This window comes from Armigeres subalbatus, chromosome 3 (assembly GCF_024139115.2).
Source record: "Armigeres subalbatus isolate Guangzhou_Male chromosome 3, GZ_Asu_2, whole genome shotgun sequence".
NCBI classification, from domain to species: Eukaryota; Metazoa; Arthropoda; class Insecta; order Diptera; family Culicidae; genus Armigeres; species Armigeres subalbatus.
Window position 1 is genome coordinate 135326538 of NC_085141.1, and position 217233 is coordinate 135543770.

The 217233-nt window shown below is 40.3% G+C and overlaps 1 protein-coding gene across 7 annotated transcripts; it reads left to right on the top strand.

The window, feature by feature from the left end:
• Window positions 1-6606: 6606 nt before the first annotated feature.
• LOC134220303 (protein crumbs) lies at window positions 6607-216105 on the top strand. Of its 7 annotated transcripts, none has more exons than XR_009981853.1 (12): window positions 6607-7319; window positions 127263-127394; window positions 165662-166870; window positions 167095-167283; window positions 167385-168073; window positions 181643-183756; window positions 198680-199833; window positions 199895-200022; window positions 200227-200471; window positions 200534-200705; window positions 200823-200974; window positions 214588-214725. XR_009981853.1 is itself a non-coding variant. In XM_062699314.1 (12 exons), exons 1-12 carry the CDS (start codon window positions 7268-7270, stop codon window positions 214816-214818), a joined length of 6387 nt encoding a protein of 2128 aa, XP_062555298.1. In that variant the 5' UTR covers window positions 6607-7267; the 3' UTR covers window positions 214819-216105. The 7 variants fall into 7 exon arrangements, 6 of the variants coding, with proteins under 6 accessions (XP_062555298.1, XP_062555301.1, XP_062555302.1 ...); XM_062699314.1 differs by having other exon boundaries at window positions 200823-200893; window positions 214587-216105; XM_062699317.1 differs by lacking the exon at window positions 167095-167283 and having other exon boundaries at window positions 200823-200893; window positions 214587-216105.
• The last annotated feature ends 1128 nt before the right edge of the window (window positions 216106-217233 follow it).

Here is a 217233-nt window from a genome sequence, read left to right on the forward strand (position 1 = left end):
GAGCTGTGTGCACGCGGTGTCCCACCACGGACTATGTGGTTTCCTGCGAACCGAAGCTCCTGGCACCGGCCGGCGTTGTGCATGGAGAGCGCTGTCAATAACCAACTGAGATAGAAACTGGTACTCATCCCGCGGTAGAAGTGTTTCTATCGACTGTATGCCATCAATGATGGCCTCCCCATATTTCCCCCAATCGATGTGCTTTGTGAGGTCATATGAGAGGGCCATGCTGAGGGTGGCTGGGTTCGATTCCCGGTGCCGGTCTAGGCAATTTTCGGATTGGAAATTGTCTCGACTTCCCTGGGCATAAAAGTATCATCGTGCTAGCCTCATGATCAGGCTTGTAAAATGTCATCTGCATGTCATTTGACTAATTTGTTCATAACTTTCTTTAGAAGCAAAATTTCTTCCATAATTTTGAATGTACTCATAACGCTTGAGTAGGGTTATATTTTTGTCCAAGGGTACATTGCTCTAAGTATAACATCAAAGGCTGGAGAGTGAAAACTCTCCAAAATGTCACGTGTCATTTGACATAATGTCATTTGAATGACATTTTGCCTCCCACGCCCCAGATTACAAATTTACAGCAAAGTCTCGTTAGACAAAGTTGTAGGCCCATTTAACCGCTATAAGTTCGTCATACAACATGAATTGATAGCTACCTTCTGAAAAAAGTTCTGGGAAAATTATACAAACGAATGCAAATGACATTTTACAACACTGCTCATGATATACGAATGCAAAAATGGTAACCTGGCAGCTAATTACTGTGGAAGTGCTTAATGAACACTAAGCTTCGAGGCGGCTCTGTCCCAGTGTGGGGATGTAATGCAAATAAGAAGAAGAAGAAGATGAGAGGTCGATAGAATCGGATTGAATCTGTCCATTGGCAATTAAAACCTCGATCTGCAAATGATCACTACCATGAGGATCTTGGACCACCTTCCTGTAAAATATAGGCGAGTTAAGGTTAAGTTGTGGTTTTTCGTGACACTCCTTAGGTAAAGAAACACTTCTGTCTCAGTTCGATATCAAACACTTTCTAACTTGTTTTATTACTCCTGTTTTTCATTACACTTCTAATTTCCCTTTTCCTTAATCTATCTCTTTTCCGTGCAACTATCTCTTTCTATAAAACCTTTGCTTTACCTCTTATATTCGAAAAGGGTATTCTTCTGTTTTACCGAAGTATAGTTCGAACTTGCATACAACAACTCCTTATCCCTTTAAGCAACTTCTAGAATAGCTTCGCACAAAATCAAAAATCACTTATTTACAATCAATTCAAATTATTCTAAATCTGAATGTTTTCTAATAATAAACAAAATCTTTCTTTCTCTTCTTTTTCGATCTTCTTTCGCTTCTTCTGGTAAGATTCTCTTGAATCTCTGAATTAGCATCTTCAAAATTTAATCTATCAGAGGCTTACAATGATATGGAATGTTCTTTTCATATCAGTTTAGTCGAACAGATTTTATTGCACAGTTCTGTTTTCTCATTGCGTCCGTCTCATCGCAACCAACTTGGCTGCCTCGGAGAGAACAAAGAACTGTGCAATAAAAATCCTATTCGACTAAGTGCTGATGTCATATTAGAAATTTGGAGACAGTACTCGTCGATAGCAAATCCTTCCGCACGCGATGGCATATGAGCAAGTCAAACCACCTTCCTTTTGCCAGTGGAGATATATCAGCTTCCACACTGATATTCTTTCCTCCCCCTTCATACGGGAGCTTGGCAGAAGGAAGGTCGTGTGATATGTGCCATCACAAATATTGCCCTCCGCTCGCTTTCAAATCGACTTCTATAAAAACATTCTTCATGCCTGCCGTATCCTAACGGAACTATCAATTCTATACTTTCGCCTCTAATGCTATCATGAACATGTACGTCCAAGTTTGGAAGATGATTTTAGCATTTCCATATCATTGTAAATCGTTTAACTTCACGTAGAAGTAACACACACGAAATCATTAATTTAGTATCAGAGGTTTGTTCTTGAAAAATAAACGAATCGGCAGGAAAACCATAAAACGACGAATGCGAATCAGATAGTTCTTCTTCTCTTCTTCTTTTTCCATTATTGCCTGCATCTCTATCTTGTTGCACTTCATCGTTTTCTTCATGCGATAAACAATCTGCTTGCTGCGCTGCATCAACCACACTTTCTCCTCGAAAAACTACCATGCGCTCCATTTTCTGGTATGGTTCAGGCTTTGGTTTCAGCTGACGTCTGTGCGCCCACACAATTCTGCCACCAAGGGAAATTTTTAACATTCTCAATAGTATCCTCTTCCGTCAAAGCATTTATGCTCCCCGCTATTGTCGTAGGTTTAGCGCAATTGTTCCTCCATCCTTGATAAAAAAAAAACGTCTAGCCATATACGGCCCATTAATGGCACAAATTGTCACACTGTAGCACTACCAAAGATAGTTCCTGGGGTTTGATGTCGTCTATTTGTACAGGAACAAAAACATTTCCAAGATTAGCCAAACGTTTTCCATCTATAACAACTAACTTTTTGTTGCAAGGTTTCAACGAACGGGTACTAAAATTTCTGGGAAACAAAATTTCTGAAATAACGCTTTCTGCTGAACCACAACCTATTTCCATCGACAGCCTCTTCCTGTCTGCTAGCACTTCTACATAACATGGCTCATTGATCTTGTTAACCGCTGAAATCATCATGCAGAGGGATTCATCTTCTGACTCTGTATATTGTTTATCAGTTTTTAACCTCTTAAACAGCACAAAAATGATGGTTTACTACTATTATCGTGTTTGAAATCAAATCTACGATTTCTTCGACCTCCTCTGGAAAACGATATGTCTCTGCTATAACTCCTGCTCCTGCTTCTACGGTCAAATCTCACGCGAGAGCGATCTACCCTAGCGCCTAATCTCGCAATAACACTGCCTCGGGCATTAGCTCTCTTATCATCATTTTCTTTCAAATACCGAATCCTATCGCTGGAAATTCCCTGATTTACAATGATCCTCTCAGCTTTAGCAGCAGCTAAAATGAATAACGTCTGACAAACTGGCTGGCTACAGGCTGGCTGCTTCGTCGATCAAAATCCACAGTTGACTCACTGTCAGCTTTCCTTTGTCGCAGTGTGTGGTAAAATGTTGAGGTAAAATGGTTAGAATAGTTGAAGAAAACAAAGGGATTAACAGCGCTATTGTCGTCCTTTTCTTCAAAAAACTACACTGAGAAAAACGATGCCAAGCGAATGAACTACGAGTTGTATCAGCTGCTGGGAGAACCATCCATCGTTCACACCGCGAAAATCGGACGACTGCAGTGGGCCGGGCACGTAGCCAGAATCTCGGACAGTAACCCGGTGAAAATGGTTCTCGACAACAATCCGACGGGCACAAGAAGGCGAGGTGCGCAGCGGGCAAGGTGGATCGATCAGGTGGAAGATGACTTGCGGACCCTCCGTAGACTGCGTGGTTGGCGACGTGTGGCCATGGACCGACCCGAATGGAGAAGACTCTTATATACCGCACAGGCCACTTCGGCCTTAGTCTGAACTGAATAAATAATAATAATAAGAATATGGCCATTCGCAGCACCTACTTCCAACACAGCCTCCCGTACCGGTACACCTGCAGATCGCCACTACAGATAGAATCACAAATCGACCACGTCCTGATTGATGGACGACACTTCTCCGGCCCTATCGACGTCAGGACATATCGTGGCGCTAACATCGACTCTGACCACTATCTGGTGATGGTTAAACTGCACCCAAAACTATCCATCATCAACAATGTTCGGTACCGACGACCGCCGCGGTACGACCCAGAGCGACTGAAGCAACCTGATGTCGCCACTGCATACGCCCATCATCTCGAGGCAGCGTTGCCGGAAGAGGTTGAGGATGGTACTGCGAGCCGAAATATGCAGAGATAAGGATAGGAGCATCTTGACGGTGGTGATCGAAAGGTGGAAGCACCACTACGATTAACATTTGAATGGCGCTGAGAGTACAGGCAGTGAAAGTCAAGGCAGATGAGGAAAAAACTACGTCAGTTAAGACCAATAAAGCAGCTGGTAAGGATGGTATCGGAGCTGAGCCCATCAAGATGGGCCCGGAAAAGCTGGTCACTTGCTTGCACAAACTGATAGTCAGAATCTGGGAAACGGAACAGCTACCGAAGGAGTGGAAGGAAGGGGTTATATGCCCCATCTACAAGAAAGGCGACAAGCTGGAGTGTGAGAACTTTCGAGCGATCACCATCCTTAATGCCGCCTATAAAGTGATTTCCCAAATCATCTTCGACTGTTACCATTAGTGAATGAGTCCGTGGGAAGTTATCAAGCCGGCTTCGTTGGCGACAACGGACCAGATATTTACTGTACGGCAAATCCTTCAAAAATGCCGTGAATACCAGGTCCCAAAGCACCATCCGTTCATTGATTTCAAGGCGGCATGCGACAATATAGACCGCGTAGAGCTATGGAAAATTATGGACTAGAACAGCTTCCCTGGGAAGCTTACCAGACTGACAAAAGCAACGGTGGATGGTGTGCAAAACTATGTGAGGATTTAACAAAGACAAAAGGATAAGACAAAATACATGCTTGTGGGCGGAACCGAGCGCGACAGGGCCCGCCTGGGAAGCAGTGTTACGATAGACGGGGATACCTTCGAGGTGGTCGAGGAATTCGTCTATCTCGGATCCTTGCTAACAGCGGATAACAATGTTAGTCGTGAAATACGAATCATCTGTGGAAGTCGGGCCTACTACGAGCTCCAGAAGAAACTGCGGTCAAAAAAGATTCGCCCCGCACCAACTGTGTTATGTACAAGACGCAAATAAGATCGGTAGTCCTTTATGGACACGAAACATGGACAATGCTCGAGGAGGACTTACAAGCACTCGGAGAATTCTAGATTCAGGTGCTTAGGACCATCTTTGGCGGCGTGCCCAGCTCTATGGCAAACCCAGCATGCAGAAGGTATCTAAAGCCGGAAGGGTACGATGGGCAGGGCATGTTGCAAGAATGCCGGACAGCAACCCTGCAAAGATGGGGTTCGCTTCCGATCCGGCAGGTACGAAACGGCGTGGAGCACAGCGAGCAAGGTGGGCAGACCAGGTGCAAAACGACTTGGCGAGCGTGGGGCGCATTCGAGGATAGAGAGATGCGGCCTCTAACCGTGTATTGTGGCATCAAATTGCTGATTTAGTGTTATCTGCTTAGATGTAAACTGAATAAATGAAAAATGAATGTTACGATGGGCATAGCATATTGCAAGAATGCCAGATATCAATCCTGCAAAAATGGTGTTGGCTTCCGACCAGGTAAGTTCAAACAGGCGTGAAGCGCAGTGAGCTAGGTGGGCCGGCCTGGTTCAAATCGATTTGGCGAGCGTGTGGCGCAACCGCAGAATAAATAGATTTCTCTGACTTTCTTAAGAATTTAAAGTTTATTTGAATAATGGCCATGAGGTAAAACGCACTAGAGGTGGTGCAAAATGGCACACTTGCATGAGCAATGAAAGGTGAACGCATGGTTGTTTGTAAACATGATTTGATTGAACGAAAATCTTGTGTTGAGTTGATAGAACCACATACTTTGCGCATGCTTTGATCGCTTAGCGTTAGTTCAAATAATGCGCCCAAAAAGGGGCGGTAAATAAATACAAACTTAACTTGGTAAGCCTATGGAAAATCTCTTACTTATTTTACACGTTTGATTTGCAAGTGTTTTTTTTTTCTACTGTTTCTGATACTCAGCTGGCCTCTGCATATGAAATTTTTCACAAACTAGGATCGCCTCTTCTTAGGTTGTCCAGAAATCTTCTTTTCACCAGCTATAATTTCGACAAGAAGACTCATATGAAGTAGCATGGTGACGAACTAAACCGAAGGTTAAATGGTCATCAAATTAAGGTAAAAAAAACTAAGCCCATTTTTCCTGATCGTCTGGTACTCAATTTTTAATGTTCGTAATATTGTTCAAACTGAATAAACGTACAACTGATCGGCTGAAACAAAATGTGTAATTGCTGTTTCTAATTTCAATGGAAACAAAAATTCCACCCATTTTTACAAGTTCGAATTAGAGTTGGAACGTTAGAGGTTTAGCCGAAAATACGGGTGCTGGCTAAATTAATTTTTGTAGTGCTTATTTAATTAGATATGACAAGCACATTGTGAATTCACCTTTCTCTCTAGATAAGCAGGGGTGTTTTTCGTGACAGTCGAAGCTAAATAAGTAAGCCATAGATAAATGAAAAAATCGGAATACATTATTTTCGGAGCATGTTTTCAACTTGTTATCTGTTTTCATGTAAACACATGAGTATCATATCGTTAATTACACTCCTGATTTGTGTAATTTTCATTCAAAAAATGAAAATCACTTACTTGAATTGACTTCAATCCCCGGAGCCTCTACTGTAGCAACCACCTGTAACCAACACAGCAACGGACCTTTCGCCAACCTGCTGGGAGTGTGGGTGCAAACAAACCTCAGGTACCATGCCACAACTGCGGTGCAGCCAGGTCTCTCACACTGGCTGGGCACCTCCGTACACCAAACATTCGATATAGTATACAGCTACGTACGGTACCTCCATCGGTTGACCACCACAGACAGTCAGTTGAGTTTGAACTTTCGGTGCGTACGGACGGGATTCCGTTTGCGAGCGAGGTCGATGCGTTGCGCGCCGTTCACTGTTAGAATTGTTACATTATTCAGTGTTATGTCTTGTTAGTTGTCCGTCCGCAGTGCTTTCGGGGCTTCAGGTCGCCATTCTCTGTTTCGCTGTTTCGTGCGTGGGATAAGACGACGGCAGCAGCGACTTCAACCGCCCGAAGACGGAGGAAAGGTGTTCTGTCTTGACCATTATTATTATTCTTTCTCCGCTTCGCAAGTTCGCCGAGGTGGGCTGTGTGTATCGAGTGGTTGTGTAGATGTGGCCGACGGAGTTCTGGTGAATTGGCAGCAGAAGCAGTTCTCGGGGTTGTGTGTTTTCGACACAAGGAAAGAGGAGTGCAGAAAAAGCAGCAATAGTTTTTCACTGATTTTCGGCCGAGGCCCGAAAAACAGTTGCCTGCAGGGGGAAAACGGCAATCTAATTAGGTTTGGTTCTGTGCAACGTGTACCCAACAGTAGTGGTGTTCAGTGTTTTTTTTGTGTGGGGTGATCTTTGCGATCTTCGTGTATGACCTGTGCGACGTGATTGACGGAGTATCTCAATGAGGATCTTATAGCAGAGCAGCAGTTGAAAGAAGCAAAACGCAAACATGGGGATCAATTTGCTACTGGGTCCAACGATTGGAGTATTTCTACTACTAGGTAAGTGGTGGCTCGTGGTGACTGTTGTTTGCTACAGTGACGTTCAACTCGAAGCAGCGCATACCTGCCTGGATATTTGAATGCGAAGTGTACACACAAAGTGAGTCATACCTTGTTGGGTTGGAATTTCACCACGGAGACGACGGCGACGACGACGACTACGGTCAAAGTCGGTGATGGTTGTTGATGACTGGCGAGTGGCGATGACTGTGAATGGATTTATTTAGCAGCGTGGCGCGAAGGTGATGAAGAGGGAACTACGGTAACTTTGCAGAAACATTACTTCGCTTCGCTCGTAGTGGATTGTTATTCGTAGGTTGAATAATATGAAATGAGGAAATCTTCTCTAGAAAACCTGAGCGTCCATCGGGATCTCAAGAACAACAAGTATACCGAGAATCATTACAAACTCCCAGTAAATCAAGATCATTCTGGAGTTTCTGAAATGTTCACAAAATCTCAATGTCTATTTAAAAATCATTATCAGATGAGAATTTTACTCCAAATAAATACCTACGTTCAGTTCACAAAATGATGCATATTCATAATCTCGTTTAAAATGTCGCAAATTTTCAGCCCATTGGAAGTTCTAAACATATGTTTCTTCTGTAATGTTTAAATTCACTCGGATCGTATCCCTTCTCGCTGCAATGGAAAACAAATCACAGAAATTAGAGAAAAAACTCGTCTAATTAAGACGACGGAAATACTTGAGTTGTTCAAAATTACAAAAAATCTTCAAAATTTAGATCGTTGTAAAATCAGGAGTAACTATTCCAAAACTTCAAGTAATAAAATCACACTCTTCTAATTGTTTAACCTGGATCTATTTTTTAATTTCCCAACCTGAATCGTGGTACATATTTAGATTTCTAGTAACACGTGCAGCTATGGATAAGAACCGGTTTTAATTAATGCAAAAATATGTATTAATAATAAATTACATATATGAATCGATCCAACTCGGTTGTTATTTTTACATCTCAGTTGCTTCGCTTGATAATACTAGAGAACATTCCAACAAACATTTTAAGCTGATAGAGTGCTTATTCAACCAAAAAAATCTTCTTCAGTTCAAAAAAAACTAGCTTATCCAGTTTAAGTTTAATTGTTCCGTCCAAGGAATGTGAACAAACTGATAGATTCGGATTTAATATTTTCATACAGGATTTGATATTTTCATGAAAATTTAGTTTTTCTATTTGAAAATTGTTCCTGGATTGCAAAGAAAGAGCTCTATAATTCAATACATGGTTGACGGTCTCCAGTTAGCCTTGCGAGCAAAGGCATAGGATTGCTAAACCACAATGCATTTTTTTCCTTCAATTTTCATTCTCAATTGTCTGGTACAATATTTCTTCCGCTGGCTTTAAGTTGAAACTGTCCAGAATCCAAATAAATTATAACTCGAGTTTTCAGAGCCACCAATCTTGATAAAGAAGCAACGAATAATTGTCATCTTTTTATTTTGGCTTTGCAGCGAATATTTACTATTTCGACACGGTTGTTTCATAAGGGCCAATGTCGCAAACGTAAACAATGCCTTTTCCTGCAAATTCCTCAACAACTAGGACCGCTCCCAGCTAACAACCACTTGGAAGTGGTGGCGCTCCGCGCCTTCTTGCGAGCGGAAGTGGAAAATACCGCCAGAAGTCTCTAATCTTCCTGAAATCAGCAGAAGAAGTCAATGTTTACGTTTGCGACTTTCGCCCTTTTGAAACAACAATGTCGATTTCGTCGAAAGCCATTTGGTCGAATGGCATTTAGTCGAATGACGATTGGTCGAGAAAACATTACGTCAAATGGACTATTAGTCGAAAATGATTTATTAGTCCACTAGAGACGTAGATCGAAAGGACATTACGTCGAATGGACATTTGGTCAAATGGAAAATTATTCGAGGGCAGATCTTCGAATGAATAATCTTGGCACATTTCATCGAATGAATATTTGAAAAAAAAAAATAGATCATTAGTAATTTAAAACTAATTCAAGCATAATTTTTCATAACGACGTATGTAACAAAAGTAAACAAAACGAGGTTTTTAATACAACGTGACAATCACACGCGGCTTTATATAATACGCATCGATTTTATTGATTTCAAATCTTAAAATTCTTTAATTAAATCTTTTTACGAATCGACGTATGTAAAAAAATCTATTTTTGAAGTCTCACTGTTACATACGTCGCTTTAACATATGGGAACTAAGAGCGACCTATATAACAAAAAAAGCAAAACAAAACAAAACTGCAGTTGCGTCAATCGTGCACTATGGAAAACCGACCAATGTACACCGACGTGCGTGCAGCATACCGGTGTATGTATAATTTTATCGTTTTTCACAGTGAATTTGAATGAACTGAGATTTGATGTGAAGCACGCTCATTACGTGTCATGTAATGACGCATGCCATCGGAAAAAAGTATTGAAAAAAGATTTAGTTTTAAAACAGTTTTAGAAAAAGTTTTGCCAACTTTCTGCAAAGGATTTCTCGAATCCTCATAATTGTTATATACGTCGTTATGAAAAATTATGCTTGAATTGATTTATTGTATCAAAACAAAAACTTCACCAGTATTTTGGGTTGTATACTATTTCGCCGAAAACCATTTCGCGGAAATTTTATTCGCGGAATGCATCAACTCTCCGAAACACATTTTGCGGAATGCACCTTTTTTCCGAAAGACATTACGCGGAATGTACCTTTTCACCGAAAGTCATTCCGCGGAATGCCATTTGGCGGAATTCAGTTAGAATAATCATCATTGAAATATTTACAGGTTTCTGCTTAATTACATGCAATCCGGGCTAATTTTTTTTGTATCTTTATTAGGGAGGCTTTCAGCCCTTGGCTGGCTCACCTCCGGAAGGCTGAATTGTGATTTAAATAATGAAAGATGATAATTATTTCTTTGAATGACCGCATCCGGTCGATATAACACAAAGTGAGAAAACAATGCCTTCTTGAAATGGACACGTTTGCTCAGTATAAAGAAACGAAAGAAGGTAGTCCCTTAGGGATTAACGCATCTGTCCAGTATAAAGCAAAGGGAAAGGTTATGCCTACTTTGAATAGATGCGTCTGCCCTAGAGATAGTCGGGTTTCCCGACCCGAACCCGGAATAGTTTTCACTCGAGTACCCGAGAATTTTTGTATTCGTAAACTTGTACATAACCCAAACCCGACATAATTAAATTATTTAAGCCCGCACTAAAGTTTTACCCGGAAAATTTAAACTATATATTTACTGGTTCTTTTTAAATCGAAAAAGAATGTAAGCCCAAACAACGAACAAGCTCAACAATTAACAAAACTGAATAAAATAAAATTCAGTATTTTATTTCTTAAACCCGTACCCGACCCGAACCCGATATTGTACTAATTTTCAAACTCAAATCCGACTTAAACTCGTCGGGTACGGGTTCGATTCGAGTTTCGGGTATCAAAACCCGAAACCCGACCATCTCTAGTCTGCCCCGTATTAGGCGAAATGAGTTGATAATGTCTTCTTTAAAAGAACGCGTCTGCCCGGTATGAGGCGAAGGGAAGAGTAACGGCTTCTTTAAATGAATGCATCTGCTTGGTATAAGGCGAAAGGAGTTGATAATGCCTTCTTAAAAAGAACGCATCTGTCCAGAGTCAGGCGACGGGAAGAGCAACGTCTACTTTAAATGAACGCATCTGCTTGGTATAAGGCGCAGGAAGGGGTAATGCTTTCTTCAAGTGGATGCATCTGCCCGGTATAAGCCGAAAGAAGTTGATAATGCATTCTTTGAATAGATGCGTCTGCCCGGTATAAGGCGAAAGGATGGGTAATGCTTTCTTCAAGTGGATGCATCTGCCCGGTATAAGGCGAAAGGAGGGGTAACGCCTTCTTTAAATGGATGCATCTGCCCGGTATAAGGGGAGAGGAGTTGATAATGCTTTCTTCAAAAGAACGCGTCTGCCCGGTATAAGGCGAAGGGTGGAGTAACGCCTTCTTTAAATAGGTGTATCTGCTCAGTATAAGGCGAAAGGAGTAAATAATGTCCCGATAATGTTCTTTAAAAGAACGCGTCTGCCCGGTATAAGGCGATGGGAAGAGTAACGTCTACTTCAAATGAATGCATCTGCTTGGTATAAAGCGAAGGGAGGGGTAATGCCTTGTTTAAGTGGATGCATCTGCCCGGTATAAGGCGAACGGAGTTTATAATGCTTTTTTTCAAAATAATGCGTCTGCGGGTATAATGCAAAAAGAGGGGTAACGCCTTCTTTAAATGGGTGAATCTGCTCAGTATAAGGCGAAAGGAGTTGATAATACCTTCTTCGAATGGATGCGTCTGCCCGGTATAAGGCGAAAGGAGTTAAAAAAACCTTTTTTTTTTAGAACAAATGTACCCGGTAAAAGGGGAACGAATAAGTAATGCCTTCTTTAAATGGTAGCGTCTGCCCGGCTCAAAGTTGGCAGACGCTACCATTTTTTGGTATTAGGTGAAAGGAAAAAATAAATGAATATTCATAAAAACGTCTATCCGTAACAAAGTAAAGAGAGGAGATAATCCCTTCATTATATCTGGCCCTTCTTCCAGATATAATTAAGGATTTGTAAGAGGCAATTGAAATTTTGAAAACTACTTCTACATATTCTGGGAGGACTTATGCATGTAACTTGGCTTAGCAGGTAAGCAGGTGATAATTGCGTACGTACTGAATGAACACTGAGCTATTATCATCAGGGATTGAACTTATCATTTCATTATCATTTAGTATTCACCCAATAACTCATTCCAGAAGCGGAATTCTGAAAAGTGTTGTATGGTGGACTTCTAGCGCTATTTCCCCTCTACAACTTTGTCTAAGGGTACATTGCTCTATGTCTGATATTTACAGCGTGAAACGCTAAAATCATTTAATATACTAAATGATAATAACACTTATTATCATTTAGTATATTAAGTGATACTAGCGTTTCACGCTGTAAATATTGGACATAGAGCAATGTACCCTTAGACAAAGTTGTAGAGGGGAAATAGCGCTAGAAGTCCACCATACAACACTTTTCAGAATTCCGCTTCTGGAATGAGTTATTGGGTGAATACTAAATGATAATGAAATGATAAGTTCAATCCCTGATTATCATCAATATTCCGCGAAATGGTATATTCCGCGAAATGGTACATTCCGCCAAAAGTCATTCGACGAAAAGGTACAAACCGCCAAATGTCGTACCGGGAAAAGTTACAAACCGCCAAATGTTATTCCGCGAAATGCTCAACCGCGAAAATGAATTCCGCATTTCGGTGAAATGTTTTACAATCGTATTTTGCGCTCGGCCTGAGTTCCCTTTATTTTTACATTCTAGAGGTAGAAAATGGGAAAGGGTCGTTTGACCGATACCCATTCGACCGAATGCCATTTGGCCGAATGCCACTAGCCCGAACCATTGTGCCAAAAACCATCTGGCCGAACGGGTCATTTGGCCGAAAAGGTCAATCGGCCGAAAGGGTCATTTGTCCGGAAGGGTCATTTGGCCGAAAGGATCTTTTGGCCGAAAGGTTCATTTGGCCGAAAGGGGCATTTGGCCGAAAGGGTCATTTGGCCGAACGGGTAATTTGGCCGAATAGGACAATTGGTAGAATACGACATTTGGTTGAATTGGTCATTTGCCCGAATAGGACATTTGGCCGAATAGAACAATTGGCCGAATAAGTCATTTGGCCGAATATGACATTTACCGGAATAGGACATTTGGCCGAATATGACATTCTCACTACTCACTTCACGCTTCTCACTTTTTACAGTAAGAAATGAGAAATGAGGAGTGAGAAGTGAGACTTCTCACTTTTCACTCCTCATTTCTTATTTCCTCCTGTAAAAAGTGAGAAGCACAAAGTGAGTAGTGAGACGACATCGCGCTTCTAACTTTTCACAGCACTGTGAAAAATGAGTAGATCGACACGTTAATTCTCATTATTTAAAGTGAGCAGTGAGAAATGAGTAGTGAGATGTCTTCTTTCTCACTCCACATTTCTCACTTTTCAAATGACATGGTCGGTCAAATGTCTTATTCGGCCAAATGTCCTATTCGGTCTAATGCATTCTTCCGCCAAATAACCCTTTCGGCCAAATGATCCTTTCGACCTAATGGTCTGTCCGGCCAAATGCTATATTCGGCCAAACAACTTTCGGCCAAACGGCCCTTTCTAGTAGAGAACATTGGAACTCATCAAGTTAGCCTTGATCCTATTGTTTTCTGAGTGAACAAACATAATATTTTTAATCAAATAATTTTCGGTACCTTAAGCAGTAATTGATCCTGGAGAAAATATAACTTTGACGTAGTAGCAACCATTGATATGTACAGTCAGTCTAATCTAAGCTAAGCTTGAGAAAATGTGATTTGGATGCCTATAAATTGATCATTCTATGTTTAATTAGTATTCATATTTTTAGATCCCCTATAATGTAGCCAAAAACAATTTCGAAATATATTAAAATTTTGTTTTGTTTATCTCACCATATGGCCCAGAGGATATTTGTTTCACAAAAATTCAAAGTTTACTATGAAATAGAAGCAGTACTGGAATTTCTCATCTTCAATGAGAGATGTCACGCGATGTTTACATAGCTGCCCCTTTTAATGTAGAAACTCGAAGGATGAATAGGCATCAAAATCCAATTTTCAAGGAACGATTACCCCCTGTGATGCAGAAGATAGTTGACGTTTGTTGATTTATTCAAACCCAAACCCTGGCAAACTTGATCATGTTTTCTACCTATTGAATGTCAAAATAAAAGAAACTCACGCCGCCATTACCTAGTGTAAAATTGTACTAGATTGCTCTAATAGTGACCAAAGAAAGATGGGTTCACAAAAAGAATAAATAAGTTAAGTGAAAGAAAGAGTATCCATGAAAAGAATAAGAAAACCTATTCGATGAAATGTCAATTCAACCAAATGTCCCCTCGACGAAACGCCCCTTCGACCAAACCTACCTAATATACCTAATAATTTGCTATTTCTTTAGGTTTTCAATGTTCTTATAGTCCACCAGGGTCTCCTGAAGTTTCCGTCAGCTCTAACTTAAAATCCTCACCTCACCAGAATTTTCTCACGTTCAGTGAGTTCCTCCAATCGATTCATCCACACCAGACCAGTGGATGGCAGATTTTAATACAGTTTTGCATAAGAACCTTACAGAAACTGTATAATAATTGGGCATATACAATTTATGGAAGATTTTGATACAATTGTTGTATTGAAATTATACAGATTTGTATTATTTTAATACAATTTCTGTATAAAAACCATTGGCGTAAATAAGGGGCTTAGCCCTCCCTAGAAAAAAAATTGCCCCCCTAGGATTTGATAAGTTAGTTAGCAGTGATATCAGTTTTCAACATATAGCATAATGAATTACCGAAAAAGTTTGAAGACTAAAGAGTTATCTCTCATAATCACTCTATCATATTTAATGAAATGAGTGGATGAAAAATTAGCTTGTTTCTGAATTCAGAGAAAGATTCCCATCAGCATCCGAGAAGGATTCTCATCAGAATCCGAGAAGAATTCTCACTTCAATCTCCAAGGAATTATTTTCGGATTCATCGAAGTATTCTAATCGTAATCCAGAAGAATTCCTACTGGATTCTTTCCAGTATTGTTAAGCAATGCACTTGGGAATCTGTGAAAAATACCCTTTAAAATCCATGGAGGATTTGCTTTAGAATCTCCGTTGATTTGCTCCGGAATATCTCCAGATTCGTTTTAAGATTGGTTTAGGAATTTCTTGACAAATCAGAATCCTTCGGCGATTTGCTTCGTAATCCTTTGAAGATTTAATTCGGAGTCTCTCGACGTTTTGCAAATGATCTGCGTTGAGATCTCTAGACGATAAGGAATCCGGCTGAAGATTAGCTTCGGAATCCCGCGAAGAATTGCTTCAGAACCATTCGACGTTTTGTTTCGGAATGCATCGACGGTTTGCTTCAGAATTTCTCATAGATTTTGTTCAGAGTCCCTTAACGATTTTTTTTAACCATTCGACGATTGGCTTCGAAATGCTTTGATGATTTGCATCGGAATCCCTCAACGATTTTGGAGGATTCCCTTCGGGATCACTGGTGGATTCTTTTCGAAATAACTGAAGGATTAATTCGGAGTCGCTCGACGATTTGCTTCCAAGTCCTTCGACGGATTGCTTTGGAATCCTTCGACGATATGCGTCTTCATCCCTGGAACATTGCTCATGAAATACCTGGAACTATCATATTGGAATTCCTGGAGGGTTTTCGACGAAATCCCTGGAATATTCCCCTTCAAATTCCTGAAATATTCCCGTCGAAATTCCTGGAGGGTGAAGGATCCCTGGTACATTCTCGTCGGAATCCTTGATTTTTTTCCGTTGGAATTCCTGTAACATTCCCTCCTAAATCTCTGGTAGATTCCTTTCATGATCCCTGGAGGCTCCCATCGGTATTCTTGAAGGATTTTTGTCGAAATATCTAGAGATTCCCGTCGGAGTCCCTGGAACATTCCAATCAGAATCACTAAAGGATTCTCATCAGAATTCTTGGAAGATTCTCGGCGGAATCCATGGAAAGTTGCACTATTTTTTTCATTTGAGATAGATAGAATATTTATGAAGTATGCAAATATATCCACTGCCTGACGCTAGTCGAGCGCAATTAAACATAGACATGCATTTGTCACATTACCGCTGATAACTTGATGAGATGTTAAAATGTTCGAGAATTTTCAAAAGGGGGTCAATTTCGAGAAAAAATATAAAGGGGCTATAGCACCCCCTAGGCATCGGAGGTAGTTACGCCAATGATAAAAACCTTACAGATTTGTATATGCCACGTTTTTATACAATCATTGTATGTTTTTTGGGTGCATATATCGTGTGGATTTAATCAAACCTAATCAAAATTCCATTGTATGTCTTTTACTAAATTTAAAAAAAATGGGTTGCTGCGGTGATAGACCAATTTCGCTGCAATTCACTTTCAACATTCGACTAAATGTCCTTTTGACTAAAAGTATTTTCGACTGAATGTCCATTTGACCAAGTGTCTTTTCGACCAGATATCCTCTCGACCAAATGTCATTCGACTAAACGTCATTCAACGAACTGTCACAAAACCCTTTGCTGCGTCGCAGCAAGCATGGAATAAAAAGATAACAGTTGCTCGTTGTTTCAATATTGAGAGGGGAGCCCTTTAGGACGCGAGGTGAAACAAAATTGGATTCCAAAAAGTTCGTCCTTAATTTCACTTTTATTTTGAGGTTAAAAGGCAAGTTACTGGAAAACGGGGAGGGTATAGGGAGCAGTTTAAGGACTATTCATTAAAGTACGTGGACACCTTTTTATGAATGGTTTAAGATTAAAACTAAACCAAAAAATTGGTAATTTTCACTCTGTGTGTAAAGACATTGTTTACTTTTGCAGCACACCTGGAAAATTTGGAAAAACCTTAAAAATTCCGAACGATAGGTTGGATCAGTTTATCAACTCGCAGATCAATTCTGCACAAATGGTACAGTGCATTTTAATGGACGACGAGATATACGTCAAATTGGACAAAAGTACACTTCCAGGGCCACATTTTTCAACGCTGAACAGAGGACAGATGTTCCTGATGACGTGAGGTTTATCTGAACCGAAAAAAATGGGGAAAAGGTTTTGGTATGGCAAGCAATTTGCTGCTGAGACTTAAAAAGTTCTCCGAATTTCACAAACAATGGTGAAAATTAAATAAAATAATGTATCAAAAAACGACTTCTAACCATCTACCGAAAGCATACGGATCCTCTATTGTTTTCGCCGGATCTGACATCGGCTCACTACACTTCTGCTACGTTGGAGATGCTGATGAAGGAAAAAGTCGATTTTGTCGAAAAATACCAAAATCCATAAAACTGTCCTGAACTGCGTCCTATCGAAAAATACTGGGCAATAATTACGCGGCATCTTAAGGTAGATGGAAGAGAAGGAAGCTCTGTTAACTGCTTCAAGGAAATTTGGTCTGCGGCACAATGAAAAGTTACGGAAGAAGTTGTGCAGAATCTAATGGGAGGTAACAAGAGAAAAGTCTGAGCATTCTTCAGAAATGAAAAGTAAATATTCGAAATCACGTTAAATCGTTCATATGTATGTTGATTGTCATTTATATAAAGTATCCTTATGAATTTGTTCAAAAATAAACATGCTCCTTTGAAAACCAGGTGTCTACTTTCTTTAATGAACAGTCCTTATTGTTTGAAAAGTGAACAAATTGCGTCAATTCTGAACCCCCGGACCGGTTTCAACCATATTTGGTACACAATTTCTCTATCCCAAGAAGAAAATCATAGACGGGATTGGATGGTCATTGGGAAAAGGGGAAGGGTACTAATTTGAAATCGAGCAATTCAGTGTATCTTTCATCTCCCAGGAACGATTTCAATAAAATTTGGAATACAAATTCTCTACACTGAGGAGTCTATTGCATTGGAGGTGGGAGGGTCACTGGGAACACGGGAAGGGCTATTCTACCGTAATCAAGCTCTTTAACAGAAAAATAGAAAACCTGTATGTTGTTATTTGACGCATACGTCACTTTTTTAATTATGGCAGTATTGTTCAGTAAATGAATAATTTTGCGTAAATTCTAAGCTTCTGGGCAGAGAGATGTTTATATGGAAGGTGGAACGATCGTTGAGGAATTCAGGAGGTCGTAAAGGGATGAGTATTGCTTAGAAAACGAACAGTTCAATGTAACTTCTAAGCCCTTTGACCGATTTCAACCAAATTTGGAACACATATTATCCAACCATGGAGATGATTATAAGAAGTGGGAGTTTCACTGGGAAAAGGGAAGAGGTGTTTTTATCCGCATAATGAATAGTTTAATTAAGTGAACACATGAAGCAAGAAGAAAAGTGTAGGAAGAAGGCCACAGACATAAGATAGATGGAAGAAAAAATAAATGAAAGAAGAAGATTATTGAAGGAAAAAAGAACAAGGAAGAGAGATGAAAATAAATCTAGACCAACATTTGAAAAGGGCGTAACAGCCAAAATTTATTCCTTCTAATTCCTCGTGTACATATATAGCTAAATATGTAGACGAAGAATCAGAAGGAATATTTTTTGGCTGTTACGCCCTTTTCAAATGTTGGTCTAGAAATATGATTTTTTTGAGAGATTGAAAAGCCGGTAATATAATACAGTGTTGACCCGATTTTGTCACTCCCTGATTTTGTCTACCCCCGATTTTGTCTACCCCCGATTTTATCACGTTTTCGACCCGATTTTATCACGTCCCGATTTTGTCACGTTTTCGACCCGATTTTGTCACCCCAAAAATTTTTGTCATTCTTTTTATTTTCGAAAATAATACCAAAAACAGCATTGATTTTCATGAAATAACTTTCACCGCCTGTAGTTTATTACGAAAAACTTCTGAGTACCTCGGAAATATTCTGTAAGCAATTTCAACAAGAAATAACGGGTACCGTTCACGCATTTGGCCTTTCCAAGGCATAAAATGATTCATATTTGTGGAATGAATTAAAAAAAAATGAAAATAATCACCCCAGAATTCACTACGGGGGGGAGGTGATAAAATCGGGATATTACTGTATATGATTAGTAAAGCGCTTGCTGCCGTTTTATCATCTCTCTCTCTTGTACGCGCACAGAATGAATAGGATTTGTTTTCATCGGGAAACGCTTTGGAAGCGTTTCCCAATGAAAACAAATCCTATCCCCTTCGTACGCGTGCAAGAGAAAGATGATTAACGTCAGCTAGCTCTATGAGAATGGATACCTTACCTTTGTATCTATTGTCATTGGATTACTACTAAATGAAACAGCTGTCTATTTGCATTGCAGATCTTGTGTGTAGTTTTTTCATCTATACATTTATTTACAAGAAACCATAGTTTTCCTCATCATCGCAGCTGTTAACTTGAAGAATACTTAGAGATTCCGCAGTGCACACAATGGCTAATATTCTAGCAGTTGTTCAGCACCAGAGAGCATCCAGAAACACTGTGTATTATGTGTTATATGGATATTACTTCCTCGGGTTGAGTAGAGCCAAGCTTGCTGTTTTGTATAAGAAACATAAATCTACTATTTCCAACTGGATCAAACGATACGAGGAGGATGGATTTTTCTCAAGAAGTAAATATGAGCGGGATTGTACAAAATTCACTTCCGAAAAGAGACAATGGTTGGTAGATATGTATTTGAGAAATCGAACAACATATCTCCATGAAGCGAAAAATTATTTTCAACAGGAGTTCCATGTAAGGATTTCGGTTCCATCTATTTGGCGCATTCTAAGCCAAGCTGGACTAACTTTAAATAATCTCGAAAGGAGAGCTATTCAGATTAAGGAGTGGGACATAATCAGATTTTTTAACGAAGTTTCAAGCATTCGTTGGGACTATTCCAATCCAACTTAATGTTCTTGGACGAAGTTAGTTTCGACAACCGCTCAATGTTGCGATCTAAAGGATACGGGGTCCGCGGTAAACGATTAGTTTTTTGATGTGAGTTTGTGAGGAAACCACGCCTTTCCCTATTATGCTTCATTGGTCAGCATGGTATGATAGATTGTTACTCGACTAGTGGAACATTTACTCGTTATATATTCTTTGAGTGTTGTAAACGCTTGGCTTTAGAAACGAATCAGATAAATCGATTTGGATCATGGACGGGACCAAAATACACTGCTGTGAGAACATAATTAACTACCTCAGATCTCTCGGAGTATATCCTTTGTTTTGCCGGTATATTGTCCATTTTTTAATCCTATAGAAATAGTTTTTGGATTATGCAAACGTCGAACGCAAGCAGTTTATATTGAAGGTGGAAAACAAGACATTAAACTAGTCATTGCTGAAGTCATGAGTAGTTTCAAGGACTACAATATGTCTAATCTCTTCAGGAAATGTGGTTATCTGAGGAGTGGAAAGTTTGACCCTTCGGCTGCCGAAAGTGTTGAAAAGTTCGACACTACAGATTTCGAATTTAATGACGAGAAAGGTCGAATGTATGTGTAATGTAAGTTGAATATTAAAAAACATCCGTTTTGAAAGAAATATACTACGAAAAACGTTTAAACCAATGTTTTATTGATTTTCAGACAAAGAAAAAGTACATAATTATGTATTAAAAAATCATAAGACGAATTACAGTTCCATCTTTTACATTAAGTTACTCATGATCTACATCTGGCATATCGGTTACTTTAGCGGCAATACCTTCGCTAAATTCACAATTTAATACAGCCACTGAAGCCTCCATTGCATCGAGAAATAATTCCCTTAATCGCTCTCGCGGTTCCAGTGAATCGATGCGCATCTTGAGATGTGCCATTTTAAGGCATAGTTTCTTTTGAACTGTTTCTACAGCCAAGAACGCCTCCTTAGCAGCTGCTCCCCAAATGTTGCATTGACATTATGAGCGATGACCAATCCACGTTTGATATGCTGGATTCTTGCGCCGTCTTTTGCTTTGAAGAGGTGTTGCAGATGTTCTGGTGGGGCAGAGCTTTTCATGGACCCTTGTGAATGAGCAGGTGACGATAATATTGCTGATGCCCACATCGTCCAAACGATTTCATGCGCATCCCATCGATCCCCATGCTCCCTGCGTAGATCGCGAGATAACTCAACCACAATCTGAGTTGATGCTGCACCAGATTTGTCACGATTTGAGGGATCAATCAAATGTTGTTTAACAGTGGTAAAGATTTTTCTCGAGCTTACTGATAGCGAATACACATGAAGTAAAACATGGATTTCCTTGTCCCTCCAGCTGTGTAGCAAATTGGTTGTTATCTTGTCGAGCATAGTGTACTTCCTGTTTTGATTCTCATAAAAAATTGCAAATTTGCTGAAATCGCTTTCCTCCGATTCCTCCTTATCTGACCACTTCGGAACAGTACTTCCATCTTCTTGCTGGTGAAACACAACTTCGCGAAGCAAATGAGATTTGGCCAAAATCCAAACTTTGCGCAGGAAGTCGTTTACGGACTTTGCTTGTACGTCCCAGTGGGCAATGTGAGCTCCGGATGATTGCCCCTTAAACTCTCGAACGAATGCCAACAAGCGACATCTGTATAGGCACGATGTTCATTCCTGAATCTGCTGCTCTTCCAAGCCATTATTATCCTAAATAAAACTGAGATCAGCGTCTTCATCCAACATTTCGATGTTTTCGAAATGGAATTCTTCATTGAAATCGTCATCTGTGAAGCTGTCCATTTCTTCCGTGGGCTATTTCAATGCGAGCTCCCTGAGAAAACATATGAAATCATTTAACTATCTAGTGCCTAGTTTTAGTAAATAAATTATTCTTACGTGTATGCGGAGTCTCGTTTCGACCGTCTTCCAGTGCGGTTGGTTTTTGCGCTCTACTTTTGTGCGGTGATTCGCCTAAAAGTAGAACAATAGAACCAGTGCAGTGACCGCGGTCGAAACAAATGTGTAGTGTATAAAAAAGTACTGCAGATCCTGAAGACGTGCGCATGTTCGTGCTTGCAAGGGCTGATCGATTGTTATCAAGGGCAATTCCCTTGCTAATATTGCGATCAAGGCTGTGTAAATGCTCAAACATGTTCAGCGTCAGATAAGGTTTTGATAATCCGTAAATTTAACACGCACGCACTCACACAAACGCACACACACACATTCACATTATACACACATAAATATACACAAATACATACATATACTGATGGACATGAGTGTTCGTCATTGTTTCATAATAGAACATGACGAATACTTTTGTCTATCAGTGTAGACATATAAGCACACACACACACATTTACACACATACAGATATACACATACACGCTCATATACATCATACAAAAAACACGTACACGATTTTTATCATATATTAGGTATCTATATTATTGGAAGCGTTTGGCACTGGAGGTCCACGCTTTCTTCCTTTCCCCTCGATTCCAAGCTATTGAGTGACTTTCGGTATTCCTGAAGTCGCTCAATATCTAGGAGTCATCTCTGCGGTACATACTAACTACGAAAAATGACGGAATTCAGAAACCGTCATTTTCCAGGATGCTTTCAAGTATTGGCTACGCATATGTATGAGATTAGATTAGATTAGATAAATTATTCTTGTATGCTTTATTTCTGACGGGGAATCAGAATCAAATCGAAGAAAGCGGAATAAACCAACGAAAACCTTTTAATCTTCTGCTCAAAATTGCACTTTCAAGCAGAAAACAATAATAAACATTGAAGTTTCAGCTTCGCAAGAGTCTGTCAAAAAAGTTCAAGATATATATATATATATATGAAAGGTGAAGGGTCTGCAAAATGACACGGTGGCGAAATCGTTATTGAAATCTGAGGACAGCGAAATTAATATCAGTGAAGTCTAAAGAAAAAATCGCAATACTGTGAATAAAATTGTGCTTGTTAAATTTGTTTCGTTCATCATTAAAACTATTTTAAACTGTCTTAGGTCTCGGAATCACTTTCAGTTTCACTAATGAACTACTGGCAAACTGCACAGTTTTTCTTTTTACAACCACCTCATCGAAAACCCCATTTTTGTTGGTAATCAAAGTTGCTCTATCAGAATAATTTATCTCTCGTTTGAGTTCTTGCTTTATCGCGTTGATTTATCAGTTTTGGTGCTATTCTGTATGTAATGTAGCACATTTGTGTAAGTAGCATTGAATCCATTAATGTCTGTTGTTTAATTTACGCTATGGGGTGTGTTAGTAATATGGCACATCTCTAATTTTGAACAATTTGAAAATAAGTATTTTTTGAACTTTCATACGATTTTTATGGAACGGAAACATATTGAAAAACTTCACACCCATTTTCTCAAAACTGAGTTTTTATCACTTACACCCCTTTGTGTTTGACCACCTCAATTTTAAGCATATTTAAAGTATTAAGCAAAGCGGCATTCAGGTCAAATCGCCTAACACTAAGAATGGCACAAACCAAAACCGGCACAACTACAAACTAGCTCAAATCCTATTCATGGTTTCGTATGAGAAGCTAGTGGTAGATAGAAGTGGGTTACGCTGGAAAGTAACAGGGTGACTTGATACTTTGAAATGATCTGATCAAAGCAAAACTCATCATCTCTTAACTCACAAACTAATTTGTTTCTGGAAAATCGCCTAAGAATTAGACCTACAAAGGGTTTTAAAAATCCACCAGCTAGCTAGCGATACTTGGATTTTTTTTATTTTACAGTAACTGGCTGTTGGAATAATATTTCAAGGCCTGAAATATGTTCGGGAATTAGAATTGAAAGAGTTATGAATAATGTTAATCGAAAAATTTGAGATAAATAAACGCAATTGAAAAACATTCACTCCTATGAATATTGAAGTTGCTCCTTAGTGGAATGTTTATGTGCCAAACACTCAGCGAACTGGACTAGCGAAATTCATAACTGACGCCTTATGAAACTTCGACTGAATATTCCACCAACAGTGCTTTTTATACGCAGTTACCTTCACAAGTCTTCAAGCGTCGATGGGCGTGTGGTCTACATACCGGCCTCCCGATCCCGACGTCCGTGGTTCGAACCCAGTCTGCCGAACTTTGCTTTTTTTTTAATGTAAATCATCATTCATAAGGTAACATATTGAAATTCATACCGATTCCTTGTGGCAAATTTTCATAAGGCGTTTGATTGGAAATCATACGTCCAGTTTCCTCAGTGAAGGAGTGTGACTTAAGAAAATCTTCAATCTGTATTTGCCTATGCCATCTGGTAATCTATTGAGTCTTCACTAGTTACAAATTCACATTTTTCTTATATTCTTGGAAAAATACGTGACACTACGCTGCTTTGCCTATTCAGATATCTATTTGATCGTATTCATAAAATAACTTAGTTTTGAATAGGGGGAAAGACGGCTTTGGCCGGTTTTGTTCTATTATTGGCAGGGGGTTTTTGTCGACCAAATTTTATGAAATTTGGCCAAAATGTTCTTTGATATGCAAAGAATGTTTAGGCCAAATTGTAGCATAGTCAGACATAAAAAACCCCTGCCAATAATAGAACAAAACCTGCCAAAGCCGTCATTCCCCCTACCTAATATTCTAGCTTTAACTTTTATAGTCATTTTCAATACAAAACAATTGGACAGCATCGTCAAATGCAACTTGATTCAATAAATTGGTTAAGGATAAATGCCTTTAAAATGAGTGAAGTTAAAAAAAACATTTTGTATTTAAAATAATGTACTTCTGCCATAACCAGGCTTGTAAAATGTCATCTGCATGTCATTTGACTAATTTGTTAATAACTTTCTTCAGAAGTTAAATTCACATCATGATTTTAGATGTACTCATAAAGCTTGAGTAGGGCTATATTTTTGTTCAAGGGTACATTGCTCTAAATATAACATCTAAGGGTGGAGAGTGAAAACACTCCAAAATGTCACGTGTCATTTGACATAATGTCATTTGAATGACATTTTGCCTCCCACGCCCCAGATTACACATTTACAGCAATGTATTGTTAGACAAAGTTGTAGGCACATTTAACCGATTCAATCCGGATGGGTCATATATGACCCAAGACGAAAATCAGTTGTCGAAAATCAGTTTTAAGAGATAGAGCCTTGCTTTCTTCAGCAAAAATGTTCAAAATTAACTGTTCCATCCAGGAAAAATATTGCCCAGGTCAGGTTATGGTCACTAGGATGATCTAGAGCATCCAAACTATCCTTGAGTTCTAATTGTGATGTTCTAAGGAATCAACACCATTTTTTACCACATTCTGATTAAATAATTGAAATTGAAATACTTTATGATAATATCCCGCACCTGTCATGCAGTATAACAGATCTTTTTCAATACCTAAGATACTCTAAACAGTTCTTTAACTCAGATCTTAATATTCAAATCGGTCAACAAAAAGATCTACGATGTCCCCACTATTTTTATGAGTTGGGACAGCTCCACGGTTCTTCATTACACCATTACAGACACACCACAGAATTCGTTCGGCATCTACAGCACTCCAAACTATCCTTGAGTACAGATCCTACTATTCAAATCGATCAACATGCAGATCTTAGATGTCCCCACTAGTTTTATGAGCTGGAATAGTTCCAGGATACCTCGTAATATAATTACAGACACACCACATAATTTGTTCGACATCTACGACACTCCAAACTTTCCTTGAGTATAGATCCTAATGTTCAAATCGATCAACATGCTGATCTTCGATGTCCCCACTAGTTTTATAAGTTAGAATAGCTCCAGGATGCCTCGTAACACCACAGACACTCCACAGAATTTGTTCGATATCTACGACACTCCAAACTCTCCTTGAGTACAGATCCTAATATTAAGATCGATCGATAAGAAGATCTTCGATGTCCCACTATTTTTATGAGTTGGAATAGCTCCAGGATACCTCGTCACATCATTACAGACACACCACAGAATTCGTTCGACATCTACGACACTCCAAACTATCCTTGAGTACAGATCCTAATATTCAAGTCGATCAACATGCAGATTTTCGATGTCCCCACTATTTTTATGAGTTGGAATAGCTCCAGGATACCTTGTAACATCATTACAGACACACCACAGAATTCGTTCGACATCTACGACACTCCAAACTCTCCTTGAGTACAGATCCTAATGTTCAAATCGATCAACATGCAGCTCTTCGATGTCCCCACTAGTTTTATGAGTTGGAATAGCTCCAGGATAACTCGTAACACCATAACAGACACTTCACAGAATTCGTTCGACACCTACGACACTCCAAACTATCCTTGAGTATAGATCCTAATATTCAAATCGATCATCATGCAGATCTTCGATGTCCCCACTATTTTTATGAGTTGGAATAGCTCCAGGATACCTCGTAACATCATTACAGACACACCACAGAATTCGTTCGACATCTACGACACTCCAAACTCTCCTTGAGTACAGATCCTAATGTTCAAATCGATCAACATGCAGCTCTTCGATGTCCCCACTAGTTTTATGAGTTGGAATAGCTCCAGGATACCTCGTAACATCATTACAGACACATCACAGAATTCTTTCGATATCTACGACACTCCAAACTCTCCTTGAGATCAGATCCTAATATTCAAATCGATCAACATAGAGATCCTCGATGTCCCCACTAGTTTTATGAGGTGGAATAGCTCCGCGATACCTCGTAACACCATTACAGGCACACCAGAGTTCGTTCGACATCTATGGCACTCCAAACTATCCTTGAGTACAGGTCTTAATATTCAAATCGATCAACATGAAGATCTTCGATGTCCCCACTAGTTTTATGAGTTGGAATAGCTCCACGGGATTTCGTGACACCATTATAGACACATCACAGAATTCGTTTGACATCTACGACACTCAAAACTGTCTTTGAGCGCAGATCCTAATATTCAAAACGATCAACATGAAGATCTCCGATGTCTTAACTATTTTTACGAGATGGAATAGCTCCACGGAACTTCGGTACACAGTAAGATATACACCACAGAATTCGTTGAACATGTACGACACTCCAAACTCCAAACAAGCTCAGATCCCTATTTACAAATCGATCAACTAGAAGATCTTTGATGTCCCCACTATTTTTATGAGTTGGAATAGCTCCATGAGACTTCATTAAACCATTATAAATACATAACAGAATTTGTTGAACATCTATTATACTCCAAACTATCCATGAGTACAGATCAGAATATTCAAAACGATCCACATAGAGATCTTCGATGTCTCAACTATTTTTATGAGTTGTAATAGCTCCACGGGATTTGGTTACACTATTAGAGACACGCCACAGAATTCGCTCGACATCTACGACACTCCAAACTGTCTTTGAGCTCAGATCCCAATATTCAAATCGATCAACACGAAGATCTTTGAGGTCTCCACTATTTCTATGAGTGGAAATAGCTCCACGGGACTTCGATACACTATTATAGATACATTACAGAACTCGTTGAACATCGACGACACTCCAAACTGTCCATGAGTACAGATCTCGATACTCAAATCGATCAACATGAAGATCTACGTCATCCCATCTATTTTTATGAGTTGGAATAGCTCTACTGGACTTCGTTACACCATTATAGACACATTGTAGAATTCGTTGAACATGTACGACAATACAAATTGTCCATGAGTTCAATTCTTTATATTCAAATCGATCAACAAGAAGATGTACGATGGTCTAGCATGAATTTACCGCCAAAAAATTGTATGGTGAAGGACATCTAGGGAAGATCGATATAGTACGTACAATTACTATTTTCAACACCCCTCTCCCCTTCGCCACTTCTTGTAATGAAACTCTAGTTTTTTTATTATTCGTCACGCAATTTGTGAATAAGCACCTTACACAAATTTTATCAATAATGAGAGCATTTCTCGAAAAAAAAATAAATGACCTGTTACCTGTTAGTCTACTAAATATTTTTTCGATGAAGTAGATTATTATTGAGAAACTTTACTATTGATTCCTTTTCGTACACTGCTTTCAAAAAGTTTACTCCTAGTGTGCTGCATGTTTGCAGCAGTGCACCAGAGCTGAACATGTCGATTCAAAAGTTTTACTGAAACGCCGTCTGTTGACGATCTCGCAGAATAACATCAAATGGTTGCAGAGGAACTGAGAGAGAGATTTTTTTTAGCAACATGATTTAGCTATTACATTTAATTCATTTTGGGATGGAGAAAAGCATTTGAAAAGAAATTTTGTGATATTATTCATACGTAAATAACTTTACTCATACATACAAATGTAACATCCATTTCCGTGCAATACTGAAACCAATTATATTGTCGATTGGATGTATTGCGAGCTTTATTAAGTTCTTGGTACGCAATCCTCATTTATTGGTTAGACTGTCATCTCATGATACCCCTTGGTGGTTTTAATACGTATAGAAATGGTAAACACTTGGGTAAACATATCGTATAAAATATGTAATATGTATAATAAGTATGAAACAAGTAAGTATAAGAGTACCAACGCCTTCAGGGTGCAACTTACTCTAATTCTGATCGATTATGGAGTAGCAATAATTCACATGTATAGCCCAGGATGCGATGTTTGTGATCACAATAACACGTTTTTTTTTCGTACTTACGTATTGTGTACGTAATGATGTCCATTTGAGCAATTCCAACTAACAAGATTTTTATATAATAGTGTAATGATGTTCCATGATGGTTCTCTAACTAACAAACAAGCTTCAGAATTCATGAATCACTATGTTGGTCTTTTAGACCTCCAATATCTGAACTCATGTATGGCGCCGTAAATATTCCGGAAATGTTATGATTTGTATATACTGGTATATTGATGTCCCATGGGGTTTCTACAACTGACACACACGCTCAGAATCCTATGATTCACTCTGTTGGCCTCGTAGACCTCCAATATCTGAACTCAAAAATCGTTTGGAGTACCGTAGAGATTCTTGGAATGTTTCAATTTTCATATACTGGTGTAATGATGTCTCATGGGGTATTTACAACTAACACATAAGCTGAGTTGCCTTTGAATCACTCTGTTGGTCTTGTAGACCCCCAAGATCTGAATTCAAGAATGATTTGGAGTACCGTAGATACTCTGGGAATGTTGTATTTTGTATATACTGGTGTAATGATGTTCCATGAGGCTTCTCAAGCTAACACACAAGCTCGGAAATCAATGAATCACTCTGTTGGTCTTGAAGACCTCCAGTATCTGAACTCAAGAATGACTTGGATTACCCCAGGAATTCTGGGAATGCTGTGATTTGCATATTCTGGTGTAATGATGTCCCAAGGGGTTGCTCCAACTAACGTACAAGCTCAGGACCCTATGAATCACTCTGTTGGTGTTGTAGAACTTCAAGATCTGAACTCAAGAAAGGTTTGGAGTACCGTAGATATTCTGGGAATGTGGATGTTATTATATATTGACAAAATCACGTTCCATGAGGTTTTTACAACTAACACACAAGGTCAGGAACCTATCAATCACTCTGTTGGTCTTGTAGGCCTCCAAGATCTGAACTCAGGAATTGTTTGGAGTACCGCACCGAGTCTTGTATTTTGTATATACTACTGTAATAATGTTCCATGGGGCTCCTCCAACTATTACACAAGCTCGGGAACCTATGAACTGCTCTATTGATCTTGTAGACCTCCAAGATCCGAACTCAAGAATAGTTCGGAGTATCGTTTATGTTTTGGTAACACTGCGATTTGATAAAAAATAGTTTAATTATGTCTCAAGTAGTAATGCCAATTTCAAATAAGGATTGAGGCCCCGTAAAACGCTTTGTTGTTTATGTAGATCATCAAGATCTGAACTCAAGGAAGGTTTGAAAGCCCTAGAAGATCTCAAAAAAAATATTTTACACCATATTTCTACTTTTTCATGGTTTGCATACGTTTTTGAAGCATACATCGAGAATCAATAGCTAACTTCTGAAAAAAGTTCTGGGAAAATTATACAAACGAATGCAAATGACATTTTACAACACTGGCCATAACTTCTGAGCCCATAGTCCGATATTGCCCATTTCTAATAGGAAACAATGATATATTGACAATAACTTCCAAGCCCATAGTGCGATCTGCCCAGTTTTCAATAGGAAACAATCGGACATGATTCTCCGTCGAATCCAACTTGTTGCGAGTAAATCGATTGAGGATACCAAAAAATGTGATAGACTTTTTGAACTTTTGGTGCGCGCACTCACACACATTTTGAAGCGATACATAGCTTTTACTCGCACTTGGAGTACGAGAAAGGCAAAAAGAATCAATTTCCTCAAAAACCAAATTCGTAATGTTATTTTTAAATCGTTCTAACACTTACTGGGATACCCTTTACTAGTTGAATTAGATTTATTTAAAGATATTGCGTCAAAATGGATTGACCATAACTTCGGAACGGTTTACTATAAAATATGTTCATTATCTTCTTAATCTCTCAACCACTGACTGATTTTTCAATAGAGGGCCGATACAACAAAATGTGATGCCCATAGTGGCGATTTACCATAATCATCGCCATCGACTGCCGCAAAAGACTCACATGGCAAAAATCCAACAATCTACCAGCAGCGTTGGCCGTCCGTGGCCAGTTGTTTAGTAAAACATTCAAACAACAAACCGAAAGTAATCATGGCGAGTTGTGGTCACCAACTGGGTTTTTATTTCACTAATATCGCTAATAACAGTGTTGGTGCAGTTGGCTGGAAGCCCGACATGTTCTCATTCACTCTCAACTCAACTCAATAGCTGATGCCAGCAATAAACGAGAACGGCGGGAGGCGCGTCGGCGGACGCATTACTCGATTCATCTGCGCGTGTGACACCTGACTGAGCCTGAGAAATGTGCGTCCATCACCGGGAAATGGGTATGGGCGAAAAATCGAAACTGATCGAGCAATACCTACACATATCGCGTTTAAAAAGAGCTGCAAAAAATAATAAACTCGATTGAGTTACGGTTTAGCGAGCACTTTTGCGGTGGGTGTGCAATGCACGGTGTTTGTTTTGAATTAGTGTTAGTACGCGAATTAGGGGAGAACGGCAGCGATCACTAAGCACCATATTTTTATGATGCTTGTTTGCTCTAATCATGCATTTACTCATAAATTCTAACACTTAAAGAATATCAAAGCATATTAATTAAAACGAGCTCATTAAGCCGCCCTAAGTGTTCAACGACCTCAACAGAGAAGTTTTCGCTGCGGGTCACCACTTGACCGTCACTGTTTGCCGCTGCATGGAGGAAGCGCACCAAGGAGGCACGACGTTCACGAAAACGGCGAAGGAGAAGAAAGGAATAAAAATGCTAATGTACGATTGTACGACGACGGCCAAAACCGGGCAAGAAAGTGGGAAAGGTGTACCACCAAGCAAGCAAATGAACAGCGACCAGAATAAGTGCTATGATGGTGGAAGACCATCCAGCGCCAAGCCAATAAGAAGAACGATAACCGACCGGACCGGGCTCGTCATCGCGTATACAGGTTCGAAAGACCGGGACCCGTTGTTCGGCAGCCAACCCGTCGGTATTTTGTACGGAAATATGCGTAGCGTGCGAAGTAAGAAGACGCCACAATACAAACAACATCGGAGAAAGAAGTGGCGGATCGACCCGCTGGCTGTAAGCTGCCTTCGGGTTGAGTGTGCTGCTGGACTGGACCGCCACATGACAGTGAAAAGCGGGCGAGGCTGGGGCGAGATGAAAAAAAGGTCATCCATTTCAATCAATAAAAAGCGAACTGGATGTCCGCTAGCTTTGGTCTAGATCTAGAAAGCGAGGGAACTCGAGTGACTTCGAATCGATCGACGAGATGGCGGGTCGGCAATACTGTTAGAGGGAAATCAAAAGATTTCAATGAGATTTTGGCAGTCTTTCGTTTCAGCACCTGAGACATGGTAAACGAAGATGGTTGATATCGGTGGAATGGGATCAGTGGAATGCTAATGCTAATACACCCAGTTCTTTTTTTACACGGGTGGGTTTTAGCTGATTACGACCTTCAGCGTTGATGAAACTATGAGTTAACCCCACGAAAAAATTCACAAAAAATCAAAGAAAATTCAGGTGGTATTTCAAAAGCTGTAAAAAATCAGGTTAACCGGGAAATTAAAGAATACCAACCGTGTAAAAAAAATATTGGGTGTACACACTATAAAAAACCGGTCTACACTGAAATAGTTTATTCACGATTTCACATTGGTACCCCAGCCACAATCAACGAACTATGTTGTGATTCTTGAAAAGATAACTCAAGTGATTAAAAGCGAGGAGTGCAATTCTGCTGATCATAATGCAAATGCAAAAAAAAACAAAAAAGAGACTAGCAACAATGTGCTTGTATACATATCTACAGAGGACAAAATCAATATTGCGTCTAAATTAATCTGAATTTTTACACATATTGATATTCCCAAAACATTCCATTGACACTCCAGAGAACTTTGAAAATTCCAAACAATTTCCCAAAAGATTTCCATAGAAGAAGAGTTCTAGGGAGTTAGCAGTGGAGTGTTAGTCAAAGTTGAGTGGTCAGAGTTGGTCAAATTTGAGTTGACTACAGTGAAAATTGCTTTGATTTTAGAGCTTTGCGGCAATATGTTGATATAGTTTGTACGTTGTTTATAATAAATGTGAAAATTCACAGAAAATTTGTATTTTTTTGCAATTCCATACAGTTTGTATAGAACAAAAAAGTATCGAAAAAGTGTACACTCACTTTTCTCAAAACTTAGTTTTTGTCACACCCCTTTGCGTTTGGGGTTGAGCAGGCCTTGAACAGACAAGATGTGTTTTTTTTTTCAATGCCTGGGTGATTTTCATAATAAACACCAATGGAAAACGCCAAATTTTGGCGGAGTGACAGAGCTTCTATTTTAGAATTCTGTAATAAACCGAGACTAATGCGTGATGGTTTCTCGAGCGGCCCTTGTGTTACAACAAACCCGTCGATACTACGTCTGACGGCCGATGTGTCCTATGCCAACCAATCGTTACACGACAAACAAATGCAGAATTTCGACAACTGCTTTGTAAATAAAATCATCAGCCCAATAAGTTCCAGGCTAAAGCTTTGAAATCAACTCAAACATAAAATTTGATGGGAGTATGTAGAGGAATCAATTCTTGAGGATCGCCATGCAAGTAATAGTATTGTTTCCAATATTTTCGGTTTTTTTCAGTCTAGAATATTCGGGCTTGAGTTTGCGTTTTCCGACGTTTCGGCCCGTCCCAATAAACGGCGTAGGGCAGTGCAGGTATAGACCTGTTTGAATGTCTTGGACTGGATGATAATTTCTTAATATTGTGACCGATAGGAATTTTTAGAGCACTTGATACTGCCCTTCAGAGTTTGTACAATCTTTTTAGGTTTTCAACCCTGGGCTGATTCCCCTCAGATTGTTTATTCTTACTATTTATCCACTTGCAAGTTATTGGACAGTAGGCTGCAGCCTGCGAAAAATTGGTAATTACCTCCACTGCTGTCAAAAAATTACAAACCATGGATGCCAATCTCAACGTCGTCGGTGATGCATCGTCCAGCGACAGAACGAGTTTTTTTTTTCAATTAGAGGGAGAAACCCATTCGCTTTTAAGGCAAACGTGTAGCCACTAAGTTACGGGATACCGTATACAAATGAATTAGTTTGATAATTTAAATCCGTTGATTCCATATTACAGAAATCTTTTATAATTGAGACAAATTATTTAAGCTCTTTTAGTGGAATATCTTTAACTGTCTAAGATGCGTTTAGTACTTTCCATTAAGGACATAGTTGGAAGAGTACCACGATGGCAGTCAATATGGCATCGGACCATCCACGGGTCAATACCACACCTCCCGCACTCCGCTCCCACCAACATTCGAATGCATCGAACAGCACCGAACAAAAGTTTGATATTCAAATTACTAACCTGCTCACAGCATATTTATTTACTTCCCGTGATAATGCACATGTTTTTTCAAAGAGTCCTAGGTATGCATTTCGGCATGAATTTAGCATAAATCAGCAGTTTCGTGCCAATTTAATAGCCGTTCGCGATTTGGTGGGCTTATCACTGCATTTCACTTCTTCTCAAAGGGCATTGAAAAAATCAAGTTTTCACACACTTCTCCGCACATGAGCAGCCCGAAATGTTGATAGAATGCCAATTAAACATAACTTTTTGAAATCAGTCACTTGTTTGAAGCGAAAACTTAATAACAACTGCTATTTTTGACCGAAAAAATCCACTAAAAACGGATCGCGGAGCGAATGTAAACACCGGGACCGGCAGCAGCAAACTAATATTTAGGGTGGCTCAAAAATTATTTTGCTCCGCCACGCTCAGTCGAATGGGTGTCTTTCGATGGTTTGGGCTGGTTTGAATAGGGGCTTACCGTACACAGGTCGTTTCAGGTTTGTATGAGAGATGATATGGCGAGGTTGAATTTTACATTATTCTGATTGTGGCGCATCGTCATTGGGCCCTGGCGAGGGGGAAGACCATATGACTGGATGAAATATTCAAGAGCTTTGACTCCATGGACAAAGGATGTATATTGAATTGTTGTTGCGATAGTTGGGAGTAGATTCTAATCAAGGTTGCGAATCCTTAGCATGATAATTAGGCTTCTAAGAAAGCAGCAGTGAAGCGTGTAATTCAACAAAATAGCCATAATTTGTCTGTGATATCTATCGCACCAGGAGCACATACTTCATACAAAAACTGTGACATGGATGTGAGTGGGGTATAAAATGATATTTTTGCGTTACGTAATCAATGGATCTTTCCCAAGGTGCGGTTTTCATTCAGCTATGTGGGTTCTCTTTTCGCCAGCGTTTGGAGGAGAGGCACTGTACCCAGTGTAATGAAAGGAAAACTTTAACCGGCTTGTGCTCAATCAGTTTTTGTTCAAATCGGCTTTTGGAGGACACTCGGAGCATGGGACGGAATATATTGAGCGTGGTGGAGCTGGGTCGTTTTTTGAACCACCCTACTAATATTCTTTGTTTTTTATTAATACGAAACCAATAGAGTAGAGTGGGGCAAGAGTACGCACTTAGTTTTCAATCGATCATGTGGCCCTTATGAAGCAAGCACCGGCATATCAAATCAGTGTCGATGATTCATATACTCTTCCTTTATGTTACCCAGTGGAAAAAATATTGAAATTATTGGGATTCGTTTTAGTAGGAACCTTATTACAAGACAAGTGAAAAACGCACTCTTACCCCACCGGTGGGGTAAAAGTGCGCATCGGGTGGGGTAAGAGTACGCATTTATCCAGTCATGTGCTTTAAGTATATATTAACATAAATAAGAGTTAATAACATTTAATTGATGTTTAATGAGCATATATTAGGGAATGTTTAAAGATTACGTAACTCTTAAAGGGGGAGGGGGTCCTAAAAATGTGCACTTTCATACGAAAAACCATTGTTTTTTATATACAAAAAACTACAGAGGTAAAAATATATATCAGGTTTCGCGTGGCGTATACAAAGGCATTTTCCTTAAAGAAAGTCCACCAATCACGTAACGTAAAATTTGGCTATTTCATCACCCCTCCACCCCTATCTTACAATATTTGTATGAATCCTCCAAAAATTATATGGATCGTCACACATCTATTTACGTTGCGTAATTTATGAACGTTTCTTTTGATTAAATGAAATTATCATTTAGATAAAATTGTGTTTTCGTACTATGTTTAGGTGTACAACAAGTCCTAATACACTTTCATTATTTCGCTCCAGTGCTTTGTTCGCTAAGTCCTTTCTAACACCAAATTAATTCAACTTATCCTAAAAACTTGTGATAATTTCAAATTCTGCCCCTTTTTTCTTAGTTGTGGATCTTTACGCTTTGGAAGAAGTCTTATTTCGGCCGGAAATACGGGTTTGACATCATAACTTGAAGATTCATATGCGTACTCTTGCCCCACCGGTTCCTGCGTACTTTTACCCCACAGTCCCAAAAAATATTCAAGTAATGGTTTTGACTTCTTGGAAAACCAACCGGATTGGTGTTCTGTACCATAAAGTACTCTATACAATAGGTTATCGAAATGGTATAATGTTCACCTGATTGAACGTATATATGGTAATGAAATACTAGTTGCGGAAATCCAATTATTTTTATCAAAATGACCAAAAAGTTATCTAACTCCATATCTCCCTTGTTGTTTATTCAAATCGTTTACAATTACACATGATAATAGATCGCCAGAATACCAGTCAAACTGATGCAGTGCTGCTAGTTTATCTTTTTATATTACTTCAAAAAATCGAGAACGTACTCTTACCCCACGCGCACTCTTGCCGCACTCTACTCTACTACTACAGTATATGACAGTTTTTATTGTACCAACACTTTCAAAGCTTTGTTTTGGTACTCAACCCACCTTCACCTCAATTTCCACTACGTTTTGTTATCTTTACTGATACGTATTACGACCTCAACTGTGAGGCCGTCTTCAATGTCTCGTACTTGACGGCTTCACAATTGAGGTTGAAATACGTATCTGTAAAGACAACAAAACGTAGTGGAATTAAATGGAAAGTACTAAACTCGTCTTCATAGTTTTTATATCGTGTATTAAGGTGATTATACAATCAAGCCATGTGGTGAATTTCAAATTCACCACACGGTTTTCTAGTCCTATTATCAAAAGTTCAAATCTTGCGTAATAATTTTTGTACAATGCTGAAATTGAAGTCGATTGTTCAGCACAAGTAAGCAAACGATCTACGGATGTTTCATCCCCATAGGTATTGTGGTTTTCTCAATTCGTGTTCTTGAAAAATCACAAGAAAAGGCACGTGGTTTCCAAGATGGCGGATTTGTGGCTTTGTTCTATAACCACCTTAAACATGCTTCGTATACTCCTTATACTATCAAAATAACATTATAAGTAATACGTTTTATTATTTATTTACTTCCTGTTTTTCAGGAATTAGGCCAAGCTCCAAAATTCACATAGAAAAGCATAAAACATATTATAGATTATTCTGATGCCAGGTAAAAAATTTACTTACATGTTAAAAAAAAATTTGTCGTTTATCGGAAATTTAATGAAACAATATCTCTTGTCTGGGTGTTTTATTTGAAAGACTGGCACACCCGACGAACTTCGTCTCGCCAGGTCTCGCCTTAAACCACCGTATAAACATATCTTGTCTTCAAAAACCTCCACATGCCAAATTTGGCTCTATTTGTTTGGAAGCCTCCCATTCTAGACAAGGTAGGATCTTGAACCATCATAAGATTTTTTAATTCCTTATTGAAGAGGCTTGCGCCCTAGGCTGGCTCACCTCTGGATCATCATGAACACCTTCCCCGATCCCAAAAACTCCTGCATACAAATTTTCACGCCGATCCACAGTAGCTAAAATCGTGTTTTTAGCGCGTTTATTTATTAGTACCTTTATTATGTGATTTAGCGTAATGGCTTCTTCGAAACATTTTATCAGTAAGTCGACGCGCTGCTTGGGAGGCATTCAACCTTATGATCAATCCCCCTAAAAGTGAAATGAAAAAAATATTTTTTCTAATTTACTACATGGAAGGTATATGTCTTCGCAAGAGTTGTAGCAAAAGTTCTCCTGAAAAACTTTATCGAAGACACCAAGTTCGTAATTTCATTACTTTTGGAGATTCAGTGCATTTTATGCCAACAAGTTTTGAACATGTTCGATGAATGATTATACAATTACATGGAGACGCATGGTGCATTGGTTCATCAACTCCTTGTGGGAATTGATTTCTACCTTGCAAAGTAGGAAATGTTTTTTCCTTTTCTTTTTCCTCCATTCCTTACATTCGCTTACAACTCTACAATTAGAGTATTAATTTAAAGTTCATTACTTGTACTTTGTTATGCGTATGAGATTGACTGCCACAATTTTAATGAAGAATCAAACCTTATATGATGTGAAGTGGAAAAAATAAATTTTTCATCTCACTTTTAGGCGGATTGATCAGTAAGCTGAATACCTCCAAAAAAGCACATTAACTTACTGATTGAATGTCTCGAAGACACCATTACGCTAAATAGCATAATAATTAAACGCGCTCAAAACACGATTTTAGCCACTGGGCGATCGCTCGAATAGTTTCCGAGTCTATAAGAGTCGATAAGACAGAAATTCATTTTTATGTATATAGATTGGACATGATATATAGAAGATATGTTTTAAATTGAATTTATTGTTCTCTAAATTTTGAAAATAATAATCTTTTGCTTATTTCCTTATGGAATACGTGAAAAATAATTTAGTAAAATACCACATATAACATATAGGGGAACCGTTTTCAATCTCACTGAACGTATATTCATCTCATCGCAAAACAGAGAAATATATCACCAATCTTGTCGCTTCTTTTTGTTAACATGCGTGCTCACTGCTGCAAAAATAACAAAAATAAATAACAAATCATTGCTTTGTTTTTGATGGGATGGAAATGGGAGCTATGAGATGAAATGCCGAACCGTTCTCCTATATCAAACATATTCGATATATATATATTTTTTATATCTGAATATATACGATAATCAAAATCATACGGTGATGATAATCAAAATCAGAGATGTACTACACAGTTGGAAAAAATCTGCTCTATTATTTTACACATTTTTTAACAATCAAATAAAATTCCTTCAGGGAGTGCAACTAATAGATGGATATTAGAGTTTTCGAAATGTCACTTCAATTTGACAAAATGTTGCACGCCAAACACATGCCGGAGCGCGCACAGAAAATACACCGGCGCGTATCACACGCCGGTGCATTTGCTGTGCGCTCACTTGCGTCGCTCCGGTGTGTATTATTTTGACAGATCAAAGTGACATTTAGAAAACTCAAATATCCGTTTATCAGTTGCACTTACTGAATGAAATTTATTTGATTGTTAAAAATTGTGGAAAATAAAAAAGCAGATTTTTCGCCAACTGTGTAGGGCATCTCTGATCAAAATCATACGAAAAATGAACCACTCGGAGCACTAGCCTAGGAATTTGATTATTTGGAGGAAATAGTTTTTGAATAAGTCCGAATAAGGATGTGATCTGAGCAGGTTTTGCAGAAATCGCTCTCAATAGATAACGAACAACGATAAAAAAGGGGCAACAACTGTTCCGAATCATAACAAGCCATGATAACCAATTTATCAAACTTGTATACAAGTGCTAAAAAACAGAATCGGATAGGCAGCCCCCACAGAAAAATAATGATTCTCGCTTTGTTTTCGCTCCTGTCGTGTTGGTTACTGCACAGCTGTGTAGAACAAGTTGAAATGCATCATCAGAGCTCCCCGTCTATCCGTCTATTAGTTGCTCCCCGCATTGTGAGCTTTCTAAAAGAAATTTATCATGGGGTATAACATCCCGAATCAGTTCTCTGTCATGACAGCTTGCGAAAAAAGTTTCTTACGGTACGCTACATATCGTATATGTATACAGAGATGATAAGTGAGAAACTTGCTCTTTCTCTTTAGCATTCAATCCCTGCATCTGAGTGAATGCTACTGTATTATTGTCAGAGTTCTTAAATCAATCACACATGTAGTTCACCAGGACGATTCCTACAATAAACCTGCCCCCATTCACACTCTCAATAACTACTCGTGAGAGTGCAGAAGAATCCTCGGCTCTCATCCAACGAGTTTCATGTCATCAAATTCCTTCCCAATACCCAATTGACCCGCACTCGACAGGCGCCGGCATTGCCTTGCATATAATAGCAGCAGCATATAATACTAGTAAATCATACTCATGTTCATGCTCTTACACCCCTTTGGATTTGACCTCTACAATTTTGAGTGAAAATTCCGCTGTTGAAATCCAAAAAATCGCCACTTCGCTTGATGAATTTTCCGTCCAAATTCAGAAGCATTTAAGTGCATATTCCGGACAATTTTCCATGGAAATACAAAAGAATTTCCCATGAAAAATTAAAAAATATATATATATATATGTATATATTATTCTTGTTGAAATTCAAAATTTTTAACTGGGGAGCCATTTGGTCAAAAGTTTGTGTTTTGCGAATTTATCATTTGATCGAACAAACCATGAGGCCGAAAGTTATTTGGCCGAAATGTTGTTCGGGCGAATAGGTAATTCGTCCAAAGAGGTCGTTTGGCAAGAAAAGCCATTTGGGCGAAACGGGACCTCCTTAGCCTTGCGGTAAGATGCGCAGCTACAAAGCAAGACCATGCTGAGGGTGGCTGGGTTCGATTCCCAGTGCCGGTCTAGACAATTTTCGGATTGGAAATTGTTTCGACTTCCCTGTGCATAAAAGTATCATCGTGTTAGCCTTATGATATACGAATGCAGAAATGGTAACTTGGCTTAGAAACCTCGCAGTTAATAACTGTGGAAGTGCTTAATGAACAATAAGCTGCGAAACGGAAATGTCCCAGTGGGGGATGTAATGCCAATGAAGGGCATATGGTTTAGTTTCGAGAGTGTCGTTTGGCCGAATAGGTCATTTAGGTCAAAATGTTGTTTAGCAGAAAGAGCATTTAGTCCATCCTGCCAAACAGAATTTTCGGTCAACTGACATAATCGGTCGTATGTACAATTCGTCCAAATTGCCGAATATCCCTTCCATCCTATTGTAATCGCTAGGAAGGGCAGCACGTGGACGGCCAGGACATAGACCTCGGCAAGCTTGGCTAGGCAATGGCCTGCCGTGTGCGGCTGGGTGATTCGAAGACCTTTTTTTAGGTCTAGCTCGGCCTGGAGAACCTCTTTGGTCTCAAGGCTGGTGTTTACTAGGCAAACCAGACGGATAGGTGGGGGTTTATGAAAAATACTACTGGATTACACTTTTTACGGTATATTGCCCTATTCTGTAGAAATCTGTGTAGGTGTATGTTATGTGTGTTTTAATTAATCTACCTGGCCGGCTGGTAACTGCTGCAACTATGACGCGACTAAGTCGCATTCGAGGTCAGCGAAGACGACGATGGTTGGAGCTTCGATTGGCTTGATACCAGCGAACGATAGTACGGCCACCCGAGCGGCATAACTCACACTGATTTTGTTACAGCAACTCAAATGAGATCAAATTTAGTTGCATATACGTTACTGAAATTTCTCTACAACGTGTGTGCTCCTTGGGCATCTTGATAAAGTAGGAGGTTAGCTTGAACTCACTATGACGGTATAGCGACCTTCTGGTCGGCAAGAATGGTTTGGCCACGGAGGAATCGGTATGCTGGACCTTGGAACGCTTTGAGGTTGACGTTGGTCAACTTTAGTCGGTCACCTGTAGGTAGGACACCTATGTGCCTGGCGCGTTCTGATGAGGACTCTTGTAGAAGACTGCACGGGTCCTAATCACATAAAAGAGCTTTTTTCTTTAAACCGATCAAGATTCCGGTTGCACTTTGCACCAACTCAATATCGAGTCACATATACCTGATTCACGATTAAGTCTCTAACGGAATTTTTCAAATACTTTTTGATTAGCTAACGTCTGGTATGGCTGAAGCTCTGATGGAAAGTAGGCCGATTTCTCTTCTTCGCACTACCTTGTCCCGCTTGTCCCACACTCATCGATTCGTCTCATTAACACCGACTCTCTTCCGCTTTCTCTTATAGCAATCATCTGAACAACTGTTCTACCATTCTATTCGCAGTTTTCTTGTAGTAGGGTTAAGGCAGGCATTTTCGTCTTTTCGTTATATTCTCGAAAACCAATAAAAGAGACACTTTTTTGACAAACTCATCCGTATCAAATTGTAAGCTCAGGAGACACGTTCTGCTATAGTGGAGTTCTAGCAAATGGACGTTGCTTTCGATGGTTTTAGCCCCTATGACGATGGACGGACACGGCAGGTATCCCTATACTGTGATAGTGTTATGATTTTAACCTAGGGGTATAATGTTCTGGCATTTAAATTATTCAAACGTTAAAATTGATTATATCTATACATAACAACCACAAAAAAACATTTTTAGGTAGAATAAACAAATTATATTATTCTTATTGTTACAAACGGTAATACTATGTCGCTTTCGGTTTCGCTTTCTCGACTATATTGTTTTGTCCGAACGTTCAATACGCCCAAGTGGAATTCGTACCAAATTGCTTCTTGCCGAAACACTTTCTGCCGAGCACTTTTTAATAAAGGAGCTTATATTTTTTCCCAATTACTCGTGGAAATTCCAAAGAATTTCCCAGAAAAGTTAGAAATTTCCCGAGTTAATTCTTAAGAATATTCTGGTCATAGACGCCTCAGAAGCATATGTCTGCTCTGCAGTGACTTGCGCGAAGTTAACCAACAGTCGGTGGGCTGTACGATTACCACGTGGAAGTTTCACCACAATCACCTGCTGGATCCATAGTGGTAAGTCGCACGTTTTCTTTACGGTTCTACAGTATGGATTGAATGTGAGCTTTCGATTTAAAGTGACACCCAGAATCCTTTGGCGGTTGGTTCTCGATGCGCATTGATTGAGGCCACAGTAAAAAGTCTGCAGCTTGGTCGCACGTCACTGATATAAAGAAATCCATGCTCTTCGCCCACTTGTCCACAGCTTTGACAGTGGCCTTCAGTCTTCGCTACCGCCGAACCTTGAACCACGAGAAGGATGGCGTCTGCGTATAGATTGCTACTCCGGAGGACAACACAACGAGAATCAGCGTCACAGACAAAACGGAACACTGAAGGAGAGCACTGAGAGTTGTCCTGCAGATAGTCTCGAGACATGGATATTAGGCCAGATGTCATCCATTTTCACGAATAGTGGAAGACGTTGCAGCAGATGGTAGTACTCGATTCAATCTATGAAAATTAGATAGAAGTCAACGATCTTTCACAGTATAATTTCGCCAGTTCTTCTACTGCTTCTTCGAGATCGTCCATAAATCTGTTCGCTCGGATTACCGGTTGCTTCTGCGGGATAACACTCAGAGTATTCACCAATGTATTAATGTTGTGTTGCTGCTCCTTCACCTTACTGACCTTTCGTGCCGCATCTCGTGCTTCATGGAATTTGGCCAACGCCTCGGGTTAGTCCGCATCACATTTCTGCAGAAATTGGATTGATCGAATGCATTCTCGCCGCTATCAAATGGCTTCTTCTGCTTCGGGGTGCCACCATATTTCCGTTTTCGGCTCATTTGCTGCTGCTTCTATCTTATCTGTAAAGCTGTTAGCGTTTCTCTCGGCACCCGGCCGGATGGTTTTAGTCAAAAGCCGCTCGTGAAATGATCAATCAGCATGTATGTAGAACCAATTCTGCTATATCGTCCGTTGATTCGTTCACCCGGCGATGGACATTTCGGGATACGTCGCTGTTATGTGGTTCGCCAAGTAAACATGCGAACCAGACCCTTTGAAGATATTCTGAATAATTGTACTTCGAAAATCAAAATAATTCCTTGTGAAAATTTTTATGCTTCCTGTTGAAATTTTAAAAAATTCCTTGCAATATTCCAAGAAATACTTTTGCAATATCCTGAATGTTTCCCGATAGAAATTTCATAGAAATTCTTGATTCTCGTTGGATATTGTGACAATTTTCCATGGAAATTCCAATAAGCACCCTTTGAAATCCCGAAAAATTTGCAGTGGGTGTTTGAGCTGTCAGATGGTACCCTTTAGAGACTCGAAAAGGTATGAAAACCATTAGATAGACCCTCCTTGTACTTATGAAGATTCTACGTAACCATTCCATTAAGGTAAGTGCCTTGGAAGTCTACACGGGAAACACCGGCAGTGTCAAATTATCATAAGAAATGGCAAAAGAGGCAGTGGGAAGAGTTCATCGATTCAGTTAATCCCTCATAAACAGCCTCAGAACTGTTGGGAGTGTAATTACACTCAGTGGGAAGAGAAGGTCCTCCCCTATCCACCTCACCCGATGTTGCGGGGAAGAGACGTTTGGCCGAAACCCATTCGGTCGAAAGCCATTTGGCCGAATGCCACTAGGCCGAATGTTTTTGGCCGAATATACCATTTGGCCGAAAGGGTCAATAGGTCGAAAGGGACATTTGGCCGAAAGGGTCATTAGGCCGAAAGGATCGTTTGGCCGAATAAGACATTTGGCCGAATAAGAAATTTGGCCAAATAGGTCATTTGAAGAGAGACGTTTCTATTCTCATTCCTCATTTCTCATTTCTCACTGTAAAAAATGAGGAGCGCGAAGTGAGTAGTGAGACATCACTTTGCGCTTCTCACTTTTCACAGCGAGAAGTGATAAATGAGGAGTGAGAAATGAGACGTCTCACTTCTCACTCTTTATTCTTCTCTTCTCACTTTTGACAGCGAGAAGTGAGAAATGGGGAGTGAGAAGTGAGACGTCTCCGAAGTAATCGAAAGAGCCAGTTGATAATGGCGTGTTGCTTGGAGAGATATAGAAGATTATAACAACATGCGTACCGCCCTGGTTAAGACCAGCACAAATTTAGTCAGCTCAGGAAACGTGCTTTTGACAAGGATAAATAAACATTCAGGTGAGGTAAACAACAGTTGATGGAATGGGGCTTCTCTGGAAATATCGACGCATTCGTCCGTAACATTCTTTCTCATCTCCAAATTGGCTATCCTGCGTCCACGACCCACCTAAAAAAAACTGGAGTTCCACAAGGTTCTGTTCTGGCGATGACCCTATTTTTAATCTCCATGAACGGGCTCTTTCACGTTATCTATAAACAAAATATTTTTGTTTACGCGGACGACATGGCTTTCCCCGGATTTCAATCAGAACCTGCATATAATCTCTGAGCATTTCCCATTAACGGCCAAGGCCGTCTGCACTGAATTTTCCAACTCGCCACCGTGTGCTGGCTTTATGCCGAAAAGCCGTCATATATGCTTTTGACATATCCGTCGATTACAGGATTCTTCCCCTTCTTCTCCTTCTCTTCTGAAGAGGATTGGATTCTGCGCAGTCTCCTCGCCTCCAGTGAATCGTGTTCACAGGCACGGAGCGAGATGCTGGCACTCCTCCTCTGCTAACGTACATCGCCACATTACGCAGCGTTCTCAAAGAGGGAACAATACCGAGGTCTTACGTAGGTCGGTTGCGGAATTGCTGAACACCGTTTTCGCCAAATTTGAGCATCGATACACTGAAGGGTACTGCCCTACGAATTGATCACCCCAAACACACCAGGATCAAAAATATCCTTGCAAACACGCTCTCTACCAGGATCCCGGAGCATTGCGGCATTCCGGGAAATACGCCCCCCTGATCTGTTGTCTTAAATAGAATATAAAGGGCCGGCTTGCACAAACTCCGTACCCCCAGTCGATATTAAAATTAGATCAAAAAGACCTTTTAATTAAATTGAGGGCCTTTTGGGTGTCTCTTCTCTCTCATACCTACTGGCAAACAGTTCTCATCACTTTTTTAATATTGTTCAAAGAAAGTTTTCATATTTTCATATTTTATTGAGAAAATGTTTTGTACCATGTATTCCAATTAATTCCCCTACAAGTCGAGTCAAGTACGAAACACTGAAGATGGAATAATACTAAACTCGTCTTATGACAGGTGATATTTTATTGATTTTTCTGTGGTAAGTTTTTGATTTTTCATAGAAAAAAAAATATTTATTTTGAGAAAAATGTGTAATAGTTTATTATACTGATTTATTAATGTTAATTTGTGTTTTTCAATGGAAATACTATGAAAAAGTAGAAACACGTAGAAACATTGGATCCGCTCAGTTTATTTTGAACTACTGACCAACCCCTTGATTCCACAATTGATCAATCGCTTCCATGTAATTCCCCAATTTTCGGTTACATCAACTGAAACAATTGGGCAAGGCGAGATCGTTGAACCGTGAAGCAGACTGCATCATGAGTTCGGTAAGCGCTATGATGGAGAAGAAGAATTCAACCCCGGAATCGGGGCTGTGGTTGCGGAAAAGCTGACTGATCTCATCAAATTGCGCGGATCATCTTTCTCTCTAGCACCGACTATAATAATAAAAAGTTCCAATAAAATCAAAAACCTATCGTTGTGGTATCGTGTGAATGGTCTTTCAAGCATCCCACTACAAAAGGGAAAGGTTTCTACTCTATAATCGAATCATAGACTCTTTCATTCATTTCATCCGGCGAAAAACACACGCGAAAAGCTGTTGTTGTATTGTTACATAAAAAGTTTTGTTCAGACGCACGAAATTAGCCCCCTGCCGGCTTGCGATTTTCCACTCCGGCGGAACGATCTCCACGGCGCTGCCCTTGTTGCACATGTAGAGAGGAACGAATGGTCTAAAACAGCAACGGTGGGACAAGCTGACCATGCACATAAAAGTATGCTTGAAAGCGTTTACAGAAACAGCATTGATCGATTCGAACATTCAATCGCTTTAGGAAACATTCAGAGAGCATGTTAGACCACCTTCCCAAACCAATCGGAACAAAAGAATTGAGTCTCACGATTTTCATCTTCCATGTTGTTGGTGGGATCATATTTCTGGGAGTTTCGTTCACAATTCAGCGAAAACAATCGATGTTTTCCCATGCCGAACCGCACCATCCAGCGCCCCAGATGGTGCTGATGATGGTGGTGGTGGTGGTGGTGTTAAGTCAGCAAATTTCTCCACTATTGAAACGTTACAAAGCATCGTAAAGTGCGGTCAAGAGCTGACAAAGTTTCCACACGGCGAGACGTCTATCGTTGGTGGATAATAGAAGACTTGAATCGTTCAGTCGATTGAATTGTTTTTCGGTATAAGAAGATCTTTTGGTGTTCGGTGGTTGGGAAATGGGCGATTAGCGAACGGTCAAGTATTGTTCCAAGGTAAAGTGGTGATTTACCTTATAAACAACTTGTGCACATCGTATGAAAGATTTTGATTTAAGAGTCTGATGAATGTGGCGAAATTTGCATACCGAATCGTTTATTGTTTGACTTTGTTTGCAATAAGAGTAGTGCATTTGGTACTGAAAGCCATTTTCCCACAATAGATGCTTTTATCGCAGTTTATTCGAAAAAGGAAAAGTGCAAACATCTAACAGCTATGCACGAATCAATCAAGGAAATGGAAAAGTAAAGTTCATAGGGAGAATGTGATGAGATATGGAAATGTAGAAAGCTGTTAGGATCTTATTTTATTTATATCAGCACATCACGTGATTTCAGTGATGTCGCGTAACTTCGCAGATTGGCATTTAACCCTAGCAGAAATTTATTCAAAATGAGATTAACAGAACTATCTAGCGCAAACAAAATTAAATTCTAAGAAGGTGTCGGGTTATTATCCGAAGAAAATTCCGAATGTGAATTCAATACACTCTAACTTCCATCTATACAGTGACTGAGTAAAATTGCATGGCCCTCTCTTTTTGTCACACGGAAACTTTACACAATTTCCATCAAAAGCTAGTAATTTTGAATAGTCCTACTTTTTGCTGAGGGCAATACAATTTTACTCAGTCACTGAATAAATAAAAACTAGCGTGTAAGTGTGCAGAGGACAGTCAAGTAAGAATTATTCGAATAGGATGATGGTATCAGAATGAAATTCGAATGTTAGTTCAAAAAGATTTCGAACGTGATTCTGAAAGTGGACAACATGTAAAACTTGAGATGCGAAGCTTTATGCTAAAATGGTGCTCTTACAATGATAAAATCTTGACATATACAATTCTGAAAGGTTTCAATAGGTACAGATACTGTTATTAAATAGTACAATATTGTAGGATTTCAATACAATGGTTGTATTAAAACCTTCCGAAATTGTATATTCCAAAATTTGATATAGTTTCTGTAATGCTTTTATGTGAAACTGCAAAAAAATCTGCCCTCTGCTGGTTGGGAGTACCGTTGAAAGTCGTACGTGTTTAGCTCTTGCAAATTATTTGATTTCTATTGAATCTCGTTGAAATATATTTGATAAAGTACATGCTATTGGTTATGCCCGTTAAGAAAAACCAAAATCTCTAACTTTGTGTACAAATATTAGTTTTAGTTTTAGTCGTCTTTTCGTATCAATTATTTATATGAAGCGTGGGCTGCAAAATGGTGGGTTGACATCAAGGAAGGAGCGCCCAACAGAGCTCTGATCCCCACAAGTCCCTATCTCACGCTTCCACGGGTCGTCCGATGACAAAAGACCGCCAGCTAAGAGTTGTGTACTTAGCTGGTAGTGCAGCCTGGGCACTGTTGTCCTTCTGACATCAGCTAGAGTGAGAAGGTACGCCTCGAGCGTCTGTTCACCAGGAGGTGCGGCTCAAACAGCGTCTGCCTGGTACCCAGCGGCTGATTAACGAAATGCTGTATCGCGTCAGCTATACCTAAGGTGGCAGCCCCATCATCGCGATGTAGGTAACGCGACCCCGGTAAGGTAGCTTACTGAAGCCTCTCAAATACCACGAAAAATGAAGATAGAAGAAAAAGAGAACGTTATTTTTGGCAACCGACCCGGCAACGGAATAAGGACTATGATTGGAAACTCGGTACCTGGAATGTCAGGACCCTAAATGAACCTGGACGAGTGAGCCTTCTGGCTCGTGAATTGTAGAAGGTTGGAGTGAACGTGGCTGCTATTCAAAAAGTCCGATGGCCTAGATCCGAAGAACGTGAATTCCGAGCCGTGGACCCCACGACCAAAACTGCATTCAAGTATAACATCTATCACAGCGGCGGTGAAAAAGCAGAGCATGGAGTTGGTTTCGTAGTGATGGGCAAGCAGATGAAGCGAGTGATGCGGTGGAAACCCATTAGCGAACGAATCTGTGTGTTGAGGATACGGGGCATATTCTTCAATTACAGCCTAATCAACGTTCACGCACCGACGAACGATAAATCCGACGACGTGAAGGACACGTTTTATGAATGTCTTGATAAAGCCTATGGAGAGTGCCCAAAGCATGACGTGAAAATTGTTATCGGAGACGCTAACGCCCAGATCGGTAGAGAGGACTTTTTCCGTCCCATAATCGGTAGGGAGAGCCTTCACTCCGCTACCAATGACAACGGCCTACGGCTAGTAAATTTTGCTGCTGCCAGAGGGATGGCCATCAGTAGCACCTACTTTGCACGAAAGAACATCCGAAAGCACACCTGGAGACACCCAAATGGTGAAACTTGCAACCAGATAGACCATGTTCTGGTGGATGGGCGCCATTTCTCGGATGTTATCGATGTGCGGACATTCAGAGGTCCGAACATTGACTCTGATCACTACCGTTGTCAGTAAAATTCGATCACGGTTGTCAACTGTATCGAACGAAAGATCACAGCGAACGATGCGTTACAATATCCAGCGATTGTCGGCGGAAGGAGTATCGGCTGAGTACCGCCAGAAGCTCGACGAACGGATAAGTGCAATCAACGTTAGCGACAACATCAACGATCTATGGGAGTCGATCCATGGAGCGGTGAGCACAACAGCACGAGAAGTGGTAGGCACTGCACAGAGGCGACCCAGGACGGGTTGGTTCGATGTGGAGTGTCAGAGAGTGACAGACGAGAAGAACGTTGCCAGAGGCCGGATGTTGGTGTCAGGTACCCGATCGAATAGAGATCGGTACAAGGAAGCAAGAGCAGCCGAAAAACGAACCCACCGCAGGAAGAAAAAAGAGTACGAAGAACAAGTGATTAGTGAGGTGCAGGAAAAAATGGAGCAGAACGATATGCGGAGGTTTTATGAGTCTGTCAATGGCGTGCGGAGAAAGACCATCTCCCCATCTCCCGTCATGTGCAACGACCAACAAGGGAATTTGCTGACAGATAAAACTGAAGTGGCTGCCAGGCGGAAGCAACACTTCGAGACTTTGTTGAATGGAGGAAGTGACGGTGCATCGGTGAACAGAATAAATATTAGCGACGATGGACAAGCTGTGGAGTCACCTACACTAGATGAGGTTAAAAAAGCTGTCAAGGAGGTGAAAAACAATAAGGCTGCGGGGAAGGACCAGCTCCCGGCTGAACTTCTCAAACATGGCAGTGAGCAGCTTTATGAAGTTCTGTACCATATTATGTCGAAAATATGGGAAGACGAGGAAATGCCTGCTAGCTGGTTGGACGGCCTCATTTGCCCTCTCTTTAAGAAAGGGCACAGACTGGAGTGCGCCAATTACCCAATTACCAATTACGAATAACCCTCCTTAATTCGGCGTACAAAATTATGTCCCGTATTCTGTTCAACAGATTGAGACCGCTTGAAGAGTCTTTCGTCGGCGAATACCAAGCAGGTTTTCGTGAGGGCCGATCAACGACGGATCAAATGTTTACCCTGAGACAAATCCTTGATAAATTCCGGGAGTACAACTTGCAGACACATCATCTGTTTATTGATTTCAAGGCGGCGTACGATTCAGTGAAACGGAATTAATTATGGCAAATTATGCTTGAACATGGTTTTCCGGCGAAACTGATACGGCTGATTCGTATAACGTTGGACGGATCGAAATCAAGTGTAAGGGTTGCGGATGAAATATCGACGTCATTTGTTACCTTAGATTAATTAAAGCAGGGTGATGCACTCTCGAATCTACTGTTCAATATAGCGCTCGAGGGAGCGATTAGGAGAGCTGGTGTGCAAAGAAGCGGTACCATTATCACAAAATCGCATATGCTCCTGGGATTTGCGGACGATATCGATAGTATCGGAATTGATCGCCGTGCCGTGGAAGAGGCTTTTGCGCCTTTTATGAGGGAGACAGCGAGGATTGGACTCACGATCAATACCAACAAAACGAAGTACATGGTCGCTGGCAATCAACGTGGGTTCATAAGTGGTGGTGGTAGCGAAATAGTGCTGGATGGTGAACAATTTGAAGTGGTAGAAGAATTCGTGTATCTTGGAACATTAGTGACGTGCGATAATGATGTTACCCGCGAGGTGAAAAGGCGTATTGCAGCTGCAAATAGGGCTTATTACGGACTTCGTAACCAGCTTAAGTCCCGTAGTCTGCAAACGAAAACAAAACTCGCGCTGTAACTACTCTGATTCTTCCGGTGGCTTTATATGAGACATGGACGTTAAAGGAGGCTGATCGGAGAGCTCTCGGAGTGTTTGAGCGTAAGGTGCTGCGGACAATACTTGGCGGTAAACAGGAGAACGGTACCTGGCGGCGTCGCATGAATCACGAATTGTACCAGGTGTATAAAGGGCTGGCTATTATTCAGCTTATACAACACGGCATACTACGGTGGGCTGGTCACGTTGTTCGTATGTCGGAAGAACGTCAAGCGAAGATAATATTTAGTAGAGAACCCGGAAGAGGCCGCAGGCTTCGTGGAAGGCCGCGTACACGATGGCTTTTTGCAGTTGAAAAGGACCTGAGGGCGCTCAATGTTCAGGGCGACTGGAAGCGATTGGTCCAGGATCGAGTCCAGTGAAGAAGGATACTCAATTCGGCGTAGGTTCATCGAAGAGCTGTAGCCCATCAAGTAAGTATTTATATGAAGCGTAAGAAAATGGCAGACACCTCTCCCCCCATAAGTGCTTACGTAATTAGTGTACGACCCCATACTCTGCCACCCACCATCACCGAACTCAATTTGCCAAAGCGTCCGACCACTTCTATGACCGATGGAGTGTTGAAGTCGGAATGGAGGACCCTGCTAGAGACCAGTATGAAGGCGGAGCGGAGCGCGAAATCCGCACTCTTACTGAGGAGAGGGCACAGAGGATGCTGAATCGTGGATTTGTCTCCTGACCGAAGGAAAGCGGCTAGCCGTACCGCGGAACTTCGAAGACTTATGCCTATTACTGGAGCAACCCCGAAGCTTAGTAAGGTCAAGCAGAAAGCGGACCTGAAAGTGGCTAGCGCAAATTCAGTAGTTCCTAGAAAAAGACCTACGCTGAAGGGAAGTATTGAATCCCAAAAAGGCGAGACGGAGTCGTCAGCAGGCCGCAAAAATGCGGCGGGTGGAGCGGTGCGCGCTACTCCTAAGAAGGGTGCGCCTGTCAATGGCAGTGGCAAGCGCAAATACAGAGGCTAGGCGACTATCGCCAATACTGACGATAAAAGCTACGCCGACGTCTTGAAGGCCATGAGGTGCAACGAGAAGCTCTCTGGCCTAGGAGGGGATGTCAACTGCACCCAACGGACGCGGAAAGGCGAGATGATTCTCGCCTTGAAGCGGAATGCTGCTCAGAAGGGTTCTGAGGAGGAGGCCCTGGGTGATGGGGTTCAAGTACGAACCCTAGGCCCAGTTTGAAAAGTCCAGAGCAAAGACCTGGATGAAGTAACTGATGCCGGAGCCCGGCCGATGCACTGAGAGATCAGCTCAATGTTGAGATCCAGGAATCCGCGATTCGGTTACGCAAAAGCTACGCGGGAATGCAGGTTGCATCATTTCAAGTACCTCTGGATGAGGCTAAGAAGGTCATGGATAAAGCACTGAAAGTGGGTTGGTCGATATGCTCGCTGAGCATAAGCCAGACCTGCTACAGGTGCCTTGGCTACGGTCATAAGTCCCATGACTCTGAAGGCCCTGATCGCAGTAAGCTATGCCCCCCGGGTACAAACAACAAATACCGGACCGGTGTTAAGGCCTGTCCGGCCTCTAGAAGGGTCCAGACATGCAGGTAACACAGTTAAACTTAAAGCACTACGAGGCGGTTCAACGGTTGCTATTGCAGTCGGCTATCGGATGTAAAGCTGATGTAGCCTTGATGTCCGAATCGTACCGCAGCCCTGCTGGAAACGGCAGCTGGATTGCGGATAAGTCCAAGATGGTGGACATCTGGACTTGTGGGCGGTACCCCATCTAGGAGATAATGTCATCACCTGACGATGAGAGTTTTGCCATAGCAAAGGTAAACGGAGTTTACTTATGTTGCTGCTACTGTCCTCCACGTTGGAATATAGTGCATAACACTAGGATTGTTGCTATTCTTGCGGCGAGACTAACCGGTCTAAAACCGTTAGTTGTAGCAGGTGACTTCAATGCGTGGGCAGTGAACTGGAGATCTAGGCTCACCAACGCTAGAGGTCATATCGATATCATATCTAGAGTCTCTACCGGTATTGAATGTAGTCCCACTGAAAGAAAACCAAGTGCCAACGTTCAGGGGACTAAGCGGTTATTCATGTATCGATGTTATCGTCTGCAGCGCGGAATGAACGGTGGAGCCAGAATGGAAGGTTCTGTGAGGGTGAGATATATTAGGAATCCGGCAATCCACTTTTAGAGTGCATTGATGACAGATATGCAAATATCGTATAACGGTTTGGTTGCCAACACTGACTAGTGAATAGCAGGCCATGATTTTGCCTCTTTCCTCGTCGGACAACGAACGGAGTCGCACGCGAGATAGAACAGCACACGCCGTGACAGATAGCTCGTTCGGCAGAACTAGGCTGCACAGATTCATGAGGAGCATACCTCCAGTGACCATCAGGAAGTACGTTTTATGGTCCGTTACCCCCAACGATCCAGGATGGCGCACCTCACAATTCAACCCAGAACTTTTGGAGGAATTAATACGATGGGAAAGACGAACGATTGGAATGAGTAGCGACGAGTTAATCGATGTACTAGCACGTGCATGCGATGCGACGATGCCTAGGAGGACCAAACATCCCAAAAATCGATACCGTATTGGTGGTCAGACATGATCGCAGATTTTCGTAGAACCTGTTCGAGCTAAAAGAAGGTTGTGACGTGCTAGAACCGACGCTGATAGGGTCGACAGACGCCGGGTGTTCCAGGCAACGAGAAGAGCTCTGAACTACTAGACTAAATGTAGTAAGAGAGCCTGCTTGGAACAGCTGTGTAGGATGGCGAATGACGATGGCGATGGCTAGGAGCAACAGCACGCCTCCTGATAAATCACCGAAGATGTTAGCAAGAATTGTCGAAGGATTGTTACCGAAATATGAATCATCGAGGAGCTTATCGTAGCTGCAATAACACTTAAGTTCGATAAGGTACCAGGTCCGGATGGAATTCCAAACCTAGTAATTAAACACGACATTCCTGCTGATCCAGATATGTTCAGGAGCTGCCTCCAAAGATGCATGGAGGAAGGAATCTTCCCTGATCGCTGAAAACGGCAGAATTTGGTGCTCTTACTGAAGTCCGACAAACAGCCGGGAGATCCATCGGCATACAGATCAATTTGGCTACTTGACACAGTCGTATGAGTATGCTGGTGGCTCTAGCAACCAGTATGATTTCTGTAAGGGCTATTCTACCATCTTAGCAATTCGATAGGTTACGGATACGGCTAAGATAGCGCGAGGTTTGAATAGGCGAGGTACAGGTATGTTCCGTTTTTATCAACACGGTCCGTAAGTTTCAGTTGACAAAATCGGAATCGGAATAATTTTCTTTGACGATTTTTTTAGCTAAAATTTTAGTTAAAATGATGTATTGCTGGCAGGCCTGGTAGCATGTCACTTTTTAGTGACTTGGTCACTAGTTTGAGTCACTAAAAAGTCACTATTTGCATCCAAAAATCACTAAAGTCACTATTTTTTGGAAAATTGTCACTAAAGTCACTATTTTTACTACCGTGGGGCATCGAAATCCGTACACTTAAGCACCTTAGTATATGAAAAAGTCATTATAAAATAGGAATCGAATGTAAATAAAACGTTTGTCATTGAAACAGAAGCATGAAGGCTGCTGCTTTTGAAGTTTTTTACATTTACTCATTAAAAACTACCAAAAACATGATAAAATAATGGATACAATCAACCACTCCTGAATCGAAATCCGTCCACCATGGACGGATTTCGAATCAAAGGGTCAAAATCCGTACAGCTATTTTTTAACTAAATATTTAAATTGAGGCAGTCTGATTGACTAAACTACCACTCTAAATAGTTCAATACGCACCTTGAGAAGCGATCCCTTCGTTTTGTATTCCGCTTAACTTATGTAATGATTCGCAATTAGCAATTAAAACACAGTTATTTTCGGTGCAATTTTGCTCTACCCAAGAACAAAATGGCGGCAGAAACTCCGCGTTTGGTGGATGGTGATTTGTTTTTGATTTTTGTTGTTTTAATTTCAAAGCCTTCTTTCCATTTTTATGCCCTAAAAGCTTACTGCCAAGTACCTGAACAGGATAAGATAAATTATTTCTAAATTAATTACCTTTAAGCCCCTTTAATTTATTGATATCTCATGAAGTGGACGGATTTCGGTGCTGTACGGATTTCGGTCCCCCACGGTATTGTAAAAAAGTTCAAAAAAAAAACTTTTGTGTCTACTGTTCTGTCTATGACTGCATATCAGTCCCATCTTTCCTGGATTTTCTATTCATATGGGACAATTATGCGATTGTGGGCAGTATTATTATCAGCCAAATTAAATGTGAATCTGGTAGCAATATATAAAATTTGGGAAACATGCACCAAGTTCCAAATGTGTTGTAAAAATCAGGAGGTTATTTCCGATTCATGTCAACTATGATCTTTTTCTTCACGAGTGGAATTCGTTAAAATGCGAAAGGGTGACCTCGAGTATAGAGTACAGAATTGAGGGGTATTGGAACCAAAACCACGTCTGTTGGTGAGCTTTAATACCCTTCGGTGACAAAGATAGTTAATAGCCTCAGTTTCATCACATGACAATGATGTTTGATGTTTCTCAACGTCAGGGAGATTAAAGCTAGCGATAAGGGCGTCGATGTCAGAAAGTACATTATGAATGTTAAATAGATGTTAAATCCGTTTATGATTGTTAAGTCCGTATTGCGACCTTTCGAGATAAGTCTAAAAAAAGCAAATAAGAAAGAGCAAGTTATGTTAGAAGTGATTCTGGCACAAGCCACTAAATTCAAAACTTTTTGATTGAAATTATTTCAGAAATATTGACAATTAAGAAGGATACCCAGTGTGGAGGTGAATGAATTGGTCGGATTTTTTTTTAATCTAAAATAAAGCAAAAACAAATTAGATTTAATTTTTTTTAACTCGAGATTATTTGCCCACCCACCATTTGACCACTAACCGTTCCTGTGACGCCGGGTAGGTACCTTCTCGTGGTGTGTTACTTAATATGAGGTACCATGGTCACATTGCTAGCTTCTGGCTGATCCAACGAATATCATCCTCAATATCGAACTACGTGGTACTTATGAGAGTGTCGCAGTTACTGGCCTATTGGTTCCATCCTCTCTCTCCTTACAGTGAAGATAGGCGTAGCCAGTAGCAGTAATCCGCAGGCTTTTGTTATTTTTGCCTTTTCTTGATTTCTGATAGCATTCTATATAAGGATTTTAAAAATAATACACTAATTTGCAATCTAAGAATTATACCCAGTTCAAAACTTCATACAAAAGTCACTATTTGGTCACTTTTTCTGCAATAGAAAGTCACTATTTGGTCACATTTTTGTCATAGTTGGTCACTAAAGTCAAAATTTTGAACGGTATTCAACGCTACCAGCCCTGCTATAGTTAAGGATATCCAACAACAAATGTACGAATCAATTTATATGAATTTCTTTCGATTTCCATTCTACGAACAAAATATCACAAGTCAGTCAAAAAGGCGCTTGATGCGGTTTCGCTGAACGCCAATCAAATGTTGTTGTAATCCTCAACATAATTTTGTGACACAACTTGTAATTCTCTACCCGTTCCCGAGTCGCCGGGTAGATACCTTTTCGTGGTGTGTTACTTAATATGAGACCATGGTCACGTTGCTAGCTTCTGGCTGATCCAACGAATATCATCCTCAATATTCACCTCCGTGGTACTTATGAGAGCGTCGCAGTCACTGACCTCTTGCATCCATCCTCTCCCTACTAACGATGGAGATGGGCGTGGCCAGTAGCAGTAATCCTCATGCTTTTGTTGTTTTTGCCTTTTCTTGATTTCTGATAGCATTCTACATAAGGATTTCAAAAATAACACACTAGTTTGCAATCTACGAATTAGACCGCAACAATGCTAATGCAACTTGTAGTTCTATACCCGGTTCAAAACTTCATACAAAAGTCACTATTTGGTCACTTTTTCTGCAATTGAAAGTCACTATTTGGTCACTTTTTCGTCATCGTTGGTCACTGTTTTGAACGGCATTCATCGATCCCAGCCCTGTGCTGGTAAAATGGTTAATTTTCAGGTTCCAACATTTTCAAATGCTAAGGGACTATCCATAAACATGATCATGCTAGTGGAAGGCAATGGTCAGTGAAAAGAGACCAAATTAAATATACATAGGAAATGAATATTGAACATTGATTGACTGGTTGCGGTTCACGGGAAGCAAAAATGTTCATCATGAAGACGGCTACCCAGGAAAAATATTGGAGGTCAAGTTTGACTACACCCTGAAGGCCCAGATATCCAAAACCTTTGGAAGATTTAGCTTCTGACAGCATACAGATGAATCTGAAAATTTTGGATCCCATACTACATTGTTTAATAAATCTAAACACTCAATCAATTTTGATCATTTTGATCTTTGAGACAGTGATCAATTTTCAGGAATATGAGATACTCAAGGATCTCTAAAAAGTTCTCGATTTCAGCCCACGGTGTGTACCAGATCCAGTCCAATAGGCACATGCGCATTATGCAAACCCAAGTTACTCGAATGCGGGATGTTTAAGTTACTCCAAAACGTTCTCAAGTTCAACTCAAAGTATTTACCGAACAACTAAGGCTTTTTGCAATGTCCTCAACATCAATATGTACCCAACTTGGTTCAATAAGCATATGCGCATGTAATAGAATTAAGTGATATCCTATAAGCTCGATAGAACTGCTGGGATGTTTTGTGATGCACAGGTACATCGTTCAGGACTTGGTTGATCGGCTAGATCACATGTTCTGAACTCCAGGACGTTTTGGAGAACCGAAAAGCCCTGTAATAGCTTGTAGAAATAATGAGTGAAATCCCATCGGCTCAATGGACCTGCTAAGACGTTCAACGATGCACAAATACGTCGTTCAAGGCTTGGTTGATTGGGTATATCACAAGTTCTGAACTCCAGGACATTTGGAGACCCTGACATAGTTTACGTTTTTTCAAAACTCCATCAATTTATGCCCTATGATCACATAGATATTTTTGGACATATGTCTCAGCTTAGGATATTTTGTTTGTAGACATATTTCCTGATACATTCGAGGACCCAGCTTGAACGGCCTAGAACATCCGAAAAAATATTTCAAAGTTTTTTCAGATATATCAGAACGCCAGAAAACAATGTTATCCTTCACCCTGAAGTGATAAAGTTCAAACAAACCCGCATCTACTCACTTTTATTTCGATGAGAGGGAGTTGGTGAAGAGAATCCTCTCTTTTTAGTTACGACCTTATTCCCGCTTGTGCTTGAAATATTATAAATACAACATTTGGCCAAAAGCTAAACTAAGTTATTTTATTTCAAAAGTTAAATCTCTGAAAAAAATTATTGAATTTTCTTGTTGATAAAAACGGAATACTTTTGTTGACGAACTCGGAGCGTAATAAAATCAGAGCGTGACAAAATCGGAACGTGATAAAATCGGAACATAGCTGTATTAGGTACTGCGCATTGATTACACTTAATGTAAAAAATGCGTTTAGTAACGCTAGCTGGGCTATAGCTAACTCCCGGCATCCCTTGCAGGTTCCGGATTACCTGTTCAGGATACTGAAAAGTTATTTCCAGAATAGGATACTGGTATATAATCAGGGCCACCTCACCGGCGTTGCTCAGCCCAATAACCCAAATTTGAGTAAATTCAATATTCTCAATTTTGAGTTGATCAAGGTCCGCTTTGGATAAATTAAACTCAGCTTTGGGTAAATTGTTTACATGTGATTAAAGGCAAACTACCTATTGCCAGGAAAGTCATTTTACTCAAATTTGGGTTATTGGCCCCAACTACGGTTTTGAGTGCAAACAACCCACTTTTGGGTAGTTTTGGCTTTCAGTGTAGGTATGCGTGACACCAAGATTGACAACCACAAGCTGAGAGTCATAAAGAGCATCAGGTCGGTCAGCTGTCAAAAGTGCTGGTGAGCACCGTTATTGATTGATTTTGTATATCTTAAAATTTGGATATGTAAGAGCATATCTGAGGACAAATTCGGATTCCTCGAGCCAAAATCTACTAGAGACATAAAAATTGGTTCTGAGGACCCGTAAAAAGTTAAATTTCGTTCCCCTGTGTTATTTTTTCAAGTCTTGCCATGAAAAAGATCGTTAAAATACTTTGATCAGGTTCTTAAGAAGAGATTTTTAAGAAAAACATCCGTATGCTCTTAGTTTTGCAACAACTTATAGGTCTTTTTGCGATATTCTTCAATTAAATAGGTACACACTGAAAAAAAAACATTTTTTTATACCCGTATTGATAACAGAATAAAATATACTATTAAAATTATTTGAAAGAAGCCAAGAGACTAAATTAATTGTCTATGAAATATTTAATCCAGTGTGCGCACTTAATTTTACGAGTGACTGTAACAAAGATTAAGTCTATTAACCACCCCTAATTTATATCAATTATTCGAAAATTCCCAGCTCAAAAAAACGGCGCCATCAGAATTTCTCAGGGGTAAATATTATACCTGTCAGCCATCATAAAGTAACCCGGAATACGGGGAAGATGCTCCATTATTATCATCACCCAAATTAAGCGCCTAGGGTTACGGTAGGCACTTCCGTCTGCCGTCCATTTCTCGACATAGTGTCGAAAACCAATAAAAAAATATTCTTCTGTTATAATTCCAACGTGTCAGAACGTCTTTTTCAGCGAACATGTTTCGATACGGAGGGCAATAATTATTTCTGAGGTTCCTACTCCGGACGAAAGCACCTGCTACAACCCTACCTCAATAGATATGCTGCATACGCTCGCACCACCGCTGCGGCGGCGGTCGTCGGTCGTCAGTCGTCTAGTTCACACAATCTGTTTACCTTCTTCTACCGTTCGCCGCTCATTGCCACTTCGCACTCCACCCCAACCATAGTCAATCAAAGCCATAGAACTCTATCGGGCGGCCGCATTCCAATCTTGCCACTTGGCGGCCGGTTATCTATTCGCAGTATATCGGCGCTCGCTCTGCTACTGCGACCACCGCGAGTGTGTTTTCTTTTTCGCTAATATAAACACATGTGCCTGGCGGGGCGCGCGCAGCAGCCACCACCCGCCGGCCTCGTTTGTTTGCAATCCAAGCCGGGGGGAGGAATAGTTGAGCGTAATCGCGATAAATCCATATCACACACTTGTTGCTTTGCCGCTGGCATCGTTTCATACTTAGTAGTCGCGGAGAAGGGTGTCTCGAACAATTATACCGGATCTTCTAATTTATTATTCAATCAGTAACTGCAATATATTCCCTTATCAGAAAATAAGTGTTTTTGACTAGAAAAATACCGTAGGGACACGGCAGGTATTTTCGTCTGTTCGTCATAGTATCGAAAACCAATAAAAGATACGCTTTTTTGTGAAACTCATGCGTACCAAATCGTAAGCTAAGGAGAAACGTTCTGCTATAGTGGAGTTCTAGCAAATGTACGTTGCTTTCGTTGGTTTTAGCCCCTATGACGATGGACGGAAATACCTGCCGTGTCCATATTGATAACTGTAGAATTCCATTTTCAACACTAAGTTGAAAAGCCGGCCAAGTCCTAGTTAGAACGTAGATACATTAGAGAAGAAGAAGCTGAAAAGTATAATACAAAAGTATGCATTAGCGTTTTAACTATGCTGTGAAACGGTATCTAGACTGTGCGTGGCCTCGTCGTAACCAACTTGAATTCCACTAGCCGTTGCTGATACCCGATTTCTCTCGATGTCTCTCTATCATTCACTGGTTTCTTCCAGTGCTTCAAACTGCCTTGTCGTCAAATTTTTGTGATATCCACCATTACTGCGGCATTGATGAATCATTGCAAACTCAATCGGATAAGAAGCAAAATAAATTTGCGTTCTAAATGGTTTACTCCGCATTAGGAACTGACGCGTCGTAACCTTTATCAAAAAAATAGAATTCACAGCTCGTTATCAAACTAAAACGGAAACAATGCAAAAACTAAACATAAATGTGTGGGTAAAAGTATCCAGAACTGGACACATGATAAAATGTGCATGAAGTTTGTTTCAATACGTCTGTCATTCAGATTACTGGGGTCGATTTAATTTCACTGGGTTTTTGGACTGCTCACTAAGTCGGCAAAAATTCAAATGACCGGTAAAGTGAAAAATCAATTTAGCAGACAAGAATTATTTGTTAACCAATAAAGCTTGATTGATGTGTACGCTGCATTAGTCTCTGATTTGACGTTTGTGGAGGTCAACTGCACCCACCGCTCCGAGTATTCTGACCAATATGGTAAATAAGAAGGTGCTGATACAGTGGATTCACGCCATCTCATTTACCACATTGATCAAAATCCTCGGCGGAAAGCTGGATACGGCAGTAGTAGTGTTACACATTAATGAATTTTAATTTAAATGGAACGGTAGTAGTAGCGAAGGAGATTTCCTTAGACCTGATATTCCTAAAAGAAAGTGTTCCAAAAGCTATACTTCTGCTCTAGTTATAGCAATAAAATTGAACTTTGTGTAAAACAACGATACTAGTTTGATTCGTGAAAAAGAACTCTCCTAGTAACTTTATAAAGCAATGCATTAGCTATTATTATTACCCACGCTGAGCGTTGGAACTACCTTACTGCCAGTGCCCAATTTGTCATTCGTTCAAGTGTCACCGCAAATCGCGAACCTGCCCAAACAAGGATATGCGGTATTTCGAAAAATATCGTTTCAGGTGATTCGAAACGAAATTTCGTGCCATGATATCAATGTCGTCGGCGAAACCAAATAACTGCACGAACTTCGTGAAAATCGTACCACTCGTGTCAATCCCTGCCCTTCGTATTACTCCCTCCAAAGCGATGTTGAATAGCAGACACGAAAGGCCATCACCTTGCCGTAACTCTCTGCGCATTTTGAAGGGACTCGAGAATGCCCCTGAAATTCGAACTACGCACATCACCTGATCCATCGTCTCCTTGATCAACCGTATCAGTTTATCCGGAAATCCGTTTTCGTGCATTAGCTGCCATAGCTGGTCCTGATCGGTTGTATCATATGCGGCTTTGAAGTCGATACATAGATGATGTGTGGGCACGTTGTATTCGCGGCATTTCTGCAATACCTGACCTGGTTAAATATAATATTTGCTTTATCCGTCGTTAAGGAATTTTGTTCAATATTACCAAGCAAAATTTTGACAACTGATCTGCATGAGCATGAGTATGATTGACCGTCCATGGTTGCTACTCCGTTATTGCCAGGTCAGCTGTAATTACACAGAGAACCAACAGATGAAGTTTGGGACTAACATCATCTTCAATGTGTAAGAACTGGTGAACCAAATATAAGCAATACCAGCGCTGGCCGTGTCCGAATGCAGGTCAATTGAGGAATAGGTAAGAAATTATTGACGTGAGACTCGCTTTGATAGAAGCCGACGAGTCATCTGCACTTCCACGATATATGGGGTAGGGAGTATGGCAGAGTTCGTTTTGGTAAACGGTCTGCCGTGTAAAGCGTGTAGTTTGATTTAAAACAAAAACAATAGAACGAACGCTAATTATTTTAATTATCGACCGCACTACACAACCGGATGCGAACTAAATTTTCACTTTCTGATTAATTTACTCACCCGCACAATGCAGAACAAAATGTCGGTGACCAGCCGATCGTTTTGCTTTCCACACAAAGCAAAACTAAATTTTGACGACCGGCCTTTCAGTCCCAAATTTTTCTAAGCGGTATTACCCAGTAAATTTGATTTGTTCCATTTGTTTTTATGATTATTAATGGAAAAATGACGAATCAAGGTGAAAAATATTTCTTCGGAATTTATCAGTTCATCCAAACCGTCCTTGAGTACAGAACTTGCGATCTACAACCACTATACTAACTTTTTTGTTATTCCAGGCTTGAATGTGTAATCAAATACCGTGTAAACTCATATTTCGGACGCTTTAAGAGCCTGATGAGAAGAAATCAGTCCAAAAACACCCTGGCTAACTAATTCCAGCTGGAACTCTGATTCATCAATTACACAGGGGCCTCAGTCGTTGACTGTTAGACTTAGAATATTGCTTTTGATAGCAACTTTGAGAAAATATTTCTTAGCAACTGTGGAATTGTAGTCCCGAATAAAAGTATAGTTTTGTGATGCCAAAATACTCAAAACTAATCTTACGATGTCTGTAGATTTTCAGGGGCGATTAATCAACATGCGGTTTTCGTTGGGTGAAAGCTGTTGAGTATTCCTTTTAGCTATGTAGGTTTTCTTTTAAACTGCGCTTAATGGGAAAGCGTCATTATCAGTATAATGAAAAAATAAATTTCCCCATACTAATTTGCATGCAAACTTGAAACGGCTTGTACTAAATCAGTTTTAATCCAAATGAGCTCAAATTTTCAGAGGACACTCAGAACATTATAAAGAATCAGATAAGCACTGTGGAGCAAAATCGATTGTTTGAACGGTTGTAGGACAAAAGGTCGAAGGTCAAAAGGTCGAAGGTCAAAAGGTCGATGGTCAAAAGGTCGAAAGGTCAAAAGGTCGAAAGGTAAAAATATCGAAAGGTCAAAAGGTCGAAACAAAAAAATCTGAGACAAGAGGTCAAAAGGTCGAAAGGTCGAAAGGTCAAATGTCGAAACAAAAATAATCTGAGCCAAAAGGTCGAATGTCAAAAGGTCGAAAGGTCAAAAGGTTGAAAGTAAAAACGTCGAAGGACAAAAGGTCGAAAGAAAAAAGGTCGAAAGGCAAAGGGTCGAAAATGAAAAGGTCGAAAGACAAAAAGTTGAAAGAACAAAAGATATAAATTGCGGTTGTTGGACAAAAGGTCGAAGGTTGAAAGAATTGGGCAAAACGTCGAGTGTTGATCAACCATTCCTTTGCACATTTATGTTTTTCCTGATATTTCATTGTTGATTTTTTCCTTCTTTTAGTCATAGGCCGTTCTTTCTTGATTCACATATTTATATTTATTTGTGTTTCGTCTGATTATATTTTATTGTTGAATTTTTCCTTCTTTTAATCAAAGGCTTGTCATTCGAGTTTCACACATTAATATTTATTTGTGTTTAACCTTATTTTCATTGTTGATTCTTTTCATTCATTTATTCAAAACCTTTTCTTTCGAGTTTCGCATTTTTCTACCGCATATGAAATACCAACACTTGAAAACATTTCATTCTAGAATTTTCTTTTTGTTGAACATAGGGTATTCTTATTTTTATCAAAGTATTGCTAGGCTTTATTAACTTCAATTGTAATTCATGAAAATAGTTCTTCACTCATTTTCATCAAAATGATGATTCAAAATATATAATTTTAGCTTAACATACCATCTTCTAATGACAGTAATTTCATTTTTATGTGCTCAAAAGATAATACGTTTTTGTTCACAAAATTTGTTTTTAACTATTTAACTATGCACGAATGTACAAAATACATTTTTATTTATTATTAGAAACCGTTACGTTACGCTGTAAAGTTGGGAGGGGTTTGGAATTGCCAAAATTTGCATTAGGGAAGATCCATTAATTACGTAACGCAAAAATAGGGAATTTTCAACCCTACCTCCCGCTCCTCCCATGTCTGACTTTTTGTAAGAAACATCTGAAATTTTTTTATAGATCGTCACACTTCGCTCAACCTCCTCCCTTACGTGGTTTGTGTTTCGTTTTGAAGTCAACTAGTAACCCTCTAACTCCAAGACCGCCTTCAGACGGGAAACTTTAATATTGTTTTTGACCTGTTTTTCATTCAACCTTCTGTTATTTTTTCGACCCTCTTTTCCTTCGACATTTTGTCATTTTGACCTTTTGTACTTTCATTTTTTTGACTTTCGACCTTTTGACTTTTCGACATTTTATCCTTTCGACCTTTTGTTTTCGACCTGTTGTCCTTTCGACCTTTTGTTCTTTCGACATTTTGTCCCTTTGACCTTTTGCCTTTCGATGTTTTGTCCTTTCGACCATTTGTCCTTTCGACCTTTTGTCCTTTCGACCTTTTATCCTTTCGGCCTTTGGTCCTTCCGACCTTTTGTCCTTTCGACCTTTTGTCCTCTCGACATTTTGTCCTCTCGACATTTTGTCCTTTCGACCTTTTGTCCTTTCGATCTTTTGACCTTTCGACCTTCTGACCTTTCGACCTTTTGACCTTTCGACCTTTTGTCCTTTCGACCTTTTGTCCTTCGACCTTATGACCTTCGACCTTTTGACCTTCGACCTTTTGACACAGATTCTGTTTGAACCACCCTAACACCCTAACCCTAACCACACTTATCGAAACTATGAGTATCGGAAAACGCTACAATCACAACTGTTGATTGCAAGTCCTGAACTCAAGAAAAGTTTGCACAATCCAGAATATTTAAAAGCAACCATACAATGTCTTTTAGTGTTACAGGAAATGTGACGCACATTGTTGGATGCATATCGAAAATTTCAGCAACAGAAGAAGTCTTCACAGCAGCTATACTGCCGTGAATCGCATCTCTGTCCCATCTTTGCTGGGTTTCCTATTCATATGGGACAAATGTGCGATTCACGGCAGTATAGTCCTAAATAGTACTGCATATGGTTAAATATATTTAGAATCTTTGAGTGGCGAAAAAGCTACTTTCGCAGCTGTAGATTTCAGCCTCAGCATTTCGAAATCAAGAATTGTTTGGATAACTCAAAATATCTTAAAATATTATAAAATATCTTAAAATATATATAAAATATAATTGAATGCACATTGACGCTTTGAGTACCGAACAGAACTTCTAAGCAGCTGTAAATCTCAAGTTCCGAACTCAAGGACAACTTGTATTGCCCAGAATATCTTAAAACTATCTTACGATATCCGCCCGTTGACCTCCCGGAAGGTGTAATGGATATAATTGTGTGCATATTAAAACTTTGAGTACTAAAAAACGATTTTCTTGCAGCTGTCTTATGTCCCGATCTCAAGGACAATTTGGTTGACGCAGAATATCTCAAAACGATCCTACGATATCTGTTGATCTCTCAGGAGATGTATTAGATATAATTGAATGCATATCGAAGCATTGAGTACCGAAAAAAGCTTCTTACCAGCTGTACATCTCAAGAATCGTTTGGATAACCCAGAATATCCCGGAACTACTTTGCGGTGCTTTTATCTTCTTCTTCTTCTTCTTATTGGCATTACATCCCTACACTGGGACAGAGCCGCCTCGCAGCTTAGTGTTCATTAAGCACTTCCACAGTTATTAACTAATGCGATGATACTTTTATGCCCAGGGAAGTCGAGACAATTTCCAAACCGAAAATTGTCTAGACCGGCGCCGGGAATCGAACCCAGCCACCCTCAGCATGGTCTTGCTTTGTAGCCGCGCCTCTTACCGCACGGCTAAGGAGGGCCCCTTTTATCACCTTCCATAAGTTACATCTTAAGCACGGAAAAAAGCTATTTTGCAGCTGTAAATTTCAAGTCCTGAACTTAAGGATGGTTTTGATGGCCTAGGACGTCCAAGGAAGATAAAAAAAATAGTTTATTTTACATCACAGTAACTCTGCGGATATGTTAGAATAAAAGTCTTTTTTTGAAACAGTTTAATCCGCTGCCAATATATCTAACATTTTCTATTTCCTAACTTCACCGTGTTCATGACGTTCTAGGTTGTCGTAGGGCTTTGATCGCCCATGCCTGATATTTTTCCCTGATAGGGAAGTTTTTTTGTCTTTGTTAAAGAGACTATCGTCTCGTGTAGGAAAGTTAATTTCAAGCAATTTTGCTGAAGATAGTGTTTACTTTTATTCATCGTACGATTTTATACATCCATTTTTCTGTTGGGGTCATATATGGCCTGAAAGGGTTAAAGGTTCCTTCCACACTAACAATTCCTGAAGAAAACACGACCACAGGGACTAATCATCCTTCCCCTTCCTCAGCCTTCCCCAGGACGTGGCCAGGACAGATCTCGACTATTCGAAGGTGCATTGCTTCCATCTAAGAGATTTGGGACTAAATCAATATATGTGGTAATGGATGGAGGTGATGTAGCTGCCATACAATTGTTCAGCCAAAAGATATTTTAGTTATTAGATAAAGATTGTCGCTTCGGTTCCCTTTGTTCTGCTGTCCGAAACATGTGTGGTACATACCTGTCAAATCGTATGGATTTTTCTTCTTTGACACTTAGCTCCCCTATCCTCGCCAGCAAAAGATGTTCCGGACAGCGACGACAGCGACAATCTTTATCTAGTACAGTCGGGATTCGCTGGTTGGGATTTTTATACTTGGGTCACTTTTTAGTTGGGCCTCCGCTGGTTGGGTCATGGTTCAACTAAAAAGCAGCCGTACGTCAAAATTCAATGTAAACACGGAAAACGGGATTGGGCGTCACTGGACATCATTTGTGATGTTCAAGTCGAAATACACGTGTTTAAATGGCTGTCAGTTGGCCCAACTAAAAAACCGAATTCGTTAGTTGGGTCGAGGTCGTGGCCCAACCAGCGAATCGCGACTGTAACTAAAATATCTTTTGTTCAGCCTTGTACCACCTACACGAAGAACCTCGTAAACTCTTTAAAGGGTAATTTTTCACCCATTTTGAGGAATAGGTGGATCTACTCATTTAAAGAGTAAACCACATTTTACTCATGAATGAGTAAACGCAATATATGTCAAAAAATGCTACATTTTTACTCATTTTTGAAAATTGATTTCTCTTGAAAATGGGTAAAAACTTTCATTTTTGAGAATGGAGCTAGAATGGAAAATGATAAAAAAAGGATTTGTTACGGATTTAAAGAAGAGTACAAGAAATAAAATGCTCAAGCTTACATATTTATTTTTGATACATTCAATTAATATACGATGTTTATAAATGAAATGATATTTTTTTTAAATCCAGGCTACCCTCGCCGTGGTATGGTTGAAGACTCAGTTGAAGGCAGTCCCATCGGTTTTGATCCTGATAAATCAAAAAACGAACTGGAGATGAATGTCAATCATTTCAATAACTTACGTTAATGCTTATCCATGGTCCCCGCGTATATTCAGCTCACAATGTTCCTTCAAACTTCTACAACTCCGCAACACGCAAATGGCAGCTAAATTTCCATACCAAAAATAACAACACTTTTTTCACCCATTTTTGGGTTTAAAAAGAAACGTTTTTGAAGTTGTTCAACTTTCTCAAAATGGGTGTTTTTTCAGCCACTTCAAGTTGTCAAATTTTTCCCATTTTCTGAAAGATCAGTACAAGATCCAAAAATCGTTATAATTTTACTCATTAATGAGTTTACGAAGTTATCCGTGTACGAATTTGTGCGAATTGCTCAATGCTAATGCTAAAAATGTCTCCGTTAAGGTGATTATTCATATATTTTTTTTTTTAAATTCACCACACGGTTTTCTCCTCCTTTTATCAAAAGTTCAAATCTAGCGTAATAATTTTCGTACAATGCAGAAATCGTTTTCATATAGAAATTGAGCGGAATTATTTCACTGCTATTTCTGCTATACGATTTCAAAGAAATAATAATAAACTTGAAACTACGCTCGATTTGACTCATTTTTTTCAAAATAAAAAAGAACTACCAATAGTTAAGTAGAAGGTACCACCAAGTACCACTTGAATAAAATGATGATTATAATGATCATAAAAGTTAAGAATGTTCTATCATAATTTTTATACGGTTGTGTTCTGCAAGCTTACTTATCTATCTGAGTACTTTTTAAAGCTAACAAATCCGCAATTTTAATACAATAATCAATATATCTCGGGTACTTATTCAAAAGGACGTATGTGATTTTGTAAACAAAGATTCAAACGTCGATTTGTCCGATCTGATAGCACTCCCACGCAAACCAACACCACCACCAGGTAGCCGAAGCCTCCCCCTATCTGTCTATGGTAATGGTTTGCGTGGGAGTGCCATCAGATCGGACAAATCGACGTTTGAATCTTTGTTTACAAAATCACATACGTCCTTTTGAATAAGTACCCGAGATATTAAAGCAGTTTCTACTCATTTTTCGTGTAGTTTTAGTTTGAACGAAAATAAGTTGAATCAAATATAATTTTGAGTGAAGTGTCATGTATGATTTCGCTTTATTGTCTCAGCTTTTATATGCAGGGCAATGTACTATTGGACAAAAATATACGATTATTAAGTACGGATTATACGTTTTGTCGAAAAACCATAAAACGAAAACTTGGCATTAATGGAAAATGTTGATCCGCTTAAGGTGGTTATACAACAAAGCCACAAATCGGCCATCTTGGAAACCACGTGCTTTTTCTAGTGATTTTACAAGAGCACGGATTGAGAGAACCACAACGCCCACGGGGATGAAACTTTAATTTCAGCATTGTACGAAAATTATTACGCTCGATTTGAACTTTTGATATTAGAAGTAGAAAACCGTGTGGTGAATTTGAAATTCACCACATGGCTTGATTGTATAATCACCTTAATCAAATGACATTTCAAAACACTGAATACAACTGAGCATCGGAAAATATCGCAGTATTAGGCATCTACGTCCTACGTGTGTTTGTATCCGAATAACTGCTGAATGGGCTTTTATTCCTTCAGGAACCCTGGCTCATAATATATTTTAAAATACGAAAGTCACGAGTAAAATTATGATAGTCAAAGTCATAAAAAATAAGGACTTAGAGATGAGCCAGTCTAGGGCTGAAAGTCTTTTTGATAAAGACAAAAAAAATTGCATGAAAATTAGTTGGGCAGTTTATAGCGCTTTTTCTCCTTTATTATACATGTCATCACCTGCCGGATTATACGAATGGGATCCAGATATGTTGTATTCCTTTAATCAAATATGTATAAGGAAGTGGATATTCAGTTTAAAAAAATATCCCATGCCAATATTTCTCAGATATGGTCGGAGTTCTTTCAATCCGCACCAAGCCACTCATGAAAAATCATTAAATTTTACGCACAAAATAATGTCTAGTGGTGCTTATTATTGACAAACCGAATCAAACATTTATCGGCTCAACTATCGAGAATATTCTTTACGAAATGAGAGCATTTGTGTTATTTTCACGAGTAAAGCATCACAAAAAATATAAACCTAACAAAAACGATTTTTTCAAAAATTCTGCGGGAAAAAATAAAAATTTTGTTACGATTCGTCAAATTTCGAATCGAATAGGACCTTGATTTCGTATCGTTTCGAAGTCACGGAAATATTTTATATTTCGTTTCGTTTCGACCAATAGACATTTCAAATTTTGTTTCTTTTCGTTTCGCCAAGAAATAGTGTGTTATCGCATATTCTCAATCGGCCTAACAGGGCTTTAAATTAAAAGGCATACAGCATTTCCAAAATAAATTTATCAATATTTGATTTCTTTTTCAACTTTATCCAAAAGTAGTTCAGTAGTCCAAAATTTAGCGAACACTGGAGAACTGCTTTACTGTGCAATCAATATCAGTCCACTAAAGTATAATATGTTTTTGACCCTTCCTTCGGAAGTGTCTATAATTTCACTTTGTATGCGTTACGCAGGTGTGTTACGTATTAATCTATCAAGAAATCTCGTGAATTATTGAATAAAATGTATTGTATCTAAAATAAATTCACTTTGACATTAAAAATATAATTATAATAAATGATATGATATGGAATTATGCCTATTTTTCAGATTTGTTGCAAAGAAACAAATGATTTTAATTGAGGAACATATAGAAGCATGTACAAAAAAATCTTCTCCGAAAAGCAAAAAACGTAAAAATTGAAAGGAATTTCAAAAATTTCTTCAGTGGAAGCTAGATAGCAAATGTGAGCATGTTTTGAGACACTAATAGTTCACTTGTATGCATGTATGTGTGCGTATGTGTGCAAATTCTGAAATTTACTGCCATAAAAATCTCGCTCATTTTTAAGGTTTTGAACAACTTCAGTTTTACCAAATTAGGCATCCATAAGGCGAAATATATGTTATTATTGAACGCTATTGAGTTTCGCTCAGATCAATTACTGATTTAGTTAGTTCTGGATTAATTAATATCGAGGTCTCTGGAAATTACGAGTACAATATAAGCAACCAACGTTACGATAGTTACTAACCATGTCTCAATAGTTATTCAATCCGACGAGCGCCTTATAGATAGGCAGCATGAAGTACAGTACGTTATCATTCGTTGAGTTATCACTTAACCCATGACATCCGCCTTTGGATAGGCAATTATTTTGTCACTTTCACGGGAAATCACCGTGGGAAGCTGAGTAGTTTTATCTCGTTTTAAATACTGGAGTCTGGAAAAATTTCCTTATAACTAAGGAAGGGTCAAAATCTCACTGTAGGTGGATTAATCTGGGTTTTTATTAATCGAAAGCATGTCAAGGATGTAGAACGTCCGCCAGTTAGGCCGAGGAGACGTTTGACTTAGATATGTTCGAATTGAGAATAGATGTTTGAATCGAAAGCTCCCAATTGAAATGCGGGAAAGAATATCCGTAACTCTGAGTAGAGATTTGACTATAAATCGGCTGATCATGATCGCTAAGCTTTGAAATGTCCAGAATAAGAAGATGATATCGTTCGCACTTCGTGACGTATTCTACTGCAAGAACAGGTACACAAACAAACAGGCAGAACGTCAGCTCCCGGAATACCCATCATCTTGCTTCGTTAACGAAGGCCACTTTCCGAATTGCACCCCAAACGCAATTTAAAATTCAAATTTTTACAATTCACCTTGAAATCGCTTGCTATTTTCTGCCGAAATGGTTGAGGCCTCTCGAACGAAGCCGAAAGGAGGAAACCCCCAACGCAGGCCGATTATCTCAACCACCATAACATGGTTGTTGTAAAGTACCACACTCACATTGGATGGTAGCCAAGTACCGCAGTTTCTCTTTTCGAGATGCACGGCCGCCACACAGGTAGGCCTTCTGAGGTGTGATGGCCAAAAATTCACTCTTGTTTGGCTCGTTGTTGATACAAACATAGGCAGACGACGACGACGCCTACAAATTCCAACCGCTCTGAAAAGGGGGTGGGTGTGCGCCGGGCGGATGATGGATGCATTTTTGTCGATTGCAGATCACTCATCGAACGCTGCTGCTCGGGGTCTGACGAATGAGCATTTCGCAAAAGTGCCCACTCTGCATGACGTGATCGATTGTAATAATTACATTACGCTATGTTGTTGTTATTTTTGTTATATCTCTGTTTGATGCGGCGGCGACCGTGTTGCGAATGGAGCGATAGACAACACGAGTAGCCACATCGTCGCAGAGCTTTCATGGAGTAGGTAGTGACCACCACCAACAACCGTCAGTTCGCTTTTCATGCACTCCAAATAGAGCGGCGGAACTCGTGATCATGATTAAAGACTTTGACGAGGTATTACAAAATTGGTTGTTTTTGAATTGTGTTTTGATGGGTCTTGGCATGCCGTAAGTCCCATAATAGAAAATTCAAACTTCAAGGGTATTTTATGCATGTGCCATACAATCACCTATCACTGAATTTTATAGGAAACTGTTTCTATTTTCAATTTATTCGTAGAAATTTAAAGTTTTACCATGATGATATTCTCGATGTTTATTAAAATGTCCTGCGTAGTAGGCGAAAATGTGCCTGCCCATGCAAAATTTCCATACGAAGCTTAATTTTATTTTTTTACGATTTACTGAACCTTACTTGTAATTTTCGCATTAATAAATATCAAATAATCCGTCGGAAACTGTAACTGAACTAAAACGAACGTAACTGCTGAAGGAATGAAGAAAATCCATCCAGCCGTTTTTGAGTTATGCTAATCTGCACGCAGACCATTTCATTATTATTATTGTAGATAGATAGATAGATAGATAGATAGATTTCACATGCTTTTTATCCGCATGAAATATTGACTTCTCCAAATGAATGGAGGTGTGCGTGACTTCGCTGTATTCCTGTCAATGTGTGCTGTCTTCCTCCAAAAGTATTCGTGATATTTTTGCCGCAACAAGATTACCACCCACTTTTACTTTATATATTCTATACAGTGACGTTAGTGTGCGAAAAACTGTGCTTGGAGAACTCAATTGCTTTATTCTGCAATTTGAGTAGTAGTGTATTTTTTAGCCACAATAACATAAATCAAATATGTTGTTAATTTTTCGAGAAACATAACTAATATTTAAAAACATTGGTAAATGTTTCATACTCTATTACCTTAATCTAGCTCAGTCAAGTCATTTACCATCGATATGAAGAGTCGACAAAAAATCACCAGTGTTTCATCGGGTATTTCTCGAAGTGTGACGACAAACTTGAACCTAGCGGCACTAACATACCAAATCCCCTACAGCATATAGAGTTGAAGAAACCTTGTGGTCAACGTCATAACTCTCGATCGGTGCCACTACGAGCCACATCCAGTCGCACATGGAATCGAGTGAACGGTCAACACCTCCTGGCTGGTTGTGGACAGCCGTTCTATAACGGAAAGGGGCATCATTTTTTTAGTTTTGGTGGGTCATTCATCACATTAATAACAGGGAGATTGTGTACCCGCCCAATGACGATGATGACGGCGACAATGATGGTTGGATACGTCCACGTTGTCTTACCGCAATGCCGCTTGACCTACTCACAGTGGGCTGCCAGTGTAGATTCCGGTGACTTGCTCGTTTTGATTGTAGGTTTGAGAACATCTTTTGTTGATGTAGTTTACACCAAGGTGCAACGGGGCAGCAAGTTTTTGGTGGCTGCCGATAAAATTCAAGCATCTGGATGAATATGAAAGATGTAAGAAGCCTTACCTAAGCATGATAACAAGGTGAATGAAAACAGTCTGCCGGAATGGAGGTTTATTTCACCTGTCATGTACATATGCCCTTGAACGCATGTGTTTGGAAGCAGCGTGTACTGTAATTGAATACCCTGGCTGATAGAGCAGCTTGGGATATAATTGTTTCATTCTTCATTTGTTGTGACACATGTTCTACCCTTTTTCAACAGTAATTAAATATATTCTGTAATAGAAGTTGAACATTTTTAAACATATTCTATTTATTGAATTTCATTATTGCTTTTGATTATGAGCGTGAACGTATAATTATGGGAAATAAATTTGATTATGGAAAACATAGAAGCTGATGAATTTTTGATTGCTCTAGAAGTGCGGAATTAGAATGTATTCGAAATTTTAAAACATGACCATTGCCAACAACTACCAACTTCTACGATAATTAGATATCTATAGTATTCAATGAATGACGACTTTATTCGTCATTTTCTTAAATATCTAAGTTTAGAACTTGGGCGGCGCCATTAGAAATCTACATTTGTTAGCTGCTTCAACGCGTACTTCAAGAATTGGTGGTAAACCCCAACCTCTATTCACTTGATTTATTTAAGCTAAGTAAATATAAATGAAATTATGTACATTTCCTAGTATACAAGTAAGAATGCAAACATGTGCAGATGTAAACACTATCGGTTTTTAGTTGAAATTCTTTTGTGCATTTCTAATTGATTTTTTATTCTAGAATTTTGACTCTTTATCAAGAAAAGACTGTAGTCTGGAGCAAAATTATATAAATACCAGCTTACCCATTGAACTTCGTCTTGCCCAAAATTGATAAGTTTACAGACACATTTTTCTGCCTTCCCAATTTGAAAAACTGATTCCATTCTCAAGAATGATTTTTTCAAATTATGTTTGGTTTCTCGAATGCTAACTAATGATAGGAGCATTCAGCAAAAACCAGTCTGTCCATCATAGAGTGTAGGTTGAGTGATGCGTGGTCGTGCAAATGCCAACTTTGTTTTATATACATACAAGAGTTGGACAGAATGATCGAGATAGGCAAAATTTAAAAAAAATCAATCGATCAGATCTCTGTGAATTATCGACCGATTTACACCCAGGTTTTTTTTTAAGTGGTTGGAGTTCATTAATTTCAACCTGAAGATTCACAACTTTTTTTAAAAAATCCTGAATTTTCTTTGATTTTTTGTGAATTTTTTCGTGGGGTTAACTCATTGTTTTATTGACGCTGAAGACCTAAACGACTAAAACCAAACCGTGTATGGTGTAGTTCTGCCACTGTTCGACAAGACCACCGGGTGCATTTTAGACTATTCTCCACCACACCGAAAATATTTGTACTGTTGTGATCTCTAAAAAAACATGAAGTTTGATAGCCATATATGCTTGAAGGAAATATAATTAACCTTTCCCGTCAACAATTTTTATTCACTCAATCGATTCTTTATTTTATTTAACGTCAACTTTCCCAAAGAACCCATATTTTTAACGCCCCTAAGTATTTTTAAAATTTAAAACTAAAAACCGAAAAAGTGCTGTTTTTATGATTGACCCAACATTGGCCCGATTTTGAACGAACATTGGAAGATTTTTTCTGGCCGGTTCACACGTGCAGCACTTTTTCGGCTGTCGTTTCCGCTTTTTAAAATAATTAGAGGCTTAAAAAATATGAGTTATTCGGGAAAGTTGGCCTTAAACAAGCCTAAGAATCGACTGAGACAATAAAACAGGATACAAACCGGTTTTACGAATTTCACAAACACGGCCATAACTCAGGTGTATGTTTGTCTGACTTAAATATTTCAATTAACTTATGAAAAGCTATAGTTTCCATAAAATGCCGAATCACCTAGTAGATACAGGTTGGACTCGATCATCCGGGGTTCGATTATCCAGAATTTTAAACTCGATTATCCAGAGTTTTTTTTCTACGATATTTTTTTTAATTTTAGTGCGACTTTTCCGAAAATCAAAAACAAAAAAGTAGATCAAAAATACTGTTTTTTGAAGGAGACCCTAATCCAAGTAAGAAAAATTGCTCTAAATCAGTCAACTTAAGAGCTATAAAAAAAGGTTTTTAGCAAAATTTAGTGGAATAAGCTGCGCTACAACTTTGTAGAGCACTACGTGTCAGTATCCCGAGAAAAAAAAATTATATACCTAATGAGCCACCCTATTTTTTGGAAGCACCATAATAATGGCCTGGGCCCTCCTTAGCCGTGCGGTAAGACGCGCGGCTACAAAGCAAGACCATGCTGAGGGTGGCTGGGTTCGATTCCCGGTGCCGGTCTAGACAATTTTCGGATTGGAAATTGTCTCGAATTCCCTGGGCATAAAAGTATCATCGTGTTAGCCTCATACGAATGCAAAAATGGTAACTTGGCTTAAAAACCTCACAGTTAATAACTGTGGAAGTGCTTAATGAACACTAAGCTGCGAGGCGGCTCTGTCCCAGTGTGGGGATGTAATGCCAATAAGAAGAAGAAGAAAAATAATAATGGCCTTGCTATTCCGAACAATTTTGTAGAACAACACTTTTATCTAAAAAAATATAGTTTTGGCATAAAATGCATCTTTCCGCGTAAATCTATCCTCAGGGGGATCACGAAAAAAAATGCGCAATGGCGGATGTAATAAAATTTCTTGATTGAGTTTTGTTAAAGTTTGATAATTGTTTAATTTTTGATTCGAAAACTTTGCATTGTACATAAAATGCACGCAAATCCAATCAGCAAACTAAATCCTATTTAATCTTGCCTACCACAACAAGCACAGTACATGAAGGGCTGTAGCACAAAAATGTTAAAGACTAAACGAAGAAGGAACAAATTTTGAAAATCTGATCGAAACAAAAAAAATAAGTATACACTAGGGTGGCTCAAAAAACACTTTTTCAATTTTTCGGATGGGCCACCCTTTTATTCGGTTCTATTTGGTGCCCTGATGTTCTGGACAAAATTTTAGCCAAATCGGTCAACGCTTGGGTGGTGCTAAACTCGTTGGAAGTTTATATGGGGAAATGTATGCAGAAACATCCAAAAACAGAGATTTGCAGTTGGACGGCACAATTTAGGATCAAGAACCATGATACTCATTCAGTTCTTGTAGAATTAAGTACAGAATGTTATGCTGAAAACCGCGAGAAGATTAGAGTTTATTAGGAAAAGATATTAGCATTTTACTGGAGTGTTGTAGGTGTGAATTTATTTCTTTTCAAAGGTAAAAGAAACGAAATTTGATCAAACCCCACTTCAGAGAAATGCTAATAACTTAGCCGGGCAACCTCTAATCTTCTCGCGGTTTTCTGCATAACATTCTGTATTAAATTCTTAAAGATCTGGATGAGTATCATAGTTCTTCATCGTATATTGTGCCGTCAAAATCCAATTCACTGATTTTGGATGTTTCTGCATACATGTTTGCATATAAACTTCCAACGAGTTTAGCACCGCCCAAACGTTGACCGATTTGGCTGAAATTTTGTCCAGAGCATCAGGGCATCAAACAGAACCGGATAAAAGGGCGGCCCATCAAAAAAATAAAAAAAAGTTTTTCCCATACTAATTTGAGCCACCCTAGTATCACACTTAAAATAAATCGCCGAATTCGGTAAAATTTTACCGAAATCTCAACAGCAGAACTGTTCGGTAAATAATTCAACTGATTTTCGGTGATTTTGACAGTTGAGCAAAGGAAAAAATTACAAAAAATCTGTAAAATAAATTACCGAACAGTTCTGCTGTTGAGATTTCGGTAAAATTTACCGAATACGGTGAAATGAGTTAAGTGTGTATGTTAGAAAAATATTGATATATTAAGAATATGATTCTGAACTAAAATCCATCCCCATTTGAGAGGCTTAAAAGACTTTTTTTTCCTAAAAGCTAAGAAGCTTTAAAGCCCCCCTCAAAGCGGCTCTAAAGCCTTCTTTTAAACAGCTTTTTAAGAGGCTCGGAAGCCTCATTTTAAGAGCTGCGGTAAACTCCTTTCAAAAGACTCGGAAGCCTCATTTCAAGTGTTTCAAGATATTAGCATTTTACTGGAGTGTTGTAGGTGTGAATTTATTTCTTTTCAAAGGTAAAAGAAACGAAATTTGATCAAACCCCACTTCAGAGAAATGCTAATAACTTAGCCGGGCAACCTCTAATCTTCTCGCGGTTTTCTGCATAACATTCTGTATTAAATTCTTAAAGATCTGGATGAGTATCATAGTTCTTCATCGTATATTGTGCCGTCAAAATCCAATTCACTGATTTTGGATGTTTCTGCATACATGTTTGCATATAAACTTCCAACGAGTTTAGCACCGCCCAAACGTTGACCGATTTGGCTGAAATTTTGTCCAGAGCATCAGGGCATCAAACAGAACCGGATAAAAGGGCGGCCCATCAAAAAAATAAAAAAAAGTTTTTCCCATACTAATTTGAGCCACCCTAGTATATGTTAGAAAAATATTGATATATTAAGAATATGATTCTGAACTAAAATCCATCCCCATTTGAGAGGCTTAAAAGACTTTTTTTTTCCTAAAAGCTAAGAAGCTTTAAAGCCCCCCTCAAAGCGGCTCTAAAGCCTTCTTTTAAACAGCTTTTTAAGAGGCTCGGAAGCCTCATTTTAAGAGCTGCGGTAAACTCCTTTCAAAAGACTCGGAAGCCTCATTTCAAGTGTTTCAGAAGCCTTCTTTCAAGAGGCTTGAACACCCCTTTCAAAAGGCTCGAAAGCCCCCTTTCAATAGACTCGGAACCCTCCTTTTAAGTGGCTCTGAAGTCTCCTTTTAAGAGGTTCGGAAGTCTTCTTTCAACAGGCTCGGAAGCCTCCTTTCAAGAGGTTCGGAAGCCTTCTTTCAAGAGGCTCGGAAGCCTCCTTTCAAAAGGCTCGGAAGCCTCCTTTCAATAGGCTCGGAAGCCTCCTTTCAAGAGGCTCGGAAGCCTCCTTTCAAGAGGCTCGGAAGCCTCCTTTCAAGAGGCTCGGAAGCCTCCTTTCAAGAGGCTCGGAAGCCTCCTTTCAAGAGGCTCGGAAGCCTCCTTTCAAGAGGCTCGGAAGCCTTCTTTCAAGAGGCCTGGAAGCCTCCTTTCAAGAGGCCTGGAAGCCTCCTTTCAAGAGGCCTGGAAGCCTCCTTTCAATAGGCTCGGAAGCCTCCTTTCAAGAGGCTCGGAAGCCTCCTTTCAAGAGGCTCGGAAGCCTCCTTTCAAGAGGCTCGGAAGCCTCCTTTCAAGAGGCTCGGAAGCCTCCTTTCAAGAGGCTCGGAAGCCTCCTTTCAAGAGGCTCGGAAGCCTCCTTTCAAGAGGCTCGGAAGTCTCCTTTTAAGAAGAGACTCGGAAGCCTCCTTTCAAGAGGCTTGGAAGTCTCCTTTCAAGAGGCTCGGAAGCCACCCTTCAAGAGGCTCGGAAGCCTCCTTTCAAGAGGCTCGGAAGCCTCCTTTAAAGAGGCTCGGAAACCTCCTCTCAAAAGGTTCGGAAGCCTACTTTCAAGAGGCTCGGAAGCCTCGTTTCAAGAGGCTCGGAAGCCTCCTTTCAAGAGGCTCGGGAGCCTCCTTTCAAGAGGCTCGGAGCCTCGTTTCGAGAGGCTCAGAAGCCTCCTTTCAAGAGGCTCGGAAGTCTCCTTTTAAGAGGCTCGGAAACCTTTTTTTAAGAGGCTGCAAAGCCTCGTTTCAATTACGGCTGGTCTAAAAATTTGTTTGTGAATACAAAATTTGTTCTTAAGACAAAGTTTCGATTTTCTGTTTACAGGTGTATAAATATTTGTTACATTTGGCTTGAAGGCCTTCAATGCGATTTTCAAAAGTTAATTTTTGATCCAGCAGAAATCCTAAATATTTAGCTTCGCTAGATCAATCAATTGGAATCCAATTCATATTGACAATATGTCTGCTAGAAGATTTCAAATAAGAAGCTCTCGGCTTATGTGGGAAACCTAAAAGCTGAGTTTTGGAAGCATTCGAGGAAATTTTCCATTTTCAAGTACATAATTGGAAAAAATATCCTAACTTTTTTGCAATCTACTACAAATGACTCAAAGGCTGCAACCAAAGATTTTTGACACCATCTGGTGGTAAATCAGGCAAGTCAGGAGTGAAAATGTTATACAATATGGTTCTTAGTATGCTGTGTTGCAGAGCACCAGCTGATAGTTTACCTGCAGTAAATGATCTGATAAATAATTTTAGATCAGTTTAATAATGTACCGCCATCGGGGGTGACAATGGGTCTGGGGGGTGAGAATGGGTCATCGCTCTCACCGCGAGCCTGGATGGCATAGAGCAAAATCGTTCAAAAAGGTCTCTTATATTTTTGTCTTCTTGTCCTCAGATACATTCAATCCATTCTACAAGCATTCTAAGTAGTTGAAACAGTGACCCATTCTCACCCCCATTAAATTTTGACCCATTGTCACCCCCGACGACGGTACAGAGGAAAATTAAAATTCATCAATTTTACAATCAAACATTCATGCCAAATAATGTCAAATGCTTTCTCTATATCAAGAAGTGCAACTTTAGCCGAATATCCTTCAGATTTGTTGAGTCGAATTAAATTCGTAACTCTTAGTAACTAATGAGTGGTTGAATGCCCATGGCAAAAACCAAATTGCTCATCAGCAAAAATAGAATTGTCATTGTTATGAACCATCATACTATTTAAAAAAAAAACAGTCAGCTTATTAACGATTTTTTAAGCAGTTTGCTTATTGAAGAAAGCAAACTGATTGGGCTGATTACTAGAAGCCTCAGCTGGATTTTGGTTTGTAACAACTTTGGCGTTTTTCGCTTTATCTGGGAAGTATGCCAATTGAAAAAAAAAACAAATTATTGAATAAATTGACTAAAAAGGATGAAGAGTTCTTAGGAAGTTTTTTGATACGTTATATAGAAAATACCATCATCACCCGCGGCTTTCATATTTTAAAATTTTCTAGTAATAGATCTTCATCCAAATTAGTTCCCAAAGAACGGTCAAAAACATTCTCTTGATTGAGAATGTCTTCGAAGCTCCGTGTAACCTGATCCTCAATTAGACTAGTGAGACCTAGATTAAAATTATGAGCAAGTTTTTGAGCCTTTTCGCCATTTGTTAATAAAATTTTATTTCCCTCTTTAACGCTGGAATTGGCTTTTGGGGTTTTTCAAGAATTTTCGTTAATTTCCAAAAGGGTTTCGAACTGAGATCCAACTATGAGACATTATTCTTAAAGTTGGTATTTCTCAGAATATCGAAACTTTTATTAATTTCGCTTTGCAAATTTCGCCAAATAACTTTCAATGCGGGATCATGAGTTTTTTGGTATTGCCTTCGCCTCACATTTCTAAGACGTATCAGTAGCCGGAGTTCGTCGTCAAAAATAATGTAGTTGAATTTAATTTCACATTTAGGAATTGCAATGCCTCTGGCTTGGACAATTAGAATTGTCAAGATATACGAGAGCATTACCAATATCACTTTTGATATCAAGAGGAATTTCAGCATCAAAATTCCCATCAATATACGTTTTATATAAATCCCAATCAGTTCTATGATAATTAAAAGTAGAGCTGGTTGGATTGTTAATGGCTTCTTGTGAGATTGCAAACGTCACAGGAAGGTGATCAGAGTCAAAGTCAGCATGAGTTACCAATTGGCCCCACAGCTGACTTGAATCCGTTAAAACTAAATCAATTTTCAAAGGATTTCGACTGGAAGAAAAACAAGTCGGTCTATTGGGATTATGAATAGTATAATATCCCGCAGAACAATCTTCAAATAAAATTTTACCGTTAGAATTTCTTTGATCGTTATTCCATGAACCACCAATTATGAAAAATTTGGATTTTTTGCAAGTTAGAATTTGCTCTCAACAAATGCCTTTGCTGCCCCTTCGCACTGGAAAGGCAAGTAGGCAGCAAAAAAATATGACAATGGACGAATTTCGCGCCAAGGGCTGGCAGCACCATCTCAGATTCGGATGAAACTTGGTGGACATAAAGATATGGTATTTCTAAGCCACTCTGCATAATTAGTTTTTCAAAAATTGTCAAGAGTAACATTTGATGAGGGCCTAATTTTTTTCATTGATTTTTTAAAAATCGATGTAACTCTAAAATGACAAGATCTACAAAAAAGTGTTGTATGGCGGACTGTCGTGAAATTCCCTGAAGTTTTTTTGGAAAAATATCCAAAAAATAAAAAAAACGATTTCTTCACTGAAAAAAAATAGTTTTAAATATTAAAATCAAATGTTACTCTTGACAAATTTTGAAAAACTAAGTATGCAGAGTGGCTTAGGAATACCATATCTTTATGTCCACCAAGTTTCATTCGAATCTGAGATGGTGCTGCCAACCGCTGGTCGAGTTGGCGCGAAATTCGTCAATGGCAAAAAGACCAGAGGTCGGCTTATTTTTTGTTCTTTCAGAGGTCTGTCCGTGGTCCGAAAAATATGAACCCTCGGTTGAGGAATATACAGGTAAATTCCCGCGGACAGCCAAAATGTCTGCTCGATTGGCCAACTACAAGCCGAGATACAGCCCTCCAAAGTTGGTCATATTACGTAAAAAACGGTCTCTGGTCTTATAGTTTTGTCCAACACTGTTTAAATCATTATTCACATTTTTTTTGACAGAATTGGACTCCAAACTGGATTAGCGCTTAGTACAGCTCTAAATATTTAGAATAAAAGCTCAGTATTCTTTCAAGGAATATAGTTTTCTTAGTCAATAGAGATACTTCATGCTAAAGTCCTTGGAAGTTATGTGGCACGGACAGGCCTGCAACATGAACAAAGCTAACATCCTCTGTTCCTCAGCCACATGATAGATCATAAAAGTCATCGTTATACAACAACCGTTGTATTGAAATCTTACAATTTTACTTTAATACAGTTTCTGTATTAAAAGCTTACATTCTGTGTATTGAACGCTGCAGAATTGTACATGCCAATTGTTAGATCTGTTTTTTGGGCTGTACTTTCGTAAAAAAATCTATTATGACCGACTTGTACAAATGGTGCATTTCACACAATTTCGTATTCATCAACCTGAAGTGCCATCAACTAATTCATATTCACAAATACCGTCCAGGTCAGTCATCATATCCAAAATCGAATACCTACAACAACGTCCCACGCAATGCAATGAGCGGCTCGCTGCCAGGCAACAGCAAACCGGCAAACAAGTGCACACTCCGTTCCCGGAACGTTCGTTTGTTGTTTGGTCGCCGATACAATCAAAACATCAAAAACACCGGTAGCGTCCGAGGTTCTTGTCATCCGTGCCTACCAATATACGGGAGGTACCTATGGAGGGTACTGTTCGATAGTTTACTTCTACGCGGAACCGTCTCCATACATTCGACCAATAGGTCTGGGCCACACACTACTGATGCACTTTGGTTAAATAGAGAAAGATGGCGTGAACGCGGGGTTTGAATTTATGTATCCAACATTCCTACAAATTTAACAAAATCGAAATCTGATTGCAGTCAATATCATTATTTATTTCAGCTTTTGCAACTTTTTTTCTAGCATGCATCTTTAACATATATTTTCTCAAGTTTTCTCCATATTTTTCATAATTTCGTTCTTTCCGGTAAAATTTCTAATTTTCCTAACATGTTTAGTGCTATTAGCAGAGGAAAACTTATTATATCGGTTTTTCGTTAAAATTTTAACTTCGTTAAAATTGCTTCCGGCATGTTTGTCTGCTAAATTCATGTTCAACCTGAAAATTACGACGGCGTTATACGTTTACCATTTTTTCCTTAATCCATGGTGGGAATTCACTTGAAACCACCTTACCCTATGAAATATTTTTAGTGTGTGCTCTCGGCTAAAAAAATCATAATAACCGATAAAATGACGGACAGGACCGAGCGACGACACGGCGGATATGGCTGACTCAATAGAAACACGATTCGCGTCATTGGATATGGTCATTTCTGGTTGATTTTTTTATTCACTTCGTTCTATTTTTGTATGAGTCGAGTGTCGAGTCCACCTCCGCACCTATCATACACATCAACAAGAATAATGCATAATGCAGACGGCCAACAATGGTGTAATGATACTGGCCGAAGCGAAATCGGACCAGGCAGGGGAGCCAGAAGAGCTTCCCATCACGTGCTTTGACTGAGAATTACTTCCATGGTGGATTTTCTTTCAGCTCACATGTTCTGTCCGTTCAGTTAGAAAGGTGTGCGAGCTGTAGAGGAATACAATACAGCTATATGTACGTTTTTTCGGCTTCACGTCTGCTTGAACATGCGGTTTCCTGCTGGCCAACAATAAATTCACGGAGACGCATTGCGGTTAATTAGCAAAGGTTTGTTCGAGCGATCCAACCGCGGTCTTCTTCATTGCTACTTGTTTTTGAAGTTCATTTTTTCAGCGCTGCTAATAAACTGGTTCTTGTTTAGATGGCCGGAATCGAATTTCGCTTGTGGCTCCAAAATAAAACGGAATCGGAAAAGATAACGAAAAGCGTGGAATCGGATGGACAACCAACATATCGCATTGAATAGTAAACAGACAATGAAGGCCAAGGCTGAAATATCTGCTGTTTACTTATCTTATCTATATGATACACAGTGGAAAGTCAATGAAACGAACTGCTATTCGGAATATATAGAATGAAACTCGATGCAAGCAAGTTGGGTGGAATGGCTCATTGAATACGTTGGCGACCAATAATAGAACTACCCGCCAATTGGATTAGCGTTTAATCCTTCAACACCTAATGCAATGACTGCATCGTGGAGCCGTTCAGTCTATTAACAACTGATCTTTCACAGCAAACAGAGCAAACGCCCCCAAAAATAAATTCCCCTATCAACGTCATACGAAAACTTCCACAGTCCAATTCACGGCATTTCCGTCTCTATATTTATTTGTTATCATTATTCTTCTGCGCTGTTGATGCGTAGTCAAATCCCAGCCGCAACAACTGTGATGCTGCGCATCAGCCGGAAAAGTAGGTTCCCGCGCCAGATTGTGCCGCTAGGTGAGGCGTGCTTCCACCAAATTAGACAGCCGCGATTTCCATACAATGTGTACCATACGCCCAATCATGTTGAGCACATCGAATGCAACAAAGCTAAATTTTTCATCCAAAATGATCAACTGCTTTGGAAGATTTTGTCTTGAAAATTCTCTGCCAATAATAGCTTAGCTTACAATTAATAACCATTTGTGTGTTAAATATCTTGGCATAAGCACAGCACATGCTTCGAAATGGACAAATTGATATGAAATTTGCAAATACGTGTCTTGGAAAGACTCGAACCCTCAACCTCGTACTCTCTAGAGTAAGCGTGATAACCCTACACAACAAGACCACTTAAAGGTCCCGTTTGCAGAAAAGCCATCAGAACCCGAGTACCAACCTCCACCGCGGTTAGCGCTTTTTTGCAAATTGAATATCTTTCGGATGCTTGATTTGCCCAATCATCACATTTGCTTCACTGTTGGATATCCACAGTCAAGCGAGCCCACTCAGCTTATCTTAGACTGACTGTATATATTAATAGTTGCTACTTAGTGATTGGTCAGAGCTGATGCAAATTGCACCTCGATAAAGTGAATAGTGGTTGGGATTTACCAACTGTTCTCGAAGTGCACGTTGCAGCAGCTCTCCAATTTTGATCAATAACGGCGCCGGTCATTTGGGAAAGGAAGGGAATGTTAGTGTGTGATAACTGTTGCTGCTAAGGACCGAGAATACCTCTGAATCTCCGCAATTACCACGGGGAAGAATTTGTGTTAGTTGGGTGGGGTCATCAGAAACATAGATCGGGATTCACCATGGAAAACGATGTGACCTATGCAACTTCTATTTTGCCAATTAGTATGGATATTTTTATATATAACAGTATTAGCATTTTTTATCAGATCTTCTAGATCGCGAGGATATGCAATGCTTACTGCGAAGGGGCGACAATGCATTGCAATGTTTTAATGAAACTATTTTTTAAATTTGAAACAAAGTAAAAAATCATTGTTAACAAAACTAAGGCAGGCAACTTCATCCAGAATCGGATTATAAGTTCTGTTTCTGTGAGCATTCGTACATATATACAACATGGAAAAGGACGTGCATGATATGGCAGGATAATAAAGAGTTGAATTCGCGGAATTGTTGCTGCCATCACTGATGTAATCCAGGGGGCAGCAGGGACTATGTCCAAGGGCTTGACGATCCCTCCCCAGGCCATCTGCGAGTTGTGGGGCTTGCCTAGGATGTGGTGGGGTTTGACAGTGGGCCCTGTTAAACCTCTATAAAAAGCTGCATGTATCCGCAAGTAGGCCCCACCAAAGCGACCGTGTGCCGCTCAAAGCGCACAAGCCCAAGTCCTGGTGTTAGGTGGGACGCTAAACAGCCCTGACACGACGGCCCTCCGACGAGACAGGAGGTTTGCGCAGGCCCAATAAGCCGCCTAGAAAACCAATCATTACGAACAATATAAGAGATAATGCGACTCGATATAATCGGCAAAGACCTAGGCGACGAATACAGGATCACGATTGGAAGCTTGGAACATGGAATTGCAAGTCGCTAGGTTTCGCAGGTTGCGACAGGATGATCTACGATGAATTACATCCCCGCAACTTCGACGTCGTGGCGCTGCAGGAGATTTGCTGGACAGGACAGAAAGTGTGGAAAAGCGGGCATCGAGCGGCTACCTTCTACCAAAGCTGTGGCACCACCAACGAGCTGGGAACCGGCTTCATAGTGCTGGGAAAGATGCGCCAACGCGTGATTGGGTGGCAGCCAATCAACGCAAGGATGTGCAAGCTGAGGATTAAAGGCCGTTTCTTCAACTATAGCATCATCAACGTGCACTGCCCACACGAAGGGAGACCCGACGACGAGAAAGAAGCGTTCTACGCACAGCTGGAGCAGACATACGATGGATGCCCACTGCGGGACGTTAAAATCGTCATCGGTGACATGAACGCACAGGTAGGAAGGGAGGAAATGTATAGACCGGTCATCGGACCGGATAGTCTGCACACCGTATCGAATGACAACGGCCAACTATGCATAAACTTCGCAGCCTCCCGCGAAATGGTAGTCCGAAGCACCTTCTTTCCCCGCAAAAATATCCACAAGGCCACATGGAAATCACCTAACCAAGAAACGGAAAACCAAATCGACCACGTTCTAATCGACGGTAAATTCTTCTCCGACATCACGAACGTCCGCACTTACCGCAGTGCGAATATTGAATCCGACCACTACCTCGTTGCAGTATGCCTGCGCTCAAAACTCTCGACGGTGTACAACACGCGTCGAAGTCGGACGCCGCGGCTTAATATCGGGCGGCTACGAGACGGTAGACTAGCCCAAGAATACGCGCAGCAGCTGGAAGTGGCACTTCCAACGGAAGAGCAGCTAGGCGCAGCGTGTCTTGAAGATGGCTGGAGAGATATTCGATCCGCCATTGGTAGCACCGCAACCGCTGCACTTGGCACGGTGCCCCGGGATCAGAGAAACGACTGGTATGACGGCGAATGTGAGCAGTTAGTGGAAGAGAAGAATGCAGCATGGGCGAGATTGCTGCAACACCGCACGAGGGCGAACGAGGCACGATATAAACAGGCGCGGAACAGACAAAACTCGATTTTCCGGAGGAAAAAGCGCCAGCAGGAAGATCGAGACCGTGAAGAAACGGAGCAACTGTACCGCGCTAATAACACACGAAAGTTCTATGAGAAGTTAAACCGTTCACGTAAGGGCCACGTGCCACAGCCTGATATGTGTAAGGATATAAACGGGAACCTTCTTACGAACGAGCGTGAGGTGATCCAAAGGTGGCATCAGCACTACGAAGAACACCTGAATGGCGATGTGGCAGACGAAGATGGCGGTATGGTGATGGACCTGGGAGAACGCGCGCAGGACATAATTCTACCGGCTCCGGATCTCCAGGAAATCCAGGAGGAGATTGGCCGGCTGAAGAACAACAAAGCCCCTGGGGTTGACCAACTACCAGGAGAGCTATTTAAACACGGTGGTGAGGCACTGGCTAGAGCGCTGCACTGGGTCATTACCAAGATTTGGGAGGAGGAAGTTTTGCCGCAGGAGTGGATGGAAGGTGTCGTGTGTCCCATCTACAAAAAGGGCGATAAGCTGGATTGTAGCAACTACCGCGCAATCACATTGCTGAACGCCGCCTACAAGGTACTCTCCCAAATTTTATGCCGTCGACTAGCACCAACTGCAAGGGAGTTCGTGGGGCAGTACCAGGCGGGTTTTATGGGCGAACGCTCCACCACGGACCAGGTGTTCGCCATTCGCCAAGTACTGCAGAAATGCCGCGAATACAACGTGCCCACACATCATCTATTTATCGACTTCAAAGCCGCATATGATACAATCGATCGGGACCAGCTATGGCAGCTAATGCACGAACACGGTTTTCCGGATAAACTGATACGGTTGATCAAGGCGACGATGGATCGGGTGATGTGCGTAGTTCGAGTTTCAGGGGCATTCTCGAGTCCCTTCGAAACTCGCAGAGGGTTACGGCAAGGTGATGGTCTTTCGTGTTTGCTATTCAACATCGCTTTGGAAGGGGTAATACGAAGAGCAGGGATTAACACGAGTGGTACAATTTTCAATAAGTCCGTCCAGCTATTTGGTTTCGCCGACGACATAGATATTATGGCACGTAACTTTGAGAAGATGGAGGAAGCTTACATCAGACTGAAGAGGGAAGCTAAGCGGATCGGACTAGTCATCAACACGTCGAAGACGAAGTACATGATAGGGAGAGGTTCAAGAGAAGACAATGTGAGCCACCCACCGCGAGTTTGCATCGGTGGTGACGAAATCGAGGTGGTAGAAGAATTTGTGTACTTGGGCTCACTGGTGACTGCCGAAAATGACACCAGCAGAGAAATTCGGAGACGCATAGTGGCTGGAAATCGTACGTACTTTGGACTCCGCAAGACGCTCCGATCGAATAGAGTTCGCCGCCGTACCAAACTGACAATCTACAAAACGCTCATTAGACCGGTAGTCCTCTACGGACACGAGACCTGGACGATGCTCGTGGAGGACCAACGCGCACTTGGAGTTTTCGAAAGGAAAGTGCTGCGTACCATCTATGGTGGGGTGCAGATGGCGGACGGTACGTGGAGGAGGCGAATGAACCACGAATTGCATCAGCTGTTGGGAGAACCATCCATCGTTCACACCGCGAAAATCGGACGACTGCGATGGGCCGGGCACGTAGCCAGAATGTCGGACAGTAACCCGGTGAAAATGGTTCTCGACAACGATCCGACGGGCACAAGAAGGCGAGGTGCGCAGCGGGCAAGGTGGATCGATCAGGTGGAAGATGACTTGCGGACCCTCCGTAGACTGCGTGGTTGGCGACGTGTAGCCATGGACCGAGCCGAATGGAGGAGACTCTTATATACCGCACAGGCCACTTCGGCCTTAGTTTGAATAAATAATAATAATAATCACTGATGTAATCCATGTGCAACAAATCGATGCAAATGGCAATGGAAAACGTCATCTAAATTGCTAGGTGAATCAGAATGCCGAGTGTAAGAGAATGAACCGGGTCTGTGAGTAAAATCTGCAATGTATGATTAAAATGAGTTTTTTGAGCACAATAATTGACAAACAGCCTAACATTCAACATGATGGGATATGCGCATTCTTAACACACAAAAACTTGAGATTATAAAAATACGAATAAAGCTGAAAATAAATATAGAGACCACCTACTTAACATGTGAAGGTCCGAATTAAATTAAAGAGGACAGTAATGTTTTATGGGAGTAGGTCTTGAAAATGGAATACAGTTGATAACATGATTAGGAGAAACATAATGAGTGTAAAAGCGTAATAAATATAATGAATAAAATGTCTCCAAGAGCCCTGCCATAGACGTGAAGTTGTATATTCGGAGATGATAGTTTGGATGTTTGGCCGGGGTCAGGATCCAGTTGCCAATGATTTTGTACAATAAGCTTATTGGAACTAAAAAAGTGAACATATTGTATAGATGAATTCACACAGGCAAGGTCGTACGATTCCTATTCTGTAGAACGGCGAATTTGTTGCTCGCTCCGACTGTTACCCAGGGAATATTCTACGATTAATCAAAGAAAAATACTTCATTGCGTAATTAAAACTCCGATGATCCTCTGCAGTTTTTTCATAAACTAGTCACTCACTATAGCACTCAGCACTACACGTCCTTAATTCAAATTAACACATTATGTAGCATGTAGGTATCTAAAATTCGAATTAAGACATGTCCTAAAATGCGAAAAAAATAATCTAAACAACAACAAAAAATCTTGATAGCAAACTTGATAGTCAACCGTCCGCGGCTAAGCCAGCTATGTTTCTTTTCAAGAAAAATCCGACATAAGAATCCTCTGCCAATAATTGATCTAAACCTGTCAAAGCTGTCATCTTCGATGGCTTTCGTTCTGGGTCTATCACAAGCTCCCGAATGACATAGGCCCAAATTCCATTTACTCGAAAAGAACATTCACTGGAATGGATCAATGTATTTTAATTTTAGCTTAATTGATTCTCGTGTAGCATAAAGTCATTCGACATAATGATGATTAAAATTATGGCGAATAAAGAAGGAATCATATTACGCATTGCAAGAAAAATTTGAAATCCTGGAAAATTCAAAGCGCCTCCAATGAATATTTTCCGAGCTAATGATCAAAGACAGCTAATGCAAAGTTTTCGACGTTTTACTTATATTTATATTTATGACATTTCTATATTTAACTCAATCTGAAGAAAAATAACCCTAAGTGTGGACCCTCCTTGGCCGTGCGGTAAGACGCGCGGCTACAAAGCAAGACCATGCTGAGGGTGGCTGGGTTCGATTCCCGGTGCCGGTCTAGGCAATTTTCGGATTGGAAATTATCTCGACTTTCCAGGGCATAAAAGTATCATCGTGTTAGCCTCATGATATACGAATGCATAAATGGTAACTTGGCTTAGAAACCTCGCAGTTAAAAACTGTGGAAGTGCTTAATGAACACTAAGCTGCGAGGCGGCTCTGTCCCAGTGTGGGGATGTAATGCCAATAAGAAGAAGGAGAAGAAGAAGAAAAATAAGGACAAGGACTATTACCAAGAGTCTCAACAACCCGTCCCTTAGCCACTGTGAGCTGTGAAGCTTGCGTAGGATGTGGTGGGGTCTTGGCAGAGGGTTCTGGTAAAAGCTGCATGTATCAGCAGCAGGACCTACCAGAGCGATCGATTGCCGCTCGAAGCACACTGACTCAAATCATGGTGGAGTCTTAACAGACCCGTCACGACGGCCTGCCGGCGAGACAAGAAGTATACCCAGACTCAATAAGCCACCGATAACACCAATCATTATCAACAAAATGAGTGTTTTAGGACGTGAAACTGCATGACATTCTTCTTAATTTGACAGATATTAACTCACTTTTTGTATTATGAGCAATGAAGCATGCTTTAAAAGAAGAAGCTATATAGCGTTACTGCTTCTGGGATTCATCTCATAGCTCCTATCTTTATCCCATTAAAAAAGAAGCAATCAAACGGAGTTTGATTAGTTTCTTATTTTTTCAGGCAAATTTGGGGCAGTATTTCGTTGTTTCGCAATTAGATGAATAAATGTTCAATGAGATGTAAAACGGAACAGCTACCTTACAATACTTTTGTGCCTTAATTTGAGCAAAATGTAACAATTGAAGATGATGATGACTTCGCCAGATTCAGATTTCGATTATTCTAAACAACGTTATGCCTTATTTATGTCATTCAGGCGTTCGTGATATAATTTTTTGAAGCATATTTTGTATTAAAGCGTGGTAAGCATTTTTGGATATATTATTAATTATGCATTTGTTTTCTTCTATTTTCAGGTAAGCTTGCCAGAAACTCTCATTTTCAACGATTTGTTCATCTGTGTGGTGTGAGCAATTGTTATGTACATTCCGATACATATATTATTTTTTCTTAAAAAATCGTTTTTCAATATTTTTTAAATTCTTATTCTTTATTTATGTTATCCAACATTCCTTCGTTTGACACGAGATATATAAGACTGTACACTTTGTAGTTGCTAGTCGTGATTGGCCGAGAAAAAAATATTCTCACTGTACGTACATGCTTCGGAGTTTTATCAATTCAAGACCAATAACGTTGCGAACCACGTCCTCACATCCAATTTAAGATTAGGAGAGGACACTTGATGCTGCAAGAAACCGAGGAATCCTCTACCTCTCCGTGAGCGATACAAGAAAGGGATAGTTGGTAAGACGAGAAGGTAATCCATAGGAAGTCAACTTGGTAAGCGACTAAATAACTATTTTGTACGAAGTTATGTAAAAGGAATATACTCACCCGCACAAAGCTGAATCGCGCAAAACAGCACTCGGATAACGGAAGTTCTGAATCCGATACGAAACATGATCAAAGAACTAAACAGCCGGATCTGGCGAAAGTTCTTTAAGATATCTTCACTCTCCACTCGACTATTTCGCACACTTCCACGAACACGTCGAATCCCGAACTCGTTTCACATCCCTTCAGGAATTTCTCTAAGAGTTTTTCCGGTAATTCAGGTAGGAGAGGCTCTGGAAATTCCAGCAGAAATACCTACAGCAAATCCGGCATGATTTAATGATTTATTCTTAAACTAAGGCCGCATTGGCCTCTACTGTACATAAAAGTCGTCTTTGTTCAGCTAAATTATTATGGCGGACCCGCAATTCTTCTTCCACCTAATCAAACCACCTTGCTCGCTTCACCTTCTTAAGTCCTTCGAATCGCTATCAAGAACCATGTTCATCCTGTTATTGTCCGTTATTCTGGACACGTACAGGTCCACCGTAGTGGACCGATTTTCGCGGAGTACCTGGTACATTCGCATCCTCCACGTACCGTCTTCCATCTGCACTCCAGCATAGATGGTACGCAACACTTTTCTTCCAAAAATAAGTGCTCTTTGGATTTCTACGAGTATTGTCCAGGTCTCGTGTCCATAGATCATGAGCGTTTTGTACCCCAGGGCAAGTGGGACCTAAAAAAACGGTATTTCAGCAAAATTGTCAACGCATACTTAGTAAACAAGGTAGTTCAGAACCACGGATACATCATTATTATATGCTTCCGTTGTTGAAAAGTAGACTTGTTGAAAGCCATTAGCTTACTTTTGTACCAAATGTTTTAGGTGGAAAGGTAAGCAAATATTTATTCACTTTTCGAATGAATATTTCTCTGTGTAGAACACACATTATTATGTAAGTCAGTAATTCAAAAGAAACGTGGCGATGCGCAGTGCTGTACATTTGTAATAGAATGGAATTAACATTTATGTGTTAAGCACATTATTTATCTCGGGCCGCTTTCTCTAGTCGGTTCAGCATTAAGAACTGGAGATTCTGATACATCCGAAATATCGTTTCCGTCATTCTTTCCTGAATTGAAAGATTCAGTTGGGTTTAGGTTTTTGTTCACAACTGGTATCTCTGGTTCGTCCGGAATAAATTTTGTCTTGGTATTTGGGGTACTGGAAGCTCCAAATCCTTGGATAAAGACAGAAAGAGGTTAAGATTCTTGAGTTGGAATGTTTTTAGGAAAGCGTTGATTCAACTGATTAGCATGCGAACGAATGAAGCGTTGACTGTCTTCCAGGCAAATGTTGTAGTTGACTTTCCCTAAGCTTTCCACTACTCCACGGTTTCTCCACGATTTATTTTAATGTACTTGAGCGTAAATGGTTTATCCTGATACAAACTGCCGCCATAGTGCACTTGCTTCTGACTTCTCTGTTTTGTAGGTGGATAATGCAGAAACATAAGCTTAATCAGTCGCTTAAGTGTGATTCTATAAACTTGAAGGAATACTTGCACTACTTCTTTCATATTTTCGAAAGCTTCGCGTGTGAAAGGCATTTAGCCAAAACCCATCTGGTCGAAAGTCATTTTGCCGAATTGAACGAACGACCGAAAATTTCGTTTGCCCAAAAATGTCGTTTGTCTGAAAATGTATTTTGGCCGAAAAAGTCGATTGGCCAAAATGGTCATCTCACTTCTTTCTTCTCATTTGTTATTTCTTATTTCTCACGGTAAAAAGTGAAAATCATAAGAGAAGTGAGAAGTAAGAAGTCTCGCTTTTTAATTCTCCCTTCTTCCTATTATTTGCTTCTTTATTTTCAATAATTTCAGCCCGTGGCTGGCTCATCAGCCACGGTCCACTTCTTATTTTCCATGTCTGACTTCGCACTTGTCTCTTCCCATTTTCCCCTTCTTGTTTCGCACTTCTCCCTTTTCACTTGGCTTTTTCCTACGGATAATTTAGTCGATTCATCAGAAACTTAAGCGTGCTTTGATCGCAATGTTCGAAGTTCCTTCGTTGCCATCTATTTTTTAGTAATAATTGATTATTGTTTCGCTTTTATGACCTTTACTATGCTTAACTGCTGTTCAGTATCACTTTTCCCAGATCCTTTTGATCGTATGCTATGGATTGGGATTTTGATCAGATGGTACCCATTAGCTTCTGCACGAACCGTTTGTCAATGATTCAGGCTACGTTTTCAATCTTTTTTGCAAGTTATGATGGAGTTCGCTTCCTTAACATGCTTTCACAAATGTGCCTTTGTCAAAGCACAAAAAGTTATAATAGGAATTTCCTGGGAATGATTTAGAGAATCCATCTCCTTGAGTACGGATTCGACTCTTTTTGCTTTGTACCAGATTACCGTGTTCATCGCGTAATACACTGAAATCAAAACCGTCCAAAATAGTGCTGGATTATGATGCTTTCGGATAATGGACAGTAACTGCCGCTACAAGAATTCCTGAACGTACACATCAACTGTTATTGTATCGATCGCTGCAAATGGATTTGAAAGAATTACACACTTACAAATTGCTTACAAAATCATTGCCTTTTTACAGAATTTTCCTTAATAAACTTGCTTATCAACATCGTCAATACTTTACCAGTACGGATCATGTTGAAATGGTCCCATGGAAGTATTTTATAACCGAACCTAACTTATGGCTTATTATCTTCATCGCCTTGCATAACGATCTTCCACACAAAAGTTTATCGTACAACTTATGGGCCCATATTCACTTCTTTTTATCTTCTTCTGCTCCCTGGAAGTCTGTAGTTCATTTTGTGTCTTGTTCGGTCGACTTTATTCTTCGATGTTCTCAGATTTTTCCAAATCTTGAACAGAAGTACCATTTTTACCGGAAAAAATTGAAAAATTTTCCGATCGAACATATGGCTCATAGGAACCGATTTACGTTCAGATTTTTTGATGCCCTGAAATGAAAAATCCACACCATTCTTCCGAATCGCATTACAAACTGCTCCGATGCTCTAGTTTTCCATTTTCGCCATCTGACTCAGTGAATGTCGGGAATAGTGCATCATTCGTGCAAAGTCCGTTAGCGCTTTTCAAGGAAAAAGCTTCGCAATTCCATAAAAACGTAAATAAATGGCACTTATAAATCACAGAGCGACAGATTATAACGGAAACAATGATGCTCAGTAATAAGCAGTCATTTAAAATTTATCTGAAAACAACTGGAGTGCATCAAAATCGTGCTTATCCTTTCTGGGACACCCTATATGGAAGACTGAAGATTGTGAACCATAAATCTTCTTGAGTATTGAGATGGTTTCATCAAACTGCAGCAAACTGGAAGCTTCGGAACTAGAGCAGCCATGCGCGTAAGAAGTTGCACATTTTTTGTGTTAGGGTCTGTTCACAAATTAGGTAACGCTTTCGGGAGGAGGTGGAGGGGGTGTTTACTACCAAATTTTACGCATAACGCGAAAAAAAAATATTTAGAAGGTTTTTTTTTAATCACTGAATGAAGTAATTGCTAATATGATTTAATAAAGGCGATGAATACATATCAACCTTTCCTTTTCACTAACCATACTACCCATAATTGTCCCATGCTAGTCTTTGTAGTTTTTTACTTTTCATCTCAAAGCAGGCTATTTCGATGTATTTTCTGGGAATCCTAAAATACAGCAAGTTTTGTTCGAATAATTGTTGCTAAATTTCGAGCCATTTCTGTCTCACGATGAGTATTCACGATTTGTACAGATTACAGGCATACCTCGATAGTACGTACCCTCGATAGTGCGTACCCTCGATAGTACGTACCCTCGATTGTACGTACATTTTACCTCGATAGTACGTACAGAAAAAAATTTTTTTTTTCGTTCCGTTTTCTGTACGATTTTAGTAAAAATTTGAATATGCTTTGATCATGGCACATGCGGGGGTCCTTCATATATTACGTAATAATTTCGCAACTGATTTAAACACCATCGTGAGCTTTTATAACGAATTTAGTAGCAAAACTTTGAAAAAGCAGCGTGTCATGTTTGCCAGTCTTACGTTACACATATTATACCTACTATCATTTTAAACAATTGAACGAACATATGAAACAGTTGAGCGATGCGGAGCGCGACCAAGCCCTCATAAAGCAAAATATCAGCAAGAGGAATTTATTGTCTTGGACGCGTTCGCACACGCGTAACAATTTTATTTCTCGAGAAACAAATTAGCAGCGTTACTAAAATGAAGAAAATTTTTAGTCGAAAATTTCCTCTGAGACGTCTTACTGGGATTTCCGAAGAAGTTTATCCTGGAACAGTAGTTTCTCCCAAGGGTTTTTCCTGGGATACCTTGGTAGTTTGGTCGAAAATTCCAAACATGATTTAACTTGATATTCTATCTAGACATGTGCGCCGATTAAAATTTTATCGACGGTGAGGCGTGATAGATCATTTTCTGCTAGTAGCATTGGCGTGGTGGTGATTGGCGGCGGCGTGAGTCAGCGTGAATCAAGTTTTACGGAATTTATATGGAAGTTCCTCCAGGAATTCCTCCGAGAGTTTCTCCGGGAATTCCTATGGGAGTTTTTCCAGATATTTCTCTGAAAGTTCCTCCAGGAATTCCTCCGGAAGTTCCTCTAGGAATTTCTCCGCAAATTTTTACGAAATTCCTCCGAACATCCATCTTAAATTATAGCCAAATATTTCTCCGTTAATTTTTCCAAATGTACCCTTTAAATTCCATTAGTTTCTCGGTAATTTCTTCAACAATTCACTTAGAAATTCTCTTAGAAATTGACACATCCCCTTTCCCAGAACTTCCACCAGAAAATCATTCAGAAATTCCCATGTAAACTCCTCCGGGCATTCTCTCTGGAGTTACTCCAGAAATTCCATCAATTACTTCGAGGTCTTTCCGGAAATTCTCATTGAATTTCTTCAGAAACTCACGTGGAAGCCCTTGATACTCACGCCCCGGGAATTTTTCCGGAAATTCCTCCAAGAACTCTCCTGGAAAATTGTTCCTGTTTTTTTTCTTCTGGAATTCAGTTGGAAATTCCTTGAAAAATTTGTGTGCAAATTCATCTGGCTACAAAAATTAAATTTCTTCAAAACCAGTGCTGGAAATACTCGCTTCACGAGTAAGAAAATAGCGTAATTGGGCCTACCAGAAATGCCATAGTCGCGCAAACCTACTGCCTGCATTTTTTCTAGCGCTTGCTTTGTTCGCGATTACGGGCAGAGCAAAGACAAAAAGCAGGGCAGTATTTTTTTCACGAGTAAAAATCACGATCGTGAGTATTTGTGGTTATTTCGAATAAAATGGATAAATTTTACTTAACATAAACACAATAACAATGAACAAATGTGTTCTTGCTCGAACATCCATGAGAATTATGTTCTTAGGTTGGTTTATGACATTTTGCAAATTAACCCGAATGACTCGCGAAGCTCCACGAACATTTTTCGGGGTTCGCTTTTCTGTTTTCCCGGCGAGTAGTAGAGGTAGGAAAGAAAAGGCAAAACAAGTGTTCGCGAGCATTTTGCATGGCCTACTTCTTGTTTTGTAAACAAGGTTCACAGATTTCCACCACTGGTTGAAACTCTTTCGGAATTACTTACCAAAATTCCCCTTGAAATTCCTCTGGAAATTATTTAACGGATTCTCCCGGAAGATCCTGCAGCCATTCTCAAAATTTTAACGGTACTTCGCTTAAAATTTCTATAAAAAATCATCCAAAATGTCCTTCAGTATTTTCCGAGAATGTTTTCCAGGAATTCGCAGCAATATCTTAAAACAATAACCTCGAAAATCTCTCCCACTTTTATTCCACAAATTCCTCCATGTATTCTCCCAAAAAATCCGCCAATAATTTCCCTGGAAACTACTTCAAGAACTTCTTCAGAAATCTCTTTTAAAGTTCCCCCGAAAAGTTTTTCAAGAATTTTCCGGGAATTCGTTTCGGAATTCCCACAGAATTTTCTCAAATTATTCTGCAGAAAATTCCTTCAAGAACTGCTCCGGGGAGTTCCTTTTTCAGGAAGAGTAATTTTTCCTAAAGTAATTTTTGAAAAAAAAATCGCGTTGGATTTCTTGGTTTGAGTCTCGAAAAATCTTGATTGATTTACCTATGGATTTCCTGGAGATATTCTCGGAAAAAAAATCCTAGAAGAATATCTGAAACAGATCTAGGAAAAATTTGAAAATAAGAAGTTTTTTTGAATGAATTTCCTAAGGAATTTTCAGAGGAAAATATTTATGAATGTCAAAACAAATTTCAAATAAAGTTTTGAAATAATTTCAAACCAAAATACGAAAAAAAAATCTAGTAGAATTTCAGAGGTTGTTCTTGGAGTAATTCCTTAGTTTCCTGAAGAACGAACCCACATTTTCAGAAAAAAGTATCTTTATGTTTGGCCGAGAATGTGTAGAATAGTGGCCATGTTGCCAAAAATTACCCCACGTCGCAGTTTTTGGCCAGAGATTCACGCTACTTTCTATTTGTGAGTAGATTAACATCCAATGATTTAGATTTAAATACTTTATCGACAGACACCACCTCAATTCTTCAAACTGATACCGATGATGTATATAAAAGTCGGCACTCCAATCCTCCTATCAAAAAATCGTTTTTGGAGTTTATAGCCTTTTCGTTACACATTGTTGTACGAGAAAGGCATAAACGATTCTACAGACGAGAAAATTAAAATAACTTCTATGTAACTAACGTTAGAAATCAGTTTTTTTGTTATCTTTATACTCATCTTATGTAATGTACTTATGAATATAATTATGAATCATAATGAAGGTTCCTCAAAATCAACGCGATGTATTTGTTGCTATAGCTGACAGTTTGTCGCTTTGGTAAGGAAGCGTGAATGGAGCCAATAGAATCGCAACGACAGTGACAGTTCAGAACAACCTTGAAGCTTTTCATTTACATAAAATCTATAGGTGGAATACATAAAACACGTCACGTAAAAATGTTGTGATCCACCCCCAATCGTCACTTTTTATAGTAACATGCATGATTATGCATGATGTGTAATATCTTTAAAACGTCACGAATATCACGTAATTTATGGATGCTCCGAAGCATTAACATACAATATTTCATAAAAATAATAGCCTCACATTTACAAGGACGATAATTTTGCGCAATACTACATATGACGATGTAGCACCACTTCAAGAAAAATCTGAGTCATGCTGGTCCGTTGTGTACTATATCAAATATAAAATTGCTTAGAATACAGAGCCTTCTATCGAAATTTCGGCTTCCGAGCGGTTTTGTAAACATTACACCACTCCCAAATAAACAGAAAAGCAAAAAAAAAATTTTTTTTTGTTCGGTATTTTTTTGCTTCGATAGTACGTACGCTTCGATAGTACGTACACTAAAATTACGGAGGTGTACGTACTATCGAGGTATGCCTGTATATCATTTTATAGAACGACCTCGGGAACGACGCTTTTATTGGTATTGTATTTCATGATTAGATCTTCCAAACCAAGCCAAAGTTAATAGAGGCAACCCAAAAAGTTTTCATCCTAAGCAATTGTATTTTAGCTCAATCTCTTCAACTACATAAACAGTTCAACATGTTCAACAGTTAAAAATGATTTGTCTGTCGTTATCGTTTTAGCTAACGAGCCTGGATTAAAAACGCAATACTCCTACCTTTAACAACCTTGTGCTCGATTGGAACAACCGATTTGACAGCAAATGCGCTGTTCCAATTTTGATACTTCATCTCTTTGTTATGAGTGCAGCCTCTTTAGTTTTAGCCATACCTACACGGAAGAAAAAAAGTACCCAAAATTGAGTATTTTTAAACTTACTTTTGAGTCATTTTTTCTCTTCTCTTTCATCCACTCTTTCTTTTGTTGTCAAAAACAAAAGAGCCAAACAATCCAACGACGAGCCAAACAATTCATTACCTGAGGTCGAAATTAAGTGAATTAAACTTAAATTTGGGTCAATAAATTTTCCATTGGGTACTTTTTTAACATGGGAGTAAAGGCAAACTACTTCGACCCTACTTACTCAATTTTGGCTTCCCGTACGGATGTACGAGGTTGGGTGAATTAGACTCACTATTGGGTAGTTTATTTCTTCCGTGTATAGCACATAGCGGGACAGATATGCGAAAAAAAACACAAAGCGAATAGGGTAAAACGTCCTATCGTTGTGGTATGTCCTAATGTTGCGGTAGTGTTAAAATAGTCCATTCTGGATAGAATAGCATTAAAAACAATTGTGGATACGCTAAAACTAGTCGAATTAACGACTAGAACAGCTTTTGTTTGACAAAATTCCGTTCAAAATTATGAAATAGCATCATTTTTCATTAAAAATTTGAATCCTTTGAGCCTATTATTGCGGTAGTGCTAAGGTCCTATTGTTGTGGTATCGATTTCCATAAGAACTACATGCAATACCGCAACAATAGGACTGACCTTGAAAAAATGTCGCAACGATAGGCAACTGCGTCCTATTATTGCGGTAGTTTGTTTTTTTGTGATAAAAACAAAACAACATAAGTTAAGCATAATTGACGTAATATTTACGAAACCATAGTTAACGAGCAACCTATTCGACTACTGCAACGTGAAAAAGACCAACAGGTAATTATTAAAGAATTTTTGAAATCAGTTTTGTTTTGACACGGTACTTAACCCCTCCATAATAGGTCGTTTTACCCTATTGTATTCTCGACAGAACAGTCACGCTAAACTAAAATTCGAGTGGCCATGATCGCAAATTCTATTTCCGTTTTTACTAGCTGCATTCTTGATAGCCTTGGTTTGTGCCGTTCCTATTCTAACATTGTTCAATAAATACCAAAACCCACATGCTTCAGAGAAAGAAAAAAAGGCTTTAAAATTTTCTCAGTTACACGTTATATGGGGGAGGGAGGGGGATCAAAAATGTTACTTTTTGTTACGAGGGGAGGGAGGGAGTCAAAAACTTGGATTTTTGCATTGCCTAATATGTAAACAAACCTTTAGTTGACAATCTGTTGGATATAATTTAGTGCAGTTGAAATATGGATCGCTTGAAATCTACCTGAATGATGGATCCGGAAAATCTTTGTCGCCAAATTGATATGTTACACAAGACAGTGAAATCAAATAAATGCAAGAGAGTTTGATTTTTATGTCTTAATCCAATGAAACGTCCATAAATTACATATTGCTGAGGGTGCGAGAAATGTGACAATTCATACAAAGTTTGTATGATAATTTATACAAAAACAGAGACATAGCGGAAGAGGGTCAAAATTCCTCTATATAATCACATTTGTTGGCAACCCTTGCTTGGTTTCTATGATGATCTTGATTTACCTTGATCCAACAATTCGCATCTGCCAAAAAAAAATCCGTTATCCGAATGCGTTCTCTGCCCCTTCGACAATACTTTGATCTGCCAAACTGTTTTACATATCAGTAAATTTTGCATACTCTTCTCGATGTTGTAGCAGTCAATCTATTTCTGATACACATAGGCTATTTAGTATGCTACTCAAGAAGCCCTCCTAAAGTGACGCACAGTTCTACTGGTTGTCGACGGGCGCATGTTGCTGCTGCATTATGTTCAAGAGACATGCCTAAAATGTACCACATATGTATGTGTCTTTGTGCATAGATTGTTGTCTGACACTACTGGAATACAAATTAGTGTGCCAAGGAACACATGCGATATATCCGATTGAAACTGTGGGCGTCACGCTGTGGGAGCTCACTTGCAATCATTACAGGTCGTACTGGCGTGACTTTAACTTCATTTTATATTTTTCTTTTTCTACTAACAACAACTTGTAAAGAAGGCTACTTCGCAACGAATCCTCAATGCACGACTTGGTGGCCGATATTTGAAATTGGAAACACCCTAGAGAGAAAAATTGTCCCACTTTGTAAAATCCAAAGAAAAGTTCCAATTGAATCAACAGGCGTTCACCGGCCAAGACACGTTTGCTTCTGGTCAGCAGCTGCCTCCTGACCAGTATGTGATTCAAATCTAATTAGCATATGTAAATGTGGATGCAATGTTTAGATGCGAGTTCAAGTGCTACAACTGTCGTCTGTTAGCAAACGGTTTCTAAGCGCATACGAAGAAAAGCTTTTTATCTGTTTGTCCGGCAGTCGGTCCCAGTATTGGCAATCTTGAAATTCACGTCATGCGTAGAACCGCTTCGGTAGGGTACTCCGCTGCTTTGTTTGGCATTGCGTTACTCGCTCTGACGATTAAATCAGAGTAAATGGAGGCAGCGCAGCAGCTGGTCACTGTTTCAGAAAGCTTTAACATCAAGGATTGACGGTTCGCTGTACCGTGAAAAAAAGCCCGTGGAGGCGGGTTGAGCCTAATCGACTTTGTATGTCAGGTCAGGTGTGCTGTTTAGCCAACGACTGGACAGAATTCAAACTACCTCTATATGGTGTCAACGTGAGTAAGCACAACTTTGTTAGGTCTTCTTACGGAGAATATTCATCATCCCAGACATTAGTATTCACCGGTTGTTGGAGAATCTCAAGGCTACAGGCTTGCATTTTTTCTATAACGTATTCTAGATTTATGGCGAGGAAACAATCGCAAAAACAATTCGCTGCTTCTATTCAGCATGACAATTGGATTTTCCGGCAATGGTAGAACAGCCACAGCCCATCTTGTTCAATAAGAATATTCACTTCGACAGAATTCTACAAAACTTCGAAAACCAGTAAACTTACATATGGCTTATAATACTTCATTCCATCTCAAGGCACCAGTGCCAGTGACCGCTCAATTTTAATAGAAATACAAAACTATTTGGTCGTAATCATTATTGAAGATCGTTGAAGAAATGTTCCGTTGCTTTTTTATTAGGAAGAATGTCCAATGCCATGCTTGAAATACATTAATTTGATGAAAAAGTGGGGTGTTGAATTCTTGAAGTTGATGGCAGATTCAACCCACGACCCATAACGTTCGGCTTCTTTATTCTCAACGGTATTGCCTACTTTAGTTCCTATATCTAATAGAGGTGTCAGTGATTTATGACGCATTCATTGAAGCAGCGCTCTTCGTTGTGCTGCCGTACTGTGCTCTCCGTATCGGAACCAAGCCATTGTTATCATCGTTTAGGTTGAACTGTTGCAAACAATTGGGTGAAACCGATTAGAAATTCGAACAGCTCTATAGAAAATGCACTGCAAAACTAGTTAGGGGCCGTCCAGAAACCACGTGGTCATATATGGGGGGAGGGGGGGTTTGGAAAATGACCACGATAAGCCACATGGGGGGAGGGGGGGTGTTGCTCTCGAACCACGTGGTTTTTTTACACGAAAAACTTTTGGTGAATAACAATAGCGGTGTAAAAAATACAAATCATCAAAATTTAATGATTTAATCATTAAACGCAAAGCGCATCTTAGGGCCGATGCCCACGTAGCGTCTTTTCAACTCAGTGTTAAAAAGAATTTAGCATTAAGCATCGAGAAAACCCGGTAACGCAGCGTTGTTCGCAACGCCGATGCATATCTGAGTTAATTGACCAACTTAGCCTTAGATCCTATTTCCATAAAAAAATTAACGAAAAAACATGTTGCGTTTCAGTCTCAATTTCCTCAAAAAAAAATTGGGAAAGAAAAATGAAAAAATATTTTTTTAAAATTCCGCCGCAAATGGTTTTTGGCATCACGCCGCCGACACTTTTGCATCAGCGGACTACAGCTACAATTTTGAAAACTGTTCATGTTTTTACAATAATCAAAGAAAAATCTTCAAAAGAATTTCTTGTGGATATTCAGGAAAAATCCAGTAAAGAAATTTCCTGTAAAAACTTTGACCTTACTTCATACAATCCTGATAAAGTGCTAGCATTCAGAATGTTTTTTGAACAATTCTCTCTGGAAAATTTTGCTTGCAAATTTTGCTACAAATTGGTCATGAAAAAAAAACAAAACATCTCCAGTGTAAATGCCGAAAAAAATTCCATGTGAATTCTGTCTGAAAATTCAAAACAGTCTCGTGGGAAATACATATAATTTTCGGTGGAAAAAAATGTTCATATTTTCACATTTTTTTTTACATTCTAATGAATTTCTTCGACAAGTTCTTCCGAATCTTCACCAGAAATTCTTTTTCATTTCCAAAATAAGTTGCACTTCAAAATGTTCAGTCTCCAGTTAGCCTTACGAGCAAAGGCGTAGGATTGCCAATCCGGAGATGACGAGTTCTATTCTCGTTCCTAGGATGTTTTCGGGAGTCAAACATTGTCGACACAAAGTGTAGGTATAATGTATCCATCGTACTTGCTACACAAGGTATATAATCGTACAATGGCAGGCATTTAAAACTTCCAATTTATAACTGAGGAAATGCTAATAGAATAAACTAAGTTGAAAAGCAGACCAACTTCCAGTTGGAATATGGAGCCATAGAAGAAGAAGAAGACTTCTAAATTTTTCAAAAAAAAATCTTCTGAATTTTCATGAGAAATTAAATAGCCAATGCCACATGAAACACTTTGATATTACCGTTGATTTTTTGTTTTTGGATTTTTGTTTTCAAATTTGGAATCTTGAAATGAAAATTTTTACGCTCTTTGTAAATTCTTCGGAATTTGATGTTTATTGGAATTTACATCGGAAATATGCATTTCGGATTCTTCTAGTTCTTCAAAATTGCTACCGAACCTTTCTTAGGAACACTTCCTCAGAATTTCGAAAAAAAAGTCGTTGAAATACTGAAGATTTTTCCGTGGAGACTCCGAAGAATTTCTTCTAAATATTCTGAAGGAATCCCTTGCTACTCCAGAATAATTATTCTTGAAAATTAGGAAGATCTTGGAATTTAAAATTAATCCAAGCAATAAATGTAGGCAATGATTTAGGATTATGAAGCCTAGTTTTTATGATAATGGATAATTAGGATAATTGATCGTAAAATTTAATAATGCACCTAATTAGAACATTTAGGTGCATTATTAAATTTTTCGATCAATAATGCACAAAATTCTAGTAGTGCGTATGAGAAAGGTTATGACATAGAGAAGTTTGCATTTAAAAAATCAACATGAAATTCTAAATAAAATGCTTTTTAAATTCATAAAAGGGTCTTAGAACTAAGAAGAGTCCTGCGATATGAAAAAAAGTGGCAGTGTTCCAGAAAAAACACTCCGATTCCTAAAACAATCGAGGTATAAAAATAGTGTTATGATAACGATTGAAATTGAATTCCAAAACAAATCTCAACCCTTTCAGGAATGATGGGTCATATATGCCCAGCGTTTTAGATTGTCTATAAACTCACAAAAGAGAGCTAGGCCACCATTTTCTTCAATAAAATTGTTCATCTAGATATTGGCTTTACAGAAAAAAATATGGGAGCTCAAATTTGACTGACCCTGAAAACTCAGTTATCCGAAACCTTGTGAAGATTTCGATTCTAAGAGCATGCAAATGAAGTTGAAATGTTTGAATCATTCTGAACACTCAGATAAGATGGGTCATCCTGAACGTTAAGCCAGTGATTAGTATTCAGGAATACGTACTCCAAAATGCTCTCAAGTTCAGCCCACGACATTTGTAATGTCCTCATCATCGGTATGTACCCAATCCGATGAAATAAGCATATGATCCTAATTTCCATTAACATGAGATCCTAGAGACAAGGTACCCAAAATTATCTTGAGTCAACATCAAGTTGCACAATGACTATGACTTTTTTTGTAGGGCCTTAGAAGCACTGGGTTCACGGACTTGAATGATTAAAACCTAAAAGTTTTGTTTAACCTAAGTCGAGTCAAGTACGAAACACTGAAGACGACCTTACTGTTGAGGTCGAAATACGTATCTGTCAAGGTACAATCAAGTGGTGGAATTGAATGGGAAGGTACAAACTCGTCTTATGACAAGTAAAGACATTCCATTAAAAAGCTCAAAGTAATTTTCTTAACTAAAATGTCTGTAGTAGCTTGTACAAATAACAATTATATATCATATCAACCCAATGGACCTAATGGGATATTATATCATACATCATTCATAATTTGGTTAATTGGATAAATCGAATGATCCGAACTCCAAAATGATAATTGATCTATAATACATTCATTCATCTATGAGTCGCTTATGAAAGGACCATTGACTGAAGCATATTCGAGATGTGGAATAGAAGTTCCTTGGGAAATTATTCGAAAGACATCAGAGTGACCGAGAAAATATTTTTAGTATGGCATCATTGGATTCCACGAGTCAATATCATAATAAAATTTCAATGAAGAATTTGGAATTTTGAGAGATGAGCCAGCTCTAGATTGAAAATCTATTTATTAGAGAAAAAATAGAAATTTTCCATAATAGAATAGGAAATTGCCAATGAAGAAATCAGGGTATGAGTATTAAATAGATATAGAATTACTGCAAATAATGCAAAATTTCCATAAACAGTTGAAAAATTTCCACAAAACAATAATAAATTAGCACTTGTAAAAGCAAAAATTGCAATTATGTATTTAAAAAAATCACCAATAAAAAAATTAAAAAATATAGGGATATTTTGGAAATTTCTAAACCATTACAAATTTTTCTCGAAATTTTTATAACATATTCGCGAGTCCGCGTTTTTTTGTATCCTCCTGATGCATCGAAGGTATGTGAGTTCTAGATAACCTAATACCTGATACACATTACAACATGATAACATCATCAAAATTTTCGAAATAATGAAAATTTATAATTTACATGCTGGGTTTTAGTTTGATTTTGAATCAGTTGAAATTGTCCATCTTCAAAATTGATCGGATTAACCATATGTTTTAGTTACATAGGGTTTTTTTTAAATTTTTGTACTTGAAAAAACCACGTGGTCAAAGGGGGGAGAGGTGGGTGGTCTGCCAAATGACCACGATAAACCACATGGGGGAGAGGGGGTTGAAAATCTTCAAAAATATGACCACGTGGTTTCTGGATGGCCCCTTACTAAGATAGGTATTTGGTCACCCAACCAGAGTGTATAGGATTTTAATACAACTCGGCATTAATTCCAGATAGGTTGTCAATAGTTTGTGTTAAAGTGGAATCTTGATGTAGCTTTCCACGCTCACCATAATGGCGGATGCTATTAATTTTTTGACAAGAACACTGTTTCCCGTCACTGAACTGTAATCCCCATCCCAGCAAACGCTGATTGTTTTTGTTACCAATCACACCCATTGAGTTGTTTATTTTTCATCAACGAAGAAATATTTATGCGCAAGATTTCTATACTCCCAAAAATCGCTAAATAATTTACAGTCAAACTTAAACCATTTATATCCTTGGCCTTCAAGTGGACTATTTGAGCAGTAACTGCTAGAATTGGAAATGATCGGAAAAAGCTCGTTTCCTATATCCAATTACTTAGAATTCCATCAATTGATAACTCCTATCACATTGGATGGCTGGCAATTCATTAACCAAGACGAATCTCTACCCGTCGTCAACCTCACCCAAAAGTTCCTGTCGAGGAAGTTTGTCTATTTGATTGAGGCGACGAATGAAGTTCGGTTGCATATCGCAGGAATCAATATCAAGTCCGTGTATTTAATCTGTCGCCGGAAGTTACAGACAAAAGTTATATAATAGATGTAGTAGATCTGAAAACAAAAATATTGTACGGACTGGCTGAACGACACATGCTTCCTTTGTCAAGCAGTAAGTAATCGGAGGGATTCTTTTTTTTTTTCCAAGTTCGTTTATTTGGTAGGCTCAGGCGTGTATAACACTTTACGGAGCCATGGTTCTTTGTGATATATACAATCAATATCATTTTATTGTACAGTTAGTAAGAGAGGGATAGAAGCCAGCGTACTCGTGGTGACTCGAGGTTAGTTTACAATGTTTAAGGATGGACGGGGCTTAGGATTTGGGATCAGGAGATTTCAGCTTCTCATCCGGGCATTTGGCGTCAGGGACGATGTGGCGTGTCGTCGTGCTCGAGGAATGGTTCGACTGAGAGCATCTTCCGGATGGCCAGAGCTACGGAGCTCTACTGAACAGAAAGGCAGAGACTTAAAAAAAAACTTTGAAGAAAGAGAAAAAAAAATAACAAAATATTAGATTTTGATGTCAGAAGAACAAAGAAAACCATAAATGGCCTGCATATAAACAACATCACGATCTCCCAAAACTCCTCGAACTTCCCTGAAGGGTTGTTTACCTCGGGCCACAAGGGTATCCAATAATTGCTCTCTGGAGGCGTCATTTTCCGAGCAGAACCAAACTACGTGATCGATGTCATCATAACCGGCACCGCACCTACATAAGTTGCTATCGACAAGGTTTATTCTGTACAAATGTGCGTTTAGTGAATAGTGATTGGACATAAGTCTCGACATCACGCGAATGAAGCCTCGACTTAAGTCCTCACCTCTGAACCACGCTCGCCCAGAAACTTTTGGAACTATGGAAAATAGCCACCGTCCAAGTTCGTTGTGTGTCCAATTTCTTTGCCAACTTTGAAGAGTACTCTGACGGACTAATGGGAAAAACTCGTTGCTCGAGAATTGTCTATCATAAACCTCACCCTCCTGTGCGCCCACCTTTGCCAGCGAGTCTGCCTTCTCATTGCCGTAGATTGAGCAGTGAGAAGGGACCCAAACAAAGGTAATCTTGAATGATCTTTCGACCAAAACACGCATCTGCTCTCTTATGTTTGTAAGAAAGTAAGATGCGTGCTTAACAGGTTTCATCGACCGGAGTGCCTCGATAGAACTAAGACTATCCGAGAAGATGAAATAATGGTCTACGGGCTGATTGGAAATTATCCCCAAAGCGAAGTTAATTGCTGCCAGCTCAGCAACATAAACCGAACACGGTTCCTGAAGTTTTCGGAAGGTGGTTGAAGTTACATTGAAAACACCGAAGCCAGTGGATCCGTTAATGCGAGAGCCATCAGTGAAATATCTGTTGTTGCAATCGACATGTTCATATTTTTCAGAAAAAATGGAGGGAATAGAAAGATTTCGAAGATGATCTGGTATTCCTTGAATAGCATGTTTCATGGACAGATCGTATACAATTGAGAAACTGTCATTGGTGAAGTCAACTCGAGGGGGAGTATAACATGGAAGGCAAAGATCTGACGATATGTAATTGAGATAAACTCTTAGGAATCTTGACCGATAAACCAGTTCAAGCATATTATCGAAGTTATCTAAGACAAGTGTGTTACTTGTTCCACATTTGATGAGTATTCTAAGTGAGAGCTCCCAGTACCGGTGCTTTAAAGGAGTGACTCCAGCAAGCACCTCCAGGCTCATGTTATGCGTTGAATGCATGCAGCCAAGGGCAATACGCAAACAACGATATTGAATTCGTTCCAATTTGATCAGATGGCAATCAGCTGCTGAGAGGAAGCAGAAAGAGCCGTACTCTAAAACAGAGAGAATAGTCGTTCTATAGAGTTTGATGAGGTCTTCCGGGTGAGCACCCCACCATGTTCCGGAGATGGACCCTTTTCCGGCATTTCTCTATCAAATACTCAAAATGGAGTTTCCATGTACATTTGGAATCAAACACGACCCCAAGGTATTTAGAAGATAAAGATTGGTTGATGTTATCATTCAACAGCTTTAGTTTCAGTTGAGCAGGGTACCGCTTCCTAGTAAACACAACCAACTGAGTTTTTTGCGGTGAAAACTCGATCCCCAAATGTCTGGCCCAAACAGTCAGATTATCTAGGGTACTTTGCAATGGTCCTTGCAAGACAGCTGCACTTGGACCTCTTAGAGAGACCACGGCATCATCTGCAAGTTGTCTGAGCGTGCATTGTCCTTCCAAACAATTGTCAATATCTTTAACATAGAAATTATAAAGCAAGGGACTTAAACATGAACCTTGGGGAAGGCCCATGTAACTAGTTCTGGAAGTTGTCAGAGTGCCGAGTTTGAAGTTCATTTGTTTTTCTGACAACAAATTGTACAAGAAATTACTTAAAATAACGGGTAGTCCATTACTGTGCAGATTGTCTGACAGTACTTCTATGGAAACTGAATCAAAAGCGCCCTTAATATCCAAGAAAACTGAAGCCAATTGCTCCTTGTGCGCAAAGGCCAGCTGTATATCTGAAGAGAGCAACGCTAGACAATCGTTTGTTCCTTTACCTTTTCGAAATCCAAACTGAGTATTTGAGAGTAATGCATTTTGTTCGACCCAATGGTCGACTCTTGAAAGGATCATTTTCTCCAATAATTTTCTCATGCATGATAGCATGGCAATCGGTCGGTATGAATTATGATTAGACGCTGGTTTCCCAGGCTTTTGAATAGCTATTACTTTGACCTGTCGCCATTCAGGTGGCACAATGTTGTACTCCATGAAACAGTTGTACAGGTCAAGTAATCGTCTTTTTGCGATATCTGGGAGGTTTTTAAGAAGATTGAATTTGATGTTATCGCATCCCGGAGCAGAGTTATTCGATGAAAGAAGAGACATAGAAAGTTCCAGCATTGAGAATGGTCCACCCAAAGAACCGGGATCATTGACTGATTCTCGAAATAGCGGTTCTGCTGGTACGGAATCTGGACAGACCTTTTTTGCGAAGTTGAATATCCATCGATTGGAGTATTCTTCACTCTCATTGGTGGAAATGCGGTTCCGCATGTTGCGGGCCGTTTTCCAAAGTGTTGTCATTGAGGTTTCTCGCGATAGTCCCTCGACAAAACGTCGCCAGTAGCTACGTTTTTTAGCCTTGAGAAGATTTTTGAGTTTTCTTTCGAGCCTCAAATACTCTTCAAAAAGCTCAGACCTTCCGTGTTTACGGAAGGCCTTGAAGGCATCAGATTTCTCAGAATACAACTTAGTACATTCATCATCCCATCCAGGAGTGGCTGGTCTTCTGATGACAGATGTACTTGGAACGCGTCGTTTCTGAGCTTCTAGTGCGCTTTTTTGAATCAACTCAATAAGGAATCGATATTCATCCAAAGGTGGAAGAGTATCAGTTGAGTCAATACCAATTTTTACCGCCGATGCAAATTTTTCCAGTCAATGTTCTTCGTGAGATCGAAAGGAACATTAACTGGCTCAGATTGTTGATAGCCACTCTTAATTGTGGTGACTATCGGCATATGGTCACTACCATGGGGATCTTGAATTACCTTCCACGTGCAATCTAATGATAGTGAATTTGAACATAAAGACAGATCAATACGGCTTTGTTGACCATTTGGTCCTATTCGAGTTACTTCACCAGTGTTCAAAATATTCAAATTGAAATCGTCACACAAATCATAGAAAATAGGCGCTCTATAATCGTCATACGTTTCGCCCCATCCAATACCATGTGCGTTCATATCACCCAATATCAATACTGGAGATGATAGGAGGGAGACTGCGCTCCAAAAATGACGACGATTAATAGAGGCATTTGGAGGAATGTACACTGAATCTATGCAAAGATCTTTATTCTTCACATTTACTTGGCATGCGACGATTTCTAAGCCGGGAACAGTCGGAATGGGAATTCTGTAGAAGGAGTAGCATTTTTTGATCCCCAAAAGAACGCCACCATAATGATCATCCCGATCTTGGCGAATAATGTTAAAATCGTGGAAGTTGATTTCATCTTCAGAAGAAAGCCATGTTTCACAGAGCGCAAATATATCGCAATCGGAATTGCGAATCAAAAACTTGAACACGTCTCATTTATTTTTCAGACTGTGACAGTTCCACTGCAGCACAGTGATTGTATCTTGTATGGCCGTATTATCCATCGAAAGATACAATTCCTGCAAGAAGGGGCCATGAAACAGTCAATTGCTTCAGATAACTTTCTACTGTTGGTATAAAGAGGTCAATGATTGGCCTCAATGAATTCGGAATATTGAACAAATTCAAAAAACGGTCCACAAGGTCCTTAAAGGAGATCAATCCTCGCGTGGACGGAATACTTTTTCTAGAAGTGCGAATTTGTTTTTTTCTTTCGTTGATTCTCCTAGCCGGATGTTTCTTCGAAACATCGGATTTAGGCAATGGCGGGAATGCCTTACTGCAACTAGGATCAAAAGAAGCAGTAGAGACAGATTGCTTCGGGATTTTAAATAAACCCCCATTACCTTCAGATTTTGGCAAGCTTTTATGGATGATTTTTGTTCTCTTACGTCGCGATCCCAGGGAAGACGGTTGCTTCCTCTTTTCGGGCACGTGTACCTCCGCAGAATCATCCATATCGGCTGCGTCAGAGTCCAATTCATCAATGGAGATGGAATCATAATAATCACTTACACGAACGGTGGCTGAAATAGCAGTCGATGCAGTGGCTGTGGCGGATGTGTCTTGCGACTTAACCATTTCCGCATACGACTGCTTGGAGCGCTGTACCAACGAGCGCTTCACTTTTTGGGTGCGCTTTTTGTACACCGGGCATTCTTGCAAACCATGGGGAGGATTCAAACCACAATATGCACATTTTGTTGCTTGTTGTTGGCAGGACTCCTCCCGATGCCTTTCTGAACATTTGCCACAACGTGGTTTGTTGTCACAAAACTCGGCAGTGTGACCAAGTTGTTTGCAGTTGGTACAGTTAAATACCCTTGGCACAAAAAGACGCACCGGAAACAACATGTTTTCTATATCGACATATTTTGGAAGCATCGAACCGGCGAACGTCACCCGAAGCGAGCCTGATTTGGAATAAACCTTTTTACCATCTACCGTGGCTGCTGAATGCAATTCCTTGCAGTCCAGAATATCCACGGTAGATTGCAGGGCATTCTTTAGGCGGCCTTTCCCTGCAAGCACATCCTTGCAAGTCAAGCTCGCTGCGTTGATTACGCCTTCTATCTCGACCTCCCGCGAGGGCACATAAACTAAATATTCAACATTGTACGCCCTGTCTTTCGCAATTTCATTCGCCACCTGGTATGTAGGTGCGGTGATGCGTAGTTTGTTTCTGTTGATTTGGTTGAATTCAAGCTTCGTAAAACGACGCGTCAAATCTCGTTTTATGCCCAGGAAATCTAGGCTCTTCACTTTCTGCCGAAAGTAAACAACCCAAGGCCCAGGCGAAGCCGCATGGTACAATCGTGTGCGCCCTGCATCTTTTGAAGGCACATTGCCTTCCATAGTATCTGCCTCCATTCTCACCCCGCAAGGTGGAAGAATAATTTTGCTTATGCTTACTTAAGACTAATAGCCAATCAGAAAAAAAAAAACTTAAAAAAAACTAATTTGATTTATTCTATCAGTCCCACTCCGAGCCAAGCAGATGGGAGAACAATAAAAACGTTTCTACTTATCTGCCTCTGCTGCTGTAGGTAGCAGCAGTAACAATAGCCTGCTTCACTGGCCTCGCCAGAAGCAGCTACTTCACTCGCCGACAGCGATCGCCTTGGATCCGTAGGTAGGAGCACACCACACAATAGCCTTTTCACTACCGAACACAATCCGCGATGAGACACAGCACACACGTCTGGCTCGTTCGAACTATCGGCACGGAATGGAGGGATTCTTGTCCTCAGCAGGAGCGGAAGAAGCCCGAAATAAAAGTACAATGTACTTCATACGCTGCCGTTGTTTCTGAGAATGAGAAAAGCAGGAATTTTCGGAAACCTTGGGTGAGGACTTCATCGAAGTCCCATAAGAAAACCCGAAATCAGAAAACCAGAGGCATTCGGTGGTTCGTGAAAAACACATATGGGAAAAATTGAAGAAAGAAAGACGATGTTACTTTGGAGGAAGTCGCAATCGCCATACAGGAAGCTTTGGCTCATCCACCATCGAAGCAGCGACGGGCTCTGGTCGAAGTACTGGTTGAACAACACATCCAAAGAAGCAATGCCTTCGTAAATCATATTATTTATGTTTAATTTTTTATTTATTTTTTGTTCTCGGCTCCGTGAAGTTTTTATGAAACAGTTAAGCCTAATAAATAAACACAATGAAAAACTCAAAGGTGCAGCTCAATCGGGTTGTACGCAAAGGTGACGTTGAACTACGTAACTGTATGTAATGTAGAGCAGCCGAATTCCGAAGGTTTAAGAAAAAAATTAAAAATTTCTTTATAAAAAGAGATTTATAAATTCTATTTCTCTTTCCAAAATTTTCTTTTCTTCATACCGCATTCCGATAGACTGAAGAGAACGAAAAAACTAAAATTTCTTGAGAAGACAAATATTAGTTCACATATTTTCCAGTAGATGTCTTTTGACAACTATTAGCATACTGATTGTTCAAAACATCCTTATATCGAAAATAAAACTTTAGCTTAGCTTTAGCTTAGCTTTAGCTTAGCTTTAGCTTAGCTTTAGCTTAGCTTTAGCTTAGCTTTAGCTTAGCTTTAGCTTAGCTTTAGCTTAGCTTTAGCTTAGCTTTAGCTAGTTTTTAGCTTAGCTGTTAGCTAGCTTTTTGCTTAGCTTAGCTATAGCTTTAGCTTTGCTTTAGCTTAGCTTAGCCCAGCTTTAGCTTTAGTTTTAGCTCCCCAGCTTTGGCTTAGCTTTAGCTAGTTTTTAGCTTAGCTTTTAGCTAGTTCCAGCTTAGCTTTTTTTAGCTAGCTTTTAGCTTAGCTTTGTTAGCTTAGTTTTAGCCTGTTCCCAGCTTAGCTTTTTAGCTAGCTTTAGTTCCTTAGCTAGCTTCACCCCTGTTCCAGCCCTGTTCCTGTTCCAGCCCACCCCTGTTCCCACCACCAGCCCTGTTCCCACCCCTGCCCTGTTCCAGCTCCACCCCAGCCTGCCCTGTTCCCAGCCTGTTCTGTTCCTGTTCCCCAGCTCCCTGTGCTCCCACCTGTTCAGCCTGTTCCCACCCCACCCCAGCCCCTGTTCCCACCCTGTTCCCCACTCCACCACCAGTTCCCAGCCCTGTTCCCACCACCCCACCTGTTCCTGTTCCCTGTTCCTCCCCACCTGTTCCCAGTCTCCTGTTCCCACCCACTGTTCCTGTTCCTGTTCCTGTTCAGCCCCACCCCTGTCCTGTTCCAGCCCCAGTTCTGTTCCTGTTCCTGTTCCCCACCCCACTCCCACCCCAGCCTGTTCCACCTCCCTGTTCCCAGCCTCCACCTGTTCAGCTCCCTGTTCCAGCCCCACTCCCACCCTGTTCCCCAGCCTGTTCCACCCCACTCCCTGTTCCAGCTCCCACCCAGCCCCCACCCTGTTCCCAGCTCCACCCCACCTGTTCCAGCCCCACCTGTTCCAGCCTGTTCCCACCCCTGTTCCCACCCACTCCACCCCTGTTCCTGCCCTGTTCCCACCCCACTGTTCTCCCTGTTCCTGTTCCACCCCTGTTCCCCCCAGCCTGTTCACCACCTTCCTGTTCCAGCCCCAGCCCTGTTCCCTGTTCCCACCCCACTCCACCCTCCTGTTCTGTTCCCCACCCCTGTTCTCCACCTCAGCTCCTGTTCCCCACCCCTGTTCCCACCTCCCCAGTTCCACCCCACCTGTCTCAGCCCTGTTCCCACCTCTGTTCTCACTCCCTGCCCTGTTCCCAGCCCCCACCTGCCTGTTCCTGTTCCCAGCCCCAGCTCACCCCACCCCACCCAGCCCCACCTGTTCCCACCCCCTCCACCTGTCCCAGCCTCCAGCTCCCCTGTTCCCACTCCCCCAGCCCACCCCACTCAGCCTCATCCCCTGTTCCCATCCCAGCCTCAGCCCCAGCCTCAGCCCCACTCCAGCCTCTGTTCCACCCAGCCCCTGTTCCACCCCAGCCTCAGCTCCCCAGCCTCACCTGTTCCCAGCCCCCAGCCTCACTCCCCAGCCCCACCCCAGCTCCCACTCCCAGCCTCAGCCCCCACTCCTGTTCCTCAGCCTCAGCCTCAGCTCCAGCCTGCCTCCAGCTCCCCACTCAGCCCCAGCCCCAGCCTCCCAGCTCAGCCTCAGCCCAGCCCTCACTCACTTAGCCCAGCCTCAGCTTAGCTTAGCTTAGCTTTTAGCCTCAGCCTTAGCTTAGCTTTAGCCTCAGCCTCAGCTTAGCCTCAGCTTAGCCCAGATTCCTCCAGCAATTCCCCACGGAAGTTCTCCAGGAATTCCTCCGGAAGTCTCTTCAGGAAGTCCTGAAGTTCCTCCAAGATTTCCTCCTTAAATTCCTCCAGGAATTCCTCCGGAAGCTCCTCCGGGAATTCCTCCGGAAGTTCCTCCAGGAATTCCTCCGAAAGTTCCTCCAGCTCCTCTAGGTATTCCTTTGGAAGGTCCTCCGGGAATTCCTACTGCAGTTCCTCCGGGAATTCCTCCGGAAGTTCCTCCAGGAATTCCTCCGGAAGTTCCTCCAGGAATTCCTCCGGAAGTTCCTCCAGGAATTCCTCCGGAAGTTCCTCCAGGAATTCCTCCGGAAGTTCCTCCGGGAATTCCTCCGGAAGTTCCTCCAGGAATTCCTCCGGAAGTTCCTCCAGGAATTCCTCCGGAAGTTCCTCCAGGAATTCCTCCGGAAGTTCCTCCAGGAATTCCTCCGGAAGTTCCTCCAGGAATTCCTCCGGAAGTTCCTCCAGGAATTCGTCCAGAAGTTCCTCCAAAAATTCCTCCAGAAGTTCCTCCAGGAATTTTTCCAGGAATTCCTCTGAAAGTTCCTACAGGATGTACTCCGGAAGTTCCTCCAGGAATTCCTCCGGAAGTTCCTCCAGGAATTCCTCCGGAAGTTCCTCCAGGAATTCCTCCAGAAGTTCCTCCAGGAATTCCTCCGGAAGTTCCTCCAGGAATTCCTCCGGAAGTTCCTCCAGGAATTCCTCCGGAAGTTCCTCCAGGAATTCCTCCGGAAGTTCCTCCAGTTTTACCAGGAATTATTTGGAAAGTTTGTTTAGGAATTCCTCGGTAGGTCTCTACAATTTCCATTCAAACTCCTCCAGCTATTCCTCAGGAAGTTTCGTCATGAATTTCTTCTCTAAGAGTTTCTCATGAAGTTCCTCCAGAAGTTCCTTTAGGAATTGCTCCTGAAGTTCTTCCAAGAAGTCCTCCAGAAGTTCCTCCATGATTTCCTTTAGAAGTTCTTGCAAGAATTCCTTCGACATTTCTTCCAGGAATTCTTCCAGATTTCACCAGAAACTAGTTGGGATGTTTCTCCAGGAATTCTTCGAGAAGCTTCTTAATAAATTTCTCGGATAGTTCCTCCAAATATTCTCCACGAAATTCCTACAAAAGTTACATCAAAATTCTTCGGGAAATATTTTCAGAAGTTTCTCCAGGAATTGCTTCGGAAGTTCCTCAGGAAGTTCTTCCGAAAGTCCTTCTGATAATTCAGATAATTTTGAGCAGACAATGTCATTGACATTAGGTCATTAGGAAATACTTTATACTCATTTAATTCCAGTTCCCAGCATGATGCTCCGATCTTGTTTGCGTCTATCGATATTTCTTGGTATTTAACCGAAATTGGTGATACAGCTGTTTTCGGTAAATTAATAAACGAAATTTTATTTACAGTTTCCAATTAACTTGCGCATTGTTGCCGAAACATCTGTAATTTTGATCACCGATATTTTCTTTGTTCAAGTGTGTATACTTGAAAATTCTATCGGCAATCAGAAACTTTCACAGAAAAACCTTCCGAAAGTCCCTCAATTTTTTTGGTACTGTACCAAAATTTCTAACCTGGAAATTCTTCTTCAAATTCTCCTGCGTTCTCTTCCTTGAGTTCCGCGGAGCTTCCGCGGAAATTACTTCAAGAATATTTATATAATTTTTTTTATAGATTCCCCAAGAAATTTATTTTGAAATTCCCACCGAAATATCTTAAAGTATAATCCAATAACAATTCTCCAGGAACTGCTCGTTTATATTCCTCCAGACGGAATTCACGATGCAATTCTTGTGGGATTATCCAAAGGAGTTCTTCAAAGATCTCGTGAAACAAGTCCTGAAGGATTTCTTTAAGAAGTTCCTGAAAAAAATCGGGAAGGAACTTCTGGTTGAAATAACTAAAGAAACTATAGAATAAATTCGTGGGGATATTCTCGATGAAATTTCCAATTTATTTGCCAAAGGATTCCTGGAGGTATTTTGAAAAAAAAAAATCTGGAAGAATTGTTGAAGAATTTTAGGAGAAATTCCAAATGGATTTCCTGGTTTGAATCAGTGTAAACTATTTAGATGAATTCCTAAAATAATTCCGGGTGTGTTTCCCGATTGGCTTCTAGAAGATATTTTTAAAAGAATTACTAAAATAGTTTTATAGAATTTTATAGAATAGAATTTCAAGCAGGATAAAGCAGAGATAAAAAGAATATTTTTATGGTGGCCGAGCATACTTGTACATACATATATCAAAATCAGCTTTGAATTTCTGCTATTCTCTGTGACTTTCTTAAATCTCTTGAATTAATTAAGGGTTGAACACTGACTACGCGCTTGGACACACTGTTTTTGAACATGAATTCTCAGTTCTTTTACAATTTTCGTACACGAATAATGTATAAAATGCTATACATTCTAGAAGCATGCACTTAAGTTGAGTGAATCCATGTTCAAAACAGAGGATTTGATTTGTCAATTTGATGACACCTTTACTATGATTGATGTATTTTGATAATGACCTCCATTGATGGAACGGTATCAAGAACAAGACACTAGAGTTATAATGACACGACAATAAATGCCAAGTAGCAATCAAATCCTATTGTGAATATAGAAGTGACTGATACCTATCTTGAGTTTTATTTCTTTTCTCTCGTTTTATCTGATCAATGTGCTGTATAAACCACAACATTTGAAATCCATTCGTTTTGTACATTTTCCCAAAATTATCTAAGCTATGTTATGCATAATTTAGTTCGCGTTAAATCTCTCTTGAACCGCGAACCTTACCCAGACAACTGTTATCTCATATCGCCATGGCATCTTCAAGAAGCGAGGGAAACATCATCGCAATCTACATCGCACCGGTATTTCCATCTGGCAGACTGCCGTCGCCGTCGCCGGAGTGGATCAGGGTTCGCTCTACGCGAGTGACTTGAACGCCGGGGTAAGGTGGAAAAATAATACGAAATAATTACGGGTGCACGTCACCGACCGCTGACGATGACGACGAAAACCACCCTCTTCTCCCATTCATCAAACAAATCGGATGCACCGGAGAGGAAAACTGGAACCATTCGGTGGTGGAAAGTGAAAACTCGAGCGGTTGATGAGGTAACTTCTACGGCAGCGTAAGCAAGCGAAGCCGATGAGTGTTTTTATTCGGTCTTCGTCCCCATGCTGCGATGGATGCCGTGAGATGTGACAACGATTGCAATACGATGGCGGCGGAAAGAAAGGGAGAAGGAGCATTTTCTCGTGGGAGACAATTACCCCTGCCTGTCGAACAACCGGTCCAGTGCGCGCCGGATGCAATAACAATTCAAAATACCCCGCGCAATCAACACGCACCAAATCCCACAGAGTGTTGCCAGTAGTATGAAATGTGCTACAATTGAAAGTCAAAAAATCACCTATCAATCAAATTCAGAACAAAGATTTCCGGCTGTTGCAGATGCACATGATTTGAATTAATTGTGGAGTTTATGATCCAATAATATTTAATTTAAAAAATGGTTTTGCGATTTAGAGTATTTTTCATTCTGTAGATTTATTCATTGATAAGTTGCTAAACGTTACCACGTTACAACACTGTGTGGCAACATAGGCAACACTGCTCCTTTACCGCAGGTCGGTACCCAGACCCACCCCTTCTTCACCATCACCAAAGGGTGAAAAAACTTAACAATTGTCTTCGCTTGACTGTGGAGAAAAGGGTGCAAGACAATTTCACGGCATCTTGCGGCTGCGTTGACCTGGCTGCCAGCGTAGAGGGTGATCTTCCATTCCGGGCAAATTACCATCGACAAACATTCCAATGTTCCGGCCGGCCGGTGGAGGGTGAAATGTGCATCTTTGGGCTCGGTGCGTCTTCGCACTTGTTAGCTTACGGTCTTGAGGAGGCCTCGGTCTAATCGAATTTTCTGTTGTCGGCGTCGCGCGAGTTCGTCACTTGAATGCGTTGAATGGCGGCGAGGTCTTTGAACATTGGGAGGCACGTACTGATTAACGGGGAAACGGATACACTGTTTGTCGTCATGAGCAGAGTTAGAGAATTTGGTGGAGCGTTTTCCCATGCGTGACACTTATGACAGTGTTAATTGATTTCAAAAACAAAATGCGCAATAAACTTTGTTTGTAGGTACTCTTGGCTTGTAATTAGTTAGCTTTGAGCCAAAACGGTCTTTTGAATAAATTATACATATTGCTATAATGAAACTATGCTTGGGCCTTGAAGTGGCCTCTACAAAACGTAATCACACTTTAAAAAGCATCACATCAACATATTCTTCTGTGCCTTTCTTACACATTATAATGTGTTATGAGGAAATCGCATTAGCACTTTTAAGAGAAAGATTGCTTTATTTCAATCAATCGACATTAATTTTCGTTAAATTTAATACATTGCAGCAAAAACTGAAGAAAAAAAAATTTATTTTGAAGCGGGGGGTGTAGTTGTCTAGAACCCCGGAACGCCGGAAAATAGATCTCATTCCCCGTGGGGTGGTTGGTTGGTTGGTTGGATTGGTTGGATTTGGATTGGTTGGATTGGTTTGTGGATTTAGATTTGGATTGGTTTGGATTGGTTTGGTTGGTTAATTGGTTTGGATTGGTTGGGTTACCAGGTTGGATTGGTTTGGATTGGTTTGGATTTGGTTGGTTGGTTGGATTGGATTGGTTGGATTGGTTTGGATTGGTTTGGATTGGTTTGGATTGGTTGGGATTGGTTTGGATTGGTTGGATTTGGTTTGGATTGGTTTGGATTGGTTTGGGTTGGTTTGGATTGGTTTGGATTGGTTTGGTTGGTTTGGATTGGTTTGGATTGGTTGGATTGGTTTGGATTGGTTTGGATTGGTTTGGATTGGTTTGGATTGGTTTGGATTGGTTTGGATTGGTTTGGGATTGGTTTGGTTGGTTTGGTTGGTTGCGGTTGGTTTGGATTGGTTTGGATTGGTTTGGTTGGTTTGGATTGGTTTGGGATTGGTTTGGTTGGTTTGGATTGGTTTGGATTGGTTTGGATTGGTTTGGTTGGTTTGGATTGGTTTGGATTGGTTTGGTTGGATTTGGTTGGTTGGATTGGTTTGGTTGGTTTGGATTGGTTTGGATTGGTTTGGATTGGTTGGATTGGTTTGGGTTGGTTTGGATTGGTTTGGATTGGTTGGGATTGGTTTGGATTGGTTTGGTTGGTTTGGATTGGTTTGGTTGGTTTGGATTGGTTTGGATTGGTTTGGATTGGTTTGGATTGGTTTGGATTGGATTTGGTTGGTTTGGTTGGTTTGGTTGGTTTGGATTGGTTTGGATTGGTTTGGATTGGTTTGGTTGGTTTGGATTGGTTTGGATTGGTTGGATTGGTTTGGATTGGTTTGGATTGGTTTGGGTTGGTTTGGTTGGTTTGGATTGGTTTGGGTTGGTTTGGATTGGTTTGGATTGGTTTGGTTCTTGGTTTGGGTTGGTTTGGATTGGATTTGGATTGGTTTGGATTGGTTTGGATTGGTTGGATTGGATTTGGATTGGTTTGGATTGGTTTGGATTGGTTTGGTTTGGTTTGGATTGGTTTGGATTGGTTTGGATTGGTTTGGATTGGTTGGATTGGTTTGGTTGGTTTGGATTGGTTTGGATTGGTTTGGATTGGTTTGGATTGGATTTGGATTGGTTTGGATTGGTTTGGATTGGTTTGGATTGGTTTGGTTGGTTTGGATTGGTTTGGTTGGTTTGGATTGGTTTGGATTGGTTTGGTTGGTTTGGATTGGTTTGGATTGGTTTGGATTGGTTTGGATTGGATTCCGGATTGGTTTGGATTGGTTTGGATTGGTTTGGTTGGTTTGGATTGGTTTGGATTGGTTTGGATTGGTTTGGATTGGTTTGGATTGGTTTGGTTTGGATTTGGTTGGTTTGGGATTGGTTTGGATTGGTTTGGATTGGTTTGGATTGGTTTGGATTGGTTTGGTTGGTTTGGATTGGTTTGGATTGGTTTGGATTGGTTTGGATTGGATTTGGATTGGTTTGGATTGGTTTGGTTGGATTTGGTTGGTTTGGATTGGTTTGGATTGGTTTGGATTGGTTTGGATTGGTTTGGATTGGTTTGGATTGGTTTGGATTGAATTGGATTTGGGATTGGTTTGGTTGGTTTGGATTGGTTTGGATTGGTTGGATTGGTTGGATTGGTTTGGATTGGTTTGGTTGGTTGGATTGGTTTGGTTGGTTGGATTGGATTGGTTTGGGATTGGATTGGATATGGATTTGGATTGGTTTGGTTGGTTTGGATTGTTTGGTTTGGTTGGTTTGGATTGGATTTGGGATTGGTTTGGATTGGTTGGATTGGATTTGGATTGGTTTGGTTGGTTTGGATTGGTTTGGATTGGTTTGGTTGGATTGGTTTGGTTGGTTTGGTTGGTTTGGATTTGGTTTGGATTGGTTTGGATTGGTTTGGTTGGATTTGGATTGGGTTTGGATTGGTTTGGGATTGGTTTGGATTGGTTTGGATTTGGTTTGGATTGGTTTGGTTTGGTTTGGGTTGGATTGGATTGGTTTGGATTGGTTTGGATTGGTTGGTTGGATTTGGATTGGTTTGGTTGGTTTGGTTGGTTGGTTGGATTTGGTTTGGATTGGTTTGGTTGGTTTGGTTGGATTTGGTTGGTTTGGTTGGTTTGGATTGGTTTGGATTGGTTTGGATTGGTTTGGATTGGTTTGGTTGGTTTGGATTGGTTTGGTTGGTTTGGTTGGTTTGGGTTGGTTTGGATTGGTTTGGTTGGTTTGGTTGGTTTGGTTGGTTTGGATTGGTTTGGTTGGTTTGGATTGGTTTGGATTGGTTTGGTTGGTTTGGTTGGTTGGATTGGTTTGGATTGGTTTGGATTGGTTTGGTTGGTTTGGATTGGTTTGGATTGGTTTGGTTGGTTTGGATTGGTTTGGGATTGGTTTGGGATTGGTTTGGATTGGTTTGGTTGGTTTGGGTTTGGTTTGGTTTGGTTTGGTTGGTTTGGATTGGTTTTGGTTTGGTTTGGATTGGTTTGGATTGGTTTGGATTGGTTTGGATTGGTTGGATTGGATTGGATTTGGTTGGTTTGGATTGGTTTGGATTGGTTTGGTTGGTTTGGATTGGTTTGGATTGGTTTGGATTGGTTTGGATTGGTTTGGATTGGTTTGGATTGGTTGGATTGGTTTGGATTGGTTTGGTTGGTTTGGATTGGGTTTGGTTGGTTTGGTTGGTTTGGATTGGTTGGATTGGTTTGGATTGGTTTGGATTGGTTGGATTGGGTTTGGATTGGTTTGGATTGGTTTGGATTGGTTTGGATTGGATTTGGTTTGGTTTGGATTGGTTTGGTTGGTTTGGGATTGGTTTGGTTGGTTTGGGATTGGTTTGGATTGGTTTGGTTGGTTTGGATTGGTTTGGATTGGTTTGGTTGGTTTGGATTGGTTTGGATTTGGATTGGTTTGGATTGGTTTGGATTTGGTTGGATTTGGTTTGGTTTGGATTTGGGATTGGTTTGGATTGGTTTGGATTGGTTTGGTTGGTTTGGATTGGTTTGGGGTTTGGTTTGGATTGGTTTGGATTGGTTGGTTGGATTTGGGATTGGTTTGGATTGGTTTGGTTGGTTTGGGATTGGTTTGGTTGGTTGGATTGGATTTGGGATTGGTTGGATTGGTTTGGATTGGTTGTGGATTGGTTTGGATTGGTTTGGATTGGTTTGGATTGGTTTGGATTGGTTTGGATTGGTTTGGATTGGTTTGGTTTGGTTTGGTTTGGATTGGTTTGGATTGGATTTGGGATTGGTTTGGATTGGGATTTGGATTGGTTTGGATTGGATTTTGGTTTGGGATTGGTTTGGATTGGATTTGGTTGATTGGTTTGGATTGGTTTGGATTGGTTTTGGTTGGTTTGGATTGGTTTGGATTGGTTTGGGATTGGTTTGGGATTGGTTTGGATTGGTTTGGATTGGATTTGGGATTGGTTTGGATTGGTTTGGATTGGTTTGGGATTGGTTTGGTTGGTTTGGATTGGTTTGGTTTGGTTTGGATTGGTTGGTTGGTTTCCCGGATTGGTTTGGTTGGTTTGGATTGGTTTGGATTGGTTTGGATTGGTTGGATTGGTTTGGATTGGTTTGGATTGGTTTGGTTGGTTTGGATTGGTTTGGATTGGTTGGATTGGTTTGGATTGGTTTGGATTGGATTTGGATTGGTTGGATTGGTTTGGATTGGTTTGGATTGGTTTGGATTGGTTTGGATTGGTTTGGATTGGTTTGGATTGGTTTGGGTTGGTTTGGATTGGTTTGGGTTCGGTTTGGGATTGGTTTGGGTTGGTTTGGTTGGTTTGGATTGGTTTGGATTGGTTTGGATTGGTTTGGGATTGGTTTGGGATTGGATTTGGATTGGTTTGGATTGGTTTGGGATTGGTTTGGATTGGTTTGGTTGGATTTGGGATTGGTTTGGTTGGTTTGGTTGGATTTGGTTGGTTTGGATTGGTTTGGTTGGTTTGGATTGGTTTGGATTGGTTTGGATTGGTTGGATTGGTTTGGTTGGGTTTGGATTGGTTGGTTGGATTGGTTTGGATTGGATTGGTTTGGTTTGGTTTGATTTGGTTTGGTTTGGATTGGTTTGGATTGGTTTGGATTGGTTTGGATTGGTTTGGATTGGATTTGGATTGGTTTGGTTGGATTGGTTTGGATTGGTTTGGATTGGTTTGGATTGGTTTGGATTGGTTTGCTGGATTGGTTTGGATTGGTTTGGGTTGGTTTGGATTGGTTTGGATTGGTTGGTTGGTTTGGTTGGTTTGGATTGGTTTGGATTGGTTTGGATTGGTTTGGGATTGGTTTGGATTGGTTTGGTTGGTTGGTTGGATTGGTTTGGATTGGTTTGGATTGGATTTGGATTGGTTTGGGATTGGTTTGGTTGTTTGGTTGGGATTGGATTTTGGTTGGTTTGGATTGGTTTGGTTGGTTTTGGTTGGTTTTGGATTGGTTTGGTTGGTTTGGATTGGTTTGGTTGGTTTGGATTGGTTTGGTTGGTTGGAGTTGGTTGGTTGGTTTGGATTGGTTTGGATTGGTTTGGTTGGTTGGTTGGGATTGGTTTGGTTGGTTTGGATTGGTTGGTTTGGATTGGTTTGGTTGGTTTGGATTGGTTTGGTTGGTTTGGATTGGTTTGGATTGGTTTGGATTGGTTTGGATTGGTTTGGTTGGTTTGGATTGGTTTGGATTGGTTTGGATTGGTTTGGATTGGTTTGGATTGGTTTGGATTGGTTTGGATTGGTTTGGATTGGTTTGGATTGGTTTGGATTGGTTTGGATTGGTTTGGGATTGGTTTGGGATTGGGATTTGGTTGGTTTGGATTGGATTTGGATTGGATTTGGATTGGATTGGGTTTGGTTTTGGTTGGATTTTGGATGGGATTGGGTTGGGATTGGTTTGGATTGGTTTGGATTGGTTTGGTTGGTTGGTTGGTTTGGTTGGTTGGATTGGTTTGGTTGGTTTGGTTGGTTTGGATTGGTTTGGTTGGTTTGGTTTGGTTTGGATTGGTTTGGTTTGGATTGGTTTGGATTGGTTTGGATTGGTTTGGATTGGGTTTGGAAAGGGTTTGGATTGGTTTGGATTGGTTTGGTTGGTTTGGATTGGTTTGGTTGGTTTGGATTGGTTTGGTTGGTTTGGTTGGATGTGGTTGGTTTGGTTGGTTTGGATTGGTTTGGTTTGGATTAGTTTGGTTGGTTTGGTTGGTTTGGTTGGTTTGGATTGGTTTGGATTGGATTTGGATTGGATTTGGATTGGATTTGGATTAGATTTTGATTATATTTGGATTGGATTTGAATTGGATTTAAATTGGATTTGGATTGGATTTGGATTGGATTTGGATTGGAATTGGATTGGAATTGGATTGGAATTGGATTGGATTTGGATTGGATTTGGATTTGGATTGGATTTGTATTGGAATTGGATTGTAAATATGTGCTCCGAACTCACCGGGATTTCACTACAGTGTTAGGAAAAAATATGTCTTTCAAGTAACAGAGAATGATAAACTTCTGCGAAGTTCGTATTGATTCAAATTGCTTGTAACTCATTCTTATTGTTTTGCTAATATATTAGTCATGTTCGTCAAATTGACGATCCAGACCTTATTCTTTTTTATACTTGTTGTTATCATGCATACGAAAAAACCCTGATTAATCCACCTAGCGGTGTGGAGTGTTTTTTAGCGTGTTTTGCGCATAGAAAATAGTATTTTGGCCATAACTTCCGATCCCATAGTCCAATCTGGCCAATTTTCAATAGCAAACAATGGAACAGGATTCCCAGTAGAATGGAACTTGTTGCGAGTGATTCGGCCAATGCTAAGTTCCAAAAAGTGTGTCTACAAACATTTGAACACATACACACAGACATACATACATACACACAAACAGACATCACCTCAATTCGTCGAGCTGAGTCGATTGGTATATAACACTATGGGTCTCCGAGCCTTGTATCAAAAGTTTGGTTTTGGAGTGATCATATAGCCTTTACGTATACTTCGTATACGAGAAAGGCAAAACATTAAAGTTTAGTAGGGTTTTCGTCACCGTGAATTTTTATATCTTTGGGTTGTTGATTTTTTTCGGTGAAAAACGACTTTTCACCGTTTTTCACCGAAAAAAATCAACAACCCAAAGATATAAAACATTAAAGTGTGAAGTCTTACACAAATAGCAATGTATTGTTCTGAATAAAAGAAAATGTAGGTACGGGATAATTAATTGAACAATTTTTTCACAAGCTGATCTAATGAGGCTAATTTTTGATCATTAACCATTCGTGTGCCCGCCAACGTTCAAATGGAAGCCTAACGTACGCATGCATTTAGGAATAAAAAAGCTCGTTGTGCGTGTTTAATGTGACCATTGACCTCCCCAACTACATATGTCTGTACAACAGTTTGCGAAAAGCGGCTGATCATCAATAACCGACAATAGCAATTTCTGTACCGGGCTGTAAGTAATTTGTTCCTCGGAATCCCACGTGCAAGCAAGTTCAGTTTTATTGCAAGAGGTAAAGAATGTAAACATTGTTACGCAACCTAAGAGGAGTTGCAGCTTTATAAAGCTCAAGACGCTTCCGTATTTTATTTTCAACTTCATGCAGCAATAACAAACGTGTAATTTCGGATACGAGGCAGCCTTGGGCTGAAAGTCTCCTTAATAAAGATTAAAAAAAGGGTAATGTAACTATAGAAAAGTTCGTTCAAAATCTGTAATCCTACTTTAGAAGTAATTGCTCCAAAGCTAAACTAAGCTCCTATGAAAAGAAAAAAATTACCATATCATCAAATTCTCAAACACACTTTGTTATGTCTAAATTGAGTCTTTTGTTTTGCTTTAATCATGACTCGTCAAACAGCTATGCATAACGAACCAAAAAAGAACGAGTGGCTCCATTATAAAGCAAAAAGACCTCTATTCTACTCCCATTCTCATGTTTACTTTCATTTCTTCTCTTCCCAACCGCAGTGCTATGCCCCCCACGGACCGCATCGATTCAAGTCGAAAAAGAGGCCTACTTCAACGGCTCGGCGTATCTTAGGTTAAAAACGCCAATGACCCTGTGGAGCCATTCGGCGATTAGTTTTAAGACCTGTAGAGGTAAGTAGCCGTCAGTTCGGTGTTCCCTTGGCGTTCCGGTGGAATGCTTTCGCTAGCAGTTGGCTATCATCACTACGTACCTTCTAGTTAGTTCTATGGCTCGCAGTTTGAACCCCCCACTAAGCGGCATTTCCCACAAAGTGCCGACCCAAGTCGGTTCGCCTCTACCCGGCGCATTCCTATGTTGTGTAAGAGCGTAATAGAGAAATAACTTGATCGTAGATTTGAGGCTCGAGAAAGCACGCGGTCTGGTTTGCGAAGCGTGCGTAATTATAGTAGTGCCGTACCCAATTCCGATCCTAGAGTATATTGAAGCTAAATCAACAGTTACAAAATATTTCCCAAACTCTGACTTGTAGTGTAAAACAATAAAATACAGTGTTTAGGACATGGAGAAATCAATCATTGTCTAGGACAGAGCTTCCCAAACTTTTGGGTATGCGACCCACCCAGCAAAATTCTATATGTCTCGCGACCCACCTATGAAAAATGCATATCAATTGAAAATGAAACAGATTGTCATCTGTTTTGGCTTCTTCCACATGAAAAATATTTACGTTAGCTTACATGTACAAATGAAAAAATGACGAACATGATATTGTTTGTCAAAATGTTAGCGTTTTTATTTTACTTCATTAAGGGGATAAATGTTTTCTAAGATAGCATGGAGGTGAATATTTTTTTTTTTTTTTTTTTTTTTATCTTTATTAAAGAGATTTTCAGCCCTAGGCTGGCTCATCTCTAGGTGAATATTTAAAATAAAATGCGGTTTGGAACTTTGAATTATGTTCCTGACAAAAAATGATCAAAAGGTTCGGCATCCGAGCTGCAATTAATATTTGTTCTACGCGACCCACCAACAATCCGCTCGCGACCCCCCTGGGGGTCGGGACCCACAGGACCCACAGTTTGGGAAACCATGGTCTAGGAAGTAAAACAGCATATGAAAATGGTGGTTTATGCAACGAGATGCAAAAAGAATTGTTTTCAGCACAAGCTGTACGTTTATTCAACACGAATTCTTTTAGAGAGCACACTCCAAAGACGCCTTATTAAGTAAATTTAAAACCCAAGGAATGTCTAGAAAACCCCAACATTCTCTTAATACCCTTCACTTGTAGCACTTTCTGTTAAATTCGGCGCTTTGCTCGCCATGAAACCGTCGAGCATTAGCACCTCAACACCGCCCGGGTTAAATACCGGCGTTGCGCAACTTTTTTTACATACCGCACGTGGTTTTAACGGTAACAAATTTGAATCTGGAGGAAACAGGGGAAATTAATTGAAATTGAACTGCTGAAGCGTAACCCGAAATGAAGCACTTCCAGAGCAGCAATTATTGGCGTTTATGTTTTACACAGTAGGATGTTTCACGGTAGTTCGAATCTTACAGTGTGAACTATCGGACCATAATAGATAAGATAGGCATTTGAGTGCTGAGGGATTTGAACTGGGGTATTAAATCGTAATTTGATTCCAATTAAGGCGTTTTGCAGTACCAGTATGTTGATATCAGTTATTTATGCAACGAGCTACTAAAATAATTATCGAAATCGACTTTTACAACGAGAAGTGCAGATACTATTCTTTAGCTGTTTTGATATTTTGAATAATTTCTTAACTTTCAAGTCGTGGGTAGAGAAAATGATTCTTCGTGTATATACCAACGCTTTAAGAAGAGTATTCGATTTTTTTTCTGTTTGGAAATATGTACCCAATGACAATACAGGTATATACATTTGATAGGTATGATATATATTCTGCAAGGCAGGTGACTTAAATACAGCGTTGACAGTATCAGATATAACAATTTTGCTAAATCCACGAAAACGAAATTTTGTCCGCATATAAAAGTTAAAGAATGGTTAAAAAGGAACGTAATTCATTGTGCAATGATCAACATAAACAAGTGCTACACTCGTTACAATCAATTAAAGGCAAGATGGGTAAAATTCCGGCTGTAGATATGAAAAAGCGCACCGTACAACGAAAGATCAAGAGCACAATGGAAATTGTGGAGGTGAAGAAAACGGATAAAATCTCGGGTGCAACCGTGGTGGATAGAGCCAAGAGTAACGTCGAAATCTGGGCCAAACAACGTAAAATAAACCTGGACGAAATTCGTCGTGTCGCCGCCGAACTACGGAGAGGCAATTCTGGATCTAAACCTCTGCGGGAGAAAATAGCCCAAGGCGCTACAGAGTATGCGAATAATCAACAACAGGCGGATAAACCTGTATACGACAAACGATCATCCCAGCAAACAGAACAAAAAATATACTGAAAAATAAAACAAACTGCGACATTAAACATTAAACTACGTGACTAAGAATATATTAACAATAAACCTAAAATGACAAAATTTCAAAATCCTAAGCTTCTTTAGTGCTAGAAACCTTGGTTTCTTCAAAATAGTCCATTTCCCCGCATTGAACTTTAGTTTTTAGGATTGGGCTCAAATTAGGCAATGGGAATAAGGAATGCAGGCTGTGATAGCTTTTTTGTTGAGATTTTATTATCACTGCGACCAGTATTTAGATCTATTGTGACTAGATAGCTTACACTGGATGATAAAATCAGAAAAAAAAAATGTCTTCACGATGCTCATGTGCTGCATTTGTAATTTTCAACCCACATGAGAAATGGTAGATGGAATATTAAAAACTGTTCAGCTGCATCTAAGCATAAGAGCATTAGCGTAAATAAGGAGCTTAGACCTCGCTAAAAAAAATAGCCCCCCCCCCTTAGGATTTGAAAAGTTAGTTATCCGTGATATCAATTTTCAACATATAGCATAATAAGTTACTGAAAAAGTTTGAAGACAAAAGAGTTATCACCCATATTCAGAAGATAAATGAGCTTGTTTCTCATTTCTGAAACAGATTCCATTCACTACCACAAATTGCACTTGGTGTAAATTATGAAAAAGCAATATCAATGATTTTCTGGCAGTGGCTGATTTTCTACCCACCGCTGCCACATCCAGGCGCTATAGTATATGCGCAAAAAGCCGGCATGAGTTAATCGCCAGAAATTTGTATGGCGAAAGACATCTAACGCGGGTTTTCTCAACAGTAGGAACTTTTCATAAAAAAAAACTATTTGGTACCGGTTATGTAGGAAGGTATCCGCTACTACGCCTACCAAATATTTTTGCGATGAAGGTGCTTAATTTTGAGAAATCGATCCTTAGATGCCTTTCGCCATACTGATTTCAGAAAGTTAACTCCTAGTTTGCGCTATAAGCACGCTCAAAGTGGGCGATTCATTAATTTGAAAACATCAAATTCAGCTTGATACGAACAACAACGGAGAGTTACCAAAATATCAATCAAAGCAAGCGTGGTACTTCGCCAGCAGTCAAAGGAATGTAGTCAACCATCACGGACTGGAGTAACAGTTTAACAGCAGACTTCCGCTTGCCGCATCAGAATTCGAGAGGAATTCCCATCAGAATCCGAGAAGAATTATCATTGGAATCTGAAGATTTCCTTTCCAAACCATCGAAGTATTCCAACCGGAATCCAGAAGAATTCACACCGGATTCCTTTTGGTGTCGTTGAGGGATACCCTTGCGAATCTGTGGGGAATACTTTTCACAATCCATGGAGGATTTGCTTCAGAATCTCGCGTTGATTTTCTTAGGAATGAATCACATACAGTGGTTGGTTTCCTACCCGCCGCTGCCGTATCCAGGCGCTAACGTATATAGCCAGCATGAGGTTTGTATGCCGAAAGACATCTAACGCAGTTATGTAGGAAGGTGTCCGCTACTACGCCTACCAAATATTTTTTCGATTAAGTTGCGTATTTTCGATATATTAAGCTTTAGATGCTTTTCACCATACTGATTTCCGAAAGTTAACTCCTAGTGTGCCGCTGTAAGCACGATCAAAGCAGGCGATTCATTCCTTCAGAGTCGTTCGAAGATTTGTTTCGGAATCATTCGGAGATTTGCTTCGGAATTCCTTGACAATTTGTTTCAGAATACTTCGACGGTTTGCTTTGGAATCCCTTGAATATTCAATTCGAAGTCTCTCGACTTTTGCCCCGGAATACCTTAATTATTCGCTTCAAAATTCCGCGACAAATAACTTCGGAATCATTCGACGATTCGCTTCAAAATACATCGACGGTTTACTTCGGAATCCCTCGACAAATTGCTTCGGAATCATTCGACGATTTGCTTCGAAATCCTTCGATGATATGCTTCGGGATCCCACGACGATTGGCGACGAAGCCTCAATAAAGAAATAAAAGAAGTCGACCGAAATCTAACCTGGCAACAGGCTAAAGCGATAGCCTGGCAACGCTCAGGATGGAGATCTTTCAAGTCGGCCCTTTGCACGACCGGAGGTGTACAGGATCCATAAGGAAAGGAAAATCCCTCGACGATTTGCTTCAACATCCTTGGAGGATTCCTTTTGGAATCATTGGAGGATTCTTTACGGAATCTCTGAAGGATTAATTCTGGAGTCCTTCGACGATTTGCTTCGGTGTCCCTCGACAGATTGCTGCGGAATCCTTTGACGATTTGCTTCTACATCCCTGGAACATTACCTACGAAATCCCTTGAACATTCATGATGGAATTTCTGGAGGATTTCCGACGTAATCTCTGGAACGTTGCCGTTGGAACACCTGGAACATTCCCGCCGAAGCTCCGGGAAAATGGTTAAAAAGTTCAAAAAAATGGCGGAAATACCCAAAAGTTCAAAAAATGGTGGAAATACTCGCTTCACGAGTATGAAAAGAGTGGAATTCGGCCTACCAAAAATGCCACACTAGCGCGAACCTACTGCCTGCATTTCCTGGCGCTTGTTTTGTTCGCGAGTACGAGTACAGAGCAAAAATGAAAAGTAGAGCAGTATTTTGTTCGCGAGTAAAAATCATAGTCGCGAGTATTTGTAATATTAATATTTTTAAATAAACCCAATATCTTCTTCTTCTTCTTAATGGCATTACATCCCCACACTGGGACAGAGCCGCCTCGCAGCTTAGTGTTCATTAAGCACTTCCACAGTTATTACCTGCGAGGTTTCTTAGCTATGTTAACATTTTTGCATTCGTATATTATGAGGCTAACACGATGATACTTTTATGCCCAGGAAAGTCGAGACAATTTCCAATCCGAAAATTGCCTAGACCGGCACCAGGAATCGAACCCACCACACTCAGCCGTGCGATAACCCGAATGACTCGCGAAGCTTCACGAACATTTTCGGGGTTTGTTTTTCTGTATTCTCTGCGAGTAGTGGATTCGTAAGAAAAAGGCAAACAAATGTTCGCCACTATTTTGCATTGCCTACTTCTCGTTTTGTGAGCAAGGTTCACTGTTTTCACCACTGGTCAGAACTTCTAAGGGGCCCCATACACGCTCCGACATGTTGTACAACTTTGACTCCGCCCCCAGGAATTTTGCTTCGGTTGGAGTAAAGTCGAACCGTCTGTGGGCAAGTTGTACGACTGTTGGATAGTATAACTTGCCCACAGACGGTCCGACTTCACTCCGACCGAACGAAATTTCATGGGGGCGGAGTCAAAGTTGTACAACATGTCGAAGCGTGTATGGGGCCCCTAAGGGACTCCATACACGTTTCGACATGTTGTACAACTTTGACTACGCCCCTGGGAAATTTCGTTCGGTCGGAGTAAAGTCGGACCGTCTGTGGGCAAGTTGTACTGCTCAACAGTCGTACAACTTGCCCACAGACGGTCCAACTTTACTCCGACCGAGCCAAATTTCCAAGGGCGGAGTCAAAGTTGTACAACATGTCGGAGCGTGTATGGGGCCCCTTAGAAGTTCTGACCAGTGGTGAAAACAGTGAACCTTGCTTTTTTTACCATTCGCTGTGTTACTATAGCATTATTTGCGTTACATATAGATTTTTTTTACAAAATAATAAAAATTGATTTTCCATTTTTACATGACCTGTAAATACTTTATTAAAATCCGGCCTTTTGCTGATTATTTTAAACATTTTTATTGTTATTCAAAACACACTTGGTGAATTTTCGATTGATGTAAAGAAAAACTACTATCTGTAAAATTGCTAAAAAGTAAATTTGTCGTTATCAAAATTATTATATTACAATATGTACAGCTATTTTGATCAGAGCCTCGAATATTCATCTTCATGAAGCAATTTCAGTCCGAATTTTGACAAACATCGCATGATTATTCAAAACATAGAATGACATAGTCAGATGACTACTCCACCAACTCATTCATTCGACTGTCACTGAATGCGCTTACTATGTGCAGAAAAAACATAATTAGCATTGTTTATATTGATGTTTACCGTTGAAAGTGCCTCGTGGATGAAAATCAGATTCAGTTCTATGTGATAAATTACTTTACTCATTTAAAACGTGTTCAGATTTCAGATAATTTATCAATTTGTAGAATGTGCATAAATATTCAATGACTAATATTCAACCGAATATTGACAGTCCAGAGCCGACTATGAATGTATCTGGAAGTGAGCTGACAAGTGAAGAGAGGTAGGTAGAGATTTGTATAGCGAAAGTCATCTAACGCGGGTTTTCTCAAAATTAGAAACTTTTCATGAAAAACTATTTGGTACCGATTATGTAGGAAGGTGTCCGCTACCATGCCTACCAAATATTTTGTTGATGAAAGTGCTTAATTTTGAGAAATCTAACCTTAGTTGCCTTTCGCCATACTGATTTCAGAAAGTTAACTCCTAGTGTGCCGCTGTAAGCACGCTCAAAGCAGGCGATTCATTTGAACGGTACCTTATTCAAATTAACGGGGTTCATTTTTAATTTGAACTTCTGGTTACTCTATTTGCATCAGAAAAACTGGTTTCTGGCCGCTCTCTTTGCTGGTTTGTTTTGATTCTGCGTTCCGTTTCAACATGTTTCATTTTTCTTCTGTCGATTCCACGTGCTAAATGACGTTTGCACCATTTTTAATTTGAACGATGTTCAAACCAACGGGGTTCAAATTTAAAAGTATTCAGATTAAAAGCGGTCATATTACCGGGGGTCCACGGTACTCCAATACTCTCACCTTTTCTGATATCCCATTTTCTTAGATTCTAGAGCTTCGATTGGATCATTATCATTATCTTAACTTTACAGAATATCTTCAGACACGTTTAACTCTGAGAATCATACAAATTCTTAATATTCCCACATTCTTTAAACCCTCCTGGGTAATCAAATACTTAAAATTCCTTAGATTCCTGCGTTATTCAGAGTTTGACAAATTATTTCAATTTTCGTTGATTTTTCAGTACATATACGGAAATGGCCTAGATTCTCAAAATTATTTAAACCTCCATTCTCCAAGTTCAGTAGACCCTCTAGAGTGTCCAAGATTTCTTTTTTCTCCTGGTTTTTCGGATGTGGACCATTTTTTTAAATCCACACACTTGAAATAAATCGCCGAATTCGGTAAAATTTTACCGAAATCTCAACAGCAGAACTGTTCGGTAAATTATTTAACTGATTTTCGGTGATTTTGACAGTTGAGCAGTGGAAAAAAATTACAAAAAATCTATAAAATAAATTACCGAACAGTTCTGCTGTTGAGATTTCGGTAAAATTTACCGAATACGGTGAAATGAGGTAAGTGTGCAATTTCTTACGAATTCCATAGCTCATCCAGAATTTACAGATTTATCATGTGGTAATGCGGGACATTCTCCGGGCAATTCGGATCAAGCAGGCTGATTCAGTGAATCCAGGACTGTAATGTTAAAATTAGTAAAAGGATTGATGGAGATATCCATGCTGTTAGATCAGGGTTCCAGACTTGTCTGAAACTCAGAATTCAAAAAAGCTGATAATAGCAAAAGAAAATTATTTAAGGTCATCAAATATAACCAGGACAAACAGTTACAATATTTTTATAAATATATGCCTACTGAACAAATCATTTAGTAAATTCAGTGATATGACGTGGCATATAAATTTGTAAAATAAGTAGTTTGAACTAAAATAGAATATACAAATATATCGGTGACGAACACGTTCATTGGTCGTTTTCATATTCCAACAAGAAAAAACTCATTTTTCTTATAATGTTTTAACGTCTGTGATGGGTAGTGACCGCAACCAGATGGCGCCATTGTATGCGTTACTAGCATTGCTTGCATTCAAATTTGCTTTGCGCTGTACCTGTAACGTTGTATACAACGAGCGCAGAGCAGGGTACGTATCAGCGTAGAATCATCATTGCTTGGGTAATACCAACGTGATTCTGGGTGACAGATATATGATTTTATGCTGTACAGTGATTTTCGCATCATATATCTGTCACAAGTATTATAGTAGAATTGAATACAGAATATTATGCTGAAAACCTCGAGAAGATTAGAGTTTATTAGGTAAAGATATTAGCAGTTTACTGGAGTGTTGTAGGGGTGAATTTATTTCTTTTCAAAGGTAAAAGAAACGAAATTTGCTCAAACCCCACTTCAGAGAAATGCTAATAACTTAGCCGGGAAAACTCTAATCTTCTCGCGGTTTTCTGCATAATATTCTGTAGTAAATTCTTCATGATCTGAATGAGTATCATAGTTCTTCATCGTAAGTTGTGCCGTCTAACTGCAATTCACTGTTTTTGGATGTTTCTGCATACATTTTTCCATATAAACTTCCAACGAGTTTAGCACCGCCCAAACGTTGACCGATTTGGCTGAAATTTTGTCCAGAGCATCAGGGCATCAAATAGAACCGTATAAGAAGGCGGCCCATCAAAAAATTGAAAAAAGTTTTTCCCATACTAATTTGAGCCACCCTAATGGGGCCCCTTACTGATGGAACTAGGTACTAAGTTATTTTCATTTCAGGTGATTATAGAATGAAGCCCGTGGTGAATTTCAAATTCACCACACGTTTATCTACATACATTAATAGTTTTCGTACAGTGCCGAAACTCAAATTATGAATGTTCAGCATAACTAAGCAAACGATCTACCATTATTTCAGCCCCACACGCGTTGTGGTTGTTTCATGTGTGGTTTACAAAATGGCCGATATCTGGCTTCATTGTATAATCACCTTCAGCTACAAAAAAAAATGGGTGGTAGAGGAAAGTTTAAATTTGCCACGTTGATAATCGATCCTTTGCCACGTTGATAATCGTTGATAATCTGATCGTGATCGAAAGACTTTGCCCAAGAAGGTACGTTGCTGACACATCTACAAAAATGTTATAACCCTTTGAAGGTGGATTGTTCAAACCGTGTGCAAGAAATCAGAAAGAAACAGACGTAACTCTTAGTAAAAATCAGTCGGAATTTTCTAGTCATCGAACACAATTGGAACACTAGCGCCATCTGTTGCACAATCTACTCGAATCAATGGCAACCATGATAAATTTTGATTTAATTCTAGAAGCAACGCTTTGGCCATTCGTTACTACAGCAACACACTGCAGTGCTTTTTCCACAAGTAACGCGAATCGGTGCTGCAATGGCGATGTTTGTTGTGAAAAATATTCATGGTAGCCATTATAGATAGTAGAATCTATAGATGAGCAAAACCATGGCTGAGTCGGGTTTTTTGACCGTGCACACGCGCATATGACGTCACAGCCCTCAACATTTCCTTAACGTGACGTCATGCTCGTTTGGAGACACGTTTGACAGTTCGTTTGGAGACAGAGGATTTATCGTCGCTCATCTATATATTCCACTATATATAGTAACCATCGTTAGCTGTTGAAAATTTGGTGATTACTCTACTTGCTACATTATGCCGTGAAGCCATATCTTCCCTGTATCGAAACTTTGTTATATTTCCATTTATACTGTTGCTCCCATCGCTCAGATTCGTCACAATATAATCAGCCACAATGTAACCCACCTGAATGAAATGGATCTGCTGGATCATCCTTTCGAACTGCGTCAACTCTTTTGATGGTATTGTCTTTAGCAACTTCTGTCCGAAGGATAGTGCCCGCTTTCCACAATCTGAGCTGAGTTCATTGGTAAATTTGGATTTTTGTTCAAAAAGCTCCGGCTGATGAGTGATGGATGGAAAATTTGCCTGGTATCTTCTATGAATGCAGAGCCACTACATTTTGCTCGCTCTTCCACAATCCAAACTTCAAAAGTATCAGTACCAGAAGAAAAAGTTATAAAAAATATGACAGTTAAAAAACACTTCCGTTCCCTGCCAAAGCTCACTGGATCCGCTCTGTAAATTCCAAGACCCGCCTAAAACAAAAGTGTGAAAACTGATCCCATTATAATGCGATTTTATTTGTACCAATTCTCATATTTGGATCCACTATAGAAGTGATCCTTTTAATCAGAAAACAAACAAGGGCCAATTCAAATAATGATCTAAACAACAAATTGAGCATTTGATATGAAACTCCGTTGGTTTTGCATGTTCGAAAATTTTGTAATGTTCCTGTGCATAGTTGTATTGAAAGGGTCTGGCGCCCGCTGGTTGGAAAACAAGCTCTAAAAACAAGAAACGCATGATAACATTATTTAGCATTGGTTCCTAACAAAACAAACTACACCATATCGGCGTTTTCTGTATTAATTTTGCCCGACATCAGAGCAAGAATGCCTTTTCACCATATTCTGCTGGCTTCAGTTGCGAAGAAAATATGTCCCGTGGGTTCCAATGTTTCAATAACTTCGTCAAATAGTGTACCGCACTTAAAAAAATCTACGCAACCGCGACTAAAAATAAGCGCCAGATAGTCGCCTACGAATAACATACCTAGGGTAAGACGGTATAATACCCCCCCCCCCCTAATGCAACTCCTTGATAACTTTTTACTTTTCAATGCAATTTATGCAAACTTTGTACTATTTGGTAGTCCAAAAAGTCGCCAATTCATTGCCTGTGAGTAGTCATATAAAATTTTACAGAGAACACGTAATAAAGGTTTTTTGAAAAGTCAAAAACAAATGGATTTCAACAAGTGCCTGGGCAAAACGCCCCACCTTAACCAAAGACGTTTCATAGCCCTTCATTGGTATTTTATCTATCCCATAATTAACTTTACATCAAAACTGTAACTTTTTGTATTATTTTCATTATATAATGCAAAAATACTTTCAATTTCACATAGGATGATAGTTTTACAAATATTTAAAGGATTTTTACCCTTAGTTAGGTATAGTTTTCCTGAAATCAAAAGGGGGCGTTTTGGCCAGGTGGGGCGCATTATACCGTCTTACCCTAACTGCGGCAAAAAGCTACTTTGATAATTTAGAAGAAGAAAAAACGCCACGTGGTGGTTTGTAGCGGTGAATGCTTTGATAGCGCGTGCTGTTTGTACTGCGGATAAATTTTTCAGATCTGTTGAAGCCTTGACAAATGATCACGAAAGTTGTCAAGGCACAATAATTAAAATAATTCTGAGAATGCATCCGAAGAAACTTTGAAATTCATTAGGAAAATGTTTGACACTTGTTTGTTTATTGAGAAGCCTGATGAGTTCCGATATTTTTTTAATAGGTCGAGGCCTACGTTGATTGAAACATGTTAATATTTTCCTTGAATGTCATAAGGGAACTCACTAGGCCGCCATTATCGAGTGCAACTTACCACAGATAAGCAAGATAGTAAAGCCTATTTTACTATTGTGGAATTAGATCCAGTAAATTGGTCTTTCTGAACGATTCACAGGCTTTTTACAAAAATGAACAAAAATACGAGTGTTAGTAATATGCGATCATGGGCAGGATGTATGTCGCTGTGATATACGATTTCAAACACATGGGAAAAAATAATTGTACAATTAATGCAATCAATATGCCTAATTTATTTACAGTTTCATTTTTCACAAACAATGTCATTTTTACTTCAAAACTATAATAATTAAAATATTAGCATTCCACAAAGTTGCTATCAACTTTCTCTTTTAGCGTTTTCCTCTGTTTCTGTTGCATCATGTTTTGCCACCGCAGTTCGTCAGCCTTTCGCCGAATATCGTCCAGGTTCATCTTCCGCTGCTTAGCCCAAATTTCCAGGTTGCTTTGGGCTCTGTCCGCAACGGTGTCTCCCTTAATCTTCTCAACTTTTTTGACTTCCAAAATTTCGAGGGCTTTCTTTACCTTCCGTTGTGTGTCGCTGCTTCTCTTTATCACGTTTGATTTCTGCACTTTACCCATCCTTTCCTTGACGCTTTGTAGAGACTGTATCACTTGCTTATGCTTATCGTCGCACAATGAGGTCCTTTGCTTTTTCACCATTTTGAAGATGTAAGATATTACTCCTCTAGCTTGGTATTCAATTTGTATAGTTTGATGATCTGCTACCAAAATGCGCAGCGCATATATACTCAATATTCAGTGGTACGTTACGGTTCTCAATTAGTACCCACATCTGAGCAAAATCCTGTTGGCATAAACCCTAGGCATGGCCTTACACTTCGTTAGTACCCGCAATAATTTGCCGGACGAGTAATTCATACCCACCACAATCAACGAACAAATTTTGCCCTTATTAATTTTTTTTACTAATTTTCAAACATACCTACCTATGCAAGCATCGCTGCAGACAGGCAAAATTTCGTATCTGAAAATTGAATGATTTTTATACCCATTAATTAACGGAAAATAACGACCAATGCAGTTACAAGAAGAAGAAGAAGTTTTTGAAACCTTGGGAGTTCCTGTTGAAACAAATTTTGGACAATTCTCTTTTATTACTTTTATAACATCGACAAAGGGATTTGAAGAAAAAGGTATTTGTAATACCATGTTCCAAGTACTTCTCGTCGACGGATAGCTCGATATCTTCTTCGATATCCATCGGTTCCGGAAGATCTGCCACATCAGATTCTTTCGGTTTTAAACATAACCCCAAATAATGTTTTTGGAAATGGCGTTTAAAATTCCAAAATGATGACAGTAGGGGAAGGTGGGTAGACTTGATCCCCGGGGAGACAAAGAAATACATAATCTGATTTCCGATGAAAACCCCGAGGGGAACATTTTACAAAGCGAACATTAATTTGTGCGCGAAAGGTTTGAAGTTAGCAAACAAGAAGCAACAAAGCGCGAAGAGCTCTTATGTAATGTAATGACGACTTTGGCAGGTTTTGTTCTATTATTGTCAGGGGGGTTTTCTATAACCAATTATGCTCAAATTTGGCCTAAACATTCTTTGCATATCAAATAATATTGTGGCCGAATTTCATATGGCTTAAGTATTGTGCATATAAATTTTTGGTATTTTACCACTTTTTTTGTCAAAATTCAAATGACCATAACTCCCATATATTGAAAAATGTTTTACATTGGCCAATATGCTCAGAACCGGCTTCACGGATTTCACTGGAACGGCTATATCTCGGGGGTTACGATCTGTGACATCAAAATATATCAATCAACCCAGGAAAAGCTCGTTTCTGAAAAAAACAGGAGAAAAGCAAATATTTTAAAATTTGCTCTTGTTTTTTCCAGTCGAGACATAACAGAATCACAAATATCGGTAAATAACCACAAAAATCAGACCCACTGCTAGGTGGATTAATTATAGTTTTCTGCTCTAGCAACACGACGTTCATTTTTTCGTCGCTTGTTTTTTTAAAAGCTGGCTCCAATCCTCTAATTATGCTCGTCCCTCGCTGACACTCGGACGATGATCAACCGTCCCTAGCATGGAGAACAGACCCAAGTTAAATTTATTCATTTTTATGGAGGTTTAGATTAGCACAAAACAACAACTCATTGATTCATCACTTTGAAATATATTTATTTTTCATATTTTTAACAAATTTTCACTTTCATATTTTTAACAAACATCGTCATTTTTATCAGTACATTCAAAGTTAATTGCCTATATCCCGGGTATTAAGCCACCCGGAGTGGAAATTAATTACTATGTCTGAAACTTGATTATGCATATGTACAACATGTGATAGATTTAGTTCGGAAAAGGTATTGGAGGGTAACCGCCCCTTCGGTGGGGTTTGATCCCACGACCCCAGTTCGCATGACAGGTGCTTTCCCTACTAAGCTACGAAGGACCTCCGTCGTCCACCGCAGCTTAGCGGGTACTGATGAAACCAAATTCCCAGCACCAGAATGTACTGATCTCGAGTGGCGATCTCTCTTCGCTTGTGTGGTCGTGTTGGGATCTGAAGACCAAACTGGCACAACCTCACACAACCCTACTTCATTGAGCGCCGGTGCTGATGAAGCAAGTGTTTAGGAGCCGGTCACTATTAAATACTCATCCTACTTGGTTGCCCTTGTGTACAAAATACATTTGAGAGAGTTAGTTCTGAAAATGTATTGCGAGAGATCGGCTGGTACCTGGTGCTGGGAATTTGGTTTCATCAGTACCCGCTAAGCTGCGGTGGACGACGGAGGTCCTTCGTAGCTTAGTAGGGAAAGCACCTGTCATGCGAACTGGGGTCGTGGGATCAAACCCCACCGAAGGGGCGGTTACCCTCCAATACCTTTTCCGAACTAAATCTATCACATGTTGTACATATGCATAATCAAGTTTCAGACGTCATTTTTATGTTCAAAAATAAAATATAATAATTTTCATTGGAAGTATTAGCATGCCACAAACTTGCTCTCAACTTTCTGCTTCAACGTCTTCCTCTCCTGCTGCTTTAAGTTTTGCCACCGCAGTTCGTCTGCCTTCCGTCGAATCTCGTCCAGGTTCATTTTCCGCTGTTTAGCCCAAATTTCCAAGTTGCTTTGGGCCCTATCCGCCACGGTGGCACCAGTTATTCGCTCAACTTTCTTAACTTCCAAAATTTCAATGGCGTTCTTTATCTTCCGCTGTGTGTTACTGGCGCTCTTTTTCACGTCCGATTTCTGCACTTTGCCTATCTTATCCTTGACTCTTTGTAGTGATTGTGCCACTTGTCTATGCTTCTCGTCGCACAATGAGGTCCTTTGCTTTTTCACCATTTTTAAGTTATATAGTTCGTCTATAGTTCAATACTCAATTTGTTCAGTGTTGTGATTTGCTAACAAAATGCGTACCATTTTATATTCATATCTTCATAGGTATAGAACGGTTCTAATACAATACCCACGTACCAACGAAGTCCTGATGGCATACACCTTTTGCCTGGGTGTTCAGCGCACTTCATTAGTACCTGCATATCTGAGCATTAGCAAGATGATAGATCAATAATACAGTTTGAAGTGAGTTCAATCAAAATGCTGGACATTCGTACCTGTATGAAAACAGCATAGTGTTTGTGTACAGGTACATTCCCGAGCAGACCAGAATAGCTCAACAAATTGTGATTTGTTGGCAGAATGAGATATGGAGATCCATAATATCTTTCTCTTTTTCTTTTTGGCATTACATCCCCCACTGGGACATTGCTGCTTAGTGTTCATTTGGCACTTAGTTATTGACCGCGAGGTTTCAAAGCCAAGTTACCATTTTTGCATTCGTATATCATGAGACTAAGACGATGATACTTTTATGCCCAGGGAAGTCGAGACAATTTCCAAACCGAAAACTGCCCAGCCCGGCACCAAGAATCAAACCTAGCAACCCTCACCATGGTCTTGCTTTATAGCCGCTGATGAGGGCCCCTAAAATCCATAACATATATTGATATTTGAATGATTTTGATGCAATTTTTTGTCATTTTCGCTTGTTCTTTCATCTCTTATATCAACCATTTACTAAGTAACGGGCAACTTGTATGCACCCAACAAAAAGATGTTGCATAAGTAGATTTCAAGGATTTGTGAAAATTAAGTTTAATAATTAGGCCTGTGTAAATATTGCATAAGAGTTTTGTTCATATATGGTCGTTATAAAATAGTATAAAATCAAAAATACATCTAACTTTCGATCAGCTATTTTTCTGTATGCACTACAAGGTAAAACAAAGATCATTACAGTCATTGCCATTGCGATGCTCGTAGCTTCAGTTCCAGTAGGAAAATAGAGACAAATTGGCCTACTATTAGGGTATTTTCGTCCTAGTAAACAATCAAATTAAGTCATATAAAAATCCGAATAATTTCTACTGGAGATCTTGGATCAAAGCATTAAAAATAAATCTGAGTCCATACTATGGATCAGTTATTTCCCTCTTTAGCAGAGCGCCTTCACACGTTTGCCAATCAGGTGCGAAGATTATCTCTGATCCGTGCTTACCCCACGCAGCCACATTCAGCAACGACCCACAATCGCCAGATGATCCGATTTACCCAACAGCCAACGGCATCGACCACCTTAGCGTTTCAGAGCCAAACCGTGCATCAAGCTACGTCTAATCTAATGGAACCAGCACAACCGCCGTTCGTGGGACTTTGGAAAAAATGGGTCTTCACGCGTTCCGTGTTGCTCGAATATATTCACATGCGGCGTCTAATGACTCCGTTGGTTGTCACCCTTGCCGACTGTGCCTAACTGCCTGGAGGTGATGATGATGATCATGCTAGGCCTCATAATAATGTGCTTAATACAGTTTGCCAGCCATTTGGGCCCACGAGAAACCGCTAGGTGAGACACATGTTGAAACTCTATGGCAAAGTGACAACTAGTTCAAGCGATGACCAATGTAAGGAAAATACGAGGGTAATGGTTCATCAAATTGGAACACACACAAGTCGGCATTTGACACCTGTTATTTACTAATGAGTCATGAATGAAAGTCGGCCTAATGTGACAGTCAGTTTTACGAGACTATTTCCGTTTGCAGTTTTTTCATTTGGATCTCTATTAACAGAAAAACAGCCATGAGAATCATTTATTATTAGGTATATTTGATTACATAGGTATATTTGAGTAACATCCTTATTCTCGGCTCAAGTCTATCAGCATCTGGGTACGTTGCAGTATGTACCCGCATAAGTATGATCCTGATCCAAAATGGGAACAGATATCAATCGCTTTATACACATACATATGTTTGAATTCTGATGGGATTCCCGTTTTTTACGCGGTTTCGGAATTTACATGTAAAAACCAACTCCAGTGTAGGGGAGACCGGTTGAGCTTTGTTTTCGGAATGTTTGTACTAATTCTGGTTAGACTGTTCGAAAAACGGTTTGTCATAAAAAATAATATTCCAATACTTGGATATATTTGCATCGATGAAAACAAATTAAGGGCTGGGGTAGATTTGCCAATTTTGTTAAAATAATCAAATGGATCATTGGAAAACGTTCAGTAGTAGAAAAAAGGCAGTGTTGCTTGAACTTGATTGACTGCCCGTACTGCCGTAATCTGAAAAAGTGACGTATACGATATTTTCCAAAAATGGTGTTAACGAGTACTATTCATTGAGCTCTTTAACAGAAAAATGGAAAACATGCATGTTGTAAAATGGCGGTTATGTCACTTTTCGAGATTACGGCAGCGTAGTTGCTACTCCATTATGACCAGATCAGCTATTCTTACACAGAGAATCAACAGATGTTTGCTTGGGACTGTCACTTATCTTCAATGCAACTTCAGAATGCAAATCAATGTAGGGAATGGGGTGGAAATAAAAAAACAATCACTCGCCCACTGCAAGCCGAATATACCTCTGCACTTGCCACGAGTTCATGCTGAATTTGTTGGAATTTTGCAGTAATCGAGAAAATGAACATTTCTGTTACAGATTTTGCTTAAATTGTTATTACTAGACCTGATTGAAATTTTACATGCGGCCCATTAGTGATTGACGGCGGAACGGCGGCGTGGATCGACATGAACCAGTTTCAAGCGCCAACATTTCAGGAGTTTCTTCAAAAGTTCTTGAAGGAATTCCTCAGGAAGCTCCTCCACAAGTTCCAGATATTCCTCCAAAAGTACCTATGGGAAGTTCCTCCAGGAATTCCTCCATAAGTTTCTTCAGGACTTTCTCCGGAAGTTATTCCAGGAATTCCTCTGGGAGTTGTTCCAGAAATTCCTCCGGAAGTTATTCCAGGAATTCATCGGGAAGTTGTTTCAGGAATTTCTCAGGAAGTTACTCCAGGAATTCTTCCAGAAATTCCTCCAGGAATTCCTCCGGAAGTTCCTTTGGGAATTCTTCCAGAAGTTCCTTCAGAAATCCTCCGGGAAGCTTCTCCAGGAATTCCTCGGAAAGTTTCTCCAACAGTTCTTCTCAAGGTTCCTAACCAAATCCATCCACATTTATCCAGCAATTCCTCAGGAAGTTTCTTCGAGAAATTCTTCTTAAGTTCCTCCAAGAATTCTTCTGGAAGTTCCTCCACGAATTCTACGGGAAGCTTCTCCAGGAATTCCTCGGAATTCTTCCCAGAATTCCTAACAAATTCCTGCAGCAATTCCTCAGCAAGCTTTTTCAAGAATTCCTTCAGACGTTTCTCTAAGAGTTTCTTCTGGAAGTCCCTTAGTTAACTCAGGTAATTTCGAGCAGACAATGTTATTGACTGTGGGATTTTAAAATTCAGGAGGAAATACTTACTCATTCAATCTCAGTTCCCTCCATGATTTTTCGAAGTTGTTTATTTCGTTTACCGATTTTTCAGCTTAGGTAATATAGCTCTTTTAAATTTTGATCGTTAATATTTTTCACAGAAATATCTGCAAATTATTTTAAAAAAACACCGAAATTCAGTAATTTTATTTATAGTTTCAAACTAAGTTGCGAAATATTAACGAAACATCCGTAAATTATTAGATCACTGATATTTTCAATAAATTGAATGACCGAATTTCGAGTCTTTGCTTAATGATGACAATGGATCGATCGCCGCGATTTTATGTTTCGTTTACTAATCGATTGGTTTTCGGCAAGAAATAAAACAAATGTTTGCCAGATTGTCCGGACGTTTCGGTCGATTCACTGACCTTCGACCATCTTCTGCGGACTAATCTTCCTGCCGCTTCCTTACTCTAAGACGGCCATTACTACTACTACTTATTTCTCGCCGAAAACCAATCGATTAGCAAACGAAACAGTCTTTGCTTAAGTGTGTGTATACTTGAAATTTTCCGGACAATTCTCACAGAAGCTTTCACAAAAAATCCTCACGAAAGCCCCTATTTTTTTCCTGGCCCTGCATCCAAATTTCGCCCAGAGAAATTCGCCTGCGTTCTCCTCTTCGAGTTCCGCCAGAACTTGATGTAATTTCCATGGAAATTACATCAAGAAAACTTAAATAAATCCCAAGATAAATAGATTTTCCAAGAAATTTCTCTGGAAATTGTTTGGGAAATTTATTTCGAATTTCAGGAATTACTTAAGGTATACTCCAAAAAAATCTTTCAGAAACTGCTCCGATATATTCCTCCAGCTGGAATTCACGGTATTTATACGGATTTTTTCTGAGATTATGTAAGAGAGTTCTTTAAAGATTTATTGGAACAAGTCCTTATTTAATGATTCCTTTAAAAAGTTCCTGAAGAAATTCGGGAAGAAGCTTTTGGTTAAAATCCCTATAGAAATTATACAATAGAATCATGGGGGAATTTTCGATGACATTTCTGATTTATTTCCCAATGGATTTCCTAGATGGATTCTCGTAAAAAAATCTGGAGAAATTGTTGAAGAAATTTCAGGAGAAATTCCAAAAGGATTTCCTGGTTTAAACCACTGTAAAATTTTTAGATAAATTCTTGAAATAATTTCAGGTGGATTTCCCGATGGGCATCCAGAAGGTATAATTTAAGGAATAACTAAAATAGTTTCTGAATGCCGACGAACCTTTGGTAAAACTTGGGGTCTTAAACCCAAATATATCAAATGGATTTACATAACAGTTGTACAACCAGTTTTGGCTTATGGATGTTTTGTGTGGTGGCAAAAGGGGGAAGTGAGGGCAATTCAGTCTCAATTAGGCCATCATCAAAGGATGTGTCTAATGGCAATGACTGGTGCGTTCTCTTCAACTCCCACAACTGCTCTCGAAGTTCTTTTCGACGTAGCCCCACTACACATACATCTCAAACAAGAAGCATTTTCTTGTACTTACCGACTATGGGTACCTACTCGGTTTTATGGAAGAGAATCCTGTAAACCACAGTTCTTCGTTGTTACCGCTTATGGTTAATTGGGACAACATGTTCCTTGCTCCAAGTGATCTCATACACGTTAGTAGTTTTCCTTATAGGACATTTTCAACACAATTCCCCTCGCGGGATGAGTGGACATCTGGCTATTTGGAGAGAAGTATGTCGGACAGCATTGTTTGTCACACTGACGGCTCCCCCCTCGGAGGTAGAGCAGGTGCAGGCGTCTATTCGTGTGAGCTGAGATTGGAACAGTCACACTCACTGGGTACACACTGCACTGTCTTTCAAGCGGAAATATTTGCCATCATGTGTGGAGTGCAATCTGCACTGCAGCAACGCATTATGGGCAAAGTACTATACTTCTGTTCAGATAGTCAAGCAGCTATTACAGCTCTCGCATCGGCCAACTCAAGGTCGAAGTTAGTAATCGCATGTCGAACTCAAATTGAGGAACTGAATTCAGTAAATATTTTACACCTTGTATGGCTACCTGTACATTCTTCCATAGCTGGAAACGAATTGGTTGATGAGTTAGCTCGTAATGGAGCATCGCATGGCTTTATTGGTCCTGAGCCAGCTATTCCAAATATGTATTTCCGATAGGATGAACACGGTGCGCCGGTAGACCGTTATTATAAAATAAAAATGTTCATCAAAACCAAGTACAGGGCTCGATTCTTGTGCTAATTCTGCACCTCTGGACAGAATTTAAAAAAAAATCCCTAGGAAGAATATCGAGAAATCTTAATTTGAAGTTTTTAGCTAAGAAATTTCAAAAGAATCCATATTTTAATTCAACAATATCCTCAAAATACCTGCAAAAACCCCAGAAAAGTGGTCCAAGTTGTTTTCAATCAGTTTGAATTTGTTACCGTTTCATTTCTTATTTAGTTGACATCTAACAGATAAGACTGAATCAACAATTTAAAGCCAAAATACGCGATTCGATTCGAGTCCCGATCTCTCCATCCTCGGTATAACGCTCCACGCTCGCCAAGTCGTTCTGTGCCAGGTTAGCACACCACGCTTGCTGGCTGCTCTTGTACCTGCCAGGTTGGAAGCAAACACCATCATTGCAGGGTTGCTGTCCGGCTTTCTTGCAACATGCCCTGCCCATCGTACCCTTCCTGCTTTATCTACCTTCTGGATACTGGGTTCGTCGTAGAGTTGGGTGAGCTCCTGGTTTATCCTTCACCTCCACACACTGTTCTTACGCATACCGGCAAAGATGGGTTTAAGCACACGTTTCCATTATTCCAACTATAAATATTTCCAACTGACTTATCTTACCAGTCTGACTTAAGTATGTTTTTGATATGGATAACCGGTTCAAGTTTAGTTGTTACCTTCCATGTTTAATGGAGTGAAAAAATGAACTTTAATTTAGTGTTTATGTTCATATTGGAGAAAAGTAAGATTAGAGTTCATGTAGAATGATAGTAGTTAGAGGCTAAAACATGTGATCGCTGTTTCACTCGATTACAGCAGTTTTTAACCGATCTTTAGGTGCTCTGTACAGCTGCCAAATCTAGTCAAAATTCTTATGAACGGACTCGAAAAAGCATGTTTGTTATGTAAGCCAAGACTTATTCCGGTGCCTTTACAGAACGCTGAAATATGATAATTTAAGATATGGTACGAGATTTTCCTTACCGCCATCCTTGCAGTCATTACCAGCCGGATGATCAGTTTGCGGGGAAATATCAGACAAAATCATGGAAAAGCTCTGTCCAATTGTTACGGCATCCGACGAAGGTCCAAAAACTACACTACTTCTAACAAATCTTTAAGCTGTCGGTTTCTTTCCACCAATTTCTTCCGTTTTCCAGGTTTGATCTTTATTTCGCATATATTTTTATCACACCCAGAGAATGAAAAAAATATATAACACAAACTTTAATCTAATTAGAATATAAGGTTTTGCTCATACTACGAATGTTTCTGCATTAAACAAAGAATCTGCAGCCTGCAGGTGAATTCTTGAAACAAACTTTCTACATATTCTGAACGAGAGGTATCATTCTTGAAGACTGACGGTATCAAGCCATATACAAATTATAGTCAGTTTGGTGAGTTTATCAGTTGTAAATATTTATAAAGACAACAAATGAACCGTTTGTTTGAGAAACTGCATATGTAACATTTTTGGCCAAAATGAGATTTTTATATATTCTGAATCCTCGTCCAAAAATACGTATTCTGGCAAAAACACGAAAAAAAAATTTTTGTTCAGGAATGTATGAAAAATTTTTCGTTTGTTTGAGAAACTACATATGTCCACGTACTTTGAAGAGCAATTGTAGAGTACTGCTTACATTTTTTGCACCGAAAGTTCCCCAGGGTGTTGAGTTTTGCCAAAAACTATTGATCTGTATCGAAGAAATCGAAAGATTCGTTGCAATTGAGTTTGAAATGATTGAATAACAAATTTGAAAAATATTGCAAAGATATCATACTTAATATTTATATATTATCAATGGTGTTAAAAACAGTTTTCATGCCAACTTCAAAGGTACCCCAATGGGCACAATATCGTCAAATTAACTCAACCAAAGTAATTTACAATGTTTTATAACCTGTATAATGCGAGAAAAATATTTAAAAAATTGAATACATCATTTTGTAAAATGACCTTTTGACCCTCTTTCTACGGATTCGTCCCTCTGTGCGACGGCGGCGGCACACAGGTCTAGTTATTACGATCTCATCACTTTACAGTTTCGCCATATTAAAAATAATTGCTCGTGCTGATTCCTTGATTAATGAAAATACGAGTATCGGTTTGTTTTTCTGGACAAATCGATACTCGTATTTTTCGCACTGGAGCAAGTGCGCGCAGTCTATTTCAACAGTTTTAATCGTTCAACGAGTATTGATAAACCATCATGAAAATAATGACAATGTTGAAAAAAGGCTTACAAATTAAAAGAGGGATGATCTAGCAAAATAAAATCTAGACCAAATTTTGACCTTTTGACATTAGTGAACACGGAACGAAAATAGTTACAATAACTATGGAAAACCAGCTAAACTTTCTCGTGCGCACACTTGCCCCGCGCAATGTTCACACTTACCCCAGAAACGGGGTAAGTGTGCGCATTTGATTTTTTCCATAAAACTCTCTTCTGCTCAAATTTAAATGGATATATTGTGAGAAGATTCGGAGACAATAAGATAGGGTACTACATACTGGTTACTTAGTCAAAAACTTTAAAGCATTCCTATCAAAAGTTATTCTAATGAAACAGTTAGGTGCGCAAACTACTTCATCTATGCGATAATTTCGAGCTCTCCATGAAAACCTTGTGGACGGTACGGCGTTGGATTGGTAAGGGTCTTTATGGATGAACAAAAATTGTATATACAAAGTTAAAAGGCTTTACTATTCCATTTACTTCTACTATATGTATTCACTTTGTGACAACAGATACGTATTTCGTTTTCTACTTGATAACTTCTTCAGTGTTGTTCAAGTAGAAAACGAAATGCGTATCTGTTGATACAAAGTGAATACATATAGTGGAAGTAACGGGGTAAGTGTGCCCATGGAAATGGAATAGTGAAGTTTTTTTTTAACTTTGTAACATTTTTCCTTAAGACGCTTAATATTAATTAAAAATTTTATATAGATCGTCACAATTCACCCCTTCTTCTTTTAAACGTTACGAAGTTTATGGATGTTCCCTAATAACATGCATAGAAAGGCTTTAATTAATATGTACCTATGTTCTAATAAAACAAACAACTAAGTTATAAAACCCAAATCCATCAATAAAAAATCAGTATATTGTAATAGAAGACGTCTTTACGGATAAATGGCATATCTGCAAATTTAAAGTAAAGCAGCTCAATCAAATTAAGTGGTACTACTCGTCTTATAGACATCAGACGGATGAAATGAAAAAAAAATGAAGGTGGGGTGTAAATAAACTATATTGATACTAGCGAGCAAAATTATCCGCCAAATTTTATGTTTTCATTGTTCATTTGTACACAAAATTCAATTTCTTCAATTCGAATTATTAGGTGCGATATCATTAGCTGCCACATTTTAATTTCGATTAGCATCTTCTAGGAAAACACCACCGACGTGTGTGATTTGCTGCTTCATGCTTCGTGCTTTCAATATCTAAAAATACATCTCGCCGGGTGATGTAACAAAGCTGGATTATTATTTATATTTCTTGTCACTTCAATGTGATGGCGATGGATGCGACCATCGGCAGTAGAAACATTGCACAATGGTCCAATGCGGAAAGATGCATTTTACGTCAAAACTATAAGAAAATTATTTTGAGCTTTTAGTGGAATGTCTTTATTTGTCATGAGACGAGTTCGTACAATTTCATTTAATTCCAAGTCGAGTCAAGTGCGATACACTGAAGACTGTCTTACTGTTGAGGTCGAAATACGTATTAAGTGGAATTGTACGAACTCATCTTATGACAAGCCAAAACTGTGTTTTTTAGAAAAAAAAAAACCCAGATTAATCCACCTAGCGGTGATGGTGCCTTTCTCGTTCGTTCAAAAGGTTTGGAAAAATTTCAAATAACACCAATATGTGGATTGGTCTTATTTTTCATATTTGTTTATATGCATAAAAAAATTCTCGCCAAACGCAATTTGTTGCAAACAAATCGGATGAGCATAAGAGCAAAAAATGGCATTTTATTTTGTATTTTTAAAATTAGTATTTTCGCCATAACTTTTGACCCAATTGTACGATCCGTCCAAGTTTCTATAGGAAACAATGGGACAGGATTCTACGTCGAATGCAACTTGTTGTGAGCAAATCGATTGAGGATAAGTGCCCGAAAAATGAGTGACATTTTTTACGCGATTTTTACGTATGAATTTGTATTTTGGCCATAACTTCCGATTCCATAGTCCGACCTGGCCAATTTCAAATAGGCAACAATGGGACAGGATTTTACGTTGAATGCAACTTGTTGCAAGCAAATCGGTTGAGAATAAGGACCCAAAAAATGAGTGACATTTTTTACGCGATTTTTTCGTATGAATTTGTATTTTGGCCATAACTTTCGATCCCATGGTCCGATATGGCCAATTTCAAATAGGAAACAATGGGACAGGATTCTACGTCGAATGCTTGTTGCGAGCAAATCGGTTGAGAATAAGTAACCGAAAAATGAGTGACATTTTTTACGCGATTTTTTCGTATGAATTTGTATTTTGGCCATAACTTTCGATCCCATAGTCCGATCTGGCCAATTTCAAATAGGAAACAATGGGACAGGATTCTGCGTCGAATGCAACTTGTTGCAAGCAAATCGTTGAGGATAAGTGCCCGAAAAATGAGTGACATTTATTACGCGATTTTTCCGTATGAATTTGTATTTTGGCCATAAACTTCGATCCCATAGTCCGATCTGGCCAATTTCAAATAGGAAACAATGGGATAGGATTCTGCGTCGAATGCAACTTGTTGCGAGCAAATCGGTTGAGGATAAGTGCCCGAAAAATGAGTGACATTTTTTACGCGATTTTTTCGTATGAATTTGTATTTTGGCCATAATTTTCGATCCCATAGTCCGATCTGGCCAATTTCAAATAGGAAGCAATGCGACAGGATTCTACGTTGATCGCAAATCGGTTGAGAATAAGTACCCGAAAAATTAGTGACATTTTTTACGCGATTTTTTCGTATGAATTTGTATTTTGGCCATAATTTTCGATCCTATAGTCCGATCTGGCCAATTTCAAATAGGAAACAATGGGACAGGACTCTGCGTTGAATGCAACTTGTTGCGAGCAAATCGGTTGAGGATAAGTGCCCGAAAAATGAGTGACATTTTTTGAGTAGTTTTGCGCACACACACACACACACACACACACACACACACACACACACACACACACACACACACACACACACACACACACACACACACACACACACACACACACACACACACACACACACACACACACACACACAGACATCACCTCAATTCGTCGAACTGAGTCGATTTGTATATAACACTATGGGTCTCCGGGCCTTCTATCAAAAGTTTGTTTTTGGAGCGATCATATAGCCTTTACCGTATACTTAGTATACGAGAAAGGCAAAAAGTGGTATAATTTTCGATCCCATAGTCCGATCTGGCCAATTCCAAATAGGAAACAATGGGACAGGATTCTGCGTCGAATGCAACTTGTTGCGAGCAAATCGGTTTAGGATAAGTGCCCGAAAAATGAGTGACATTTTTTACGCGATTTTTCCGTATGAATTTGTATTTTGGCCATAACTTTCGATCCCATAGTTCGGTCTGGCCAATTTTAAATAGAAAATAATGGAACAGGATTTTGCGTCGAATGCAACTTGTTGCGAGCAAATCGGTTGAGGATAAGTGCCCGAAAAATGAGTGACATTTTTTACGCGATTTTTTTGTATGAATTTGTATTTTGGCCATAACTTTTGATCCCATAGTCCGATCTGGCCAATTCCAAATAGGAAACAATGGGACAGGATTTTGCGTCGAATGCAACTTGTTGCGAGCAAATCGGTTGAGGATAAGTGCCCGAAAAATGAGTGACATTTTTTACGCGATTTTTTTGTATGAATTTGTATTTTGGCCATAACTTTTGATCCCATAGTCCGATCTGGCCAATTTCAAATAGGAAACAATTGGACAGGATTCTGCGTCGAATGCAACTTGTTGCAAGCAAATCGGTTGAGGATAAGTGCCCGAAAAATGAGTGACATTTTTTACGCGATTTTTCGTATGAATTTGTATTTTGGCCATAACTTTCGATCCCATAGTTCGATCTGGCCAATTTTAAATAGAAAATAATGGAACAGGATTTTGCGTCGAATGCAACTTGTTGCGAGCAAATCGGTTGAGGATAAGTGCTCGAAAAATGAGTGACATTTTTTACGCGATTTTTTCGTATGAATTTGTATTTTGGCCATAACTTTCGATCCCATAGTCCGATCTGGCCAATTTCAAATAAGAAATAATGGGACAGGATTCTGCGTCGAATGCAACTCGTTGCGAGCAAATCGGTTGAGGATAAGTGCCCGAAAAATGAGTGACATTTTTTACGCGATTTTTTTGTATTAATTTGTATTTTGGCCATAACTTTTGATCCCATAGTCCGATCTGGCCAATTTCAAATAGGAAACAATGGGACAGGATTCTGCGTCGAATGCAACTTGTTGCGAGCAAATCGGTTGAGGATAAGTGCCCGAAAAATGAGTGACATTTTCTACGCGATTTTTTTGTATGAATTTGTATTTTGGCCATAACTTTTGATTCCATAGTTCGATCTGGCCAATTTCAAATAGGAAACAATGGGACAGGATTCTGCGTCGAATGCAACTTGTTGCGAGCAAATCGGTTGAGGATAAGTGCCCGAAAAATGAGTGACATTTTTAACGCAATTTTTCCGTATGAATTTGTATTTTGGCCATAACTCTTGATCCCATAGTCCGATTTGGGCAATTTCAAATAGGAAACAATGGGACAGGATTGGTTGAGGATAAGTGCCCGAAAAATGAGTGACATTTTTTGAGTAGTTTTGCGCACACACACACACACACATACACACACACATACACACACACACACACACACACACACACACACACACACACACACACACACACACACACACACACACACAGACATCACCTCAATTCGTCGAACTGAGTCGATTGGTATATAACACCATGGGTCTCCGGGCCTTCTATAAAAAGTTTGTTTTTGGAGCGATCATATAGCCTTTACCGTATACTTAGTATACGAGAAAGGCAAAAACGTTGTTCTGCAAAACTTTTTGGAATAGTAAGGCCATCATTATGGTGCTATCAAAGAATAGGGTGGCCCATCACATAAGAAAATATTATTTTTTATTTTACGGGATACTGGCATGTAATGTTCTACAAAGCTATAACGCTGTTTTTGTAGTGCTGCAGGGAAAGTTGTAGCAAATTTAATTCAATTTTAACATTGGTCGAGAATATTTCCAACCCGAACATTTCCTAGACCGGATCGGAAATCAAGCCCAGCCACCTTTACCATGATCTTGCTTTGTTCCCGCGCAAAAGGGATCAATATCTCGAGCTATTAGTTAGTACTTATCCATATAATTGATATTTAAATGATATTTCGGGGCAATTTATAATTTTGATTTTGTTGCTTGTTCTTTTATTACTTATATCAATCAAGTCCATATCATGTTTTGGTATGCACTTCATGGCTTCGGCCCGGGTTGTTTGTGGTATCAAGATTGCACTTCAACTTGGCACTATGATACTCAATTTGAAATCTCAACGAATCATTTCATATAACAGTGCGAAGATTCATCATTTCGAAGTCATGTTTTGAAAAGATATCCATATGTTTAGTATATTAAGTAAAATAATAATAATTTGTCGGTTTTAGGCCATTTTTTAACATGAGCTAGACTTGACTCAGAATTGAAGTTGTGAGTTCCGGATTGATTTAACGCATTGGCTTACAAGAATGACTGACGAAGCGAAGCACGCTCTACTGTCGAATGAACAGCATAAAAATGGTTACTGAAATACAATTCTAGATTGCTTTGAGAATAGGTCGTATGTGCAAAAGAGAGATTCTCTTTGATCACGCTCTCTTTCGCTAATAAATCGGCTAGTTTTGCATGTTTTGCTACGATTCCACTTCAGCATGATAGACAAAGCTATTGTCTTTGGATATCTGCCAAGAAATTCTAAGTAAATTTTTGTATAGTTTCGTAATAATCGAAAGAGAATAGATCTAAAGAGAGACTCTCTTTTGCACATACGACCTATTTTCAAAGCACTCTAGAATTGAGGGTCAGAAATGGATCATCGTCGTAAACTACTTCCGCCAGAATGATCTACAGCAGCATCTAAATAATATGTATTATAACAATTAATAAGCATAAAGATCTTAGCTGAATTAGAATACACAGCACATATCCATCATCATTAAACTTCTACATGCATCGTTGCCAATTTACCAGCATATCACATTTCATTCTTTAAGGTCTTGAGTACCTACATACGTACCTACAACGTTTCATCATCCACGTTGACAAATACCAACCTTGGATCTCACCGAGCAGAACCTTTGTCTTCCGAAACCTACAATGAAACAGACTCATAATTTCATACCGCACGCAACCTACATATATCCGACATAAACATTCGCAGCATGTGAAGAACCGATGATCGGATCGTGCCACCACCGCACATCACCTTTGCGCGTTCAGTTCCCAGAGCCTACATGCATGCGCCCAGTTATGCATGGCTCAGCCCCAGATTATGAGTCATGCGATCATGAATGCTCTTTGTTGGATTACTTGGGTGCGGACAAAGACGAAGGGAAGCGCGTTTTAGTTCCCAATGAAGAAAAACGCGAACCCCACAAATCACCTCGCAGTGTTGAGCGGAATCGTCGCACCGGTTCCCCGCTTTGGCGGTACAATACGAATCTAGGTCTATGTACAAAGCAGGAAAACATGTTTTGTCAACCGGGCAGGGCTGGGAACTGTGAGAAAAAAAAGGAAATTAACTGCCGGTGTGACCAATTCTTCGACTTTCCATGTGACGACGGACCACGGTCAATACCTACTTAGCGCCAGTTGGTTAAATAAACACTTTTGCTCGCTTTCGGGGATTTCGGTGTAGTCTACTAGCTAGCATCGAGCGCACCTTGTCGTGCCTTTTTCATGACCACACGCTTCGTTGGAGATGTTTGAAATCGAAAATCGATTTAGTACAAACGCAACAATACCGCTGGAAGGGCTTCGATGTGGGTGATTTGAAAGTGATAGGGAAAGTAAATGCTTGTTCAATGAAAGCGAACAAAAACAAGTATACAATGCGATTAAGATGGTGATGTTATCGAATAAGTATCCATGTTATGAGATTTGAACAAACGGGGTTCTAGTATGTCTAGAGGGGAAAGGAGGCAGCAGTATGTAAGCTCCAGCAGTATGTATTTTTTATGTTTATTGTTCTTGATTGATTTTTTTTTATTGTATGTGGGAAAATGTATTTATTTTGTGGAAAATTTTGTAATTGATTTATTCATGGAAATTTAGTATTTTTCTATGGAAAATTTGGAATTCTTCATGGAAAAGTCTTCTTTTATAAATGCAATTTTTACATTTGAGGAATCATCAAGATGAGCCCCGGAAGAATTCCTGGAGGATATTCAAAAGAATTTTCAGGAGGAATTTCCGAATGGATTTTTAAGGAATATTTAACGGAGAACCTGAAGAGATTTTTGAAGAAAAAAATCTAAAGGAATATGTGAAGAATTTTGGTCCAAAGGATTTTCGAAGGAATTCCGAATGGATTTTCGAAAGGAATTCCTAAAGGAACTTTCAAAGATATTCTGGAAAAAAAATCCTAAAAGGATTCCAAACAATTCTTCATAGCAATTAAAAAAATCCCGGTGATATTCTGATAGATTTCTATTGGAATTTCAAAAAAAGGTTCAAAAAAATTTTAAGCGGATTTTCTAATATAAATTGTCTTGGAATCTCCTAAAGTGATTCCGAAGAAATTACTGGGGGAATTTCCGAAATACATGAAACAAATTCCTTTATTATAGTAGCCTATGACCATTTAAATTATTTTACCAAAATATGCTTCTAAAAGCTTAGCTTTTAGGCCGTTTATTGTCCGACATGCTGTAGTGCATGTTTAGGCTTCATCACTAAGATTGTTTTGACACTACCGGAACGACATTAGCAATCTCATACTTTTGCATCAACTGTTATTCCGAACGAATTTCTAAAGGAATTCCTAAGGAACACCTGAAGGAGTTTCCAGAGGAGTTCCTTAAAACATTTCCAAAAAAATGCCAAAGGGATTTCTAAAGGAGCTCATAAAGGATTTTTTGAAGAAGCCGCTAGAGGATTTTCCAAATAAATTTGTATAGAAATTGCCAATGGCATCTCCAAAGGAAATTTCTGGGCAATTCCGTGATATGTTTTCAAAAGTCGTTGTACAGATATTTCCAATGATATTCTGAAGGATGTTCCGAAGAAATTCCTGAAGGATATTCCGAAGTAGTTCTCGGAATTCCCTATTTCAAGAAATTTCCGATTTAATCCTTTTAGATTCGAAGGAATCCCTAAAAGAATTTTCGAAGGAATTCCTGAAGGATTTGAACTTGCGAAGGAATTCCTAGTTAGAAGAATTTCTTAAGTAATTCACGAGAAAAAAAATCATGTGAGGGGAGCAATAACTTTTATTTTATTGAGAAACGTTTTTTAGCAATACTTACTTGTTTGAATTGATTATTTTGCTGCAAACACCTGCAAATGAATGTAATGCATTTGAAAAAACCTGAAAAAAAATTAGGTAATTTTGTTTTTACCGATCAGTAGACACAGTAGACAGTAGACACTAATATGTTGTAACCGTTGAATCGTGTTAGTAAAGGTTACTGGGCACCAGATAAATTGCATACAGTGCACCTAAAATGCTGACCTTTTTCAATGTTATCTTCAATTTTCGTTGTAAGCTATTTTTCTGTGGCTTCTTGGGGTATCAACACACTCATTTTTTAATCTCTGCAACTCGGCCAAAACCCCCACAGCCGTGTGCATAGCAAAATAAAAAGTAATTTTCACCAACCTTAAAAAAATGCTGAGATCCCGTTTAAAAAATGCAGCAAAGGCCCACCGCAGTCTTCCGATTTTCGCGGTGTGAACGATGGGTGGTTCTCCCAACAGCTGATGCAACTCGTGGTTCATTCGCCTCCTCCACGTACCGTCCGCCATCTGCACCCCACCATAGATGGTACGCAACACTTCCTTTCAAAAACTCCAAGTGCGCGTTGGTCCTCCACGAGCATCGTCCAGGTCTCGTGCCCGTAGAGAACTACCGGTCTTATAAGCGTTTTGTAGATAGTCAGTTTGGTACGGCGGCGAACTCTATTCGATCGGAGCGTCTTACGGAGTCCAAAGTACGTACGATTTCCAGCCACTATGCGCCTCCGAATTTCTCTGCTGGTATCGTTATCGGCGGTCACCAGTGAGCCCAAGTACACGAATTCTTCGACCACCTCGATTTCGTCACCACCGATAGAAACTCGTGGTGGGCAGCTTACATTGACCTCTCTTGAGCCTCTTCCTATCATGTACTTCGTCTTCGACATATTGATGACTAGTCCCATCCGTTTAGGCTTCGCTTTTTAGTCTGATATAGGCTTCCTCCATCCTCTCAAAGTTACGTGCCATGATATCAATGTCGTCGGCGAAACCAAATAACTGGACGGACTTCGTGAAAATCGTACCACTCGTGTCAATCCCGGCCTTCGTATTACTCCCTCCAAAGCGATGTTGAATAGCAGACACGAAAGACCATCACCTTGCCGTAACCCTCTATGCGTTTCGAAGGGACTCGAGAATGCCCCTGAAACTTGAACTACGCACATCACCCGATCCATCGTCGCATTGATCAACCGTATCAGTTTATCCGGAAATCAGTTTTCGTGCATTTGCTGCCATAGCTGGTCCCGATCGATTGTATCATATGCGGCTTTGAAGTCGATAAATAGATGATGTGTGGGCACGTTGTATTCGCGGCATTTCTGCAATACCTGACGTATGGCGAACACCTGGTCTGTGGTAGATCGTTCACCCATAAATCCCGCCTGGTGCTGCCCCACGAACTCTCTTGCAATTGGTGTTAGTCGGCGGCATAAAATTTGGGAGAGTACCTTGTAGGCGGCGTTCAGCAATGTGATTGCGCGGTAGTTGTTACAATCCAGCTTATCGCCCTTTTTGTAGATGGGACACACGACACCTTCCATCCACTCCTGCGGCAGAACCTCATCCTCCCAAACCAAACCTCTAGCCAGTGCCTCACCACCGTGTTTAAACAGCTCTCCTGGTAGTTGGTCAACTCCAGGGGCTTTGTTGTTTTTCAGCCGGCCGATCTCCTCCTGGATTTCCTGGAGATTCGGAGCCGGAAGTCGCATGTCCTGCGCGCGTGCTCCTAGGTTCATTACCATACCGCCACCGTTGTCTGCCATTCAGGTGCTCTTCGTAGTGCTGCCGCCACCTTTGGATCACTCCACGCTCGTTTGTAAGAAGGTTCCCGTTTATGTCCTTACACGTATCGGGCTGTGGCACGTGGCCCTTACGTAAACGGTTCAACTTCTCATAGAACTTTCGTGCGTTATTAGCGCGGTACAGTTCCTCCGTCTCTTCACGGTCTCGATCTTCCTGCTGGCGCTTTTCCTCCGGAAAATCGAGTTTTGTCTGTTCCGCGCCCGTTTGTATCGTGCCTCGTTCGCCCTCGTGCGGTGTTGCAGCAATCTCGTCCATGTTGCATTCTTCTCCCCAACTAACTGATCACATTCGCCGTCATACCAGTCGTTTCTCTGATCCGGAGCCACCGTGCCTAGTGCAGCGGTTGTGGTGCATCCAAAGGTGGATCGAATATCTCTCCAGCCATCTTCAAGAGATGCTGCGTCTAGCTGCTCATCCGTTGGGAGTGCCACTTCCAGCTGCTGCGCGTAGTCTTGGGCTAGCCTACCGTCTTGTAGCCGCCCAATGTTAAGCCGCGGCGGACGACTCCGACGCGTGTTGATCACCGTCGAGAGTTTTGAGCGCAGGCATACTGCAACGAGGTAGTGGTCGGATTCAATATTCGCACTGTGGTAAGTGCGTACGTTCGTGATGTCGGAGAAGAATTTACCGTCGATTAGAACGTGGTCGATTTGGTTTTCCGTTACTTGATTAGGTGATTTCCATGTGGCCTTGTGGATATTCTTGCGGGGGAAGAAAGTGCTTCGGACTACCATTCCGCGGGAGGCTGCTAAGTTTATGCATCGTTGGCCGTTGTCGTTCGATACGGTATGCAGACTATCCGGTCCGATGAACGGTCTATACATTTCCTTCCTTCCTTCCTGAGCGTTCATGTCATCGATGACGATTTTGACGATTTCCTGCAGCGCTACGACGTCGAAGTTGCGGGGATGTAATTCATCGTAGATTATCCTGTCGCAACCTGCGAAGCCTAGCGACTTGCAGTTCCATGTTTCATCTAGATGTTCTAGGTTCTCCGAATTGCATGTCTATACAAAATGGTTCTATGCAGATCAAACTAATTTAGACTGTACATAATACGCAAGGGCTCTGTGGACTTGCATGAACATGCTGGGTTGATTTCGATTAGATACCAAGCGTAGTTGATCTTGTCGAAAAAAATGATTTAAACTCCAGAATATTTTAGTGAACTTAGAATATCTACATCAAACCAATATAACACGCAAGCGCTTTAGCGGCCCTTTATACAAGTTCTTTACACCGGTGATTGTTAGATTTTCTAACAAATCTGAATAAGCCTAAATATGAACTGCGAATATGCGAAAATGCAAGATGCTTATACAAATATTGTATGAGACCTTACTATTGTGCAACTTTTCTTGGAATATTTATTAATGAGCTTACATTTTTTGAATAAGAATCAAACAATTTTGCTTATGCCCACTTCTTATACAAATTTTGGTAGGTTCATAAACAAAGGAAATCTAACAGTCACTGGTTGGATACAAATGCTTGCACACTTGTTCATTTATTTAATAAACTGGATGTGTTGAAATTTGCATAAAAAGTTTGACATAAGATGAATCATCGCACAAATGTACCAAGCGTCTCCATTAGCTTTTATGCTTAAATGTTGCTGAACACTTTTAAAACCCCCTACCGTGGGGCATCGAAATCCGTACACTTAAGCACCTTAGTATATGCAAAAGTCATTAGAAAATAGGAATCGAATGTAAATAAAACGTTCGTTATTGACACATGAGCATGAAGGCTTGTACTGAGTTCAGTGCGTGATCTCTCATGTTTCGGACAGCAGAACGATCGCGCGGTCGGCCGAATTATTGTGTTCTGCATTGCGCGGCCGGTAATAAAATTAATCAGTTCAGTACCTGATACTTGTTTCGAAGCGGGCTTGGTAGTCATATGGCTACTGCTTCTGCCTCATACGCAGGAGGTCGTGGGTTAAATCCCAGGTCCGTTCCATTATCCTACTTTGTATCTTTCTCTTTATTTCTCATGTTCTAACAATCGGTAGAACTGGAAATGGACTTCCATACCGTTTCCATTACTATTCCTATACCTTCAACTTGAGTATTCTAACAGTAATCTGCTAGAATTGGAAATTAACTATAGAGCTCGTTTCCTACATCCAATTAGAAATTCCATCAGTTACCTTCTCCTATCTATCACATTGGCAGCTCGTTAACCAAGACGGACCTCTGCCTCTCCAACCTAACCCATAAATTCCAACAAATTCCGCATGAACTCGTGGCAAGTGCAGAGGTATATTCGGCTTGCAGTGGGCGAGTGATTGCATCATCATTTCCTCCCCCTTCCCTACATTGACTTGCATTCTGACGTGGCAGGCACCAGTATGACCTAACAAATGAGATCACCAGTACTTGTACATTGAAGATGTGTGCTAGTCCCAAGCAAACATCTGTTGGTTCCCTGTGCAAGAACAGCTGATCTGGTCATAATGGAGTAGCAACTACGAGCAGTCAATCAAGCTCAAGCTCAAGCTCATGAGCATGAAGGCTTCTACTTTTGAAGTATTTCACATTTACTCATTAATAACTACGAAAAACATGATAAAATAATGAATTAAATCAAATATTCATGACTCGAAACAGCTCCGTACAGCTATTTTTTACCTAAATATTTAAATTGAAGCAGTCTGATTGACAAAACTACCACTGTAAATAGTTCGATACGCACCTTGAGAAGCGATCCATTCGATTTGTATTCCGCTTATCTTATGTTATGATTCGCAATTAGCAATTAGGTGAAACACAGTTACTTTTGGTGCAATTATGCTCTACCCGAAAACAAAATGGCGGCAAAAACTCTGCGTTTGGTGGGTGGCGATTTGTTTTTGATTTTTGTTGTTTTAATTTCGAAGCCTTCTTTCCATTTCTATGTCCTAAAAGCTTACTGTCAAGAATCTGAACAAGATAAGATAAATTATTTCTTTCTAAATTAAATCTTTCATTCATTACATTTAACCCCTTTTAATCTTTTAATTTATTGATATCTCACGAGGTGGACGGATTTCGGTGCTGTACGGATTTCAGTCGCGCACGGTACCTATTGTTTCCTCTTGGAAGCCCATTTTTGCCTGAAAAACAGTCATGGGGATATTGAGATATCGTAATAACTTAGATTATCGTTACTCAGTATTTTAACGTATATAAACATGCAAACATGCAAGTGACTTCAACGTCGTTAAAGCGAGTACCTTTTTCAACTTTGTGACCAAATAATTTCCAAATTTTCCCAATTTAACAAAAAAACGCCAGTAACCAGTCGATTTTGGAGATTGAGAATTACAAATGCAACATATGAGTATCGCGAATACAAATTTACTATCGAACAGTGTTATGTGTCGTATTAAAAGTGTTTAAAGATCAATAAATTAAGTGAAAAACCAAAAATTTAGGATTAAAACCTTTTTACGCTACCGTAACGTTCGCAATTAATCTTTGATTTTCACTTTTCAAAATGTTTGCTAATTTTGGTTGTTGGCACCCAAAATGGTCGGTTGTCGGTACCCTTTTTCCAAGGGAATATCAAGACAAATCAAAGTTAATGGCCTAATTTCAGGTTTTTAGCCAGGTTGAGAGTAAGAATGACAATTTTTGAAAGCCTAATGAAATATGTATAAGGTATTTAAATGTAATTAATCTCATTGCCATTTACATAATAAATCTTGATATTTTCATTCATAACGCTAAACAGTTCATATTTTCCGTTTTAATGGTATTTTTGGGGGTGCCGACAACCAACCACCTTTTTATACACGGTATAAAATCATCACCTAACGAATCTATATTTTTAAATTTTCTGGGAGATGAAAATAATTAAATTTCTTCACCAATTATCAGCTTATGCATAAAATAGGCTTCCATTGGTATGCAAATATCACCACTTTGTTCAATTGGGCAAAAGTTATGAACCAAGAACAAAGGGTGCCGACAACCGACCACCTTCCCCTACTACATGTTGAGAAAACTGTCGTTTTGAGATGTGTCCATAGCTGGGAGATCTGAATTTGTGTCTGAATATGCATAACAGTGCTACTTTAGACTTTTCTTTATATGTGCACGAGAAAGGCACTGACACCGCTTGGTGAATTAATCGGATTTTTTTGCTTTCGACACTTTCAACACTGTCACGCTTTTGATCATAGCTTGAAAACGTCACACTTTCAAACTGACTTGTTTGATTTAGTGCAAACGCATTTAGTGCTCAATAATCTCAACTTATTTTGCTCGTAGTGAAAAGGGAACATCCAAAAAATTACAGAGGGGAGAAAGGTGTTGGGAGCAAATTTAGAAGATGCAACATGTGACTGCACCGGTTTTGGCAGTAGCGGTTAATTTTGAAAATAAATCAGCCTTCCAATAATATACCTATCTTATCAGATTTAATTTGCGTGAGTGTGCTATTTGGTTCGACGAATCGACGTTTGAATCTTTATTTACGAAACCACTAAAGTCGTTTTGAAAATTTGTCCTTGCAATCTGGCAACTAACGTGAGTTTGCCGAATACACCCCCTTCTAAATTGCTTCTCTCGTTCTTAGACTACCATTCGGTAGCTCATCTTATTTAAATATCAAAATCATTTTATTTTTAGCCCCTTGGTTCGATTCAATTTGCACCTCCAATCAATTAACAAAAATAAAATCCTATTAAACGGTTGATGACTTCGTTGTTTACGCTACAGCTCTTCTTAGAGCCGTTTCAGAAGATTGAACAAATAAAAGAAAGGAAATATGTTTAAAGATGCATTTTGTATTGGTACCTCTAAGACGTCAATTCTCCACTTAACGTAGCGTGTAAATTCCATTAATCGCTTCATTTTCCAAAGAAATATTGGCTCAATTCGAAGGCGAAACAATAACTTCATTAAACCAAAAAATGTCCGAAAGTGGGTCAAACTGCGAGCAAGCATAGTAGAATTATTAAGGTGAATCGCGTTGGAGCCCAATTTCAAATCTACATAGCACTTTTGAGGGCACATAACTTGAAAAGTAAACGACAGACAAAAGCAAAAAGTAGTTTTTCACTTTTGCTCACTTGCAGCATACATGAAAAAATGGTTTCCAGATGTGCTAACCGCCTAAATATTCACATTTGTGCGAGCAAAAACGCGAGGTGAGAGATAGCACGGCCATTGTGGCTGCCATTTTTGGACGCCGCCGTAACTCACCTTAACGATTTCCTGCGTCCAGCACCGGTCTGCCAAAGAGACAATACCACTCTGATGCAGTTCACTCTAGCCGTAGGGCCATATCTCATTCGATACACATTGTTTCCAACAGGTGGAGAAATCCTATCCCAGCGCTATGCCGGTCATGCACTGCTGGTGTCGGTGCTGCCGGACTCGATTTCGATAGTGCTCTCCGCTCCGAGCACCCAACCAATCGAGGCACGCGTTCTGGGTCGCTACTTGGACAATCGGTGGCACACGCTACAGTTTGTGTACCAGTTGGGAGCGTTGTACTGCATCATCGACAAGCAGTCTTCGACGATCGCCAATCAAACCTTCAATACTCAGCTGATCGCCGATCAGGAGATCAAGAACGAAGCGGCCGTTTTGATCTTGGGCAAACAGTACTCGGGATGTTTGCTGCACGGTCCGGGGTTAGTGTTCAATTCCAGCGCTATGAATGCTGAGGCCGTCGTGTTCGGGCCATGTCCGTTGGCGCCGGGGCTTTGTACTGATCATGACATTCTGACAGGAGTGCCACCAGATTATTGTTCCCATGATCCTTGCATGCAACATGGGACCTGCATATCTCGGTCCGATGGATACGAATGTCATTGTACGGCTAGGTTTAAAGGAAAGAACTGTGAAGTGGATACCGGACCTCCTTGCCAGGCATATCCCTGCCAGCATGGTGCTACTTGCATAGAAGACGCCAAAGGAGACTATAAATGCACGTGTGCTCCTGGCTATACTGGAACGTTCTGTGAGACGGAGCTGAGTGTCCATCCACTGTGCGAAAAAAATCCATGCATCAACAACGGCACTTGCCGAGTTCCTTCCGGAACGAACTCTTATGAATGTGAATGCTTGAAAGGGTTCATCGGAACTAGGTGCGAAATCAACTGGGACGATTGCAAGCCCAATTTGTGTTTAAATGGCGGACGATGCGTGGATGGGGTAGACGCATTCACATGTGACTGCAAGGGTACAGGATACGGTGGTACTCTGTGCCAAAACAATATCGATGAGTGCCTTATCAATCCTTGTCTGAACGGGGGAACCTGTTTCGACACATATGGATCTTATCTTTGCGAATGTCCAACGGGATTCACCGGAGCCAACTGCCAGCTGAGTATCAACGAATGCAAGTCCCAGCCCTGTCAACACGGTGGAACCTGCATCGACACTCAGGAGGGCTTCGAATGCCGATGCCTTCCGGGTTATTCTGGACTATACTGCGAGCTTGAACCGGGCTGTGGCCAGTGCCCAATCGATTCGGATTGCATCGCTGGACGATGTGTTTGCAAACCAGGTACCACAGGTAAGCTTTAACTATCAACGCTTCCAATCCTAACCTAATTAATCACCCTGCCTAGTTCGTAACTTCCTCTGTATCCGCATACACACTTCCCACTAACCAATCAATGTTTGGCCAATCCATTCCTGAACGAGCAACACCTAACCTGATTTGACTAACCAAGCACACACCGCACGAAATTCAAAATTTTACCCATCACCACTGTCAAAAATTCGATTCTTTCGTAGGCTTGGTAGGCAACTGCGTTGAGCAGCAAGCCGCCGGCACTAGCACGATCGCCCAAAAAACGGCCTCCAATGCATGTTCAGAGTATTGCTTCAACGGAGCCAGCTGCGTGCTTGCCAACTCCGCCGGCCTTCGGATCGCTAGTGCCAACAGCAGAAATTTCACTTGCATTTGCGCTACCGGATTCACAGGTTGGAATTCTTGGTTCACCAATGTTTTACTATAAACCTTAATATAAATAACGTGTTTTATTATCAGATCACATTTTAACTAATTTGTGCATAATTCACAGGTTCCCGTTGCGAGTCCCCGATCGCTTTGCCCTACTCGGATGAGTGCAACTGCCTCAACGGGGGAAGTTGCACCCCGAACAGCTCCACCTGCATCTGCCCGCAAGGTTACGATGGCGCACGCTGTGAACAGGTGGTTGTTTGCTCTGCGACCAACTGCCAGGAACCGTTCCGCTGCATCGCAGGGAAGTGTCAATGCCCCGATAATACCAACTGTGAAAATGTGTGTGCACCGAACCCGTGTCTGCATAATGGTTCGTGTTACCCTCAGGGACAGGACTACATCTGCAAGTGTCCTCCCGGGTACGAAGGCAAACGGTGTGAAAACGACGTCGACGAGTGTAAAATTAAGGATAAGATCTGTGTGAACGGCATCTGTCAGAACACGCCCGGATCGTTTAGGTGTTTCTGTACGCCGGGCTATACCGGTTTGAACTGTGATCTGGATGTGGACGAGTGCTTAAGCCATCCGTGCAAGAACAACGCTCAGTGTGTGAACAAGGAGAACGATTTCGAGTGTATATGCCCTCCGGGATATAGCGGCAAGGATTGTAGCACAGATATCGATGAGTGCGAGAGTAATCCCTGTACGAAAGGGTCAACGTGTCGCGATCGAGTGGCGAATTTTACGTGCGTTTGTATTCCGGGAATGACTGGGCGTCTGTGCGAGATCGACATTGATGATTGTGAGGTGAGTTTACTTTGGTTTATAACTTGTTTTTTTGGTCGATCACCTATGTAATTATTTACTTGATCTACTGGAACATGTACTGGGGGTGCTGTTCGCGTTACGAACAGAACATTGTCAGAGAAGAAGATGGCGAGTTCGATTCTCAGTCCGGTCTAGGATGTTTACTCGTGTGAAACATTCTTGACTCTCTGAGCATAGTGTAACTATTGTACTTGCCACACAACATACATGGCAGACATAGAAAAACTATAGGAAGATTTGGTCTGCATTTCAGTCTAGTGTTATATTCACATTTCCACAGTTATTAATTGAAAGCAATGAATGACAGGCAAAGGAAAGCATTCAATATAAATAGAGAAAACGACTACAAGTGGGCGAAATTTTGCATTTGCTGCCATAAGGCGATGAAATTTCCAAGATATTAAATTCGCTAATAACAAGTTTCTCTAATAACAAGTTTCGAATCTTCCCTGTATGATACATATAGGGCCCCCGAGGGTCTGTAATAAGGGATTTCTCATCTACCGTCGAACCTCCATTTGATTTTTATGTTCATGAAGACTGGGACATGGTTGATGACAGCACGACATGACGAAACAGTCGTGCGTATTCATCTGAAAAGAAAGTAGAAAAATTTGATCAGCCAATATTTTTGATATAAAGGTAGAAGTAAAATTTTGAAAGTATATAAATATTATGGAAAAACCGATCTTCTATCCGATTATTATAGATATAGCATGGTGATCAGTACTGAGATTTTCATTTTCATTAAGAGAGGTCACGCGACATTTTACATTTTATTCTCTCTCGCTTTCATAAAAAACATAAACAATGAAAGGAATTCCGCTAAATATTCACGGATTTTTATTTCATGAAAGCTATTATAAACAAGCTGATTCTTCTTCAAAAATGTTACTTCTAACTCGAAAACCAGGAACAATATAATCATTTTATCGACTAGTCATCGTTATTTGCACAGATATATTGAAACTATTTAGAAATTTGAATCTCAAAACAAAGCAACATTCCCATCATGACTGCTTATAATGTGACAGGTGACCGGGAGCCCGCTACTTTTTCATTTCGTCTCTTGAAAATGAAAATGCAACTGTTTTCGCTTTCACATGACGATCACGAAAACTATTAGTTCCAGTACCAGAAAGCCTGGCGATCATCATAAAAAAACTCTATGATTTTTTATGCTGCTGGATTGCATGATCTGTATATAGATGTAACATGTGCCGAAGTTGTTGATAATATTTCCGTCAACCCCACTTACTTATGGGCCCTATGTACACCTCCGACGGTGCAAAGGGCTGACTTAAAAGATCTCCGCCCTGAGTAATGTCCAGCTATCGTTTTAACTTGTCATAAAAAGAGTTTGTACAATTCCATTCAATTGCACCACTTGATTGCATCTTGGACAGATACGTATTAAGATCTCAACAATAAGGCCGTCTTTAGTTTGTCGTACTTGATCGAATTACGTATCTGTCCAAGGTACAATCAAGTGGTGGAATTAAATGGAATTGTACAAACTCTTCTTTTAACAAGTAAAGACATTCCACTAAAAGCTCAAAATAATTTTCTTATCGCTTGTTGCCAGGTTAGATTTCGGTCGACTTCTTTTATTTCTTTATTTAGGCTTCGTGCCATGAGCCTCTGGATATGCCTCTGCTGCGATGTCCCGCTAGGTTCCATCCTAATGCTTGTTTACAGATTTCGTTTCCGCCTCTACGTAGAGTGTGGTCGACCCAGCCTAACTTCCGATCCCGAATTTCTGTTTCTATCGGCCTCTGGTGACAACGACGATGGAGCTCGGTGTTTGAGATCCAGTTGTGAGGCCACCAGGCCCGATTTATATACCGCAGGCATCTGTTGAGCGTTCACTACTGATACACACCATGTTTCGCTAGCGTATAACAGTACAGATCTCACGTTAGAGTTGAAAATTCATATTTTGGTGCTTTCACTTATCTGCCGTTTTTTTCAGATATTTCTTAAACTCGCAAAGGCAGCCCTTGCTTGTGTTCAATTCTAAAGCTTTTCAATTCGATAACCAAGTCACCTACATAGTGCAAACACGTGAGTTTCTTGTTGCTTCTTTATAAGGGGGTGTATTGATGTGTTTTGAAGCTGTTTGGAAAACAAATTTTCATCTTCTTCTTCGTCTTATTATTATTATTCTTCTACATCTTCTTCTTATTCTTCTTCTTATTCTTCTTCTTCTTCTTCTTCAATGGCTCTTTATTCCAACTGGAACTTGGCCTGCTTTTCAACTTAGTATTCTATGTATAAGCATTTCCTCAGTTATCAATTGAACGCTTTTCTATGCCCATCATTGCATGAGTATGTATCTTGTGTGTCAAGTACAATGCAATGGATACACTATGCTCAGGGAGTCGAGAATGTTTCCAACCCGAAAACGAGAATCGAACTCGCCGTCTCCGGATTGGCAATACTACGCCTTTGCAAGGCTACTGGAGACACTAAGAACAAATCTAATATATTTCAATTCTTGTGTTGTAATTCGCCATAATAATCATTAGGCGATTGATAACAATACTTCCGCCTTACCAACAAGCATTTGTTTACCTTGCTCGATAGATATACCGTTTGACAGTTCGATAGGTAGATTTGGCTTTACTTTTTGCGCAATTCTATATAATAAATGGTATCTACCAGAATCTCGTTGATTACGATGAGAAACAGTAACGATGATATAAAACATATTGCCTCACACCAGCTACGACCCAGACAGGGTCGGACAAGACCCCACTCTGCACGAGAAAGCTTCGCACTGTGGTTCGATAAGGCAGATAATTTTCTCAGGAACCCTGAAAGCTTTTTCGTAGTCAATTGATACCAAGGGACTCTTGGAATTCGTTGACCTGCTCCAGAATGATACGGAGCCTGACAATATGGTCCACACAGGATTTTCCGGCAAGGAATACGGTCTGCTGCCGTCGGAGAGTCGCATCGATCTTCTCCTAAATCCGTGCTAGGATAACTTTGCACAGAACTTTGAGAACTGTACACAGCAACATAATGCCCCGCCAGTTACCGCATACAGTCAGGTCACCATTTTTGGCACCTATTGTAAGTTACCATGCATTTAGGAAAAGGAAAAGTTGCGGTGTCCCAGATATTACGAAATAAACGATGCATTACTTAGCTGATTTCATGGGGTCAGCTTTGAGCATCTCGGCTGATATGCGATCGATCCCTGGGGCTTTGTTCCATTGCATGCTTTGGATAGCTGTTTGAATCTCTAACAGTAATGGAGCTTCGGTTTTGACGCGTGTTATACGTCGGATACTAGGCAGATCATGCTGAGGTAGTGGTGGCCTGGCTGGCACTTGAAAAAGTTGTTCGAAGTTTCAGCAGAGATGTCCTACACAGCTGACAAAAAAATCTGCTCTTTTATTTTTTACAAGATTTAACAGTCAAATAAAATTCATTCAGTGAGTGCAACCAATACATGGATATTTAAGTTTCCGAAATATTACTTCAATCTGACAAAATGGTGCACGCGAAATACAAACGGGCGTGCGCACAGCAAATACACCGGCGTGTATTACACGCCCGTGTATTAACTGTGCGCGCACCCGCGTGGCTCTGGCGTGTATTATTTTAACATATCGAAGGGTGTCAGGCCATTAGGCCGAAGGCCGTTAGGCCGAAGGACATTTGACCGAAGGACATTTGACCGAAGGTCATTAGGCCGAATGGTTATTAGGCCGAACGGTCATTAGGCCGAATGGCCATTAGGCCGAATTAGCAAAAAGAAGCAAAAAGTGAAAAATGAGAAGTTCTTCCTTCTCCCTTCTTGTATCTTCCTTCTTCTTCCTTCTTTCTTCTTCCTTATTCCTTCTTCCTTCTTTCTTCTTCCCTCTTCCTTCTGCCTTCTTTCTTCTTCCTTAGTCATTATTTCTTCTTCCTTTTTCCTTCTTCCTTCTTTTTTCTTCCTTCTTTCTTCTTCCCTCTTCCTTCTTCTTTCTTTTTTCTTCCGTTTTCTTCCTTCTTCCTTTCTTCTTCTTCCTTCTTCATCCTTCCTTCTTCCTTCTTCCTTCTTCCTTCTTTCTTCTTCCTTCTTCCTTCTGTCTTCTTTATTCTTCCTTCTTCCTTCTTCTATCTTCCTTCTTCCTTCTTCCTTTTTCCTTCTTCCTTTTTCCTTCTTCCTTTCTCCTTCTTCCTTCATCCTTCTTTCTTCTCCATTCTTCATTCTTCCTTCTTCCTTCTCCCTTCTTCATTCTTCATTCTTCATTCTTCCTTCTTCCTTCTTCCTTCTTCCTTCTTCCTTCTTCCTTCTTCCTTCTTCCTTCTTCCTTCTTCCTTCTTCCTTCTTCCTTCTTCCTTCTTCCTTCTTCCTTCTTCCTTCTTCCTTCTTCCTTCTTCCTTCTTCCTTCTTCCTTCTTCCTTCTTCCTTCTTTCTTCTTCCTTCTTCCTTCTTCCTTCTTACTTCTTCCTCCCTTTTCCTTTTTTATTCTTCCTTCTTCCTTCTTACTTCTTCCTCCTTTTTCTTTTCTTCTTCTTCCGTTCTACTTCTCCCTCACTTCACACTAGTCACTTCTCACTTCCCAGTTCTCATTCGGCCCAATGACCATTCGGCCTAATGGCCATTCGGCCTAATGACCGTTCGGCCTAATGACTATTCGGCCTAATGGCCTTCGGCCTAATGACCCAGCATCATATCGAAGTGACATTTAGAAAACTAAAATATCCATCTATTAGTTGCACTCTGTTGCACTCACTGGAATTAAAAAATTTGAAAAATAAAAGAGCAGATTTTTTGCCAACTGTGTAGGACATCTCTGAGTTTCAGCTGATCAGTTGGGTCGGCCAATAACTGACCATTCGCGTCTTCCACAGGCATCGTTGCATTCATCTTCACCTTGTTTAAGCGTCGTGTGATATCGTGAAGGAGGCGAATGTCCCCGGTTGCAGCGGCTCTCTCTCCTTCGTCGGCCAGAGAGTCCGCCCATGCTCGCTTGTCCCGTCCCACCGAGTATCGTTGATGGGCTAAGACTTTGGATCGTATGATCCGTTTGGCCAAGCGACTTCTTCACCCACATGACCTGTTCGACCACTTCTACCAAATGGCGTTTTGGCCAGCTCGCCCGGCAGCAGAAGGCGGTCGGCGGTATGAATCTCGCGGCTGGTGATCGTAGAGTGCTTGTTGCAGTACGCCAGATGGGAGGCCTCAGCCGCGATACGCTCGAAGATGTCGTTTATGAAGCTGTTCACGATTCGACTGTTCGGCCACATTGAGAGTTGACGTAAAGTCAATGTCAACTTCTCTCCACAAACAGCCTAGATAGCCGTGTGGTGTCGGCAGCTGGTTATCCGGCTAAGAATAACATTATGGATTGTCTGTTCTGGTGGTAAAAGTCCACCATACAGGTGAACCCTAATTCTCGGTGTGATGCGGCTTTATGCTTACCGTGCCTGCGAATGAATGGTTAGGGGGGTCTAATAAGAACCTAACAGCAAACGGAGCCTGTGAAGCACCAGGGCCCCCTTCACAGTATTAAGCCCTCGCATGCGCTAACCGGAGCTATGGCGTAGTTGACTTTTTGCTTCTCCGAGATAATCGGCTACTCTTATTCAATCTGAACGTGAGGTTAAATAAGAGTGGGGTTATGAATATGTGTTTTACTTAGTTTTCATCAAATTGGCACCTATATGGATTCGCATTATGCGTTTTTCACAGTGTATTCTGTGTTTCGTCCTTGACGTTCGGCTTTGGCTACTCTTGTTCAATCTCAACGTGAGGTTAAATAAGAGTAACCTATGAATATGTGTTTACTTAGTTTTCAACAAATTGCCACCTATATGGATTCGCATTATGCGTTTTTTTACAATATTCTTTGTGATTGTCACCTATATGGATTCGCATTATGCGTTTTTCATAGTGTACTCTGTGTCTCGTCTTTGGCGTTCGGCTTAGGCTACTCTTGTTCAATCTCAACGAGAGTGTGGGGTTATGAATATGTGTTTTACTTAGTTTTTCAACAAGCTGTCACCTATATGGATTCGCATTATGCGTTTTTCACAGTGAACTCTGTGTTTCGTCTTTGACGTTCGTCCATTGTTATGTCCTCAGTGTTTTTGTGTCACCTCTCTTTAGTCCCCAGCTTAATGCGTTTGAGTCTACATAATTGGCTTTCCTATAAATGGTATATCATATGCATTTGCATTGTGTGACTTATCCAGTATATTTTATGCTTCGCGTTTCATTGCGTTTTACAAAATGCATCGTATGTATGTATTATTGATTGTATCCTCCTTCTTCAGAAACCTGTTCCATTCTCCTTTCCAACTTCACTTCCTCTTCCATTCCCCTTTTCACTTCCTTTTCCGTCAGGTAAATGATGAGAAAGGCCAGTGAAGGTGATGGCACAAATCTCACAAATTGAGGGGAACGTGCCTCCTGAGCCGACGTTCTAATACCTGATACCTGATACCTGCGGCTCTCTCTCCTTCGTCGGCCAGAGAGTCCGCCCACGCTCGCTGTCCCGCCGAGTATCATTGATGGGCTAAGACTTTTGATCGCATGATCCGTTTGGCCAAGCGACTTCTTCACCCATACGACCTGTTCGACCACTTCTACCGAATGGCGTTTTGGCCAGCTCGCCCGGCAGCGGTCTGAATCATCACAACTATGAATTCGATAGCGGTCACAGCACCCTAAGATCAGTGTCAGTAAGCATTGGCGTAAACAAGGGGAGGCTAGAGGGGGCTTAGCCCTCCCTAGAAAAAAAATAGTCACCCCTAGGCGTTAGCGTTAGCGTCAGCGTTAGCATTGTTACGATATACTTCGTAGATTGGACACTAGTGATACTCATGTTTCTTATGGAATCCTTATCCAGGTTGCTATCGGAAATCAAGGTGGGGAGTTACCCCAAGGTGGGGAGTTAGAAAAAAAAAAGTCACCCCTATGATTTGAAAAGTTAGTTAGCAGTGATATAGTTTTTCAACAAATAGCATAATAAATTACTGAAAAAGTTTGGACACAAAAGAGTTATCTCCCTTATTGACCCTATCATAATGAAATTACTGGAAGACAAATGACACATAACATAAGTGTAACTTCGAAGAGAAGTCGTAGCAAAAAGTTGGCCCCCTTTTGCTTCTCGCCAAAGTTGTATAACTGGTACGGGGAACATCGTTCTGTCATCTGAGAAAAGCGACACGGAACTAAAAAGTGGTATAAAAGTAAAGCCCTGCACGGTCTAATAAATTAACCCAAAATTTGAATCACATTAATTGCATATTATTCGGCGATTCGGTCGCACGAAATAAAAAGTCTGTTATTTCACTTTGTATGCGGTACGTAGCCGTGTTTCGTTTTATTTTCTCATTGAATTTAATGAATTATGAGATAAAATATATGGTATTTTTAAGGTATCAAAAATGATTAATTTCACCACATTAGGCATCCATTAGGCAACATAAATGTTGTTGTTGAACGCTTTTGAGATTTATTCAGATCAAGGGCCTATTAATATATATAACTATAATGTTTGATTTGAAAGCACCCGCCACAGTCTGACTAAGCACCTGCCACTAAGTCAGACTGAGCCCCGGTGACTCATTACAGGAAAGTCCATCGTGGCAGCTGGGCTGTCAACGGCGTTTGGTGGTCATCCTATGGAGGAAGTCAGAATAGACGCGAAAAAGAAGTTTGACAGTTTATTGATAATAGTTATTATTCCTTCACGTGATTTGCAGTTGCAACCACAGAAATGCTAATAGATTACTAATTTCCAGTTGGAATACCTATAGTGATATAAAAGAAGAAGCTTGCGATGCTCTTACGAGTTCGACGAATCTACCGAAACCGTCTGCTAAACTATTAGCAATTGTTCAATAGCAAATATTATCATACATCAATATTGTATGTAACCTAGACTGATTCAAATTTTGACTTTTCGCCCCCTGTGCTTAAACGATTACATTTGCTATTTTAACAATCATCCTAAATTTTTAGCTAATTTGGTTGTAATTTGAGTGAGCACGCGCAATATGAAGTTTGTATGAAAATCGATATGAAAACAGTAACTTTTGGGTAAACCGTTCCACAACGCTTCCCATTAAGCTTCAAAAACGTATGAATACATCGACCACATAGCAAATTTAGCAAGGAAGCAGCTCGTCTTTGTTACGAATCAATTTGATGCTTACAAGAAAAGTTATTAAGGAAACACTGAATCGTGGGATATTTAATTTAACACGTAAAAGAATAACATCAATATCAATAATGAGCATTTTTGTTTTCTATATAACTTTGCTTACAAAAGTCAAATCGCTTCGCAACAACAACTGTATTTCAGCTTAGGAACTGTTCAACGCAGTCGACGCGTTTATTATATTCTAATAGTTCATGGGCCACCTCACGGAACGATCTATTACATCAATAGCGATTTCCATAGTAATTTTCATACAAACTTCAAATGACGCGTGCACAATCAAATTACATCCAAATTAGCTAAAAATTTAGGAGGTTTAATTAAATAGCAAATGCAATCGTTTAAGCATCGGGGTGCAAAAAAGTCAAAATTTGAATCACTCTACTAACACACTGAAATCGGTTTTAACGCGGAGGATATGGGCCGCGTAAATTAAAACAACGTAAAATCCGCGTAAATCCCAAAATATGTCTGAATGACCAGCGGAAATCCCAAAATTTTAGTGAAAAAAATCCCATATAATACGATTCGTGTAGAAAAAGCCAATATAGAAAAGACAGACGTAGGGTAAATGATATATTTTGGACATGTGCATATTTTGGACAAGCCTGAGCTTCTTCGATCAATTTTAGATAATGTGTAGGAAAACTTTTATCGATGATCATTGCATACTTTTACCTCAACTATAGCGACTCCTAATGAGAATTCACAAATCAACTATTATTTATCTTTAAAATTACCTAAAATGTAAAGCTTTCTACCAAAGTGCCTGCTGGACGCCAGTATGCAGGAGAACATGCATTATAGGACTCTTCGTAACATGCACCTGAAACACGTTTAAAATGGTTCAAACGGCAATTTTAAAGGTCTTGCAGCCAAAGTTTGATTGTAATTGAGATACTAACATATTCCAATCGCTTAACATGAACTTGAGACGGATAAAAAAGGAGTGACCAAAATGAAGTTATGTTTTTATGCATCAGACATTTATTGGTCACCCCATGTACAGTACATGAATGAACCATTAATTGCCAACTTTCAGGCTGTTTTCAATGATATCGATAAGATTGCGAAACAATGTTAATTTCTGGTTTAATCTATGTCAGTTAAGCAAATAAATGCATTTAAATGAATGTGGATACGTGTAGGTAAGTCATACCATTGAGATCTGTAGGTGGCCATTTTTAAATTAGGAGAAAATGACTCTGTCCAAAATATATGCATTTTCCATGTCGAAATTATATATTTGATGTCCAAAAAGAAAATATTTCAGTTCGCAGTATATCACAGTTTACACCTAGTAAACGTAATTTACTCAAAAATTGGGCAATGGAGACACAAGACTAATCATAGGTTATGTATTTGGATGAACCTAGTGCTTTTCAATTGTTTTATACTATTCAATCTCGATATATTTCCTAATGAATGTCCTGCGCTTGTCCAAGATACATAATTTACCCTAGTTCTATGTCAAAAGAGTGACTTTTTCACGGTAGGAATAATATTAACTTAAATACAGTACTTATTAATGGGTTAAGTCATCTCATCGTGTAAGGTTTGATTGTGTTTACTATATTTTTTCCGTGTTTCGAATGTGAACTGGTATAATGCCTTTGACATTATGATGTTCTCTATACCACCTCTGAATCTGTACTTGGGTACAACTTTTTGAACCCGAGTTACACATATGTTATGTGCAAATGAGCTTGTTTGGTGAAATTGCACTTGATGTTAATTTTGAAAAGGCAATAGCTAATTGATTTTAAAGCTTCAAAGTAAGCTTGATATGAACAACAACGGAGAGTCATCAAAATATCAATCAAAACAATCGTGGTACATCGCCAGCAGCCAAGGACATGTAGTCAACCATCACGTAATGGAGTGACATTTTATCAACAGACTTCCGCTTGCCTAGCTGCATGATAATCTCCACAATTCCCATCAGCGTTCGAGAACGATTATCATCAGAGTCCGAGAAGAATTGACATTGGAATCTCTGAAGAACTTCTTTCAGAATCATGGAAGTATTTCAACCGGAATCCAGAAGAATTCACACTGTATTCCTTTTGATGTTGCTGAGGGATACATTTGGGAATCTTTGGGGAATACTCTTCATATTCCATGGAGGATTTGCTTCAGAATCCCACTTTGATTTTCTTCGGAATTCCTCCGGAGTCGTTCCAAGATTTGTTTTGGAATCATTTGGAGATCTTTTTCGGAATTCCTTTGACCATTTGTTTCAAAATGCTTCGGCGGTTTGCTTCGGAGTTCCGAATCCCTTGAATATTTAATTCGGAGTCTCACAACGCTTTTCCTCGGAATCCCTCAATCATTTGCTTCGGAGTCCCTCGACGATCGGAATCCCACTGACGATTTACTTCCTAATCCCTCGATAAATGGCTTCAGAATCATTCGACGAATCGCTTCAGAATACCTTGACGGTTTGCTTCAGAGTTCCTCGGAGATTTAGTTTGGACTCCCTCGACGATTACTTCGATATCCGTCGATGATTTGCTTCGGAATCCCTCGAAAATTTGCTTTGGAATCCCTCAACGATTTGGTGCAAAGGGCCGACTTGAAAGATCTCCAACCAGAGCGTTGCCTGGCTATCGCTTTAACCTGTTGCCAGGTTAGATTTCGGTCGACTTCTTTTATTTCTTTATTGAGGCTTCGCCGCCATGAGCCTCCGGGTCTGCCTCTGCTGCGATGTCCCACTGGGTTCCAGTCTAATGCTTGTTTACAGATTTCGTTTCCGCCCCTACGTAGAGTGTGGCCGACCCAGCCCCACTTCCGATCCCGAATTTCTGTTGCTATCGGCCTCTGGAGACAACGACGATGGAGCTCGTTGTTTGAGATCCAGTTGTGAGGCCACCAGGCCCGAATTATATACCGCAGGCATCTGTTGATGAACACCTGCAGCCTTTGAGTGTTCTCCACTAAAACACACCATGTTTCGCTAGCGTATAACAGCACAGATTTCACGTTAGAGTTGAAAATTCGTATTTTGGTGCTTTCACTTATCTGTCTGTATTTTCCAGATATTTCTTAAACTCGCAAGGGCAACCCTTGCTTTCTTGATCCGTGCGCCTATGTCGATCTTGGTACCGCCGTCTGACGACATTTGGCTACCAAGATATTGGAAGCTTTCAACATTCTCCACTGGTTGCCCGGCTACTGTGAAACTGGAAGGAGTCACCGTGTTTACATCCAACGATTTGGTTTTGTTGACGTTGATGACTAAACCTGCCGAAGAGGAGCGCCCGGCAAGGTCGTTGAGCTTACTCTACATATCAGAGCGCGAGGAGTGCAACGTCATCAGCCAATTCAAGGTCGTTTAGGTACTCCATGGTTATAGGCTGCCATAACAGCCCGTGGTTTGGTTCACGGTCAATCGCATCTAACAGAATCTCGTCGATTACGATGAGGAACAGTAACGGTGATAGAATTCATCCTTGCATCACGCATCCAGCTACGAGCCGGATAGGGTCGGACAGGACCCCATTGTGCAGCACTCTACACGAAAAGGCCTCGTACTGTGCTTCGATGAGGCCGATGATTTTCTCAGGAAATTAATTAGGAGTCCCTCGACGATTTGCTTCGGGATCCCTCAACAGATTGCTTCGGAATACTTCAATGATTCGCTTCTACATCCCTGGAACATTGCCTACGAAATCCCTGGAAAATCCCTGGAAATTTTTGGAACTCCTGGAACATTCCCTTCGGAGTTCCTGGAATATTCCTTTCGGAGTTCCTAGAATATTCCCGTCGGAATTCCTGAAGGATTCCGTTCGGAATCTCTAGAAGATTATCATTGGAACCCATGAAATATTTTTCCGTCGGATTCTCTGGAACATTTTCATCGGAATCTCTGGCACGTTCACGTCGACATTCCGGGAGGATTTGGAAACCCTGGAACATTCCAGTTGGAATCCCTGGAGGTAGCCTTCGGTATACTTAGAGGATTTCCGTCGAAATCTCTGGAGATTCTTGAATTTTTGTAAAGAAGCTCAAACTAGAGAAAATAGATAAAAAGGCTTTAGCGAAATACTCTATTAATAATGAGTATGGAAGTTCATGTCGCAAAGCGTTAGTAAATATATTAAGTTTACCTCCATAGTAAACCTGATGAAAGAAATGAAAAATTAATGCAAAAGTGAATGAAATTCGATCCTTGAGTTCGATTATCGGTCCGGACTATGATGTTTTCGGGTTGGAAACATTCTCAATACGCTGGCTATAGTGTATCCATTGCACTGCTAATAGAATAAATTCACCTTATGAAAAAGAAGGCCAAGTTCCAATTGAAATGTAGAGCCATTTAACTCCAAACCAATTCCAATTTCCATATTTCGAAATTCAGAAAAACTGAATCTAGTCCCTCTGCACGAGAGAAAATCGTTGGATTCTAATCTAAGTAATTTAAGGGTTCATCATATGTTGTCCATGTATGGACAACGTGGGGGCCTGGGGCCAACAATTTTTGGGGTCTGATTGGTCTGGGGTCAGAACCTCCTCCTCCCAAATCTTGGTAATTACCCAAGCAACCAGAAGTTCGGATAAGAAGGGCTATACTGGCTTAATCAGCTCTCATTTTAAGTAATTTTTCGTATGGTGGGAGCAGTGAACTTTAAAGTTTCGTTAAGGATGCTTGGAACTTGATGTGAACCATAGTGAACCAATTAGTTCGGTTAAGAGTAAATTTAAGTAAAATCTGAACTTCCTCACTTGCCTCACCACCGTATTTAAGTAGCTCTCCAGGTAGTTGGTCAATACCAGGAGCATTATTGTTTTTCATGAGGCGAATGCCCTTTGATTTCATGGAGGTCTAGTGCTGGAAAACGTAAGTCTTGCGCGCGCACTCCAAAGTTTGTCACCATCAGTGTCTGATGCCACATCGCCGTTCAAGTGCACTTCGTAATAATGCCACCACCTCTGGATCATCTCACGCTCGTTAGTAAAAAGGTTTCCCCCGTTTATGTCCCTACACATGAAAAGCTGTGGCACATGGCCCTTATGTGAACATTTTATCTTCCCATAGAACTTTCGTGCGTTATTAGCGCGATACGTTCGCTCTAAAATCGAGTTTTGTACACACATTATTGACATTTGTTTATCGATACTGGGTGGGTGCCAACTATAGCATACTCGGTCCAAATAGTATTGACATTTCACTGTACTGGGGCCGATAATAATCGTTTTGCTGAATTGCATTAGCGTGAATCTCTTTTGGTCCGGTGGATGGTTTATCATCGAACAAACCCGACTTGCCAGAGGATCCCATCACATTTTCGCGGTATAACAATGTTTAATTCATTTTGATACCTTATCAATAATACATTTATAATAATACACTATTCGTTTCTGTATCTTCCCACAGTCCGCACCCTGCCAGAATGGAGGTCGCTGCATCGACCAGCTGGGTGGTTTCCTGTGCGATTGCAACCAGACTGGATTCTCCGGGTCCTACTGCCAGCACAACATCAACGAGTGTGACTCGAACCCGTGCTCCAACGGGGCCGAGTGCGTCGATAAAATCAACGACTACCAGTGCAAGTGCTATCCTGGCTACACCGGTAAAAACTGCGAGGAGGACATTGACGAGTGCGAATCGAATCCGTGTCAGCACTCCGGGAAGTGTTTGCAGCGATCGAACGTCACGCTGTACTATCTGAATAACTACACCAAAAATTTGCCGGCGATATTCTCGCAACAGTTTTCATTCGAGAATGCCAGTGGGTATGAGTGCATTTGTGTTCCCGGTACGATGGGCAAGAATTGCGAGATCAATATCAACGAGTGCGACAGCAGTCCTTGTAAGAATGGCAACTGTCTCGACGGAATTGGAAACTATACGTGCGAGTGCGAACCGGGCTTCGAAGGCGCACACTGTGAAACGGATATTGACGAGTGCTTGAAGTACAAACCGTGCGTCCATGGAACATGCTTGGATGGTCGAAACAACTACAACTGTGATTGTGATGAATTGTGGGGAGGGAAGAATTGTTCGGTGAGACTAACAGGTTGCGTCAACCAACCATGTTTAAATGGAGGGGGATGCATACCCTATCTGGAAAACGAAACGCAACATAAGTTTAACTGTTCGTGTAAGCAGGGTTTCCAGGGAATGACTTGTGATACGGTTACAACGATGTCTCTGGCTGCCAGTAGTTTACTCATCGTGAATACTTCGCGAGATGAAGGTTACGACATACAACTAAGATTTAAGACAACTTTACCAAATGGAATCTTGGCATTCGGTAACGGAGCTACCTCATACATTTTGGTTCTAAACAATGGTCGACTGAACCTGCACTCAGCTTTACTGAATAGGTGGGAAGGCGTTTATATAGGATCTGGGCTTAACGACAGTAAATGGCAGAAAGTGTTTGTTGCGATCAACTCATCGCATTTGGTCTTATCAGCCAATGAAGAGCAGACGATTTATCCAATCAATTCATATGAGGGAACAAATGGCAGCAACACATCGTTCCCCATCACGTATTTGGGAGGTACCACTCCGACACTTGCTCAACCTTATCTGAAACACATAGCCAGGGCAGTTTCAAGCTTTGTCGGTTGCATGGAAGATGTCGTTATCAACGGCCAGTGGGTCCTTCCTGGCAAAGAACAAGAATTCACAACACTGCACAACATCGACACTGGATGTCCGAGAACTCCTCAGTGCGAGCCAAACCCTTGCAACTCCAATGGACACTGTACCGACCTGTGGCATACCTTCTCCTGCAGCTGTCAGCGGCCCCACCTTGGGCACACTTGCAAGTATAATATCACGGCAGCAACCTTCGGACATGAAAACACCACCCGATCTGCGGTTAAGGTCATCGTAAGCGACACAGCTAGACGCGCTATTCGTACGGTGTTGGATATTTCAATGTTCATCCGAACACGGCAAGCTGCAGGAACCATATTCTATTTGGGTAGTGATCCCAACATGAACAGTACACCAGGAGATGACTCGTACGTAGCCGCTTTCCTGTCCAAGGGAGAACTGTTGGTGCGAATGATCTTCAATGATACACCAGAAGGATATACGGTCGGCGGTAATAAATTGGACGATGGATATCTGCATTTGATAGAAGTTATTCGGAACTCGACACTGGTGCAGGTCAAACTGAATGGAACGGAGTACTTCCGAAAGACACTTTCTTCTTCTGGACAATTAAACGCTCAAGTATTGTACCTGGGTGGTCCTCCGCCGTATGCCGATTCCATTTATAGCTTGTATAAGGATGAATCGGAGAAACAGCCTTTCAAAGGCATCATTCAGGACGTCCAGGTGTCTAACTGGTCACACTCCATGATCGTCGAACTGTATCCACTGAACGAAGACGGTCTGGTTCTGCCACCTCCATTCGGTGAAGTGACCATCGATCGTACCTCGGTTCTGGAGGGTGTCGTCACGGACGACCTGTGCCGAACTCAGCCCTGCAAGCACGACGCCATTTGCGCCAACACATGGAACGATTTCGTGTAAGTAACTCGCATTCTAAACTCACTATGAATATGCCAAAAATCCATTGCTAACCTTTGCATTAAAAATCATGTCTGTAAATACTAACCCGTGGACCGTTGTTTCAACTTTTTCTCGCACGCCTGCTGCACACGCATTTCCTTTTGTCCGATCCATCCTCACGCGCCGTGCACTGGCCCTTTGACGCCCACACTGTTTGCCTAAGCCGTTGCAAGTGGACCTACGTAAAGGATACTTTCAACGAGCTCAAGCAGCTGATGTGGTGGAGCAACCGTTCAGCTCTAGCTAGGAAACGCGATGGACTGTGGAATATAAGGTTGAAGTTGTTTTAGTTGACTGGTGGTGCTTAGTGTCGATAAATTGAACCGCCGAGGGTATATAATGAATGATAATTCTTAGTTTCAGTAGATTCAATGTTTTCAAAAATCTGAGAAATCTGATTCAACAACAACGATATTTATAATATAAAATTAACCCCTGAAGCTGCGTTAGATTTTACGGATGACTTAACATTGATTGGTTTCTACGTGAGTAATACTCCGAAAATGGCTGCTGTAGTGATGTTTGTTTTCTATGAACATCTATCCACGTGGTTTATTTATCTATTCCGTTATAACTCCGCAGCGAAGAACTAGACATTTATAACTCTAAAAGTTTAATTTACAATGTTCTGAAAACTCAGATGTGAATATGTACATTATGGGTGTGAATATGTACACATGGGAGATTATGATTTGAAAAATGTATTGGAGTTTCGAGGTAACCACTTTTCCTTCGTTGGGACTCGAACCCACGACCCTCAGCACGCTGCACTGGTGCTTTTAACCAACTAAGCTACGAATGACCTCCGAAGGCCTTCGCAACTTAGCGGCTACTGAATGAGCTCGAGATTCCCAAATTGGCGGCATAGTCGAATCACTTACAATCCATATGTTTGATATTCTTGAAAGGATGTTTGTAATGCCTAAACCACTGATTCAGCTGGCTCGAGGGATCGGTTAACAGTTAAAAGGTATTGTCAAAGCCATCGCCAAAATCATTTCTACCAACATCGCTCTGCGCCCTCGTCCTTCAGGCAGTAAAATCATTGTTCAGGCAGTAAAATCATGTTAGCCTCTCCTGCCTAGAACCTTCAGCACACTAGAAATTTACTTTCTCGTTATGCAACGTACACACCAGTCAAGCAGTTTGACGAACATTGACTCCACCCCCAAGAAAACGCTTCGGTTGCTGCTTTGTTGGAACGTGTGTGAAGCTGTTCGAACAACCATTTGACAGTTGGCGGCTCGGTTAGAAAAAATTAAAACGGTTTGATTTTGGTTTGAGTTGTCGGGGGTGGAGTCAAGGTTCGACGAATATGTTTGAGCATTTGTAGTAAAGTTGTGCAAACCCCCATATATTTGTTGATGGTTGGTGCTCAAGTTGGCGCTTCGGTCGTTCGTGTGTGATTGCTCGTGCCGCTGTTGGTAAAACTTGATGGATGTTGGAATAAACGAGAGGTGGAGTCAATGTTGGTCAAACTGCTTGACCGTGTGTACGTTCCATTAAGCTTGCATCATCTTGATCAGAGATGCCAGATTTGAAGACATGTCTTCAATTTGAAGACATTTGAATCTCCGTGAAGACATTTATTTCGTGAAGACATTTTGAAGACTTTTCAAAATATTTGAAGACTTATCTACTTATTTGAAGATACTTGAAGTCAATCAATAAGCCAGCGAATAGAAACACAATTGTATTACTTACTTATAAATTCTGCGACCTCTATATGTAAACTAGGTATATAAGTATTACAAAAGTTATAATAGTCTTTGTCTCGGTCTTAGAATCTCGAACATAAAATACATTCACACTAGCCGGTTGATGACTGCAACGCATTTTAAACCCTCATACGCACTTGACTTTGAGCTGTGCGCTGGTGAAAAAATTCCCGTTGGCAGCATTCGTTTGAATTTTTTTTGGCGGCGTTTTGACGTGTCTGTAAAAAAGTATTTCGATCATTACAACGGAAAGCAATGACCTATCTAATTTTCGACAAACATAGGCTGAATTATTGAATCTATTCAACCGTTGAGCTAGAACCAGTTTTTTTTTCTAAATTCCTTCTGAATGGCATATGCATACCATCATCCCACAAGAAATTAAAATTGTTTTGGTGTTAAATATATATTTCTCAGATCTTCCATGGTAAATTACTACAGCAAAATGTTCTTAAAAGAAATCCGGAGGAAACTTAATTACACACCTTCGCTAAATTCTTCCTTGAATTCCTTTGGTAATTCTACAAGAAATATCTTTGGAAATTCTTCCAGTGTTTTATCTGAGAATTCCTCTATGAATTTCTCCAAAAAATCGTTCTAGTATTGTTTCTGAAATTCCTCCTAAATTTGCTCCACGAATTTGTCCGGAAGTTTCAGGAATTTCTCCGAAAAATCCGCCAGGAATACCTTTGGATTTAAGTCTAGGAGTTCCTCCGTAAGGTCGTCCGAGAATTCCAGCGAAAGTACATCAAAGAATTCCTTCGGAAGATCCTCCTGAACTATACTCCGGTTGTTCCTTCACGAATTCCCCCAGCAGTGCTTTCAGGAATTCCTCCGGAAGTTCTTCCAGAAATTCTTCCGAAAGTTCCCCCAGAATTTTCGAAAATTCCCGTTTAAGCTCCTCCAGTGATCCTTCCGGAAGTTTCCCCATGAATTCCTTTGGAATTTTTTCCACGAATTCGTCTGAAAGATTCTCCAAGAATTTTGCCGAAAGATTCTCCAAGAATGCCTCCGAAGGTATACAATGGAATTTCTCTGGTATTTCCTCCAGGGTTTCTTTCGAAAATTTCTGCAGCAATATCTCAAGAAGCTCATCCAAGAATTTATCCAGAGCTACTTCCAAGAATTCCTCCGGTAGTTTCTTTAGAAATTTCGTCAGGAATTCCACCCGAAATTTCTTCAGTAATTCCTTAGGAATTTCCTTCTGAAATTTATCAAGAAAATTCTTCCGGATTTCATCCTGAAGTTCCAATAGGAATTCCTTCTTAAGTTTCTCCAAGAACTCCTTCTGCAAATCCTCCAGCAATTCCTCCAGAAGTTTCTTCAGTAAATCTTTTGAGTGTTCCAACAGGAATTCTTCGGGAAATTTCGTCTGGATGTTTTTCAAGCTTTTCACGGTAAATTTTGAATCCTTACAGGGTATTCTTTAAAAATAAATTTGGAAGTGTTCCACATGGAAATTCAGTTAAAAAATCAGGTGGAATTTTAACCAGACTCAGTATAAAATCCAGGGGAAACTCGTTATACACTATGTTGTAAAATTTTTATAGAATATTCTCTAAAATTCTATCAATTTGAATGTTTAAAAATAAACATTATTCCACATCAATAAAACAAGGACATGATTGAATTTACAAACCTATTGGGTTTTAAAATTTCTCGCTGATAATCATAATTTTTATATTGAAGACATTTGAAGACATATTTAAACGACTGTGAAGACATTTTAAAATATTCTCTGGCATCCCTGATCTTGATTGTACTAACTGCTCTTCTTTCTTCCTCCTGGGATTCATGAGTCGATTCAAGTGTTGTCTTGGCTCAAGACTCCGTCACGTATTTTGAAAATTAATGACTGTATCACTTGTTTGTAATAGTGATGCAATTGGTACGGAAAAGTGCAGCAGCGATAAATAAAATGTTGTTTACAACTAAGGTGGGTGGAAATGGGGTGGTAAAAATATGCCAGCTGATGCATAATGTTGCCAGACTTGACGAATTGTTTATTTTATATCACAAGACATGTTCATGGTGTATCAAATATATGGGTATTTATGGGTTTAAAATTTTTTCATACACCACTTGGAATGTAATAGAAGCTTACGTAACATGTTTAAATATTTGTTTTTGGTTTTATTGTTCAATCCGACAAACAGCAATGATTTTTTCCAATAAATAAATCTGGCAACTGCGAAGAGATGATTATTTACTTGTGTATGCACATCTTTGTTTGCGTGTTGGCTGGTGTATACGTTGTATTGTTTGGATTGAATGAAGTTGCATCGCGTAGATTTTGTACTCACCATTTCACTTATTGCGCTAGTGAATTTGAGTCTTCCGCATTTTATTGCATTCACAATACGGTCGTCAAATTTGTCTCTCACTTCGATTTTTGGAAAGCAGTTTTCAACAGTTCGGCACCAACATTTCAAAAGGGCGAATCTGCTTTTGTAAACAAGAGCTTCTCAGGTCGCTGGTGGGCTAATTTGTGCCCACCCACGCAATCCAACGTTATGCAATGAAAGAAGAGGATCTACTGCTTCCATCAGTGGTGTTGGATTGCGTGGGTGGGCTCAAATTAGCCCACCAGCGACGTGAGAAGCTCTTGTTTACAAAAGCAGTTTCGCCCTTTTGAAATGTTGGTGCCGAGTTTTTAGGCGTGAAGTGAATTAATTGGTAGTCAAGGTTGATGAAAAATGTGAAACTCAGTTAGTGAATATGTTTTAGGAGTGATAAAATCAAAGAAACAATGGGAAAAGATCAAGTGAAAAATCAAGTGAGTGTGTATGTGTTTGATCCGAACGTTCGAACGTTAGTATGCGTTCGATGAACATACGAATATCGGCCTAGGAAAAACGCAGTTTTCAGCGTTTTTCCAGCAATTTCTCAGTAATTGCTAGTTTTGATAAGTGAAAAATTAATATGGAAATGCCATGAATATATTATGATGGAGGGTAAGTCCGTAAATAGCCCCAAAATATTGAATTTAGTTCAAAACTGTATTAGTATTAGTGCGGATTCGAATAAAATCATCGTCATTATCGGATTGATTACGGTTTATAGAGCCTTAATGTTCAGCTGATATAGTTTTTGAGGATAACGATGAAGGCGGGTTACCAATGAAAACCTGTGATGATTGGAACTTGTGCTTCTTCTTTGAAGTAGGAACAACGAGTGGTAAATGATACCAATTTGCCGTGGAAATTTGAACAAACTTTTCTGGTCAAAAATCGAACGAATTTCCGGTAAAAAAAATTGTACTCCCTACACAACCTGTGTGTTCCTACTCCCCGTAGATATTCTTACACTCCAACTTGTTGTAAATAAATCATTTGACCCCTTCCTTCAACTCCTCCGGAAGCTGTTCTGATTCCCAGATTCTCACTTAGCCAGCATTCCCGGGCGCATATTGATGAGTTCGGCTCCTATATTATTCTTATCAGCTGCTATTGTTCTTTATCTGTTAGAGGACACTTTCACTTGATTCAAGGTATGAGCTGGTTGGTTTCCACCTTCTACTGAACTGACGAAGTCTCTCCTCCCCTCCGCTGCCTTGACTTTCACTGCCTGTGCCCTCAGCGGCATCTAAGTGTTCCTTGGAGTGCTGTTTCGACTTTACGATCACCATACGTTCGTTCGTCAAGAAGTCTTCGTCGGTTGCGGGGAGTTCCTGAGAAATCTTGCGACACAGCTGTTCCATTTCCTCGCACTCCGCTTCTTCCAATGCCGCCTCTTTCTCCTGAAAGAGGCGGGTCTGTTGTCTCCGTTTCATCTATAGTATTCCATATTCTGTCGGGTCCCCTGCTAGAGCACGACCGCCAAAACAACGTTCTTCTTCATAATTTGTATGCACTGTTCGTCGAACCAATCGTTCCGTCGACTTCGTCCCACATACTCGACGTTGCATTGCACTGTCATCAGGAGGAACCCCATCAAGCAACGCAATTGTCATAGACGAGCTTCTGTGACTTATGTAGAACCAAATTTTGTTAAATTTGAGTTGCTGCCAGTGTTGGTAAAATCATTCACAAAACTCATTCATCGAGCCCTAACGCGCGAGCAACTCAGAGAATTAGAATGAATGCATCACGGCTGATTTTTTCATGCCAAATCGCACCGTTTCACTCATTAGCCAAAAAATCATTTCGCTGCAACAAGCAATTAAAATCGATTCGGAGGCATTTTTTGTTTATATATGCACGTAAGAGTATGCTATGGTTTAAGACCTAACGCACAAAACTGATTTTTATTTATTTATTATCAGACGGAGTGACCTGTGCAGTGCATAAAAGTCTTCTCCATTCTGTTCGGTCCTACGGAACGTCCGAAAATCGTCCTCCACCTGATCGATCCACCTTGCTCGCTGTGCACCTCGCCTTCTTGTTCCCGTCGTTGTCGAGGACCATTTTCACCGGATTACTGTCCGACATTCTGGCTACGTAGCTAGCCCACCGCAGTCTTTTTTTCACGGTGTGAACGATGGATGGTTCTCCCAATAGCTGATGCAACTCGTGGTTCATTCGCCTCCTTCACGTACCGCCTGTCATCTGCACCCCACCATAGATGGTACGCAGCACTTTCCTTTCGAAAACTCCCCGTGCACGTTAGTCCTCTATGAGTCTAATTAGCGTTTTGTAGATAGTCAGTTTGGTACGGCGACGAACTCTATTCGATCGGAGCGTTTGGCGGAGTTCAAAGTACGTACGATTTCTTGCCATGATGCGTCTCCGAATTTCTCTGCTGGTATCGTTATCGGAGGTCACCAGTGAGCCCAAGTACAAGAATTCTTCAACTACCTCGATTTCGTCACCACCAATACAAACTCGTGATGGGTGGCTTACGTTGTCTTCTCTTGAGCCTCTTCCTATCATGTACTTCGTCTTCGATTTGTTGATGACTAGTCCTGACTAGTCCAATTCGTTTATCTTCGCATTTCAGTCTGATGTAGGCTTCCTCCATCCTCTCAAAGTTACGTGCCAATAACCAAATAACTGGACGGACTTTGTGAAAATCGTACCACTCGTGTTAATCCTTGCCCTTCGTAATACTCCCTCCAAAGCGATGTTGAATAGCAGACACGAAAGACCATCACCTTGCCGTAATCCTCTGCGCGTTACGAAGGGCCCCTGAAACTCGAACTACGCACATCACCCGATACATCGTCGCCTTGACCAAACGTATCAGTTTATCCGGAAATCCGTTTTGTGCATTAGCTGCCATAGCTGGACCCGATCGATTGTATCATATGCGGCATTGAAGTCCATAAATAGATTATGTGTGGGCACGTTGTATTCGCGGCATTTTTGCAATATCTGACGAACGGCAAACACCTGATCTGTGGTAGAGCGTTCACACATAAATCCCGCCTGGTATTGCCCCACGAGCTCTCTTGCGATTGGTGTTAGCCGTCGGCATAAAATTTGGGAGAGTACCTTGTACGCGGCGTTCAACAATGTGATTACGCGGTAGTTGCTACAATCCAGCCTATCACCCATTTTGTGGATGGGACACATGACACCTTCTATCCACCCCTGCGGCACAACCTCAGCCTCCCACACCTTGGTAGTTACCTAGTTCAGCGCTCTAACCAGTACATCATCACCGTGTTTAAATAGCTCTCCTGGTAGTTGGTCAACCCCAGGGATCAACCTCCTGGATTTCCTGGAGATCCGGAACTGGTAAAATTATGTACTACGCGCGTTCTCCCAGGTTCATCACCATACCACCATCTTCGTCTGCCAGATCGCCATTTAGGTGTTCTTCGTAGTGCTGCCGCCACCTTTATATCACCTCACGCTCGTTCATAAGAAGGTTCCCGTTTATGTCCTTACTCATATCAGGCTGTGGCACGTGACCCTTACGTGAACGGTTCAACTTCTTATAGAACTGTGTGCTATTATCGCGGTACAGTCGCTCCGTCTCTTCACGGTCTCGATCTTCCTGCTGGGGCTTTTTCCAACGGAAAATCGAGTTTTGTCTGTTCCGCGCCCGTTATATCGTGCCTCGTTTGCCCTCGTGCGCTGTTGCAGCAATCTCGCCCATGCTGCATTTTTCTCTTCCACTAACTGCTCACATTCGCCGTCATACCAGTCGTTTCTTCAGCCAAGTGCAGCGGTTACGGTGCTACCAATGGCGGATCGAATATCTCTCCAGCCATCTTCAAGAGACGCTGCGCCTAGCTGCTCTTCCGTTGGGATTGCCACTTCCAGCTGCTGTGCGTAGTCTTGGGCTAGTTTACCGTCTTGTAGCCGCCCAATGTTAAGCCGCGGCGTCCGACTTCGACGCGTGTTGTGCACCGTCGAGAGTTTTGAGCGCAGGCATACTGCAACGAGGCAGTGGTCGGATTCAATATTCGCACTGCGGTAAGTGCGGACGTTCGTGATGTCGGAGAAGAATTTACCGTCGATTAGAACGTGGTCGATTTGGTTTTCCGTTTCTTGGTTAGTTGATTTCCGTGTGGCCTTGTGGATATTTTTGCGGGGAAAGGAGGTGCTTCGGACTACCATTCCGCGGGAGACTGCGAAGTTTATGCATCGTTGGCCGTTATCATTCAATACGGTGTGCAGACTATCCGGTCCGATGACCGGTCTATACATTTCCTTGCTACCTGTGCGTTCATGTCGCCGATGACGATTTTGACGTCCCGCAGTGGGCATCCATCGTATGTCTGCTCCAGCTGTGCGTAGAACGCTTCTTTCTCGTCGTCGGGTCTTCCTTCGTGTGGGCAGTGCACGTTGATGATGCTATAGTTGAAGAAACGGCCTTTAATCCTCAGCTTGCACATCATTGCGTTGATTGGCTGCCACCCATTCACGCGTTGGCGCATCTTGCCCAGCAGTATGAAGCCGGTTCCCGGCTCGTTTGTGGTGCCACAGCTTTGGTAGAAGGTAGCCGCTCGATGCCCGCTTTTCCACACTTCCTGTCCTGTCCAGCAGATAGCCTGCAGCGCTACGACGTTGAAGTTGCGGGGATGTAATTCATCGTAGATTATCCTATTGCAACCTAGCGACTTCCAGTTCCATGTTCCAAGCGTCCAATCGTGATCCTTTATTCGTCGCTTAAGTCGTTGCCGATTGTATCAAGTCGTATTATATTGTATATGTCGTTCGTAATGGTTGTTTTGGGCCTGCGCAAACACCCTGTCTCGTCGGAGAGCCTTCGTGGCAGGTCTGTTTACTTACTTACTTTTGGATCCTGTACACCTCCGGTGGTGTAAAGGACCGACTTGAAAGATCTCCATCCAGAGCGTTGCCCGGCTATCGCTTTAACCTGTTGCCAGGTTAGATTTCGGTCGACTTCTTTTATTTCTTTATTGAGGCTTCGCCGCCATGAGCCTCTGGGTCTGCCTCTGCTGCCTCTGCTGCCTCTGCTGCGATGTCCCGCTGGGTTCCAGTCTAATGCTTGTTTACAGATTTCGTTTCCGCCCCTACGTAGAGTGTGGCCGACCCAGCCCCACTTCCGATCCCGAATTTCTGTTACTATTAGGTCTGTTTAGCGTCCCATCTAACACTTTGTGCGCTTTGAGCGCCACACGGTCGCTTTGGCGGAGCCTAGTTGCAGATACATGCAGCTTTTTATAGAAGCTTAACAGAGCCCACTGTGAAACCCCACCACATCCTAGGGAGGCACCACAACTCGCAGATGGCCTGGGGAGCGATCACCAAGCCCTTGACCATAGTCCCTGCTGCCCCCAAAACAGATAGGCATCATAGAACAAACTGTAAGTTTCGAATTAGGCTCTTTGTGTATCAATAATCGACGAACGGCACTCCCGTACCTATATTCAATGCAAAAGAAAGAGAAGCAATGCATGCGATGCTGCTCTGTCTTACATATACGCGTTGTTCAGTAAAGCTTGACTTCCAGCGCTAGGTTTGCTAGCGTTTCAAAATCATGGAAAGACCACAAAGATGCAAAGATGCTTATATGTTTATGTGCCTAACGGGTTGTTAAGATCGTAAGTTTCGAGTGAAAGAAGGATTTACAGTTATAATTCGTCAAAAAAGGACAAACATATATTTTTCCCCATTGATATTAATTATTTCGAATCTCCTGTGTTAGATTATGGGGCTATTTGCGTGAAAAATGCTTTCTGTATACATTGGTTTTTAGATTTTCGACGAAACTGTGTTTTTTCCAAGGGTCCCCTTGGGAACCAAAGCGCAAAAAAAAATTTGTAGGGTATCTGTTCCCATATTAATAACAGCCCGTATATTAATCCCAACTGTCGATAAACCAAATAAAAAATCAATTTAATTACAATTTCTCACATCGTATGTACACAATAATGGATGGAACACATTCTTGAATGTTTCGAATATTATTCAAGATTTTCTTAAAGTAGTTTTTTAATGCACAAGAATCAAATTATCAAAAGATAAAATTATTATGCACTTTCATTTTCATTTTCCTACCTCTGAACTGTTGGTTTGATGCACTGCTCGATTGCTACTAGCAGATTCATCCGTTTTCACGCCGTTGTTTTCCACTCAATTTCAAGCTAACACAAGTGTATCCTTTCGAAATTCACTTCACAACACATAAAGCACATCACATTTTCACTATACATATAATTATATTTGAAAAACCAACGCGATTTCCTATAGTTTGATATAGGTTTATTTCGAACAACGTCTTAATTATCCTTGCCCGTATTCCAAACTGTTGCAGTACGCCCAAGGGTTGCCGACCTAGATTTTTATTTCAAAAATGCTTGAATAAACTTTTACTGTGAAATACAACTCTTATGTTTGTGAAATAAGGTATATCGAAAAGATAATCTACGACAAACATAAAATTTAACTGATAAGTTGAAAAACTACAACAAAAACTGCAATTTCGTAATTATATTTCAACTCAAATACAAAACATTGTAGAATTCGGCATCACTGCAATCATATCGTTACGTATACACACAAGTAATAGTGTGCGTCTTTTATGTTGGAAACAGTATTATTGATATAGGTACAGGCATAGGATTAACTATTCTTGAATGTTATTGAAATAGGTGCATGGCGGTGATGATGTTTTTCAGCTAAATACTTCTAAAATGTGATGATAATTTCATTTTTGAAGTTACCAAATTGTTTTCAATTAAAAATTACGTGAGCCGAGCATAATTATTCGCATGTTTCTTGATTATTGGGTGAGAAATCAATGCATTTTATATCCGCATTGCCTTATTGTTATTGATATAGGAACAAATACCCTATGCAGAGGTTTTTGGGGCCGGGGAAGGTTCTTAAGATATTTCGAGACCCCTCCCGCTTTTGAGAAAGGGGGCTCCCATACAAATAAAATTGAGATTTCTGCATAACTCGAGAACTAATCAGAGAATAAATCAATTTTAGGCGAAACGAAGTTCGTCGGATCTGCTAGTATTAAATAAAAATATTAGACTTTTATAGCACCCCTAAAGACTAGGAAACAAAAAGTAAACAGTAAACACGAGTCGCACGAGAAGAGTGGCCCATCACGTCAGAGCTCTGCGTACAACGCGGTGTGGGACACTTTCTGTGGGGGTACAGCAGATGTATCCCATTGACTTCGTTAGCGGCCTCCCGAGCAGCACAAGTCAGACGAAAATGGTTTTAGCAACTTGATTGTGATGGAATCCGGTCACATATGAGTTGCAGTAAGGGGTCGTTCAAAATGATGTCACATGTTTTAGGGGGGTCTAACATTTTGTGACAGTACATGTGCTAGGTATACAAAAAAGCGTGACAGATGGGGGAGGGGGGTTCTAGAAATCCCAAAAAGTAGTGAACGTCATATTTGCAGCGCCCCTAACCTATGAGGAATTTGTGTGCTGCCAGAGCTGCCATGTCATTAATCCCTTTATTCTCTTTTAGGGTTTTTCTATCTTATAATTAAGTTCAACACCGCAATGTTATATTATTAGATTCACTGTCACCGATCCTGACAATATGATCACATTTACTCCGTTTCGTACCACGTCAAGGCACCTTTATTTCCTCAAGTTACTTTGCTTATTCTGATGGTTCGATTATGATAATTCCTTGGGGGCAAGAGAGATAGGTCTAGAATTGGATTCTCTCCAAAGTTTGGCGGAAACTCAAAAAATCCCGAAACCCAACTAAACTTTGCATCGTCCTGTTTCATTTTGAGGGAGAAGGGAAACGAAAATGGACTTTGGAGGTAGCGCTGAATGTGGGTACGTAAGCCATCTCTAACACGTGTCATATTTTTCACGGCAGATCCTCATGCTAGTTTTGTTGCAGTCCAACCAGACGTTTGGACTAGGCCTGTCCGCTTTGAGCGGCAAACATCGTTTTGTCGTTGCTGGCTTTCGAATAAATGCAGCTTCTTTCTTATAGAATTCGTTAAACCATTCCACACACTACGTAAGCTCTACAACTCTCAGAAAATTTATGAGAGGGAGTAATAGAGGTAAAAAAAACTATAGATATAGAGGAAGATTGTCGCTGTCGTCACTAGCGAAATATATTTCTTTTTTCGGCCAAAATCTATGCGAAATGCACTTTTGGAGGATCCACTTTCAAACCAGTGACGCAATCCAGATAGGCGTCCCGCGTTTCACTGGACGCTTGCTGGTCACATTACGCAAAGGAAAAATCAGTACGTTTTGACAGTTGTGTACCCCACATGTTTGGGAACGAGAAAAAAGGGAACAGCAGCGCCAATCTTCCTCTATGGTTTATTACCTCTATTGGGGGGGTCAACAAATATTTTGACGTAGTTCCTGCTGTCAATATCTTTTAGTATACGTTTCTTTAGATGGTACTGATTTGTTCTTCCAACTGTTCCTTTTGTGCTGATGAGGGATGCCATCTATAAAGAATGCGAATATGTTTGTATTTATACAAACATTCGATCTTACATGCAGAGTTCTCGTCTTAGTTTTGACGTAAACTACGTCTAAGGGGAAGACTCAGATACAGGGTGTAAAACCGAAATTTCCAAATTCGAGACCGTCACGAAATTAGGATAGATTTCAAACGCTAATAGCGTCTTTATCTTTCGATGGATTTTCGAGATTTGCTTATCAATAGATTCGGAAACTCTCCAGCAATTTGCCAATTCTATTGATACTATTGATTATCAACGTTAAACTATTGAAAATGTTATTTCTTTCCAAAACGGGTGATAAATTCAATTCCGTTCATAAATCCCCAACACGGACATCAGATTGCAGTAAGGTACGGGCCTTTTGATCCACTGCTTCGTTTTCCCTGTGTATAAAAAGCCCCATGTTTCGCGTGCGCGCAACATTTTCATTCTGGAACGGACCAGCGCGGTTCCAGCGATAACGCCTGTGGTTTGGTCTGTTGTGGTGAAAACTCATGGACGATTCAAATCAAGCCCAACTCAGCACCTAAAAACTCATGGATGAGTTGAATCATCGTATGCTTTCTGTATGTATGTAGAATCACGAGCACACGCCAAACGGAGAAACTGCAAAAATGTATTCGCATGGATGACTATCTACTAAAATTATGCCTTTCTCGTTGAAATCGTGCTCTCGTGATTCTACTACCGACGGAAAACAATCTGCCATCACCAAGCAATTAAGTTTTACTTTGATCAAAATTCATCTCGCCTCAAGTTGTGACTTAAGAGCTACTTTCATTGATGGTAGCCAATCGTTAGTAGGGGAAATTACGGCTTTGGCAGGTTTTGTTCTATTATAGTCAGGGGGTTTTCTCTAACAAATTATGCTCAAATTTGGCCTAAACATTCTTTGCATATAAAAGAATATTGTGCCAAATTTTATAAAATTAGGTCAACAAACCCCCCAAAGCAAAAATAGAACAAAACCTGCCAAAGCCGTCATTCCTTCTACTTCATACAAGAAAAATTAAACTGAGCGCTGCTTATGTTAATGACGACGATCGCGCGACCCACCCCATCGCCGGGAATAAAATTTCCGGTAGGAGCTCCGCCGATGCCGAAGGTGATACCACGGTCTGCTCTCCGCAACATCTCGAATGAAATGGCTCGCGCGCGCGGAAGAGCTGCTTTCTTGTAATCAATAAAGTTGAACCTGTAGCCACGCCCCTTTGGTGAGTGTGTGAAGGTTACACAATATTTGCAGTCATACCGGACAACAAAGAGGCGGGACTAATGAGCCATCTTTATTGATTATAAGAAAACTGCTCTACCGCGCGCGCGTGGTATTTCAGCACCTAAAAACTCATGGATGAGTTGAATCTTCGTATTTTTTTGGTATGTATGTAGAATCACGAGCGCGCGTCAAACGGAGAAGCTGCAAAAGTGTTTTCGCATGGATGACTATCTACCAAAATTATAAGTCTTTCTCTGAATCGTGCTCTCGTGATTCTACTACCGACGGAAAACAATCTGCCATCACCAAGCAATTAAGTTTTACTTTGATCAAAATTCAATGCGAATAACATTATTGCAACGTCTCTCTCCGACAAACTGTGCAGAATTGAATATGATTGCATCGAATAGTAAAGTTCGCAATATTCTGACTTTGGATTTGTTGTTATGACTGATTGGAAATGCGTATTATTGAAAACAAATTGGACTATTGAAAATAATTGGTTATTATCATTGCACCAAAAGGTTTTTCGTAGTTTACGTCGGGCGGTCGTGTCTTGCACACAACCCTTCTGATTTTTTTTAAATGCCATCTTAGCCAATTTACACTATAGATCCATTTTCACTTTTCATTTACGGATCGCAATCGGCATTTGATAACAGTTTCGAGATCCTGTTCGATTGCCATTGTGTGTTAGCTGAGGGTTCTCTTTCCTAAAGTTATCTTCTTGTTCCGAATCGTATTGGTATTCCAATCTAATCCAAATTTGGCTTCTGCCTAACATCATTTTGATGCTTAACTTTGAAATTTTTTTGACATTCTTATAGTTTTCAACAGTCTACTCTAAGGCCAATGATCAGCCGTCGTGATATTTTCTGTTGCATCACACATCTTCCTTCCATACAAAAAGCTAACAAACTACCACTAAGCTCCTCCACGGTTCAATTTATGTAGCGAACTCGGCTTGACAATGTGTACAAAAGACTTCAACGCATAATCTGGCAACAAACCCCTTTCAAAATTTAACCATGTGCGATGTGAAAAATCATCTGATGAATAATTTCAACAACAATTAAACTCACCGTCTCACAATTTTCTCCCATCGCCACCCCACAGATGTACCTGCCCGCGAGGATATAAGGGCAAGCTCTGCCAGGAGATCCAGTTCTGCGAACTGCAAAAGTGTCCGTCGAACGCCACGTGCCAAAATTTGGACACCGGCTACGAGTGCATCTCCAATATGACCTTCCACGACGACAACGAGCCGCTCAAATTTGTCTTCAACGCGGGTGGCGACCAGCAGCCGTACACCAAGGACACCAACATGGACACCATTGAGATCTCCTATCGGACCAAATTCGGAGGAACGCTGCTGTACGTGCAGGAGAGCGATATGTACTTTGAGATTTCGACAATCAACAAGTTGGTTACCATCTCCTGGAAGCTGACGCTGGATTTACCACTGAACAATCGATTTGAGTACGACGAGGACGATAACTATGGCTGGCATACGATTTTCATCAAGGTTTCAAACAATGGCAAACTGGAAGCCGGTTGGAAGGGCTGGGAAACGATGCTCGACCCGCAGCCTCCAATTTCGGTAGACATCGACTACTTGGCGTACAAACATCTGTTCTCGGGGAAGCACTACATTTATTTGGGCGGTATGCCTGCCATGTCGCACATCGAGAATAATTCAATCGTCAATGGGGGAATCGACAAAGGCTCCACATTCAAGGGATGTCTCGGTGAGACAAGAGTCGGCGGGTATTTGCTTCCATATTTCCCACATGAGGTCATCTACCCGGACACGTTCCAGTTCACGGGACCACACTTCCATCTGAACTCCAGCACCCCGGAAGAAGGTTGTATTCTGTGTTTCCAACAGTCCTGCAAAAATGGAGGTGTTTGTAGCAATCCATCGGAGAAGTACGCTTGCGATTGCCCCGCCGGGTACGATAGTGACGACTGTTCACAGAACATCGACGAATGTCTTACGGCGAACTGTACGAACAATTCGACCTGTATTGATGGAGTGGCCAGTTTCACCTGCCGGTGTCTCGAGGGATACGAAGGCGATTTGTGTGAGTTCGAAATCGACGAGTGCATGTCAAATCCCTGCCGAAATGGCGGGTCCTGTACGGATCTTGTGGCTGGGTTCTCCTGCGAATGTACCGAAGAGTACGCCGGCCCACAGTGCGAAGTGTTCCGATTGGTAACTTGCGAGAATGTACCCTGCAAGAACGGCTCGATCTGTTTCGATGGATTCAGTGAGTGATGGTAAAATAAAAATACAGAGGAATGAAGGATTAATCGATTCTTTTTCTACAGATTCTACCACAGGCAACAACTTTACATGTTCCTGCAAAAATGGATTCTCCGGACCATTATGCGATATTCCATTTTGTCAAGTGGAGGAGTGCCAAAACAGTGCGATTTGCATGACGAACGACGACAATGTACGTAGAATTGGAATTCACGATATTCTTTATTTGATATTCACCGGATAATCCGCTCATTGAATCGAACTCATTGATGAGTTCGACTATGATGTCCATCATATCTCCAACTTTTATTTAAAAGCTTGACAAGAGCGTAGAAATCACTACAGAGTTCTTGAATATTTTTTAAAAACCTCAATCTTTACTATTCTCTCGCAACAGATTCCGGTGTGTCGCTGCATACCCGGCTACACCGGACGACTGTGCGAAATCGAAATCGACGAGTGTGAATCGATGCCCTGCTTCAACGGCGGACGGTGCATCGATTTCATCAACGACTACAAGTGCAACTGCACCGGTACGGGCTTCGAGGGGAAGAACTGCGAGGTGGACATCGACGAGTGCTATGAGCTGCGGATCAACTGCGGTGGCCGAGGGTCCTGCATCAACACCAGGGGGTCGTTCAAGTATGGCTGTCAAAATAATGACTTTCAAGGGAAATTAGCGATTAATTTGTTTAACTTTGTAGGTGTCAATGCGACGAAGGAATGTGCGGAAAGGAATGCGCTCAGGTTGACCCCTGCATACAGAATCCGAACGTTTGTCAAAATGGCGGTGTATGCATCGAAGATTGTGACAAAGAACACCGTTACTACTGTAACTGTACGGTCGGATTCACTGGGATCAACTGTTCCGAGCAGGTATGTTTAAAAATAATTATCATGGCCTAATCGTCATTCACGCTTCGCACACAGCGCTTAAAAGCAATTAATCACATAACGCTTCTATCTCCTCATCGTCTCATTTTCTCTCCATAGGACGGCGAGAATCGGGTCACAGAATTAACCTCCTATATGGATACGGTGTATTACTATGTCGATAAGATTGTGGGGAGTGTTCAATTCTTTTTATAATCCGTTGGGTGTTGGTGGTGCTATTGGGTCTCACAAAAGTTAACCACCATTCCAATGTACATAAGGCACAAATTTGGTTACATTTCCGTTGGCGACTAATATAGTCTCTTAAGTTTAAAGCAATCTAACATATGTAGTAAGGTGGCTCAAAAAACACTTTTTCAAATTTTTTGATGGGCCGCCCTCTTATTCGGTTCTATTTGATGCCCTGATGCTCTGGACAAAATTTTAGCCAAATCGGTCAACGTTTGGGCAGTGCTAAACTCGTTGGAAGTTTATATGGAAAAATGTATGCAGAAACATCCAAAAACAGTGATTTGCGTTTGGACGGTACAATTTAAGATCTAGAACCATGGTAATCATTCAGTTCTTGTAAAATAAAATACAGAAAGTTATGCTGAAAACCGCGAGAAGATTAGAGTTTATTACGCAAAGATATTAGCATTTCACTGGAGTGTTGTATGGGTGAATTTATTTCTTTTCAAAGGTAAAAGAAACGAAATTTGCTCAAACCCCACTGCAGAGAAATGCTAATAACTTAGCCGGGCAAACTCGAATCTTCTCGCGGTTTTCTGCATAACATTCTGTATTAAATTCTCCAAGATCTGAATGAGTATCACAGCTCTTCATCGTAAGTTGTATAGTCCAGCTGCAATTTACTGTTTTTGGATGTTTCTGCATACATTTTTCCATATAAACTTCCAACGAGTTTAGCACTGCCCAAACGTTGACCGATTTGGCTGAAATTTTGTCCAGAGCATCAGGGCATCAAATAGAACCGAATAAGAGGGTGGCCCATCAAAAAAATTGAACAAAGTTTTTCCCATACTAATTTGAGCCACCCTAATATGTAGTGTAGTTCATTTGTTGCATAAGGTCTTGTTTTTGCATGCATTACCTTTAATATTAGAATTCTAGACCAACATGTGAAAAGGGCGCAACAGCCAACATTTATTCCTTCTGATTCTTCGTCTACATATAAAGCTGTATATGCTGATAAAGAATCAGAAGGAATAAATTTTGGCTGTTACGCCCTTTTCAAATGTTGGTCTAGAATTGTTACAGTTTCCATTTTAAATCTGACAGTCCCAAATTATCTTATAACCTAAGAAGAGAATATAAGCAACTGGGGTATTAAGCAAAAGATTTTACGGATATCGAACTACCCATTTATTTACTTACATCATTACGGGTCATGTACACCTCAAGTGGTGCAAAGGTGCCCGTTTCCAATTTTTCAATCTACGTACCTCCGGATAAAAGCCGAAATGCTGACTTGATGGATGAACACATCTCCACCGTTCGTGAGCTTTGTAAAAATGCGTCTGATGATGACATCGGTTGTGTGTTGTTGATGAGAATGGAATCCGTCCTTTACCAGGGAATCAACATTCGAGCAACGCCTAACAATATACCCTTTGTCATCAACAGAGTTTGTTACTGACCAACGCACCTAGCGACAAACCTTTATCAGAACTCGAACACAATATGACAAGAATCATTTGCCTTACATGCTCTGATATTTCCGAGAATACGATGCTATTTTTGTAATCGGAGTTAGATTCTCGAATATTTCCATAAAAGCAGAAACTACGATAGCTTTGTCGTTGGTTACAATACATCTTCTATGACCCCAGCACGAACTGCTTTGCTAGATGGAATGGACTTCTTGAACCTATTCCGTATTTAACTGCATAGTCCCATTTATAAGATATTATTGTGCTGTCCCGTCGTAATCTAAAAAAAAACTCCATTTGTCCCGTTTTTTTATTGATTCTTCCAAAACAACAGTTCAGAAATTATTAAAAAAAATCAATATTTTAGGCAGGAATGTAGAATCAAATACATAGAAAGATTTTTTGTGCGTCTTTATTAGAGAGATTTACACCCCTTGGCGCATCTCTAAACGAAGAAAGTGGACGAAACCTATAAGAAAAAGTGTGAAATATTATGTTATTAGTGTTGCTTTCAAAAGAATGCTATCTATGCCGTTTTGTATATTCCATTTCATAAGGCTTTTAACAGTTAATGGCAACAGGTGTTTCTCGTGAAGATTTTTACATACAGTTTCATTTTGAGCAGGTAATTTTTTTTTCTAATTTGCTTTTTAATCATTTGATTATTTTCGAAACATTAAGAATCATTTAAGTCAAAATCGAGTCCTATACATTAGAACAGCGGTTCTCAACCTTTTTCTTGAGAGGTACCCTTTGGAACTTTTGCATTAATTGAGGCACCCCCTCTCGAAATTAGGCTTCCAATTATTTTGAAAGAATAGTACCGAGTCCTTTGAAGGGAAGCTCCTTTGAGCTTTTGTATCCCTTTGAAGTAGACTTCCGCGCCTCTTCATTAGAGGCTTCTGAGCATCTTGTAGAGAGGCTTCCGAGCCTCTTGAAGGCGGTTTTTGAGCCACTAAAAAGAAGGCTTCCAAGCCTCTTGAAAAAAGGCTTCCGAACCACTTGAAAGTGCCTCTCGAAAGAAGGATTCTGAGCCTCTTGAATGGGGGCTTGCGAGCCTCTTGAAAGAAGGCTTCCGAGCCTCTTGAAAGGAGGAGGCTTTTGAGCCTCTTGGAAGGATGCTTTTAAGTCTCTTGAAATGTGGCTTCCAACCCTCTTGAAAGGAGCCTTCCGAGCCTCTTGGAAGGAGGCTATTGAGCTTATTGAAAGGAGGCTTCTGAGCCTGGAAGATAGTTTTTGAGCCTCTTGAAAGGATCTTGAAAGGAGACTCCCAAACATCTTGAAAAGAGGCTTCCGAGCCTCTTGAAAGAAGGCTTCCGAGCCTTTTGGAAGAAGGCTTCCCAGCCTCTTAAAAGGATGTTGAAAGGAGTCTTCCGAGCCTTTTGATAGGAGCCTCTTGGAAGGAGGCTTTTGAGCCTCTTGAAAGAAGGCTTATAAGTCTTGAAGGAAGCTTTTGAGTCTATTGAAAGGAGACTTCTGAGCCTCTTAAAAGGAAGCTTCCGAGCCTCTTGAAAGGAGGATTTTGAGCCTCTAGAAAAGCAGGATTTTGAGCCTCTTGAAAGGAGGCTTCTGAGCCTCTTGTAAGCCTTCCGAGCCTCTTGAAAGAAGGCTTCCGAGCCTCTTGAAAGGACACTTTAGAGCCTCTTAGAGGGAGGCTTTTGAGTCTCTTGAAAGGGATTTTTGAGCCTCTTGAAAGGAGGCTTCTGAGCCTGGAAGAAGGTTTTTGAGCCTCTTGAAAGGATCTTGAAAGGAGACTCCCAAACATCTTGAAAAGAGGCTTCCGAGCCTCTTGAAAGAAGGCTTCCGAGCCTTTTGGAAGAAGGCTTCCCAGCCTCTTAGAAGGATGTTGAAAGGAGTCTTCCGAGCCTCTTGATAGGAGCCTCTTGGAAGGAGGCTTTTGAGCCTCTTGAAAGAAGGCTTATAAGTCTGGAAGGAAGCTTTTGAGTCTATTGAAAGGAGACTTCTGAGCCTCTTAAAAGCAAGCTTCCGAGCCTCTTGAAAGGAGGATTTTGAGCCTCTAGAAAAGGAGGATTTTGAGCCTCTTGAAAGGAGGCTTCCGAGCCTCTTGAAAGGACACTTTAGAGCCTCTTAGAGGGAGGCTTTTGAGTCTCTTGAAAGGGATTTTTGAGCCTCTTGAAAGGAGGCTTTTGAGCCTATTGAAAGGAGGCTTCTGAGCCTGGAAGAAGGTTTTTGAGCCTCTTGAAAGGATCTTGAAAGGAGACTACCAAACATCTTGAAAAGAGGCTTCCGAGCCTCTTGAAAGAAGGCTTCCGAGCCTTTTGGAAGAAGGCTTCCCAGCCTTTTAGAAGGATGTTGAAAGGAGTCTTCCGAGCCGCATGATAGGAGCCTCTTGGAAGGAGGCTTTTAAGCCTCTTGAAAGAAGGCTTATAAGTCTGGAAGGAAGCTTTTGAGTCTATTGAAAGGAGACTTCTGAGCCTCTTAAAAGGAGGCTTCTGGGCCTCTTGAAAGAAGGCTTATAAGTCTGGAAGGAAGCTTCCGAGCCTCTTGAAAGAAGGATTTTGAGCCTCTAGAAAAGGAGGATTTTGAGCCTCTTGAAAGGAGGCTTCTGAGCCTCTTGTAAGCCTTCTGAGCCTCTTGAAAGAAGGCTTCCGAGCCTCTTGAAAGGAGGTTTCCGAGCCTCTTGTAAGGCTTCCCAGCCTCTTGAAAGAAGCCTTCCGAGCCTCTTGAAAGGACGCTCCCGAGCCTCTTAAAATGAGGCTTTTGAGCCTCTTGAAAGGATGCTTTTGAGCCTCTTGAAATGAGGCTTCCAAGCCTCTTGAAAGGAGCCTTCCGAGCCTCTTAGAAGGAGACTTCTGAGCCTGGAAGGAGGTTTTTGAGCCTCTTGAAAGAAGACTTCTGAGCCTCTTGAAAGTAGTGACTTCTGAGCCTCTTAAAAGGAGGCTTCTGGGCCTCTTGAAAGAAGGCTTATAAGTCTGGAAGGAAGCTTCCGAGCCTCTTGAAAGAAGGATTTTGAGCCTCTAGAAAAGGAGGATTTTGAGCCTCTTGAAAGGAGGCTTCTGAGCCTCTTGTAAGGCTTCCGAGCCTCTTGAAAGGAGGTTTCCGAGCCTCTTGTAAGGCTTCCCAGCCTCTTGAAAGAAGCCTTCCGAGCCTCTTGAAAGGAGTCTTCCGAGCCTCTTGAAAGGACGCTCCCGAGCCTCTTAAAAGGAGGCTTTTGAGCCTCTTGAAAGGATGCTTTTGAGCCTCTTGAAATGAGGCTTCCAAGCCTCTTGAAAGGAGCCTTCCGAGCCTCTTGGAAGGAGACTTCTGAGCCTGGAAGGAGGTTTTTGAGCCTCTTGAAAGAAGACTTCTGATCCTCTTGAAAGTAGTGACTTCTGAGCCTCTTAAAACGAGGCTTCCGAACCTCTTGAAAAGATATTGGAAGGAGGCTTACGAGCCTCTTGAAAAGATATTGAAAGGAGACATTTGAGCCTCTAGAAAAAGATGCTTTTGAGCCTCTAGAAAAGAAGTCTTTTGAGGCTTCCGAGCCTCTTGAAAGGAGGCTTTTGGGCCTCTTAAAAGGGATTTTTGAGCCTCTTGAAAGGAGGCTTCCAATCGTCTTGAAAATAGGCTTCGGAGCTTCTTGGAAAGAGGCTTTTCAGCCACTTGAAAGGAGGCTTCTGAACCTCTTGAAAAAGGCTTTCGAGCCTCTTGAAAGGAGGTTTCCATGCTATCGCATCTTTTGAAAGGAGGTTTTCATGCCTCTTAAAACGAGGCTCCCGAGCCTCTTAAAAGAAGGCTTACGAGCCTCTTGAACCTAATCACTTGAGGCAACCTAATCACTTGAAAGGAGGCTTCTGAAGTGCCCAGGAGGCTTCCGAGCCTCTTGTAAGAAGGCCTTCAAGCTGCTTTGAAGAAGGCTTCCGAGATGCGTAGAAGGATGCTTCTAATCCTCTTGCAACGAAGCAACCGAAAAAAAATGAATTTGTTCATTCGACGTTTTGCTCATTCGATCTTTTGTTCCGCAGCCATTTATACATACATTGTGCTGGTTGTGGAAGGCAGAATTCAATTGGGATTTATTGATTGCATTGCATATTATTTACAATATAAATTTAAATACACAATTATCAAAACTATATCAATGAGTTTTGATTGGAATTGTAATACGTCCGCCATTACGCATTTGTGTCCGAGGTACCCCCTAGCACAGAGACCAGACGTTGAAGCTCCACTCGCCATGTTGTGATAACTTTTTACTGTTCATTTTGAAATTACTTTGGAATGTCGCCGTTATCTCGTGCATAATCAGCGCTAGCGTCATCAAAAAATGCCACTGTGCGCTAGTGTCGTTATGCATGGAAGAGCATGCCAGCGCCATCGTGTTGTCAAAATGAGATTGTGAGTTGCAATGTCGACATCGATGGCGAAGAGGTTCAGGATGTTTGTTTACACATGTTTTGCAAGAAATTTTGTTCGAGCCTCCATGTCTGTTCTCTGTGCCCCTAGGGCCAGCGAAGGTACCCCCAGGGGTACATGTACCCCAGGTTGAGAACCGCTGCATTAGAAGCTTGTCTGCAAAATTTGCTCCCATGTGTGTGGACGGGATTTATGGAATTTCATTATGACAAATTAGAAATTCAGCCCGATTTAAAGTACAATCCGGCGGAAATCGCCGGGAGTCCGAACTGTAAATCAGACTATAAATTGACTATTAAGACTATAATTGAATCACATGGGAACAAAATCAATAGACAGGATTCCCGAGGTGTGAATCGTTTAGATTTGAATTGAATAAATTTTATCCTCATGTGTTTTCGTTCGCGTCCCTTTGAAGAGTGAAATATTTTTAGTTAAGTATTTTTCGACGACTAACTTAGGGTCGATTTCTTCACCTTCACTTAGGCCTTAAACCATGTTTAGTGTATGGGTAAGCACCGCTTAACAGTTAAGCGAAGGTGAAGAAATTGGTCCTTAATACAATAGAAAGTTAGGGTGGTGAATGATTCACGCCAAAATATTTCGAATTTCTTACACGGAAAATGAAAATTAAGCCCATAAATTTTGATTTTTCCATAGCTCTTGAATTTTATCACAAGGTTTTCTGACATGTCCCGTTTTGCATTTAAACGTCCCGTTTTTCCACCGAAATGATTTGGTCAGTCAAATTCCAGGCAAATGTTCAACTCAACGGCTTAGGTCGTACATACACTCGACATGATTTTCGCTCCTATTGGCCCTGAGGGCAGCGCGAAAACAAAATTGGGGCTGGGTAATGCTTCTCAATGTCACCCGGCAGGCATCTTCTTCTTCTTCTTCTTATTGGCATAACATCCCCACACTGGGACAGAGCCGCCTCGCAGCTTAGTGTTCATTAAGCACTTCCACAGTTATTACCTGCGAGGTTTCTAAGCCAAGTTACCATTTTTGCATTCGTATATCATGAGGCTAACACGATGATACTTTTATGCCCATGGAAGTCGAGACAATTTCCAATCCGAAAATTGTCTAGACCGGCACCGCGAATCGAACCCAGCCACCCTCAGCATGGTCTTGCTTTGTAGCCACGCGTCTTACCGCACGGTTAAGGAGGGCCCTTAATTTCCACTTATGTGCCTTATTAACAACAACCACTGGACTGCGCGACCGCCATCCGATGATTCAGCTCAACGGACGCCGTCGATTGTCGATTGAACATGGGTGCAAATTATGTGCTGCTGCTGCCACGACCGCCACTACCACCGAGCGAAACAATTTCATCCGCACCACCACCGCTGAGACAGCCGTTGTCACTGGGATCGCTTATGGACGCCCGGGTTCGCTTTTCGTGACATCCAGAATGAAAATGAGGCTCCGTCAGCTCCGGATTTATCACTGGCTCGGAGCTTAGTTCGTTCACTAAATTTTGAGTTACTAATGTCAGAGCATTGACTGTGCTTTAGCAACTTCAACTCATTCATGATGGCCTCGGTTGAAGTAGACCTGTGCGCCGCCGCGCCACGCCGCCGCCGCCGACACTTTTTGGCATACGCTGACGCCGGTCAAGGTATCGGCGGCGCGCCGTACGCCGGTTGCCTCCACGCCGCCGAATTTCGTATTTCACGCCGATGATTGGCCAACACAAAAATCATAATATGCAGTGCTTTTGCATCTGCAAAACCAAGGCAACCTATCAGGCATTGATTAAATAGCTATTATAACTTTAGCTGATTTGTTTGCTATTTCTGTCACTTTTACCCGCATTGGCATGTTAAATGTTAGGTCATCTAAGGTCATCTTCTTGGCTACAGACCTACAAATCAACGAGCGTAGCGATGAACTTCTAATCTCATATGTAACTTCATGTGGAATAACCTCATTCTGGTCGCATTAGGTGGTTCATAATCTTTTTGAAGGTTTGAAATTTACATCCTAATTGGTGTAGTGCTTATATTCGTGGCTACACTATGAATGTTGGATTTGGATTCCCAGTCTGGTAGGATTGTTTTAAACTTCCCTGGGCATAGAATATCATTGTGATAGCTTCGTGATATACGAATGCAAAAGCTACAGCACGATGGGGCATGTGACCCAGCAAATTGAACATTTCCTTCACTCCTGCTTGTACTTAAATTGCCAGAAAAAAAACTGGTTTCGATTTACATTGATGAACAAGTGCCAAAGAAATTTCTTGGTTTTCCTGAAATAATTTCCGAAGTATGTCCTGGAGGAAGTTCTGAAGAAATACATGAAGAAAATTCTTAGTCTTGAGGACTTTCTGGATTTATCCCCGTATTTCAGGAGGATTTTCTGAAGGCATCCCTTGAGAAAATTTTGATGGAATTCTTGGAGGAATGTCCAAAGAAATTCTTCCAGAAATTTAAAAATGTCGATTATTTCTTTAGGAGTGCCTTTGGAAATGGCTCTAGCAGTTCGTACGGAGATATCCAAAAATACGTCGTAGAATTTTGGAAGAAAATGGCGGAGAAAGTTCCGAAGAAATTACTAAATGAATTTCCGAGGCAGAGTAGAGACACTTACGCGAAGCCCGCGGGAAAGAGATAATCTCTTTTCAACAGTGTTATCCAACAGACTAATAAATTACTTTATTTTGATAAACAATTCCCAAATAAATTTCTTGGTTTTCTAAAATAATTTATCTGGAGGAAGTTCTGCACGAACACATAAAGAAAATTCTTAGAGTCTTGAGAAATTTCTGGATCTATCTCCTTAGTAATTTCTGGAGGATTATCTGACGGAATCCCTGAAGAAAATTCCGAAGAATTTCTTGGAGGAATGTTCAAAGAAATTCTTTAAGAAATTCAAGAATATCGGTAATTCCTTTAGGAGGAAATTATATCTAATATCTGGAAATTCTCCCTAGAATTTTAGAAGAAAATGGCGGAGGAAATTCCGAAGGTATTACTAGATGAATTTCCGAAGAAATGGAATGTGTTATGGAATACCTGGAAAAGTTCCAGTGCAATTGTTAAAATAATTTCCGAAGAAATTTTGTAGGAAGTTTTAAATGTATGTAGGGCAAGTGTACAAGAATATTTTAAAAATGTTTCAAAAAGAATTTCTCAAGAAATTCCTGATGGATTTGTCAGAAATATTCTTTGAAGGAATTTTGCAGGAATTTCCAGAAGAATTCTTTAAGAAATTTCCTAGGGTCCTAAGAAGTTTCGAAGCAATTCCCGAGGGAAATTTCAAAGAAAAACCTGGTTTCATTTGTGGAAATTTTTTAAGGAGGAGGAATTCCCGGTCGAATTCCTGACGGAATTTTTGAAGGTTTACTAGAATGAGTTTCTTTATGACTTACCGAAATAATTACTAATTAATTTCCTAGAGAATTATTTGAGGTATTTACAAAAAAAAAATCCTATGAAATTTTCGAAGGAACTCCTGCAGTAAATTCCCAAGGAATTCTTGATCCGAATCCTTTTTGTTTATTGAATAATTCCAATTTTTTTCAAATAATTTACTGTTTTATGATAACATATAGCCTAACATTCTTTTTAATTTCATACAGCATCGAGTTTTCCAGAATGTTTTGTATGTTTGTCAAGTGCTATAATATTTCTTTCGCAATGTTTCGAGGATTTTGCACACCGTGTTTTCAGCTATTACTTCAAAAATGTCATCAATATTACTACTTAATCCATTCTATCTGGTTTTTATACTCATTCAATAAGCATTATAGATTTTAAAATTAAAATAATTTCTATCGGACGAGAATTAGAACAATTTCAAATTAATAGCGATTAGCCCCAAAAAACATTTAAAATTATTCCGAGCTCTCGTTTTTCAAAAGTTTTTTACTTTTTGGAGCAAAGTGGTCTGTGTCATTAGTGTCCAGATGAAACCCCAAGATAAACCGTAAATTTTCAAATATTTTTTTTGTGGTTTTTCGAAATTTGCAGGTCAATGAAATTATTTTCCAGCCAGATCTCGTGCGAAAAGACAGACATTATTATCTATTATACATCTGTATTGAAAATTTTATTACCTATACGTTCTTTTCTATGTAATTTACAAAAAAAAACACTTTCCAAAAACAACCCATTTAGTGCAAAAAAAAAATGGTCAAAAATCAAAGCTTTATATTTTCCTAATTTTAAGCAAAAAATTCGAAACTAATACATCACGTGAAAGAGCAGGATGTAATTTATAGGAGTTATCGACATTTTCATTGAATAACAAACGGTAATTCAATTGGTGACTTTTTCTTAGTGTATTTATAATTATCGGAACGGTCTATATCAGAAATTTCGATATTTTGGGAGTTTTTCTTGGCATGTAGTCTAGATTCTAGAGTCAAAATTAAGTTTGTTTTATAGCTGTCCGGATTTTCTAAGAAATTCTAGGAGAAATAATGAAATTTTTATTAATATTCCAATAGCTACTTGTTTGGAAAATCCATTAAAAATTCCTTTGTAATTTTCTTTCAGAATTCCTTCAGAAATTCATTTTAAAATTCTGTTCGAAATTTTTTTCAGGTTCTTTTTGGTAATTCCTTCAAGAATTGAGTCAGAGAAGGAATTTCTTTGAGAATCCCTTTAGAAAAGCCACCAGGAATTAATTTGGACATTCATCAAAAGATTCCTTCAGAAAACCCTCTAGATAGCCCTTTTATTTGTTTTCCTTTGGAACTTCCTTGGCATTTTTTTTTCAGTGAACCATACAAAATTGCTGCAGGAATAGTTGTGGAACGAATCCTAATTTGGAGCAATTTTTAAAGGAATTTTGAAAAAAAGGTATTTGAGTGTTGAACTTATTTTCAACTAAAAAACACTTAAACGACGTATTAAAAAAAATTAAGGAATATTATAAACGAAATTTCCGAAGACTTCCCAAAAGCATTTCAGAAGAGATTCCCGAAAGAATTCTTAAAGAAATTTTAAAGGAAATTTTCAAAGATCTACATTCTGCAGGAATTTCTGGAAGAGTTGCTAAAGGAACTTCCGGAGGAATGTCCGAAGGAGTTCCTATAGGAAATTCGGAAAGAAATCCTGGAGAAAGTTCCAAATGAATTCCAGAGAAACATTTTGAACAAATACCAAAAGTATCTTTTTAGAGTTACCGAAAAAATTCTTAGAGAAATTACTGGCAGAATTTTTATTAGAAATTCATGAAGGAATTTAAAATAAATCCTAAATCAAATTCCGAAGGTTTTCTTCTAAAGGGATTTCCGAATGTATTCCTAAAACAGTGTCGGTAGGTATTCCTATAGAAATTCTTGGAAGATTTTTCATGGGTTTTTTTCTAAAGAATCCTTGAAGGAATTTTTCAAACTTGTTTGGGAATACAAGTTTTCGAATTCCCAATTCCCAAAGGCTCCGTGAAATAATTTCCGAAGCAATCCCTAACAAATTCCTGAAGGAACTTTTGAAGAAATTTCGGAACGAATTTCCGAAGAAATACCCAAATAAATTTTCAAGGGAATTATTGGAAGGAAGTTCTGGAAGATTCTAGGAGGAAGTTCTGAAGGAATTCATGAGGGAAACTCTAAATCAATTCTCATAATTCCTTTTTTCTGAGATTTTCTGAGAAATATCTTGATGAATTTCCAAACGAATTTTTGGATTTATAATCGAATTACTTTCCAATGAACTTATGTGCTGTGATGCGGCAATGTCCTAGTGGAGGATGTAATGTAGACTGTTGCTGTGGAGATACAAGCTATAGTTATTAGGATGTTCACCCTATCAGTTTGACTGTAGCTAGCAATTGTACAAAACAATAAATTCATAAAAAGCATTATACGCCTTGCAGCGTTTTTTTTTTATATGCTCTAAGGGTCTGTCTCAATTGGATAATTAAACTGAAATTAAACTTAAAAGTGACATTTCAATAATTATCGAATAACCATGCTCGCAGAGCAAGATTACTTTGGACAGATATCGAATCATTTTTCATCGATGTCTTATTGGAATTGCTGGGTAGCACCAGCCATTCTTATAACGGGGTGTTTTTTTTTAATTTTCGAACTGTCACTTTTAAGTTTAATTCTCCAAATGAGACAGACCCTAAGTTCTTCACGCCGATTAACGCCGCCGCCGCCGCCGCCGCCGGTGTAAAAATGGCCTTACGCCGCCGCCGTTCTCAAATACTTCGGCGCACAGGTCTAGGTTGAAGTAGATTCACTCTGGCTTGAATTGTGTTCCTCGTAATGGTTGGCCATTCTGATTGTTGGCGAGCTCACTTTATCGAATTCAATACATATTCGGTTTAATTCTTTGGTGAGGTCGATTGCCAGTATTTTTACAATATTTTTCATCGTCGACTACAATGACGAATCGAACAGTGACGTGATGTGATTTTTTATCTCATCAACATCAGCAGTTTTTTGTTCATGTTACTCTGATTTTGAGTAGAAGATTGTATTTCCTTCTTTAACTCATTAATATCCACTTCAATGTTCTCAAAGCTTCCAGTTTTTAGCTGGATGAGAACGGATGCTAACTTGTGATTAGCATCCCTAAGGAACTTATTATGCTTTAATGCCTGCTGGCTGAGAAGTTTTTCAAAACTAACTTCCAATACGAAGTACTTCCTTGTACTACCTTGTATCCAGAAGGTAGATAAAGCCGGAAGGGTACGATGGGCAGGACATGTTACAAGAATTCCGGACAGCAACCCTGCAAAGATGGTGTTCACTTCCAATCTGGCAGGTACGAGGCGGCGTGGAGCGCAGCGAGCGAGGTGGGCAGACCAGGTGCAAAACGACTTGGCGAGCGTGGGGCGCATTCGAGGATGGAGAGATGCGGCCTCGAACCGTGTATTGTGGCGTCAAATTGTCGATTCAGTGTTATCTGTTCAGATGTAAACTAAATAAATGAATAAATAAATGAACGAAGCGCTTTTGGCATTCGTAGCACAATGGTAGCATATATGCAATAAGGCCGTTACAAATATTTAATTAACATTTTGTCCTACTGGTCTCCGAAAAGTCAAGGAGGGGGGGGATAATAAAAAATGAATGTTAAAATGAAAAATTAACTAAAAAACTCCTCGGATTTGTTAAAGATTTTTTTGAAAATCCTCAAAATTATCCAAATTTTATTTTGTTGCCCCCTCAAAATATTTTTTTTGGCAAAAAAAATCCGAGGGGGAGGGAGACAAAATAGATTTTAAATATTTGTATCGGCCTAATGTGTTTCTTGTAATTTCACTGGGCGCCGACGCATGCAGCATGAAACTATCTACAACACGACCCGAAACAACACCACTTGTCGCCACTCACGGAACAGTTATTGATATCGCACGGCATAATTCACTTACGTAGCAATAGCGCGTTCAATTAAGCGGAGCAAAATTAATAATAATGTACGTGCTACCCGATCGGTGACTAATTACAAACAATTTTCGAAGATATATTGAATTATTTTATCTTGCAAACAAATTTTCTTTTCTTTTACTGTCTCCTCCTCCCTCAAAAAAATCATAAAATTTCAACCTTACCTAGAAAATTCTTCAGGAAAACTGATTTTTGCGATTTTATCAATTTCTCTATTTATTTTTTCCACACCCTTTATTGTTCATAGACTAGAATAGGACAATAAAAGAAATAATTATTTATTTCAGTCTATTTAATAATTGGATTTTATTTTAACAAACTTTAATTTAAAGCGAGATGCACGAAATATTTTGCTACTAATTATACTTAGAAATCTAAACGGTGAAGGAACTTCTAACATTTCATTTAACATCGCATGTGCAACAATATAGCTTTATCAACTGCATCGATCACAAAACCATATGATCAACTTGAATCTCTCGTCCACATTAAACAGGCTACACTGGAAGCTGAGGGAACAACCGGTGCGGACATCGCTCTCATCGTGGTACCGGTGGTGATCGGTATCCTGGCGATAGCGGGCGCTCTGTTCGGTGCATTCCTGGTGACGGCGCGTAACAAACGGGCCACCAGAGGAACGTACAGTCCCAGCGCCCAGGAGTACTGCAACCCAAGACTGGAAATGGACAACGTCCTGAAACCACCACCCGAGGAGCGACTCATCTAGACCAAATTGGTTCTCTCGTATGTTTCCTTGTTGTACCTTTTAGATATTTTGTAAACATTGTTTTGTCGAGTTGCGAACAGACCTGGGAGATTCGTTATCTCCTTCCAATAGGTACAGGGCACACAACACACACACCGTTCCGGGTATCGTTTGTAGATATGTGGAAATATTATGATCTTGTTGAAAGCGCGTGCCCATCCGTTTGTTGGTTACATTATATTGTGAATAGAAACAAATCTTTTACTCAATGTAGGCTTAGGGATGAAACTAACTTAATCAATCCACTTGGGTTGACTAAACTGCATCTGGCCCGACTTCCCAATTGATGATACAATTTGGAAATTAGTTGGTCAAACTGAGAAACACTCGAACAAATTAAAGTCGCGGGAGAAAAAATCATTTTAACTATTACTTAAAGAAGACATATTGTGATATAAATCCTACCCCCTAGATGCAGATTGATAAGAATGGAAATATTTTAACATGAAACACAGCACTTTCTTCGGGAGCATGAATCTTTTAATTGAAACCTTAGCCTAGGATACAAAAAACATTCCTTAGAGCCTTGTAGGACATCTACAAACTCCGTCCATTAGTCTATGACTCTAGTAAGCATGTCTGATCACATCTAAATTCAAGTGCCGTATTTTCCTTTCGATAACAGTCGCACTGACTACTAACTCTACTTCATTAAATTTCGGGTCGTTTTAAATTATAATTAAAATTAAAATTACGTCAAAAAGCTTTTTGATCGCATTTGTTTCCGCTATGGATTGAAGGCAGTTCTGCTAATATCGGCACCAATCGATTTTCAAGCGAAAAAATATAGGTATTTGTCAACGCAGGCTGATTAAAAAACTATCACCATAACTAACACAATTCATTTCAATAAACGCGATACATTCCATTTCACCAATTATTTATGTTTAAAACGTGCTGCTGCCGACTGACATCGCTTTGAGACCTACGATAATAATTTTAAAAACTGTCTTTTAGTGTAAGCGATTCATGCATGATTTAGTCCGAAAGAAAAACAAAAGGCTAGAAGCAGTAAATCAAGTATGACCATAAGATAGGTATAACCAGGCACCACTGCCGGTTTGCTTCTGTTTATTGGCGAAATGACCAGAAAAAAGCTATCTAAACCTTCATCTTTTTTTTTTCGACGTTTAGAGAAAACGAAAGAAGCCTATTTTGTAAAGTAGATCTTAGAGCGAATATTTTTAGATCTATGCCTGCGTCGTTGCTAGGATAATGTAAAATAAAACAGATATTTAAACAAACAAATCCAAAACCTTCGTTTTTTTTTTAAGAAATATCACACTAAAGCCAACCCTTGTCGATACTTCTCCATAGGGTTCCTGAACATTTAGAGTGTCCAGGTTCACTTCTGCTGCAACAGATAGCCTTTTGGGGTTTTTGGAAGTAGGCGGCCTCTTTCCAGTTCATTCGCATTATGTGAAAAGCCCACTTAAGTTTGCATTTTCTAATGCATCTACTGTTCTTTCACGTTGGCCCTATGACCCCTAGGGGGTTCAGAATATATGAGTGAGTGAGTTCTCTCAAACCAATTAGTTCTTCGCCTTTTGGGTCTGTCTCATTTCCCGAATTAAGCTTAAAAGTGACTGTCAAAGATGTTATCGACAATTTAGGGTCTGTCTCATTTGGAGAATTAAACTTAAAAGTGACAATTCGAAAATTAACAAATAACCCGGCCATAAGAATGGCTGGTGCTACCCAGCAATTCCAATAAGACATCGATGCTAAATGATTCGATATCTGTCAAAAGTAATCATGCTCTGCGAGTAGGGTTATTCGATAATTATTGAAATGTCACTTTTAAGTTTAATTTCAGTTTAATTCTCCAAATGAGACAGAGCCTTAGTATGTAATCTGCGTTTTATCATTTAGTAGTCAATAACACATTATTTATTACACATTATTTATTATTATTTATTCAGACTAAGGCCGAAGTGGCCTGTGCGGTATATAAGAGTCTTCTCCATTCGGCTCGGTCCATGGCTACAAATCGCCAACCACGCAGTCTACGGAGGGTCCGTAATTCATCTTCCACCTGATCGATCCACCTTGCCCGCTGCGCACCTCGCCTTCTTGTGCCCGTCGGATCGTTGTCGAGAACCATTTTCACCGGGTTATTGTCCGACATTCTGGCTACCTACGTGCCCGGCCCACCGCAGTCGTTCGATTTTCGCGGTGTGAACGATGGATGGTTCTCCCAACAGCTGATGCAACTCGTGGTTCATTCGCCTCCTCCACGTACCGTCCGCCATCTGCACCCCACCATAGATGGTACGCAGCACTTTCCTTTCGAAAACTCCGAGTGCGCGTTGGTCCTCCACGAGCATCGTCCAGGTCTCGTGTCCGTAGAGGACTACCGGTCTAATGGTCGTTTTG

Bases quoted from the DNA above. Each gene is read 5' to 3' on its own strand.
- LOC134220303 (XM_062699314.1), top strand. From the start codon at position 7,268: ATGGGGATCAATTTGCTACTGGGTCCAACGATTGGAGTATTTCTACTA. The intron at 7,320-127,262 runs GTAAGTGGTGGC...TCCCAACCGCAG, and splicing joins TGGAGTATTTCTACTACTAG to TGCTATGCCCCCCACGGACC. The intron at 199,834-199,894 runs GTGAGTGATGGT...CTTTTTCTACAG, and splicing joins GATCTGTTTCGATGGATTCA to ATTCTACCACAGGCAACAAC.